At 44.4% G+C, this 253956-nt stretch overlaps 2 protein-coding genes across 11 annotated transcripts; one reads left to right on the forward strand and one right to left on the reverse strand.

Annotated features, from left to right (window-relative positions):
- Window positions 1–665: 665 nt before the first annotated feature.
- Window positions 666–99023, forward strand: TTC23 (tetratricopeptide repeat domain 23). 9 transcript variants are annotated; one of them, XM_082736465.1, is made up of 12 exons: window positions 668–1109; window positions 19536–19735; window positions 25144–25267; window positions 29038–29188; window positions 29624–29749; window positions 49258–49435; window positions 66333–66438; window positions 78994–79121; window positions 83814–83963; window positions 91780–91902; window positions 97487–97569; window positions 98440–99023. In XM_082736465.1, exons 2-12 carry the CDS (start codon window positions 19556–19558, stop codon window positions 98552–98554), a joined length of 1464 nt encoding a protein of 487 aa, XP_082592591.1. In that variant the 5' UTR covers window positions 668–1109; window positions 19536–19555; the 3' UTR covers window positions 98555–99023. The 9 variants fall into 9 exon arrangements, with proteins under 9 accessions (XP_082592594.1, XP_082592591.1, XP_082592590.1 ...); XM_082736464.1 differs by having other exon boundaries at window positions 668–887; XM_082736466.1 differs by lacking the exon at window positions 668–1109 and adding an exon at window positions 6830–7041.
- A 2136-nt stretch (window positions 99024–101159) lies between these two features.
- SYNM (synemin) lies at window positions 101160–128149 on the reverse strand. Of its 2 annotated transcripts, none has more exons than XM_082736453.1 (5): window positions 127205–128149; window positions 120462–120586; window positions 110144–110211; window positions 105043–107423; window positions 101160–104099 (listed from the first exon to the last, which is right to left on the reverse strand). In XM_082736453.1, the coding sequence occupies exons 1-5, from the start codon at window positions 128012–128014 to the stop codon at window positions 103761–103763; spliced, it is 3723 nt and encodes a 1240-aa protein (XP_082592579.1). In that variant the 5' UTR covers window positions 128015–128149; the 3' UTR covers window positions 101160–103760. The 2 variants fall into 2 exon arrangements, with proteins under 2 accessions (XP_082592579.1, XP_082592578.1); XM_082736452.1 differs by having other exon boundaries at window positions 104974–107423.
- Window positions 128150–253956: the final 125807 nt, after the last annotated feature.

Below are 253956 nucleotides of genomic sequence, written 5' to 3' on the forward strand. Positions count from 1 at the left end.
TAATTTCCTATTTATTAACCTGGTTTTCAGAAGTTACTGAAGTATATGGCATGGGGAATGTCATGTAATTCTAAGAATTTTGATACACATTGCTAAATACCTAAGAATTTGTAGTGCTTAAGAACTTTTGCTAGGCTTATAATGAGGAAACCTACAGTTAGCGTAAAAACAAAAATAGGGTGTTAAGAATAGACCCAAATAACGAGTCTGGCCCCTAATATTGCAAAGTGATCCCAAAATGATTAACAATAGGACGACAAATGTTTAAAGCATCAATGTTAGTCACGTAGTCTTCATTTCTTTAAAAAATGAAATATTATAACGCGTTAATTTAACATCTGATGTTGATCACAAAAAAAATGAATCCTCTTGCAATAACTTCTACGCCCCTGAAACTGACACAAAAATAGCCAAAGGATTCTCTGCGTCAGAATGGCCATTTGAATGTGTCTCTTTTCCCATTTTGCCTCACTCAAAGTGCTTTAAGCTAACGATTTTGCGATCTTGACAATTTTTAACATCAACAGACAGCGATGCCACTTTAAGAAAATTCCAAGAAAACAAAAACAAAAACGTTTTAAAATTCCCACCTCTGGCTCCCCAGGATTGGGTTGCAAACTTCGACAAAATCCTGTTCTCCACTCCCCATTGGTGCGTGCTCTATCATTCATTCTTCGCCTGGAGTTTTGTGAGGTACCAAGTTGCTTTACGGGAAAAGGCAACTATAATTTAGTCGGGAACTGCCCTGCTTTAGACTTTTTCATGGTTATTAATTTGTACAAAGAATCACAAGCTGGTACAGCGGGAACCAAACTGGCAAATCAGGCTGCGGAGACAACTGTGTAATTCGCTGGAAAAAGAAACGGAGAACCTCTCCTGCGTACGGGGTAAACTGACAAAGGATTTTACGACACAGAGATTTGAGAGTTAAAGAAACTTTTCCGGTTTTTCGGTAGTTTTAAAGGAATAAGCGTCAAAAGAGAATTTAACATACAGGCACAATCTAAGTGTGACAGGAAGAGGAGTTTTCAGAAAGTGTTTTTAGGGTGAGGTTGGAAGAATGTTGTTTCCAAATAATCAGTGGATTTTTGGATGCTAAAGGGAACAAGGTAATAAGAGTAATTATAGATTATAATATACCCTAAAAAGCTGTGGTGTGTTGTTGCTTTAATACGGATTTAAAGAGACACTTAGTAATATTATTGTAATTTTTCAGTGAAATGGGTATTTTTGTATATTATACCTAGCATAATAGACAATTCATCTATCAGAAAATAGAAAAGAAATTAGAATCAGTTTTGGATCCAAATTTTGTGTATCTTTGTAGATTAGGAAATTCAGAGACAAATCTGCCAATGACTGAGGAAAACGTAATATTGTTATAGGAAGCAGAACCAGTAGGTAATTAACGTTAAGGATGAATTCTCAAAAAAGAAATCCAATATTTATATTTTCAAAATGAGATTTTCATTAAAACTAAAATATGAAAGTTCAGGAAAATCTTAATAAACAAGAATAACTTATATTTGAAATAGCAACTTAATACCTTTTTTAGGATTCAGTCCAATATGTAATTCCAAAACACAGCATCTTAAAGAATCTTTAGGTAGTAATTCAACTAACAAATATACTTAGCGGTACATCTATATCTTTACAGGGCATAACTTATAGTAGATACGCAGTAAGTATTTCTTGAATGGCTTCTGTTATATAGGGATATGAAATAATAAAATTAAGTCCCTCCAGAAGCTCATGCTCTAGCTGGGAAAATGAGGCTCAAAACATTTAAGTCAAAAGCTCTGGATGCATAGATGCTATTGTAGACCACAGGCACTTCAAGGGTGCAGATCAGAGTGAGCTAAAATAATCAGGGGAGAGCTTCACAGTGAGCTTACAAACCAATTTAGTCCGAGCAATAGTCAAAATTTCAGTAGATCAAAAAGAAGGGAAGTGGCATCCCAGGGAGTAGATGAGCTCTTAGCAAATATGTGTAAGCCTAAAGAATAATTACCTCAGGCTGCAGCACAGGGTTCATTTGGAGACTTTGTTTTTTTATTTGTTTAAAAAAAAAAAAAAAAGCAAAAAGGACATAAGTTGCATGAAGAGTCAAAATTGCCAGAATTCAAGGGGTTTGGACATGGGTTTTCAGCAGGAGTGAGACCTAATGAAAATAGTAATGGAAAAATATTAAACTGATCATGTAAATTAAGATGGTTCCAAAATAGAGACCAGAAATGAAAGGATTAAATATTGTAAATAATGGAGTACAGATTGGTAGCAGCCTCCTAAGAGATTTTATCCACGTAACTTCCCTTTCCCATGGTGGACTAACAAATCTTGAGGCATGGCCTTGTATTCTTCTAAAGCATTGAACTTATTTTATTGTTTAGTGATACAAATACAAATTTTACTAGGTGTGGTGTTCGTGGTGGTGCAGGTAATGCAGTAAACATGATTGTTAATCACCTTGGCTCAGTTCTTGCTCCTTTTGCCTCAGGATTTAAGTGTGTTTCTTGGTTCTATTCAATTGAATTGAAGGAATTTCAACACCCCCCCAAAAAAAGACAAAAACAAAAACAAAACAACCTTATTATCATAGGAGGATGGGAGGTGTTCTTACTCGACTGTAGGCTTTCACTTGACCTGTTTCTCTGAGATGAAATTAAATTACATACACGAAGTGGGTTGCCAGCACGTACCAGATTACTTTCCTCAGTGTTGGGCAAACAAAAGTGAATCAAGGATTAGCTACCCCCCCCCTGCCCCCGCTCCAAAAAAGCAGAGTTCTTCAGAGACACCAAGCAGGGTGCTTGTCTCCTGCCTCAAACCTTGCTTCAAAAGATCCTAAGTTGTTGATCAGTGGTTCTTACTTAGGTGGAGCCAGAAGGAGGAAGCTTTGGTTTTGGCAGAGAACTCTGAGACAGGGTCTCCTGCTGCAGAGGACTGATGTGGTGGGCTGCAGTACTCATCAGATCTATTCAAACATCTCTTTACTCCCCTGTATACCCTAACCATCTTTGCAGTGCAGGGGACATTGGCATTTATTTTTCTTTAGATTAAAATTTAAAAAAAAAAAAAAATGCCCTAAGTAACTGAGTTTCAGGTATCTTGTGTATGAGGTGTTTGGAGAGAAAAATCACACCAGGAAGAGTGTTTAATTGTTCCTCCAGTAAACATTTATGAGGCCTAATAGGTGCTAGGCACTAATGCATTGAGCTATCTATTCACAGAACCATATTATTATTTTAGGATTGGTTTTCAAGAGTTGGGAGCCTCTGCCACATTATCTTTGGGAATTGGGGCCGACCTAACTTAGAAAAAACTTGTAGGAGCACTTGGGTGGCCCAGTCAGTTAAGCGCTTGCCTTTGGCTCAGGTCATGATCTCATGGGCTATGGAGTAGAGCCCTGTGTGGCGCTCACTGCTTAGGGTGAAGTCTTCTCCTCCCTCTGTCCCTCCCCTGCTTCTGCTCACTCGCTCGCTCGCTTGCTCTCTCTCTCCCTGTCTCCTGCTCACTCTCTCTCTCTCTCTCAAACGAATAAATAAAATCTTTTAGAAAAATAATAAAATAAATAAAAAATAAATAAAAAGTCTTGTAGTCATAGATATTTAAAAGCCAGAATTACACATAAAACTGCATTGTGGTTTTACCAAAAAACCTAAAAAAACTAAACTAAAAAAATTTAGTTTTACACAAAAAAACTAAACAAATAGTTTTTTAAGCTATTTTTAATAGCTTTAGTGAGGTATTCTTTACAGACCATAAAATTCACTCATTTTAAGGATACTACTCAATGATTTTTTTTAAGAAAATTTGCAAAGTTGTGCAAGCATTACCATCTTCAAATTTTAGAAAATTTCCTGCACCCTAAAAAGATTCTTTGTGCCCATTTGCAGGCGCTCCCTACTCCTACCCAAACCCAGGCAATCACTATTGAACTTTGTGTCTATAGGTTTACCTTTTCTGGACATTTAATGTAAATGGGATCATACAATATGTGGTCTTTGCCTCTGGCTTTCACATCGCTTAAAGTTGTTAGAGTTTAAAACTTGTATCAATACTTCATTCCTTTTCACCGCCAAATAATATTCTGTCTTATGTACAATATACCACATTTTGTTTATCCATCCACCAGCTGATGGACATTTGGATTGCTTTTTGTTTCTAGCTATTGTCAATACTGCTTCTACTAGGATGTGTGCGAGGTTTTGTGTGATCAGGTGTTTTTGGTCTCTTGGGTATATATCTAGGCATGGAACTGCTGATTTATGTGGTAATTCTAGGTATGTTTGACTTTGTGAGGAATTACTCATTCTACAGTGAATGTACAATTTTACTTTCCATGAGCGGTGTTTGAGGGGTCCAGTTTTGTTACATCCTTGCTTCTTATTTTCTGTCTCTTGGATTATGGTTGTTCTGGTGGGTGTGAAGTAGTTCTCGTTAGAGTTTTGATTTTCATTTTCCTAATGACTAGTGATTTTAAACATTTCATGAGCTTATTGGTCATTCACATTATCTTCTCGGGTAAATTGTCTTTTCAAATCTTTTGCCTATTGTTTACCTGGGTTTTTTGTCTTATTATTGAATTGTATTTGTTACATATTTTGAATTAAAGTCCCTTGATCAAATATGTGCTATATCCACAAATATTTGCAAATGTGTGCTCCTATTTTGAGTTGTCTTTTGACTTTTGTGATGGTGTCTTTTTTTTTTTTTAAGATTTTAATATTTATTTGACAGATAGAGATCACAAGTAGGCAGAGAAGCAGGCAAAGAGAGAGAGGAGGAAACAGGCTCCCTGCTGAGCAGAGAGTCCAATGCGGGGCTCGATCCCAGGACCCTGGGATCATGACCTGAGCCGAAGGCAGAGGCTTTAACCCACTGAGCCACCCAGGCGCCCCTGTGATGGTGTCTTTTGAAACAACGAAAGTTTTTAATTTTGATAAAGTCCAATTTATCTTTTTCTCTCATCAGTTGTGCCTTTGGTATTGTACATAAGAAATCTTCGTCTAACCCAAGCTCATACATAGCCCTTTGCTTCCTAAGACCTTTAGAGTTTTAGCTCTTACTTTTAAGTCTTTGATCCAATTGGAGTTCATTTTTGCATATGGTGTGAAGTAGGGTCCCAACTTTGTTATTTTGCTTGCACCTTTCCAGTGGTTCATACATAATTTGTCAGAAGGACTATTCTTTTCCCATTGCATTACCTGGTACTCTTGTCACCCAGGAAAAAAAAAAAAAAAGACCATAAATGTAAAGGCTTTTTTCTGGACTCTCAAACCTCTTCCATTAAGCTGTATGTCTGTCCTTATGCCAAACTACACTGTTTTGATTACTGTAACTTTGTAGTAAGTTTTGAAAATGGGAAGTGTGAGTCCTCCAGCTTTGTTCTTTTTCAAGATTGTTTTAACTATTCTAGGTCCTTTAGATTTCCATATAAATTTAAGGTGAAATTCTGAAAAAAAAAAAAAAGGCAGCTGGGATTTTGATAGGGGTTATATAAAATCTATAGATCAACTTAGGGGGTATTGCAATCTTAATAATATGAAGGCTTCTAATCCATGAACATAATGTGTCTCATTTATTCAGGTCTCCTTTGATTTCTTTCAACAATGTTATATAGTTTTCAGTGTAAAAGTTTTGTACTTCTTTTGTGAAATATATTCCTAAGTATTTTATTCTTTCTGATGCAACTGTGAATGGAAATATTTTCATTTCATTTTCAGATTGATAGATATTCAGTTTTTGTTTATTTTGTATCCTGCAACCTTAATGAAATTGTTTAACAGTTTTAGTAGGATTTTGCTGTTGTTTTCATTTTGTTTTGGGATATGTGTGTGTGTGTGTATGTGTGTATGTATGGTGTCTTCCTTAAAATTTTCTACATATAGGATCATGCCACCCAGTAATAATATTTTATTTCTTCCTTTCTAATCTGCATGCCTTTATTTTTTTACCTTGCTTTAGTGCAGTGATCAGAATATCCATTACAGTCTTAAATACAAGTAGAGACGGCAAACATCCTTGCCTTGTTTCCAGTCTTAAAAGAGAAGCACTCAAATATTCACCATTAAGTGTGATGTTAGCATGAAGTTTTTAAGAAGTTTTTATTAGCCCTTTATCAGATTAAGGAAGTTTTTTCATAAGTAGGTTTTGGATTTTGCCAAATGTTTATTCTGCATTTATTAAAATGATTATGCAATTTTGCCCTCTCTTCTAGTAATACAGTGTATTGCATTAATGATTTCAGATGTTAAACTGACTTTACATTCATGGGATAAATCCTCCTTGGTCATAATGTATAATCCCTTTGTTATGTTGCTAGATTTGGTTTTCTAATATTTTGTAGCGGACTTTTTGTGTTTATAATCTTAAGGATATTGGTTTATTGTTTTATTACGTCTTTGTCCAGCTTTGCTGTCAAGATCATACTGGCCTCCCAGAATGAGTTGAAAGGGATTCCCTCCTCTATTTTGGGATAGAATTTGTAAAAGATTCATATTTCTTCTTTAAAGGTTTAGTAGGATTTACCACTGAAGCCATCTTGGCCTGGGCTTAGCTTTATGTAAATATTTTATATTAAACTATTTACTTGTTGTAGTTCTATTCAGATATTTTTATTTCCTTTTAATTCGGTTTTGGTATTTTGTATCCTTCTAGGATGTTTTTCCATCTCATGGCTTTTTGATACCTCAGCTTACATATGGGCAAAGTTGCTTTTTAACAAGTACACTCTCATACAGTCATAATGGTTGTTATTTCCCAGGAGCCACTGACCTGGGGGTCCTGCCCCTCCCTCAAGCTTCCCTACATCCCCCAACAAGTCAGCACCTAATGGTTAACATCTGTAACAGCAGGGGAACTTCTGATCCTAGATCCAGCATAGTTGCCATCTAGATAGACTGGTTGGTCCTCCTCCTATACCAGTTATTAAATTTTTGAACATCACCTCTTGGAAATGGAAGACTGAGACCCCACTTCAGACTTGTTCCTCCTATTTTGATCTGAGACTGACATGTGCTTCAGCACTCCACTGGACAGGTCTGGCAGAATTCATCAATTGATTGGATATGTCTGACTGACAGTTGTGGGCACTGATCCAGAGGCCTGGGAAGCTTTCCCCCAGGCTGGCAGGGAGAGGGTACTGTGTGGGGCCTGGGCTGATTTCTAATGAAAATTTAACCCCCAGCTATGGCTATTACAAAGAAAAGAAAAGTAGCTGATGATAAACATGTAGCTCCAAGTAAGTGAAAGGAAGACTATGTCTATGCTAACATGTTATTATAAGATCCAATACACATTGAAAGTGACACATATTTAAAAGCAAGGTCATGGATTCAAACATTTCCAGAAGCCAGGCAGGGGAATGTGATTCATTTAATCAGCTCAGAGATGCACCTTTTGGTGTTTAAACATCTCTGAAATTGGAATGCATGTTACAGTTTATGGCGAATCTTTGTGTAATAACTGTGTTGTTCTATTCTTATTGGTTATAAAAGACTGGTATATCTGATAATCCTATAAAAGTGATGGTAATTTAGGTTAGATTAAATTTAGGAAATGAGTGCCAAGGGGCATGGGCTGGGAAAACCACATCCCTTTATGTCACCCTCTCACTTTGAAAGGAGAGGCGTGGATCCTTAAAATAAGAAAAAGGCAACACAGGAGCAAGGACAGGTGGCAACTTTGTTGCCTCCCTGTTCCGGAGCTATAGGGAGTGATAGCAGCTGACACCTTGCTACCAAGGCTCCTGCCATTCCCCTCTCGCTGATGTTGCCTGAGATGACATAGGCCCAGTGTGGAAGGTGTTCTGAGTTTTCCTAGGAAGCCAGAAATCCCAAACGCTAGATCTTAACACGTATGTGAAAACTTCTAATTTTAAAATAATGGCTTAATTTTTTTTTTCACTTTCACTCTCTGGCTGAAAATTAAAGACAAAAAAAGTATGTGCAAAGTAGAACCAGCCTGTGAGTACTTGAATTATAACTGTTGCTTTAAGGATTTAATATTAGAGGCAATGTGAGAAAAACCACTTTTTAGATTTAAGCCAAAAAAGAAAGAAAAATCAGCTCAATTTCAAAGTTTAGCACTAGGTTCAAGGCCCAGAATAGCAAATATTACAGAACGTATTACTTACGTAGCTTCTAAAATTTCCTCTCTGCCTCCCCTCAGTAGAAGATAAAGTGTGGTTAAATCTGTCAAAGGTGTTACTTTTCCTGGTTATAAAAGCATATGATTAGTTTTTAAAATGCAGGCTTAGGTTTCCAAAGCAAGAGTATTTGCTTCCCAGTGCTAAAGATGGGTCAGTGAAAGTCGGGACGATGTGGTGGGAAACCACCAAATTATTAGAAGACCCGGGTCCTGATTCTGCCTGTGTGTCATTGGACAAGTCACTTGGTTTTTGTCAGCTTCATTGTCCTCAGTTATCAAAAAAGGGATAATCATAACTTCCTCCGTATCTCCCATGGCTGTGGTAAGGGCCACAGAAGATAAAATATGGGAAAGCATAAAGTGTTACATAATCATCAGTTGTGATGGTATTTTTGGTATTGCCCAAATCACATGAGTAGCTGGACCAACACACAGACTTGAATCTCAGATTCCCCCTCCCAATCTCCTGCTCTTTTTGTAGACCACACCACTTACTGAAATGATCAAATCATCAACCAGTGGGATGAATAGATGAAAAGGCTTAAGTCAAGAGCTTGTTAGAAAAAAAGCCAGCCATTATCTTGGCATCCAAGATAGCATAGAGTCTCTGTACAGCGGGGTTTCAGCAAAGCTTAGACGTTGAACCTATGGCTTGGTCTTTCATGTTTTTGAAGGGCTACCCAGGAATGAGTTTTGATGGGACTGATGGACTGAGTTTTGCTTTCTCACACACTGGCCTTCAGCTAGTTTCTTTCCTCTCTCATGTTTTCAGTCTCTGTTATTTCATGAAGGAGAGAAAAGCTCCCACTTTCTTCCATCTTGGTGAAACTGTAAAGCTCTCTTTTGGATTATGAAGGAGTGGCCACACTTTACCTTGATAACTATGTCCAGTCTAACCTCTTCAACACTCACCTCTAGCCATCTCAAATCCCATTTGTATGTAGACATGGAATAAGTCACTAATCTTTTTAAAAAGGAAAGGGAAAAATGTGATCTTTAAAAAGATGTCACTCAGAACTAGTGGTATATTCTTAACTTCTTTTTTGTTTTTTAAATTTTTTAAGTAGGTTCTACACCCAACATGGGGCTTGAACTCATGACCCTGAGATCAAGTGTCACATACTCTACTGACTGAGCCAACCAGGTGACCCAGCATATTTCTAACTTCTAAGTTGGAGATTCTTATATAAATTTTCTCCCACAGCCTCAAATTCAATCTGGCTGAAAGCAAATTGATTATCTTATCAAAATGACCATTTTCCTTTACTGACTACTTCTGTCCATGACATCACAGTGTTTTAGGGATCAGTAAACTTTTTCTGTAAAGGGCGAGACAGTATGTCTCTCTTTAGGCTTTGAGAACGATAAGGTTTCTGTGACAGATACTCATCTCACCTGTTGTAGTACAAAAGTGGCTGTAGATAATATATAAATCATTGTGTTGTGTTCCAATAAAGCTTTATTTATAAAAACAAACAGTGGACAGCACTTGGCCCATGCCACAGTGTGCCAAAGCCTATCTAGAGTTCCTGGATGAAAATGTCAGAGTCAGTCTTGACTTCCTCCCTTCTTTAATTTTTACATCGAAGCAGTTCTCAAGCTGTCATAATTATTTCTTTCAGTAATTCTTCTTATCCTTCCCTTCAGTTCCCTTCTCACTTCCACTGTGCCCCTGAATTCATTCTGTGCAATATTCAGTGATTCATTTGACTGGTGGTAAGAGTTGGCTACAGAACCATACCCACTTACTGAAGAGGGTACCAGAATTTCAAGGGAGAAGTTTTAAGAAGGATATAGAATATTCTAATTTTACTTTTAGAGAAAATGCCTACTTTGTCAGAATATAAACTATAGAAAGTAAAACCTGATGAAATCTTTTTAGATGGTAGGTCATGGTTAAAAATGGTTGTCAGACATTGCTCAAATTTAGAATTTCCCAAGATTATGCAGTGTTTACAATTGATGATGCGTAATGTGATATTAGGTGGAACACAGACCAACTTTTAAAATATTAATACTTATGTTTTTATTTTACACTTGATCTTAGCCAAAAGGCCGAGAAGCAATCTTGTGTTTTTATTTTAATGTGTATCGGAGAAAATACGACATCAAACCCATAATATCACTGATTATTTATTAGGGTAAAGCCGAAGTAATATTTAGGTTTTTAAAAAGTTAGTCTTAAGGAAAAAGTTAATATTGTAGGCACAATACAGATAGGCTAACAGTTATCAAGATGGTAGGAGACCATCTAAAGTTTGAAAATCAGTGGCCACCTTGCTTCCTGTGGTTCCCATTACATTCGGCTATCAATTAACAGATCAGTCTCAGCATTTTCATTTCTCTTTCTTGAAAAAACCTTCAGGGGCTCATCACTATCTGCCAAATAAAGTCAATCAAACTCTTAGCCTAAAATCGATGTCTTCTAAACCTGGCTCCAGCCTTCCAGGTCTCCTCTATCTCCTTGCTTCCCAAACTGGGCTCAAAAAGCACCAGTTGCGGGGCGCCTGGGTGGCTCAGCGGGTTAAAGCCTCTGCCTTCTGCTCAGGTCATGATCTCAGGGTCCTGGGATCGAGCCCCACGTCGGGCTTTCTGCTCAGCAGGGAGCCTGCTTCCCTCTCTCTCTCTCTGCCTGCCTCTCTGCCTATTTGTGATCTCTCTCTCTCTCTGTCAAATAAATAAATAAAACCTTTAAAAAAAAAAAAAAAGTAGGGCGCCTGGGTGGCTCAGTGGGTTAAAGCCTGTGCCTTCGACTCAGGTCATGATCTCAGGCTCCTGGGATGGAGCCCCATATTGGGCTTTCTGCTCAGCAGGGAGTCTACTTCTCTCTCTCTCTCTGCCTGCCTCTCTGCCTACTTGTGATCTCTCTCTCTGTCAAATAAATAAATAAAATCTTAAAAAAAAAAAAAGTACCAGTTGCATAACATTTAATGAGTATTTCAGAAAAGAGGATTTTGTGGTCCAAAAAGTTAGGGGCAATGTTGCGTACTATAATCCCTCTGAGGTATATTCACAAGGAATTATATGACATTAAAGCCTTTGAGAAGACTTGAGGTAATAAAACTTGTCCATGTTTATGGTAGAACCCTCCTTTTGTGGAACCAGTGTTTGTGTTTACCAACTTAGTTGATCATCTTTGTCAATAACCCTCTCTTGTAGATGGTGCATTAATGTCTTGTGGGTCTTGTGTACTAGAGGGGTTGGTTTGGAACATGCTGTTCTGTATCCATGTCCCCAACCCCAGATACAACCAACCACCCACAGCTAGCTAGAGCCCCATTTCACCTTGCTCTTCTGCCTTTGGTAATTATTCACTCTACTTGGGGTGCTTTCTCCTCCCTGTCCTTGTTCTCAAAAGCTTTTCAACCAAGCAACCTGATTTCCCATAACAGTAATGGTTCTTATTTCTGAAGTCTTACCACTTTCCACTTTTCCAGCCTTTCTTACTACCCAGTATCAGTAATATGGTAGTTGTGTACCAGATCTTTTTTTTCCTGCTAGATTTTACATTTCTTAGAGTTACTGTTTTCCACGTAGTGCACTGCTCATAGTAGGAATTCAATAAATATTTAATGAATGAATGACAGTAGGGTGAAATTTGAGATACCTTATCTGTAGTAAATAATAGAACTGGAGTTTGAAGGATCTACATGGGGAGAGAGAAAAATGGGGAAGGATCTCTGAAAGCCTGATTAGATAGATAGATCGATATAGATCCATATCGATCTATACAGATATAGATCTATCTGTAGATCTATAGATCTATCTGTAGATCTATATCTGTATAGATCGATAAAGATCTATATCGATCTATATATACCTATGTCTCTATCTATAGACACACACACACACACGTATTTGGAAACAGCTTTATTAAATTATATACAAGAGTGTACAATTTGATAAATCTTCGCTTATGTATAAAGCCATGAAACTACTACCACAATCAAGATAATAATATCACTATTGCCTCAAAATGTTTCTTCATTTTCAAATGATTCTTCGAGATCTCTACATCCTCCTCCTCCCTGTATCTTCTCCTCAATCCCACTCACCACCAGCCCAGTCCAAGACAACCACTGATCTGTTTTTGGTCATTATGCGTTGGTTTGCATTTTCTGGAATTTCCTATGAAGGGAGCCACATAGTATGCAGTCTCTTCCTTCTGGCTTCTTGTAACTGAACCAATCCATGTTATAACATATCTGTTTCTTTTTATTGCTGAGTATTATTGCAATATATAACTATGCCACAGTTTGCTTATCCATTTACAAATGGATGGACATTTGAGTTGTTTCTGGTGTTTGGCTATAAAAAATAAAACTCCTATGAATATTTGTGCATAAGTTCTTCCATGAACATATGGTTTCATTTCTCATGTTAACATCTAGGAGTTAAATGAATTATGGGCGAGGGGAATGTTTAGCTTATTAAGAAACTGCCACGTTGGGGCGCCTGACTGGCTCAGTCACTAGGACATGAGACTCTTGATCTTGGGGTTGTAAGTTGAGAACCCACATTGGGTGTAGAGATCACTTAAAAAAAAAATAAAAGCTTTACAAAAAAGAGACTGCCAGGTGTTTTTTTCCAAAGTGATTGTAGCATTTTGCATTCCCACCGATAGTGTGTGCGAGTTAACGTTCCACCTGCTTAAGTATCATCAGTCTTTCCAATCTTAGCCATTCTGATTGGTGCAAGTAATATCTCATTGTGTCTTTCCCTTGTATTTCCCTAATGACTAATGATGTTGAGCATCTTTTCATGTGCCTATTTGTCATTGATATATTTTCTTTGATGATGTGTTAAAATATTTTGCCTGTGTTTGTAGTGAGCTGTTTGTTTTCTCATATTTAAGTTTTGAGAGTCCTTTACGGATTCAAGGTACAAGTCCTTTATTAGCTACATAGTTTGCAAATACTTTCTTGGAGCCTGTGGCTTGTCTTTTCATTCTCTTAACAGTTTCTTTTGAAAAACAAAGCTTTCAATTTTGATGAAGTCCTATTTGTCATTTTGTTCTTTTTTTTAATGATTCTTTTGTATCATATTTAGGAAATCTTGACTTAATCCAGGGTCACAGAGATTTTCATATAGAGATCTATGTTCCATTTTGAGTTCATTCTTGTGTATGGTGTGAGGTAAGGATCAAAGATTTTTGTTTGTTTTGTTTTTATACATAAATATCCAGTTGTTCTTCTTTTTTTTTTTTTGTAATTTCAGAGGTAGAGTTTAGTGATTCATCAGCTGCATATAACCCAGCGCTCATTCCATCAGGTGCCCTCCTTCATGCCCATCACCCAGTTATCCCCACCTCTTCCCCTCCTGCTACCCTCAGTTTGTTTCCTATCATGAAGAGTCTCTTATTGTTTGTCTCCCTCTCTGGTTTCGTCTTCTTTTATTTTTCCTTCCCTTCTCCTATGATCCTCTGTTTTGTTTCTTATATTCCACATATGAGTGAGATCATATGATAATTGTCTTTCTCACATTGACTTATTTCACTTAGCATAATACCCCCTGGTTCTATCCACATTGTTGCAAATGGCAAGATTTCAAGTTTTTAATGGCTGGGTAATATTCCATTGTATATAGATACAACATTTATCCATTCATCTGTCCATGGACATCTGGGTTCTTTCCAATATTTAGTTGTTCTAACACCATCTGTTGAACAGACTGTTCTTCCCTGAATTGCCTTAGCAATTTTGTCAGTGATCGGTTGCTTATATATGCTGAGGTCATTTCTCAACTCTCCATTCTGTTCCATTGATCTGTTTGTCTATCTTGACAGCAATACCAAACTGTCTTTCTTGGTAGCCTCATCTTATGATGGATCTTGATGAAAAGTCGTGTTCATCCTCTAACTGTATTCTTCCTTTACAAAGTCATTTTGGGTGCCTCAAGTCCTTTGCATTTTCATGTGAACTTTAGAAAAAGTTTGCCAATTTCTATAAAGCAAAACCCCCTGTGGGATGCCTGGGTGGCTCAGTTGGTTGAGCTGCTGCCTTTGGCTTGGTTCATGATCCCAGGGTCCTGGGATTGAGTTCCACTTCAGGCTCCTTGCTCAGTGGGGAGCCTGCTTCTCTCTCTGCCTCTGCCTGCCACTTTGCCAGCTTGTGCTCTCTCTATCTCTCTGTCTCTGACTAAATAAATAAATAAATAAATAAAATCTTTAAAAAAAAACAAAAAAACAAAAAACAAGAACAAACCATTCAGGGACTTAGATCTGAATGGCTTTAAGTCTATCTATCAATAATTTGGGGAGAATTGACATCTTAACAATATTGGGTTTTCCAACCCATGTTACATGGTATATGTTTAAGTCTCCTTTAATATCTCTCAGCTATATTTTGTAGTTTTAATTGTGCAAGTCCCATTCACTTTTTTGGAAGATTTATTTCTATTTCATTTTTTAAATTAACATATAACGTATTATTTGTTGCAGGGGGTCAGGTGTGTGATTCATCAGTCTTACACAATTCACAGCACTCATCATATTTTCGATGCTATTGTTCAAAGCATCTTATTTTATTTGATTATCCACTGCTAAAATATGTAAATGCAATTTTGATATAGTGTTTTTGTATCCTACAGCCTTGTTAAACGTATTTATTCTAAGAGATATTTTTCCTGCATATTCCATCAGATTTTCTACATAGATCAATCAGAGAGATATACTGTCTTGGGTAAAGGCAGTTTTACCTCTTCTTTCCAGTTTGGTTCCCTTTTATTTGTTTTTCTTGATTGATTGCACTAGCAGGCACCTTTAGTACCATGTTAAATCAAAATATTGAGAGTGAGCCTCCTTGTTTTGTTTCTGATCTTAGGGAGAGAGCATTCTGTCTTCACTAAAAACTGTAGGTTTTTCTTAGATAGATGCCCTTTATCGGGTTGAGACAGTACAATTTTATTCCTACTTAGCTAAGTGTTTTTTTATTAGAAATGGATAATAGATATTTGTCAAGTTCTTTTGGGTTGTTCATCAAAATGATCATGCAGTTTTTCTTTTGTAGGTTACTGATATCATGAATTATATTGACTGCTTTGTGAGTGTTAAACCAATTTTGCATTCCTGAGATATACTCTACTTGGTCATGATGAATTTTCTTTTTCACATATTACTAGGTTTAATTTGCTAAATTTTTCTTTTAATTTTTGCATCTACATTCCTGGGGAATATTGATCTGCAATTTTCTTTTCTTATTTCTTCTTGTTTTGGAATTAGGGTCTCATAGAATGAGTTAGGAAATATTCTCTTTTTCAATTTTCTGGATTGTATGAAATTGGTATTATGTCTTCCTTAAATATCTGGTAGAATTCACTAGTGAAACCCTTTAGGCCTGGAGTTGTTTTTCTTTTCTTTTTTTTTTTTTTTTTTTTGGAGGGAAAGTTTTAAAAATACAAATTCAGTTTCTTTAATAAATATAGTGCTATTCAGGTATCTGTTTCTTCTTGAGTGAGCTTTAGTATTTTGTGTCTTTAAAAGAATTTGTCTATTCATCTAAGTTGTCAAATGTATTGGCATAAAATTTTCATAACATTCCTGTATTAAACATACAATATTTATAGGCTCTATAGTGGTGCCATCGCTCTCATTCCTGATATTGGTGATTTGTGTCTTCGCTCCTTCTTTTCTGATTAGTCCAGGTAGACATTTAATCAATGTGATTGGTCTCAAAGAACCAAATTTTGGTTTCATTGCTTTTTCTGTCTTGTTTTTTCTATGTTTATTTCATGGATTTGTGAGGCAAGCTTTATTATTTACTTTATGCTTTCCTTCTGTTTACCTTGAACTTACTTTGCTCTTTTTTTCTAGTTGCCGAAGGTAAAAGCTAAGGTCATGATTTGAGAACTTTCTACTTTTCTTATATATGCCTTTAATGTAAAAAATCCTCCATAAGGATTGCTTTAGTGGCATTCCCAAATTCTTATGTGTTGTGTTTATATTCATTCAGTTAAAACTACTTTCAAATTTCTTTTTTGATTTCTTCTTTAAACCATTGTTGGATTTTTTTTTTTTTTAAAGAAGCATGTTGTTTAGTTTCCAAATACTTGAGCATTTTCCAGGTATCTTTCTGTTATTGACTTAAAATTTAATCCCATTGTAGTCATACAATATATTTTGTGTGTCTTAAATCCTCATAAATTTGCTGAAACTTTTTTTATGACCCAGAAGATAACCTGTCTTAGTTAATGTCTATGTGCACTTGAAAAGAGTGTTATTCTACTCTCCTTGAGTAGAGTGTTCTAGTAAATGTCAAATCAAGTTGGTTGATGATGTAGTTCATGTCTTATGTCTCCTTAACTGACTTTCTGCATATTTGGTGTGCCAATTATTAAAAGCAAGATATTTAAATCTCAGACTGTAATTGAGGATTTGTCTATTTCTCCTTGCAATTCCATCAGTTTGGGGTGTCCTATTTCAAAACTGTTATTAAGTTTATAAATGCTTAGAATGATTATGTCCTCATGACTGATTGACCTTTTATAACTATAAAATGACCTTTTTTCTGATAATATTCTTGGCTGTACAATTTACTTTGATATTAATAGAGACAATCCAACTTTGTTTTTGACTAATTTTAGTATATAATTTTCCATCATTTAACCTTTAATCTAATTGTCTTTCTCTATTTGAAATGAATTTCTTATAGACAACATACAGTTGGGTTTTACATTTTTATCCAGTCTGTCGATATCTATCTCCTATTGTGGGGTGTTTAGACCATTTACATTTAATGTGATTGCTGATATAGTTAGAGTTAAGCCTGTCATCTTGCTATTTATTTTCTATTTGTCCCATATGTTCTTTTTTCTCTTTCCCTACTTTTTTCTAGTTTCTACTGGATTGTTTTTATGAGTCCTTTTATCTCCTTTGCTGGCTTATTACCTAAAATTCTTTATTCTGTTATTTTAATGGTTACTTGGGGCTTATACTATACAACTTTGACTAGGTCTACCTTCAATTAATATTATACCACTCCACATAGAGTGTAAGAGTTTGACAATTCCATTCATTCCTTCCTAGCCTTTATGCTACTGTTATACATTTCACTTATACATATGTTACAAGTCCCACAGTACATTATTTTTTGTTAAAAAAAAGTTGATTAGGGGTTATGGACATTGGGGAGGGTATGTGCTTTGATGAGTGCTGTGAAGTGTGTAAACCTGGTGATTCACAGACCTGTACCCCTGGGGATAAAAATATATGTTTATAAAAAATAAAAAAAATTAAAAAAAATAAAGAGGGAAAAAATTTATCTTAAAAAAGAAGTTGATTATCTTTTAAAGAGATTTAAGTAATATGAAAATAGTCTTACATATTTGCCCATGTAAGTATCATTCCCATTGTCTTCATTCCTTTGTGTAGATCTAGATTTCCATTTGCTACCATGTTCCTTCCTTCTGAAAGACTTCCTTTAATAGTTCTTGGAGAACATTGGAGTGCAAATCTGCTGATGATTAATTCTTTCAGGTTTTGGTTTTGAAAGATCTCTATTCACTGGTGCAGATTGTAGCTTGACAACTTTTTTTCTTTCCATACTGTAAGTATGTTGTTTTACTCCCTTCTCATGTGCTTTTTGTCCCCCAAGAAATCTGCTGTCATCCATATATTTATTTTTTCATACTAATATGTTTTCCTTCTATGTTTAAGATTTTTCTCTTTACCTTGGTTTTAAGGAATTTGGTTATGCTGTGTTTTGGTGTAGTTTTCTCTGTTTCTTGTGTGTAATGCTCATTGAGCTTCTTGGATCTCCAGATTTTTGCTTTTCCTAAAAAGTCTGGAAAATTTGGGGCTGTTATTTCTTCAAATATTTTTTCTGTCCCTGCTACAGTCTGCTTTCCCATAGAGACTGAAATTATATATATTAGGCAATTTGAAGTTGTTTCATAGCTTACAGTTTTTTAGATCGTTTCTATTGCTAAATCTACAAGTTCAGTCATCTTTTCTTCTGTAATATCTAATCTGTCATTAATCCCATCTAGTCTATTTTTCATCTCATGTAATTTTCATATCTAGAAGTTGAATTTCAGCCTTTTAAAATATTTTCTGTGTCTCCACTTAACTGTTTAAACATATGGAATACAATTATAATAACTACTTTAATACTCTTTTCTACTAATTTAACATCTATGTCAATTCTGGGTTTTGAGTGATTCATTATTGTTCTCATTATGGCCCAGGTTTGCCTGTCCCTTTGCATGCCTAGTAATCTTTGATTAGATGTCAAATTTTGTGAATTTTACCTTGTTGCATGCTAGCTATTTGTGTGTCCTATACATCCTTGAGTTTTGTCTTCTGAGGCAGTTAAGTTACTTAGAAATAGGCTGATCCTTCTAAGTCTTATTGTTATGCTTTGTTAGGTGAGTCTAAGCAGTGCTCAGTCTAGGGATAGTAATTTCACACTACGGAAACAAAACCTCTCTGAGTGCTTTACCCAATGCATTATGAATTATGAGTTTTCCAGTCTGTTTGCTGGGAACAGGCATTGCTGGCCCTGTATGAATGCCAGACACTGTTCCTTTCAATATTACTAGAAGGATTTTTTTCCCAGACTCAAATATTTTTCTTATACACATGCCGATCAGTATTTTCTCTCCATGTTGTAAGGATCCCTCTGCTAATCACAGGATCCTCTCTCAGTGCATCTCTAGCCTTTCCAGTAATCTATCCTATGAACTCTAGCTACCTATTCTCCCCAGGTCCTCAGCTCTAGTTTCTCAACTCAGAGAGTCTCGTGGTTACTTCTGTGTTTCTGCTCCTTGTATGTCCTAGAAACTTTCTCAAAGCAATAAGCTGGGGTAATCATGGGTCTCACTTTGTTTCTTTTTTCCGTAATCACATCTGATATCCTATCTCTTGAAAACCATTGTTCCATAATGTCTTTGTCTGTGTGTGTGTGTGGGTTGGTTGGTTGGCTATTTCAGGCAAGAGAATGAATCTTGTCCCTATTGCCCCATCTTGACTAGAAGTGAAAGTTATTAAATAATAATAACTTATTATTAATTAGCTATTCCTTATTAAAGTCATTGTTTCACTGCTTCAAAGTCAGTTGGATTTCAGGGGATATAATCTGGGTTCTTTGAGAGTTGTTTGGGCTTGCTTGATTTCTCCTGTATATACATATATAAAATACATGTATAAATATGTATATTTTAATGAACAAGGAATGTTTGGTTTAGTTAAAATTGGAAATCAGCCTGATAGTTTTGCTAAGAAGTTAGTACTACTTATCAGGATTTTTTTGGATGGAGTACTACTAATTTCAAAGAACTCATGGGTAGAGTGTTGGAATTTTCCTAGATTTAGCATCAGTTTCGAAAAATGCATATTTGTCTAAGTAAGTATGGAAATTACCACTTAACATCCTTATTTTCTTATTTAGAGGACAATGTATATAAAAATATGCAAGAATCAAAGGAAACCCTCATATCTAATCACCTAGACGAAATTGTTGCTGCTGTCAGCATAACGCCTGGAAAGAAGATCCAAAACAAGCTGCCTCAGACAGCGCTATTCCAACCTCCTCGAGAGAAACTCCACCATTGTGAAGAGAAAGCGAAGTCCTATTCTAGCTGTCACGAAGTAAGGACCCTTCCTTTTCTATGCATGCACTCAGGTAACTGATGAGAGTTTAGATTACATTTTTAGCTTCAGGAGTTTGGTACAAGAGAGTATATGGAGTAACGAGCGGGTGTAGCCCTCCAGGCTCCAGGCACAGGGCTTGGCACAGTCAGCATTATACTTGCTGAATGAATGACAAATGAGCAAACAGGTTTACCCTGACCTTCAGCGAGTGTATACTAGACCAACTGGTTGTAGGTTTGACCTCCTGGAGTCATTTTCCACCGGCGCGTACATAGTTCCTGAGCTCCCCCTAGTGCCGGGTTTAGGCACTGCAACAGAACACAAAGGTGGAACTTGTACAGAGCTTAACAATTCTTACTTTCTTGATCTTCTTGTTTTCCACATACGTCGTTCCCATTCTGTCCTCAGAGTTTTGCTCATTCACTCGCTCATTCAGTATGCATTTCTCTACGACCACTTACGTGGCGGGTCCTGTGTGGGGTTGAGCGTGTGGCTCTTGATTTTGGCTCCGGGTCCCAGGATGGAGCCCCGCCCTTCTGGCTCCTTGCTCAGCCAGGAGTCGGCTGGAGAGTCTCTCTCTCTCCTGCTGCCCCTCCCCACTCAAATAAATAAATAAGTCTTTAAAAATAACAACCCCAGCAAGGAATTTTAAGAGCCTGAACTACAACAGAGGCAGCTGTGATGCTGAGATACAACAGGAATTTGGATTTGTGAATCACGGAGGCAAGAACCAATCATTGGGGTAGGGGGTATATCCAGTTCATGACTTAGCTCTGAGTCTGCTTGGTGGTGGGAGGCTTGTCAGCGTGTTTGCCTAATTGTGATGACTACAGGATGAAGAGCAGGATTATGGAGAGGAGACATGAATTTGGTTTTGAACATGGACTTAATCATTTTCCAACCCATATTTGTTCAGTATCCACTATGTGCGAAGTACACAGTAGGCTGGCAGCCTTTCTCTGCCAGATCTGCAAGAGATCTGCAAGAGAATTAAGCCTTAATTCTTAAGACTTAATTAAGAAGCCTTAATTAGGGTCGCCTGGGTGGCTCAGTGGGTTAAAGCCTCTGCCTTCGGCTCAGGTCATGATCCCAGAGTCCTGGGATCGAGCCTGGCATCAGGCTCTCTGCTCAGCGGGGAGCCTACTTCCCCCACCTCACCCTCTCTCTGCCTGCTTCTCTGCCTACTTGTGATCTCCGTCTGTCAAATAAATAAATAAAATCTTAAAAAAAAAAAAAGCCTTATTTAAGCAGTTGCAGTCAGCATTGTAAATACACGAGCAAGACAGAAGTCGTGACATTAAGAAAGGAGGAGGGGCCTGTCTGTGAAGAGGGAAGGTATGAGCTGAGACCTTAGGAAGGGAGCCAGCATGGAGGAGTTAAGGGAAAAGAGTTCCAGGGAGAGGGAACAGCACATGTGAAGTCTCTGAGGTGGGCACGAGTGTGACGTGTTTGCAGTGAAAGAGGGGACTGCGGTCTGATGTGAAACAGGTGTAGAGAGAGAGTTTTCACTTAGGACCTTGCAGGTCTCTGGCTGAGTGTCCTGGGAGGTCTTAAAAGTGTTTGCAGGAAAGTATTATCATGATGTAATTGGCTTTTTAAAATACCCATTTTTATTCTACTTTTTAAAAATATTTTCAGATTTACAGGAAAGTCCCCAAGATTCACCAGTTAACATTTGCTTTATTTCTCTGTGTGCATATCATTATTTTCCTGACTGTCTGAGAGTAAATTACAGATATTACTGTCTTTTACTCCCAGAATACGTTAGAGGATACTCTCCAGGTAACCACCGTCCGACAATTAAAGTTAGGAAACTAATATTGGTACCATATTTTCATGTAATCTACAAACCTTATCCATATTTCTCGAAGTATCTCAGTCATGTCTTTGGCAGGAAAAAGAAATCAGACAGATCCATGCTCTGCCCCATAAATTCATGTGGGATACAGTTGTCAAGTCTTTTTAGCCTTCATTGATCTACTAAAATGGTTCTTTAGCCTGTCTTTGTCTTTAATGATCTTGATATTTTTGGGAAAAGTACTGCATTCATCTGCTCTGGCTAGACTGGGTGACTCAACAGACAAGTATTTATCACAGTTTGGGAGACTAGAAGTTCAAGATCAGGGTGCCGGCAGGATTGGTATCTGGTGGGAGCTCTGCCCTTGGGTTGTAGATGGGTGCCTTCTTGCCTCCTGGTCATGTGGCCTCTCTGCGGGGGGGAGGGGAGGATAGAGGGGAAGAGAAAGGTGTCTGTTTTTATAAGGACACTAATCCTGTTGGATCATGGCGCCACATTTATGACCTCATTTATCCTTAATTACTTCCTTAGAGGCCCTATCTCCAAATGCCACCTTGGGGGCATATGTTGAACCTGAATTTGGCCGGGGTGGGGGGGGGGGGACACAAATATTCAGTCCCTAACAAGTGACTCCAATTCTTTTATACAATATCTCTCAAATCGCTTTGGTCATGTGTTTCCTCCTGAATAGATGCAGGTTATTCATTTGTGGCCAGAGTCCCATAGACACGACCTAGGGGCCTTAGTGCATCATAGCGGGAGGCATAGTGTTCTCTTGTCTCCTTACTCTGATACTAACTTTGATCACTTGGCTAGATGCTGTCTGGCAGTTGGCTTCTCTATGGAATTACTATTCTCCCCTTTGTAATGAATCCGTGTCTTGTGGGAAGATTCATCAAGACCCTGTTATCTATCCCATTCCTCATTAAAACTTCACTCCCTAGTTTTAGCTTCCATTAATGAGTCTTGCCTGAATCAGTTATTACTGTGATGTTTGTCAGATGGCGATTCCCTGACTTAAGCATTCTTTCTGCATTTATGTGTTGGCGTTATTATAAGGAAGAGGTTTTCCTCCTTTGCACTTTGTTATTCCCTCATTTATGTCATGTATGGGCTCAGGAAATTGTGTTTCAAATATATTGCAATTTATTCTCATCTCCAAAACTTAAATTGTCCCATATTTGCCAATATTGGCCCCTTCGTGCTGGCTCCCTCCATGTCCTTGGTACATCCCCATTAATCTTTCCTAATTTTTTAAAAATTTTATTTATTTATTTATTTGACAGACAAAGATCACAAGTAGGCAGAGAGGCAGGCAGAGAGAGAGGGGAAGCAGGCTCCCTGCTGAGCTGAGAGCCCAATGTGGGGCTCAATCCTAGGACTCTGGGATCATGATCTGAGCTGAAGGTAGAGTAACCCACTGTGCTACTCAGATGCCCCATTCTTTCCTATTTTTTTCACATTCATCTGGCACTTTCCTTGCTGCAACTGTGGATTCAGGGACTCCTGTTTCCTCTTAGCAAAGAATAGTGCTTAGACACCAACATCTGGGTATTAAATACTCATTTTTAAATATATATGTGGCCAGACCTAATGATCATCAGAGCTGCATATTTTAATGTTAAGAAATTTAAGAAAGTGGGGCACTTGGGTGACTCAGTGGGCTAAAACCTCTGCCTTCGGCTCAGGTCATGATCCCAGGGTCCTGGGATTGAGCCCCGCATCGGGCTCTCTGCTCAGCAGGGAACCTGCCTCCCTTCCTCTCTTTCTGCCTGTCTCTCTGCCTACTTGTGATCTCTGTCTGTCAAATAAATAAATAAAATCTTAAAAAAAAAAAAGAAGTTAAAATAAAGGGCATCAGATTAGATTGTTTCCAAGGCTCATCCCAGTTGTGAAACTGCCTGCCTACTTGTACTTCTCTCCTCTCTACCTCCTCCCCATGCCTGTTGGATGAAGCCACTGGCACTGGCAGAATAAAGATCAGAAAGCCAAAGGGACATTTGCACTTTGCGTTCTAGCAAGTAAGAAGGTGGGGGGAGGACAGGCTGCTCTTTTGTACCCTGTCCCAGTTGCAGGTAACGAGGACCAAGGCTATGATGGGGGCAGGGGGCGGGGGTTAACTTTCAATCTATGTAGCCCCCTTCTTAGCAATCTGCAGTTGGGATAGACTCATTATCAGATCAGGTCCTCTCTCTTTCGGGTAGACTATCTGTCTAGACTCCCCACAGTTTGCATCATTTCTTTCTTTCTCATACACTACTCATTTGCCGTCTCTCCATGGAAGCCATTCCCTTAACTCTCGGCATTAGCTGGGCTCTACCGGCCAAGAGAGAACCCATTGCCAAGACGGCTCACTCCTCTGGTTGGCTAATTGGCATCAGCCGTTGGTGCCTTTCTACCTGCGCCTCTCCGTGGGACCACTTAGGCTTCCTCGTGGCGTAGTGGTTAGGTTATTATGCCATAACCAAATACCTCAGACTGGGTGCCTTCACCAACAGAAGTTTATTTCCTCAGAGTTCCAGAGGCTGCAAGTCCAAAATCTAAGTATTGGCAAGGTTGATGTCATTTGGAGGCTTAGCTAGCAGAGGGTGTCCTCTCGCTGTCCCCACTTCTTTCTTTCTGTGTGCCCCACCCTGGTGTCTCTTCCTTTTCTTATAAGGACATCAGCCATATTGGATCAGGGCTCTACCTTAACACCCTCATTTCACCTGACATCTTTAAAGACCTTCTCTTCATATACCATCACATTCTTATATACTTGGGGCTCCAACGTTTGGGGGTGGGGGGCACATAATTCAGCCCATAACAAGTTCCAAATAGAAACAGAAAACGGAAGCCTCTAGTTCCTTAAGACCTGAGCCCCCAAACGTGGCACTGCATCATTTTCTCCATATTCCATCAGCCCATCATAAAGCCCAGATTCAAAGGGAAGGAGACATAGACCTCCGCCGCTGGATGGAAAGAGTCAGAGAACTCTGGAGTGATCTTTTAAAACTACGAGCCTTGCTGGGAGTGTATTGCTGCTCGGAGCTGACCCGGACCTGGAGAGGCCAGCTCCCTGTTCTCTTTGTCCTGATAGCGAATGTAAACGGACTTCTCACTCCTTTAATGAAATCTGTTTGTCAGTCCTGCCAGCCTCATTGCCATGCTGTTGTCCTAGGCTGCTAAGAAAGGTATTTGATTTGAGAACCGGTGAGCGTTATTTGAAAACCCACTACCGACTTGCCCACTGGTGCCTGAGCTATAGCTGCTGTTCACAGCTGGGGAGCTAGAAACCCTAGGGAATGGTGATAAGTCTGCTTTTTCCATGTCTTCTTGATTTATCATATTTTTCAAAATGTACTACAAGCTTAAATGTTTTAGAAATTGAAATATACCATAAATTTTACTTCTTTCTTTTATTTATTGTCTCTTTTACCCCACCGGATGAACAGCCCCCCCACCCCAAAGACATCTTTGCCTGTTTTGTTCTCTGATGGACCCCAAGTGCTTACAACCATGTCCAGCACTCAGGAGGCACTCGGGAAATACACACGGGATCGAAGTGCAGGTTGATTCTGTGTTTTCGGTTGTCTGACCAGTAAAGCCCATTTTCTCTCCGTCGCAGTATAAACAGGCGGTCCGCGAGCTAGTTCGCTGCGTCGCACTGACGAGAATTTGCTATGGCGACTCCCATTGGAAACTGGCAGAGGCACACGTCAATCTGGCTCAGGGCTACCTCCAGCTGAAAGGTGAGTTCCTCGCAGACCCGGGAGGATCACTCCTTGGGCTTCCGCTCTTCCATGCAAATGTGACTCACAATTGCCTGGAAGGAATCATTAGGCTTTCTTGAATTGTCTGCTGTCCACACATTGAAGAGCCCTCTCCTTTCAGAAAGGGTCAGTAAGATTTTTTTTTTTTTAAGATTTTATTTATTTGACAGACAGAGATCACAAGGAGGCAGAGAGGCAGTCAGAGAGAGAGAGGAAGGGAAGCAGTCTCCCTGCCAAGCAGAGAGCCCAATTCGGGGCTCCATCCCAGGACCCTGAGATCATGACCTGAGCCAAAGGCAGAGGACTAACCCACTGAGCCACCCAGGAGCCCCAGATTTTTTCTATGATCTATAAAAAGAGAAGGAAGATTTGAGCCCTTTGGATGACTTTGGAGGATCCTTTTTTAAACATTTAAATTTAATTAATTAACATATGATGTATTGCTGGTTTCAGAGGCACAGGCCTGTGATTCATCAGTCTTCTCTAACACCTGGCACTCATGACCTCACCTGCCCTCCTTAATGTCCATCGCCCAGTTACCCCCCATCCTTCCACCCTCTTCCTCCCCAGCAACCCTCAGTTTGTTTTCTACGATTTAAGAGTCTCTTATGGTTTGTCTCCCTCTCTGGCTTCATCTGGTTTTATTTTTTTTAGAGGACCCTTTTTTATGATCTTAAAAGTAGGGTTCGTGGGAGAGAATTTGTTAGCTTGGAAGGCCCTGTAGAAGGGGCCCAGTGGAGCAGGGATCTAAAATAGGATCTGTCCACATTTGTTTTGTTTTGTTTTTTTTAATATTTTATTTATTTATCAGAGAGAGGGGTGGGGGAGAGAGCGAGCATAGGCAGACAGAATGGCAGGCAGAGGCAGAGGGAGAAGCAGGCTCCCTGCCGAGCAAGGAGCCCGATGTGGGACTCGATCCCAGGACGCTGGGATCATGACCTGAGCCGAAGGCAGCTGCTTAACTAACTGAGCCACCCAGTTGTCCCCACATTTGTTTTGATGAAGAATCTCTTCCCCTATACATGGCTCTTCTCCTCCCGCACAAAAAATACACAAACCAAGAGACTAAATCAAGCTGGCAGTGAATAAAAGGTAATGTATCAGCTCATACAGCTTGAAAAGCCAAGGCCAAAACTTGCTGTAGACTTAGCCGGATCCGGGAGTTCACACAGTGTCATCAATTCTGTCTTTCTCTTATCCCACCGCTCGGCTCTGTTTCTCTCTGGGTGGACTTCAGGCTTAGCTAGGCTCTGCCCGCATGACAGCGGCAAAGCTTGCGAAGCTTTAAATTTCCCTCATCAGCGTTCCCAGGACAGAAAGAACATCTTTCCACCCAAATCTCAGGGTTTGGGGGTTCTAATTGGGCTGACTTGGATGGTAGGTCAAGCATGAGGAATAGTCTGATGGGCTAGATCTAGATCTGCCTTTCAGCTCCACTGGATCGTGGGGGACAGGCTGGCCTCGGTCAAAATCGCATGAACTGAGTGTGCAGGGACCCAGGTGTCCCCAAAAGAAAACAGGAAGAGGGATGGAGGCAGGGAGGGCAAAAACAGCAGGATAGCGTGTCCTCTCCATTCTGACTGGGCGTCCTAGGACGAGGTGTGAAGAGTACGTCTCCATACTCCTTTCTTCAACTGAAAAGCAGTGATGATGATGATGGTGGCACTTTAACTTGCCACGATTGACCAGTGAATACAAAAAATAACAAGAAATGGAAAACGCCGCAATGCTCAGTACAGAATTACCACCCAATACATTTGGCTAAATCTGATTATCGACTGGTCCCACCTATTAGATCAAAGACTGTTGGAGCCAGAGGGGACCCTGGAGATCATCTAGTTCAAACCCTAACCCCTGGGAGGCCTGGGTGGCTCAGTGGGTTAAGCTGCTGCCTTCGGCTCAGGTCATGATCCCAAGGTCCTGGGATCAAGTCCCATATCAGGCTCCTTGCTCAATAGGGAGCTTGCTTCTCTCTCTGCCTCTGCTGGCTTGTGCTTTCTCTCTCTCTCTCTCTCTCTCTCTCTCTCTGACAAATAAATAAATAAAAATATTTAAAAAGAAAAAAACAAAACAAACCCTAACCCCTTCCTATAATTTTAGACTCAGAGGGAACAGGGGAGCTGAAACAGCTTGCCACAATTTACATTGTTAGTAAGTAGATGATCCAAGACTCAGACCTCAGATTTTGCACGCCAGTGCTGGTGGCCTGGCATCTGGGATTTCAAATGATGCTTTTCTTCCACAGCCCGCTACCTTTTTGCAATGATAGTCTTTCTTTCTCAATTCAGAGTGAAAGCAGCCTCTACTCTTCATGAAGGTCTTATTAAAAGCCAGGCGCCATGCTAACCATCTCCCACACATGTTCTCATTCATTGTTCATCATAGTCCTATACGGGGCATAGTATTATCATCGCTATTTACAGTTGTGGAAGCTGAGGCTTCAGAATAAGTGGTAGTTCAGGGAACTCATTCTGGGTACTTAGATATCAGAAGCCAGTGTTCCTAAACCTCAACCCACACAGCCTCGGTAGACTGAGTTCCTTGAGGGAATATACCAAAGTTGGTAATATGGTGCACCATTATTTTTGTCATAGCGCATGCGTAATTGGCACTAGTAAATTTCGCGTAGGTTGATTACATGTGTGCTTTAAAAAAATTAGACGAGATTCTCTGAAGTAATGAGTGCTGGGTGTTGTATGCAACTGATGAATCACTAAATTCTACCTCTGCAACTAATAATACAGTATATGTTAATTAAATTGAATTTAAACTAAACATTAAAACAAACAAACGGAAAAAAATTAGACAAAATTCTCTACGCGTTCCCCCATGGAGAGCATACCCCGGATTTTCTCCATCAGAAAATATACTCTTCTGTTTTATAGACACAGGAACAGAATTAATTTCATATTTTTGACAGCTTTTTTTTAGAGATTTGAGATATAATTTCATACAATGGAAAAATATAAGACCAAAGGTTTATGGCTGTGGGCGGAAGAGAGGATGCTGGTGTGGGGGAGGAAGAGAGGGGTGTGGAGAGGCGAAAAGCCCTGAAACCTAACCCGTGACCCCCCCTGTCACTCTCACCACAAATTAATAGGCCCATGGAAGAACTCTGGTGTGCACTGGGGAATTAGTGCTTGGAAGTAATTACTTTTCTCTTTGTTCCATTTTGTTTCATGTTAGTCCATAACATTGTGCAAATAAGAGATTGTAGCACATTAGCCCATTCGGTCATTGGAATCCTATTTGTAAGTTTTTGTAGATTGTCACTGTATTTGTATTATGTTAAAATACATCTCTGATGTTATGATTAGAGATGGACAAGCAGAAGATTCAGAAGTTTTAGTATTTCATTAAAGACCACTGTCACAAAGCCAGGATTAAAAAATTCATGAATATCTAGTTTCCTGCCCAGAATGCTATAGTCCTTGCATTCCATTTGTTTTTCTTATAATTATTTAGAACCTATTGTATCTCTGATATTGGTGAGGTTTCAAAGTTGTTCAGTTCCCGCTTACTGTTTACTTCTAGAAAGGCCGTATGGGGAGAAAGTTGTCTTATGTACTCGGTGGAAACCACTCCTTTGGTTTTTACAGTCGGGACAGTATTTCATGCTGTCCTGATCCATTTCTGTGTGCCTCTTGCCAATGCTTGAGGAGACCTCGTTTGATTTCCCAGCCAGAGATAACTCTAGTCCTGTCCCACTGACGTGAAAGAGAAACTGAGACCTCTTTCTTTGTCTGCAGGACTGTCGCTGCAAGCAAGGCAACATGCAGAAAAAGCCAAAGAAATCCTTACCAACTCCATCCAGCCTCCCTATGACAACGACACAGATGTTTTCAAGTGTTCGATTGAGCTGTTCCATACCATGGGGAGGGCCTTACTCTCCCTTCAAAAGTATCCTTTTGTTTCTAATCTTTCCACCTAGAAATGCCTGCTGTAGTGATTATATTTAATTTTTTAATTTTCTTTCTTCTTCTTCTTCTTCTTTTTTTTTTTTTTTTAGGATTTTATTTCTTTCTTTGAGATAGAGAGAAAGAGCAAGAGAGAGAGAGAGAGAGCACGAGCAGGGCACAGAGGGGGAAGCAGACTCCCCGCTGAGTAGAGAGCCTGAAGCAGGGCTCCATCCCAGGACCCTGAGATCACGACCTGAGCCAAAGGCAGATGCTTAACCCATTGAGCTCCCCCCAGGTGCCCCTTTATTCTCAAGGCCAAATCAAAAAGTGACTGGTGGTTCAGGAAGGGTGATGGGAAGTTTAAGAGCCAAGGATGTCCAGGTACTGGGGGCCCAGAATCTAGAACCATGTGTGAAGTTTCCTGAACACAGCCCAGATTTAAGGAAGCTTCGGAGAATTTGTCGAAGGCAGAGCGACTTGCAAAGGAGCTGCTGCAGTGTGGAAGGATTATAAAGGAGGAATGGATAGAAATCCAAGCACGGATCAAATTATCATCTGCACAGTAAGTTTCCAGTTTCGGTTGTTTTAAATACACGGTGACCAGGGTTATCTGCCAGAAGAATCTTCTTCAGGCAGAAGGAGCTTCTCCATGATGCTGTGTCCGTGGCTTCCCTGTGGCCATTGTCCAGAAGCAAAAGAGGACCATGGTCATGTCACAGCAGCCACAACCAAGGCATGTACATCAGTGACACTTTATTTTTTACAAGATTTTATTTATTTATTGCTGTGAGAGAGAGCACAGAAAGAAAGGGAGAAGCGGGCTCCCCCCAGGACCCTGAGATCACGACCTGAGCTGAAGGCAGACGCTTAACCAACTGAGCCACCCAAGCACCCCCTCCTCAGTGTTTAAATCACCATGTATCTCATACCACAGAGATGAAGATATTTATAATATGCATAACTAGGAGAGAACTTGGATCTAGAATCTGTAAAGAACTGCTGTATATCAATAAAGCAGAGACAAGCGACTGCATAAAAAAGTGAGCAAGAGACTTCACAATAAAAGGATGCCCACACAGGTAATAAGCATACTAAATGTTCTACCTCATTGGTCATCAGGGAAGTGAAAATAAAAGTCATGAGCTACTACTACAGCTCCACTAGAATGGCTAAATTTTTTTAAATCTTTTTTTTTATTATGTTCGGTTAGCCAACATATAATAATAACTCATTGGTTTTTGGTGTAGTGTTCAATGACTCATTAGTTGCATATAACACCCAGTGCTCATTGCCCCACGTGCCCTCCTGAATACCCATTATCCGGTCACCTCATTCCCCCCACCCCCCCTCCCCTCTGTAACCCTCTGTCTGGTTCCCAGAGTTGAGGGTCTCTCATGGTTTGTCTCCATCTCTGATTTCTTCCCATCTAGTTTTCCCTCCTTTGCCCTGTGGTCCTCCACGCTATTCCTTATGTTCCACAAAGGAGTGAAACCATATGATAATTGTCTTTCTCTGCTTGACTTATTTCACTGAACTTAATCTTTTCCAGTTCCATCCATGTTGATGCAAATGGTGGGTACTCATCCTTTCTGATGGCTGTGTAATATTCCATTGTATACATGGACCACATCTTTATCCATTCATCTCCTTCCACAGTTTGGCTGTTGTGGACATTGCTGCATAAACACTGGGGTGCATGTGCCCCTTATTTTCACTGTCTGTATCTTTAGGGTAAACACCTAGAAGTGCAATTGCTGGATCGTAAGGTTGGCTGAAGTTTTTTGAAAGACTGATAATATCAAGTGTTGGTAAGGATGTCAGGGTCTCAAATACTTTCTCATATGTTGTCATTTAGAATATATTTGGTATGACTGCTTTGGAAAACTGGTTTTATCTTCAAAATCTGAATGTTCATCTACTCTATGACATAGCAGTTTCCCATAAATAGAACAGAAATGCACACATATGTTCACCGAAAGATAGCCAAGAATGTCCAAAGCTCCGTTATTTGTAAGAACCGAGAATCAGAAACAACCCAACTGTTCATCAAAAGCAGAATAGATAAAATTGTGATCTGTTCATGCTAAGGAAATGATCAAACTGCTCCTCTGCTTCCCATCATGGATAACTCTCACACAAAATGTGTCGTGCAAGAAGCCAGACCGAAGAATTCATACTGTGTGATTCCATTTATGTAAGGAGAGGAGGAAGAGAGCAATCACTGGGAGGGCCGGCCATCCAGAATTTCTTCCCTGTTGCATCTGTTGAAACCTAACTAACAATACGACAACTTAATGTCCAGAAAAAGAGGGTTAAACTATCCTCAGCCAGAATCCCCCCGCCTCCTCTAAGAAAGACGTCTTTCCAAATAGCACTACCAAATATTGCCAGCAGATGGCGCGCCTCGTACACATCTGTGCTGAGTACCCAACAAGCATGTAAAGGTTTCCAGCTGTCCTACAAAGTTACTTTGTGTTTAGCTGAGTTGCCTTAAACTTCACCACTTCTTTGAGTGCTGGTTCTTCACAGGGACATACTCCTTGGCACTTGCATGTTTCAACTGCATGGTTTTCATCTGATCACTCTGCTTTGTTTCCTCATTAAATTATGAGTATTTTGCCTACACTGAGCTGCTTTAGAAATTTACGAGGCTTTGTTTTTGTACATTACTGCTTATGTTCACAAGCACAAGAGCCTTTCTTTTACCAGATCTCGGTGGTAGAAGACCAGGATAATGTCTCTGGCAGCTCTCATGGAATCTGTGTTCCTCTTAAAAGGGTATCTTTCATGCATCCTCTCCCTCCTTCTGCCTCGCCTTTTATGGTACCCATCAGGCCAGGCTGGTTCTTTTCTCCTTGGGCTGACAGATAAATGCTGCCGGGTGACTCATGCTCTGTGCCTTCTATCCCTAACTGTGGGCTGAAGCCTTGTCCCTTTTGCCTGCCCTCCTCTGTTCTAGCGCTACTTTTTTTTTTTTAAGATTTTATTCATTTATTTGACAGAGAGCACAAGTAGGCAGAGAAGCAGGCAGAGAGAGAGGGAGAAGTGGGCTCCCTGCTGAGCAAAGAGCCCGATGTGGGACTCGATCCCAGGACCTTGGGATCATGACCTGAGCCGAAGGCAGAGGCTTAACCCACTGAGCCACCCAGGTGCCCCACTAGCGCTACTTTTTATTCACAACTTAACTAACTTCGAAGAGTGAGTCCAGAACATGTTTCTATGTACCCCCTCGTTTTTCTAAATGTGATCGAGAAACTCGGTAGTGAAAATGGGCAAACCTTTCCCCTGTGTTAAGAATTATTTTCTACCCAGGTAACCACCTGGGGAGCCACCCAGGCACCCCAATATTTTATGTTTTTAAAAAATCTCTACACCCACTGTGGGGCTCAAACTCATGACCCCAAGATCAAGAGTCACATACCCTACAGACTGAGCCAGCCAGGAGCCCCGATAGACCCTTTTTTAAAAAATAGTAATTATAGTTATTATCCAATGCAATGTTTCTCTTTGTGCAGTTTCATCTCGGAAATGATTTGGTTTTAAACATGTGCTTATATCATCACAATCTAAGATCCTGTACTTCAAGACTGCCCCTGGTGTGCAATATTCTTTCCTGTTCTTGTCCTTTGCCTTGGGAAAGGCTAAGCATTCTGTGTCTTCTATGCTTTTGTGAACCACCTAAGCTAAAATCAAGATAGTCTTATATTTTTATTTTTAAGCTTGACTTTGTTTCTTTGTTGTGCTTCTTTGTAATCCAGTATAGCCTTGAGATTTGGAAAGTGATTCTAACATAAGCTTTTCCAGGAGGGAAGGAGATGAGGAAGGTTTCTCCCTTCCTGGTATTTCCTGGGAAGGGGTAGAAGGTAATGGAATAAACCGTGGCATGTGAGATTTCGTGTATATCTACCTGACACCACCTCATTGGTATGCTGAAATTCGACTTAGTTCCATAGGCTTCCCCATAATCTGTCCCCAGTGGCTTTTACTGAGAATTTTTGATACTCCAGTAATCACCTTTACTCTCTTGCTTTTAGATCCTAAGTGTTCAAACCAGTAATCTCTAAATCTTGCTTTCAGGGCTAAGCTCTATTTTTTTAGGTTCATACCATCACCTCGAGGTCCTTGGTGTCTAAGCTTGTACCTCTGTAGAGGTGTTTCTTTAAAGAATCCCCTTCTCTGCCTCTCTTTTTTTGTGTATAAAGTCTCTGACGAATGCTCCCGTGTTCAAAGCCCTGCTTCTCCCTTTCCTCATCCGGGAAATGCCCTGTACTTCTCCAGAGATGTTTCTCGGGTCAGCTTCTCCCCTAGGACACTATTTTGCCTAGCATGCCTTATGCTTGTTTCACAAAGAAGGAAATGATTTCTTTTTCTGGCGCTCTTTTTCGTCCTCTATTCCTTTGATTAAAGAAATGCTCTTCCCTTACACAAAATCTGAGTTTTGAAAAATCAGTGCTTTTTTTTTAATGCAGAGAAGCACAAAACTTCACATGGCACAAAACTTCATATACTTTCTCTGCTCTCTATTTCTCGAATCCCTTAAAGTTTAAAATTTCAGAGCGTTATATTTTTGTCTTTCCCTTTCTAACACCTTATAAAACACATTTCCTTACCTCCTTCTAATACACATTTCCTTACACAACTACAAATAATAACGTGATTTTAGGCAACCACACCAACCACTGATTCTTGACCACCTTCTGTGTTAGGCTCTTGCAAAGTGTTTTTTAGACTGGTCTCATTTAGTCCCATGTGCTGGGCACTCTTCCTGGTGCCATTTTCAAATGGAGCAACCAATGGGTTGGGAGGTCGTTTCCCGGGGTCACACAGCTGGGAATGGCAGAGCAGAGCCAGGTCCCTCTACCAAACTTGGGTGTCCGAGCTCCTCTCCATGGCCCAGATCACATTCACTGTGCAGAAAAGAGACCCAACAATACAGTCTACAGAGCAAAGCCTTTAGATGTGTGTGCCAGAGAGTAGGCAGAAATCCAGATGTAAGCCTTTTCTCCCTCTAGCTCTAGAAAATCCCACTTGTCCTCTTTCCGGATTGATTTCACGAGATTTCGATGATCAGCAACCTCCCCACAAATCCTTTGCTTATCGTCGTTGCTTCCTATTCTTGCCAAGTTCCAGAGCTTTTATTTATTTATTTTTAAGGATCTGATTTGTTTGAGAGGGAGAGAGAGTATGAGTGGGGGAGGGAGGAGAAGCAAAGGTTGCCAGGAGAGGGAGCAGCAGCCTCCCTGCTGACCAGGACTGGTGATCCCAGGGCCGAGGACCCGAGCTGAAGGCAGACGCTTCACCAGCTGAGCCACGCAGGCGCCCCCAAATTCCAGAGCGCCTTAAAAGGAGACCCTCTGTTGTCTTAGCGATACCAAAGAGATTGCCTTCATTTGTGGCCTGTTGAAACAAGTCTCCACCCCTGTGAGATCTTCTGCAGCCTATCTGAAATGAGACAGTGTCTCATCACGCGCTCTGGGGAATTACTGCGGATGTATTTTCATTCAATAAAATATGTTGTGGTTGAAGTTGTGGACCTGCCAAATTCACATACTGCCACATTCTGTTGTTCAAAACTCTCTATCTTTTCATCTGTCTGGTGTTTCCTAAAGCCACCTAAACATATTATGGGCACGCTAGACAATAAATCCCCAAAGCGTTCCCGGCAGGCAGAGAAAAGCGGAAAATGTTGCCATCCCAAACATTACACAGACTGAATGTGACTGGCGAGATTACCTGAAATGGACTGAGGCTTTAAGTGAGTTGGGCGGGGCGGGGGGGGGGGTATAGGCAAGGCTCTCACGTAAACATTCCCTGATAGGGTACCCCCTCCATTCCTTTTTTATTAAATATATTGTGAAGCTAAAGTCATCTTATTTCCTGTTTTGTCTTTTCTTTTACGTGAGCAGCATACTCTCGATGAGCTCCAGAAGGCTCCTTGGAGATGACATTAGCTTGATAAGCCTCGGCTCCCGGCGGTCACGTGGGTGCCAGGACCCTGGACAGAGAGCCCGCAGCAGCCTCATGGGGCGGGGCCTGGACTGTGCTGCTTTCTTGGCACACACGGAGCTAGAGAGGGTCGCATTTGTTCCTCCTTGCAACAGCGTAAAATTACAGATACTGTCAGGCAAATACATACACACTCACAAGCTTACCAAATAGGACATTTCGGCTACAGGGAGGCCTGTACCGTGTCCTTCCCAATCCTGTGTTCTTCCCCCAACATTACAGGCAATCATTATGCTTAATTTAGTGTTTTTCATTCCTCTGAATGTGTGTGTGTGTGTGTGTGTGTGTGTATAGATAGATATAGATATAGATATATAGATATATAGCCATGGGAATACATAGTATTATTTCTCATTTTTCAAACTTTCTATGTATATTTCCTTCTGTAGCTTGCTCCCCCGCATTACATTTGTATTTTTGAGATGTACTCCTATCAGCTGTTACACAGATCTCTAGTGTCTTCATTTTATTTATTTGTTTGTTTGTTTGTTTGTTTTTAAAGTAGGGCTTCCCACCCAGCATGGAGCCCACTGAGGGGCTTGAATCACAATCCCGAGATCATGACCTGAGCTGAAATCAAGAGTCAGACGCTTAACCAACTGAGCCACCCAGGCACCCTTCTAGTCTTTTGATTTTAAACCCACACATTGTGTTTTATCCATCGGACTTACCCCCGACTTAATCATCAGTGCTCACAGGGCAAACGTGTAAATTCAGTGGGATGAAATTCCAATTTCACTCTTGCACATGTCTCTTTGGGCACACATTCAAGATTATCTCTGAGGTCTGTGCCCAGGGGGGAATTACTCAGTTGACAAATATCCACATTCTCAGCTTGACCGAGTTTGCCCAAACACCAATCCATGCTCTCACCAGAAGGATATGGAAATTCCCCATTACTCCACATTCTTGCCAACACTTGATACTGTCAGACCTCTTATCTGTGCCAATCATATGGTTTCTTTTACTGCCTTTCCCTGATAGTGAGGTCGAATGTCATTTTGTATGTTTGCTGGACATTTGGAAATCATATTCTATGAATTGTCTATCGGTATCTTTCGTTATTCTTTAATGGGGCTGTTGTCGCCCTCGGCCTGCAAGAATGACAATTAGCCTGGTGTGGTGTTAATGCTTCATTCCGTCAACTTCCTTAGCTTATATGCGGCAGGGTGACCAATAAGGGGCCAAGCAATGGGGAGAGCCAATGAGAGTCTTGTTACTATGCTGATTAAATTTGAAACAGCCAATGACTATGTCCTCCTTTAGGCGGGCTTCACCAGAACGTTCCTTGTTTACTTGCAGCGTATTTTGCTGGCAGTGAGCCAAGCGCCATCTTGTAATGGTGGGGTCTTTCCCGGCTGGAGGCGGTCCCCGACAGGCTGTTTGCATTTTTCTTATTAATTTGTAGACATTCTTCATGTTTCTGGCAAGTTATTTGCTCCTTACATATATTGTATGTACTCCCAGGGTGTAATTTGGTCTTTTTACTTTCTTTATGTTGACTTCTGATGTACAGGAGTTTTTATTTTTAAGGTGACTCAATTTATCCAACTTTTCTGTTCTGATTTATATTTTATGTATCTTGTTTAAAAAAGTCCTTCTCTACCCACAGTCCTGGAATTACCTTTTCTTATATTTTTCTCTCAAACATATCAAAGTTTTGGTTTTTAAACTCAGGCCTCTCTATCCCACTTAGAACTTTCATGTGCATAGTGTGAAGGATCTATTTTTTTTTTCCCCTGTGGATGACCGAAGTAAGGGGGTAAAAAGGACTTTCAGCTACAAGAGAAAGAAGGACTCAGGGTTTGAAGAGTTCAGTGCTTTGAAACTTGGGGCCAATAATAAGCTGACAAAAAACATCTTTTAATTTTGGAGTGTTCAGAAATGGCAACAGGTCACCTTCAAGTACGGACGCCTCGTGTGTGATTGTGTCCCTTCGGGGCTGGCTCCCTGCTAAAGTTCAGCTGGCTGGATGTCATGGGATTCATGCGATGTGCTTTCATTTGGACGTTCAGGTTTCAGGGGCAAAACTATGGCCAGTGAAAGTCACGTGTTTGTTCCTGATGAATTTGCCGGCTTCTGGGTCTCTGTCCCAGTGATATTCAAATTGTGTTTCCAGACAGGGAGACAATAGAAAGTGGGACTTGAGCACAGTGTGATTTTAAAAATGTATATATATGTGGTGCTCCCATATCGAAGTAACTGCTCGGGGTGAGTATACCCAGTGTTCTTCTATTAGGGAAGCTGAAGGAAGAGAAACCTGCCGGCCTGGGTTGGCCAGCAGGGGTTCCATATTCACTTGCAACAGCTGCTGTAAGAAAGTACCACCCACTAGGTGACATGAACAACGGAAAGGTTCTTCTCTCATAGCGCTGGGGGCTGGAAATCTGAGCTCAAAGTGTCAACAGGGACTGGAACAGATGCTCCCTCCCAGCTTCTGGGGATTCCTGGCAATCTTTGGTGTTCCTTGACTTATAGATGCATCACCCCAATCTTGCCCCATCTTCACATGGCCTTCTCCCTCTGTGTGTGTCTTTGTGTCCTTTTTGTAAAGACACCAGTCATATTGGATTAGGCGTCCCCCTACTCTAGTATGACATCTTCTTAATATAACTAATTATATCTACAACAACCTTATTCCCAGATAAAATCACATTCTCAAGTACTGGAGGTGAGGACTTGAACATATGAATTTGGGTAGGAGGAGACAATTCAAGCCCTAATGAATTCCTACAAGATTTCCTTTATTCCACTTTTTATAAAATTTCAGCAACTTCCCCAAGCTTTAACTAGATCAGTAGTTTGTAATATTCTTGCTACCAAATCAATGTGAAAATGTGCTTTAAAAAAAAAAAAAAAGATCTTTATCCTAAACTTTATTCTGGAATCTGTGAAAATTCAGGTATGAACTATAGCCTCAGTGCGTCTAAGCTAATGGATCTGTATTTGTAGGTTGTTTCTTCCTCCCTCCCTCCTCAGCTTCTCCTCCTTCCTTCTGTCAGGCAGCTGGTCCTACCTGGGGTCCCTACCTTCATAGGTCCTAACACTAAAGGGATTGGCATCGAGTTACCAGGAAGTTATAATATAACATTGGGGGGGGGGGGTTCCTGAGCAGGAAAGGTTCATCGCTCCATGGGAGTGCAGTTGGTGTTCATGGAGGCACCCAGCCCAGTCTGGGGTGTCAGGGATGGAGCAGGGATCAAGAAGAGAAAGCCCAAGTGCCCAAGCCTCATCATTTAAGGAAGCACTCACTCTAGGGTGCCCACCCTACACTTGCCTGCCCTTGAGAATGAGTGCCACCTTAAATGATGTGTCCTACCTGTCTCTCTGGTCCCACTCTCATCCTGGCCCTTCTCAGGGAAGCCTTCCTAAAGGAGGAGACTGCTAAGCTAAAATTAAAAGAGGATCAGTAGTTAGGAAGATGAATGGAAGTTTGCCAGGCAGAGATGGAAGAAAGAAAGAACATTCCAGCTAGCAGGCCCAGCAAACACCCAGGGGAAAGATCCACACAAAGGGGGAGTTGAAAGGAGGCTGGCATCAGGGAAGTCAGAGGGGAAGGTTTAGGTGACATGCAGGAGTCATCTGAACTCATCGAGTCCAGGGAGACTCAGGTCCCAGCAAAACCACTGTCACCTCTGCCACCATTGTGCATGGTTGGATGAGGGAGAGAGCCTTTGTGAGAATTGGAAAAGGTGACCTCTTTTCCAGGCAAAGATAGCTTTGGGTCTAAGTGCACAGTTCATTCTGCAGAGTGTGGTCTGGCCTGAAACTCCCATGTGTGCCCTCAGGCAGGTGTCCAACGGAACTTAGGCACAGAGGAAGGAGCAGGAGTCTGTGGGTGCAGACCCAGACCCTGCAGGCAGGAGTTCGAGCTCCTTAGTGCTGAACCAGGCCTCCTAAACCGTGCCCCAGATGGTCTGGTGGGCAGCCCTCAGTTTGGCTGGGAGATTGGCTTTTCTGTTCTAGCCCATCTTTAACACATTCTGAATTCCACTCATCTGGGTAACTTTGGAAGCTATATAGAACTTACTTTTCTTCTATAACTCACCAGTCCTCAAAATAATTTCCTTAACCACAGCCTGTTGGCTTGAAACAATCAGCCAAATTCTGGGTTCATCACCAGTTTCTGGATTCTTCCATATCTGCATTCTGCAGAGGTCATAATAAGAAATATATTAACATATTTAAGCTCACAGGGTATTTACCGGAATACAACATTAAGAATGATTTTCTATGGCTTTTCTCTCCATGAATTTCTTGCTTTTCATTAGGATTATACTTTTCATAGACCTAGGCCTTTTCCCAGGGACTCGAGCCTTAGAGCTCATCAGAAAACATGCTTACAGCTCTGAAAAATAAGAGTGAGGCCAGTTGTAGCTCAGTGTCCAAGCCCAATTTATGGCCTCCCCTTGGGAATGCCCATTGCCAAGTGTCAGGTGCTTCAGGACCCACAGCATTCCCTGCTTTCCTAATCTCCTCCCTAAAACAGATGGGTAGGATTGCCTAATCATGCAGGACCAATTTAAAGCCAAAGCACACATCTTTTTCTGACCTGCTTTATGCTGGTTAGCTATGACTGGCTCAAGGATGATATTAAGAGAAAAATATTTTGATTTTTGTTTAACATTATTACAATTATTTTTTAGACAAAAATTACTAGCTTTACAGATACCACTAAATCACATCTATATTTAGTTTCTCTTCCAAATGTTCACAAATTTTTTAAAGGACAGATTTATTGAGTTGTAATTAACATACCATACAGTTCACCCAATTGAAATACACAATTCAGTGGCCTTTGGTATATCCCCAAGAGTTGTTCAAATGTGACCACAATCATTTTGACCTTTTCATCCCATTAACAATCTCTGTTATCGTGTTCTCCCAGCCCCTGACAACTACTAATCTATTTTCTGTCTCTGTGGATTTGCCTGGTTTGGGACATTTCATATACGTGGAATCATATAATGTGTCACCTTTTGTGACTTGGCTTTTTTTTTTTTCCTTTTTTTCTCTCCCCCCACCCATTTTCCTTTTCTTTTCTTTTTTTTTTTTTTAACAGTGTTAGTTTCAGGTGTACTGTTGTACACCTGAACGATGCAACACTTCCATACACCACCCGGTGCTCATCACGCCCTACTTCATCCCCATCACCTATTTTATCCGTCCCCACCCATCCCCCCGCCCTGCAACGGTCAGTTTGTTCTCTAGAGTCAAGAGTCTGCTTCTTTTTTTGTCTTAATTTTTAAAAAACAATTTTAAAGATTTTTTTTAAGATTTGTATTTATTTATTAGAGAGAGCAAGCACAAGCAGAAGGAGGACAGAAGGAGAGGGAGAAGCAGACTTTCTATAGCAAGGAGCCCAAGACCCCAGGACCTTGATTCCAGGACCCCAAGACCATGACCTGAGCCAAAGGCAGATGCATGATTGACTAAGCAACCCAGGCACCCAAAGATTTTTTTTAAAGTAATCTCTACACCAACCACTAAGCTCAGACTTACAACCCCAAGATCAGGAGTCACATACTCTACCCACTGAGCCAGCTAGGCACCTTAAGAGTCTGTTTCCTGATTTGTCTCTCTGGGTTTTTTTTTTCCCTTTGCCCATTTGTTTCATAAATTCCCCTTTTGAGTGCAGTCATATGGTATTTGTCTTTCTCTGACTGACTTACTTTGCTTAGCATTTTCATTATGCTCTCTAGCTCCATCCACATGATTACAAATGGCAAGATTTCATCCTTTTTATGGCTGAATAATATTCCATTGTAATTATATACCACATTCGCCAGTTAGTGGACATTTGGGCTGTTTTTACAATTTGGTTATTGTAATGCTGCTATAAACATAGGGCCGCAAGTATCCCTTTGAATTAGTGTTTTTGTATTCTTGGGCTAAGTATCTACTAGTGGGATTGCTGGATGGTAGGGTAGATCTACTTTTAACTTTTTGAGGAAACTCCATACTGTTTTTCACAGTGGCTGTACCAGTTTGCATTCCCACCAACAGTGCATGAGCGTTCCTTTTTTCCACATCCTCACCAATAACTATTATTTCTTGTGCTGTTGATTTTAGCCATTCTGACAGGTGTGAGATGACATCTCATTGTAGTTTTGATTTGTATTTCCCTAATGGTGAGTGATGGTAAACATCTTTTTATGTGTCTGTTGACCATATGTATATCTTCTTTGGAGAAATGTCTGTTCATGTCTTCTTCCCATTTTGTAATTGGATTATTCATTTTTTGACTATTGAGTTGTGTAAATTCTTTATATGTCTTGGATACTAACCCTTTATTGGATATCTCATTTGCAAATATCTTCTCCCATTCCCTAGGTTGCCTTTTAGTCTTGTTGATTGTTTTCTTCACCATGCAGAAGCTTTTTATTTTGATGCAGTCCCAAGAGTTTATTTTTGCTTTTGTTTCCCTTGTCGCGGGAGGCATATCTGCAAAGAAGTTGCTTCAGCCAATATCAAAGAAGTTACTGCCTGTGTTCTCTTCTAAGACTTTTTCGATTTTCTCACATTTACATCTTTAATCCATTTTTAATTTATTTTAGTGTGTGGTATAAGTAAGTGGTCCAGTTTTATTCTCTCTCTCTTTTTTAAAGATGTATGTATTTATTTATTTATTTTAGAGAGAACACGTGCAGAAGCAGGGGAGGGGCAGAGGGAGAGAGAGTCTTAAGCAGACTTTGCACTAAATGCGGAGCACAATGAGGGGCTTTATCCCATGACCCTGAGATCATGACCTGAGCTGAAACCAAGACTCAGATGCTTGACTAACCGAGCCACCCAGGTGCCCCCAGTTTCATTCTTCTGCATGTTGCTGTCCAGCTTTCACAATACCATTTGTTGAAAAGACTGTCTTTCTTCCATTAGATATTCTTTCCTGCTTTGTTCAAGATTAATTGACCCTAGAATTGTGGGTTTATTTCTGGGCTTTCTATTCGGTTCCATTTGTACGAATACCACACTGTTTTGATTATTACACCTTTATAATATAACCTGAAGTCCAAAATTTGTGATGCCTCCAGCTTTGCTTTTCTTGTTCAAGAATGCTTTGGCTTTTGGGGATCTTTGTGGTTTCATACAAATTTTAGGATTGCTCTTTTTCTGTGAAAAATACTGTTGTATTTTGTTAGGGAACATTAAATCTGTAGACCACTTTAGGTGGTACGGACATTTCAACAATATTTGTTCTTCCAATCTGTGAGCATGGAATGCCTTTCCAGTTCTTTGTGTTGTCTTCAGTTTCTCTCATCACTTTTCTGTAGTTTTTAAGTACAAGTCTTTTACCTCTTTGGTTAACTTTATCCTTTGATACCTCATTATTTGTGGTGCAGTTATGAATGGGACTGTTTTTCTTAATTTCTTGTTGTGCTGCTTCATTATTGATATACAGAAATGTAGTGGATTTCTGTACATTGATTTTGTATCCTGCAACTTTCCTGAATTCATCAGTTCTAGCAGTTTTTTGATGGAGTCTTTGTGTTTTCTATATATGGTTTCATGTCATCTGCACATAGTGAAAGTTTTACTTCTTCCTTGCTGATCTGAATGCCTTTCATTTCTTTTTGTTGTCTCATTGCTATGGCCAGGATTTCCAGTCCTGTGTTGAATGAAAGTGGTTAGAGTGGACATCCTTGTCTTTTTCCTGATGTTGGGGAACAGCTCTCAGTTTTTCTCCATTAATGATGTTTCTAGCTGTGGGTTTTTCATATATGGCCTTTATTGAGCTGAGCTATGTTTCTTTTAAACCTACTTTATTGATGATTTTTATCATGAGTGGATATTGTACTTTGTCAAATGTTTTTTCTGAATCTAATGAAATTATCATGTGGTTCTTATCCTTTCTCTTATTGATGTGGTGTATCACAGTGATTGATTTTTGAATATTGAACCACACCTGCAGCCCAGTAATAAATCCTACCTGATTGTGGTGAATGATTTTTTAATGTGTTGTTGGATTTGGTTTGCTAGTATTTTGTTAAGGACTTTTGTGTTTATATTCATCAGGGATATTGACCTGTAGTTCTTTCTTGGTGGAGTCTTTGTCTGGGTTTGGTATCAGGGCGGTATTGGCCTCATAGGATGATTCAGAAGTTTCCCTTCCTTCTCTATTTTTTGGAATAGTTTGAGAAAAATAGGTATTAACTCTTCTTTAAGTGTTTGGTAGACTTCACCTGTGAAGTCATCTGGTCCTGGACTTTGGTTTGTCTTTGGGAATTTTTGATTACTGATTCAGTTTCATTACTGGCTATGGATCTGTTCAAATTTTCTATTTCTTCCTGTTTCAGCTTTTGTAGCTTATATGTCTCTAAAAATTTATCCAGTTTCTTCTAGGTTGTCCAATTTGTTGGCATATAATTTTTCATAATATTCTCTTATAATTGTCTGTATTTCTGTGCTGTTGGTTGTTATTTCTTCTCTCCCAATTGTAATTTTATTTATTTGAATCCTTTCTCTTTTTTCTTGATAAGTCTGGCTAGAGATTTATCAATTTTATTGATTTTATTTTCAAAGAACCAGTTCCTAGTTTCACTGATCTGTTCTGTTGGGTGTTTTGTTTTAGTTTCTGTATCATTTATTTCTGCTCTAGTCTTTAGTATTTTCTTCCTTTTGCTGCTTTTATTTGTTGTTCTTTTTGTAGCTCCTTCAGGTATAAGGTTAGGTTGTTTGAGACTGGCCTTTATCCCTTGGCATACTTTTTTCAAGGTTCATCTATGGTTTAACATGTTTATCAGTACTTGTTTTTTTGTGTTTTGGGTTTTTTTTTTAAGATTTTAAAGGAGGAAGCAGGCTCCCTGTGGAGCCAAAAGCCCAATGTGGGGCTTGATCCCAGGACCCTAGAATCCTGACCTGAGCCGAAGGCAGAGGCTTTAACCCACTGAGCCACCCAGGCGCCCCTATCAGTACTTGTTTTGATGATTGAGTAATATTCCATTGTATGGATATACCACATTTTATTTACTCATTGCTTAGAATGGACATTCCTTGGAGGGACATTTGGGTTGTTTGGACTTTTTTACTCTTATGGGTAGTACTATTATGTTAAAGTTTTTATGTAGATACATGTTTTCATTTTTAGGGGGATATATAAAGGAGTGGAATTGCTGGATCATACTGTAATTCTATGTTTAAAACTTTGAGGAACTGCCACTATTTTCCAAAGTAGCTGCACCATTTTACATTCCCACCAGCAGTACATAAGGGTTCCAGTTTTCCCACATGCTTGCCAACACTTGTTACTATTTTTCTTTATCGTTATTAACAGCCACTGTCCTAGTGGGTATGAAGTAATATCTCACTGTAGTTTTAATATGCATCTCCTTGATGGTTAATGATGAACATCTTCTCTTGTGTTTACGACCATTTGTATATCTTCTTTGGAGAAATGGCTATTTAGAAACTTTGCCCATTTTTAAACTGGGTTGTCCTTTTATTTTATTGCAAGAGTTGTTCATATATTCTTTTTATTTTATTGCAAGAGTTGTTTATATATTTTATATATTATATAGTATATATGCAAGTTATTTTTATATATACATATATTTATATGTATATAAATTCTTAAATTTATAAAACTTTCCCACTAACTATTTTTTAAACTTTCTAACTCATACTATTTTTGAAGGTGAGTGGTCAATTAAATCTGATATGACACCACTCAACCACTAAAAGTGATGTGATAGCATTCATTGCCACATTTTGATATATGATTAAGTGAGAGAAGCAGGTTCTAAAACATGATGATCCATTTAAAAAATATTCATAGAAAATTATCTTGAAGTGTATATATCAAGGTGTACAGCACTCATCTTTGGCTGTTGTGATTATATATATACATTTTTTATTTTTATAAATAAAATTAAATAAATATAAAATATTTCATATAAATAAAATATAATATAATGTACTTTTATATAATTTATAATTATATAATTTATATATTATATATTATGTAATTTATATATTTATAATATACTTATATATTATATAATTTATAATTATATAAAATATATAATTTGCAATCCTATATAACTATTATTTATAATTATATAAATTATATATAATCATATAATTTATAATATAAATATAAACTATTTATTTAATTATGTATATTTTTTTATTTTTCTGTATCTTTTATTTTAATGACTATGTATTATTCCTATAATAGATTATTCTCAGATTCTTTAAAAACTCAGCAGGAGAAGAAAATGCCTTCCTCAGTGGCGCATGCGTTTGACTGATTATGCTTATTATTTGGGCTTTCCAAAATCATAAGTGGGTGAGTGTGAGACCACAGTAGAGCCCATTTCAACAGAAGAACAACCTGAAGCTGTAGCACTTAGGTCCAGACAGACCAGTGGTTGGGAGGAAGGGATCGAAGGTATAGGCCCTTAAGACCAATCTGTATGACTTGCCTCAGTTTTCAAAGCATTTCAGACACCTTCCTTGGCTCTACAACAACTGTATTGAACACCAAGTTGCAGAGACATTATGTTCCTGCCCAAAGTTGTGCGATCTTGTCTGCAAGGATGCTCCACCTACAGTTTGGGGGGCATCTGGGTGGCTCGGTCAGTTGAGCATCTGACTCTTGATTTCAGCTCACGTCATGATCTCAGCCATGAGATTAAGTCATGAGATCAAGTCCCACATTGAGCTCCACACTGGGCATGGAGCCTGGTAGAGAATTCTCTCTCTTATCTCCTTCTGCCACGTGCACCCCCTTCTCTTTCTCTCTCTCCTAGAAACAAAAAATCCTATGGCTTGGGTTTTTCTATTCTTGCTGCAGTACTTGTAACTGATGGTCCTGCCTCTCATCCTGGGTTCTTTTTTTTGTAAAATTGTCTCCAAGGGTCCAGTATCTGAAGGAGGACTTTCTGATACCTGAAAAAGAAATGGGTTAGCCTGGAGTAATATGCCGTAGTAATGTGGCTAAGGGTAGGTAAATGGCTACACGTTGTCCCTGTTCTCCACGGCTCCAAACTCTCAAATACTTTTCTTTCATGCTCTGTCTCAGGAAAGGAACAGTTGTTATATGAATTAACTTATGTCTTGTTATTATTTACTTTTTTTTTCATTTATAAACTTGATTACTAAGCTTTCAATATTGCTTTTTCTTAGAGCTGTTGCTTATGGGGTGCCTGGGTGGCACAGCCAGCTAAGTGTCTGACTTCCACTCAGGTCATGAGCTTGGGGTCCTGGGAATGGGTCCAGGATTAGGCTCCCTGCTTGGTGAGGATTGGTGGTCTGCCTCTCCCCCTACCCTTCTCCCTGCTCATACTCTCTCTCTTTCTCAAATAAATAAAATCTTTAAAAACAAACAAGCAAACGAAACTGTTGCTCAAATGAAGTCATCCTGGCATTTGTATTTGCTTTATTACCCTTCTATGATTTTAACAGCAGCTTTGCAAACAAAAGACTTATTATTCCTTGGCACATGCTTCATCATTTATGAACACGAGAAAGGAAGAAGATTATTTTTTTTTTCCTGTGCTCAAATATTTGTGGCATTATTGGAGTTCTCTAGGCTAAAGTAGATGGAAAAAAACTCTGAAGTCATTTTAAAAGCTTTCTCTAGATTCTAGACCAGAGATTAGCAAACTTCTTCTGTAAAGGTCCAGACAGTAAATATTTCAGGCTTTGCAGGTGTCTGTTGCAAGTACTCAACTCTGCCATTGAGGTACAAAAACACCCAGAGACAATGTGGAAACAAGTGGATGGGGCTGTGTGCCAATAAAACTTTATTTACAAAAATAGACAGTGAGCAGATTTGGTGCACAGGCTATGGTGACTCCTGTTTTCAATTGTTCTGAAACATTTGTCTACCAGGAATCTAATTTTTTTGGCTGAGTGATTTGTTATCAGCCATATGTTTCAAAGCCTCTTTCTATAACCCAAGACGGTAGTGGATTTTTCTCTTCAAAAGCAAAATATGATACTTACAAAGCTACATCCAAAGCTCAGTAAATCCGGTATTACTCAGTCACTTATTTATCTCTTCCTTTCTAAGGTGAAGAGTTGCTGTAAGCTACAACCTGGGCCCTGTTTGGTCCAGGAACATATCCCTGACCTCATCCAGTCAGAGAAGGTGTCCCAGGTCATAAGTTATCCAGTCCGGGTTTTATTTCACTGTGGCCATCTGAACCACAGATCCAAAGAGCATTTTTATTTCTATCAGTTCCTTTGAAATTTATTAGAGAACAAAATGGTTGTGAACAAATTCCAGTGACTGAGTTGAAAACAAGACCTTCTTCTTCTTCTTTTTTTTTTTTTTGCATGTGTGTAGTTTCCTAGTCACTTAATCACATTATGTGTCCCTTTATCCATGGGCAGTTAGGAATTATAAGATCTTTTTGTAGTAAAGATTCTAAGGTAAAGGGTAACATAGAAGGGATTGGTAGCTTTCATAATGAATTTGATACATAAAGTTCTTCCATGCAAGAAAAAGTTTCTATTTCTTTTTTTTTTTTTTTTAAGATTTTTATTTATTTATTTGCAGGCAGATCACAAGTAGGCAGAGAGGCAGGCAGAGAGAGGAGGAAACAGGCTCCCCGCCGAGCAGAGAGCCCATGCAGTACCTGATCCCGGGACCCTGAGACCATGACCTGAGCTGAAGGCAGAGGCTTTAACCCACTGAGCCATCCAGGCACTCCAAAGTATTTCTTAACAAATACTTTAGAGAAGAGTGTTTTTTAAATGTCTGCTAGTATGTTTGCTGAACAAAATACATGGTTATTTTTTTTACGTGACGGGGTTTTATCCCAGAAAGGGTCAAGAACCTTTTCCACTGCCCCCTTAACTTACAGTTTTTAAATTAACATTTTTCTGATGTCAGAGTAATAGAATTTTATAGAAGAAAATATGGGAAATTTAGAAAGCATAAGTAAGTAAAGTCAAAATCACTACCAACCCTTTAAAGGTAACTCCTGCTGGGGCACCTGGGTGGCTCAGTGGGTTAAGTCTCTGCCTTCGGCTCAAGTCATGATCTCAGGGTCCTGAGTTTGAGTCCCACATCGGGCTCTCTGCTCAGCAGGGGAGCGTACTTCCCTCTCTCTCTCTCTGCCTGCCTCTCTGTCTACTTGTGATCTCTCTCTGTCAAATTTAAAAAAAAAAAAGGTAACTACTGCTCACATTTTATTGTCCATTTAGATGGCTCTTAATGCGTATATCGTGCATATAGATTAAGCTATAACATTTTCAACTGCATGAGATACTATACAAAGCATTTTTGTATTCTGCCTTTTATATTTCTATGTCGGTAAATCTGGATCTACATCAACTTTAAGGGCTATTTTGGCATTCCACAGGAGTGAGATACTTACTGTTATCTGCTTGGAGGATCTCCTATTTGTGTATTTTAAGTGCTTTGTACTTTTCCACTATTACAAAGAGTGCTTAGATAAATATCCCCGTACATGTCCTGCCAGAGTAACTCTTTCTAAGAGAAACTATGAAAATGCCATTAGCAGAAATATGTCTGTACTTATGTATGTAGAATTTTGATACAGAAAAGTTTACGCTCAAATTATATCCTTTCTAACAGTTAATGAGAGTGCTTTGTGCCCTCACCAATACTGGGAAATTTCTGTAATTTCTCAACAGATCAGTTATCAGCATCTCGGTGTCCTTCGTGCTAGCTCTTATTGTTAACTATTTTATATTCTTTAACCCAACACTTACATAGCACTTACTGTATGTCAGAGACTGTTCTAGGTGTTTTTATGAGTATTAGCTAATTTCATCTTCCCTGTAACCCAATAAAGTAAGGACTGTTACTATTCTTAACTCAGAGATGGGAAAGCTGTGAAGCAACTGGAAATTCACACATCTGGTAGCTAGTGGAGCCAGGATCCAAAGCTTCCTCGTTATTCTAGACTCCACCTGCTTGACCATGTGCCTGCTGCCTCTTTGGAGGAAACAAGAACTTTGCTGGCTGGAGAGTGAACCTGGACAACAGGGGTCAGAGAGCCAAATTGTAACCCTTATATTTATACGTTTTCCCACCTATATGTCTTCTAATTATTTAAGAAGTAATCTCTTTGATTTTTTTTTTTTTAGGATGTATCAAAGTCAGAAGAAATCAAAAGAAGCTCTGCCTCACTACCAAGAGGCTTTAGAATATATTGAGAGCAGTCGAGGTGAAAAAAGTCTTGAGTGTGTACCAATATTGAGGGAATTAGCCGGTGTCGAGCAAGCCCTGGGACTTCACGACGCATCCGTCAACCATTTTCTACAGGTAAGCTGCAATCTACGGGCCACCAAAGTTCTTCTGGACCCACTGGTTTCCATGGACACGAGTGGAAGAGCAGCTCAGAATGCCTGGTTTTGTTGTTTGCTCTGGATAAGAACATCTTCGTCTAGGTGACCGAAGGGATAAGTGTGGGAGAGGGGTCCTCTGTTGCCCGGTGCATGGTCCTCAGATAGCCTGATGCCTTGAAGACAGCTTTTCTCCTATTAGTGCCATGATTCAAATCTTGTTTTCTGAAGTTCTTTGTCTTCTCATGTTTATTTAGAGCTTATGTTTTCAAACTGATTCGGGTTCTTTTCTAACCATCTAAAATCTTCTACCATCTAAAGTCTTCTACCATTCTAAAATCTTCACTTGAAGCCACTTGGAGTTGTCATTTATTAGCTCCTGATCTCCTTTATCATTGTAGGACTCCTCTGTGAATGTGTCAGTCCAGGTTCTCCTGAGAAACAGAACCAACAGGACATATACAGAGAGAGAGATTGATTTTAAGGAATTGACTGACGCAGTTGTGGGGGGCGGCGCACGAGTCCAAAATACATAGGGTAGGCAGGCCAGCTGAAAAGTCAGGCCCGATCTCGATGTTATAGTCTTGAGACGGAATCCCTTCTTCTCCAGAAAACCTCAGCTTTTTGCTCTTTAGGCCTTCAGCTGATTGGATAAGGCCCACTCACATCGCTGAGGGCAATGTCCTTTACTCCAAGTCTGAGTGTAAATGTTAATCACATCTACAAGATGCATTCACAGCAACATCCAGACTAGTGTTTGACCTAAAAACCGGGCACCATGGCCTCACCAAGTTGACACATAAAATTAACCATCACAGTGAGTTCCATATTTTTGGATGGCATCATCTGCTATAAACGCATTTTAAATTGTTTTGTCTGAACATTTTTCCCTGTTAAAGTTGTAAAATATAGACCAAACTATTCTTGTTATTTAGGATCAGATGCAATGACATGGGATTAAGAGTTCTGGATTGCTCTTTCTTTTTAAATTTGTCGGACCATGGATACACCCACCCAGAGTTTTTAGAATATCCTATTCTGTCACTGTTATCTAGATTATCTCTCTCTCTCTTTTTTTTAATATTTTATTTATTCATCTGACAGACAGAGATCACAAGTAGGCAGAGAGGCTGGCAGAGAGGAAAGCAGGCTCCTTGCTGAGCAGAGAGGCCCACGGGCGGCTCAATCCCAGGACCCTGAGATTGTGACCTGAGCCGAAGGCAGAGGCTTTAACCCCATGAGCCACCCAGGCGCCCCTGGATTATCTCTCTTAATTACTATCTCCCTATGACATAGTATTATGTCCAGTTTATAGATAAGGAAGTCAAGAATTAGAAAGGTTGAGCAATAGGCCCAGGAGTACCATCGATGCCAATAAATAGCATAGCCCAGAGTCAAACCCAGTGGTTTTCAGGAAGATTTTTCTAGCTGGTATGTAACAGAATGGGCCAGGGAAAATGTGCCAACAGTGGAAGTAGGGAGAACAGTTCGGAGACTACCAAAGTAGCAAAGGCTGAAGATGATTTTTCCTTGGACAAGGATGATGATAGTAAGGATGAAGAGAAGCAGACGGGTTTGACAAAGATGGACGAGGCAGAATTGATGAGGTATGGAGATAGATCGGAAGTGAGAAGAGGGCATGGGGATGAGTCAATGATGACTCCTGGGTTTCTGGTCTGAACAACTGCATGGATGTGTGTGCCAGGTACAGTGGGGGTTGGGGAGCAGGCGTTGACAGGTGCTGGAGAGATGGCGAGCTCAGGTTTCGAAGGCGGGTCTGAGATGCTTATACAGGTGGAAATGTCAGTTACATAATCGGGACTAGAGCTCAGAACAGGGGTCAGGAAGTCATGTACGTATACGCAGTCAGTTGCCCTGGGAGAGGATGAGATCACCCAGCGGTGTGTGTTGGGGTGGGGAGGTTATTGAGTGAGAAGAGAAAAGGATACAACAGAGCCTTAAGAAACTTCAGAGTTCATTGGTCAAGTCAAGAAGGATGATGTGGCAAAGAGAGCAGAGAAGAATTTGGCAGAAAAACATGAGCAAAAGTAAAAGTGAAAGTGGTATCTTCTGTGTCCTTTGATACCTTTTGCTGTTCCGAAGGACATGGGGCAGTTTGGAGAATAAATGGATGAGTATTCCTAAATCCTAAAGGGCTTAGCACAGGGCCTGACACATAGCACTACACAGGATTTTAAAAATTCCCCTCTTTCCTTTCTTTTTCCTTTCTCTTTCCTTGATGACTTGGTCAAGGGAAACACTGGGGCAGTCAAGAGGCAGAAACCAGATTGTGTGGTGAGTGAGATGTGAGGAAGCAAACGTAATAAACATAGGTACCTAATTTTTAAAAAATTTTTAATGTAAATTCAATTTAGTTAACATATAGTATATTATTAGTTTCTGGGGTAGAATTTAGTGACTCATCAGTTGCATATAACACCCAGTGCTCACTATATCACATGCCCTCCTTAGTGCCCATCCCCCCATCCCCATCCCCCAGCCATCTCTCCCCTCCATCAACCCTCAGTGTGTTTCCTAGAGTTCAGAGTCTTATGGTTTGTCTCCCTGTCTGTTTTCATCTTATTTTATTTTTCCTTCCCTTCCCCTATGTTCATCTGTTTTGTTTCTTAATTCCACATACGAGTGAAATCATATTGACTTATTTCACTTAGCCTAATCCCCTCTAGTTCCATCCATATCATTGCAGATGGCAAGATTTCATTCTTTTTGATAGCTGAGTAATATTCCATTGTATAAATACACTACATCTTCTTTATCCATTCATCTGTCCATGGACATCTGGTCTCTGTCCATGGTTTGGCTATTGTGAACATTGCTGTTATAAATATTGAGGCACAGGTACCCCTTTGAGTCACTATTTTTGTATTCTTTGGGTAAATACCCAGTGATGCAATTGCTGGGTCATAGGATAGCTCTATTTTTAACTTTTTGAGGAATCTCCATAGTGTTTTCCAGAGTGGCTGCACCAGCCTGCATTCCTACCAACAGTGTAGGAGGATTCCCCTCTCTCTACATCCTCAGCAACATCTGTTGTTTCCTGAGTTGTTAATTACAGAGACCTATTTCACAAAGTACTAAGAGGTGAGGAGGGGGCGCCTGGGTAGCTCAGTGGGTTAAGCCGCTGCCTTCGGCTCAGGTCATGATCTCAGGGTCCTGGGATCGAGTCCTGCATCGGGCTCTCTGCTCAGCAGGGAGCCTGCTTCCCCCCCTCCCTCTGTCTGCCTCTCTGCCTTCTTGTGATCTCTGTCAAATAAATAAATAAAATCTTTAAAAAGAAAAAAAAAGTAATACCAAATGTGGTACTGAGAATCGAGAATCATATATCTATGAGACACTAGTGTTCCCCGGGCCATAGTTTAGGAAATACTAGTGTAGAGAAAGAAATTGGAATTTCTAAGAGCAGGAATCATCGAAAGGATTCTACCTTCCAGTGTATTAGGCCTTCTCACCTCTAGGAGCCCTCGGTACTATGTGAATGGAAAATGGGTTAAGTAGTCCCTCTTCTTTGTAGGGCCCAGATTCACCATTTTTTAAAAAAGATTTATTTATTTATTTGAGAGGGAAAGTAGGGGAGGGGAGCGTAAAGGGAGAGGGAGAGAATATCAACAGATTCTCCACTGGTCATGGAGCCCAATGCCAGGCTCAGTCTTGAGACCCAGAGATCAGGACCTGAGCTGAAACCAAGAGCTGGACACCTAACCAACTGAGCCACCCAGGCACCCCCACCCCCCGCCCAGAGTCACCATTTTAAAGTATTTTGCCATAGTTGTTCTCCCTATCTGTCTGTATAGACACACATGCATGTATATATAGGCACAAAGTGGTAACTATTTACACTTTTTAATCATCTGGAAGTATTTGATTATATTGTGTCCTTCTATCCCTGAGTACTTAACAAAGATAATCTCTGAGGTAGTCACAATACAGTAATCAAATTTACGAATGTTCTCATTGGTAGAAGCCATATTCTCCTTTGTCAGTTGTCCCAGTACTGTCTTTATGTCATTTTTTTTTTTTTCCATCCAATACAAGATCCACTCCGGGTTCATGTGTTACCTTTAGTCATTATGCCTCTGGTCTTTAATCTAGAACAGCTTCTCAGCTTGTCTTTGTCTCCTTTGACATTGACATTTGTGAAGAGTACAGATCAGCCATTTTCTAGACTATATCTCAGTTTGGGTTTATCTGATGTTTTCTTATGACTAAGTTTGGACAATGCATGCCCAGCCAGAATACTACAAAAGGATATTGTATTTCTTAGGGTAGTACATCTGGAGGCACGTGACATCTACCTGTCCTTCATTAGTGACGCTACGTTTATCACCCAATCAAAGTGATTCTTCCCTTTGGGAACTGTTGTTCCCTTTGAATACCAATAAGCATTCAGTAGAGAGACAATTTTAAGACTATGTATATATCCCACTCGTTTGCACAGTTTCTCAACGTTTAGCACGCGTTGATGACTCTTTCCCAAACCACTCTCTACAGTGATGGTGGCAGATGAATGATTTTCCATTCTGCCATCCCATCCACATTTATCAGTGATTGTTCTTCTCTTAGGAAAGTCCCTCCCTCCTCCCACCAGGTTATTTATTTGCTGTGTGTATGTGTTCTTTTTCCACGTAGGAGTATATTCTGGAAATCACTTTATAGCAATTCATTCATCTGTACAAAGGTATGATAATCCACTTTAGGCACATACTGTGTTTTTCTCAAATTGTTTTCCGTTTGGACATTTCGATAGGTCCCAGTATTCTGTAATTACAGACAATGTTCTAATGAATAATCTTACTCACATATATTTTTATATTATTGGAGTTGTATCTTCAGAGTAAATTCCTAGACATGGGAATGCTCCACCAAAGGGAGCTGGTTGTGTTGGTAGTTTTGCTGGATATTGCCTTTCTTGGGGCTTCTACCATTTATACCCCCACCAGCAAAGTCAGACTGTGCTGTCTCCCCAACAGCCTCTTCCCAAAGACTGTATCGTCAAACTTTTCATTTAGTTCTATCAGAGAGGCAAAAAGTGAAGTTTCTGTATAGTTTTAATCTGCACAATAAAATTGTCTATCTTTTCATAGGTTCAGTGGATTTCCTTAATATATTTTTTGTGAATTTTCTTTTCCTATCATTTGTCTACTTTTTAATAGAATTTTTATCTAGTTTCCCTTAACTGTTAAAAGTCATTACAGGGACACTGGGTGGCTCAGTCAGTTAAGCATCTGCCTTTGACTCAGGTCATGATCCCAGGGTCCTGGGATCGAGTACCACATCAGGCTCCTTGCTCAGCAGGGAGCCTGCTTCTCCCTCTGCCCACCACTCCCCCTGCTTGTGCTCTCTCTCTGACAAAAAAATAAAATCTTTTAAAAAAATAAAATATTTTAAAAATTAAGAAAAAAATAAAAGTCATTACGTCCGACACATATTGCCCCTTTATCTATGACATGTGTCATAAATATTTTCACTCGATTTGTCATTTGCATTTTATTTTGTTTATGGCGTTTTTATTGAGATAATTTATATACCCTAAATCTCACCCTTCTACAGTGTACAGTGTAGTAGTTTGGTCATATTCACAAAGCGGTACAAGCATGACCACTATCCAATCGCAGAACAACTCTCATCACCTCAAAAGCAACTTGCACCCACTGTGAGTTACTCCCCGATTTCTTCTACTGCTCATCTGGCAACCACTAGTCTACCTTCTGCCTCCATGGATTTGGCTATTATAGACATTTCATAGAAATAGAATCCTATCATATGTGGCCTTTTGTGTCTGACTTTTTTATCTAGCATATTGCTTTCAAGGTTCATCCATGCTTAGCGAGTATCACTACTTCATTCTTTAAAAAAATAATAAAAATAAAAAGATTTACTTGAGAGAGAGAGAGAGCACACGTGAGCTGAGGGAGGAGCAGAGGGAGGAGCAGAGGGAAGAGAGCATCTCCTGCCGAGCACGGAGCCAGATACAAGGCTCGATCCCACAACCCTGAGATCATGGCCTGAGCTGAAATCAAGAGTCAAATGCTTAACCACCTAAGCCTGCTGGGGGCCTCTACTTCATCCCTGTTTTATGGCTGACGAATGTTCTGTAATACTGACGGGCCACCTTGATTCATCTCTTCATCAGTTGATGGATGCTTGGGCTGTTTCCACTCCATGGAGATTACAAATCTTGCTGCTCTGAGCATTCACACGCAAGTTTTTACATGGATATAGGTTTTCAGTTCTCTTGGGTATAAAGAGAACCTGACTCTTTGAGGAGCTGCCAAGCCATTCTCCAAAGCAGCCTCAGCATCCGAGTCCCACCAGCAATGGCTGAGAATTCTTCCTTCACATCCTCGCTAACACGCGTTAGAATCTGTCCTTCTGATTTCAGCCATCCTCGTGGGTGCGGAGTGGTATCCCGCTGGGATTTTGATTTAAATCTCTCCAATGACTCATGGTGTTCTGCCTCCATGGATATGTGTGTGCTCATTTGTCCATCTTTGGAGAAACGTTTATTCAAATCCTTTGCTCATTTTTAAATAGGGTTACTTGTCTTTTTCATTGTTGGCTTAAAAGAGTCCTTCCTATGGGATATTAGACACTAGACCCTTATCAGATACACGATGTATAAATATTTTCTCCCGTCCTCTGGGTTGTCCTCTCACTTTCTTGATTGCATCCTCAGAAGCATAAAAGTTTTTACTTTCACTGAAGTCCAGGGTATGCTTTTTCTTTTGTGGCTTGTGCTTTCAGCCTCACATCTAAGAAACCATTGCCTAATCCAAATTGATGAAGACTTGTATCTGTTTTCTTCTATGAGTTTTATAGTTTAATTTTTACATTGAAGTCTTTGATCCATTTTGAGTTCATTTTTTTAAAAGACTTTATTTATTTATTTGACAGAGAGAAGGATCACAGGTAGGCAGAGAGGCAGGCAGAGAGAGAGGGGGAAGCAGGGTCCCCACTGAGCAGAGAGCTTGATGCGGGGCTTGATCCCAAGACCCTGAGATCATGACCTGAGCCGAAAACAGAGGCTTAACCCACTGAGCCACCCAGGTGCCCCGTTCTTTTTTTTTTTTTTTTAGGATGTGAAGTAGGGCTCCATCGTCACTCTTTTGCATGTGAATATCCTGGTTGTCCCAAGACAAGATAGTCCCAGGACTATCTTTTCTCCACAGAATTACCTTGGGACCTGTGTCAAAATCAATTGACCATAAACATAAGGTTTTACTTTTGGACTTTTTTATTTTTTTAAGATTTTATTTATTTATTTATTTGACAGACAGAGATCACAAGTAGGCAGAGAGAGAGAGGAGGAAGCAGGCTCCCCACTGAGCAGAGAGACCGATGCAGGGCTCAATCCCAGGACCTGGGATCATGACCTGAGCCGAAGGCAGAGGCTTTAACCCAGTGAGCCACCCAGGCACCCCATACTTTTGGACTTTTGATTCTATTCCGTTGATCCATATTTCTGTCCTTATGCCAGCACCACAGTCTCATGTAATGTCTTGTAGTAGTACATTTATGGATATTATGAATACTGCTACTGTGAACATTCGTGCACAAGTTTTATGGTAAGTTTTGAAATCTATAAGAGTGACATCTCCAACTTCTTTACTCCTTTTTAAGATTGTTTCGACTCTTCTGGCTTCCTTATGCTTTTATGTGATTTTAGGTTAAGCTTATCAGTTTCTGGAAAAACAAAACAAAACACTGAGTCCATATTAACTTCCTCACAATATTAAGGCTTTCCATACATGAACATAAGATATCTTTATTTATTCAGTTCTTCCCTGGTTTCTTTCAACCATTTCTTTTTTTTTAATAAACTCAACCATGTTTTATAGTATAAGTTTTGTACTTCTTTTGGGAGATTTATTCCCAGGTGTCTTGTTCTTTTGATGCTCTTAGAAACAAAAACGCTTTTTTTTCTTTATTTCCTTTCCCTGCTGCCCATTGCTAGTGTGCAGAAATACAAATGGTAGGTTTATCTTACATGCTGCTATCCTGCTGAACTCATTTATTAGCTCTAATATGTTTTCCTGTAGATTCATAATGCTTTTTTGCCATGCAAAAGCTTTCTTAATTGCTTTCACATTTTCAACATTTCCCTTCACTGCATTTGGATTTTGAATTTTTTAGAAGGATTTCTCTGTATTAGAGCTGTAGAGTAATTCACTCATTTTTATAATACTTGTAAAATTTAATCGGTGACTTTTATTGTTGTTTATTCTTGAGTTTAATAAAGATTGGAGAGTGTTTAAATAAATACTTCCCAATCATTATTAGAGAGAGAGCTTTGTGACGTTGAAATAACACTGGGTGTGAAGTCAGAAAATCTGAGTGGGAGTCCAAAGTCTTCTGTTTGCCAGCTCTTTGATTATACAAGTCATTTAACCTCTCCAAAAAACAAAACAAAACAAAAAATCCAGTCCTACAAAAGGCCCTATCCATTTCACAGAACTGCTCAAAGGTTCAAAATGGAAACTGCTTTGTGAACCATTAGGCATGTTGCCAGTATAAGCTTCTTTTATTTATTAACGGTAATTATTAAACATTTATCAAGGCTCCTCTTTTCTCTAAGAGCTTTACCTAGACACAGAAAGGTACAGTGTGGCTGCAGCTCTCCACGGGAGCCCTCGGCTAAAAGCCATTTAGTAAGTACCCGCAAAGAAAAGGGGTTTTGTTATTTTACCCTCTAGTTTTTCCGCTCTTCATTCCTTTGGAGTGACAGAAATGCCCAGAGAGAAAAGACCTTTTATTTTCTGGAGAATGTCGACAAGTTCCAAAGTATTTCGGGAACAAACCCATTCAAGTGGAGAAAAATACCAAGCCCCACGGAGCCACCACACGGGGAAGGCGGTGGTCCCCGGGGCCAGTGACATGACTGCGCTGGGCCCCATCAGTCCCCGTGTTGCAGGGGTCTGCAGACAACCTACAGGCACAATTGTTTCTCAGACTACTCATGGCAGATTTGGGCAATAGATCTGTGTTTTTCTCTCCGCAAGAAAACCCCCAGGATCTCATTTCTGTGAGGATGTCGTGGGTGTGTGTGTCAGTAGGGGGATGAGTTGACGCCCCACGAGCTTCGGCTGCTTTTCGACGTCTCTGATAGTTGACTTGCCTGTCTTTCTTTTCCGTCTCTCAGTAGTTCCCAGATTTGCAGGCAGTTGGATTTACAAAGTATCGCAAACTAATACGTCAGTCAAACTACCAAACACTTGGAGGTCAGAAAATGTGGCTTCAGATTCCTCTGGGCAGCCTTGGCCAGACCCAGGGGACGGGTGACAGGTGTTCACACCCGACTCCTGCCAGCTTCGGACGATAGCACACATGGCAGCACCTCTGATTGGTTCTGGTTCATTGCTGTGTATTTGCTGTAATGCACTATTTATAATTTCCCAAATCTCTGAAAATACTACCCTTTCTTGTTTAAAATTAGAAAAGATGCAGAATGCAGTTGTGATTCTGCGCATCATAAAACTTTCCCAAGAATGACATAAATCCAGATGCTATATTGTTTCTTTTTAAGTAACTATTTTTTTAATAAAAATGATAATGCTCTTTATATTTAAAAGATCAAGCCATGCAGAGGAATACAAAGAAATGAGTTACAAGTCATCTGGGGCCTCCCTTCCAAGAAGAGTCAGTGGTAATACTTGTATCTTTCCTCTGCATATGTGCATATGGGTATATAGACTGAGAGGGAGAAAACGAGAAAGAAAAAAAGAGAAAGAAAGAGGGATGAATTTGATGGCATAAAAACAAAAAACTTCTCTGTGACAAAATATCACAAAGTCAAAGAATAAATATCAAAGAGAGAAGACAGAGAAAGAGTTCTTATAAAAGCTAGGTGAGGGGTGCCTGGGTGGCTCGGTTAAGTGACTGACATCTCCTGAAATGGAGCCTGTGTTGGGCTCCATGTTCAATGGGGAATCTGTTTGAGATTCTCTCTCCCTCTCGCTCTTATGCTCTCTCTCTCTCTAAAATAAACAAATAAAACTTAAAAAAAAATCTAGATGAAAAAGACAACTCCATAGAAATAGAGACAAAAGGCAGAAATGGTCAGTTTACAGAAGCGGAACTACAAATAGCCCATAACCATAGAAAAATAATGGTCGACGTCATTTGTTTTTAAAGAAATACACTGTGGGGCGCCTGGGTTGGTCAGTGGGTTAAAGCCTCTGCCTTCGGCTCAGGTCAGTATCCCAGAGTCCTGGGATCGAGCCCTGTATCGGGCTCTCTGCTTGGCCGGGAGCCTGCTTCGCTTCCTCTCTCTCTGCCTCTCTCTCTGCCTATCTCTCTGCCTACTTATGATCTCTGTCTGTCAAATAAATAAATAAAATTTTAAAAAAATACACTGTAACTGAGCAAAACAAGAGTCTGATGATGCCGAGATGGCAAGGGTACAAGAAAGCAGGCATCCTATGTACCACTGAAAGGAATGGGCATTGGCACCACTTTGCGGGGGAAACAGTTGATATTCCCTCTACGATGTTATAATACATTGACCCCTTGACTAGCTGGTTCACATCTATAAACTTACCCAACAGATAGATGTGTACACGTGTGCAAAGAAGTATACGCAGTGAAACTGTGTCGCTGGCAACAGCGAGCCTTTGGAAATTAGACACACGATAGATAGATGGATGGATGGATGGATGGATGGATGGATGGATGATACGTGTGTTCCGCCTTGAGAGATGCCCAGAGGACATGATTATTTTTAATAAGCCAGATGTAGACCAGAATGTTTATTGAGTCAACAACTGATCAGATCCTGCCAGGTGCCCCTTGTCCAGGGGCAGCCTAAGGAGTGACATAGGCCTTAGCTGAACAGTCACACATGTTCCCATGAATGTGGAAAGGCAACTGTGACCTGCACCTGGAGAAAGGTACCGGGTGCTGTGAGAGCTCCCAACAGAGAGGCCTGAAGAGAGGGGACAGGAGTCACTGTGGCAGAGCCCGGAGGGCTGGTGGCCGACGAAGCTGGGGGAGGGGGCGGCAGGGCCGAGTCAGGCCCTCGGCGCGCATGCGCGTCTGTGCAGGTGTGCGTTTGCATAAGCGTGTCAGTATTTCAAAGGGGACACACGGGGAAACTTGGAAGTGATCGCTGTAAGAAGTCAGACTGCGAATAGGGAGAAGAGCGTGAGGCTTATAGAGAGAAGGGAGAGGGTATTTTAACTTACCACTTAGGCTCTTTCAAAATTATATAGGGGTATTACTCCTATAATCTATAAAAAAATCTAGCTATGTTTTAAGAAAACACACACTAGTAACCAAGAGCAGATGAAAATCTAAGTTCTCCACGTATCTATTTTGGTGCTAACCCTTACGGAGAGGAGGACCTTTTCTCCCCAGCCCTTTGGAAGAGCTAAAATTGACAACTGGAGGGTGGCCACAGAGGACTCTCTATTAAAAGAAACCGGCTTCCTCTGGGGCCCTCGGACTCCGTTTTTGAATGCCCTCCCCTCTGCACCCAGTGATTTCCCTTTCGTCTACTCCCCACCCCCACCCCCGGGAGTCCCAGCCACATCTTTCTCTTAGCCAAGGCTCTCCGCTGCCCCAGGCCCCTGCGGGGTGGGCGGCCGTGAGAGGCTTCCCTGCCTGCCAGAGACTGGAGAGGAAAGGAAGCGTCAGCCTGGAGTTGTAACGTGACCCTGTCCGGTACAAGGCCACCAGCCCAAAGCTAAAGGGTGGGACGGCGGGCTCCAAAAGGCCAGGAGGAAAAGCCATGTAACTACACGGGCAGTTCTAGAAGGAACACAGCAAGCTCACACCTCACAGTGACAAGGGGACTGGAATCAAAGCAGACACACAGACATGGTAGAAAGCACCTTTAAAAAAAAAAAAAGATTTTATTTATTTACTTATTTGACAGAGAGAAAGAGATCACAACAAGTAGGCAGAGAGGCCAGGGGGGCAGTGAGCAGGCTCCCTGCTGAGCAGAGAGCCCTATGTGGGGCTCGATTGCAGGACCCTGAGATCATGACCTGAGCTGAAGGCAGAAGCTTAACCCACTGAGCCACCCAGGTGCCCCAGAAAGACCTTCTTCATCATCTGCTCTATCCATCACCCACTGCCTAACTCTCCACTCTGGTGCCGTCCTTCTGTGGTTAGTTCTCAGCTGCTTCGGGACCCACACATTGGCAGCCCGGTCTCCCCCTCGCCAGCCCATTTCAACTTCTGGGCCTAATCTATTTCCCAGCACCTATTTCTCTGACTCTCAAGTAATACTTGATTATGTTGATTAGAAAATCATCGTTCTGTAACTTTTCCTCTCTTAACAACCAGATATTAGATGAGAAAGGGGTGCAACTGGGAATCACAGGCCTTAGTTTGAATCCTTGTCTTGCCATGGACCCCTTGATGTGACCTTTTCAGTTAGCTGCTTGATCTCTCGGATAATTCATTTTCCCCATCAGTAAATCGAGCTGTTGACATCCCCTTTACGGCTCATTCCGTGACTCAGCGAGCAGGTGTATATGATTCACGGAGCACCATGGCTGACAAAGGTCGGTGCTGAACCAGTGTGAGTTTCCCCCCTTCCCACCGTCCTCCCCAGTGCGAGCCTTCAGCTGTACAGAGAGATCCCGTCAGCTACTGAGTTGGAGCCTGGTCTTGTCTTCCCCGTGAGTGTTCCTGTCCCCAGGGTAAAGAGACCCAGTTTAGGTCCGCAAATGTTCCTTGAGCGACTTGTGTACTCTCCACTTGGCTATGGGAGGGGAGATTTCTCTCTGAGTCAGTGATCTCCTACTTATTACCAAGTGGGAAAAGAATCTGTCCCTCCCTCCTGCCAAGAGCTGGGGTTCTGCCGTCAGAACCCTGCATGTTTTAAGTTGAGTGTTCACGTAATGGGGTCTGCTTGCCTAAGTAGAAGCATCCTTTTTACTAGTCATCAAGTTTTCTCTTCAAGAACGATTCCACATTTCACAAATCCAAGGGGACAGCCTCAGTTCGATAAGAGCCTGCCAGCCCCAACTCTGGCTGGGTCTATTGACAGCTGGCTTGGCCCTGTGGACTCCGTGGTTTCCCCCAGAAACGCACAGAAGGACCAGAAAGCAACAGCTGCTCTGTCCCTTGGCAGGGCTGGAGGTGGTTGGCCTTGTGAATGAGGTTTTTCAAGTAAGGACCTTGCTCGAGACGGGATATTAAAGGTTTGGTTTTGGCTTTTGTTATTAACCCAGTACAACACGCTAACAGCTTGAGATTTAGAAACATTAAACACTCCCTTCTCAGCTTCAAGGCGACAGTTGATAAGCATATAACCATAAGATACTGAAGACAACAAAGAACGGGAGGAGAAATTTGAGCCCTGGGAGATTAATAAATAATGAGGAGCGAATAGAGTCAAGCCACAGATCCCCAACGGGGCCCATTAGTTGGGCTCCTGCATAAAGCCAGACAGGCAGGCATGGCTCCTGTAATTCTGTTAACACTAACAACTAGTCCTTAAATGCTCTCAGATGTATACAACAGGGGTATTTATATTCTCGCAGCAAACAGAGCGTTGTTCCAGAATCGTGAGCAGTGGTTTAGTTTGGCAAATTGGGTAATCTAATCACTAGCTTTGTCAACTGCCTTTCTGCTTGCTCCCTAAGGAGGCCTCCCGTTCCCTGCAGAGCTGTGGTTCTCAATCTGCGTCTCCCGGAGCCCTCCTGTTCCACAGAGGGTCTTTTGGGGGCAGCCGTGTGGGCGCAGCTAAGTGAACCTCCAGGCCCTCTCCACCTGCTTCGGGGAGAGTAGCTTTTAACTGCTCTGGTCTTTAGAGAACTTGGAAGATTGTGCTTGAAATGAAAGGGTTTGGGGGTTTTGTTTTGTTTTTTTGCTTTAAAACAGAAACTTAAACCTCAGCGGTGCCATGATGTTCTGATACCTTTTGTAAGTTACTTTTCTACCCACTGGTATGTTTCGGAAATGTAACCATGTTAATACCCCCGGTAGAATTCAATGCTCATATGAATAAACCGCAATAGATTCATTCCTCTTCTCGTGGTTGATTATATGATTCCTCTTTTTTCACCATTTGAAATAAGGCCTCAGTGAAGCTGAGAAAAAAAAAATTTTTTTTAATAACAGCAGTGAGGGGTGGTGGGCTCCTAGCTGCCCAGGAAGGGAAGAGACAGCAGGAGGGGGCCGATGGGTAGTGCGAAGGGGGCAGTGGAAAGGACTAGGAATTGCGTGGACGTGACCGAGGCAGGACCAGGTGTGATGAAAGACACAGTGTGGCTTGTAGAAAGCAGTTAAAAATGAAGGTAAGTTGAATGGGGTTGCATTAAATTAAACTGAATTCAATTTTACCGAATCCATGAGATACTTATCTTGCACATTTTAAACATCGTGGTTCCTTTTTCCTCCTGCATTCCCCCCCGCCACCAACTCCCTCAATGTCCAACCAGCGTATGGTTTTTAGAAGTTTCAAGAGCTCCAGATATAAATTAGATCAGGGATGGAGTTTCTGAAAAAACAATAAATGCTTCTATTAGTATCTCACACAGAAAAAAGTTGAGGTTATGACAATTTTGTGAAATTCAGATTAAGCTCTCAGGATCCACTTGCTTGATACTGTGCACAATTTTGCCCTTGGAAGATTTTGCTTCCTGTCTCCAGAAGCAAAAGGCGACCTACAGAGCTCTCAGAACGTGTGATTATTAAATTGAAAATAATTTTGATTATTATTTTTTTACATTGCCTTAAATTATAATAGTGAGTGGAAACTACATATGAAATCTTTTTTTATTTTGAATTTGGGTTTTCATCAATCTAAAGTATTGTGTGTATTAAAAGTCTTTGTAACAATATGAGTTAAATCTTTTCTTGCATCACCAGGTGGTCTCCCCAGTGGTGGACTGTGGACACAGTTAGCCAGGGGAAGATCCCAAGTAAACAAGATTCAGTTTGCCTTTGGGGTGGGGCAAGCTTTTTTCTCTCTCTGTTTCCCTCTCTGCAAACCCTGACCATGTGATGGTTTGACTCTATCCCCGTGGCTCCAATTGTCTTTACTTTTTGGAGTGTGCATTATTTGGAAAGCATTTCAGGTCAGAGCTCCAGGCCAAATTGAGGATAATGACTAATCGGTAGGTTGTGGGAATTACTTGATTCAATTTAGATACTTATTTATATCCTATAATAAGAAAAGTATTTTTAAAACATTGGATATTGTTAGTATTTACAAAAATGAAATTCTGGTTGTTCTAACACAACGATTAAAGTTATTATCAGCAATCTTGATTTGGAGTAGCCCTTATCATAAAAAGTCTAGAGCTAGTAACTCAGCTGATTTTCAGTATGACTAATGAGGCAGCAGTCTAGTTTCTACTCAGAAATGGGTTCAGCTGATCATCAGAGAACCAAGCCTCTATGGTCTGGACTAGAAAGTTCTTTTCTTTTCTTTTTTTTTTTTTTTTTAAGATTTTATTATTTATTTGAGAGAGAATGAGCCATGGGGAGGGATTGGGAGAGAGAAGCAGACTCCCCGCTGAGCAGGGAGCCCACTGTGGGGCTCCATCCCAGTACCTGGAGATTGTGACCTAAGCCCAGGGCAGACATTTAACAGACTGAGCCACGCAGGCGCCCCTGGACTAGAAAGTTCTAATAGTATGGTTTTGTCTCCTAGGCCAGCTCCCATGGATTAGTCATAGCTCCTGAGGTCTGTGGGAAGTGTGCTGGCATCAATTAGTGATGTCTGCGACCAGGGTCCAGGGCTTAGGCGGGGGACAGGGAGGGGAGCAAATGTAAGGTCAGAGTATCAAGATCAGAGTCTTATCTCCATCCTTTATTAGCTGTGAGCTATTATGGGCAAGTCATCCATTCCACATCCTCAACTTTCCCAACTACAAAACATGGATAACAACAATTAAGAGAATTAAAATGGATACTACGAATGAGAAAGAAACCTTAGCTGCTGTTATCGTGTCTTGCCTATCCCATTCTGGAATTTCGCCTTTTAAATTTGCCGTATTTTAGTATTTCTGTCACCCTCTTGGCAGTTAATTGCGAACTACCTGGGATTTTGCATTAGTGCATTGTATGACATCATGCTCACTTCCCAGGCCTTTCCCTACTGCCCACACTTTCTAGCCGGGGCCCCTCCTGCCACAGGCAGTCAGTAATTATGTGTTTGTTGAATGAACATAAACCTGTTACTAATAGCGTTTTTAAAACTTTAAATGTTGACAGTCAGATGAATCTAGCTTTCTTTTTCATTTTTTTAAATTTTCTTTTGATTTGGAGAGATGCATTTTGCATTTTATTTGAGAGGATTGTTTTTATTTTATATTCAAGGGGTCATAGGTTTTATTTTTTTTTTCTCTTAAAAAATTTTAAATTGGGCTTTATTTTCAAGGATCTGAGCTATTTTCTGTGCTCTGGCAGCCCCATGGGCCAGTGTGAAGAGGATACAGGCCCGTAGGCTTGGTGGGTCAGGCACTGGGGAGGCTGCGACCGCCTTCGGGGTCCCCCTTTCTGTGCTGAGCGCGGGCAGGGGCCTGGGCTCCCCCACTTCCTCTGCACATCACAGGCACTCTGTAACCCATCTCCTTCCTTCTGGAAACTTTCCTCCTCACCTCCCCATGCCCCCTCAGTTGACACCACACTACCACACTCCTAGGAGCCAAGACTTAAATGATTTACTTAGCGATGCGCCCTGGTCACAGCTTCAAGCCGTCTGGACCCAGCCTCTCCATCTCCACTTCCGCATGACTTTAAGATCCAGGTCTCCTAAGAATCGACTGTGCTTCACCATAAGTCATATTGTCTACCTGGCTTGAAAGTTCCTTGGCTTTCTGCTGATCACTCACTGCAAGACCAGTTCCCTATGGCTGCCACAAGCAAGTAGATAAACGTGTTTCTTCTTTCCCTGGTAACAGGCGCATCTCATCGTGCTGAGCAAAAACCCCTCTCAAGAGGAGGCAGCAGTCTCTGCGCATTTTGTCGCCCACGCTGCTGTAGCTTCTGGGAGTACCCAGCACCAAGGTGAGCGCAAACCTTCTGTGGGCGGGGCTTGCTGCCCGCTCTACGCCCCACCCCCCAACCACCCCGGTGCCTGCGCATGCGCTGCTGGGTCTGTAACCCGCTGAATTTAGGATGGACGCACAGGTGGGCATGGTATGTGACATAGGACCCTTGGAGACCTTTGGCGGCTTTATGTGGCCCTGCATAGCTGTTCCACTCCCTCAGCTGCAGCAGTGTTCTTTGGTTTCTGTCCTATTCGGTCTTTTTCTAATCTTTTATTTTCAAATCCAGTGAATTCTCCTCCAACCAGAGCTATTAAGAGCCCCAGAGAATCCATGCTGGGCTTACAGGGAAATCTGCTCTGCTTTCAAAGGTGATCTATTTTTAAAGATTGTTGTGGAGCTACTGTGGCAACAGATCTGGCTTGTCGGAACCCCAGCCCACAGACTTTCACAGGACTGGGCTTTCCATCAGGATGAACTTACATGGTTTCAGGAGTCCAAGAGGAAGTTGCTATTTATGACTCACATGGTTTTTCTTAGCCCCATGTAAAAGGTAGAGCAGCGAGCTTGGGGAGTTCTTTAATCCACAGTTCTGGACTCTGAACATACAGTATGCCTCTGTTGCTGGAGAACATATATTCCAGTGACTTTTGGTGGGGGGGAGGCAGTCAGAATACTTAGAAATAAATAAAGAAGACCTATATGGGTATATTGCAAAATATCAGATAAAAATAGTCATGTACTATAGTAAAATAAGATCCAGTGGGCCAGCAAGCCTAAAATTGAGATCCAGAATAATTGGGGTACAGGGTACAGGAGTTGGGCTAGGATGTCGAGGCTGGCGGGTAGGCAAAGACGAGGGGGACACCTCTATGAGCAGCTTGGTCTGCACAGACCCCTGGGTGAGGCAGGGGTTCCAGTCCAGGGAGGAGCTGGTGAAGGGGATTTCAGAGTTTTTCCATCCATCCATCCAACCTTAAGACTCTTCGTTCTGGTCTCCTTTTTGGAGCGGAGCAGCCTATCTAGGGATAGAGAGAGAAGGCTGGAAAACTTTCAGATCCTCTCTCCCCAGAACACTCCATATATAACAATCCACTACAAAACCTTCAAAGAGCCAGCAGTTTTTTAACCAGCTCATTGGTGCTTAAGTCTTTTAGTAGGGGAAAAGACCCTTCCACTCCCAACTAGTAAGACAGTTAAGATGCCAGTGCATGTTGGATGGAAATCCCTAGACTAGCAGGAGTCACAAATCTAAGTGTCTATAGGAATCAAGTAAACCATATGAGTGACACAGAGAGTCACAACAATACAGTAGCAGCAGCAAGCGTAATCGTAAATGGTAGCTTCTGGTGATTGTAACGTGCGAGAGACCATGCAGAGGGCTGAGGACGGTAGCAACTGGAGAAGCCGTACCCTACCGAAAGTGAGCAGTGGCCTCTCTAGCCCATTACCACCAAGGGGAAGGCAGGCTTCTATGGCAGATCTGCCTTTTCAAGAGAAGGCAGAAATCTAGGTTTTTACGTGTAATTGATGCTAACTAACTCAAGTAAGTTTCAGACTCTGCATGGGGCAAAACAAATGTGAGGACCAGACCTGTAACTTCTGCCCCGGAGATCAGGTGTGTAATGAGTGCTTGTCAGACCCTTCCTGGTTTCCTCAAGGCCTCATGGGTTTCAGACAACTGGGTGGTTCTGGGGATGGAGGAGTCTTGGGAATGCCCAAGAGAAGGCCAAAGAGCTAGGGGCACCTGAGTGGCTCAGTCCGTTAAACGTCTGCCTTTGGCTCTGGTCATGATCCTGGGGTCCTAGGATTGAGCCCCACCTCATCATATCATCAGGCTTCCTGCTCAGAGGGGAGTTCTCTCAATCTCTCTCTCTTTAAAAAAAAAAAAAAAGAGAGAGAAAGAGACAGAGAGACTACCAAACAGCGAGGAAACCAAGGCCCAAAGACCCTCTTTGCCTAGAGGGATTCCTGTTTGCCAGCATCTCAGCTGATTGAAAAATGTATGGATTGGGTGAGGACTGACAGAACTTGTGTCTTGAAATGTTTTTCCCTCTAGCTGCAAAGTTAGGCCATTCTGCTTCTCATGACTCACCGAATCAGACAATGCAAGTGTATATATTTGTGTGTGTGTGTATACACACCTATATTTTTATGTATTTATTTGTTTTATTTTTACATACATTTTTTAGTCTAAATATAAGTGTGGGTATTGTAAATTGAGAATGACAGTGATACCATAAAACGATCTGTGAGAATTTAATGACCTCGTGCTGTAATAATAGTAGTAAGAGCTAATGCTTATCATGGTGCATACAGGCATGGTTCTAACCAGTGACATTTATTAACCCAGTTAAACCTCACAACACCTCGGTGAGGTTGGTATAAGACCTTCCAGTTTCTGGTGGAGAAACTGAGGCACAGAGGGATTAGGCAATTTCCCCAAGGGTGCATAGCCAGGGAGCAGCAGATTTGAACCCAGGCTCTTGACCTCCTTGTTACATTAAAAGGGCGGTACATGCCCCTTTCCTTCCTTGCTCTGCCCCCCGCCTTAGGCCTTTGGAGGAGTCTGTGGCATTTGGGACAGAGAGAGGACTAAAAGAGCAGAAGCAGCCCAGAGAGGTGGGTTGGGAGAGCCAGGGGGCATGTGCTAGTCCAGGAGCACGCACGGGCTCTGGGCTCCCCCTCTGTCTTTGGCGTCCTGAACCCCGCAAGCTGACTTGCCAGGCAGCATTTGAACTATAGGAGGAGAATAAAGATGTTTCGAAAACTTCCCCCGGGGGGGGGGGGCGGTGGGCAGGGTGCTGCGCCTGGCTTTACGGACTAGGGAACGGGGTCCCTTCGGCTTGAGGCTTAGTGGGTTGGTTGCTAGAAACATAGCAGGACTCATGGTGAGAATAAGGTCGGTAGTCAAGCTGGCCTTGTCTCTGAAGTTGCTGGAACTCATACACGTGCTCACTTAATCCTTTTCACAAGCCCCACTTTTACAAGTGAGTGAACGCTGCCAGCTCCCCATCCCTTCCCATTCCCTCCATCTGTATTCTGTCTACTCATCGCTCTACCCAAAAAGGACACAGTCCGTCTCCATCTGTAGGGTGCTTCCTGATGACCCCTTCACTGGAAGTGGCTGGCACCGGGATGCCGTGAGGAGGAACGTTTGCTGGAGCCTTAAAGGCGATTCAGCGCTGAGGTCAGGCAGTGAACCTGGGGGATCAGAGCAGCTGCTTGTCAGGCAGCAACATGAATCCTGGGAACAGGTGTGGAGAGGAGCACCAGCCCCCATCCCTAAGGCGTCAGGCTGTCTAAATGGGCACATCAGAAGTAAACACAAGGGGTGCCTGGGTGGCTCAGTGGGTTAAAGCCTCTGCCTTCAGCTCAGGTCATGATCCCAGGGTCCTGGGATCGAGCCCCGCATTGGGCTCTCTGCTCAGCAGGGAGCCTGCTTCCTCCTCTCTCTCTGCCTGCCTCTCTGCCTACTTGTGATCTCTTCAAATAAATAAATGAAATCTTTAAAAAAAAAAAAAAAAAGAAGAAGAAGAAGAATAGTGAATACAAGCGAGGAGAAACCCCAGACCCTGCCTACTGTGTCCACTAGTTTGAAAACTGCATCGGTCTCAATCCTCGTTCCCTCTGTGGTGAACGTGGAAAAGGCTGTGGCAAGTTGACTGACCTTGTGCAAGTCACCAGTGCTGTGGGATCCGGAGTTTGATCCGGCTCTTACCCACAATGCCTAAGTGTGGTGCAGGCCGAGGGGACCCGTGTCACAGGCGTGGAGTCAGCGTGCCTTTGGAAGCAGGGATGGGCTGGGCCCTGGCCAGCCAGGAGCTGCCATGGGAGTGGGCAGGTGCATTCCCACCGCCTTTCAGGAAGCCCGGGTTTTCTAGTCGTCTCTCTCTTCATTCTTGCTCAATGCCCCCTAGCAAGAATGAAGGAAACAGACCCAGGCCTCTGCTGCCTCCAGCATGGGGAAAGGAAGGGAGAAATTTGGAACTTATCTTTGTCTGAAAACTAAGGGGAGTTAAGAGGAGACCAGCCCCACCCCACCCCCGAGCGCATGTGTGTGCGCACACACACACTCTCTCTCTCTCTTTCTGCTTGTCTTTTACCCAGGACGGCAGGAATGTGATGGACTTTAGTCCCTTTGCATCTAGAAATCCCAGCCAGATCCCCTGGGAACAAATCTGCATGTTCTGCCCAATGCCATGGAAATCCACAGGCACAAGGACCTCAGCCCTGCTTCCCTGTGCTTAAACCTATCTGTGCAGAATACATACTTTTTATTAAAAAGCATCATTAATGAGAAAAAAATTCTCATTTGGGGATCCTCTGTAACCTGCTCGCTAAATGCCCATTGAAGGCTTTGCCCTTGGACAGCCAGAACGCTCCTGGCCCAGAAGGCAGCGTGTTTCAGCCTCCACGCTCAAGCGAATCCCTTTGCCCTGTGCCTTTCCTGCATTCCTTATGCAGACAAAACTGCCCTAGAAGTCACGAAGGATTGGGATTGCATAAGGACTTCCAATTCAGGCTCCTGGAATGTCACTGACCTGAGCCTGGCCGGCTTCCCGGAGCAGCCATAGACAAACTTGGTATTAACAGCTTCTCCCAACCCCGCTGAGTGTTCAGGACATTGGCCTTGTGTTTATAACTCTTCTTCTAAAGGATATTAAAATGAAATGGGAGGAAGCCAAGTACATTTCAGCGTAAACCTTTGAGAGGCAGAGCCTGCCCAGCACAGGCGGCCTTGTTTGGAAGTGGCTCCATCTACAGCGTGGGCTCTGTAGGGTCCAGACCTGGCAGGAGGGAAGGGGCCCGGTCAGAGCCTTGGGGGCCGCGGGGGTGGGATCCCTGGCCATGGGGACCAGACTCATGAGCGCGGGGTGCATTCCCAAGATGTAATTCCCAAGATAAATTCCCTGGCCCCCTCTTATCCTCGGCTCTCCCTACATTTTGCGCAGTAGACATGAATTATATGAGTATCGGAAGCTCGGCGTTGCCTCTTGATGGAAGTCTCGTGTTTTATAGACCTCCGTGACCCTGCCTTCTCTCAACTCTCCCTCCTGCGGCCTGCCTTCTCAGCCTGCCGCTCTGCTGGGTCCCACCCTAGGCGCGGCCCACTCCCCACCCCCGGGGTTATAGATGCTCCTCTCCATGGCCCTGTGTGTCCCGTGGAGACAGGAAGCCAGACAGGCTCTGGAACACGCATACGCCCAGCTCCAGTGGACTCCTCCGACAGGTCACCTGGCTCCCTGGAACAGTCATAGTCAGGGGGCCTTCACCGGCCCGTGGCCCCCCTCACCTGCCCCGGCTGGCCCCCTCGTCCCACCTCCAACCTGGGGAGGCCTCCGGGTGGGGTTTGTGGTACAGCCCTGCTGGTGGAAATGAGTGTGAGCCGCGGCTGGCCACGCCCACCAACCTCTCTCCCTTCGTCTCCCTTCTTTCCCTCTCCATCCTCCTCCCCCCTCAGCCTTCCCAAAGCCTCCTTGAGCCCCATGGGCTCTGAGAGGCCCTTTCTCAGCTCTTAGGCAGGGCCCATTTCTTGCTCCAAAATGCCCAGCCAGCTCGAGCCTGGCCTGCCTCTGAGCTCCTCAAGCAGATGTCGGCATCCATGCCTGTTCTGGGCTTTCAAGGCCAGGTGAGGAAGGAAAAGCTGCAGGGAGAAAGCTGGGTGAGGCCAGAGAAGAACCCTTACCCTCTCTGCCACCATCTTTGTTTCCTCTCAGAAAAGTCTGGAAGGTATCTTACTTCACATCCCATCTAGAGGACTGAGGGCCAGGGCGTGTCCAGAGTCACCCTGCACGTTAGAAGCAAAGTAAGGCTTAGACAGAGGCCAGGTACTGCCTACTTCACCACGCTCCGGAACTGGAGATGAGTGACACTGTCCCCGGAGGGCCAAGGAGCCCAGATGACAGACAGTGGGGGCTGCAGAGTCAACCGCTCTTGGGAATAGTCCATGAGAAGGGGTTGCCTTGCTTACAAACTGCCTTTCATCTTTGCTTCTGAGAACAAAGTCTGTGACTTCAGTCCTCTACTAGAAAAGACGAGGTACGTGCCCTCTGTGATATCCAGCTCTTCACTCTTCTACTGGCTAATAATTTGTCTTCAGAACTTCTCAGAAAAGTCTATGGTATTTATACCCTGACTTGGCTTCCAAAAGGATTTTTTTAAATTATTTTATTTATTTATTTGAGAGAGAGACAGTGAGAGAGCATGAGCGAGGAGAAGGTCAGAGGAAGAAGCAGACTCCCCTTGGAGCTGGGAGCCCGATGCGGGACTCGATCCCGGGACTCCGAGACCATGACCTGAGCCGAAGGCAGCTGTCCAACCAACTGAGCCACCCAGGCGTCCCTTCCAAAAGGATTTTTAGGGCAGCTTCTGGAAAACATATATACTTCACCAGGTAGCAGGGACTGGAGGCTGCTGGATACCTGACCACCATGGGGTGGCCACCGCTGGGTGAGACTGTGAATGGTGGGGAGGTAGACATGGGGTCCGCTTCCTAGTGGCAAGAATATTGGAGGCAGGCAGATCCCCAAAGGGACTGAGCCCCTGACTGGGCCTGTGGGTAGCCTGGCACTATGTGGGTGCTTCAGGAACGCTCTCCCACGCAAGCCTCACCCAACCTGCCGCCATCTGGTCACCTCATGCTACTGAGGCAAACCTGCCCCCCACGGATGACTTTGGACTTCCTGGGATCACATGGCTAGTGAGTGGCAGGTGTGCCGCTCCTAGAAGCCATGTCCGGGGCCTGGGAAAGTGTTCTTCCCAAAGAGGGTCTCCCCTGTGGACCACACACCCCTACCAGGGCTGGTAGGTGGTCTCAGGGCAGCTGCCTGGGCAGAGCCCATGGCAGCCCTCAACAGGGTCTAAATGGGTCCCATCTGTTCGTTTGCTAGGTGACGGAGCTCCCCTGGGTTAACGCCAGGCTAGCTTCCCTGCGGTCCTTAAAGCTTTTGCTGGGAGTACATGGTATAGATTCTTTCCCAAGACTGTTGACAAAAGAGAATTGTCACATCGTACATGCAGTCCTCCCTCTTAATGAAAGCTGCCCTCACTGTTCAGCTCTTGCCTTAGGACAAGCTTAAGAAAATGAGCCCAGAATCACTGGAATTTGTTTTAATTAAAAGCCTCCTAACCTCCAGCGTGTCAGACTCTAACCACGCATTCCTCTTGCTCTTTAAAAGAAAAGTCTGGAGGGCCTCCAAGAAACATTAAGCCCCTCCGCCCACGGGGCCACACTTTCTCCCTCGCGCTCACTCACAGACGGGCCTAAACATTGTGTTGCAGTGGAAACGGGAGAGGACTCCTGACCTGGGGACACCTGTGCCGCCGGGGCTCAGATTTACAAGCTAAGTCATGCTTCTGTGCTTTAGAAAATGACCTCATCTTCCGCCAAGGCCACCGGCATCAGGTTGCAGATGATTCTAGAAGAGGTTTTCCAAGTTGGGGGTGGTCATTGTGAGCGCACTGAAATGGCCGGCTCTGTGTGAACACATACCTGGCTTCAGGGCACGAGGTCTGGGCTGGGCGCGGCATCTCCCCACCCTGCTTGACCTTCCGTCTCCGTGGAAATCACTTGCCCACCATGGACCGCCAGGCAAATGCCCACTCCCAGAAGAACAGACTGCTCATCGGGGAGTCACTCCTTAGCTGTAGTGACAGGACAACTGTGCTCTCCCCATGAAGACTGATCATGTGGTTCGCAGGTCAGACACCTAACTGGGAGTTAAACAGGTGAGGGAAACACATTGCAGTAAAGGAGTTTTCCTGTATCCTAGGTAAAAATCAAAGTCGTTTCAAATTTAGAGACAGGGAAGGCACCCACCCACAGGGTATGCCCAACACCTTCTTCTGTTCCCAAACTGAAGGCTCTTCTGATCTACAAGGGCCCGGACAGGATGCCTGATGTGTGGCCAACTTATATGGGCCAGCAGCTGTCAGAGAACCCCTCCCCCACCCACACCCCATCTGACCAGTGACCTTGCAGGCAGCACCTTCAGAGGGCAGACTCCAGGGCAAGGCCTGTCTCCGATGTCCCACCACCACCACACCAGGCTTGTGTTCACATCAGTAACCCTGCTGCCTTAATAAATAAATCACTTCTTCTCTCCCCTTCCTTCTCTCCCTCATTCTCACTCCCTCTTCCAGAAGTCCACATGTGCTAACAAGCATACTCAGGCCTGAGTCCGAGGTTGAGCCATTTATGTACTAGTTTGAATTAGGCCAATCAGCTCCCTCTCTCCCAGCATCTCTGTGAGATCAGCTACACTAAGGGAAAGGAGCAGGTGGCACTCAGGTCTAGGGAACCAGCTTAAATGGGGTACCCTCTAGAGGGGCAGCTGGTCAGCATGTGACTCCTGGGGGAAGGGATACGAAGAGGTAGCAGGACTTGGGGCTAGAAAGGTAAGAAGCTCAATTGCGTCCTCCTGTGTCTGAGAGACCAGCTCCTTACTCAGAAAGAGGAGGGAACTATTTCCATCCCTTTTGCCTCCTCCTCTGATTAGGACACCACTTCTGCCAAAGCCCAAGGTCTGAAACTCAGTCCCTGCTTGCCCAGCCCCAACCGCTTCCTATATGCTTGACATCTGCCAGTCTTTATGGTAAGGACTCATCTCAGGGGAACAAGGCTGAGACTCAGAAAGATCTTTGGTCTTCAAGAAGGGCTCAGTTGCATTCTTTGGTTAATTCCCAATTAGACAGACTATTAAAAGAGCAAAAGCACTCCACTCCTAAATATCCCTGTTAATTTTTAGACCTGGAATGTTCATCTCTGTAATGCTTTTAAAATCAACAAAATAAATGCGACTTCATCCCCACATTTGCTGTCATGAGATTATCAGAGTAGCCAAAATTAATACTTAGCTTGCACATTAAATCCGTAATGCTTTCTCCCATGAGTGCACTACAAGTGAAGAGATTTTCTACTTGGTAGAATTGTCTGCTACCAAGAGAAAATTCTGAGTAAATACCCAAGATGTCCAGCTGCTGGTCTAGTAGGGGACAGACCCTCCCTCCCCCCATTGAGAGAAAGGAACAGGGGACTCCAGTTCAATCAACTTCTATCTTGCAACAAACTCTGGGGGCCGGCTGGCATGGACACCTCTCCAGAAAACTCCACCTCCCAACAGAATTCCTGCTTCTGTCTGGCAACTACGTAGGTGCCAACCGAAGTAAGTCTTGCAGAGAACTGAAACTTAAGTTGTTCTCAGACCTAACTTTTCTCTTGGTTGACTAGATTCGGTAGACGCATTACGCAGGTGTCTCCTTTCTAAAAGAGATCACATGGCTAGTACTTGAGTCATTTCTTGAGACCAGTATGCTCAGTGTGAATTTCAGGTGTTCTCAAAACTCTCAAGGTGGGCACGAGGTGCTGATGAGCCCAGGCTTCTGTGCCTTTTGACCACTCTTCCTTTTCATAGTGCTCCTGTCCTGTTAATGTCTCAATGTCCACCTCTGCTTCTGGTGTCCCTGCTGGTCAGCCTTGTGGGGGCAACAGAGGTCATCCATAACCATGATCCTCCAAGCTGTCCCTGAATTCAAATGATGACCATTTGCAAAGCACGGACTAGGGGTTAGGCATGTCCTCAGTTGTTGATATGCATGAATCCACTTACTCTGACAACCCTACAAAGAAGATGCTAGTGTTATATCCCCCTTTCCAGATGGGGACATTGAGGTCAGTGACTTGTAGAAAATGGCAATAATCATCTTGGACAACTAGATGACATCAGAGCCAGCACCTGAACCCAAGCCCCCGCCGAGTACAACCTCAGGAACAGCCACCTTCTTTGGACAGGCTGGTCCAATTCCTGTTCTTCCGTGACATCTGGAATGCTGTATTCATGCGGGCCTCTTTGGAAGCCTCTGGCACTCATGTCACAGTAGGAGCAAAATGAATTCAAGGGGGGGGATCCTTTGGAAAAGTTATTAAAATAGAGAAGACATTAGCTGGTCTAATCAAGAAAATAGCAAGGACACACAAATGCAAAATTGGAGGTGATAAAGGGGAAATAAGCTGATGCAGAGGAAATGCAAAGAAGCAGAAGATTGTGTTTTATCTTTTTGCTCATATGTATTTGCACTAAATGATACACATGAGATTTCCGAGAGGCGATGTCCAGTCGGCCACTGTACACGTGGGTCATCGTCTTCTCCGGCAAATGTTGCATGTTTGTCATGTGTCGCCATGAGGTCGTCTCCAGCAGGGGCTTCTGCGGGAGTCCCATGTTCCCAAGAGAGGAAGATACTGCCTTTTCCTCTGCCAGAACAGGTGTTGGTGGTCCTGCTTGCTACTTGTATTAGTTAATAAAATTCTCCCGGCACACAGTCACGTCCATTCATTGACGTGTTACCATTCGTTTATGGAAGCTTTGGTGCCTCGACAGCAGAGGTGAATAGCTGAGACAGAGCCCATGTGCCCCCCAAAGCCTAAAATATTTACCATCTGGTCCTTCACAGAAGACGTTGGCTGATGCCTGTGCTGGAGCCCTATGATTTCTCCAGTTTCAGACTCATTCCCAGTTAATTTCTTGGCTCAGAATTTCCAAACCAAGTAGTTGATATTGATTCAGAACTCACTCATGGGGGCGCTTGGGTGGCACAGTGGGTTAAAGCCTCTGCCTTCGGCTCAGGTCATGATCCCACAGTCCTGGGATGGAGCCCCACATCAGGCTCTCTGCTCAGCTTCCCTTCCTCTCTCTCTCTGCCTCTCTGCCTGCTTGTGATCTCTGTCTGTCAAATAAATAAATAAAATCTAAAAAAAAAGAACTCACTCATGTACCTGCCCCATATATGCTATCCCCATTTCAGATGCTCTGTTTCTAGCCACCGATGGCCTCTGGTGGGTGGGACAACTGTGAGGCCTCACCTCGGACCATACAATTGCTTTTATCTTATTGTAGGGATTCCTGACTGTGTTAGCTTTCTTCTGCTGCATAACCAATGACAATTGCTTAAACCCATTGGAACCGAAGGAACTAAGAAACTCAGTTCCTTATGTCAGAAGTCTTAAAGCCCCATTTTCTTGCTGGTTATTGGCCAGGGACCTCCCTCAGCACCTACAGGCCACTCTTGGGTCCTCATACCATGGTTCCTTCCATCTCACCAATGGAGAACCTCATTGTCCAATCCCTCTTATGCTTTGAATCTCTCTGGCTGCCTTTTCTGCTACCAGCTGGAGAAAACTCGGCTTTGAAAGGGATCAGGTGAGTCGCTAAAGCCCAAGGGATAATCTCACTTCCTTAAAGTCAACCATGTCATTTCATATAACCTCATCACAGGAGTAATAGCTCATCCCATCGGGCAAGTCCCACCCACCATCACAGGCAAGGGATTCTACGAAGGCGAGAGGCATACGGCGCCATCCTAGAATTCTGCCCAGCACACTGGCTTTTTGTCGGGAGCTTTATTCCTCCTCCTCCTCCTCCTCCTCCTCCTCCTCCTCCCCCTCCTCCTCCTCCTCCTCCTCCTCCTCCTCCTCCTCCTCCTCCTCCTCCTCCTCCTCCTCCTCCTTCTTCTTCTTCTTCTTTTTTTTTTTTTTTAAGATTTTTATTTATTTATTTGACAGATGGAGATCACAAGTAAGCAGAGAGGCAGGCAGAGAGAGAGGAGGAAGCAGGCTCCCCGCTGAGCAGAGAGCCTGATGCGGGGCTCTATCCCAGGACCCTGGGATCATGACCTGAGCCGAAGGCAGAGGCTTTAACCCACTGAGCCACCCAGGCACCCCTTTATTCCATCTTCTTACTACACTGAGTCCTCAGGCTTCATCTCTAGTCCTCATCCTCATAGAATAGACCCTCATGAACCATTCAGGTTCAACCCCCACTCACTGCTCCGGCTTCTAGTTCCTTCTTCATTTTCTTTCTTTTTTTTTTTTTTTTTAAGATTTTTATTTATTTATTTGACAGACAGAGATCACAAGTAGGCAGAGAGGCAGGCAGAGAGAGGAGGAAGCAGGCTTCCCGCTGAGCAGAGAGCCCAATGCGGGGCTCGATCCCAGGACTCTGGGATCATGACCTGAGCTGAAGGCAGAAACTGTAACCCACTGAGCCACCCAGGTGCCCCCCTTCTTCATTTTCTATACCTGAGGTTTTCCTTTTCTTGCTTTCAAGGTTGGCATACATTTAAAAACATGTTCATCATATTATGACCGGTATGTTTATGTGTTTGGAATGGTTGGGTGTCTTCTTTCAGTGGCGTGTCAGCCATATTTTCCCAAATTTTAATGTTGTAGAACTATTAGTTCTAAGATAACAAAGTCCATGGAAGCCCTACCAGAGTTACAGGAAGAATTAATGGTTAATCAGCCTGAAAATGATACCAGAGTGTCCAGGTCTGGGGAATGTTTTCTCCGTTGGCATTAGCTTTGCTCACCATGTTGCTGGGAGAGCTAAAATGTATGAAAACCAAGGAACCTCAATTGCCGTATCCTTCTGAGACCTCAATCTTTCCTGAAAAAATGGGCAGATTAGCTCCGTCCTCTTGTCAGATCATTCAGCACCACTAAAAGCATGTTTATCCTGCCCCCATTTCAACTCAGCAAGCAATCTTCAAATGTCATTATGATGCTTTTCTTCAGATATGGCCGAGCAGTATTTTCAGGAGAGCATGGCAAACCTTAAGGATGCTGAAGGGACGGGAAAGGCCAAATTTCTTTCAATTCAAGATGATTATTGCCATTTTCTACAAGCCACTGGACAAAAAGAGGTAAGTGAGTTTGGCCCACAGTCAAGTACTCTGTACTCCATGCACATGAGTTGACATCCAAAAGGCCGCTCCTTCGTGCTGCAAACATCTGCTAAGCTCACTATGTCCGAGGCATGTGCCAGACTCCATGGGGACAGGGGTAGATAATCCCAGGAGGCCTCTCTTGGGCCCCTCCCAGATACTTAGCCTTGGGAAATGAAAACTATTCCTGAGAATATAGATCCCATGGCCCCCAGCCTCCACAGAGGATCCTAAAAGACTAGAAACCTTGGAAACCCAGTGGGCAGACCCTGCTTCTCACAGCCTGTGGTCCTGGCTGGGAGAGAGGGTGACCATTAATGGGGCTGATCCCTGTCTCCTTATTTTGGGTTATGGATGGAATTTACATCCCTAATGAGAGCTACACAGCACAGAAGTTACAGCCCACAGTCCATGGAACCATACAAGCATGCTTTTTTATGGCTTGTAAAAATGGAACAAGACCCAGAGTTTATATTCACTGGTAATTAAACCCTTGGGAACATATTCTATGCAGAGACAAACAGCTACCAGAAAGCCGCTTGCTGTGGCTTGAGATATATATGTATGTATGTACGTGTGTGTGTATGTATATATATATTTTTTTTTCATATAGATATGTATATATATATATAATTTTTTTTCAAATGAATCTATCAAAGCAAATCCTTGAGATGAAAAGCTTGTATTTCCTCTGCTGGTCTGTAGAGTTAACCCCCTACCCTTCTCTCAATGGGCAGGAGCTTAAGGAACATGGGTTTTTAATCTAGAAGCACCCATGTTCATCAGGCCAAAGTAGGACCACAGTAGCCATAACGAATGGGAGTTTGCATATTTTTCTAGATCACCTTACTGAGTAGAAAGGGACCTTCCAGGGACCTCAGCTTCTAGAATATCTGGAGAAGTTCTATGGAGAGCACATGGGTCAGGATTCTAGAGGGGAGGTGGGGAAGTCTGCTCACGTCATGCCTTACCCCTTCCAGCTCATCGGTCATTTTTATCTCCAGAATGTACTGGTTGTCATGTCCACCTCCGCCAGTCATCATCACCTCCTGCCTGGACCGTGTGAACAGACTCTGGTCCCCCAGCTGCCTTTTCCACTCTTGCCTTTTACTCATCTATTCTGAATAAGGAAGCGATGGTGACCTTTTCAAAACACAGATCGGATCAGCAAACCCCCGTTGGCAAAATACTCCAGTGGCTGCTCAGTGCCCTTAAAATAAATCAGAATCCTGTACATATCACCACACCTTCAATGCGATCTGGATTCCGCTGACATTTCCGGTCTTAGTTACACTCCATCCCTTAGTCTGCTCAGTTTCGGGCCACATTGGCCTTTTAATCCTCACTCCCAGGAGCGGCCAGCTCTTGTTTCCAGCTCGTGGAAAGCTCTTCTTCTCTGGTCTGGCGAGTGCAGATCCATTCTGAGCGCTCATCCGCTGGCCTAAGTCCTTCCCCTAGGCTTCACTAGATTCTTCCCATTATTGTTCATCATGGAATCCTTTTGACACAATACTAGGATAAGGGGTGCTTCGTTGGTACAGTCCCTTGAACATCCCACCCTTGGTTTCAGGCCAGGTCATGATCTTGGAGTCGTGAGATCGAGCCCCCTGTCGGACTCTGTGCTAGTTGCGGAGATTCTCTCTCCCTCTCCCCCTCCCACTCATGCTCTCTCTCTCTCAAAAACAAATGATTATAAAACAATATGAAAGGCATGGTATAGGAATAATATAACAATATAATAAGAATAGTAAGTTATGTGTGGACGTGTACTACCTATCCCCTGACTGGACTGGATTTCATAAGAGTAGGGACCCTTTTGCTGGTGATGGGGAGCCATGAGCAGCTGGGTGGGTGAAGGCTTGGCTCTGGGTCACCTGACTGCTCTGGCTGCCACAAGGCATCTGCCCTCCCCCTTCCTGCCCCCCGTTCTTGTCTGGCTTCCTGCCCTGGTGTCTGTCACTGACGCCACACTTCACTGCCCTTGCCCTAGTCACCCAGATCAGTGGTATTGAACTAAAGATGTACCTCGCTCCCCTCGGCTTCCTTGGGAGATTTTAGCAAACTGGCTCTTTTGCTCAGTCCCCTGCCAGCCCTTCTGGTGCCGTGGTAGGAATAGAAAAAGCTGCCTCTTCCTCCGGTGGCTGCAGCTCATGCCAGAGCACATTGCTTGGAGAGGCTAGATTTCAACTGTCCTCTCTCTCCTGCCCTTGTGCAGGACACAACCTGCCCCACCAGACATGGCGGCCTTGCACGGTGCTCAATGTGGTCGCAGCCCTCTCCCTGTGAGTACTCACAGGGGGTGGCCAACAATGTTGGGCCCCGAGGACAGTCCCAGGCATAAGCATGGGACTGTGCTCAGACCACCCAAGGTGTGGACACTGCCCCCACATGGGCTAGAGCCCTGTGCTAGCAGGAAAGTGATCTTTGGGAAGGAAAATGCCTTTAAAGGTAAAATGTAAGTGAAGGTCACTCTGTCGCAGATTAAGACATGTGTGGGCTTATCTTCTAGCTTCATGCTCGATCACCTTCTACTCTTTCCTACTTTCCTGCTCAAGAACCTTCTCCGGCTTCTTATTCCCCATAGGAAAATCCAGACTCCAAACCCTGGCATGAAGGCCCTCCACCAACCACCAGCCTGGTCCGTGACTCCCCGCCTCGTCTCCCCCCTGCTCTACTCTTCCCCCTGCAGTCAGATGAGCCCGCTGGCTGGCCTTGCCCTTCTCCCACCTCACCCTTGGGCTCCCAGTTTCCCATGTAACCTCTCCTCAGCCCACACAGGTCCTAGTTTTCCTTCATTCCTCTCCATTATGCTGTTCTGCCTCTCACAGAGTGACACTGTCTCTGTTCCCACCCATGTGACCTCTCTTCCATTGACCTCTCCAACCGGCCATTCAAGTTCATGCACGTCTACCTCTAGATTCCCCCGTCAGGCTAGAGATGGCATCGAAAACCTCGTTTAGCAAGAAGAGTCTGGCTCTTCTTTCCATCACTGGCTCCTCAAAACCTGACAACCAATTTCCATGGAAAGCTGCCAAGCCCAACACCCACACCTTGCCAAATCCTCGTTCACAGATGCTGGGGGTGGGGCGGGGACGGGACGTACAAAGGACATAATGGGCTTCAGCATCAGGCAAGTTCCCCACACACCAAGGTAGGTCACACACTTCACAATTTACAGTTTCTCTCCTCTGAGGGTGATTTCATCTTTCCGTGAAGAAATTGTTTCTGCCTTATCGGTGCCTTGGCCATTTCACACCCCACACCCCACTCCTAGCACTTAACTCGTATTATTGCCTGTAAACTGAGTAAAGCTTTGCCAGCTCTTTCTATCTGTGGAAGGCTTATCAGGATGCCTTCAGGGCTGTATGGGGAAGCTCTTTAACTGGTTCCAGCCTTATTTGGCTCTGAAATTCAGTGTTTGTATCTCGTAGCCATAATCATGCTTTTGTGGACGTACAAGACCATGGAAGAACTTCAGGAGACATGTGGGCAATGGACAGGCAGGGCTCCCTCTGTATGTCTTGGGGTCTGACTGAAGAGATTAATATCAGAAGATCCTGGTTTCTGACCAACGCAGGTGTTCTATTCGATGTTGGCGTAAATAAATCTGATAAAGCACACAAAATGTCAAATATATTCAAAAAAAATTTTTTTTTTGCCATGTTAGAATGTTTGCTTTTGGTTTCCTCAAGTATTTCTTATGAGAAATAGAAATGTCTGGAATATGTTCTGGGTGTTTTTTAAGTACATGAATTGCCAGGAAACTCTAATTTTCACTTACGTAAGAATGTCACTGTGTGCAGAGGAAAAAGAGCCTGCAACTGAAAAGGATTAAAATTATGGGCCAGATTCAGGTCCCAGGTCAAACACTGGGGAGCGGTCTGATCCAGAACAAGTTTCTCGACTGCTCTGTGCCTTAGTTTCCTAAGGATTAATACTTATCTGAAAGACAGAATTAAATGAGCTCACGCATGTAAACCGCTCAGCGCAGTTACCTGTTAGCTTCTGTTCTTACTACTCAGCTAAAATGAAATCCCGTAATACCTGGGGTGGCTTTGTTCTCCATGTGTCCATTGTGCGTTCTCTCTCCATGGTTAACATCTCCCTGCCTCATATATGCCATTTCCTGTGTCCTGTTTAGGGAAAGTAGGCTCAGCTCAAGGACACAACCCAAACCCAAATCCCTGAAGAGTGAAAATACACATCAGTTACAACATTTTCTTTTATTTACTCATATGAGAGGGAGAGCATGGGCAGGGGAGAGGCAGAGGCAGAAGGACTTCCCACTGAGCCGAGAGCCCAGTGTGGGGCTCAGTTCCCAGACCCGGAGATTGTGACAGAAGCTGAAGGCAGCCACCCAACCGACTGAGCCACACAGGCACCCCCATTTTCTTTTTTAAAAAGATTTATTTATTTATTTGAGAGAGAGAGAGAGAGAGAGAGAGCCTGTGAGTGGTGGGGGAAAGGGCAGAGGGAGAGAACATCCCAGCAGACTCATGCTGACTGTGGAGCCCAATGCCGGGCTCGATTCCCTGAGCCGAATCCAAGAGTCAGACTCTTAACGGACCGAGCCACCCGGCTGTCCCCAGTTACATCCTTTTCTTAAGGAGCGTTGATCTTTATGAGCCTTTGAACTTTCTAACCAAACATTAACCTTTGTTCCTGTCACAGAAAGCAACCTCGATCCTGAGAGAGTCCCTAGAAGCCAAAGTGGCAGTGTGTGGCGATCTCAGTTCCGAGGTGGCCGAGACCTACAGGCTGTTGGGTGGGGCCGACCTGGCCCAGGGGAACCACGCTGGGGCCCACAGGAAACTGAAGAAGGTAAAGCTGGACTCAATACTAACCTGGCGAAACCCTCCCCACGGCGAACTTTCTCTCCCTCTACCATTCTGTTTTTAAGTGAAACTTTATCAGGGGCTCATTTAAGTAAGATGACCACTTCTGCGGCCAAGCTAAGCCAACACTTCTTGGATAAATAGTAGAGTCATCCTCTTATACACGTACGTTGTTAAATGAATTATCAGCGATTTTTTAATTATAGCATGCAGTTATTTTCAAATTTTTGCCTAGGGCCATTCATCAGTCTTTTATTTTATTGTACTCTTTTTGTAGAGTCAGTTTATGGAAGAATTCTTGAATTCTTGTGTGTGTTCTTCTAGTTGCTTTTTAAATCGGGGATTTGTTTGTGTGGAAGGTGTGAGGTAAGGATCTAATACTATCTTTTTTCAAATGGATACCCAGTTGCCCAGCACCCTTTGTCAAAGAACCCACCTGTTCTCCAGTGATTTGAAAGAACACGTTCATCATGTACTACACTTATGTGTATGCTAGAGTGGATTTCTGGATTTCTGGTCTCTTCCATTTCTGGTCTCTTCCATTTGTCTTTTTGTTTATTCGAATTCCAGTGCCTCATTGTCTTAATTATAGAGATTTCACAGCGTGATTTAATAGCTGGTAGAACACCACTCCCCTCAGAGTTTTTTATCTCCCTAGAGTATCAGGTTTTCTAAACATTTTTGCATATTTATTTTTCCACATGAATTTTAGTATCAACCTGTCTAGCTCCATAAGAAGTTTGGTGGTATTTTTTGGAGGATCATGCTATTTATAAACTTCTGGAAGACTGAGAACAAGGGATGTCTTTATATTTGTTCATGTCTACTTATGGATCATTCAGGCACATTTTAAAGTGTTCCCTGTATAAATTCTGCACATTTCTTATTAGGCTGATTTCTAAACATTTCCTCTTCCTTAATCATAATGCTGTTATAAATGGAGTTCTATCTAGTATTATATGTATGTGTGTGTATATGTGTATGCAAACTGTTGGTTTCTCTCTGTTAATTTTATTTTGCTATCTTGCTTAATTCTTTTCTTGTTTGAGTTAATTTGAGCATCAGTTCTTTCAAGTTTTTCAGGTGTACTATTACATCATCTGCAAATACTTTTACTTTATGTTTTCCAATTCTTTTGCCTCTAATTGATTTCTCTTGTCTAATTGCATTGGCTCATACCTCCAGTACAATAAGTAATAGGCATTCTTGTTCTGATCTTAGTGGAAATATTTCTAATGATTCTTCATTTGGTAGACGCTGTCTTTGGACTAAGGTTTATATATGTTATCATGATAAGGAAATATCTGTCAATTTCTATTTTCACGAATATTTTTTATTAGAAATAAGTGCTAGATTTTTATCAAAGACTTTTTCAGCATCAATGGAAATAATCATATGATTCTTTTTATATCACTTAATATGGTATATTTTATTATAATATTGAACCAACCTTGTATTCCTGGAATAAATCCCCATAGTCATATTGAACTATTTTTTCAGTGTAATGTTGATTTGTTTACTAACATTTATTTTAGGATTTTTTGCACCAGTATTGGTAAGTGATATTTGTTTAAGTAACAATGTTATATTTGCTTCATAAAAATAATTTGGAAATTTACCTTTATTTTCTATGCCTGAAGGAATTTATGCACACACTAAAACTATCTGGTCTTTGAAGGTTTGTACCCCTTGTGAAACTTTTTAGGCCTGGTGCTATTTTTGAATGGCAGGGAATTTCTTGATAATCTTCTCTATTTCTGTATAAAAAATTGCTCTGTTGAAGCTTTCTATCTCCGATGAGGTCATTTTAGTGAACTGCATTTATCTATTTCACTATCATTTTCAGAATGATTTGCATGGAGATTTGTAATTTCATGAGTTTTTTAAATCTCTGCTTTTTTCATAGTTCTCTTCCCATTATAATTTCTTCATTTTTTATTTGGATTTCCTCACTTTTTCCATTGACTGAGTTAGTTAGTGGTTTGTCTATTTTGTCAGTTTTTCAAACTCGATAGGTCAATTGCCTTCCTATTCTGTTTCACTAATTTCTGATTTTATCTTTATTTATTCTTTTCTCATGACTTATTTTGTTTTACTTTGTTGGAGTTTTTCCTTTTTGAATTGGGAATTGAACTCATTTGTTTTCATTTTTACCAAGAAAATGTTTTAGGCTCTGGCTTTTCCTTTTATTGCTTTAAATGTGTCTCATAAATTTTGTCATGTTGTGTTTTCATTACATGTATTAGTGTTAAAATGGGGAAATCCTGTTACCTCTAAGTAACATAACTGACCAAACCAAATGAATTAACTTTAGTTCTGAGTGGGCTGCCCTATGCATTGAGCCTTCTTCTCTTCTTAGGACTTTTCTGAATCTGTGGCAGAAGGCATCAGATTTGGTAACATGCATGGTGCCTAGTTTTTAACAAGATGATACATATATCAATTATCACACTGTCAATGGTAGTTATCAGTCACCTTCTGTGCGCCAGTAGTTGTGCTCAGCAGACCTGGGGAAGAACAATGATCAAGACAATTATGCTTCTTGTCTCCATGAGATCCAGTCTGAGGAGGAAGATATGTTAAACTAATCATTTGAGATAATCTAAACATTATACATGTGCCAAAGATATTATTGAGGGAAGACGGAGGAGGGAAGCTAAGATGGCGGTTGCCCTGGGCTTCTCCATCTTCCACTTCTGAGCTCATACTTATTGACTGATTGTTATATCCCCTGAACTGTGCTGAACGATTTACACATATTGACTTATTTAAGCCCTATCGATACCTCTACTTCAATTTTTTACAAAGACTTGAGTGTCTCAGCCTTGACTGCAAGGTCAGGAGTTGGCAGAGTGGGGCTTTGGCACCAAGAGGTACAGGCGAGGTGATCTATTCTGCACTTCTCCTGGTTCGCCTCGGGCCTCTCAGCAAGATTTTGATTGAATGAGGACTTCCTATCCTTAAAAAAACATCTGGGAACCAGTGACCCGGTGGGGAGAATGTCAAGATCAGAAAAAGGAGTCTTTGGATTACCACTGACAGAAAACAGTCAAACCAGCTCAGATATAAAGGGGTATCTCTTGTCTTATGGTTTCCAGGGAAAGGCCAATAGGCAGATAATTAGCAAAGTAGGACATAGCTAAGCCTCAGGAGAATGTTCCAAGGCTATCTCTGTCCCAGACTCCTACCTGTGTGTCATGGCCGTCTGCCTTCAAGATGGAGATCATGGCTGCCAGCCCTCCAGAGTTTTACTTCCTACCCCTGCACCATTTCCCAGTCATAGCTTGAAAGATCCTAAGGAAAGGGCTATAGACCTGACATGAAGTGCTCACCCCGGATCAATCAGCTGAGGCCAGGGCCTTGGTAGGATGTAAGAACATGGCGCCCTCATGGTGGCTGGCTGGCCCAGGGTGGAGATGGTGCAGGAAACAGTCCCATAGTCAGAAAACCTGAGACAGGGTCCCAGAGAGAGCCCCTCCCTATTGTTGAAACACGTGCAATGGGTCCACTAGGCATCCAGTAGCTTCCTCCCTGAGAATGTTCCAGGCCGATGAGGGAGTTACAGATTGTAAACCCCCAACTGTGGTATCATGTGCTAAGTTCTCCAGGTCCACACCGAGATCTGTGGGAGGAAAGGGGCTTAGGGAAGGTGTCCACAGATAAGTGGTCCTAAAAAAGAGTGTAGCCCAACAGACACAGGAATTCCCAGGTTGGAAATGGGGTGAAGAAGAAGTTTGGGGGTGAGAGAGTAAAGCCTCTTTAAAAAGCAAAAACTAGTTAGGGCCGACCATCTGGCAGGAAATCGTCTTGGAAAGACATGGGGGCAAGTCTCGGCAGCCATGTTTGTAGGTTAAGGGGCTGAGACGTGATCCTTTAAGCAGGGGTCCCAAACAATGGCCAGTGCACTGTCTGTGTTTATTTCATTACAATTAAGGATACAAGCCAAGTTAAAAATGGTGTTTACAGATAGTCATAAAACCTGTCATCATTTTATAAGTGATCGTCAATCAGTTGGAGTATAGGGAACATTAACTGAGCCCTCACTAAGGAAGTCTTAACCTGTACCAAAAAAGAAACCTATTCTCCTGAGTAAAACTAGATTCCAAAAACACCTACTTGTAATTTCACTGATAAAACAAACTCGAGGAAGTTTGCTCTCCCTCTTGTTCTGTACGTGCCTACACAGTAAGCCTCCATTTTTGTCTCTCTATGTAGAGACAAAAACCCGCAATATTTACCGTGTGGCCCTTTGCAGAAGAAGTTTTCTGAACATTGCCTTAAGCAGCTAGGAGCCATGAAGGGAGTTGTAAGCAGGCCACCACAGGTCTATATTTGTACTTTGGATTTAAAAAAAAGAGAGATAAATTATAGTGAGGACCATGTGGAGAATGGACTGGAATGGGCCAAGAATCAAAGGCAAGAGGCTTGAGGAAGACAAGAAACCTCTGTGAAATGGTAGTAATAGCAACGCCCAGACTTCCTTTCTCCCACATTGTGCCGGGGATGGACGGAAGGGAGGGCAGGGAGGAGGTTGCTTTCAGGAGCAAAGGATCCAGCGGGGCCCAGGGGGCCACAGAGCCCCGGAGGAGGAGAGGGCAGAGCTCTCCTGGCCGAGGCACTGCCTGCCCTTGGGAGCCTCTGCTGTGATTCCTCTTCTGAGGGTTCAGCCTGGTCACTCAACTCTGGGCCGGGGAGGGACCCCAGGAGTGGGGGGAGCTGGCAAACTTGAGTAGGAGCCACACGAACCTTCATGAGGACCCCGCTGTCCCCCGTGGGGCGGAGCAGGTACCACGACCAACCTCAGACTCAGGGCCAGGCTGGCTGCTGCCCAGAGTGGTTCATACATCATTCCTCATCCTCACAGCCCTGTATGTCAGACCTTAGGAGCCCTGTCTTCAAGGGAAGGGGCTGAGCTGCCTGGAAACACGTGAGTTTTACATGGGCAGGTTCATCTTAAGTAAGGTTCACCAAGCATGGGGGCTTAAAGCCCTGCATGAGGGTGACTTTCTGAATCCGACTCTGGGGCAGGGGTCCCAGGCCCCAGGGATCTGCATTTTAGCTTCTGGGAGAAGGTTGAGATCACTGCTCTGGGCCCCATGCCCACCCACAGGGCTTAAGATCAGGTCAGCCTCGAGACACTGTCAGGTTTCATCGCTCCCGACGGCTTCCCTGGACGTCAGTGACATTTTCTCCCTTCAGTCTGGCCTCATTAACCATCAGTCCCGAACACCATGACTTTGACATTTTAAAGCTATCGGGCCATCTGCCAGAACGCAGGAAGAAAGGGTTGAAACTTGTGTCTGTTGGTCACGTGGGCTGTGGTCCACGCAGTCCTCACTGCCCCTCCCCTGCTTATGCCCATCCGAGGACAGGACTGGCCACGCTGTGAACGTTGGGGCACGGACACAAGACGTGAAACACGCCCTGCACATCTGCCCGCTGCTGAGCCCGGCTTTCCCAGTTGCCGTACTTGGCACTGGGCTCTGTGGAGCCGGCGGCAGGTTTCTAAACCTCCCGGCCGAGAGCTTCTCTCCTTTTTATCACAACAACAGCTGTGTCCCCCACATTGTCAACTCTGGAACAGGAATCCAGTGAACACTGGCTTTTCCAGATGTGCCCTCCTGGGCCGAATGGCCCTGGGCACGGTCCTGTGGGCCTGGACAAAACAGGAAGGCAAGAGAAACAAAGCAGACCGTGGGATTAAATTACCGAGAGGAAAACCATATTATTGATCTGTTTTTCAAAGGCATCTGCCTGCAGGGTGCAAAGGGAGAAATCTGTTGGCTCCAGATGGAAATTTCCACAGCAAAAGTTCTAAGCGCTTTTGCAACATAGAGCCCTGGTTTGATTCTGGGATGGGTGTCACTGCCATCATTTTCACCCCGGTGAAAAGCTGCAAAAAAAGCATTCCTGGGGCGCCTGGGTGGCTCAGTGGGTTAAAGCGTCTGCCTTCGGCTCGGGTCGTGATCCCAGGGTCCTGGGATCGAGCCCCGCATCCGGCTCTCTGCTCAGCGGGGAGCCTGCTTCCTCCTCTCTCTCTCTGCCTGCCTCTCTGCCTACTTGTGATCTCTGTCAAATAAATAAAATCTTTAGGAAAAAAAAAAAAAAAAAGCATTCCTAAAGATTGTCTCCCAGGTCAGTAGTCTCTCAGGACTCACCCTGGACCCAGGGACAGGGTGGAGTTGGGGTAGCCAGTCCCCCAGTGAGTACTGTCCTCATCAGGGGTCAGTCCACTGCCTGACCACCTCACAGCTCCCAACAGTAAACATTTCCATAAAAGAATAACACGATGTTACGTGACCCCTGTCCCACTATGATGAATCAATTGAAGAAAGGTGGAGGAAAATGGTTTTTACTCGTAGTTGTAGATGAGAAAGCCATCCCTGGAAGGGTCTTGTGTGGTCATGGATTAAGACCCTAGATCAGCCGTTCCTCCAGCCGGCCAAGCACCCAGAACTTTCTGGTTGACAGCTGTCTTTTATACATAATTCACGCACTGTCATTCCATCCGCAGACCACCGAGTTTTACTTTCCCATTAGCCTGTGTGGTGTTTTCCTGGTTGCCCCGGATACCAGGAAATCCAGAGCACCTTTGGAGTCCCCACACAGCCCCGTGTTAGCCACACTGTTTTCAGGTGTGGTCTTGTTTATTTGTCCTTGATCCTGACTTTCCTAACGGTCACTGACTAAACCCATCGCCGGGCTGCGGCAGGTCCCCTCCAGTCCTTTTTGGGAAGAGAGGAAGTTCATGCCGTGAATTTCACATCAAAAAAATCCTGTTCCAAAAAAAAATCCTGTTCTTGGGTTGAGAAGCATGCTGGAAGACGTTCCAAGCGCTCCTTTGTCCAAGCTGTTTGTAAGTCAGTTGATGCGGTATAACCGTGGGAGCCGATGGTGGAAGAGATCAAGGTTTGACCTTATGTGGGGGAAAGGTGGAGCCTCCCTTGCAGGCTGTAGGCTAGGTGGGAATGAGAGAAGTCCAGCAGCTGCCAGGAAGGGGCCCCATGAGGACAGTCCACGCACAGCACTCCTCCACTGTCGCTGTCCCTTAGAAAACACGGACAGCCCCACTTAAGGCTACGTTTGCTGTGGAAAGCACCTTAGTTAGGAGAACTATTGCTTGTGGGATGCTTAGTGTCTTCAAAGTCCCTAAACTGGCCTCAGAGTCTGGAGGGCGCAGAACTGGGGGTTCTAGCGAACTGTCAGAGCCCCACTAGAGGAGGGACAACTAGAGGATGCCGAGTTTATGGGTGTATGGCCAGCGATAGAGGGAAAGGCAAACTCTCCCATGGAAATTCAGCGTGACCTTAAACAAGTGGAAAGAGTGATGGTCAGGAGTAGCTGATGTGAGGGGCTCCTGGGTGGCTCAGTTGGTGAAGCGTCTACCTCTGGCTCAGGTCATGATCCTGGGGTGCTGGGATCGAGTCCCGCATTGGGCTTCTTGCTCAGTGGGGAGCCTGCTTCTCCCTCTGCCTGTTGCTCTCTCTCTATGACAAATAAGTAAATAAAATATTTTAAAAATATATTTAAAAAAGAAATGGCTGGTGTGACCGCACCGGTTCAGGAAGGACCCAGGTGACACGGCTGAGCTCCACATCAATAGGGAAAACAGCCCCAAAAAGTCAGCCCAAGGGGGTTAGCTTGAAGAGGGTTCAACCTCTTGCTCTCTCTGGCGCTGAAACGGGCAAGTCCGGCTTCTGTACAAAAAGCTGGCTGCCTTGCCTGACACGTGGGTGCGCAGCAGGACCCCCCATGCTAGCAAGTCCCGCTGACGCGTTTGTCCTCAAATATTTGTGTTGCAGCTGTCCTGGAGAAAGATGATGGTAGCTTGCTCCAAGACAGTGGCCAGGGGATGGAGCAAAGTCGTGGGGGAGTCGAGGGATGTCGATAAGGATGTAGAAGCCACGGCACATGGCAGCTCGGAGGTGAGGAGTGAGGGAGACGAGGATGCCGTGAACACTTCCTAGGGGGGCACTCAGTGGACACTCAGGGAGAGCTTTGCGGATGGGGTCCACTCTCGGAAGCTGTGTGAGTGGCAGTCCATGGGCCCCCCCTTTCTTCCTCATCTCCCTCGTCCCTGCTCCTGGGGCCCCTGGTCCCACTTTAGCTGTCCTTGTGTCATGGGAGGCTTCCTTCCCACCTGTGCACCAGGTGGGGCTCAGAATTAGTGGGTCTCCAGGTCAGGGAGCTGCAGGGGGGTGTGCTTGCATGATGTGTGCGTGTGTGTGTGTGTGTGTGTGTGTATACCTGAGAGAGAGAGAAGGAGAGAAGAACAGAGAAGGGGAATCAGTATCCTTCCTCAAACACTTCCCAGCCCTCCTTCCTGGGAACCCCCACCCCCCGACAGCCCTTCACAGGGCTGACTCCCCCCCATCTTGCAGGTCTCAACTCACATGTCACCTCATGAAGGCCTTCAGCCTGCCCCTCTCTGCTGTGTCACTGAGGGGGACACAGGGTGGCAGATGGCGGGAGCTCTGCAAACACCTGCCACAGGAACGAGCGGCCACGGAGGATGATGCGAGCCCAGTGAGGGCAAGGCTGGTTCCTGGGTAGGGCTCGGGTGTGCCCCTGTTTCTGCAGGAAAAATGCCAGCTGGGGAATTGTGTTCCGGTTTGTCCTTTCGGTTCTCCCAAGGTCATCATTTGAGTAAATCACTTCTGCCTCCCTGGTAAAGATTCGTCCGTGAAAGCCTATTTGTGTTTTTCTAAACCTTGAAGACCTTTCGCCCTTCCACATGTTTTGGGTTCTGATATCTTTTTTTTCTTAATACCAGCCTTGAGAACTGACATGAACACAGAGGCACAGGTCGTGAGTTTCTGGGTAATTCTCCGCCACAGGCAGGGAGTATCTCCTTTGACGGATAACGTGTTAAGAGGAGTAGTGACTTCATATCGTGAGAGTCGTTCTTTACAAACGTACCTTTCCCTGGCTTTGTTCTTCATTTCATATAAAGACAAAACACATGTGTTAGCATGACAGGCTTGGCATGGACCCTTACCAGGCGGGACAAAGCCTTGCAGCTGGCTCTTCAGCTGATGGCCTTGCTGCCTGGCCTCTCTTAGTGAGGAGGACATGTCCCATCAGCGATTCCATTGTCTGACGTTCCCTGATAAGAAGGGTGAGGCAGCTTCTAGGACTTAAGGCGGGAGGTTGATGGAGGAAGGGAGGGCTAAGCACCCCCGCAATCCAGTTCTGCTGGGAAATAAAGGAATGGCCTTGCAGACGGTCAGGACAAATGAGTTGCTCCAGAGATGCTCATAAATAGGTAAACAGAGATTCTGGCCCAAACCAGATAGGTTTCTTTGTGAGTTAGGGTAGTTCGCTGTTGGGGTTTTCTGAAGCCCAAGTAGACTGAGTCAGCTAACCTCCATGCCAGACCTGCCCCTGCCAAGCCACCCCCCCGCAACCACACTGGGAAGGGCACGAGCTCCGGGGCCCAGAGGTAGACCAGAGCTAGGAAGACACCAACCAATGGCTCCTATCCCAGCTGCTTTGTCTCAGGGGCCCCTTAGGAACCTAGCTCTCCAAACTCAGTCACTTCGAAAAGACTCTTTTTCAATTTCACATCAAATGCTTAAGGTTGTTTCTAAACGACCTCGGCAACCAGGAATGACTAAGCGAAGTAGCCCTTAGCCAACATCACTCTTGCAACTACTGAACTTGCCTGGTTTCGGAGGGCGAAGGTTTATCATGCTGCACCCACCAGGAAGCTCCCTTGCTGGAGGTTTCGGTAGCTGATGGATCCCTGGAGCCCTGTCGTCCAGCCGTGTCTTTGGGCTCCATATAGTCTGAGTTCAGAGGGGTATTTACAATGAGTGGCTCCCAGTAGGTTTAGTGAACAACCTATTGACCCAGTCTCTGTCGATGTCTATCTTTTTAACAAAAGAATCGAAACACCTATTTCACACAAAAATGCTTAAACAAATTTAGCTAAGGGGAGCACAACATTGAGAAATTGAATTTACGTTTCTTAGATAAATATGTGGTTATATAAACATTATCTAGCAAGGGTCGGAGAGGGGTTATTTCACTCTTCTAAAAAGGTAGCTCTTGGAGACTATTCCAGCTCATGGGTGAATGATTCTTTCCTGACGTGGCACCTGGTTTGGTGTCGGTGGGAGCTGTCCTTGTAAAGGAGATTAGGCAGGGGCTGAGGACCCATTTCCCTCTCTTAGTTGGCAACACTTTACATCTCTTCTCGCTTCAGCTAGAATTTGGAGCAGATCTTCTTAATGAGGATAAGTAGCCTTTATAAAAATCTATTAATGCCAGGAAGAGAAGAGTCTTGACTACCGGGGGTCTAGGGAGTAGGGATGGGGATGGGGGGGCTCACCTCTCTTGGGCTTGAGTATTGATTATGACCCTCTCTCCTACCTCTAGTCTCTCTACAAACATTTTCCCCGGGAAAAAGGATCAGAACCCGAGGTCTAGAATGGAGGTCGCAGGTTAAACCATGAGAATTTGTCTAAGCTCTGTCAATTGCCATGTCATTGTTCCCAGGAATCTGTGACTATTTAGCTAGTAGGATGTCTTTCCCTAGGGATGAGGGGCCAGGGAGAAACTTCGGGAACCAAAGGGGTAGGATGGAAATTCCTCCTGACTTTTGGATTTTGGAGGCCATCTGTTAAGGCAGGGTAAATGGAGACCTCAGACTGTCTCAAATAATTATTATAATGTCAGTAAAATTCTAATGTCACGGTGAACGAGTTAGCACCAAGGCATGTTGACATCTGCTCATCTCAAAATGAGTTGCATCGGGGGCACTCATAAATAAGTAAACAGAGGAGTCGGGTGGGTTTAAAATTAGACCTGATCTTTTACACTGAGTTAAGGTATTTCTGGCCACATAGGAGAAAATGAAGTCCATTCTGGCAAAAATGTTAGCCCTGGATGGAGGCCTCTTACTGCCAAGCCAGAGGGAGGGGAAAGCTTGCTTGCTTCCTGCTTACAATCCCTTCCTGAGCACAGTCTCTGCCGGGGCCCAGCTTGGAGACGCCCCCAGGCTTCCAACAGCGGGGAGCCACGGAGGAGAGGAGGGCTGGAAGTGTTCCCATCAAGTGTCGTGGGTGTCGATGAAACCCATCCCCCAAAGCAGTACAGAACTTTCTCAAGTTCCTGCATTTCCCAAGTTCACAGTTTATCTGTGGATTAAAGCAGTGTTGGCTGAACCCCGTGGAGTGAGCAGCACGTTGCCTAGGCCGGACCTGGCCATGGCCCCAGTGCAGATTCAGAATGGCTGGGGCTTGCTGGATGGAGGGGGTGGATTTTGGAGAATTTGGATCATCTGCTAAATGGAATAACAGAACCAGGATGCTAATTCCTGGTGTTACATAATTCAGCCAACAGAATGACGATCTGTTATTTTAAAAGAGAACCCTGTCATAGCTTCGTCTAATAATATTTCTTTCCTCCAGAAGACAGCTCGGTTCTCAGATTCCAGAACCACTTTCTCAGTTCCTCAGATTGAACCAAACATTCAGACGGTTTTGATATTTTCCACATCTTACAAAGACAAAGCATTTTGGCTGCTTGCATTTGAATTTTCTCAAAGACCTAAAAACGGTTGGCAGATCAGAACGAATAAACAGTCTTCAGTACAAAGTCCTCAAACCCTCACACTTTTTTTTGACTCAAGCTGTTACCATGTAGAAAAACCAATTTAATATTTTTTAAATATCAAATATTTCAGATATGCAGAAAAGCATGAAGAATGTAACAAACACCTTTGAGCTCTTTAATTCAACAAAAGCAATAAGACATGACCCTACAGTTGAACTCCCCACTCTTCCCTTTCCCCACCCCACTTCCAGATGACCACCGTCCTGAATTTGATATCATTCCCATGTTTTCTTAATTATTTTACTATGGCCTTGCTTTACGTGTTTCTTAAGCTTCATATAAATGATATATGTAATATATATTCTAATAATATACAATATATAATGCATTCATCTGTAATTTGCGTTTTTTGGTCTATGATCATGAGATTCATCTGCATGTGGACACATACAAACACATCAAAAATCTATATGATACTTTATGAATACAGTACATCTATGTCACAATTTACCTATCCATTACTAAATATTGCCAAATTGTTCTAAAAAGTGGTCATACCAATTTCAACACCCACAATCAATTTTAAAAAAAAGGTTTTTTTGCTTAATACCTTTGACAGAGCTTGGTATTATCATGATCAGGCTAGGACTTTTGCAATGTAATAGATGAAGGGACAACCTCATTGAAGTTTTAGTTTGCGCTTCTGAATACTAGTGAGCTTAGGTGTGTTTATTAGCCACTTAGTTTTCAACTTGTTTGAATGATATGTTTATGTCTTGATTATTTTCTATTGATAGGTTGCTTTTCCTATACCTTATAGGAATTCTTTGTGTGTTCTTAATACTAATCCCTTCTCAGTATTGTGGGAGTATTTTCCCTCATTGTCTTTTGTCCTTTCCCTCTTTGTGCTTTGCCTACGGTGAATTTTGGTGCATAGATGTTTTGAATTTTAATACAGTTAAATTTTATCAGTCTTCTACTTTTGGTTTGTCTGGGTTTTGTTTAAGAAATACTTCCATGCCTCAAGATGATAAAGATAAATCTTCGATGCTTTCATCCGGAAGTTCCACTTATTTTCCAGTTCAGTTCTTGCCCCTAGATCCTTCAGGGCCACTTCTGTCATCTCTCAAGTGTTGGATCCTCTTCTGTGTCCTAAAGATCTATTTTTCTATCTCTGGATGAAAACCATTTTTGGGTTTTGGCCATTTGGGAGCACAACTTTCATCTTTATCCTTTCCTTGAGTTTTCCCTTGCCTGGTCCAGGCAACCAAATGGCAACCCAGTATGGAGAGGGGAGAAGTCAAGCCAGAGCTAGCCCTGGGTAAAGACATAGGCTGAACAGTTAACTGCAAAGAAATTATTGTATAGTAATGAATATAAAAATCGCATGTAAGATAAAGCATTTTTTAACAACAACAATAAGCAAAAGCATTAAAAAACTTTTCTAGGCTATTATAAGCCTCATTTTATTTATTTTTTTTTAAAGATTTTTTCTTTATTTATTCGACAGACAGAGATCACAAGTAGGCAGAGAGGCAGGTGAGCGGGGTGGGGGGAGGCAGGCTCCCCACTGTGCAAAGAACCCAATGTGGGACTCGATCCCAGGACCCTGAGATCATCACCTGAGCTGAAAGCAGGGGCTTAACCCACTGAGCCACCCAGGCGCCCCAAGGCTCATTTTAAAATGCAAACTAGAGGCCATCCCCAGTCGATAACAATGCTGTTACCTTAGTTTCTAAAATGATTATAAACATAGTTTACATACAGCTTGTCCCAGGGAGTTCTGTGAAATAGTGTTAAAACTTTACATGTGTTTCCTAGATCCCTCAGAGGATCCAAATTGAAGGTGAGGCATGGGTCTTTATTCCATTCAAGAGAGACTTGTTTTTCCTGCAAAACGCTCGCAGTGGCACTTGTATGACCTCATGATTACTACTTGGTGTCCTGCAGTGTCTTCAGATTCAGACCCTCTTGTACGGAGCGCAGGACAAGAGGACTCTGGCCACCCAGCAGACGGTGGACGTCCTGTCCAAGTGAGTTTGTTTCCACTTACACTGTTTTCTTTGCCATTCTGATCTCAAAGGAAGCTGGTTCTATAAGGGTCTGTAGAGCTTTCCGTGGAAAGTTTTACTAACTGACTTCCTGTAACTCACCAACTGGGCAGGACCCGTGGTTCCTTTGAAAACCCAGCTGTAAAATAGCTCCCTTGCCCAGATACTAAGAAGAAATTAGCTCTTGAATCATGTCAGAAACACATACTAGGATTCTCCCTCCTGGAGATTAGCGCCTGCCCATCCTCTCCCCTGCTGGAAGAGAAAGGCACAGTGTGCTGTAGGTTGGCCTGCTAGCGGCCTGCTTTGGCTTCCCTTCATTCTCAGGGTTGAGGGAGGGGGTGCCGCGCTGAAAGCCCTCTGACTTCTCCATGAAGGCTGATCCCAAGTCTTTCTCAGCCTGTGAGCAGGGAACAGGCCGCACCCTCACAGAGCCTGGGTTGCTCAGAGCCTGTGGGCAGATTGCCAAGGAAAGATCCTGAGAGCATGGAAGACGAGGGGGCAGCCAGCAGGGGGCACTGTCTCTAGGCTGACCCCCTGAGCCAGGGACCCCTTTTAGCCCTGAGCCAGCAAGTCCTCCAGTCCCAAACTCTCTGCCTGTGTTCCGCTCACTGAGCCAGCCAAGGGCTGATTCTCTCAGCACAGTGACAGTGGTCGTGAGGAATTAGAAAGCAGGAGAAAAAAAATCCCGTGCCAGGATTCTCTTCTATCATCCCTCCCCAGGCCCCTTGAGGACTTGTAGCTCAGCAACTACGAGGCTCCCCTTCACCGCAGCAAGGGCTGGGCCTGGTGGGGGAACTGTGAGGAGGTCTGAGGGACACCACACTCACCTCACCTTCTGCTCCTTTGCAGGACCCCAGAGGTGGCGGTGAAGTCCAGGCAGGCCCCAAAAGCCAAACCAGCGTTCTACACGGGCGTGGCCCAGCACACTGTGCTGGGGAAGGCCAGGCCCAACATGGCGGACTGAGACCACCGCCCCCCCCAACTCCCCTCCCCGCAGAGAGAGCTTTGGTCACGCTCGGGCGCTGACACTGAGGTGACCTATCAACCTCTCCAGCAGGAAGATGGAATTGGACAGACTGTCAGGGCTGTTTGCTCCCGCAGGCCCCAGATATTGGGGATTTCCTGCGGGCCGCATTTTGACTGTGGACACCCTTGGGAGTGATCTGGTGCTTCTATAAAGAATTTTTCTTTTTTTACCGCCCAACTGGTTTTTCTTGCCAACAAAATTTTTTACCCATCAGCGCTACTGGGGCTGCAAAGCCTCTCTTCACAAGTTGACAACCTCTGGTGTGTGAATACAGGGTACGGCACCTGTGCATAGAGAGCCCCTGGCCTAGACCTGGAGTCAGATTTGGAGCAATAACATTCTGGAAAAAGCCCCCCTTCTTACAGGAAGATAATAGGGATTGAAAATAAAATGCTAATGAGAGGAATCTTGGAAGTGCTGGGGTTGATGTTTTGAAAATGAAGCCTGCCTCAGAGTTGTTTGGAGCCTAGAGAGGGGCAGGAGGAAGCTTCTCTTTACTTGTGCAGTCATTCACCAAACGGGGCTGAACATCCGTTGAGAGCTGGGGACACAACAGTAACCAAGACACAATGTCCCTGTCCCCTCAGATCTTGCCCCCCCAACATGCACGCAGCACTAAACATAATGGTGAGATTGGTAACAGAGGGAAAGAGCCCAGTAAATCGAGGCAGGGAGTGAATGGTGGTAAATGGGCTAGAGGTCAGGAGAGGCAGGGTAAGGGAGTGAGGGCAGCTGAGCAGGAGTGAGGCTGGCCTGAAGAGGCTGCGGGGGAGGGCCACTGACTCCCTGGTCTCTACTCCGGGCAGAAGAAACATGGCTGCCCTCTGGAGATTTTTTTTTTTTTTCCAAGTCGGTGCAGCCCTTAGCCCCCTGCTCCCCTGGCTTTCTCTGGGTTCAACATGTGAGGTGGGGAGGATGGAGTGGGACAAGCGCTCGTGTCCCACAGTGGTCCTCAGTCTCCTGTGGGGGCTGCGGGAAGCCATCACCACTCGAGAATGGAAGAGCAGAGTGGGAAATTTTGAGCACTTCCCTTCACACCGTCAGCAATGAGAGCCAGTGCTGGATACAGGGCAGAGTACGCAGTGGGTGGGAATGGGCTGTGGGCGGCGCTGTTCCTGCTCCTTCCCACCCTCATCCCATGGACCGTGGCCCAGCTGGGCCAGTGGCTAAGATGGCAGCGGGATGTGGCCCAGACCCCCATCCTCTCCAGCACCCAGTGGGAAACCCAGAGCCACTCTGGTTCCAATTGTGCAGGATGCTGCCTCAAGAATTGATGGGGGAAATAAACCCAAAAGGTCATGACAGGGCAGAGAGAGAGGCAGGGTCCCCAGTCCCCTTTGGAAATTGTGACAGCTGCCCACCCCAGCCACCCCTACTGGTACCCACTCACCCAGACAGACCTGCAGTGGGATGAAGTCACGAGGCGTGGTCACCCCTCACCAAGTGTCCCATCTGATTGAAGACATGGTTTCAACGTGGATGGTAGACTAGGCATTTTGAATATATACCACAGTGGAGTTGGCCAAGGACTGAACGTGTACGTCCAAAATTCCTGATGATGCCCTAACCCTCAGTGTGAAAATGGGGGGCTTCTGGGAGGTGATGAATATGTGAGAGTAGAGCCCCATGGATGGGATTAGTGCCCTGATCAAAAGGGACACGAGACACGATCACTGTCTCCACCACATTAAGACCCCACAAGATGACCATCAGGCAAAGCGGACAGACAACCCCAACCAGGCACCGAATCCACCAGCACCTTGATCTTCAACTTCCGGGCCCCAGAACTGGGAGAAATAAATGTCCATTGTGTGAGCCTCCCAGTCTATGCTGTGGCCGCAGCCTGGGCACACAGGAGTCCACGCTGGGCTTCTGGGGGAAAAACAGTGAATTCTTACGGGACTTCTTCCTTTCTGCCTTTCTTGGAGGATAAAGTCTTGGGGTCATAGAAACTAAAATGCGTTTTAAATAATAGCATCCCTACCCCAGGAAAGAATGAATTTAGGAATGGCCCGCCCAAACATCTCTTGTCTATTAAATGTGTTAACTTCAGCAGGAGAGGAAGACTAGAGATATTTGTGGTCTTCGTGGTAAAAAGTTATACACAGGTAAGTGTATCTAAAAACTCTTCTGTTTCTCAAACAGTTGAAAGTTTTTCAAGCATCTAAGAAACAGCCATGATTTACTAATCTCTCCAGTCTACACTGGGTTCACTGGGTGAACCAACCATGCTGGTGTGCCTCGGGCTGTCCTGGTTTTAGCACTGAATGTCCTATGTCCTGGGAGACACCTCCATCCCAGGCAACAGTGGTATGGTGGTCACCCTACGGCACTAGCCTTCCAGGCTGGGACGACCACATTCTTACCACAGACTGTCCGTCTGTATTTGGATACAAGCCATCTGGGTTTTGCTCTGTCTGCCATGCTTTCTAGTTCTGTGTGAACAATGCCAAGTTCTAATTCAGGTAAGGGACTGGACCTTCTCAGAGTCTCCCCAGTGAATCTGTGCCACTACTTAAAAAAAAAAAAAAAACCATGCATGTAAACACATATATTTTAATTCAAGTTTACATAGAAACCACAAAAATAGCTACTAGAAAACATTCATTCTCTCCAGGAACAAGGTGGGGTTTGTTTTTTCCCTCCAATTTTTATTTTTATACATTCTTGTGACATCTCCCTCTGTAGGGAACAGGAGCTTAGAAAGATCAGCTTTTTCGATGATTCCATCCTCAATATACATCCGAAACCATACAATATCACAACCGCCCGCGGGAGGGTGAAAAGCAATCTCTTAATACTGTTCTGTGTCCACAACGGTAAATACTGGTTCTGTCCCTCCCCCAGAGCTGATTTCTGTTGCCTCCAGAGCGATTGGTTTTAAAGGACCCGGAGCTGTGGGGCTGATCTGCACAGCGTGGAGGCCTGCCCTGCTCTCGGGAGTCTGCATCCGCGAGCCCTCCCGGCAGATGCGCGTTCTAACATGGAGATGTTAGAAGGCCTCGGATATTTTCCAAATAGAGGTGGGTCGTGATAGGAATCATTTGTCCTCGTTAGTACGCATTTACCAGATCACAAGGCGGGGGAGGGCCATCAAACTAAGCCCACTCTGACTCACAAAAGAGACTCTCCCCATCTTCAGTCTGTATGGACATCAAACCCATAGGCTGTCCCTTTGACCAACAAATCAAGGTGATTTCTATACCTTTCTACTTCTACAGACACCATCACCTACTACTGCTAACAAAATCAGCCCGTCTCTGTACTAGAAATAAGGAGCCTCTGTTTGCAAAGCTGTCGCCTCTGGACCAGTTTGTGACAGGTACTAGCTCATCTGGCCGACAGTAACGGTTCAAATGGGCTAGTCAACTTTGTCTACCCCCGTATTCGGTGTTTGTCAGATCATCCTGAAAGCTTTGCTGCCTCCCACCTCCACTTATTAAGAAAATACGCTCTCCCTGGACTATCAGCTGTTGCCATTTCTGGGGGCTGAGGAGATGGAGGTCTTGGGGGCCACAGAGCCACACTGTGTGACACCCCCCCCCACCAACTCCTCGTGCCATAACCACCACCCCCATCACCATAACCCACTTGAGGCTGCTGTCACTTCGAATCGTTATTCCTCAGCTCACTACCCACAGTTCTAGCTTCTGTGTTAGAGGAAATACAGCTTCAACTTGATATGCCAGGAACAAGCTTGGATTAAAATAATGCTGTGCTGTGAGAGATACTATCTTTGCGTGAGGCCAGACCTTTGCAGATGGAAGCCTTAAAAGTAATGCCCTTATGTAAAATAAAAGCACCCTCCCTCTAGTATCTTAAACTCTGCGATATAGACTTGAAGGTTGGCATCCTATGGCCCGGGGTGGGTAGGGCCTTTGCCTTCCTCCAGGGGCCCCTCCTGGATGCTTCAGTGCCGGACAGCCAGATGGAGGCCCAGCTCCTTCCCCCCAAACATCATCAACTCTTCAACGTTAGTATTCTCTCCCCTGCGCAAACGACCCCAATGGTAACGATTTCTGTTAAAAGCTCAAAAACGTCCTCGAGGTCAGCGCTTGTTCTCCATCCCCAAGGCTCTGAGTTCACAAAGACCTCGGACCTTTCCACGGTGGGCTCAAAGGGCTTGTTTGGGGGGCACCATCCACTCTGTGCTCCCGGGGTCACTGCATGACCACATGGGAAGCCAAATTCTTGTCCGAGAATCAATGGTCTCTTTATGGTGTTTGGGATCTGCCTCCCACCAGGGAAATTCAATGTGTAGGTGCTTAGGGCTAAGGTGCAGAGAAGCTCCAGAACTTGGGTTGTAGCAAAAAAGGCTATTTAGACCATGTACTACTTAACCACCTAGTGCTGCAAGAAAGTACCCGAAGCTAGTTCCAAGGATCATTTACCCTGCACATGCAGGCCCAATGCAGGGTTCTGGGACCTGTGCAAACATAGCAGGTATATTAGGGACTTGAAATACCACATTAGGCTGAGGCCATCCTCTCCATAAATAAAACACTATATATTTTTTTATAAAGCTCTGCACATAGAAAGCAATTCATTCATGTCTTAAAGTGAATTTAACTTTTTCCTAAAGATAAAAATCATTTAGAGCCTTTTTTTTTTTTCCCTTAATGGAAGCAAGCTGCTTTCTTCCTAGGATTTCTTTTCGAGAAGACTTAGAAAAATGCATACATTTTTCCTTTCCGATGCTAGTCTTATTACTTCATATGAGCACATGCAAATAAGATTGACTCGTAAATACATTACTTGGATTTTGTCACCGTATAGGCATCTGACCTATGGATAGTTAATTATGATTTTATACAGACGTGAGGCATTTCTGTGACCAGGAGCAGAACTGGTAGAAACTGCCTCTAGGAGTGGAGAGAAAACTCCAGGAAAAGGAACTTTGAAGACTAAAATGATAAAAAATATTTCTGTCAAAGTTCCAACTCAAAAATAAAATTCCAACGCCTTTAAAGGCGTGAATTAATTTGAAACCTTTACAGATGACAATGTAAATTGACATCGCCCGGAGCACTCTGGCGAAAGAAAAAGGGGGCGTCTTCATAAAGAGTGAGCCTCCCTCCTTCTAATTAGTAAAGGCCTCTGTGTGTTGCCATGTTACCAAACACCACTGAAAAGGAAATATTGATCAAAACCAGTGTCCCTCACTGTCCTCCTCCTGATTGTCTAGATAGAGGAGGGCCACTTTCTTTTCATCCGAAATCACCGACCTCTGGTCTACCATCCTCTGTAGCTGCACCGTTTTGTCAAACTCAGCCTGCTCCTTGCCCTTTTCCCCGGGGACTTGGTGTCCGTCCCCAGCAGAGCCCTGAAAGCTCCCGCCAGCCACCCAGGCCTTCCCGCTGCCCCCATCTCTCCAGGCACCAGGGTCAGGGGTGCCATGTGCGGATGCTTCTGTCCCCACGGGGAAGATGACTGTGGTCTCTCGTGTCCAGCGGGGGGTCACTTCTATGTTACTCACGTCCACCTGAAAGGGAAACGGGGTGTCTTTGGGCCCCAGCGCCACCCGCCTTAGCACTCTGTGGCTGTCTGCTAATTTGCCTTGCTCGGGAGAGCCCACTGAGCCAGCAGGTGCAAGGGTTTCAGACACGGGTCCTTGGAAGACCACTGTTTGTGGAGGTTCTGGATGCTGCGGGACCCAGCCCAGTGTACCTGCTAACGCCTGAGGCCTCTTCTGCCCCTAATGCGTCTCCCACACTGGCCTCCTGAGGCAACTGGGAACCAGGCCTTGGGAGGCATCCTCTCTGGTCACCAGGATCTCACCATGCAGAGTACCTATGGGCAGCCTGGCTCCCGTCTACCGAGCCTTGTCTGTGGGCACTGCTGTGCCATTTGCTAAGTGCTCTGGGCAGGGGGACGATCTGCTCAGCGGCTGGGTGTCCCCGAGACCTGATTTTGACCTGCCCAATGCATCTGCCTTTCCCTGACCAAGCTTCTGTGACACCCAACCCCCTTTTGTCTGAGGGCTGTGACCTAGATTTGCTCACGGAACCCCCTTCTAGGGCCAACCCGAAGGGGCCATATGGAAGTCTGGGGATCCACAGAGTCTCAGTTTGAAGATAATCACTGCCCTTCCCCACCCTTAGAAATGGGGCCTGAAAAATAACTTCCCTTTCAGCGTGAGACTGTTTGGAGCCAAACACACTGTGCCTCTCTGTGTCTATGGAAAGCTCCATGGGGCCAGGCTCTCCTGTGCACACCCCCTCGCCCAACTCCTGAGAGGCAGGGACAGATCCTGGGAGGAAGACTTGACTTTGATCAGGACCCAGGGTGAGGTGCCTCCAAGACCAGGTGGTGCCGGCCGAGCTGGCTGCCTGACTTAGGTCACCTTCTCCACTTACCTCCACCACCTGTGCCGTGGGTCCCTCGTGGGAGACGTGCTCAGTTCTCCAGACGCCTGCGGGGCCTACCTGAACGCGCCTCACAGACCGGCTCACATCCTCGAGCACGTGCGACTGGGCGAAGGCCCTCGGGCTGGTGACTTCCACGGTGGCCGACACGGGCCCCTGGGACGTGACCAGCTCTGTGCTGGGGGAGGCCCGGCCGGCCTCGTCCTCCTCACCGTGGGGGCGGTACAGCTCCTGCGTGGCCCAGCGCCTGAAGCGGAGGCCGGCCCCCGGGGCCTCCGCCGCGCTCTCCCTGTCTGGGCTCCCGGGGCCCGGGCTATGCTGCCTGGCCAGACTGTCTTGTACCACCGACTCCACAACCTTCTCTATCTCCCCGGCTTCATCTTTGCTCAGCTCCTCCAGATCCAACTGATTGGCGTCCACGGTTTTTGAGAGGTTCACTTCGGCAACCAAGGTCACGGCCCTCCCGCCAGAGGTATGCACTTTCTTGACGTCGACGGACATGTTCCCGGGCCCACCCTGACCCTCTCTGGTGAGGGCCGACAGCTCTTCCTTCACGCGCTCTGGAAGGTTCTCCTCCAGCTGCCCGATCACTTCCACCAGCTGGTGTCGGGGCTCCTTGAAGGCCCCCTTGATGGACATATGGATCTCGTGTGGTATCTTAATCTCCTTCTCGATGACTGTGGGTTCAGCATGGAATTCACCACTTCTAGTTTGTTCTTTCCAGTGACTAGGACCCGCGTCCTCCTCCGGTGGAGCTTCCCAGACGTCTGGTGGTTTCACAACTGTCTCTCCCGACCCATCTTCCCTCTTGGTTCTTCTCCGAGACCCGGGCACAATCTCATCTTGCCAAGAATACCGGATGGTGGACTCTTCTTCAATGTGGATCTGCCCATACACGGAGCCCTCGTCCCTGTCCTGCCCCCCAGGGTGCTCATCAGGCGTAGACACAAAGTAACTCTGCTCTCCCCCTTCCGAGTCGCCCACCTCCGTGACTTCTTCGACGTGGGTTACACTCTCATGGGGCCACCTGGTCTTCTTACGCTGCTTTCCTGAGAACGTGACGTCTGCTCCTCTGTAACCTTCTTCCTCCTCAACAAGCCCCTTGGAGCCCGGAGACACATCGTCCACCTCCTCCACTTCGAACGGGGTGGAAAACTCCTCTGCCTTCTCGCCACTGACGTAGCTCATGGGTTCCTCGACGATCTCCACGTTGACGACCCTCGCCCTGCCCTCTCTTCCTTTCAGACCCAGGTTGATGATGTCTCCTATCATCTTCCCGGCCGCCTTTCCCTTCAGGTCCACCTCCTGAATGTCCTTGCTCAGAAGGTAGTCCAGGCCGGCTTCGTCTGACACATCGACCTCCTCCGTCAGTCTCGACTCCACGACGATCTCGGTCTTTGTTTTCCCGTCACCGGGAAGCTCTTTCCTGTCCACGTAAGTGACCTTTGTGTCTGGAAAAGCATCAGCAGACGCCTCCGCCTCTGGAGACTGGGTGAATTGCTTCAGGATGCTGGACACGATGTGTTCTGCCACGGTTTCGGTCGTGGACTCACCCTTCGGCGAGCTGGCGGTGTCGCCAGGGCCCAGCCTGAACCGGGCCTCCCGGGTTTCCACGCCTCTCCCGGTACCGTCACGAGTGTCCTCCCGTGGGGGCATCTGGAAAGCTTTTGGGGCCACCTGTGGCGAGCTCTCGTGGGAGACTCCTAGACTGATGGGTACCTCTCTCTCTCTCACGCTTTTCTCCTGTGCCGACTCCCTCCCTCTCCCCTTTTCCCTCAGTTGCTGGCTTTCTCTCATTCTTGCTTCTTTATCTAACTTTGTCAGCTCTTCCCATCTTAGGTTTCTCTCCTCTGAAGCCCTCTCTTTGGAATCAAACATCTTCTCTTCCCACTTTTTCTGGACGGTTCCTGGCCTGTTTCTGTCTTGTTCCTTCGTGGCGTCACCTTCTGTCTTTGTCACAGCGATGGTCCTCTCACTCGACCAAGTGCTTTGGAAAGAACCTGTGGACACGTCACCCCGGGGTTCTCGGTAGGACTTGGAGGCCACAGCAGACTCTCGGGCCGCACGGGTGGAGGTGTCCTGTGGAACCGCGGTGCTCGGCCTCTCAGGGAATGTTTTCACCGGAGCTTCAGTATTTCTTAAAAGACTGTGTGTTGAAGAGAAAGTTCTGAAGTTGGTTGGACTCTTGGAGATTTTCTCATGTGAGCTGGAAGTTTTTTCGTAGGTTGTTTCCTGCCGGGTGGTGGTCCGGGAAGAATATTCTGAACCCAGGAGGCCTCTTCTGGCTGCACTCCCAATGGTGGGCTGTGCCAGCAGGTGAGGGCGCCGCGTCGGGCTGTGGCTGAAGTGGGCTGCGGGTGCTTTCTGCCTTGCAAACCGATTCCTCTCATTTTCCCTGTGTAACACCGAGCTGGCGTATCGATAGGACGTGCTCCTGAGCTCTGCAGAAAAGGACAGGGATCGTTACGTTCTTTCATCTCAAACCCCGTAGCGCCATCATAAAAGTGTACGGTCACGGCAAAACGGGCGTTCTAAATGAGAGACTGTCGGTCCCCAAATCATTTCTTCTGGTGGTTTTAAAAATCCTGTTACAATAAAACACAGCACGACACGTGCTTCAAACCAACACCTTTCTCCGGTTACCGGTCTGAAAACGTCATGAATCTTCACACACGTATCAAAGGCGTGATCGCAGAGCACGGTACATGCAGCAGAGAGGCCCGGGGTGCCTGTTTCCAGGACTGAAATGTCACAATGTCATGGTAATTTGGAAACATTCATTTTGACTTTGTTGACCTAAGTTTCTGAGACACGTTTGAGCGGATTAGAGCTTTAGTGCAGGATTACTAAGGACCAGCCAGCATTGTCCCTCCACCATCCCATGGGTTCTTATTTGCCATTGGTTTCCACGTTGGGCCAACAAGTCCTGCAGAATTTAACTCTTTCGAAGGCTCCCTGACTTCTACTTTTACCCTTCTATTTTTACAAACTTTTCATCTTGATAGGGAGAAAGAGCCTGAAGCCGACCAGGCACCAGCACTATGGTCTGTTTTAATGTCAGAATCCTAGGTGCGGGAGGCCAACCGCGGGGCTCCCTGCCTGGCTTGGGGTCACCCACAGAGGGTGCTACCCTGGGCGTGTCCAAACTCCACCACTAGGGGACCCGTTCCTCAGAGTGGCAGCTGGTAGTTCGGAGGTGCCCGGAGAGCGCCCCCTGGTGCCTGCCACACCCCATCTGGCTGAGCCAGGAGAGCGACTCCCCCAGCTTGGTGTCCCTGTCATGGCAGCCAAGGGCAGGGGCCCCTGGAGGACAGATCCCAGGACACAGGAGAGAAGCCAGGCCAGGACATTTTCTATGAAGATTCCTCTTTTCAAATCAACATACTAATCCTGAACAGAGATGCTCCAGAAGATGAACCCCTAGAAAAGCACAGGAAGCATCTGGTTTTTAATTAAGGTCCACGGAGAAATATGGAAGATGACAGACTGGTTTCAGGATTTATCACCTTGTGGGCAAGTGGCCAGGATTATTCTAGACCATGTTACAGGAGAAACATAAGCGTCTCCATAAGCACTGAGAAATTCCTATGTAGGAACACATCTGTACGTGTACTCAGTGAATAGTTAATGGGTATGTATATCATACAGGACAGAGAATGATCTGGAAGCTCAAAGCTTCATGAAAGATTTCATCGCCCATCCTCTTTCTTCTAACCCTCCTTGCTTTTGGCATAATCTGTAACGGCCAGACTAAGTTTAGTTTACAAATACTGTCTCTGTATCCTTTAAAAAGCTTGACAAAACAATCAAGGAATGAAACAGAGGCTCCCTGGAGCCCTCCTGCTGAGCTCTTCCTAGACCGGTGACCACAGCTCAGCAGAGATCCATCAAGCCCTAGCCCTAAACTGTTGGTTCCCCCCCCCCCCAGTCTGGCCCTACCCCTTTTCTCCTCTCTCCTAGCTAAGTGAAGACTTATGTACCCTCAAGTACAAAATGTAGCTAAGTAAACCTTGAAACGGGTAAACGGTATCTTTGGCTTTTGTCAACCTTACTCGCAAAATCAGAAGGCAAACTTGTTGGATGCTGTCTACGACCAAATCCGAACCAGTCACAGATACCTGGAACCAAAACCGTGGTTCTCAACCCAGTGACCTTTGAAAGCTGTGAAGCGCCTAAGAGGGCTGCAATTTTTGAAAAATAAAGATGGAGAGTGTTTTTTGTTTGTTTGTTTGTTTGTTTGTTTAAATCTGCCATCTATCCAGATTGGCAGTTAACCAAATGTTCTCTGGATTCAAGTACCAAAGACGTGCATTCCCAAAGTGCCACGATTTTGAATATGGTAACAGTCAGGGAGACTGAAACCCTGCTGAGTTAGTCGGAGACTGAGCGTACTGTACGTAATTCAATCTGTCCTTCCTCGGCCAGAAAGCCCTTTAAGTTCCATAGGGTATTAAAAGCTTTTTTTTTTTTCTTTTTCCTAAAGTCATTCTACAGGTTCTTAGGGTCCTTCTAACGGATGCTACCCTGTTCTGTGGGTTCTGCAACTACCAGGAATATGAGCTTTATTCTGCAGCCTCCGGCCTCCATCAAGACGGACCTCAGGGCTCCCAAGGACACTTGCGGCATACACCAACCTGACCTGCCTAGGCTGACCCCGGGCAATACAAATGGTGTAACCGGTCCCACCTCTGCCTCTCGTGGGGGAGCAAGTTCCAGAATGTTGACTCCATGCTTCACGGAGTCACACCTCCCTATACTTTGTGTTAAAGCTGTAAGTCTTCCGTGTGTAAAGGGCACAGGGCGGTCCCTCCAAAGGGTGGGATACACAAGCGCCCGCCCAGCGTCTCCCCCCCTGCCCCCCCTCGTCTCCACCAGCCCCTTCGCCTCCCTCCCCTACTGGCCAGAGGAATCAATGAGTTTCCTAAGCGTTTTCCCACACATTCCCGTTTACATTCTTACTTAAACCACGAGACCCGTTAAATAAAATCTATTTGGTACTTGACAGAGGGATGAATAATGTTCACCTGAAAAAAAAAAAATCCTGTCTAACCCCAGTTCTTCCAGGCAAATCATGCTTTCCAATTTAACCATTTAACAGAATGAAACTGTTCAGACGGAAAACATCCCAAAATTAAATAATTGGCTTTTCTTCTATTTTTACCTTGTGGTATGTTTTCAATGCGCTCAGTCAAGATTATCTCTGGATTGCTCTCACCTTCCAGTAAGGCTCTGTAAAAATAATTAAAAAAAAAAAAAACAACAAAACTCATCAGGAAACAGAAGAGTGAGATGTGCTGCTATAAGTCACGGTACGTAGTACTTGGCCAGTGACCACAGTGCCACAGTGCCTTGTGTTTTAGGACTCGTGTCTGAAGATACAGCACCGGAGGGGCACAAAGCCCGCTGGCAGGCCTGGCTGGACAGAGCGATGAAAAGAACAAGTGGTGAGGGCTACGGAAGTTTTGGAGAGGCAAGCCCTTCTGGAAAACCCTTCTAAGCCCAGGATGAGGGGAAGGAGGAGGTAGACCGGTGAGGACCGAGGAGGGTCTGTCTGGCGGTCAGCGGTCTGTCTGGCTCATCTGGGAAGCAGGGAGGGGCCCACACATGGCAGGTCACCCCAGGCCAATTACAACCCCCCACTGGGGTCCTCCTGGAATCCCAGGTTGGGGGGCTGACTAGGAGCAGAGCAAGGATGCCATCTGTTTGTAAATAAGGCAGCAGAGGGCATGTGTGGTTTTCATGCTGGGTTCTCTGGGGACATCTTGGAGCTCTGGGGAAGGAGAGAAATGGAAAGCAGTCAGGCAGACAAGGAAAAGGCAGAGCGGTAGACCCCCACCAGCACCACTCCAAGGAGGCTTGGGGCACCCACAGAAGCATCCCCTTATCTCCTTTAACAAAACAGCAAAGAGCACTTGACTGGGTGACCCCTTCGGCCTCATCTAGAAGTCTGAAACTGCAGACTCTCCCATGCACAACTGGGAGCCCCGGGGACAGAGTGCAGGGGCTGGCGGGCTGGGACAGCTCAGCCCCGTTCAGCAGCGGAGGCCCATCACACGGAGAGACCCCTAGGACGCCGGCTGCTGCGGGCACAACAGTTGTTCGGTCGCTAGAGCAACGTGGGAAGTCGTCACTACCTTCGGTTCCAAGGAGTACACCACATATGGCAAAGGGCAACCAGAAGCAGGGCCCACTCGGAAATAGCGGTAACCATGGAGAGCTGGGCACCGAGACAGGGCAGGGCCGCCAGATCCAAGCGGGGACTCGGCGGTTTGGGCAAACCGGTGCCAAGTTCCATTCCCGCTGATTTAGACGCGGGGATTCCCGCGAGGGCGAGAACCCCACAGGCAGGTGGAAAGCAGCCAGGGAGGGCCCGCCCTGCGGGGAAAAGCCAAGAGTGGGACTCCACTCGAGGGGTCCATGGGTGGGCCCACCACGGAAGGGGGGGCTGAGGTGCACACAGGTGGACGTTCTGGAAGACTAGGGGCAGGGGCTTTATACAGCCCCAGCCCTTCCAGTTGGCGCCAAAGCCAGGAAACCCGACACCAACCCATTAATCCCACACCCTCCTGACCCAGCATTTTAGGTTCCAGGAACATAAATAGCCTCCATTGCCGAGAAAATTCTGCCGTCTGTGCATAATAAGGGGAAGGTGAGGGGAGCAGTCGGACTCTAAGGGTCTGCGCCGGAGGCTGAGGGCCGGAGAGGCGACTGGCCACAGCGCTGGGGGCGGGGCTTGGTAGGAAGGCCAAGTTCCACTTGAGGTCTTCCCTCCGCCTGCTGGGCGGGAAGCTTGGGGATCACAGGGCTTCTGCGTCCTCCAGCTGCCCCGGCCAGGACACAAACACCTGTGACGAGACCAGGTCAGCAGAGAACTCAGTGACAGGGCAGGGCAGGGGGCTGGGGGCCCTAGCTTCCCTCATCCCTCAAAGAGGAATGCTTTTGCTCCTCTTTCAGGGGAAATCCAAACCACCATTCAGTTTCAACAGAGTCCAGGACCCTGACCAGGACACGCTGGTTACCTGGGAGTGGCCGCCAGTCTCTCCCACCCCAGCATATGTGAGGTCATGTGCTCGTCACCAGGCCTGGCTAAGACTGGACACCTAGCATGGCTCGGACCCTCCCCTCGGCCACCCCAGAAGCACTTCTAGCAGCCCCCACGCAGAGCCAACGATAAGCATCCGGCTCTGGGGTTAGAGGACTGCCAGGCAGGGACAGCATCTTGGCTAAAGGCACCCAGCTCCTTCCCCAGGATGGAGAGTCTACTGGGACCCTGGCAGCCTGGGCACCCCTGCCAGGCCCAGGACAATGGCATTGTGTACAAACTTTCAAAAGAACAAATCCTGTGGCTGGACCCCCTGGACTATATTAACACAAGCACATTCAACATCTTTTGGTGACTTGCATCCAAACACCCCTCCGGGGCTCTTCCAGAGCCTATGAAACTTCTCCTGGACAGGAGCCCAGTCCTACTGTGCAGGGCTGGCTCCTAGAGGGCAAGGGTGTGGGTCTCCTTCCCCACCCCAGCACCTGGCACACGGCCTTCTGGGCACCGTCGAGGCACCCGTCGTTTAATTCACACCTTAATTAGCAGACGCCTCTCATGCCCCACATGACATCCTGCCCTCCACCAGGACTAAGAGGACAGAGGCACAGACGAAATCACTCAGGAGATGCCAGAAATTTCCTCAAAAGCTCCAAAGGGCACATTTTTAAGGAACAGACTCATGCAACTTTAAGAAAAGGGTAGAGCATTCCCTGGTTATTTTGAGAGCACTGGAGGAAAACGGCCTCCAAGCCGTGGTGACTGTGTGAAATGCCAACCCCCTGAATCACGAGCTATTAGGGAACGTTTCATACAGCCCGACAGCTTGGCGGCCTCTGAAGCAGGATAAGCAAACACGTGTGGGAAAACCAAGTCCCCGGCCTCATTAAGGTGTCCAAGACCGCTCCATAGTGCGTAAGTGAGCTATAATGTGGCCTCTGGCCAGGCTCCAGGCCCTAATAGACCCCACTGGTCATCTGAGCGGAGCCCAGGGTAGGCTGGGGCTCTCTGTCCAGGATAGATTATCCTAATGGAATTTCAGGGCGTGTCTGCTGTTATTCTGCCCTGGGGGCACAAGGCACGCCCTGTCCCCGAGAAATGTGGACAAAAGAGGGACAGTTGAAGGATGTTTCCAGAAGGCAGGTCAGTGCAGCCAAATGGGATGGATCACAAAGTGCTTCCTGGACAACCACAGGTGGGGAGTGGTGGGAGGAAAAGGGAATGGGAGCAGGGAGAAGCCTCAGAACGGCCTCCCCGGCCTCCCAGCTCTCGCGAGGGTGGGGAACCCCCTGCCACCTTGACTGGAGCAGGGCTGGGTGCAGAAGGGGGAAGCAGGGAGAGAGGACAAGCATCGCCATCCGAATTGGAAAGGTCCTGCCCCACACCACAGGCAGATAATGGGAGATAATACCGAGGCTATGCTGCTTCTAGTCCTTCCTCTGTGCTCAGCTCTAAACCACATATCCAAACGCATCCGTCAGTTCTAGAGACTGAAAAAAAAAATAAATAAAATGATAGACAGACCAAGATTACTAATAAAACAGAGAAAAGCAGGACTGGGAGTGGTTGATGGAGAAACTTCCCGAGTGAGGAAGTTTGCCTGGTTCCAAATCCCGCGCCTGCCGCTTCCTAGTACTGAGACCTTGGGCAAGTCACTCAAACCCTCTGTGCCTCAGTTTCCCCACTGCTGAAATAGGCAGCATTCACAGGTGTGTGGTGGTGGCTCTTCTAGAAAGTTCTCGCAACAAAGGCGGTCACGGAATAGGGGCTCAATCAATGGTCACAGTCATCGTGATCATCATCTTCTACGGACCTGAGAAGAAAGCGGACTTTCGGTTGAGGAGAAGAGATGATGGAAAACCTAAAATCCTGGTGGACAGAGAGCAACTCGTTTCTGCAGTGATGTGGGGAGAGCTAACAGCCACGTGTACGGGTTACTCCTCTCAGCCGCCTCTCCTCGAAACTACGAGATTTTATTAACTTCAAGCATTTTGCCTAATAACCAGCTAAGTCTCCGTGTTAACACACACATGGTTCTAAGTTTTCAAGAGAGCGGGACTTAATTTAACAAAACAAAATGGAGTTCTCCAAGCGCTGGAGAAATTCCAAAGAACCATTTTCCTTCGAACAGGTGCATGAGAGGGGGTAGGTGAGCCCCTTCTCATTAGTCATTATTTCATTATTCATTCATTATTATTACACAAAAACACAGGGGCCGGAAATATCATTACAACAGGGAAATTGCCAGCAGTAAGCAGCATCTCTACTGCTTTATGAGTGATCCAGATCGAGATAAAGTATGTATTTCCTCCAGTTGAAACACTGTTTCTTCTCCCGGCCAGTGTAAGAGAAAACAGGAAGCGCCTACGTCCCTGCTGTACAGACACACAAAGACCGTGTTTTGACATCGTTGTGTCCGACCTAACCTTTTATTTATTTTTATAGATTTTTGCTTATTTATTTATTTTCCAGAGAGAGACACACACACACACAGTGAGAGAGGAAACACAAGCAGAGGGAGAGGGAGAAGCAGGCTTCCTGCAGAGGGAGCCTGACATGGGGCTGGATTCCAGGACTCTGGAATCAGGACCCTAGCCAAAGGCAGATGCTTAACAACTGAGCCACCCAGGCGCCCCCTGACCTAACCTTTTAGAAGGACTGTGCCCGAAAGCGCCCAGGCAGCAAATCTTTGCATTCCATTTTCATGTCTGGCCAGCCAAGACTCCCTTCAGTATTTTTCTTTTGAAAAATGGTCTGGCTCTGCTTTCCATTCTTTCAGGTGACATTTAGAAAACCTCTTATGTATGTGAGCCCCAAAACCTTAAAAAAAAAAAAGGCTCTCTTTTAAATTTTGAGGGAGAAGACCTATCTGTCCCCCATTCTGAAAGCCAGGACGGGCCTCTTACGTTCTCGGTTTTCAGAGCCCGCAGTTTTGTGGGTTTGGGACTCGGTTTATTCCTGGGGGAGCAGCTGCTTCATGGAGAGGGCTGGCCTCTGGTGGTCTGGTCTGCCAGAGCATGTGAGAAGTGGCCGCCTTCTCCCAGGGTCCCAGCCGGGAGCTGCCCAGTCTGTTCCCAGCCCTTCTCCCAGCCAGTCTCCAGGCCCTTGGTCAGCCTTCGCGGAGGCTCCCTTGGCCTGACCACCCTGTCAGCTCCTTCCAGTGACTGTAGGGACCCCTGAGGCTTCCCTGCGCCCAGTCCTCCTGCGTGCCAGCGGCCAGCAGCCTCCCCCCTGCCCCCCGCCCTCCTACCTCCACAGAAAGTCCACCTCAGCGGCCTCCTGTCCCAGGCCTCTGCCTCCCTCACCCGCCTTGCACTCTCCTTCCTCCCCATGTTTTCCGATCGGACTCCCCCACCTGGAGCTCCTTCCCGAGTCCCTCCCTGCTCGTCCACTTCTCAATGCTTATTTTCCCAACCCTTCGAGGCCAACTCAAATCTCACCTCTTTTGAAAATCTCTTCCTGCCAACCTCGGCTGGAAGCTCTCAGTCTCGCCTCTGAATTGTCTTTATCTGACCCAGTAAACGGTCTGTAGGACCTGAGTGGACCGGTCCCTCCCCACGTGCGCCCCTGACTCCCCAACAGCCCCTTGTCCTGCACGTCTGTTCAAATCCCCACCATCCTTCAGGACCCCGATCAAGCTTACCTCCCTCCTGAAGCCTTCCCAGATTCTCACAACTCCCTTCTCCCCCCCAGAAATCTGGTACTCGTGTGTCTTACAAGGCATTGTTTCTAATGGTGTGCGGTGGGGAGGGACTTAGGTCCATGTGGTCTTGTCCACAGCACCTGACCCTCAATGCCAACCCCCACTCTGTTCTGTAGGTTTGTGGGCTCCTCTGAGCTGGCGTGGCGCCCTGCCCGCCAGCGTCCCTGGAGCAGCTAGAGAGCACAGGCCCTGCTTACAGAGCACGGCCTCACAGCCGTGGCTCTTGCCCATTCTTCAAACACAGCCCTTCAGGCCAGGCCCCCAAAAGCAGGCCTGCCCCAGAAGCCCAAATGCCTGGCAGTGGCCACAGATGTCACACTAGCTCAGTCCCCCTTGGGTTCTCACCCAGACGGCCCCTCTGCCTGGTAGTGCTCCCCGACGTGATCTTCTGGAAGCCCGCACTGCAGGCCTCGCCCACCATCCCCCGCCACGGCTCCCTGCACACCACTCCGCCTGCCCATCATTCACCTGCCTCTAGGCCACTGTGAAACCGGCTCAGTGCCTTCGGGATGCTCCTGCGCTGCTCTGGTGACAGTGGGGGACACCTTAAGTCACCGGGGATCTTGTCAGGAGCTTGGCTTTGACCAGAGGGTCTGGAATGGGCCTGAGAGTCTGCATTTCCCACCAGCTTGGGAAGCCAGACGATGCCAATGCTGTCAGTCCATGGCCCCTGGAGCGGCAAGGGCCTGCAGCCGTGGTTCTCTACCCTGGCCGTGCTGGACAAAGCCTGGGCCCTTCCCATGCCAAGCGGATCGGAACATTCAGGAATGGGCCCAGGGGACGATGCTTTAGCAGGTTCACCAGCTGACCCCCAGGTACAGATGAGGCTGGGAACCACACTCCCCTCAGTGCTCGGCGGCTGGTGTAATAAACACTCATGCCCCAGGAGGCCTCGTGACCATGTATGCGGTGCACAAGCCCCTCTAGCCTCACGTAACTTCACTGGGGACACGCGGACGGGCGAGCCCTGGCCCCTGGGGGGGGGGGTGGCCATCTTCTCCTGTACTCCCCCTGGTGCCTCGGCCATCAGCCAGCCCCAGATTACCACCCGTTGGCCCCTGTAGTGCGGGAGGAGAGGGCTCGTTCTCACACTCACCGGCCGAACAAGGCACCAGTGTCTTCCCGGGTCAGTGACTGGCCTACTAGGTTTCACCTGACCCGAATGAGGATGTCCTCCAGCCTTAGACACTGGGGTTCACTTTGTTCGAATTTTGTTATTTTACTGAATTGCGTCTTTACTTGCAAACCCTATGTCTACATTTAGTTATAAATGACACTATTCTGTTATCAGTGTTTCTTATTCACTGGGAAGGCCAACCGGAAAGGGCCCATATCTGGGTTTGGGAATGCGTGTGACACTTGAGAACTGGCCCCAGCAGAGCTGACAAGTCCCAGCTGTACAGGTCTGGGCTTCCAGCTCGCAGGCTCCTCAGCCGCTTGGCTTATACGTGAGATGCTAAGTCAACACACCGACATCAACTCCGCAGCCACGGGGGATGGGCCACTGCAGGGAAAACCTGGGGCAAATCCACCCGATCTCGGTCAGGAGCGGGAAGCTGTGCCAGCCACACCGTTAGCCATCCACCATCAGCCACCCTTGACCCCTCTGGACAGGGCTGGTGAGGAGTCACACTGCGCGGGGCCCTGGGCCGTGGTCCCCAAGAGGCTGATGGTCCCTGCTGCCCTCCCTGGGGGAGGTGTGGAAGAAAGGTCAACTCCCTCAAAGACAAGGGTTATAAAGATCAAGCAGGCACCTGTCAAGGGTTCAGAAGAACAAAAGGGCACTGACACAAATACGCATGTTCATCCCTGTTCTCAGAATTGGGGCAGCAGAACAAAATACAGGAAGAGTCACATAAGAGATGCCAAGGGCTTCTCTGCAGGACACAAGGCAGTGACAAAAATGCTAGGCGCTCGGCTCGTACAAAGAAATGGGTTATGTTCCACTGCCCGTATATCTTTTCGGTCTGTGGGCATCTCCGAGATGCCCTGAGCACTGGGAGGCAGGGAGGCAGGCAGCCGTTCTGAACCCTGGGCTTGGGATCTGCGGCTAGGCAGGGCCGGGCTCCTCATTTCCCCTGTGCAAACTTGGACGTCAGAAAGACAGACAGTGAAATCAATCACCCTCTTCCCTGAAAGTACTGTGGCCTTCTAAATTCCGAGGAGGAAGCCAAGTCAATCCCTAACTGGGTTAGAGCAATGCCAGAAACAGACAGAGGCCATAAACTCTGTCTCCGCCGACAACCAGGCTGCCGACGTGAGCACAAAGGCTCCCCGTCAATGCCCTTGAAAAAAGCTCCCTGTCGATGCCCTTGAAAAAAGCTAGGGTGTGAACAACTACCAAAAAGTCGGGTGCTAGATGCTCGGGCAAGACGCCGACAGGCCCTCTGACTTCTCTGACAGAGAACGAGGGGCAGGACAGAGCAAGGAAAGAAAGGGCTCGAATCCCAGAAGGACAAAGCATAAGATGAAAGTCTCCAAATCCAACCTACGGAACTATTATGACAAGGAAGATCCAACTGCCTCTGTACAGAAAAGAGTCAGGCGACGTTGATGTCACCTAACACAGGCACAGCTGTGGGTCTGGTGGGATAACCCCACATCTGCTCTAGGACAGTGCCAGTTTGGGGCACCTCCCACCCCAGAGTCACTCCATGTAGCTCACAGGACAGTGGGCCCTTCTAAGTTCCAGAGTACTTTTTCCCCCGACCAAGGACAGGGACAGGCACATTGCCCAGTGGAGCCAGATTGCAGGGCCCAGGAGATGGATGAGCAAAGAGTCCCCTCCACTGACCAGGGGGGCAAGACCAGAAGGACAGAGCCAGGAGCTGGCTGGAACCCATCCTGCCACAGTGTGGGCAGATCTGAGAAGCTAAGAAGGGAGAGCCCAGGGAAAGCAGCAGGGACAGTCACTGTTGACCACACCCAGACCTACTGTGCCTGCAACTAGGGACTTTTTCCATCAAGCGGGGAATAAATGCCTTTGTTGGCTTGAGGCAGTCTGAGAAGGGCTTCAGTCAGTCCTGATTAATACTCCCCCCCCCCCAAATGAAGCCTGTTTTGAAGTTTTCCTTATTAGTAATTCGGATCACCTGACCCAGCTTGATTTAATTTTGTGATTTTCCATCCCATGAGATTTCCAAGGAGACTGTGAGAGATGGCCCTTGAGAAGGACGGGCTGTCTGGGCCTCCTCTGCCCTCTCTCTGTGTCCTGAGCCCCCTCCCCTCCGCAGGACGCAGCCACATCACGGCGCTCAGAGCAGGGACCCGGCAGAGCCCCCAGTGGCTTGCCTACCTCTCTGCCTACCTCTGCTGTATCCTAGGCAGGCCTTGCCCCTTGCATTGGGCTGAGGCCAAGGACTGCCCTGACGGTCAGAAGGGCCCTGGTGACAGGCTGACTAAGGCAAGTCTTCCAGACAATGCACGGTGGGGCTAGCCCAGGGCTGCAAGGCGGACTACCTGCACACCCCAGCCAGACATGCTCTCTTAACCCAAGCCACTTGGCTGTTAGGAGAGCAAAGTCATGATCAGGCAGCCCACAGGGAGTGCTGAAATGTGCCTGGGCTCTGTCCAGGCTCTGCCTCCCACCAAGGGAGTGGACCTTAATCCCTTCTTAGCCTCTCCAGGTTTTAATGCCCCCCATCTGTTAGCAGTGATCTGTTAGACGTCAGAGGATGGCATTTACCACTGCATCTTCTCACTCGCGGAGAGGCAGGCTTTCCAGAGCTCAGTCCCAGCCACGGCTGATTCATGCTCTGATGTCCCCTGGGAATGAAGGGGGCATTGTGTCCACTTCATATGACTTGGTGGGTAAGGCACAGATCTCTCACCAGTCTGGGTCCCTGGTCTCCATGCCCCCCCTGCCCTCACCTGCAAGAGGGGCGAGTGGTTTCCACCCACCAGAGACAGTACCACGGGCAGTGAGCAGCCGCAAAGCACTTGCACTGTGTCCCACAGGCAGTAAAGGCTCGAGAATGTTAGTGGCTGGTACTGTCCTTCCAAGTGGGAAACCTGGGTATCTCAAAAGTCCTTCTGCTGTAAGTGCCTGAGATCTGCCCCCTTCACCAGTCCTCACTGAGCATGGAATCTGCAGGAAACACAGGACATCACCCCAACCAAAGACCTCTTACCCCCCGGGGGCAGGAAGGGGAGAGCCAAGGAGAAGCATCGCTTTCCAGACTGTGTTCTCCGCCCAGCCCCCATCTGTCCCCTTTGAGGGCTTTGAGACTGTTTCTTCCAGAATGCTCACCCCCAATTCAAGTCATCATTTTAAGAAAGCCGGCTGCCTAGAGGACCACGCTCATCTTCCAGGAGAAGAGCAGTGCCTTGAGGCCAAACCCATGGGGAGTTGAGTCAGAGCCCTGGGATTTGAAGCCACAGTGTGATGGGCACTTGGAAGTAGACTTTTTGGGTCTGAGTCCTCCACTTTCTAGCTCCCTCACTTCTCCCCCTATAAATGCTGTACCTAATTCCTAGGATCCAAGGAGTTGACAGGTGTGAGCCTCTTGCCTCGTGCCCAGGACACACACACCCCAGGCAAGGGCACGAGTTCTATGAGCCCCATCACGGGGAGGGAGGAGGCATCTGCTTGGCGGTCTAAGTGTGGCACCCATCCTCCTCCCATTTTGGCCCAGTACTCCTCGCCTGGCCATGCCAGGGGTCTGCTGTCTGATCATCACGTGGCCCTAGGGACTCCAGAGGCTATGGGGGATTTCACCCAAGCAGCATCCTTACCGGTACGTGGCCACCTCCAGGCTGAGGCCGGTCTTCACCTGCACGAGCTCCTGGTAGTCCCGCAGCCGGTCAGCCATGGCCAAGGTGAGGGCCGCCTTCTCATCCTCCAGGCAGGCTATCACTCTCTAAAGAGAACAAAGGGCTTTTAGATGGGAGGGCTTGAGTTCTGCTGAGTCAAACTGAAGGTACCAACAGATCAGGATGCAAAAAGGAAAAAAAAAAGTCTCTAGGCTTATGAAAGACGCAGTAATTCTAAGGGTGATCTTAAATACAGTTTGTCTTCCCCATGGAAGTTTTTTTTTTAAAGAAATGAAATCTTGCCATTTGCGACGACGTGAATGGAATTAGAGGGTATCATGCTTAGCGAAATAAGTCAATCGGAGAAAGACAATTATCATATGATCTCCCTGATATGAGGAAGTGGAGATTCAATGTGGGGGGTTTGGGAGGCAGGAAAAGAATAAATGAAACAAGATGGGATCAGGAGGGAGACAAACCATAAGAGACTCTTAATGTCACAAAACAAACTGAGGGGGGGGTCAGCGGGGAGGGCGATAGGGAGAGGGTGGTGGGGTTATGGACATTGGGAAGGGTATGTGCTATGGTGAGTACCGTGAAATGTGTAAGCCCGACGATTCACAAACCTGTACCCCTGGGGCTAATAATACATTATATGTTTATTAAAAAATTTAAAAAATTTTTAAAAAGTAGTTTTTTAAAATTATTATTATTACATAGGGGTGATTTTGACAGGGGACTGACTGCTCTGTTCCCACTCTCTAGTGAGAACGAATGCTTAGAAGTTCCTGAAAGCATCTTTGTCTTTCCAACATTATCCGGCTGCTTAGGAAAGTCAACACCGCCAATCGGTCTAAGGGGATCCTCTTCAAAGAGAGCCCAGACCACAACACGGGGCTTTCACAGTATCTGAAACGGAAGCCCCACCAATTTGAAACACAATTTCCCCCCAGACACATAATTTCCCCCAACACTAAGCAGGTTCTCCCACCGAGCTCTTTGTTTCACCCAGAAAAGCTGCCCTGGTGAGACAGAAGATCCTCAGGGCGTAAATATCAACGTGGACCCGGATGTGACTCTTTCTTGACTGTGCTCAGAAGACATCACTAATGAGCTCTCCCTCCCACGTGCTCCTATCATGCTCACAGCCCTTAGGGCACGTCCACTCACACCTGGCTAATTACATCTACCCCTCTGTCCCTCCCACCAGCTGGGAGACACTGCAGGGCATGGCCGGCTGTCTTGTGCATCCCCCACCTCTAGAAAAGCGCTCATCCCCTACAAGTCACCCTGTACACAATCAGTGAACTGCACTTGAAATGATCACAATAATGCGTGTTGCCTCCCTAAAAACATGCTATTTTAAATCGACACTGTCTTTGAGCTTGTAAACACAGCGGCTTCGTCTGTACCATTTTACGGTTTCGTGTCGACACTTCGGAGTTGCTCTGGGGAATAATTAACTGAGCAAATATTGAAACACTGAAATGAGTCCATATTCTTTAACTTCTGGTTGGTAATGGAAAACAGCCTTATTTCTGAAGACAGTTAACTAAACTGGCTACATTTTTAGACATTGATCTTTGGGGAATTCAAAAAAGACAGTCGGGAGAGGGGGTCTGCTTCTACTCCCCCTTGTAATCCCTCCAGCAAAGGCGCCAGGTGATATGCTGAAGGTCCGCAGTAAAAATGTAAGATCAGCAAAAACCGACAAATTAAGATCTCACGCTGGATCCACTACTTTAAACGATGCATGATTGGCATGTAAATAATCCTACCTCCCTGAGAATTCTGTACCCGCTAATGATTGTTGCTAGGTTCTCTTTGTGTACATAAAGCACACTAATAACCAAAACTGAAAGCATTTAGGTTTGAAAGCTGAGGAGTCGATTTAAGAACCTCTAGCTAGTATCCCAGGGTAGATCTACATTAATATTCTCCAAAACTGGCATTGTAAGTAGATAGTGAGGCTTGCCTAAAGCAGACCATTCCAGTCTTGACTAAAGTGACAGGGCTGCCAAAATTTAGCCCTGATATTTAAACATTCTTCTGGCAAGTCTTGGTGTTAAAACCCTACACCCCCCCCCCATTTTAGAGGGAGTATAATCCCAGGTCTAAGATTAGAGTGTAAGACATGCTGTAAACATCCCAATATTACACCTTTTCACTGCAGGAGATGAAACCTGAATATCAAAACTTGGAAATCAGTACTGATCTTTTTCTTTAAAGAGAACTTCAATTATTGTTAAACTGTTAAGTTATCACAAACACTAGGTTCTCTATCCATGAACATCCTGAGGAGGTCAGAATCCCCCCGCCATGCGAAACCACAGGTAGGCACAAAGATTCTCTCTCTTCCCAGAGGGCACAGAATAGATCTGCACCCCCACAAAATAAGTATAGTTCCAACCACATTTCCGTGTGATTCAACTCTCCCAAAACTGTCAAAGGAAAATGACTTGGCTTTTGGAAGCGGGAACGTAAATAAGACCTTTTGGCGCCAGTCTCCATAGAGACTGTAACTGATCCTGCTGGTTGAAGCAAGCTTCGGCGTGGCATTGACTTTGCCAGAAGTTTTCGAACCAGAGGCGCTGGAGCAGGACACCCAGCACTGCTGATTCTAACCAAGCAAGAGCAGTCCCCCACCTAACGGTATAAAAGCTGGGGAGAGAGGTCACCTTTTTGAGTTGCTATTTCAGGAACTTCCGGATGGCATCACGGGTGATGATGCAATGGAGGTCCGTACCAGGGACAGCGTGCTGCTGGGCAGGTCCAAAGAAAACTCCTTCTCCTCCCCCAGAGGGAGCTGCTCTCAGCTGAGCTAGTCCCACGGACAAAACAGGAAGAGCCTGCGAATGTCACGGTCACTCAGAATCCTGACTGGTGGAGCTCGAGTGAATTTAGATACTGGGACGACCTCCCTGACACATCAAAACTAAATGCATTTGGAATAACGAGTGTTAATAGAAGGCTACATTTTTTTAAAATTTTGTTTTTAGCTCTAGTCCAGATAATATGCTCAACTCCAGACTCAGGAGGGTATCTCTCAGTAGGAGGCTGACATCTAAGAGGCATCTCAGAGTGAACTCTGATCTCCCACCCAAATGGGCCACATCTCCTGCTCCCAACCCCCTTCAGCAACGAGCACTCCTTCCCCCCCACCCCCAGTGGTTCAGGCAACAAGTTCTAGAGTCGACTTGGGATGTCCCCCCTCTCTTCCACTGCCTCCAACCCACCTGCAGGCCTTGCTGGGCTTTGACCTCAGAGAACAGCTTCCTCTCAGCTCCTCGTGGCTGCCCCTGGTCCAAACCTCCAGCACCTCCTGCCTTGATTAGTACAGAGGTCCCCTAAAGAGTCCTCCCTGCTCCCAACTCTTGTCCCACACAAGCCCCAGAGCAAGGACATTCAGATACAGCCGGCCACCATTCACCTCTCCTCAGTATCACCCATGCTGCTCAGAGCCAAAGCCCAAGTCCTCGCAGAGGCCACTCCCCTCCCCCCGCCCCCGCCACCTGGCCACACCCACCTCCAGGACACCCTGCACTGTTTCCACCTCAAGACCTTCAAAGACGAGGGACTTTCTTCTCTGTTTTGTTTTGTTCAGGCTATATCCCAGGCACTCAAGACCCAGGCTCGGCCCACGACATGCTCTGTCGTGGTCGGATGAACGAATGAACCCAGCGTGGGCACCCTGAGAGCCGTTTTTATTACCGCTGTTCCACAAATGGGGGAACAGAGACACAACCGGGGGCAGAGCCAGAATTCAGGCCCAGGTGGGGCAGCTAACCCCTCCCCCTTCCGGTCAAAAGAAATTTCTCATTTGGTCACGTTTTGGGGATTTGGAAGCCTTTTCTAGTCAGCCTCAAAAGGCTAAGAGCTCAGTCTCATAAGCAAAAAATCTCAGCGTTTATAGGGGTAAGGGGGGGCGGAGAGGTGGGGCAGAGGGGTGGAGCCTCAACCAAAAATGTCGAGGTGTTTTTTTTTTTCCTGAGTTTTTGTCCAAAGCTTCTTCCAATGAGCTGGGAGACAGGGTGAATTACTCAGGCTTTAGGGGATCACAACCGTATACAAAATGCTAGGGGCTTGGATGTCAGTTCAGCAAAATTCTCTCTGGCAGATCTGGGGTGCGGGGCCCAATACACAGGCCTTCGGGGAAGAACCGCTTTTCCCAGAAAGAGAGCTCCAGCCAGTGTCCGGTTCTCTTGGGCCACAGAAGAGGCCCCAAGGCAGGGAGATAGTGGGCACTGAGTGGGGGAGGGGAGGGTTCCCACTAAACCACAGCTAGGCAAAAAGTAAATGAATGAAACAGATCTGCCACGAAAACTATACTGACAGCCGGCTGGAAGGATCAGAAAGTGTTTTAAGGTTTCAGACTGATGGGCACCTCTGGGCCAGCCCTTAGGAAGAATAATTACCATTCTTCTATGAAGGCAGAATGCTGGCTTAACATTTCTCTTTGATGGATCAGAGAAGAGAGGAAATGTTGGATCTGGGGTTAGTGGCTCAGACACTGGCACCTGAAGAGAACATACGTGCCTCAGTTTCATCATCTGTGAAATGGGGCTCCTACTGGAATCTACCTCATAAGATCGGGCTGAGGACTAAGAGTGAATAGGTAGATATCAAGGGTCTGGTTCCTGGGGTATCTGGCATGCCAGAAGCACTTGATAAAAACTCTTAGTAATGAAACATTCACTACAGTAGATTAGTTAAACCCGGTTTTATTGTTTTCAGTCTCCCCAGACCGATCTTCTATAGAATGTGAAAAAAATCGAGGGCTTGGTGTTAAATCACGGATACTCTTTAACAAAATCCCTAGTATTTTTACCCTTAAAAAAAAAATACTGATGGGGGATGCTTGGGTGGCTCAGTCATTAACATCTGCTCTTCAGCTCAGGTCATGATCCTGGGGCCCTGGGACTGAGCCCTGCATCGGGCTGCTTCTCCCTCTCCCACTCCCGCTGCTTGTATTCTCTCTCTCTCTCTCTCTCTCTCTCTAGGTCAGATAAGTAAATAAAATCTTTGGGGAAAAAATGCTAATGGTTTGATGTTGAATCTTAAAGATGCAATTTGAAATTCGCTGGCTTTAAAGCTAACTGGGGAAAGATCTGAGCTATGGATAAGGGCATATTCAGTGCGATGAAACATACAGATTGGAAGTGGAAAAAAAAAACCAACAACAAAGTCCCGTCGACATTCCTTGCTCCCTACTTTTAGGGCAAAGACTCAAATTCCAATGAGAGAGGAATCACCAGACAGACTGCTGAGTCTAGTTACACACACACACACACCCCACCCCGGGATCCCGGAGAAGGCACTTCGCAGGTGGGCCCCTCCCCGATTCAGACAGCGTATCCCAAGCAGAAATGAGCCAAGGAGCTCCCACTGCAAGGGAATGGTGAGGAGAATGCTTTTGAAAACTATGAGGCAGAGGCCCAGCAAAACCCACATTCCACAAGATTACATTCCAAACAATTTCGTATTGCACTGCTTTATAGGATTTCCCATCTAGATGCCAGCTTTTTGAATACTGAAAACCCAAGGCAGTGCTCAAGACCTAGGAGCAGTCGATAGATATTCGCTGATTCTTTGTGGACACCTGTCACATCCCCACAGTGCTCTGTGTTCCTTTTACTCCTGCATTTAAACACACACACACACACACACACACACACACACACACACAATCCCTCTACCACAAATCTTTAACCCTAAGCTACAAATTATCCCCTTAAAATATTTCTGAATTTTTGTGGGTGTTGTTTTAAACTGTTGTCCTGAGAACTACTGATGGTATGATTTGGGGATATTTTCAATTCTGGCCTCCGGGAGGCAGGACCAGGTCCCATCTTAGTACCCAACTGGGACAATAACCCGCACAGGTGCCACCCCCCCCCTCAGTGTCCGTTGGGGCTTTGCTTCTCTGAAATAGTGACTGTTTATATCACATCCTGCCACAGGGAGCAGCCCCTTTCCACAACTTTTCCACTACCCAGAGATCTGATGTCTGCTGGGGAGACTTCGAGAAAAACATACCCGAAGGACCTCTTGCCTGCATGAAGGCGGCAGCCCTTCCCAAGAACGCACAAGGCAGGGCCCAGAGAGCCAAACCGGCCGCCTCCTACTGGGAAATCACTCTGGCAAAATAACCGTTTTACGCGATGATTTAAGTTTTCCCCAGGGGTGCCCTACCGCCAAGGGGCTGTCATTTTGAACAGCTGCCGGTCGGGACTTGACATTGCCGAGACACCTCCCAACACAGAGACCTAGCCCAGAAGGAACAGAGCTGTCGCTTCTGAAGTCGTTTCTGGAAGTCAGGGGGCTTCTTGCTGGACTTTTATGTGAATTAGGTCTGCGAAGCCCGGGAAGTTGAAAGGGAGCCTAGGGCTGGCTGAGTCCTGGGTCTTTTGTCAGTTTGCACCCGCTCAAGGCAAGATCGAAAGAAACTGACAACCTAACAAGATGACAGGGACGGAATTCTCCACCGGGACCCGCCACCCGGCACTAGCTGATCCACAAACCGTGCTCCTCTTCCGACGCAGAGCGAGGGAGCCCCCTTCAGCGCTAAGTTGCCAGGGCCGGTCGAACCCCCTCTGGCCCGGCCCCCCACCCGCCGGCGGCGCCACGCCCCGGGCGCATGCGACCGGTCCAGGCAGCCCCGCCGCCCCCCCGCCACCCTGACCACAGGTAGGGGCCCGGGGTGGGGCCGTCCCCGGCGCACGGACCTGCCGTTCCTCCGCCTGCAGCTCGTACTCCTCCTGCACCCGCCGCAGCTCTTCCTCCAGCAGCGCGCGAAGCTGCCCCAACTCCAGCGCCTCGCGCCGCAGCGCCTCCGCCTCCTGCGCGCACAGCCGCGTCTCCTCCTCGGCCTCGCGCCGGCTCTCCTGGCCGCGCCGCAGCGCCTCCTCCAGCTCGCGCACCTCATCCTCGTACATCTGCACGGTGTCCCGCCACGACTCGGCCACCAGCAGCGCGTAGCTGTCGTGCACCTCCCGCAGGCGCTGCGGGGGCGCGGCGGGGCCGGTGGCGCGGACCCGGTAGCTCATGGTCAGGCGGGCGGCGCGCGCGCGCAGCTCCCGCACGTCCTGCTCGTGGGCCGCTTCCAGGCCACGGCGCTCGGCCTGCAGCCGGCCCAGCAGCGCCTCGAGGGCGGCGCGCGCGCCCAGCGCCTCCTGCAGCTCGCGCCGCTGGGCGCCCAGCTCCGCGTCCAGGCGGCCGCGGGCGGCGCGCTCCTCCTCGCCCAGCCGCTGCAGCTCCCACAGCTCGCGCCGCAGCGCATCGCGCTCGCCCTCGGCCAGCGCCGTGGCCCAGCTCAGCTCGTCCAGCTGCTGCCGCAAGCCGCGCGCCTCCTCGGCGAAGCGGGCCTGCCCCTCGGCCCACAGGCCCTCCTGCCCGCGCCGGCCGCGCAGCTCCTCCTCCAGGAGCAAGTTTTCGCGCTCCAGCTCCCGCACCCGGCACACGTAGTCGTAGAGCCGGGCGTTGAGCTCCTGCAGCTCGGCCTTCTCGGGGCCCGTGTGCAGCCGCCAGGACAGCATCTTGCTGGGCGTACGGGGCTCTGGCGGCCGGCCGGTTCCCTCCTGCCCTGGTCTTGTCCCCTCTTCTGAGCCGCTCCGGCCCCGCCGCTATCCGGGAGGCCCGCAGACTGGGGCAGGAGCCCGCGAGCTGCGGCACTTAGCGGACGGGGCGGGCGGGAGTGGGCTCGGGCCACCGCCTCCAACCAATCAGAGCGCGGCCCGGCGCGGCCACTGCGGCCGGACGGCGCCCCCTGCCGGAATGACAGCGGCCGCGCGGGCTCCCGGCAGTGCGATAACAGCTGGGGCGGGCGGCGGGATCGCTGGGCAGGGATCGGAGAAGGGATGCCGGGGACAGGTCCCAGTTGCTGCAGGACAAACGCACCTGGAGCACCCGAGCGTCCTGGCGCTGATGGACAGAAACAGAAGCCTCCACTAAGTGAGATAGAGCTGGTCGCTTATGGGAGACTTCTCATCCGCGGTCCTGAATATCCGAGGCCTTCCTATTTTTAAAAATTATGTATATACAAATTCTGGAACACTGAAAAGAAACTAAAAAAAAAACCATATTACCTAACACATCACCTAAAGAAATTATTTTTATACATATAATATACTCTTATAAATCTAGTATTCACACATATACACACACATACATAGATGCACATTAAATAGTCTATGTTAATACATAAACACATATTCATTTGCCAGTTGCAGTGTACAGCCAAGACTTTTCTTTTGATATGGGTTGACTCGAGTTCCATGCCTGCCTTATACAAACTACCCGTAAAGGACATAGTCTACACTTTCCAATATCAGTTTCTTTCTTTCTAAATGAGAACTAAAAGAGAATGTGAAGTGCTCCGATAGCAGAATTTTCCAAGACACCTCATACCTCCCCAAACTTTAACAGTTATCACTGCTACGCCTCATGTGAGAGCTGTCTTTTTTCCAACATCGTGCCTCAACTTAACTGCCACGGAAACCACAGCTCTCTTGCCTGCTTTAGCTTTTCAATAGTTTTCATGACAGTCATTCAAGTTACAAATAGCAATTAACCAGTACTGGTGGCACTGAGGGACATGAGAACACACATGCCTGGCCCTTGGTGGGGGGACCCCTGGACTGGGTGGGGACAGAAGTGCTTAGGGGAGGCCCCTCTGATGGCATCTATTTTGCAGGTGGCGTGGAAAGGTGGGCTAGTCAGCAAGTTGGTTCAGGGAAGTTCCCGGGAGATAACTTCAGGGCTCTCCTTGGGACAGGCATGAGTCTTCAACACCAAATGAAGCAGAAGTGGCCCTTCATTTTTCTAGAGAACCCCTATCACAGACCCCATTCTGCATGTGGTAGAAGTGTGTATCTTTCAATTTAGAATCCTTCCCCCTTTCTGCCAGGGCTAAGTTAGGGGAAGAGGGGATGAGGCCGAGGTATACGGCTGGGACTCGGGACCCCTGTCATTGTTTGTCCTTCTCTCTCTCCCTCAGGCCTACATCACACCCGGCCCTTTCTTGTCAGACCACACAGCTGCTATGATGTCATCACCCAGACCTGTCTGGGGGCCCCACCAGTAATGAGCGTCTTTCCTGGACCACAACCGGGACACCAGGAGACTGAGGAAGTTGAAGTTCGCACAGTTCCCTGGACCCAGGAGGCAGCCATATATTTTCAATTCTTCCACTTGCCAGGCTAGCAGCCTTTCTGCTGGCCGGCCTTTCCTGGCCTGGCAGAGTTGGAGGGCCTTCTTGGGGACTGGTGGATCTTCCAGCAGGATGCTTTCTTCTGACTCATTAGGTTTTCCTTGCCCCGATTCTCATGGGCAAAATCTCTTAGATATTGAAAGTCAAAACTTTCCCCCAATTTCTGCTCTAAATCCTGTCCTTGAGAAATGATTACTATAGGACACAGTAGCCCCTTTTGGGAAAGAGATATAAGGCAGCAATAAAAAAACAAGAGAAAAGCAAGGGAACCACTGGTTAATCCCTCAAAATAATGTCCTGCTGCATTACACTTAATTCTCATAAAACTGTAGCTCAGAGAAGGTGTGCAACTTGACTGAGGACATAAAGTCCCCAAAGTGGAGAACAGAAATATTAAAAAGTTGTGACCACAGGAGCAAACTTAAGCAGGTAGGATCCCGGCCAGGAAACAGAAGTGCACGCAAAGAGAAAGGAAGGATTAATGGGATGTAATGAGAAGACTATTTACAAAGGGGTAGGTGGGATGCAGATACATCAGGAATTAGCAAGAACTAGAAGTCAAAAAGCCATTAGCACTCCAGGGGTAGAAGGAGGGAAGGATGTTGGCTGAACCTGGAGGAGCCTGGAGTTCTGGAAAGGGGGCCCCTAGAAAAGCAGGAGCTGCACAACGGAGCAGCTCCCGTCTCCCGCAGGTGCCTCTCATTGTGGAACCAGAAGTCACTGAGGCGTCAGTGGTGTGCTGGGGCCAGCTCCAACCGGCTTGTGAGAGCCAAATGTTAAATTTTCAGGAATTTTATGAGCCAGCTGTTAAACGCAGCCGCTGTTGAAAATAAAATTAACGATTTACCGCGCGCCTTGAAGGAGAGCGGCAACTTCCCCAATCTCCCGGCAGGGGGCGCTGCGTGAGGCCGGAGAGCCTAGAAAGGGCTCCAGCTCCAGCGCCCCTTCAGGCAAAGGTCCCCTCCTCCAGTCTGTGTTAAGGGGCGCTGTGGACCCGAGGCAGAGGGGACACCGAAGCAGAATTTCATGGAAAGCCCTAGAAACGGGGGGGGGGGGGGGGCTTGCGTAGGGCTTGGGAAGTGGGAGTAGGAGGGCTTTTCTCTACTTGGAGGACTGGAATAGCGCCCCGGGCCCGTGGGCCTCCCAAGCAAGGTGGGATAACTGGGGAAGGAGGGTTAATGGATTTCCTAAAACTCCCAATCCATTGCCCGAGGGGAGGCAGAAGGTCAAGCCAGAAATGTCTTCCTGGCGAGCTTTAAAGGCTTAAAGAGAACTCCTGACCAGACCACAACCAGGAAGGAAATCCTAAGGAATGGCAGAGCTGGAGGCTGAGGGAAGTTGGGGTTCCCAGGAGACAAGAAAATTTCCCCCAAGGTGGGGATGGGGAGGAGCGATGGAGAGGAGTTGGCGAAAGAACAGTACTTCCTTGAGAACTTCTAGAGAGGGGAGCTTTGTACCCCTTTCTGGGCAGAGCCCCCTGGGAGACAGCAAAACTCCAGCTACATTGTGAGCTCCAAGAGTAGGGACCTTGTGCCCAACTCCCCAGGTGCACCTCTGGGGGGATGATAGGCCTGAGAGGAAGGGCTGCTGTCATGTATAGGAAAGCCTTTTGGAGACACCCACCCCCAGCATGAGTGAGGCCAAGAGCCAAAGCACCACTCAGAAATGTCAGAGGACCTGAAGGAGCCGTTCAGACAGAGAAGGGATGACTCCAGCAGGGCCACAACTGGCTTGAAGATGCCTTTTGTACAAATTCGAAAGAGGTGGGTGAAAGAGTCAGAGGCAATGGCCAGACCAATGAAGAGTCCTTTGGTGCAAAGAAAACATATCCCCTCTTAGGGTAGAAGCAGTCCCACACTTACATCCACAACTTAGGAAGCACAGAATGGACCGGATTTCAGTTCCACCCACCCATCATCCAAGTATGTTTTTGCAAGTGCACAACCCACTCAGCTGTCCATGGCAGCCCACTGTGCCGGCTTCAGCCTATGTGGATGAAGACCAAGGGCTCTATGGGGTGGAGAGGAAAACTGCTGGATACCAGCACAGACAGGTGACACAAGGAACAGGGAGGACCCAACCTCAGTGCCTTGGCACTGGGTAAGTCCTCAGCAATTCTAGTGCAGCCCCAAGGAAGGAGGATAGAACCTTGAACTGACAGAGGTTGAATTTTCATCACCCTTGTGAGAATCAGGGTCCTAAATAGAAATCAAGTTGAAATATAGGGGAAAAAGAAATACAGATCTGCTGTTGTTATTTCCTGCACACCCAAGTTTGGTCTGGGAGGCACGCTTGCCACCCTGCAGGTTTGGTTAGGTAGCAAATGAAGCACATGGGGCGGGGCAAGTGCAGTGGAGCTGGGCTGGGTACAAGGGTGTAGAGTAGACTGAGTTTCTTCATGTCCTGGCTCTTACTACCAGCATGAACTTGGGCACCACCACCGACTTCCTTACCCATGTCACAGCAAAGACAGAATAACACATGGAGAGCCTCTGGGTTGGACGAATTAGTCCTTGCATTAGCCCTTACCATGTGCCAGGCACAGTCCTGGCATTTCAGCAGTACAGCAACCTAAGGAAGTAGGTACTAGCAACTCTGTTTTAATGATGTGGAAACCAAGCCACAGAGCCTTCAGCTTTGCCCAAAGCCATGCAGGTAAAAACTAGCAGGATTTGAGCCCTCCCTGCCCCTACCCATTTCCACTAGACTGCCTGTTATAGATACTGGGGGACGCTTGTCGCACACCACCCAGAAAATATTGGTCATCCTTCTGGGCCAAGTCCTGCAAGCCAGGAATGACACAGAATGACACAGAAGTTCATAGTCAAGGGTGTGTCGCAGGAAAGCCAGGAAGAGTTGCCCCGGACCCAGGAGTCCAATGCAGGGGACGGACAGCACCGCAGAGCCCACAGGGGCAGGAGAGCAGTCACAGACCGGTCTTTGAACCTTCCAGACTCCATTTCTTTGTTTGTAAGGTGAGGATAACTCTTCCCGCACCCGATTGTTACAGCAACTAAAGGACTAGGAGTCTTTTGCCCTACTCCATTCAAAAAAGAATTTGCATGCAGCCACTCTTGCCTGGAGCACAGAGTGTTTCCCCACTGGGTCACGGCTCTCTGGCTATTTCAAGAGGGCAGATCATTTGTTTATCCCTGTTTCATAGGAGCACAGCAGGTGTTTATTGGGGATACATATAGGCTGCCTTTTTAAAAGGGGCAAAAATAGCATTTGTCAGATGAAAAAAATGTGCAGTAACTTAACCTGCATCACCTCCCTCTCTTAATTTGGAAAGTCATGTCATATACATTACAAATGAACTTGGGAAGGGCCCCAGATGGCAAAAAGATCTCCCCTGGTTAATCTTCCCGGAGAGAAACAAGACTCACATTTCATCCTAAGAACTAAAAAAAGAAGGATCTGCCCTCAAAGAGGAACAGCACGTTTGCTATCACTGCCCTCGCAAACACACTTTCCGTGGAGTTCGCTAGGGATGGCTGTGATTGGATCATTCAAAAGCTAGTTTACTAAAGTCCCCTTCCTGTGTCAGACCCTGGGGACGCAGAGCAGAGGGAGACACAGCCCTGTTGCTCATGGACTGAGGGTGTAGGGGGAATGCAGAGGCTTGGAGAAGGATATTGTCTTTCCTCAGTGCCCCTGTAAGTGTGAACTTCCTCCCCTTAGTGGTTGCTCAGCAAGACTTCTCTCTGTCTCCCTCTCAATGCTCTAATCCAATCTTGTGACTAAATACCAGCCACGTGCCAGTGACCTTCAAATGTATAACTTCATCTTGGACTGTTCTTCTGCTGTGTCTAGAGTCAGGGCTCTGTTCATGATATGATCTGCAGAGGTTCCTACTTGAACAGGAGAGCCATAAGGGTGCTTGGGGTCCCTGAGTATCCGTGGTAATTGGGAGCTGGCTGTGGGTACTCAACCACTTTGGAAAGAGGTGGTATTCCCCTTTCTCCAGGACGAATGGCTCTCATCCCTTGAGAGAAGACCCGGAGGCCCTGGAGTTTGCCAGGTCTTGCCTTTGCCGGATGGGTTCTGGTCTGAGAGCTGACTCAGGACTGGATATGGGGCCATGACTTACCATAAGAAAATTGACTGATGACTTGGCGAAAGGGCAGTTAGGATTCTGTATTTATTAGTGATGTTTCTGTCAGCAGCCCCATTTATCTTTCCCCTAGGAACATGATGTTCTATGAATCATCTCTGTAGATCCCTTAGGTCATCTCCCCTACCCCCGATTGCCACCCCAGCATTGCAGCTTGTTACCGTAATGGCACCCCTCTTGTGTCTGATGCTTCCCCAGTGTCCCTGTAAGTGTGAGCTTCCTCTCCTTGATGGTTGTTCAGCAAGACTACAAGGCTGCCACCTGCCCTCCGCTTAGGCCTGTGTCCAGAGTGTGTCAGTGGTGCCGGGATGAGCACCCGGCAGCATCGCTTAGGAACATTCTAGAAATGTACATTCTCCAGCCCCAAACCCGGACCTACGGACCCTCTCTGTATTTTGACACGCCCTCCGGTTGACTTTAATGCATGCTGAAGTTTGACCACCGTGGCTTCATTAGCGTCCCCACCAGAGAAGCCAGTTTTATATCCTCTCCTACCATTTATCTGTCCTCCTGCAGGACATGGCCACCAAGGAGCTTCTCAGCTCCTTACACCCCGCCACGTGTGCCTTTCTACTTTGGTAGATGGACTTTGCATGCAGCCTCCACGGAACGTGGCTAGCCTGGTAGGTTTCTGGTCTTGGGCCCACTTCTGCTATCTTCTGTTTCCCTGAGTTTGCCCCCATCCTCCCGCCATCTCTACTTCATTTAAAGTGGGCCAGCCCACCAGAACGCTGGCACAGTCACCCAGGGCCCCTGTGGCAGGACGGTACCCCCACCCCAATAAATTTCCCTGGACCCAGCTTTCTAGCAGGTCCAGACCCAGCACCCTGCTCATCCCTGCTGGCAGCCGGGGCCTGTAGCAGCTCTGGGGTAGAGCTCCTTCCCTTCTTATGCAGGCTCAGCACCTTCCCTATCATGTATGCTGATGTTTCTCCCTGCATGTCAGTCTGGGGGCCAGGAGGGAGGTGGTGGTCAACCCCAAGAGCAAGCATCGTCCTGGAAGGCACCTGCTCCATGTGTGACCTCTGCATCATCTTCTTATAGGAGACAGGAGGGGGCTTTATACTCCAGCAGTGGGAGTGAGTCACTTCATGGGTGCAGGGGAACACACAGGCCAGAGGTGCTTACTTGTGGTACCCAGGTACTTCCATCCCAAATCTCTGAGTCCCACTCCTCCCCCATCAGGACCCTGACTTCAATATAGGAAACATGCCAAGCTTCCCAGAAGTATTGTCTCCTCTATGCATACTTACTGTGCCTCATCTTTCCTTCCGTCTGCAGAACAAGCAACTAGGTGCTGGGACTCTCACACTTGGCTTCAAATCCCTGAGCAATAGATTTGAGGTGGACATTTCCTCTCTTGCTGACTCAGTGGCACTTAGCAAATCACTGGATCCCACAGTCCCTCTAGTTAACTAGTTTAACTAGTTTCCTCCAACCCTCTCAAAAGCCTCCAATATTGCACCAGCTAGTGCCTCCCCTTCTGCCTGAAACCCATCCCAATTCATCGAGTTCTTAGCCATCTCACCATGACGGGAACTATCAATATTCCTACCCACTAGCAGGGAACAATCCTAAAATGAAATTAAGAAAAAAATTCCATTTGCAATGGTACCAAAAACAAAACAAAATACACACACACACACACACACACACACACACACCCCAAACTTAAAAAAAAAAAAAATACACATAGAGATAAAGTTAACAAAAGAAGTACAAAACTTGAACTCTGAAAATTACAAAACATTACTGAAAGAAGTTAAAAATGACCCAAGAAAGTGGAAAGACATCCCATGTTCATGGAGGGATTGGAAGGTTTAATATTGTTAAAATGGCAAAACACGCACACACACACCCTGTGTACACATATATCTGTATTTTTCTGTCATCTAGCTAGCTAGCTATCTGTCCACAAACATGAGTCCATACTGATGCCCAATTCCAAACCACAGTATCCATTACAGCCTTCCTTCCCTCTTTCCTTATTTGTAACTCCCTTCTCTGACAGTGGGAAGCCTAGCTGTTATTATCTATAGTATATTAACTTATTTGTTCAATCCTAGCGTACATGTGATTTCTCTGTATTCTCTTTAAAACCTAAGTCAGAACACTCTCCTGCTCAAAACCCTCCCATACCTCCTCATTTCACTCAGACTAAATCCCAAATCCTTGGCTTGACCTCCTATGACCTACAAAAACATAGATCCCTGGTACATGATGATCTGGCCTCCCTTGTGCTTCTACTCTAGATACCTTGGCTTCCTTGCCGCACCCCAGGAGCAGAGGTGCTAGAAGGGTTTTAACTGAAAAGAGAGAAATAAGAGAACTTCTCCGGGATAGCAGAACTATTCCATACCTTGACACTGGTGGTGGTAACACCACTGCATACATTTGTGAAAATTCCTTGAACTACACAGTTCATTGGGGGGTTTTTGCTTGTTTGTTTGTTTGTTTAAGATTTTATTTATTTATTTGACAGAGAGAGGAAGACACACAGTGAGAGCAGAAACATGAGCAAGGGGAGTAGGAGAGGGAAAGCAGGCTTCCTGCTGAGCAGGGAGCCCAATGCGAAGCTCAATCCCAGGACCCTGGGATCATGACCTGAGCCAAGGGCAGATGCTTAACAACTGAGCCTCCCAGACACCCCTTGAACTACACAGTTCAAATGAATAAGTTTTACTGTATATCAAGCACACCTCAATAAAGTTGATTTTTTTTTAAAGATTTTTATTTATTTGACAGAGAGAGAGATCACAAGTAGGCAGAGAGGCAGGCAGAGAGAGAGAGAGGAGGAAGCAGGCTCCTTGCTGAGCAGAGAGCCCGATGTGGGGCTTGATCCCAGGACCCTGAGATCATGACCTAAGCTGAAGGCAGAGGCTTTAACCCACTGAGCCACCCAGGCGTCCCAATAAAGTTGATTTTAAAAAAAAAAAAAAAGGCTGATATATGGAACAATGTCACCCACTAGAAACATCAATTATCTGTTTCTAAAATATTTTTAAATAAACACATAACTGGTAAGGCTTTCCATGTTTGCATTCACATCTGCCTAACATCATGTCTCTTTTCACTGTGGTATGTTTCTGTAATGGACTCTGCTGGTTTTTAGCAGAGGATCCAACGTGATCTTTTGGAGCCGGCTGTCTCTCCCTCCTCTCATGGTGAGCAAAATTGTTCTCCATCAGTGGACTTCAAACTGCTTTGTTGGTGATCACAACGGAAAGGAAATATGGTTTACACTGGACACACATGCAGGTAACTGAAACACAAGTTCTACAAAACCTTACTTACCCTTCCAATACTTTCATCTTTATTAGATGCTGGTTTGGATCTACAAATTTAATATGACGACTCACTGATGGGGTGTTAACACTAATTTCGAAACTCATCTAAATGATGCCAGCTGTAGTTTTAATCTGTAACATTGACAGATTTAATCTGTAACATCTAAATGCGATGGCTAATGGATCAGGTATGAAACATTCTGGAATGGACCTCCACTAGTCATCTCCCTGCTCTCTCAGGGAAATGCAGCCCTGATCCCTGGCCCACGCTTTCTAACCTCTTACCAGCTGCTCAGGGGTAAATCTCAAAGAGCAACTCACAGGCAGGTAAACGAGTGGGTGAAGATGGTTCTCCAAAACGAACGGACGTTGACTCACCAATTGTACTTAACATGTTCTCCCCAGGCTTTATGGACTGTCTGATAACATAGATATGGTCAAGTAACTCCTTTGATTTCTTGATCAGAATATGAGCTCCACTGTAAAAACAGTGGTGGCAGCTAAGACAAGTCACACTCTCAGGGAAGCCACCAGAGTCCTCCTTCTGGATAGCCCCAAATTTTAGTCATCAGTAGCCAAGAAAGTGATTCAGAGCTTGGGCCTGTGACTAATACTGCTGTGCCTGAACCTCATGCAGTTAGGTTTGGAGACATCAGGGTCAAAGCACGGACTCTCAGCCCAGCCCAATCTCATCTGTCCCTGTTGGCCTAATTCCATGTTTACTTTTAGGCCCAACTCAAATGTCACTATATCCACCAAGCCTTCCCTGATGCTGCCTGTGACTGCAGGTCTTCCCTTGAACTCTAGGGTCTTCATTGGTAACTTGGAGGAAATGTTCTCCAATCTCCCAGATAATCCCATTCAGCATATTCTGCTCCTCCCCATTCCTATGACCTCGTGGGCAGGGATCGTGAGTATAATTTTCACCCCAGAATCTCCATACTGCCTTGTCCAGTCCTTGCTTTTGGTAATCACCAAATAATTAAAAAATCGTTGCTAAACTGAAATGTCCTGAAATATGGAAAGTCCAGGTTCAAGTCCTGGTTTGGGTATTAACGAATGGTATGGTCTCGGTCAACTTATTTGGTGTCTCTGGACCCCAGCTTCCTTGGCTGTTACTGAGGGAGCTGGACTACGTTATCTCTAAGGTTTTGCTGTATCCAGTCCCCACAAAGGCTCCCAACGATCCTTCTTTCTGTTATTCACTCCCTGACTCTGCCAGGGAGAGCTGGCATGACCCTTGAGTTTAAGTCACTTTTTCCTTTGGATCACCTACTCTGGGCAAGGTCAAAAGCCATGGCATGAGCAGCCTTCGGAGAGGCCTGCAGTGGGGAATGGAAGTGTCGGGCCAACAGCCTTCAAGGAAAAAAGGGCTGCCAACAGCTTGGGAGTGAGCTCGGAAATGGATTCGCCAGCTGAGTCAATCCTGAAGATGACTGCAGCCTGGCCCACAGCTCCACGGCAATCACTTGAAAGAACCCAAGCCAGATTCATTCTGCAAACAAGCCTGGACTCCTAAACCTCAGGAACCGTGAGATAATAAATAATAAATATTTGTTGGTTTGAGATCATCTGTTAGGCAGCAATAGATATAACTAATAGGAACAGTTGCAGTCTCTAAAATCCTATAAGCCTACAAAGTCCCTGTGTTGAAAATATGCGACTGCATTCGTGGAAAGCCTGATTTATAACAATTGTCAATCTTCCCCCTCCCGCTCCAGCTAGAATCCGTACAGAGAGAATACAAAATATGTCAAAATATATTTTCAAGTAACAATGTTTATTTTGTCTGTGCTTGTGAGAGTTCCCAAAGCTATGTTGATTTTACTTCACTGAACCCTTTATTTCACAGATGAGGGTGGAAATACAGATAAATTAGGTGACGGGAATAATGCAGATGTTCTTCATTTTTGCGACACTTGCATTCCTCCAGTGGTGAATAAAATCATGGTACAAGGTCACCTTTTGGTCTCCAAGTTCATCTTGAGAAACTTGTCTGGACCAGCGATAGCAGGTGAACACGTCTACCCAGGAGGCCACCGGCCCAGTGAAATCCCAGGGGGATGTAGGACAGGGCAGCAGTGAGAAGCATGCTAGGTCATCTCCAGAAAAACAGCTGGAGGCTAGAGAGGGACAGCCCTGCAATGGGGTTACCGTGTCGGCCTGGATCAAGAAAAGCCTTGAGGTGGGGCACCTGGGTGGCGCAGTGGGTTAAAGCTTCTGCTTTCGGCTCAGGTTATGATCCTGGGATCCTGGGATTGAGTCCCACGTCGGGCTCTCTGCTTAGTGGGGAATCTGCTTCCCTTCCTCTCTCTCTCTCTGCCTGCCTCTCTGCCTGCTTGTGATCTCTGTCAAATAAATAGTCTTTTTTTTTTTAAATTTCTTTTCAGCGTAACAGAATTCATTGTTTTTTGCACCACACCCAGTGCTCCATGCAATAGGTGCCCTCCCTAATACCTACCACCTGGCTCCCCCAACTTCCCCCGCCCCCCGCCCCTTCAAAATCCTCAGATTGTTCTTAAAAAAAAAAAAGGAAAGAAAAGCCTTGAAGGGTGCCTGACTGGCTAGGTCTGTAGAGCATGTGATTGTTGATCTTGGGGTTGTAAGTTTGAGGCCCACATTGGGTGTAGAGATTACTTAAAAAAATAAATGAAATAAATATCTTTAAAAAAAAAAAGAAGGGAAAGTTTGCTGAAGTTACAAGAAGTGATCATTCAGACTAGGAAAAACAAATACCATATGATTTCACTTATATGTGGAATCTAAAAGACAAATAAACAAAAAGATAGACGCAGACTCATAAATACAGAAAACAAACTGGTGGTTGCCAGAGAGGAGGGGCGGGTGAGCAAAATTGGTAAAGGGGATTAGGAGGTACAAACTTCCAGTTATAAAATAAATAAGTCATAGGGATGAAAAGTACCACATGGGAAATGCAGTCAGTAATAGTGTGATAACGTTGTGATGGTGACAGATGGTAATTACGCGAGCGTTGTATAATGTATAGAATTGTCAAATCACTGTGTTGTACACCGGGAACTAATCTATTGTATGTCAACTATACTTCAATTTGTAAAAATCAACAAGAAAAAAAAACAAGTGACAAGAAGTGATTTTCTGTCTAAAAGGAGACCCCAGTCCCATCCTGCAGGGGGTGTGGAGGGGCAGGAAATTAAGAGCATGGTTCATAAAGATGTGCGTCTCCGCTGGGTGTGGGCATGAGCCCTCGTACATACCCACCCTCCCATAAAAAACAAATAGCTGACGGCCTCAGGAATCTGAGTGGAAAACAAGGGAGGTCATGAGTCGGAGGTGGGGGGTGGCATGTAAAAAGGGGCTAAGAGTCTAAGGAGAATGTCCGAAACTAGCAAAGCACATGGAGAGGTCTAATTGACTTGCTCACATAGCCTGGCTTGGGGCATCCTGAAGGACATCAACAGTAAAGACTTCTGGAAAGGACGGAAGTGAATGTGATAAGGAAATTAGGAAAAGAGGCATGGACCTATAGGAGATGAGTCCGGGGGATTGCAAGTGTATTCCTTAGAGAGCATCGTCTTCGTTGAACAGGGTGTTAGGGCAATATTCTTTCAGGTAAGTAATGCTGACAAGGAGAGAAACCCCATCAGGTTCTGGTGTTGCTACGGCATATAGGAGGAGGCGGGGCAAAAAATAAAAGGTGTGAGGACAGGGCTGAGGGTGGAGCTGACTCCACGCCCAGACTGTTGGTCGAGGTTGCAGGGGTCACTCAAGCCCAGAGAGTGCCCTAGCTTGGCTGCAAAGCTCCTATGGTTTCAGATCAATCTGCCTCCTTCGCCAAGACCACTGAGGCAGAGCCCTCGCTCTTCCCAAGAGATGCCTTACAAAGTCTTAGATCACACACGGCTGAACACACCTTTGCTCCTCTGTAGGCATGCCTCCTTTGTTGATGGACTCAAAATATGCTTGGGGAACATAAAGCAGAAAATCCAGTCAAAATGGAAGTACTAGGGGATGGAATTTTGGAACTCATGGAAACATAGGCATTTTCTAGAATATTAAGGAGCAGTTTCTCTCCCCCCTTTATATTTGTACAGCATTTGAGGATTATTTTTCCTGAAGCTGAGACTCAGGATAGATGTGTAATAGTTTGAGGGTATCTTAACTGTTGTTTTACTGGTGTGGGAAGCCCGTATCTTCCTACTCTCGCAACATAACTGTCACGAAGAAAGGAAGCCAATGTCACGAAAAGTCTGCAGCAACAAAACCAAGTCACAGAGTTCTTAGCAACCTGTTCCGTATGATAGGATGGGCCAACTGACTCGGGGTAGCAAGTTCCAGGAGATGTCTTGGGTCCGAGGTATGTTTTTTCACTGGCACCCTCTTGGGTTTCCCTCAGTGAAGAGCAGCAAATGCAAACCTCACTTGCTGAGTGAGTAGAAGGCCACGGCACAAAGACAACCCAAGATAACACATAAACCCAGAAATAAGTTACGTTGAACTTTCTAAAGCCAGACACCATGTTAGGATGCCTGAGAAGACATGATCATAGGGTCAGGTGGAGATTAGATCATTATCTGGGGTTTAACTGCAGATGAGGCATGACAGACTCAGGGCTGATCCTGGGGGTGAGAGTGGAGAACATTTGAAGTAACAGCCAAACCCCTTCCCTAGTGCTCAGGGAAGGGATGACTCAGCAGAAAGAAAGGATAATTAAAGATTTGGGCCTTGGCCTTGGCTTTTTCCTGGGTCTGGGTGTTACAGAAGGAGCTGGGGTATAGACAGCAGATCCAGGAGAACTCTACCTGAGAATTAATGTGCCTTTTGCTCTCTGCCCTTGGCCCCCAGACTAGAGAAGAGTCCCCATATTTGGTGTCTGGACGAGTTGCTGAGGAGACCAGGAATAGAGGGGTGATTTCCAAGGAAGGGTTTCTGTACTCTGATCTTGGCAGAAGAGCTCCGGGGAAGGTGGACGGGGACTGGTTGGGGAAAGCGACAAGATTCCGGAGGAAATTTCTAACTGTCACAGTGAATCTAGACAGAAAAGCCTTGGCCAAGAGGGGCAAGAGAGGTAGTATTGCTAAGCTATGGGTCTGTTCATCCTAAGTATTTGGCCATTGGACACAAGGCAGTCCACGATGGCTTCCAGCGCCTGAGGCAGGCACTTCCAGCCTGATAGGATGTAATGGGTGCCATCTTCTTGGGGCCATGTTGGGACTTGGATGGGAGGCAGTGAGCCCACAGCTGGTCAGGGATCACTGAAAACAGAAGTGGGGAAGACAAGCAGGCACAGAGGGATGTAGAGTGGCTTCAAGGAGCTGAAAACCATTTGGGGATCAAAAATAGCATAGGGTAATAAAAACTATATACATCCCCCTAGACACTAGTGAGGCTTGGTTGTATTCTGAAATACAAGTTTAGTAGGTATTATTAAATATCGATGAAATATCAGTTTCCAAGCAATTTTCTCCTCTTCTGAAAGGCGCTGAATTTAGAAAGAGCCTTACATGACAAAGTGATACAAATCAGTGCATGTCTCAGATTTCCGGTTTACTGCTTAAAAAAAAAAAACAACTAATAAATGAAAAATACATAGTGTATAACTAACACTGTGGTTATCAGAAAGCCAAATGGAGATGTGGACAGAGAAAAACCCATGTGTTAAGTCATTGGCTTTTCTCATATGTTCCATTAGTGTGGTTGTTCAGGGCCTGTTGAAATGGTACTGACACGTAGCTTTTCATTCTGAGTTATCTAGCAATTTATACTGGTGCCAATATCCTTATTCAAGTCCTATGAAGGAATTAGGGTCAATTAATGAATGAATAATTTTATTTAAAAGCAATTAATTAACATAGTGTATTATTAGTTTCAGGATTGAGTTTAGTGATTCATTGGCTGGAAAGAACACCCAGAGTTCATTACATTAAGTGCCCTCCTTAATGCCCATCACCTAGTTACCCCAGCCACTCCTCCAACTTCCCTCCAGCAACCCTGCTTGTTCTCTATAGTTAAGAGTCTCTTAACTCTGTCTTCCTCTCTGATTCTGTCTTATTTTATGTTTCCTTCCCTTTCCCTATGTTCATCTGGTTTGTTTCTTAAATTCCACATAAGAGTGAAATCATATGATACTTGCCTTTCTCTGACTGACTTATTTCACTTAGCATAATACCCTCTAGTTCCATCCACATCATTGCAAATGGCAAGGTTTCATTCTTTTTTGATGGCCGAGTAATGTTCCATTGCATGAATACTTTTCTTATGATCATTTCACCTAATTCTCCATCACAGTTAATAATTTACTTACAGTACAGGAAGTCCACAAGTGAATGGATTCTACTGTCATTCATACTATCAACTCTTAGTACTTACAGTCAAGGATGGAAAAGCCACCATCAACAGCTTCGAGGTTGGGGTGAAGTTCCAAGGAAGTTCTATATGTATCTGGTGAGTCAAGGAAACATAGGATAACCAGGAACTAAAACCAAAAGGCATGGAAGCCTAGCAGGAAAAGGCAAGCCCATAAACACCCAAGACAAACATCTCTAGGGCTGGCCTCTGTCTGGAGTGGCTCTAGCTGGCCTGTTTTCAAGGGGTTTTAGTAGATTATGGGTAGCAAAAAAAAAAAAAAAAAAAAAAAAAAAAAAAAAAAAAGGCATATTGCTTGGTAGGGTCCCAAATGAGTTTTGTGTTTTTGAAGTAGGTTTTATTATTTATTTTTATTTTGTCTTTTTCAGAGAGAGTAGGAGAGGAGGCAGAGGGACAGAGAGAATCTTAAGCAGGCTCCATGTCCAGCATGGAGCTAGCAAGGGGCTCGATCTCACCATCCTGAGGTTATGACCTGAGCCAAAGGCAGATGCTTAACTGACTGAGCCACCCAGGTGCCCCCAAATAAAATCTGAAAGAAAGAAAGAAAGAAAGAAAGAAAGAAAGAAAGAAAGAAAGAAAGAAAGAGAGAGAGAGAAAGAGAAGAGAAGAAAAGAAAAGAAAGAAAGGGGAAAAAAAGGAAAGAAAAAGAAAGAAATAGAAGATAGCCAGCACTCAGAAGCCTCCCTCCTCTCCTCTCCCAGGCGCCATCCTCCCCCCTTTTAAAATCATAGACTGGTGTAGCCAGTGTAATGGAATCACAGACTATACATCCTCACATATCTGACTTCTTTCATTCCACATAGCAGTGTTAATTTGTAACAACGAAGACCTGGAAACAACCCAAACGCTCAGCGGCAGAAATAACAAGTAAGTAAATTGCAATCTATTCACGCAAGGTAATACAACACAGCAACCCAAATGAATGACCTGTTGCTGCACGTAGCCCCCATCGGTTAGTTTCACAAACATAATGTTGAGCCAAAGAAGTCATAGTCAAACAAATATGCAATTCAAAAACAAACAAAACTGAACTGTGGAGTTAGGAGTCAGAGCTGTGGTTCCGTTTGGCCGGTTGGTCGCGGAGGAGGGGGTGCGGGTGTGGGGGCGAGTGTATAAAAAGAGTAAAGTCCCGGGAGTTTCTCAGTATTTTCGGTTTTAGTCATTATAACAGGTGTATGAGTAAGGGTTTAGGTTTTGGAGGGGCTGTAGTTTGAGAGTTAGAGTTTTATATCGTGATTGCTAGTGAGGTTGAATACTTTTTTATATATGTATCGGCCACTCTTTTCTGACATGTCTGTTAATATCTTTTGTCCATTTTCTCTGTAGGAGTGTGTTTTTTGCTCATTGGTTCCTTTTGTTTTATTTTTTACATATTCTGGATATAAGTCCTCTCTGTTGTATCTATGTTTACACCCCTCTGGTTATATGTGTTGCAAATATCTTCTCCTCCTCTGGGTCTTGCTTTTCTCCTCCTTAATGGAGATTCTTTAAAACTGAGACATAATTGGGTGCGTGGGTGGTTCAGTTGGTTGAGCAGCTGCCTTTGGCTGGGGTCATGATCCCGGAGTGCCAAGATCAAGTCCTACATCAGCTCCCTTCTCAGCAGAGTGTCTGCTTCTCCTTCTGCCCCTCTCCCTACTTCTGCTCTCTCTCACTCTCTCTCAAATAAATATATATAATCTTTAAAAAAATGAAAAAATAAAATTGAGATATAATGCACATACCGATAAAATACACCTATTTCAAGTGTACATTTCAGTGCAAGGTTGTGCCTTCATCACCAGTATCTAATTCCAGAACATTTTCATCAACCCAAAAGGAACCCCAGTGTCATTCAGTATCACTTTTTTCCCTCTCGGCAACCACTAATCTATTTTTTGCCTTTGCAGATTTGCGTGTTCTGATCACTTCATTTAAAGAGAATCATACACTATGTTTCTTTCATGTCTGGCTTCTATGATCAACAAAATGTTTTCAAGTTTCATCCATGTTATACCATATGCCAACACCTTACATCTTTCTATGGTTACACTACTCCGTTGTAGAAATAAAACAGATTTTGTTCATCGGTTCATCAGTTGATGTTTCAGTTGTTCCCACTATTTGGTTATTATGAATAATGCTGCTTTGGACACTTGCATACAAGTTTTTCTGGGAACATATGTTTCCAATTCTCTTGGATTTAAAACTAGAAGTGGAATTTCTGGCTTATATGGCAACTTGATGTTTAACTTTTGGAGGAATGGTTAAGCTTCTCAAAAGCAGTCTCACCATTTTATATTCCCACTAGTAAGATATGAGAATTCCCATTCCCAACACTTGCTTATTGTCTGTCTTTTTGCTATGCCCTCCTAGAGGATGTGAAGTGATATTTCATTCTGGTTTTGATTTGCATTTTCCTAATGACAAATGATGTTCGGCATCTTTTCATGTACCATCTGGCCTTTTATATATCTTCTTTGGAGAAATGTTTATTCAAATGCTCTGCCCATTTTTTCATTTTTTAAAAAACCACTCAGTAATAAGAGTTATTTATATTTTGGACATAAATCCCTTATCGCATATATGATTTGCCAATATTTCTCCCATTCTGTGGGTTCTCTTCTCGCTTCCTTGATAGTGTCCTCTGAAGCACAAGATTTTTAATATTGATGAAGTCTAATTTATTTTTTTCTTCGGTTGCTTGTAGTTTTGGTGTTATAGCTAAGAAACCATTGCCTAATTGGAGGTTATACAGGTTTGCACCTATGTTTTTTTCAAAGGGTTTTATAGTTTTAACTTTTAGCTTTGGTCTACAATCCATTTGGAGTGAATTTTGGGTATGGTGTGAGATGGGGATCTGATTTCATTTCTTTGAATGTGAATATTCAGCTGTCCCAGTGCTATTTGTTGAAAAGACCATTTTTTCTCTTAATGAATTGCCTTGGCATCCTTGTCAGAATCACCTGATCGTAAATGTAAGGGTTTATTTTTTTACTCTTAATTCTATTCCATTGATTGATATATGGGCTATCCTTATGCAGGTAATGCAATGTCTTGATTGTTAACGCTTCATAGTATAAAAAGTATACATCATTTTTTTCAAGACTGTTAAGGCTATTCTGGGTCCCTTGCATTTCTGTATCAATTTTAGGATCAGCTTGCCAATTTCTGCAGAAAAAATGGCTGGGATTTTGACAGGGATTGTGTTGAATCTGTTGGACTGTTTGAGGACTATTGTCATCTTAACAATACTGAATGTTCCAATCCCTGGACATGGCCTCTCTTTCCATTTATTTAAGCCTTCTTTAATTTTTTTTTCCAACAGCATTTTGTGGCTTTTAGTAGGTAAATCTTGCAACTCTTTTATTAAATTTATTCCTAAGTATGTTATTTCCTGTGATAGAATAGAATTGGATTGTTCATAGAATTGTTCAATAGAATTGTTTTCTTCATTTTATCAGATTAGTCATTGCTAGTACATAGAATTGCTAATACATAGAGATTCAATTGATGCTTATATATTAATCCTATACCCTGAAACCTTGTTGAGCTCATTTATTATCTCCAGTAGATTTCTTTCATATGGATTACTTAAATTTTTCTATATACAAGACCATGTCTTCTGTAGAAAGAGATAGTTTTACTTTTTCCTTTCCAATCTGGATGCCTTTTATTTTACTTTCTTGCCTAATTGTCCTGACTAGAACCTTTAGGACAATGTTAAATACAAGGAGTGGGAATAGACATCCCTACCTTGCTCTTCTTGATCTTAGGAGAATGTTAGGTAATTCACCATTTCAACATTTGGCCTTTCTACCTTAAATATAATAGTGGTTGTGGGGTTTTCATAGATGTCCTATATGCGATAGAAGTTTCCTTCTATTCCTAGTTTGTTGAATGTTTTTATCATGAAGCAGTGTTGAATTTTTGCCAAATGCTTTTTCTGTATCTATTGCGATGATCATATTTTAAAATTTTTGTTCTATTTTATTCTTTTTGTTTTAAGATTTTATTTATTTATTTGACAGAGATCACAAGTAGGCAGAGAGGCAGCAGAGAGAGGAGGAAGCAGGCTCCCTGCTGAGCAGAGAGCCCGATGTGGGGCTCAATCCCAGTACCCTGGGATCACGACCTGAGCTGAAGGCAGAGGCTTTAACCCACTGAGCCCCTCTATTTTATTCTAATACGATGTATTACATTGATCTTCTTATGTTGAATTAACTAATGGTATCCTTTGGTGAACAGAAGTTCTTAATATAGGTCAATTTATCAGTCTTTTCCTTCAGGTTTCATGTTTTTGTGCCTTGTATAAGAAATCTTGGCCCACCCCAAGATCATGAAGGTGTTCTCCTATATTACCTTTTATATGCTTTGGTGTTTTTACCTTTCACATTTAGATCTACAATCCATCTGGAATCGATCTTTGTGTAGACTGTTTATAGAGATCAACATAAATTTTGCCCATATTGATTTCCACTTGACTCAGCACTATTTACTGAAAAGATCATCCTTTCCCATTGCTCTGATGACAAAAGGGTCACCTTTGTCATAAACTGAGCATGTGCGTGTACTTCTAGACTCTCTATTCTGGTCCACTGAGTATTTGTCTAATCTTGTTCTGGTGACACATTGTCTTCATGACCGAGCTTCATGACAAGTCTTGACATCCTGTAGCATACGTCTTCTTATTCTGTTTTTTATATTCAACATTAGCTTGCCTATGTTTGGCATGTTGTATTGCTGTATAAATTTTACAATCAGCCTGTGGATGGACACACACAAGTTCTGAAACTTTTACTGAGGTTGCATTGAGTCTATCGATCAGTTTTGGAGAGAACTGACATTTTTGCAATATTGAGGATCCTGGCACATTCATCAGTATGGAATTTTATAAGCGTTGTCTTTTCTATAATTTTTTAAATGAGAATAAATAAAAATAATAAAAATAACAACAATCATAACAGCTAACCTTTAAAAATAGTTACTATATGCTTTATGGGCACTATCTTATTGTATCATAAAAATTTGCCAAAAATTATGAGATCTCCCTGAACAAAACCATAATAGTTTGTCAAAGGCATGAAAACAATATTTGGAAAGATGGCAAGGCATAGCATGTTCTTGGATGGGAAGAATTGATAATCATAAGAGTGTCAATGATTTCCAAATAAAAATTTACCTTATGGAAAAAAAATTTTTTTCCAAATAAAAATTTACCTTAAATTACTTCCTTTTAAAAAAGATTTTATTTATTTATTTGACAGACAGAGATCACAAATAGGCAGAGAGGCGGGTGGGGGGGCGGGAAGCAGGCTCCCTGCTGAGCAGAGAGCCTGCTGTGGGGTTGGATCCCAGGACGCTGCGATCCTGACCTGAGCGGAAGGCAGAGGCTTAACCCCCTGAGCCACCCAGGCACCCCACCTTAAATTACTTCTAATCAGAATATTTTCTTAGAGTTGTACAAAAAAGCATTTTAGCACTTATATTGAAGAAATTCTAAATGTTTTAAAGATTTTATTTTTTTATTTGAAAGGCAGAGATCACAAGTAAGCAGAGAGGCAGAGAGTTAGAGGGGGAAGCAGGTTCCCCACTGAGCAGAGAGAATGATGTGGGGCTCCATCCCAGGACCCTGAGATCATGACGTGAGCTGAAGACAGAGGCTTACCCCACTGAGCCATCCAGGTGCCCCTCAGAATTGAAAACTTTTTTAAAAAGATTTTTTCTTCAATTTCAAAAAAGAATATCAATGTAGAATTGTTCTACCTGGTATAAAATGTTCTACATTATTAATGTAATAATTTTTTAAAATTGTACAGTTTGGTTTATAAATAAGCTTACAGATCAGAAGACCAGAAAGTCAAAAAGATCTGAGGATATATTTAATTTAACACATGATAAAAACAAGATTTTTTATTCAGTGGGGAGAAGATAGATTATTTAATTAGTGTTATTGACATAATTGGTTCTTGATCCAAAATTATAATGAATAGATTAAAACATGAAATGAAAAACATAAGCCAAACAACAACAGAAAACTTTTAGGAGAAAATTTGCATAGCCTCAAGATTGGGAAGGCAAGAGAGACCTTTACAATACAGGCAATCCATAGTCCATAAGGAGGAAGACTAACAAGTTCTACTACAAAAAATAAAAATGCAAAAATAAAATGGGAAAATCATTGCAACTTTTTTTGACTGATGAGTTCATATCACTAATACACAAGGAGCTCTTGCAGCCAATTTAAGGGAAAACAAAAACAAAAACAAAAACTCAACTCAATAGAAACATGAGCAAAGGGTATGACCTGGCAAGGAAATGAAAATAACCAGTAAACTTTTGAAAAGATCTGTTCAGTCTCTTCTAGACAGGGAACTACAACATACATCAACATGAGAGTATTTTTTTTTTCTTTTTACCAATCATGTTGGCAAGAATTAAAAGGCTTGTAGAGGAAACAGACCGGCTTATACAATGCTAGGGGGAGGGTGAACTCCTTCCTTTCAGTAAAGGGAACTGGTCTGTAGCATCAGTTAAAATGTCAAAACTTTATACCATTTAACCCAGCATTTCCATTTGGTGGATGATATACTTCAAAGGACACATGTTCGCAGATGGTTTTCTGCAGCTACTGAAGAACGCGTTAGATCTATTGTACGTACTATATGAGATGCCCATAACAGCTTTAGGTTTAAAAAGCAAGCTGCAAGGTAATGTTATAAACTCTTAATAATAGACACTTAAATTAACATTTACTACACAGTAGGATCAGTTTTAAGTGATTCACAGGTATCTGTCTACTCGTGGAAACAGCAAGACTGACCAATGAGGTTGGGCTCCCATCAGTCCTGGTTTGTTGATGGGGAAGGTGTAGCAACAGAAGGTCACAGAGCACGTTCGTGGTGGAGCTGGGATTGGAACCCAAAGCACCCCAAGTCCTCGAGTCTATGTTTGTAACCTCTCTGGTGTTCTGCATGTTGATCCCTTTTTTTTTTTTTTTTTTTTTTGAGAGTAAACGAGATTATTTGGAATAAATGCAAGGAACTTATTCTGATAGTGGCAGATTCCGTCCTATTGAAGACAAGCATCTTGTACAGCAAACCCTGACTTGTCTTTTTACCCCCGAGATACTTGTTTTCAATAGGACTGATCCCATTTTTGTAAATGATTGAATTTTAAAAAAGGAAGTGGGGGGAAGAGGAGGAGGAAGAGGAGAAGGAGAAAGAGAAGAGGGAGAGGAAGAAGGAGGAGGAGGAGGAGGAGGAGGAGGAGGAACCACAACAACAAAGGGAAGGAGGGGGAGGAGGAGGAAAGAGGGGGAGGGACGGAAGGGGGGAGGGGTGGGGGAGGAAGACGGGGATGGGAGGGGGAAGAAAAAGAAGAAGGGGGAGGAGGGAGGGAAAGGAGAAAGGGAGGCGAGGGGAGAAGGAAAGGAAGAAGGAGGAGGAGGGGGAGAAGGAGGAAGAGGAGAAACCACTACATAGGAAACGTTTTTATGAAATATGTAGTAGGAATTAAGTGTGGGAAGTTTTTCTGCATTTTAACGCATTCCTTTGGTTGCGGGGATCCCTGGTTCTCTCACTGGGATCATCTGGGGAGTTTTTCAAATGCCGATGCCTGGGCCCCACCCCCAGAGATTATGATCTAATCGGTCTGGTGTGTAGCCTAGGCATCAGATTTTTACAAGCTCCCCTATCGATGTTTATTGTGCAGCAAACGCTGGCACGGACAACTTGGGTCTGAAATCCAGCTCTGGAACGGTTTGGCACGTGATCCGTGGAGGTATTTTTGCAATTGTCCTGGTAACCACTAGATGGAGCATTGTCCACATGACAGCGAGTCGCCAACCCGTCCTGGCAGACCCGGTTGGGTAGGGAAGTAGGAAGCCTCGAGGAAGGGAGATGGATAGCCCGTCTCCGTGCCCAGGTGTCCCGCCAGGTTCTAGCCTTCCGCCCGCTCATGGAGTTAGCGCACATTCTTTTCAAAGTTCTCGGAAGAGATTCCTCTAAGTCTGACTTTCCCTCAAGTCAGAGAGGCACCGCTCTTTCGTTTCTTCCTGTCTCTGCGTCTTTTCTTGGATATGAATGACAGAAAGTCATTCTTTGTGATGAGGCCACACCCTCTGTTGTCTGTCTGCAAGAGTAAGAAGGTATGAAGCTCTTTGAAAACCTCTAAATTAAAAGTCCACAATTGACTATGGTAAATCGCCAGGAGGGCAATATTTAAACCCTACTTGGAGACTGAGATTTGTGGTGGGAGTAAATAGGGCAGTCAGGAGAAAACCATTCAATTAAGAAGATCCCTATCCCCCTAACACACAAGAAGGCAAATTTGCCAGAAAACAAACATCTCTGGGCTTACCTTTTCTCCCTATGGTCTCAAAATAAATACAGACCTCCACACTTTTTGGTCAGGCACGCTTGATCCGTTCAAGAGTATTGTGCTGATTTCTGGTTAAGTGCTTAACTTATAAGGATTACGGGCAAAGTCAAGAAACATATTTAAGAAAAATTTTTGCAAAAACAGTAGCCTCAAAACTAAAGTGTAATGACTGTATCAGTGTTTGGACTTTTTCCCATCAGAATTTCTAGTGTTCTTAGTCAATGTACAATTTGCATGTTTCCTAGAACAAAGAACTCCAGCTCACCAAGGAAGGAGATGATGGCTGTAAAGGAATTCATGGGATTCATGTAAAGGAATTGAGGTTTCTGTCATAGCTATTCAACCACAAGGTAGTCCAAGAATTATGGGGCTCCATGGACCATCCTGCCAAAAATCTGTACCCAAGTCTATACTAGTCAAGGTTCTCCAGGGAAACAAAACAGATAGGAGATAGATAGATAGATAGAAAGATATACATATTTATGCAAATATATTCTATATGTATATAGAAATAAATGTAAATATGTATATATGAAGGAACAAATCTGTATACATATACAAATAAATAAATATAAATAAGCATATATGTGTCTGATATTTTTGATTGAATTGGTGATTTCCTAATAAATTTCTCCACAGTTACGGAGGCTGTGAAGTCCCAAGAAGTCCCAGTCTAGGCTGGAGACCCAGGGGAGCCATCGGTGTAAGTTCAAGTCCAAAATCAGAAGACCATGAAACAGAGAGAGTGAGTTCTCCTTTACTCAGGCTTTTTGTTCTATTCAGGTCTTCAAAGGATTGGATGAAAATCCAATAGCTTTGTATGAGGGTGTACCACAGAATTCCAGTTCCTCGGGATGTTAATATAGTCCATTTGGTATAAAAGGGTTCCAATGTTATAAGTTTGGAAAATCTTGGGTAAAATGGTTACACAGATTTCTTTCTTCAGTCCTTCTTAAAGCCTTTGATATGTCAATGTGCTTTGTGATTATCCAAGAGAGGTGATACTTTGCAAAGCTTTCCAAACTTATTTAACACAATATCTTGTTTGGCATTTAGCACCTCTCCGAAAACTGGAACACTCCTTTATAAAATGCTTCAGAGCAGAGCCTGTGTTTTATCTGATTTTGTACCCCAGGCTCTACCTCAATGCCTGCCAAACAGAAGAGACCCAATAAATGCTTGAGGGTCTATTAAATGAGATGATGAATGGTGAGTGAAAGAATCCTAGAGATATGGCCAAGCCGTAAGCATTCGACCCAAGACTAGCCTGAGACTATGGCAAGGACTTTCTAGCCCAGTCCCAGAGAGCCAGAAAACGTGAAACAGATTTTGAGGACCCTGGACAAGAGCCTACGCTCTCACCATTGTGGAAGATGCCCCAGGAAGAACAAAGGTAAATTCACTCTTTCTTAGTGAAGTGGATGCCCCCTGGGCATATCCCCTGTTCCTCCCAACGGATGGGCACCTGCATTTCTACCTGAACTTTTCTTTTGTTTCAAGAGTCAGCTTTGCTGTCCACTCACCAGACCCCCAGGAGCAACTCACACAAATGACCAACTGGATTGGGCACAGAAATACCCTGGGCTTCCCCGCCCCTCACGATGGGATAAGCCCTAGTGTTGTGTGATGCACCCCTCCCAGGGGGCTCTGAGGGAGCATGCTTAAAAGGCCCACAGAGGCAACTTGATAAGGCACTGGCTCCTCCCACCCCTGACTCAGTTGCCCAGGTCCCTGCTAGGATCCCCCGGGATCACCTCTCTCATGTACTACTGGCTCCTGATCCTTGGCTCGTGTCCTGCTCTTCAGGGACCACGAAAACGACAGTGCTCACCTTCCTATGATCTCTTTCTTATCCTGGCTCCACCTCAATGGCAGGACATCAGGACCCCTGGAAATTCCCTTTAAATTATTTTTTGGAGTTTTCCAAGGGACCCTCCTGTTGGCTCCTCTGTTTTTCAGCTCCGGTCATCCTGCGTGCCCCGCCGTTCATTCAGTTGGTATTAAGGAGAGACTCTGTGATGTTGCTGGTACCACAGCAGACACCAGGGATGCAAAGGGGACCACAACAGCCCTGGTAAAGCTTCCGGTCTTACAGGAAAGATAAGCACAAATTACATTATGACATAAATCAACATGCAACGTTAATCTTTCGTGAGTGCTGGGAAGTCAAACCTTGGTGTGCTATGAAGAATAACAGGAGGGCCTAATACAAGGAAAGGTAAAAAGAGGCTTCCCAGAGGAATTGAGCTTATTCCTGGAGTACGAGGGATGAATATGAACTAGTAGACATGGGGGTAGGGAAGAGAGATCAAGGCAGAGGGAACAGCATATGCAAAGGCCCTGTGGAGAGAGGAATGTGCTTCTTTCCATGCCGATATTGCTGACAGGTAGACCTCCCAGGTTCCTGAAGCCATCAGTCCCATCTAGGGAGTGGGAGCAAGATTGTAGATTGGGGGGAAGGCACTCTTTTTAACTCTACGGGACTTTGTCCTCTAAGGCCCCACACACTTCCATTTGTTCTCTGAGGCTCATGGATGTCCCTCCTGGAGATTAACTCCACGTCCTGGTGTGTGGACTGCTTGGCAGTCCCTCTCTCTGTGGGAGGATTGCACTCCAGCTGGGCTGGCTTTGGCCAACAAAATGTGAGCAGGAGTGATAAAGGCCATTTTCTAGAGGAGGCCTCCAAGAGCTGGTACATAGTTGCCATGTCCTTTCCCCTCCTCCAGAGCAACTAGCTGTGTTCAAGGTGGGCCAGCTCTGTCTGTCTAGGATGACTGTGACACATCAGCTGACCATCAATAATCACGTAGCAGAAGCCAGACAGAAACCTTGGGTGTTGCAGGCTCCTCAGATCTGGGGGTTGCTACTATAGCATGTGCTAGCCAATCCTGACGGATCAACCCATGGGAAGGGCTTTGGGAAAGACCCATGCAGGCAGAATAGCACAGGGGTTCACGGCACCATCTCTGGGAACCACCAGCGTGCATGTGAATCTAGCTCAGCTGCTTCTTCTGAGAAAATTGGGCAAGCTGCTCAAGCTCTTTATGCCTGTTTCTTCCTCTCTAAAATAGCAATCATTGTATTTAGTGCATTTTCTTGGGAGAATTTCAGAAGTTAAATCATGTGCAGAGTTTGGAAAATTGCCAGGCATAGAGAAGGTGCTCAATAAATATTCAATTTATTATTAATATTTCTTCAAAAACAACATTTTTTGCCACAGGCAGCCCAGTTCCCTCATTCAGAAAAAATATCATCCAAAGGACACCTCACTGACATCTGGCCTCCAAGAGAGAGGCAAGCTTCTGTGTCAGGAGAGGCACACTCAAATGTCCCCAAGGAATCAGTAAGTGACATTAACTTCTTTCCCTTCCTTCCTCCCTTCCTTTCTTCCTTCCTCTTCCTCCCTTTCTTTCTCTTTCCTTCTTTCTCTTCCTCTTTTTCTCTCCCTTTCTTTCTCCCTCTTTCTTTCCTTCTTTTTTTTCCTTTCTCTCTTCCTCCCTCCCTCCCTCCTTCCCTCTTCCTGTCTGTCTGTCTGTCTATCTATCTATCTATCTATCATCTTTTTCCTTCTTTCCCACATTGGAAAGAGGCTCAGCTACAAAGAAAAATCTGAGTCCTCTATAAACAAATCAAGGTTGCCGATGAAGGGATAAATGACAGCTGATGTTCAGCTCCTAGGATGAAGGGATAAATGACAGCTGATGTTCAGCTCCTAGGCTCAGAGGCTGTGGGTGATGTTGATGCTAATGTGGTGAGAGGCGCCCTGGAGAGTCCCATTAGGGCAGCCAGGAGCCATCCCCAAAGTCAGGTGCAGTGATTTTTCCAAGGCAGGAGCAGAGTCCGATTTTACAATGGGAACTTGTTTCTTTGAAAAACATGGTTTTGGCCACACAAATCGTATTAGAAAGTTGGATTTGGTCTGCAGTTGGCAGCTTCTGTTTTCAAGACTCCCGTCTTCCTACAGGGGCAGATGTTCAAACATTTGCGTCGCTAAACGTTTGGGTTCTTCTCGGAAGGGCTTTTCCAGAATCCAGATAACACCAGCCCAAAGATGCCCTTAAGCCTCCACCTCCTGCGAACATAAAACCCTTCTTGGTTTTGAAATGACGATGTTTTCAGCATCTACCGTCCTCTCGGAGTTGCTCAGCCCATTGGACCGTGGTCAGGAGGAACTCAAACCGGGGTGAGACGAGTCTCCCCAGCAGTTTTTGGGAAAAGCAAGCTTGCCCCAGGCTCCTGGTCTCAATATGGAAGCGGTCTGGATAGGGGCTGGGCAAACCCTGCCCTGTGTCGCCAGCAGCTCCCCATCCCTCTTAGGGCCACCTTTTGAAAGGAGGAGGCTTGGGGGACAGCTCTGAAGGCGTGGCCCTGGCCACCTGCCGTTCATTTGTCCCTTTGGAATCCGTCCTGCCTCTCCCATCAGTGGTCAGCCAATGGGGTGCAGTCTCCGGGGAGGCTTGGACCCACACCCTACCTTCTCTCCCACACCGCGGGGAAGGTCAGACAGTTGAAGAAGTGATCCTGCCCCCACTCTTGTCTATTAACCTTGACCTGGGGAAACAGTGATTTTGTCTCAGCCAGAGGAAAGCAGCGGGATCCTTCAAAACAGTTACCAGTGACTTCTAACTTGACTTCTGATTTTTTTTTTTATTTGATGATTCAGTCTCTTATCTGTAGCGTAGGTGTAATAATAGCATCTTCCGAGAGTCATGTGTCACGTAATTCATTAGCATTTCCAAACCCGGGTGAGCTTCTCAGTGGGGGAGATGGTATACCCCGGCTGCACAGCCCCATATGCTCTCATACATGAATATCTCCATTTTCAGGTAGTAATCGAATGGGGAAAATAATTTCGAGAAATGTGGTTTAAAATACTTCACATTAACACTTCACACGACTCTGACTGTCAGAGCTGCTCACTCCAATTTACCTTTCCACGTGGGTTTCTCCAAACAGAGCTGGCAGATTTTTCTTTCTCCCCAATCCGACCCCAATTCCAATTCCAAACTTTCCCTAATTTCTTGCATGCGGACTAAACACATAGCCACACACCAACATGGGAACAAATCGGGTTTTGATCCTGTGGAAGAGGGAGGACAGGGAGAGCCCTCTCTGGGTAATGAAATGCAGCAAGCCTAATGTTCTGGAAGAACAAAAAACCTTTCTAGAGACTTTTTTTTTTTTTTTTTTTTTTCAGAACCACCGTCATTAATATTAGAAGACATTTGCTGCCACTTTAAAAGATGAAGCTTTGTAACATGCCTGTAACTAGTGCAGAACAAATTAATTTATTTCAGGTGGGTTCCTAGTAGCAGCGAAAGTTCTGGCTTACACCTCGATCCTTCTCGCAGGTACAGGAGGACTGATTCTTTCTTCTGTGGGAACTTTGAACATGAAGAACCCTTGAGGAGGGGCTTGCCCCCCCCCCCAAGTGAGTATCTGGTTATTTCTATATTCTTTTGTTACTCTCCAAATACTCTTGGCCCCGCATTTAGAAGGGTGGTGTGATGAGGGTGATGGACATTAGAGGTGAGGTCTCCCCACACATGCTTGCTAGCCCCTGGTGACCAGGACACACAGATGGGCCTCAGCCAGCAGGGGTCAAGAGGTCAGCTGACTCTGGGCAAATTTCCTTCATTAGATCATGGTGCACCTGCAACTGGCGCTCTCTAAGCATCTGTTTATGAAGACACAGCAACACCAAAGCCAATATTCAGCACACGGGCCAACCCAGTTCTGTTCAGTAAGAGGTCTCTTCTGATTAGACGGTACCTATACCTTCTGGGTTACTTGATATTTTGAGTGTTACCCACCCCCCCACTGTCATGGGAGATGCTAATGGGTCCCATTTATCTCTGTGTATGAGCTCATTTAATCTTCACATGGTCTTGTTACATCGAAGCTGTCATTATGCCCATTTGCACAGATTAGGAAACTGAGGCTCCAAGGAGGATTTGAGAAAATCCAGTCAACCAGCTGGAGGAGGCAGGATTCTCCTCTGGAGGGTACAGGTCTAGGCTGGCTCTTTTGTCTTTGTCTTCCCATGTCTGGTCCAGAGCAGGTACTCAGTAAATATCTATTGGATGAATGCACAGAAGAGTCAATAGTTAAATGGATGTCCATGGGCCCACACCATCCCATTTCATGGCTATGCCTTCCTGGGAAACAGGACCCTTCTGATTTCTTGTCTTTTGCCTCCTCCTTTAGCCTCCGATGGTTAAGCCCCCTATTCAGAGCAAAGCAGGCTGGCAAGAAAGCTAAGTTTGCACAGCAGCTAGGCCTTCATTAAGATAGATATGCCTCCCTCTCCTGACATGGCTTCCATTTAAGTTCTCTTCCCCCCTGCGCTGCAGTGCCCTCCAGCAGCCCTACTAGGGGTGAGTGTGGCATCAGCTCTGTCTTCCCTGGCTGTGTGTCCTTGGCCAAGTCACTTAACTCCTGAGTTGCCATTTCTTCATCTGTAAAATGGAACAAATAATAAAGCTTACCATGCACATTGGATGAGACCTGGTTTCTGTGGGGTTTAGCACAGTGATCCTGTTATCATAACAGTGCAGTTGAAGAAAATGTCTTCCAGAATGTAGACATGTACTTTGAGTATTCAGAAAATTTATCTTTTTTTTTTTTTTTAAGTAAGGACTTGAAGAAGGACTCTTGGATTAGTCCTTAGTGGTATTCATCAACTATTACCCACTCTTTTTCCCCTCAGAGAAATGATAGGATTGGAGTCAGTCATGTGACTTACCACGTGACACAGTTAGCTGTGTGACTTGCTTTGGCCCTCAAAATACGAGAGAAAGCAACGTGTGTCACTTCCAGGCAGCAGCTGTGAGTCAGAGCACCGTTTGCCAAGTTCTCTTGCCCTCTGCTCGGCAGCTGGCTATGTTCTGGTTCATGGTTCCTCTGTCAACCTATGACCTGGAGTGAGGATGACTCAGGGCAGAGTCTCCAGTCCCCCTACAATGGGCACTTGGCATGATCCAGCAATAAATTCTTGCTATTTGAAGCCATTGAGACTTGGGGGTTGTTTGTTACTGCCGCAGGATCTGTCCCAAACTGACTGATGCAGACGAGAGTCAGAGAAGAGACAGGCTCTCAGCAGAAGTGCACAGACCATGGCTAATGGTTGATGACTGACCTTCCCCTCTAAGATGCCAGGAGACAGAAGAAGAGGTGGAGGGCCAGGTGAAACACAGCTTCTATAAGGGGGACTTCTCTTTTTCCTTTTTTTTTTTTTTTTAAAGATTTTATCTATTTATTTGACACCGAGAGAGAGGTCACAAGTAGGCAGAGAAGCAGGCAGGGAGAGAGGGGGAAGCAGGCTCCCTGCTTCTCGGGAGAACCCGGCGTGGGGCTCAATCCCAAGACCCTGAGACCATGACCTGAGCCGAAGGCAGAGGCTTAACCCACTGAGCCACCCAGGTGTCCTAAGGGGACTTTTCAATAGTTCTTCCCACTTTGGTGAAAAAGGAGAACAGGAGCATTTGAAGTATGACTTCATTTTATCTTCCCTCCCTACCAGCCAGTGTCATAGGCTCCCTGTCTTTGGGGTGTGCCCTCAGACTCACAACAGCACCCACCTCCTCCCACCCCCTGCATAATACAAGTACTTGGCTAATCCCTTACAATATCAGATGATGATTAAAACTAGCATTGACATTTCTTGCACTATTTGTCCAAGAACCAACCCATTTCCCTTTCTACCAGTGCTTTCCACCTCTCATGTGGTAGTAAATGTATACATTTTTTAATGTTTTTGGTCTGTATTTTTATAGACTCATGTAAAGAAAGATACCAAAGTCCTAAGTGTACAATTTAGTAAATTATCATCAGGCCAAGATCCCTGTAATTACCACTTGATTGGTAAATCCTTGCAAGATGCTAAATTGGAACTTCCAACTGAGGTACCAAGGCCCAGAGAGGCTGCATTCCAAAGCAATGAGCCTAAAACCAGTTGTAGGACTCTTGAAACCAGGATCAACCTGAGGGTATACAAAAACTGAGTTGTTGGATATGAGAGACCACTTATAAAGAGCATCTCTTTGGGCAGGACTGAGCCAAGAGTACTGACACCCCTACTCATGAGAGAGAGGGGCTTCAAAGGGACCACATGGAGTGCCTGGCATGTGTCCCATGCTATAAAGGGGATCCAAGTGGGCAGGTGTCTGACAGCTGCTCAGAAAATCTTGAAGATAAGAGATCAAATTCCAGTGGAATTGTTTATTAGTGATCTCTCCTTACAAAAACCACCTAGACCAAGGACTAAGGTTAGCACAGTGCCTGGCACACTTAAGGAGCTCTCTGTCCACCCCAGTAGCCATGTTTGTGATTGTTCTTGCCCCTGGACTTGAGACCTGGTGAAAGGGGTAAACCTCTCTTGATGAAGGCTTGCCTGTCTCTTGACTCCTTATTGGCTAATTCAGGGCTGGGTCTTTGTTAATGGAGGACCATGGGCGACCATACAAGGACCAGCAGAGGCGCTGTTGGAGATCTGAAGGAAGCCGATTTGAACATCTCCCCTACCACCCATCTCTGTCTTAGAACATCTCTACCTTCTTAAATCCCATCATTTACTTTCCTTTGGGTGTTAACCATAGAAGCTTCTGTTAACCATAGAAGGGATGGCCACTAATCTATGCATTGGGTCCTGCCATGGAGGTAGCGCCCTGCATTGCTCTGGGATGTCATATGCACTGTTTTCTTTTGGTCTGCCTCGCATCCCACCCTCTTCCTGTCCAGGCGGTTTCCCCACCATCGGAACCTCAACACACAGGCGTGTTCTAGAGTAAGACTGACCCACCTACCAAAAACAATTCTTAAATTCTCGGGCATCTTTTGAAGTGGGTGTTAAATGGTTGGCAGATAAAAATCGGTTTGGGGGGGAATGTTTACACCATAGAAATCAGCAAACTGCTACAGATCACAGATTTTCCCACTGGAGAGCAGGTTGCTAACACTTACCAGCACACCACTAGGCACGTCACTTGGGGTGAGCCAGCCAATCCTATCTGAGGCTTTGACTCTTGGGCAGAGAATCCAAGACAAAGGGCCAGGACAGAATCTGTTTCCTGCAGGGGCAGCTGACGATAGCAGGGGTTGTCCGCTGGGAATAGTGGCAGTGCCCAGGGGAGGTCTGTCTGTCATAATCTTGGCTCCGTCTTGCTTCTGCCTCACTTCTTTTGTTCCCGCCCAACCTCCATGCCTTCTTCTCCAGTCTTCCCAGCAATTCCAAGAGCTACCCTTCCCTGATAAGCTAACCAGAGCCACTCCTCCTGAGGGGTTGCCCAATAGAGGTGATGAATAGCCTGGTAGACGAGAAGTCCCCAAGGAAGGAGAAGATGCTCACTTTGATTTTCTCAGAGGGAAGGGCCACTTGGGGCAGAGCAGTCCTAGCTCATTCACTTAACAAATGGGAGGGCCTACTGTGTACAAAGCAGCTGATATCAACTATGCCATTAATTCCTGTATGCTTTGTTCCAGCATCGTAATAGAGATAACTATTTGAACTGTGCAGTGGGTAAAGTGCTGTGTGAGGTTCTAAGGAACATACTGAAATAAATAAATAAATAAATAATCTGTGGCTCCCTTCCAGAATTTAGGGTTTAGCTGGTGACATAGGATGTGCTCCTGTAGCTAAACATCTGGACACAAGCTCTCTTTCATCAGGAGCATGGGACCCGGAACTTCCAACTTTAGGGATCAGGGAAGGCTTTCTAAAGAAGGTGGGATTTGAGGACAGCTTTGACAGTGGTTTCACATGTGTCAGAGAAATGCCATTTTTTTGAAGTTTAAAAAAATACCTTTTTTAAAAATTAGAAAATACTATCCATTCATTTCCAGAAAGCATTTGGCAATGCAGAAAAAGTACCTGTGAATTTTGCCACCTGAAATCCTACCATCTACAGGTGACCACAGTTAGGATGGTGGAGGGCCCTTCTGCCCAGCTGCAGGATCCTGTTATGCATGCTCTCGTGTAACCAGCTGTTTTCACTCAACAATATGTCATGGACATTTTTCCATGCCAATTATTCCCAATCTACATCACCATTTAAGTGGCTGGAGAGTATTCCATTATACGGATGCACTCTAAATGAATAAAATCCCCATTGATAAACATTTAGTGTTGCGGTCAAGGGCACGGACTCTGGAGCCCCACCGTCCAAGCATAAATCCTGGCGCTTTGACTCCCTGGCTGGGTGAGCGTCAGTGGAAAAACCCTACCGCTGAGGGCAGGTTCTTCCTCTATAAAATGAGGTTATTAATAATAGCCACGGCATAGGGATGTTGTGAGTAGATGTCTGCAAAGCATTTATAACAGTTTCCAGCACACATTAAATGCTCAATTCAGGCCAAGTGTTGTTGGAGTCACAAGCAGGGCTGTGACCATCATCTGAGTACAGACTCCCCATTACCGATTTCGGATAAAACTTAGAAGTATAATGAAACAGCCAAACGGTAAACATATCTAAAATCTTGATAACTATGGTCCACCATGGGTGGGCAGGAGGACCTGCGGTTGGTAGGAGGCCCTGAGAGAGGACAGCCCCTGCTTCCTGGCCCACAGGACACCGGAGACCCTCACAAGGCGTCTGCACCCCACCCCACCCCCCACCTCCTGCGCCAGCGAGATCGCTGGACTTGCCCAAACTTCTGGGTGGCATCTTGGAACACAAAGCCGGATGAAAATTAATAGCAAGTCGGGTCAGACTCTCTCACTTTGATTTCTAGAAGGAAAACTAGAGTTGGGGCCATATTTGAAAATATAGGTCAAATCTCAGTTTCTGTGGTTACCAAACACTGTCAGCCACCAGTGACTCCCTCCCCCGGGGCTGATGCCAGGGTTCCGAGGCCTGGCAGTCGGGCCCGGCTCCCCTCGGGCTGGGACCCCCGCCCCGCTCTGTAGCCCAGTGGGCCACGGAGGGACTGCAGGGCGCGCTGCAAAGGGGGAGCAGGCGCCCGCGGCCACCCTGCGCTCCACTTCTGGCGGCGTGGGGGGGCTTGGCGGTGCTGCCATGGGGCTCGGGGAGCGGGGGAGGGACCCCGGACAGCGGCCCTGTCCGTTCGCCTGCCCGGCTCCCCGCATCCGCGGCCGCAGGGAGCGCCCCGCCTGGGCACCGGCCGTGCCCGCCGGGGGAGGGAGGAGGCCGGCCGCCGCGGGAACAATGTGGTCGGTTGTTTTGCCGACTGTCAGCCTCGTTCCCGGATCCTCATTTCCACGCCCCTTGGCCTAACCGCCACAGGCCCGGCACGCAGAGGGAAGAGCCCCCTTATTTGGTCTTGGAAAGAAAGGGGAAAGGTTATCCTCAGATGCCTGCGGCGTTGGGTCATCCGCCCGCAGTTGCTGGCCCGCACCCGGCTGCGGCGCCGTCTCCCGCCGGTAGGTGGCGGCGTCGGGCAGCGCCTGGTGGAGGCGCCCGAAGTGGTAAACAAGCCCGGCAGGCTCCGGCACCTCCGTCTCGGGGTCTTCTTTTGTGTGCGCGCCGGGAGGGGCGCGGGGGTGGGGTGGTGCCCGGAGGCCGGGCTGCGGCGGCGGCGGGGGCGGCGGCGGAGGGGGACGAGCGCGAGGAGAGGACAACGACGCCTTTTTTTTTAAGGCGACAGTCAAGCCTTGGAAATGGGAAAATCGGCTTCTGCGGCGGAGGGTGTGACTTTGCCGCGCGGGCTTCATGTGACCCGTTTGCTCGCGCGCGGGCGGACGCGGGCGTCGGTTTCGGGGTCCCCTCGGCAGCCGGCAGGCACGTCCCCCGAGGAACAGCGACCAGGGACTAGGTGAAGTTCAGTGCCAGCCCGGAGGCTCCTTTCTTTCCTCGCCCCACCCCCTCCTCCGCTCCCCGCCCTCCGCCCGCTTCCCAGGTGAGCCGGTGAGGTGGGACGAGCCACCTGCCTTCTTCGGCCGGAGCTGGGGCGGGGGCGGGGGGGGTCCTGAGCACCAAACACGTGCAGGCCGGCCCTTGATCCCCCTTAGTGCTGATCCTCGCAGCAGATCAGCAAGACAGAAATCACTCTCGCCATTTTACACGTAGCTCCCCGAGGTTAAGGTCACGCGGACAGAGCTGGGATTCGAATCGCGGTCCTCCACACCTCAAAGCCAAGGCCTAGCCCCTAACGAGGAGCGTAGTGACCTCGCCCGTGGTTCCTCCGAGTAAAGCTCCTGGGATAGGTACCGTTCTCCAAAGACCTTTAAAGAGAACCCCATTCGAATGTCTTCAGCAGAACCGAGCAAAAGCTACCACCCGTGGGGTGAGTGTGGTGGTTGGATTTGCGCCCCAGATGTGGGGAGGACACCCGAGATCAGGAGAACCAGGGAGGCATTACCTTCTGCTTTTAACTGCCTTAGGGGCTCTTGCATGTCTCCAGAGGGGCTGGAGGATGGGGCAGGATGCTGCAGAGTACTTGTTGGTCCACTGAGGGCTCCAAAGAGGGGCGCCTGGGGCCAGGGTGGGGTGGGGAGTGGGGGTGGCTGTTGCTAACTAATATTTTCTATTTTAAGCAAGTCATAGGGGCCCTTTGGTTTGGCTGAGCATCCCACCTGCAACTCTGCCCCTTCCCATTGTTCATGCCATCTGCTTCCTGGGGAGAAGGGGGCAGTAATTTTCACCCTGAAGAACCAGTTTCAGGTTTCCTCATCTGGAGATAAATTAATTTCCCAAGGCACGCAATGATAGGCAACTTTTTAAAGAGTTACTGGAGTGACAGTTTTATGCTTAGATGAACTGGCGCCAGGTTTTCTCCCCCCCCCCCCTTTTTTTAAAGAAAGTTTGTGTGAATCAAGTTAAATCCAAGAGATGTGTTTTTTCTTTATCTCCCTTTTCATGAAATTGTTAAAAAGAGAGAGAGAGAGAAAAGAGAAAGTTGCTTCTTCCAATTTTGGGGGGCTTCCAGGTTTCTAAGAATTTACTTAGTAGCTTGCTACACGGTATATTTCTGTAGAAAAATTACAGCAAGGCTCTCTTGTAGAGTATTCCTTTCCAGTCATTGTTTTATTAAGAGAATGAGCACTGTCTGGGTTTGCCTTGACATCCAGAGTTCAAGTCCTCATTACAGGAGCAAGAGAGGGTCCTTAGAAGAATCAGAAATGTGACAGCCATGACTGCTGCCTTGTCCCTGCCCAGATAGGCTGGCAAACCAGCCACTGGGTCCTCTAACCCTCACTCTGCATTTCCTCCTGCAGTGCTTCCCACAGTAAAACTCACCAAGTCGTGATTTGGTTCCATGCAGTTGCTTGGATTCTGTTCTCTGACTGCATCGAGGTCCCCTGGAATCCACACCACAGTCTTTCTGGGAGGGGAAGGGTCTTTCTGGGAGGGAAAGTTAAAACTGAGTCCTTAATGTCTCATCATCTCAGGGACTGCCCTGTTTCCAGGGGGAGTGGTGTACAGCCGCCCCAGCCCCACCCCCTCGCCCCCCACCCCTCTCATCTTCCTGCAGCACAGCCTGGGCAAGAGTTACCCAGCCTTGGCCACACTCCTTAATGTCCACGCTCCAGCTGTTGGGAGGATTGGATGATTTAAAACAGTGGCCCATGGGTAGCACATTAGGGCACACCTCCCAGGGTGCTTTGGGGGTGGGATTAAATGAAATAATGGTTGTAAAACCCTTAGGCCAGAGCCTGGCACCCAGAAAGGGATCAATGAGTGTCTGGTGAGTATCATCATTAGCTACTTCTTTTTGAGTGCCAGCTAGAGGGGCCAGAGTACTTCAGGCTCTTTAGGTACACACTTGAATCCTTATGAAAAAACTAGGATGTAGATAAAGTTCTTGCACGTACAGGGAACTCCGAATCAGGTAAAGCAAATGACCTGAAGTCCTATAGCTAGTATGGGGGAGGGCCAGAATCTGTCTCATTCAGTATCCTTTTGATTATGGGCAGCCTGGAAGGGAAGAAGAGATCATAAACAGTCCTATATGCTGAACTGAAGGGTTGTTATAGGAACAGACTTCTGGCTCCTTGATATGAATAATTGCTACTATCCCTATGTCTTTGGGATGGCTGTGGAAGACAGTCATGCAGGGCTGATTAGACCTGTAGATATAAGAACCATTCACCCTTAGGTCTCCTGATAGTCATCTGCCCAAATTCCCAAAGCCTCTTGGAACCCTTTTCAGGGCAGGGCAGAAATGGCTCTAAGTACTGGTTAGGACCCTTTCTGTTTTTGCAAAAGACAGAAATCCAATCCAAACTGAGTTAAGCAAAAAGAGATATAGTTGGCTCATGAAACTGATAATACAAAGAGAAAGGCTTCAGGCCTGGCTTGATCCAGGGCTCATGATATTATCTGGATTTGACCTTCTTTATATCTCAGCTTGAACTTCCTACACATTGGCTTTATTCTCAGATTGGCACTCTCACTGACCCATTTTGGCCCTCATTGATCAGACCTAGAAAAACTTGGATCCCTAAAAGAAAAACCATGGTTTCTTTTATTAAAAGAGGCTAGGGATGCCAGGTAGGCAAGAATAACAGATGTTCTCTCTTACCTGACTGTGTAGCACCATCCATCAGAAAGATGGTGGAGAAAAAAACCTGAATGGTGAACGTTTTTGCAGCAAAGGATCTTCACTAGTCAAGCAGGCAGGGGAGAGGTAACTAGAAATGTTGCCAGTTCACATGGGACCTAGGATTCCCCTGTTTCAAGGCAGACTAGCTGATTTGTAAATGATAGGGTTAAAACCTTGATGTCATTAGGATTGTGTCTGAAGATCTTTAGAAATCTTCAGTGTCCTTCTATAGCAAAATGCTTTCACAATAACCAATGTATGATAATTAAACATAATTAATATATAACAAAATGCCATGACAATACAATACATACAAATATACATAATAGTAGATATATGTATACATGTACTATTATATTGATATATAAATTAACGTACAAAAGGAGTAAAGTCCTACTAAACTTCCTGAACTCATGATCTCTATGGACCATTAAGGAGAGTTACCTCCCACACAACTATAAATAAAATGTTACAAATCCACACTGGGTTGATGCCAGGCTGTTGACTCGGTCTGGTCACAAGCTGTGTGATGCTTGGTTCCTCGCACCAATCTGAGGCGACTCAAATCCAGTTGGCAAACTGGCAAATTATTAGATGTCATGGACCTTCAGTCGCTTCTCGAACAGCCAAGGCTTGAGAACATTCCCTGGACAGATTCCAAAGAGCTGCTTTCCCGTTGTTACATTTGCGAGGGAACCAGGTCCTGTATTCAGGAGGTGCTGCCGGGCACCCAAGAGTGGGGATGGGAAGTGGGCAAGCTCCGCCTCTCCTCTCGGGGGGTGTGGCTGTCGGCACCCATACGCCCCCACGGGGGCCTCATGCCCATGCTCCATCCTGCCTTGTCTCCATCAGTAGGGTGGAAATAGGATCCCACTTAGAGGAGGGCACTCAACATGAAATTGTCCTTGATGTCAATCAAGGGTGTCCATCTCTCCAAAAACACTCCAATGTCCAGCCCCATCCCGTGAGTAGGGAGCAGGTAAAACCAACCTGAACAGGTCTTCGTAGCTCCAGAATGTGCCCTCCCTTCTGTTGGTCTCTGTTGGCTCTCTGGGCCCGAGCAGTCACTTTGCTCCTCCAGCGTCCCTCCTGTGCAGGTCTGTCATAGACTTTAGGACACTGACGTTGGTGGCCAACTACTGAGCATCACTATAGACTGAGTTCTTTCATGCCTGATTTCTCTTCATCCTCTAGGAGCTGGAGAGGCCAACATTGTAGCTTTGTTTTCACCAGCAGGAACTGGAGCTAACAGAGGGCCCCCTGTCAACTGCCCCAAGTCATGCAGACGGGAAGAGGTTAAGACCAGATTTTGTCCCGCGCCCAGGTAACTCATGTTTTCAGTTATCCTGTAGTTCCTGAGTATTTATCAGGTGCCAGGCCAAGTGCTGGGGACTGAGCCTTCTGTGCGGAGCAAGACAGACAGGATGTGGCCCTCAGAACCTTTGGTCCTTTGGAAAGGTGTACATTGAACTGAGCAATCATAAAGCTTATTAGTTCAAATGACACAGGGGGTCATGGAGGAGAGGTACCTAGGGCTGTAATGTGTATGATAGGGGAGCGATCTGTTTTTGCCTGGGTTCCCCCACAAACTGCCCCTGTGACCAGGTTTGGAGGCGAGTAATTCTTCTGAAGTGTGGATGCAGAAAGGGAGTGACAAGGGGAAGAATGACAATAAAGGACAGACTGGTGGAACTCTGACCACTGTGGACAGATGGAGCTCAGTCTCGCTGAGGAGACTCTTGAGAGACCCTGTAGATGACAAATGTCCCACCACTGAGTAGTGGTGGAAGCTGGGTCTTCATCACCAACTTCTATCCCTTTTTGGGTGAAAGGTGAGTGTCCCCCAACCCCCCACCTGCCCAGGCACTTCCGACCTTGCAGAATGTTGGGCTGCAGCCAGAGAGGACACACAGACAGAGAAGCTGCTGCTTGAGGGAGGGACCCCTCCACCAAAGCCCCAGGACTTGGTGGGCACTGACCATGTCTGCTCCACTACCTGATATTGGAGTTAAGGATAAAGAAGGTGGGCCAGAGGGAATAGAATGTTCAAAGGTGCAGAGGCTGGAGGGAGCACAGAATTAGGAGGCGTTCAGATAGCTGACCTAGTTGTGACCTAGCCACATGGGCCAGACAGAACTTCTATTGCGCAGAGAGAGCTCTGTGAAGCTGGAAAGGCCCTCAGGAGGTGGATGACATGTTGGGCTCATGTTTTAGGAAGGTCCTTCTGGCTGCAGTGTGGAGAATGATTCAGAGGGGGCCAGAGTGGCAAGACAAGATTGGGTAGGAGGTTCTCGTGGGGGTCTGGGTGAGAGGTGGGATGCTAGCTGAGCCCAGGGAGGTAGTGGCTGTGTTGGGGGGGACAGAATTCAAGTCCATGGACTCCCGCTGTCCGCCTCCCCCTCCCTGTATCTTCCCACACTTCTGCCAAGGCCATGGCAGACCCTCGCTGGCCCCACTCCTGTTGACCTGATGAGACAGTATGACGATGAGACAGTTATGATGAGCACCTGGGAGAAATGAGGGTGTTTGCTTTTAAAAGGTCTATCAATTAGGGCTCATGAGAGTGAGTGACAAAAGGGAGCTCTAACAAGCTCAGATAGGAAGGATATTTACTGGAAGGTTCTCTGAGCTCAGAAACCCATCCTAGGCTGAAAGCCCAGGCTTGAGAAATGGGCAGGAACCCAGATGGCCCAGATGGCCCAACAGGCAGGAATCGTCCACTCTTTCATTCCCGAACATTTACGGTATGCCTGCTGTTTGCCAAGAATCATTCCAGGTCTGTGGATGGAACAGTGAGCAAGGCCCTGTGCCTCCTTTCATGGGCCTGACATCTCGACGGGAAGATAAGCAGTAGCCATAACAAGTCGTGGGAGAGCTCACGAAGAAGAGAGAAGGGAGGCCCAAGATCTGGAGAGTGAGAGGGTTCTATTTTAGTTGGGGGGATAGGCCTATCCTTCCAAAGTAGCCACCAGAGGAGAAGTCTAAATGAAGAGAGGGAGGGGCCATGCGAATATCGGGGAAGAGCGCCCCCAGTGGCGGGCAGAGGCAGGTGTGGCCACTATTGGTAGGCTGTGGGGAGGACTGGGGCTTTTGAGTGAGATGGTGAGCTCCTGGAAGGATGCAAATGGATTGAGGTGATCTGCTTTCTATGTTGAAAGGATCACTCTCACTTCTGCGTGGAGGATAGATTGTAGAGGCCTCAGGAGGAAGCCCAGATGCGAGGCTGTTGGGGAGGTCCCAGCAATGATGGGTTGGGACAGTAGGTCCCAGCAATGATGGGACAGTAGGAAGAAAGATGGGCCAGACCAAAGACATTCTTTGCTGGTGGAGCTGACAGTATGAATGAATGAGTGTAAAGGGAAAAACTCAAGAACGACTCCTAGGTTTTTTCCATACATGATGCTATTTACTGAGATGGGAACAGGGACTTGGAGATATGTCTGTAGGGGTTGGTGTCATGCAAAGACACACAAGCCCATCAGAAGGATCCCTGGGGAAAGACACGTGCTCCTACTGTCCCATATCTTTGTGTCCCTTGCTCAAGATCCAAAGTGCTGGGACATCACACGCATGCTCCCTAGCTGTGCCAAGCCTGCACAGAGAGACCCCGCCTCTGGGTGGTCATCCCCTCCTAAAAAGAGGCCACTCAGGGAATGCACTGGAAGAGGCTTGGCGCTGTTAGGAATGAAGTGGGATGTTGGACAACCGAAAATGAGAATCCACTCTAAGAAGACCAGTTTGAGGGTAAAGACATGGTCTGCAGGCCCATTGGAGGGCACTCCAACCAAGTAAGAGCCAGCCTGTCCTGGGCTCTAGGGTCAGGGACAAGAACTGATTAGCAGAAGTTACAGGAGGCAGGTTTTGGTTTGGTACAAAAGAGAAACTTCCAGGGCTTTCTAAGATCCCCTGGGCTACTGGAATATAGCCATTCCTTGGCCCTTGGCTCATTTAAGCATCAGCTAGCCAAGCGCCTGGAGGGATATGGAGGAAGAAAGCTAAGGAGGAGGTCAGTAAGTGACTGACCAGTGAGGGGCTCGGAGTGTTTCGACTGAGCACCCCCATCAGAAAAATACTGTGAGCGTGCAGCCTCTCTGTACCCGTGCATTTGTTTATTCAGATGTGCATCATGTTCTACTGTAATCGTAATGACTGTGCCTATAATAAAAAATCACAAAATGGACTTTTCAAAGGGTGAGCAATAGATAAACGTGTTTGAAGAAACTACCCATATTTGAAAGTGATACACATTTAAAATTTTCTGTTATTTGTTGTATTGGTTTACCATTTTGTAATATTGTAATGTCAAAGCCTGGTTTTGAATTTACTTGAAGACTTGGTTTTAATAACTGTTGAGGGTGTCAGATAATTCTAAAAGATGTCTGGTTCCAACAGCAGACAGGCATCATTGGTCATAGTGAATCATGACTCTTATTTTCCATTCCCACTTATCAACCGATCAAAAAAATTTTATGAAATGTGGTTAGTACTTCTATATCTGCTTTGATGTTAATCAGTTATTCTTAAAACTGAATTGGAAAGTGTCCCAGTTTTATAGTTTGAATTGTGATAATCTACACACAGCATAAAATTCACCATCTTAGCCACTTTTAAGGGCCCAATTCAGTAATTTTAAGTACATTTACCTTGTTCTGCAACCAACCTCCAGAACCTTTCTCATTTTGCAGAACTGAAGCTCTACAACCATTTAACAATGCAGTTTTATATTTTTAATAATTGGGCACAAAACCCAACTAAACATTTCACTTGGAAAAGAAATATTTTGTTTCAAATCTTAAAATATGTACCTAGAGGAGTTTATTGTGACCGCAATGTATCTGTTTTTATAACCAAATTAAAACTGTGTCATGTTGGAAATATTTAAAAACATCCGTTTCAAAAGGATCTCTCTGTAGCATGTTTCTTTCAAAGTATATTGTAATTCATTGTTCCAAGCAGCACCTTGACTGGAAGGTGAGGATGTAATCTGTTTCTTTCTCCAATTTTACCTCCTCTATACTGTATTATTGAAAGCCACTTGTCATCTAAGAAAAGGTCAAAAAAAAAAACTTGGAGTATTTTTCTTTTTGTCAAAAAAGACATCTGTTTCTTAAGGTCACCACCTGGAATTAGAAGGGTGTATAAATTGGACTAGGCTTTGAACTTCTGGTTTTCATGAAATTAACTGCACTGATGACACCTTGTATCATTTTGTATACTTTTGCCTTTGAGTTTTTCTCAGGCATTGCTTTGCCTGGGAGTGATGCAGTGAATGGTCTTCATTTACAGCGCTCGCTCTGAAACCTGACCCTGCAACTTCTATTAAAAATTGCAGTCAGTGCAGCCATCCATCCCTGCTGTGGTTCCGTCTACCCTTTTCCCACAAAATGTCATCTTTAATAAATGTATATACTATTGAGAATCTGTCTGCTGTATCTTTCCTTTAATAGCTTCTAAACAACAAAATTCTTTGTTTTCATCACTGAAATTAAATTTAGCAAATATCATAAATTGATATGTGTAAAATACCACCATACTTTCATTGAACTGTATCGCAAATGTCCCATACTGCATATTTTACAAATACTCATAATTTCAAATCTTCAGTACTACGTTCTGTCTTTCAGCAGTATTTGCTGACAAATGAATGCATTTTAGTTTGTCTTTACTTTTTCTCTGTATTATTTCTGCTCTTTTTTATGTGACAGAAGGATAAAAATTCAGAAACAATATGTGAGTTTTAGTCTTTTGCACCAAAAATCTTAGAAGAGGCATCTAAACTTTATCATTACAACTAATGAAATATTTAAGTTTAGACGGTCTCATTAAAGATTGCTGAGAACATTGTAAAAGCTTATCTTCCCATTCTAGATATTTGTTTGTTTTCATTCACTAAAACACATGAGTCTTCGGTATACAGCACAATGAATTTTTATTTACATATTTCCTCGTGTAACTGTGACCCAGATCAAGATATAGCACATATCCTGAGCCTCAGAAAGCTCCACTGTGTTCCCCTTGTTGGGGAAACTTGAACTGGTGGAAAGTGGTAAACCCTAATCTGATCTTTACCACCACGGATTAGTTTAGCCTGTTCTTGAAACCTTATATAAATTGAATCATACATCTTCTGTATCTACCTTCTTTTGCCTGGTGTCTTTGAGATGAATCTAAGTTGCAGATATCCATACTTCATTCTTTGTCTCTGCTGTGTAGTATTATTCTGATGTACAAATATATGAATAAACCGCAGTTTATTTATCCATTCTCCTACTGGCGGACCTTTGGATCGTTTCCAGTTTGGAGAAATTATAAATAAAGTTGCTGTAAGCATTCTTATGCAAGTTTCATAGAGTAGCTGTATGTTTAATTTTTTTTAGAAATCACCAAACCGCTTTCCTGTTTACAATTTCACCAAAAATAGATGAGAGTTCAGTTGTTTTAATCCCTGCTAACACTTGACCTTGGTCTTCTAAATTTTAACCACTCTTACTGCTGTCTATTGATACCACATTGCGGTTTTAACTTGCATTTCCTTGATGAATAATAATGGCATGCATATTTATTGATCATTTGGAGATCTTTTATGAAGTGCTTATGCACATATTGTGCCCCTTTCTTAAAACTTAGAAACTTGGTTATCTTTTTCTTATTGATTTGGAAGAGTACTTTATGTATTATGGATCTGATTTCTTTTTAGGGTATAGTACAAATATTTTCTCCCACTCTGCCTCTTTTCTTTCTTCATGGTGTCTTTTGATGGGAAATTTTAAATTTTGATGAAATCCAATTTACCAATTAATTTATTTCATGCATAGCCTATTGTGTCCTATTTAAGAAATCTGTCCATTTCTAGGTCAGGAGGATATTTTTCTATGTTTTATAGTTTTACACTTTCTGGGTTTAGCATTTATATTTAGGTCTAGGATCTCTCTGGCTTTAATTTTTCGAGGTAGGGCACAGAGTTTTCCCCCTTCACCTAATGTAAATATCCAGTTGTTCCAGCACCATTTCCTGAAAAGTGGGTGTAAGTTTCAGGTGTCAAACAAATCATAATGGCTTCATATTAGCATTAGCAAGGGTCTCCGGGTGTAGTGCACACTTAAGGTGAAGTTCATTATTTAAAAGGTTGTTCTTCGGGCACCTGGGTGGTTCAGTGGGTTAAGCCTCTGCCTTCGGCTCAGGTCATGATCTCAGGGTCCTGGGATCAATCGAGCCCTGCACTGGGCTCTCTGCTTAGCAGGGAACCTGCTTGCCCCTCTCTCTCTGCCTGCCTCCTGCCTACTCGTGATCTCTCTTTCTGTCAAATAAGTAAAATCTTTAAAAAAGTAAATAAAAGGTTATTCTTGGAAACTATAACACAATGTATTTTCTGATCTCATTATCACATCACTGTATTTATCTTGCAATGTGGCTAAGAACTCATACTAAGGGAGGGAGAAATCGGTTCTACAAATTTCTTTAATTTACTTGTGTTTACATAATATTATAGTATATACTGTCACCTTTTAATATATTCCAGAAGCATTTTAAGCTGCTTATCCCTCTTGTTAAAAATTTCCCACTTTGATGGAATGTTTGTCTCTTTCTCCGTAAAATTTGTGCATTTTTACTTCTATATTTGGGAACATAAGATTAAGTGTATAAAAAATTGTATCTTTAAAAAAATTTAAAAAATTGTATCTTTCTGGTGAATTCTGTTTTTTGAATTTTTGAATTACTATAAAGTGATCATCTTATCTTCAAGAAGACAGTAGGATAGAATATGTTTTCTGCCATTAATAAAGCCACATCAGCTTCCTCTGGTTATTTTAATTTCAATTTTTTGGTGGTCCTCTGTTTTAGATGTTTTTCTTGAAAGCAGCATACAGTTGAAATTAAAAGAAAAAAAGTCTGACTATATCTTTGTTGGTTCACAGAAACTTTTAACCATTTATATTTTATGATATATTTGTGCTAAATTTGGCATCTTATTTTGTGCTTTTCAATAGCCCTACTTTACGTTAGTTCCCTAGGGCTGCCTGTATTTTCTGGGTTCTTCTTTTTTTTTTTTAATCATCAAAAGGATTTGCTTATATTTGTATTTACTACAAGGAATGGGCTCGTGCAATTATGGAGACTGACAAGACCAAGATATGCAGTCAGCAGGTTGACAAGCCAGGAGCGTTGATGGTGTAAGTTCTAGTCTGATTCCAAATGTCAAGGCCATGGAGAACTGATGTCCCAGCTCAAAGACAGGCAGAGAGAAAGAATTCTTTCTTGCCCAGTGTTTTCTTCCATTCTCCTCTTCAACAGATTGGGTGAGGCCCACCCCTACTGGGGCGTCTGCTCCAACGATGCACCAGTTCAAATATTCATCTCACACAGAAACACCCTGATGCAAACACTCAGAGGAAGGTCTGATCAACTATCTGGGCGCTGCCTGCCCCTGTCACATTGATACATAAAATTAACCATCACGCTGCCATAACAACGTACCACAAACTGGGTGGCTTAAAACAACAGAAACCTATTCTCTCACAGCCCCAGAAGCCAGAAGCCGGTAGGGCCATGGTCCCTCTGAGACTGGGTGGAAACTTCCTTGCCTCTTCCTAACTTCTGGTGGCACCTTGGAATCTTTGGACTTGCAGCTGCATGGCTCTGATCTCTGCCTTTGCCATCATGTGAGCTGCTCCCTCTGGGTCTGGGTTTCTTCTGCTTTAATAAGGACACAGCCATGTTGGCCTAGAGCCCATCTTACTTCAGCATCTTAACCTAACGACGTCTACAAGGACCTTATCTCATTCGTGGGTACTGGCTTTTAGGACTTCAACGTATCAGTGACCCATAACACACCTGTCCCTCACTTCCTTTCCTGGTTCCTTTGGGGTTATTTTTATGACTCCATTTTTTTTTCTTCTACTACGTTGATTTGTTCTATAATCTACATCTATTCTTATCATCATTATTCTAGAAACTACAACACGAATATTAAAGTCAAAAGTCCAGCAGGACCTTTACCCTCTTCCCAGATGATATAAAGACCTGAAACTCCACTTGCCCCTCTCTGAAACTTACACATTATTATGTACTCACTCTATTTTAAAACACTATTTATTGCAAAATAAAACCCAGAAAGCCGAAAGTCACATGAATCAAATGCATGGCCTCATGAAATATTTTAACATTACCACCATGCGGGTCAGGAATAAACTTTTGCTGGACACCCCCAGAAGCACCTTTATATCCTTCTCCCTCCACACCCCTTCAGTAACCACTACTTTGGTTTCTATACTTGTCATCTCCTTGAATTTCTTGGAAAACTAGTTTTATCAACCAAATGTGCATTCCCCAGACACTATAGTGTTGCCCTGCCCATGAAAACTCTTTTTTGATATTTCTTTTTGATCTTTTCATCTATAAGTTCTCTTTCCAGTCTTTTTTTCCCCCCCTTACAGTTTATGCCTCGAAGAAACTGGAGAGTATGATGAGTGGTTTCATTTCCCACAGCCTAGACTTTTAAAATCACATCCTCGTGGTAGCAACCCTCTCAATTTCCAGAAAATTGGGCAGCTGGATCCAGAAGCCAGATTGGATTTAGATTCAATCCTTTTGGCAAGACCATAGGAGGTCCATAATATCCAGTTGTCATTTTTTTTTTAATGTTAATGGTCATTGATCCTTAATGCCTAAATCTGTGAATTCACTGGGGGCTGCAAAGTGGTGATATCCTATCCCTGTTGTTGTTATTCAATAGTTGTTATAAAAAGACGCTTCTCTGTCTACCATCTGGTCACCCAGCAGTACAGGTTTTATAGAAAGAATAAATGTTGGAGTTTTTTCCTTTATTCAGTAGTTTTCAAGATAAGTTTTCAAGATAAGTTTCTGTGCTTCCTGATCATCCTCTGAAGGTGACCAATTATTTTTTTCAGTGTTATTATAAACTCGTGCATTTAAACATTTTTACTACAGCTCAGATCATCCCTGCGGGAGTCCACATTCAGGTTGGTTCCTGGGTCCTCGTACATATCCTGCACCAGACCTGGATTCAGTCATTTTTTCAAGAAGTCCTGGTTCCTTGTAGGGGAAATAAATATTTCAGGGCCACCTGTCTCAACACTTAGAAGAATACTCATCATTCTGTGTTGGCAGGTTCATCCTTGTTTTCTTTTCAGTGGAGCTGAATGAATGCAGGTGCACACGCGCGTGCGCATACACACACACATAATTGAGTTTTTGTAATTGTGGTGTGTATCATTCATTTCGTGACTTTCATGTCTTGTAACTCACTTATACAGACATATATTTAAGAATCAGGTATCTCACAGGTCAATACTGGCTCTTCTAATCGAAATTATACACTACCCAGATTTCATTTAAGTTCTTCTGTGCTACACCTGTAATTCCTTACTTCTACACCATGTATGCTGGTTCTCAAGAACACAAGGGATCGTATAATCAGAACTGCCCATAATTAGTAATTTGTCTTATCCCACATCACAGACACAAAAGACTTGGAGTAAGAATACTGACAAAACCCCAAAATTCCAATGTACTACCAATACGATTATTTAAAACATTAAAATAACTCTTTTGCATATGCTCTCCACATCTTCTCTCCATCTTCTAGTAGGTGTACTATAAATTGTCAAAGCATATGGCCGTTCCAGGCTTCTGCTCACCCACTTTAAGCCATCATTCAGTTTTAGTTGTACAGGTTACTATAAACTTAATCCTCGCCATCTGCCCTCATATCAAGGAGGGTCATTCAGTTGTCTGATGCTTCCTCTCTAGTATGTTTCTCACAAAGATCTCCTGGGAACAATATTCCCTGAGATCTTGCATATTAACAGTTTGTTTTAATATTTGAAGTTCCAATCCTGGAGCACAATTTCTTCAGCCCATAACTACTCCCCCCCCCCCCCGGCATACTTACTCTGTCAAAAAGCTGTAGGATTCTTTTCTTGCAAGTTCCATTCTTCTTCTTTTGGATGCTCAAATAATTTATCTTTTTTTCTTGGAAGTCCAGTAATTATAGTAGGATATCTCTAGATGTTAGTAACTTTCAGTTAGTAACTTTCAACTTAAAAGTTAACGAAGGACAACTTAATGATGTCCTTCCTCTTTTGATGTATAATTTCAAATCCTTTTCCCCCCTCTGATTTTAGGCAAGTTTTCTTGGATTATACTCCCTAGTATTCATTTTCTTCCTTGCTTGGTTTGCTTCTAAAGGTCTTCTATGACCCATATATTTGTCTTCATTGTTATCTTTAACTTTTGTAACTTTCTCCCAAATACTTTTTAATCCCTTCTTCCTTTCTTCATTTGAAAACTTTTTCTTTTTTTCAACTACTTTTTATTGCCAACTACTCTGCACTACTAGTCCCATATTCTTTCCACTTTACTCTTCACTTCTGAAATGTTTTTCTTTTATTTCGAATTATTTCTTAATTATGTATGTCACCTTATTTCTAAAGTTTTTATACTTCTGGACGTATTTCCATATCTTTTATTATTGTTTTCTGAAAATCTTTAGCTTGTTTTGAAATAGGAAATTATGCTTTTATCTTGTGGGCATGCCTTTTTGTGTGTTTGGAATGTTTTTATTCCTTTTTATTTTTAAACCCCAGCTTTGTAGAGATTTTTACTTCAGTGGCTTTTCTATTGCTACACTTTGGATGAAATTCACTTTCCTGAGTTTAAAATGAATCAGGGTGCCTTAGAATGTCTGTGTCACCTCCCCCAAATTTTGTGGGTTGAAATCCTAACCTCCAATGTGGTGGGGTCTTTGGTAGATTAGGTCTTGAGGGTTCTGCCCCCACAAATGAGATCAGTGGTCTTAGAAGAGACACCCCAGAGATCTCCCTCACCGCTTCTGCTGTTTGAGGACATAGGAGGAAGCCAGAAGTCTACTGACATCCTGCTCTGCAGAGCAGTGAGAAGTAAATTCCTGTTGGTTATAAGCCACCCGGTTGATGGAATTTTATTATAGCTAAGACTCAGGGTTTGGGAAAAATTTTCAACATCAAAAAGCCCCCTCTTCTGTTGTTTTTATGTGATGTCAAACATCAGATGGTTTGCATTCTAAGATTTCCTGGCCCAGGTCCCTTCTCTTATTTCCAGTCTGGACCTACTCTTTTCCTCATCTATGTGGTCCTTACCTGGCTCAACTTAAATTCCCCTCTGAGTACTTTCCCCTAGGTCTAGAGTGATGTCCTAGAAGAAAGCCCTAGATACAGTTTTAAGAGTTTAGGACTCTTGTACTCACCCAATAATGGCTCCTCCTACTTCAACTGCTGCCCTCAGTTGGCTTTCTGGGCAGAACCCTAGGTTGGCAGCCATTTTGTTTCTCCAGTTGGAGGTGTCATTCACCTTTTTTTTTTTTTTAAAAGATTTTATTTATTTATTTGAGGGAGAATGTGTGAGAGAGAGCATGAGAAAGGAGGAGGTCAGAGGGAGAAGCAGACTCCCCAAGGAGCTGGGAGCCTGATGTGGGACTCGATCCTGGAAGTCCAGGATCATGACCTGAGCCGAAGGCAGTTGCTCAACCAACTGGGCCACACAGGTGCCCCTGTCATTCACCTTTTTTAAAAAATGTTTTCCAAAATTTATTTATTTGTAAGAGAGAGGTGGAGAGAGTGGGGGGAAGGCCTGAGAGAGAGGGAGAGAATCTTGAGACTCCATGCGAGCATAGAGCCCGACATGGGGCTCCATCTCACAACCCTGAGATCATGACCTGAGCCGAAACCAAGAGTCGGACACTGAAAGGACTGAGCCACCCAGGTGCTCCCAGTGTCACTCAACTATCATGACTTCTCCTGTCACAGTTGATAAGCCAGCTCTGAGTCTGTGACCCCAGGCTATCTTTTTACCATGGCTTCTTGTATAACTTTTTATTTGTTTTTCCTGTGTTGCGGTTTCACTAGGATGTATTCAGGCTTGCGTTTCTTTTATGCTTGAAATTCATCATTGACCTCATTATGGAATGATTCATTATTGAAATTTCAGCCATTCTGTGGTCAAATACCTGTCTCTAGTCTCTCCTTCAGGGACTCAGCTTAAAGGGATAATAGACCTTTTTAGTTTATCTTCCATATTTTGTAACCTCTATTCTGTATTTTCCATCTTTTTGTCCCTTGGGCTATATTCTGGAAAATGTCCTCAAACATATCTTCCACTGAATTAAATTCTTTCTTTGGCTGTGTATACTCTGTTTTTATATGTATCCATTGAGTTTTTCATTACAAATCTTGTACTTTTCATTTGTAAAAACTTTATCTGGTTCTTTTTCACATTTTCTCTGTCACTTTTTATAGTTTCCTGTTCCATATATGTATATATGTATATGTGTGTATGTGTGTATACCTATATGTGTGTGTATATTTGTATGTATATATAAATATATAGAAAATACATGTCTATAATCTTTAAATACAGGAGGGATACTTGCTTTATGATCTGTGTTTGACAATGCCAGTGTAAGAAGTCTTTGGATGTTTCCATTATATGTTGTTTCTGATTGTTCTCCTTCACAGTGACTATTTTCCTACGTGCTAGATTATTTTTAGTTGCATGCTGCTTTTTGACAGTCATTAAAAATTATTTGTAGATGGGGCGCCTGGGTGGCTCAGTGGGTTAAGCCTCTACCTTTGGCTCTGGTCATGATCTCAGGGTCCTGGGATCGAGCCCCGCATCGGGCTCTCTGCTCAGCAGGGAGCCTGCTTCTCCCTCTCTCTCGGCCTGCCTCTCTGCCTACTTGTGATCTCTGTCTGTCAAATAAATAAATAAAATCTTTAAAAAAATTATCTGTAGGAATAATTTGAAATCTGGACAAAAGGGGCATTCCTTAGAAGAGAATTTGCATTTGTTTCCACTGAGTACCTCAAAGCACTGTCATGTGAGGTTCTTTCAAATGAAATTCACAGCTATCAGGATTCCAGTCCTCCTACATGATGTTACTTTGGGCTGCAAATCCACGCAAGGGGGGTTCTCTCCGGATCATGCATAACTTGAGAGAACAACACTTTGGGGTCCCAGTTTACTTGAGGAAGGGTCTACAATGGCTTGATTTCTGGTCTTCATGGCCCAAAGGACTAAAATTTAATACTTCTTATGTACCTAGATGAGCAAACACCCTAGGAACAAAGATTTTCAGGCTTCTGACTTATCCATCAATTTTCAATTACCTTATAATTCCTAATTTTGCTGCCAATTCCTTGATATTTTAAGGAGGTGGTTTTAAAATCTATTTTTATCTAGCATTTTTAGGTGTGAAAATGACAGTAAGGAGCATTAGTCCAAATAGCTTATCACTAACACATCCAGAAGACCCCCTTGTCCTTTTTGACAGAATTAGTTTACCAACAACTAGGTACTGTCATGTGTCACACCACTTAATCTGGTAGTTGGAGGGCAGTCTATTAGGATGGGGCTTCCCTCTCATCAGTACCCTACACACTCAGAATGTTTGGCCAAGAGAGAACAGCAGTGCTGTCCACTTATTAGATACTCATAAAAGTTAATTTATCCCTTACTTTAAAGAAAAGATTTATTTATTTATCTGTGGGCAGAAGGGGCAAAGGGAGAGGGAGAGAGAGAATCCCAAGTAGGCACCATGTTCCGTGCGCAGAGCCCAACGATCCCATGACCTCAAGAACACGACCCAAGCAGAAATCAAGAGTCACCCAGGTGCCCCTATTCCTTATTTTTAACATAAAAATAAAAGCAAAGCATCAAAATTTTTTTCTATATCCCAAAAGATTGTATGATGCATCCCTTTTTGAATTTGGTTTCTGCCTACCCAGGGGTCCTATGATTCTTTCAAAACCCACTCCCGTAAACAGATCTATGGTCAGAATCTTCAGTCCTGCCAACTCCAGTCTTCCCTTTGCTACAGGAGATCTCGGCTGGCGCACGTCCGCTTGCTTTCCTCCATTTCTGCACTTCTGCAGCTGGACTTTACTGGGGACAACCGTGTCACTTCCCTGTGCATAGAAAGCCCTTTTTTTGTTGTTGTTGTGACACGAAGCAAAACCTTTACTCCTGATCTTCATGGGATTTGAATGTGTTCTTTGGGGGGCTTTGGCATGGAGATATCTGAAAATCTTTCTCATGACCCCACTGGACATTTTTTGTAATGAGGCAGATGAAGGCTAACCCCATATGCCACCATTTTTAGTCCCTTTTCCCTTCTCACAGTGTGAACAAATTTCCCATCTTAAATTTTCTAAAATGCCAACCTATGGTCTTGGGTCCCATGAGTGGGCTTTTGCAGTGAACCTGTGGGTAGTTTTCTTCTTCTGTGCTACAAGGGGGTAAGCAGGTCGTCCCTGAGGTAGGAAATGTGTGTTCTACTGACCACCAGTCTGTCCCCAGCCAGCTGCTAACCTCCATCCTCTTTGGATGCAATTTCTACATCTGTAAAGTGAAGGGATTGATTTGGCTTAATACTCTTTTAGATTCTAGCCCTAAAACAATGATATGATGTGCTCCATATTCTAGGATTCTCTCCTATATTTGATTTCCTGCAATGATTTCTATAATGACTTAAATTTGTTAGACCTGGAAAAGCAGAGCAATTCTGCTAGAGTGGTTTAATTGGTATTAAGTGTTACCTGGTTGGCAACGAAATTGTCACTGAGGCTGAACAACGAGTCTCTGTCAGGACAAAGGCAATATAGACATTACATCTCAAGTTCAATAAAAGGGGAGAGAATGTGGCATAGTGTCTTGGATTATATCCCACAAATATTGCTCCCATTTATTTAAAAAAAATCTGAAATCACTGGGCAGAAAAGCAAGTATATACACCTTACCAAGGTATGGCTTAAAGCCATCATTTTCCCTCAACCCCCAGCCCTCCCCCAAAAGACATTCTTTGCTTAGATTTCCTTCTCTTATCCTATCAAGGAAACAGCCAAAAAAGCCTCCTTGCTAGCTCTTCAGTGCTCAAGTCCAGATAATAGGTTCGTAGTAAGTTGTCCTCTCTCACGGGAAAAGTAGGTGCGCCATCTTGCATGGCTTTTTCTTTCCTTCTCTTCACATTTTCTCTGATCCAGTTTTCACAAACTAAGCTTCCATGTAGAACCTGGATGAAATTCTGTTCTTTTAAGACAAGCGTACACATTTGGAATGGTTTACTCAGCTCGACTTCAGAATCTTTGGGGGAAGGAGTATCCCCTGGGAAGAGGCTTGGTCGGGATGCTATTGGATCTCAGCCCCCTGACTGGAGCAGTAGGGTCCCATCTTAGAAAGAGAGAGAGCAGGCCCTCCCCTCTGCTCCCCCCGACCCCAGCTCCCAAACTCTCAAACTCCTGGCTTACAGCAGAGCGCGCCCCTCCAACACACCAGGCAGCAGGGTCTCCTCTTGGGCTCACCCACTCTAGTCATTTATTTCTCTACACCACATTTTTTTTTTTTTGGTCCCTTTTTCTCTTTTTCATACCTCAGTGGATAGACTGGTGGGTTTCCAGGATTCCTGAGAAAGGTGTCAGCCACCATCTGTTCGACTGCTTTTCAACTCAGGAACATGAGAACTTAGCCTCTCATTGAGACTGCGGTGGGGCTCACGCACAGAGAGAGATGTTCACATCCTCTCTAGGAGCTGATTTCAACAGCAGTGAAATACCACGGCGGGTCCTAATTGTTTTGTGCCGGGGCTCCTTTTGGGGAAAGCGAAACTGCATAGAAATCCTGGAAAATAATGAAAACCAGACCTTCATTTCCTCCGTGGTGCATTCTCAAAGTTCATCGCTTCCTCCAAGTCTGTCCTACCCTCTCCCATCACTTTCTCTCTTGCTCCAGGACCCCTTAGCCGAGAAGAATGAAATGAGGTGGTCTTCTCGTCTGTTCCCGTGGATTCAGCACCTCAGCACCAATGGTCGGGGGTGCTTCAGGGAGCAGGGACAGAGCCCCTAGAGCTGGGTGGTGTGGACCTGGTGTACAAAAAGGCCAGATGCTGGGGTGCCTGGATGGCTCAGTGGGTGAAAGCCTCTGCCTTTGGCTCAGGTCATGATCTCAGGGTCCTGGGATCGAGCCCCGCATCGGGATCTCTGCTTGGCAGGGAGCCTGCTTCCTCCTCTCTCTCTCTGCCTGCCTCTCTGCCTACTTGTGATCTCTGTCTGTCAAATAAAAAATTAAAAAAAAAAAAAAAAAGGCCAGATGCGGTCTGCAGTCTGCTCTGTGCCCTAGTTACTGGGACTGCGCATCCTCCGACAGGGGCCATATCCTCCCCGAAATGTGCTACCGGTGGTAAAGTGATGGGGAATGTGATGCTTAATTTTATGTTTCAACTTGATCAGGTCATGGGGTGCCCAGACATTTGGTCAAGCACTATTCTGGGTCTTCCAGGGTGTTTCTGGATAAGATGAACATTTGAATGGGTAAGGCCATAAAGCAGAGAGCCTCCCTAAAGGGGGTGAGTCCCACCCAGTCCGTTGAAGGCCTGAAGAGAACAAAAAGTCAGACACTCCAGGAGCGAGAGGGACTTCCTCCTGCCCCACCGTGGGGAGCTGGGACAGTGGTGCTTTCCTTGCTTCAGACTCCAACTAACACATAGCTCTCACTGAGTCTTGAACCTGGCTGGCCTTTGGATTGGAGGTTACATCGTGGGCTCTCTTGAGCCTGCAACCTGCCAACTGTACCTCTCCATGATCACATGGCCCCCTTCCTTATTTTACATATGTTTTAAAAATATGAAAACACTGAAATATATTCGTACACTTATTTATATGAGTATAGGTAGATATGTATAAGAATCAAGTTACACACACACATATGTCCTATTGGTTCTGAAGAACACGGAGTAATATAGGGGGCAAAAATTATTGCATATTTTAATGGTTTGCTACCCCTCCCACAAAGGGCCACAGTACATTAACATATTTGCGATACACTTGTGGTATTAAAAATTCATGGAGGTGCGAGCACTCAGGAAAATTTGCTTTAAAAGTCTCCTCAGGGGTGGCAATGATTTTTTTTTTTAATGACTCAGAATCAGGGCACCCGGGTGGCTCAGTGGGTTAAGCCTATGCCTTTGGCTCAGGTCATGGTCTCAGGGTCCTGGGATCGAGCCCTGCATCAGGCTCTCTGCTCAGCAGGGAGCCTGCTTCCCCCTCTCTCTCTGCCTGCCTCTCTGCCTACTTGTGATCTCTCTGTGTTTCAATTAAATAAATAAATAATCTTAAAAAAAAAATAAAAACAAAGACTCAGAATCACTACCTTGTATCCGAATTTTTCATGTGCCCCAGATGACTTCCAACCACCAAGATGTGCATCTCTAGCCCTGAAGGCTTTTCTACCTTTTGCCAGGATCTGCGAACCACTGGGGCTGACCACAGCTGGTGTGTCCACGTCCCTACTCCGTCATCCCAGGGCACATGTGTTTTTCAGTTTTCCTACAGGAACGAGCTCTAGTTGCTACTGCTTAAGAACATACCCCTTAGAACCTTCTTGACTGCTGGTGGAAATGCAAACTGCTGCAGCCACTCTGGAAAACAGTACGGAGGTTCCTCAAAACGTGAACAAAAGGGCGCCTGGGTGGCTCAGTGGGTTAAGCTGCTGCCTTCAGCTCAGGTCATGATCTCAGGGTCCTGGGATCGAGTCCCGCATTGAGCTCTCTGCTCAGCAGGGACCCTCCTTCTCTCTCTCTCTCTCTCTCTCTCTGCCTGCCTCTCCATCTACTTGTGATCTCTGTCAGATAAATAAATAAAATCTTTAAAAAAAAAACATGAACAAAAGAACTACCTTACAGTTCAACAATCACGCTACTAGGTATTTACTCAAAGAAGACAAAGGTATTAATTTTAAGGGATACATGCCCCCCAGTGTTTATAGCAGCATTATCTACGATAACCAAATTACGAAAAGAGCCCAAGTGTCCATCGATTAGTGACTGGATAAAGAAGATGTGATATCGATATATAGATCTATATATATAGATATGCATATAGATAAATATCTATAGGTAGACAGATATAAATACTAGATATTTAGATATCTAATAGATATTATAGATATCTATATCTTTTTATATATAAACAATGAAATATTACTCAGCCAAAAAAAAAAAAAAAGAAATCTTGCCATTTGCAATAACATGGATGGAGCTGGAAAGTATTAAGCAAAGTGAAATAAGTCCGTCAGAGAAAGAAAAATACCATATGATTTCCCTCATATGTGGAATTTAAGAAACAAAACAAATGAGAAAATGGGGGGGAAAAAAGAAAAAAGAGGGGGAGAGAGAGAGGCAAACCAAGACACAGACTCAACTCCAGAGAGCGAATGGATGGTTAGCAGAGGGGAGGTGGGTGAGGGGCTGGGGATTCAGGAGGGCATGTGTGATGAGCAGTGGGCGTGGTCTGGAAGTGTTCCGTCACGGTACTGCACACCTGAAGCCAATGTTATGCTGTATGTTAACTCCCTGAAAGTTAATTAAATACAAACCTGGGGAGGTTGGGGAGGGGTAGAGGGAGGAGGGGAAGGAGGAGGACTTCCCAGTCTCAGGGGCTTCTTCTGTGGGATCCCAAACTAAGACTACGTGTGTGTGTGTGTGTGTGTATTTTAAATGATTTATAATTTTATTAACTACATAAGGAAAAGAGGACATGTGCATGAGAGAGTGTGTCATTCCAACATCATAATGAACCCGATTCTGTGTACCTGTTTTAAAATATTTTTTTAGAGCCTGGACTTGGAACTGGCTGCCTGGCTCCCCTACATTCTAGCTGTGTGACCAGGGGCAAATTACCTAGCCTCTCTGTGCCTGTTTCCTATATATTATATATTCCATCTATAAAACGGGGATGACCCTAGAGCCTCCTCAGGGGGTTGTGAGCACTCAAGGAAGGGGATGGTCTGTGGAAGGTCTCCAGGCAGGGCCTGACCAGGGTTAGCCACTACCCCTGTTGTGTTGTGGCTGAGCACGTGGTTCTGTGATCACCAGACTGCGGGCGCGGGCACCCTTTTCGGTGAGACAGCAGGAAAGGAAAGTGGCAGTAAAAGTTTTACTAGGACTGTTTGAACTAGAAGTCACCTTTTTGTCTGAGACAGCCCAGACATTGGGTTATCCGGGCTAGCGCGTTCTTACCGTATTATTTGTCACATTATGAAGTGTCTACCCAGAGCGATCCCACACCCCCACCTTTGGGATTCAAAGATTCCCATCACCTATAAAATCTGTGGCCCTCACCTGCTTTACGACCACTGGGCTACTGAATCCAAACACAGAATTGTTAAACAAGTGGGTACTGGCCCTCCTCTAATGAATCCTATTGGGCAATCATTGCCTCCAGCCTGAGAAAAATGTTCCATGTTCCTTTTCTCTCCATTTACAGCAACAGTACAAGCCTAGGGGATGCTTCACCCAAAGCCTTCCAAGTGAGAGAAGCCAAGTGCTTTAAACACCGCCCCCCACCCGTTCGCAAGGGGGGGTGGGAATTCTTCCCTTCCATGTTTGAGTCTCCAAGGCGATGTTTCCTTCTACTGAAGTTCTGATTCTAAGGCCATTTATTTGTGAGTCAGAGATCCCATGAGTTGATAAAATGTTTAATACCTCCATAAAAACCTACATGGTAATTTCTCTTTGTACCCAAGCAGTTCCATTTAAATTTATACTCTGAAAAGACTTCTCATCAAAGAATGGAATCACAACCCACAGAGCCCTCTCTTCCCCTCTTCACGTTGGAACCCACCTCCTTATTGAAGGCCCCAATTTCCCCTGCATATACTGTTTCTTCCTCCCCCTTATCTGGGAATACATTAATTTTTCTTTCTTTCCCCACGCCATCTGGTCATCACCACACCCACGGCCTGTGGATCTTGTCTGAAATGATTGTTTCCCACATCAGCCCGCCAGGGACAGCTCGAAAGCAGTGATAGGCAGTACTCGAACACAGACGTAACCTTTTCCCAATAAAGCTTTATTTACAAAAGCAGTCAATGGGCCAGATTTGGCTCACGGGCCAGAGGCTGTAGATCCCCACTACCAAACATCAAAACCAAAATTAGTCATCCACCCGATCTACCCAAGACAGTGTTAAAAACTGCCTGGCTTTTTGCAAATAATTTCTTAACATAATGTCATGCGCACAAGAATTTCCGTATTTCTCTCTAAGGCTGCTTTGAGACACAGCCAGCGTCGGCTTGTCACCTTCTGTATATTCACCATACTTTGTCGATAGAAAGCAATAATTAGGGCCCACGTGTTCACGCATTCATTTCATAAAAACCACAGACTGGCCACCAAGGTTACACCCGTTGGTGCATTCCTCAATGCTGCTTATTTCACTTTTCTTCTCATTACCTACAGTATAATTTTGTTTACCACATTAGGCCCCGTAACAAGGTTTTTCTCTACTACAGACACACAATCAAAAGCAAAGGAGAATATTAACGGTGCTAACTCTGGCCCAAGACATCTGTCTGGAAACTTGAAACAGAAAGACAATTTCTCTGGTTATTTCTTCCACTCGTCTGGGTTCAACTGGGCACAAATGACTTGTCATTGTGATGGCACAAATAAGACTCCATTAACATCACCGTTCAGATCTTGGTAAACAAGTTTATTTACACTTGAGCACTGCTGAAGAATGAAGCCATAGAAGAAAGTTCATAGTAGGTGGGCTTGCCTTTCTCATTAAGGCGGGCTTTGACAAAATCCCCAGCACCTCAGCTAGACGAGCTGCGGGCTTTGACAAAATCCCCAGCACCTCAGCTAGACGAGCTGCTATTCACTACCCCGGGGTTCCTGCGAGTGGGGTTGGGTGCCTGTTGACAAGGGATAGGTGGCAGCCCTTGTAATTGAGGCTGGTCACATTTTTTTAATTTAATGATACGTGTTGTGGCTGTTCCTTGTGTGGTTTCCTAACCCCCGGGGTCCTTTGCACTCCCAGTGCCTAGAACGAGGATGGGGGAACCTACCCACCAAACTGGATTTCTGACTTATAAGCAGCAATCAAGTAGTTCCTGAAGAGGGCAAATCCCGAGAACGTGGGACTCCAGGCGCTCATCGGAACCGTGAGCACGAACATGTTTCATCGTCATACTGAGAACACAACGTGGGGCTCCAGCCCTGTTTCCTTCTCTGAAAGCGGAATGCCCATAAAGGGGAAACACCATCTGAATGTGGGACTGGGGGTTGTGAGCCCTCACACAAGGAAAAGCAGAAGGCAGGCCCTGCTCCTGATGCTGTAGATGCTTGTTACCTACAGGATGGTGGATGTGAATGTGACTACAGATCGCCCGCCATGATGACCTTGCCCATGCCCAGAGGAAGCCGCAGCAGGGAAGGAGCCTAGACACCTATCCTAGAGCCTCCTGGTCCAATGCTGGGCCCTTCTGCTGGGAAGGCCAAGCCGGGTCCTACTCACACGCTCCCTGGCCAGTGGATGGAATCCTACCACTCGGCTGGACCAAGAGGATGCTGTCTGTGACAGCTCGGAGCTGGATGCCAGAGTGGTCTTTCCTGGAAGTCAGCGGGGTGAGGGTGGGCTCCAGGCAGGGGTAGGGGACCAGGGCAAGGAGACCTACCATCACGGAGCATCGACTATGCTGTGGGCGTAGAGATGAGCACCACAGGTCATCTGATGTCACTAAGATCACCTGAGACTCTGACAATGGTATTATCTGAACCCCAAGCAGGATGGTTTCCTCCCTCCTTTTCCTGGGATGTTGGCTTGGGACAGAAGAGCCAGAAACTTGTACTACATACTCACACTGAAGCCTACAATGCAAACAGTTGATGACGGTTGATGACAAACATTTAAGAACAGACCATTCTCTATACTTGAAATAACATTTCTTTCTGGTAACAAAATGGACCAGGATTACAGACACAGCTATAGGGCTCCATCTGCTTCAGAGATGGGATGTATGGCTCAGAGGCTGAGTGGGTGGCCAAAGGTTCACCACTCCAGAGATTGGTCAGAGCCTGCCCTTTCCCAGCAATAACAGCCAACCAGTGAGTCCACAGGAAGGGACTAAGCATCCAAAGGACTAGATTTAACAGCAAATAGCTGTGGGTGGTTGGTAGAGAGACAAGGATTCAAGCCCCAAAGAGCTTTCATTCCCAAAGGTGAGACAATATGACCAATAAGTAATCCCTTCCTATAACAATAACTTAATGGATACTCCCATGTGCCCAGCTCTGCTCTATGCGCCTCACATATTTTAACTCCCTTAATTCTTACAACACTGCTTTGGGGCTGGTACTATTACTATACCCATGGTAAAGATGAGCAAACAGTTCAAAGAAATTCAATTAATCAGCCAAGCCACATGACTCATTAAGTAGCAGGACTGGGACCCTGGGGGACCCATGTTTCCAGAGGGGGGGAAGGAGAATAAAGACCGACCAGCATCAAGACAGTCGGAACTCTGGGTCAAGAAGACTTCCATCATTCCCCAAAATAACTACATTTACAGAGGGTTTACATTTGAGATGTCTAGTCCTCTTAAGATAGGAACATGCCCCGTTTCGCAGATGAGGAAACCAAGTGTCAGGGAAATGAAACAACTTGGAAAAACTCCCATATCTAGTAGCTTCACAAAGTTGAGATTCAAACTTGGGTCAGTCCGAAACCTCTTCATGAACCCCCTAGTGGCTGGCCTGGAGAACAAAATGACACTGAGAGCCCTTCCAGGGTTCCATGATGTCTGGTTTCTGGGAGGTTTCTAGAGTCATAAGCATTTATTCCCACTTATGCGTGAGGAAAGACTTCTCAAGGGGTAAGGTCTAAATGTGGCGGCCGTCCAGAAGACGGGAGATGGTTAACAGTTGTCTCCATGGCATGAAGTGTTAACTGCAGGGTTGTAACACCACTGGAATGCTCAGTCCAAGCTACTACCACCAAAGTCCTTTCTATACTCTTGGAAGCTGGGATTTTTAAGGCCTGGATGTAATCAATACCTTGGCTCATGCCAAGTGTCCTAGTCATGCTACAATTGCCAAGACCACCTTTGAGCCATCTGGAATGTTGAAGACTTGGTAAAACAGATCAGTTTTTATGTTTTTGTTTGTTTGTTTGTTTTTAATCTAAATGTGCCAAGTGAGTTCTAAAAAGTTGCAGAGATTAAGTTCTTACGAAATCTACTGGGAAGATCACAAGCTGAAAGGTTGCTATCATAGATACTGAATGTAAATCATCACCCATTTGCTAATTGAGTCACCTGTCAGGTTAGTGTGGATTTTTTCATGTCTAGGTGCCCAGCCCTTCTAGGAAGAGGGCTGGTTACCTGAAGTAACCTTGGCTGGAGGTGCCAAAGGTCATCCTTGGGGTAAGTGGTATTTTGGAGGCTCTGAATTTCAAAGTTGACAAAAATAAAATTGTTGGAAACCTCAAGGGTCACAGTCAGACACACACTGGAACAAAGCAGGGGGCACAAAGCAAACACAGAGAACATCTAGAGGGACCAAGGTAATGATCACACTCCCTTACAAGGTTAGATTAACCTACGTTATCAGACCATCTCAATTAGCACACCAGGATTACAGAAATTATAGAAATCACATCAAGTGCAAGAATGTGGTTTGTATCTTTCTCCTATAGACCTTCCCATGTGGGTTGATATGGCCAATTTGTTCCACAATGGTCTTAAGGAACTATCTTAGAGTTACTACTGGCTGCAGTGACAAGCAAGACCTAGATGTGAATGTCTTAACACAATGAAAACTATTTCCCTGGTGATTTAACAATCCAACAAAAGTGTTCCTGGTCACCAGGCATCCTTCCTCCATGTGGGTCTAGACTCTTGTTGGCTCAAACAAACAAACAAACAAACAAACAAATCTATTCAAGGAATGTATTCAGAGGATCGTCGATATGGGTTCCTTCCATCTTGTGGTTCTACCGTTTCTCTACAGATGGCCAGATGATGGGGAAAGAGCACAGAGTGGGGAGCATGGACTCTAATGGGCCATATCCAGAATTCCATTCAAATTCCATTGGCTGGAAATTACTCTTTTTAAAAAAATTATTTTTGAGGGGTAAGGGGGAAAGGGAGAGAGAGAATCTCAAGTGGACTTCCCTTTGAGCATGGAGAGCAACATGGGGCTCAATCCCATGACACTGAGATCATGACCTGAGCCAAAATCAAGAATTGGATGCTTAACCAACTGAGGCACCCAGGTGCCCCTGGCTGGAAGCTATTCTAAGCTACAAGGGAGGTTGAGGAATCTAGTCTAGCTGTGTGCTTAAGAAGAACAAGTCACTCTGGTAAGCAGTCCTTGCTACAGGCACCCAGGATCCTTGTGGTTCCTTCCACCTGGGTACATTGCCTTTAGGGTCTGGCCCTTGATCAAAAAGTGACCAGCTCTGCTGCAATCTAGATTCCTATCTGAAGAGCCAGGGAGCTAAACCCTTAGTAGAAGTCATCACTCCCTAAGTAACTAATCTCTTGGGGCAGTTTGGATTTTTTTTTTTTAAATCTATCAGCCAAAGAAAGGAACAAAGTAAAACAGAGAAATAAGGGCATGAGTCAGATATGCACCTTAATTTCCTCATCTGTTAAACAGAGACGAGAACACTGACTTCATAAGATGGTGAGAAACAAAGGACTTGATTCCTGAAAAATGCTTAAAGGCTCAAACTCAGGGCTTAATAATTGAGAGCTATGGGAAGGGGAGAGGGAGAGGAGGGGAAATAAAAGAAAGAGAAGAAAGGAGGGATTCCTGAAGCAAAAGTTTCACCAAAGCATAAAATTGCCCTGGGATCTCTGCTGGTTTCCCATTGGTCAGAAATTAGTCACATGGGGACAAAGCTACAAGGGAGGCTGGAAAATGTAGTTTTTATTCCAGAGGCTCAGATGCCTGGGTAAAAATCAGGGACTTTACTGTTATGGAGCAACAGGAGAATGGACATTGGGAAACAAGGCTGACCAAGAGCCTGGATAAAGATTCATTTTGCACAGCCACTAAGTTTCCAGGGAGCAAAGAGAACCCCAGGGTTTCCACAACAGTAGGGACCCGAGACAAAGTCTGTAGCCAGGACTGTGGAGTGAGGCATGGCTGGGTCCCCAGTGGGGAGCAGCCCTGAGGGCTACTCCTCCCTGACTGGGGCTACTCCTCCCTGGCTGGGGCTACTCCTCCTGGGCCAGGGCTACTCCTCCCTGGCTGGAGTTCTCTCCATGCAAATGAGCAACATCTGTCCTGGAGTATGCCTGAACCTTCAAGCCACCTCCGGGACTGAGGATAGGCTCTGCCTTCATCTATAACTCAATCACTCTTTTGTTTCCTTGATCCTCCAGCCCCCAAAGGACCTCCATGTTCCTTATTCCTGCCTGAGACCCTACCCAAGGCCCCATTCATGCTTGTTTCCCCCCTCTACACCTAGTGCTACAGGTTGAACTGTGTCCCCTCACACGGTGAAGTCTTAACCCCAGTACCTATGAATGTGACCTTAATGGGAAATAGGGTCTTTGCAGATGTAATTAGTTAAGAGGAGGTCCTACTGGAGCAGGGTCCCACCTTGGACCGTACCAGGTGGGACCCTACTCCAATATGACTTGTGTCCTTAGAAAAAAGGGAAATTGAGACATAGGGAGAGTGCCATGTGAACGTGAAGGCAGAGATGAGGGGCATGTGTCTACAAGCCAAGGAACACCAAAGATGGCAGGAAAACCGCCAGAAGTTGGAGGAGGGGCCGAGCCTGGAACAGATGCCCTTCAAGGCCCTTAGGAAGAACCAAACCACCCAACACCTCGATCTTGGACTTCTAGCCTCCAGAACCATGTAACAATAACTGTCTGTTGGTCAAGCCCCGACCCCCAGGCCCTGAGCTACGGCACTGTGTCATGGTGGCCTGAGCAAGCGAACATACCCGCTCTGTGCCTCCAGCTTACTGTCAAGTCTCAAAGTCAAGCTTTGCTCCAAGCCTCCAGACCCAGCCTCCTCAGCTGAGCCCTGCCCTCAGCTCCACCCCCACCTCTGCTTTCCTGGTTCCAGGCTCACCCCTGCTCCCCTGCCCCCATCTGCCCATCTGCTTCCCCCTGCGGCCCCAGCTCTCTCCCTCTGAAACCCTGGTCACTGCTGCCAACACCCCTGGCGTGGATCACACATTCGCTTGAAGAATCCTCTACCCATCAGATTGTTTACAGCCAGTGAGTGAGCATTTTAGGGGAAGCTAGAAACTCTCGCCTCCCTTTGGCTTTATTTGTGCCATAAAATGAAACTGAGTTGAGTACTTTCTGGATCATCTGATTAATGTTGACAGTCCCACTGCATAATTGGACCATTTCTCTTTGCAGGGAGGGGTGGTATATTTGCCAGAAACAGCACCCCTCCTCTTGAGGCTGTGTGCTTATGGCTTTCTGCATCACAACCATCTGGTTAACTCAGAACTTCTGGTGTGTCTGGACCATCAGTGGAAGAAGTCTTGACCCTTATTTCCAAAATATTTTCTGCTAACTGAAATAAGAGAATCCCATGAGACAGAAACTTAGAAAACTAAACAGGATGACAAGCCATATAACTAGTCTGACCCATATCCAGAAAGGAAGTCCATTGCTGGAAGGCTCCCGGGCCACCCAAGCATGGGGCACAGAGCCACTGGCCTCCTGGGACAGCCCCATTTTCAAACATTCACTTCCCTGAGAACCCCAAGAGTTCTCATACCCATGTGTGTTAGTTGGGGTTCAGAAGACATGGTCACCATAGACCCAGGGCTCATGAAGGAAGCTCCCTGCTTCCGGGGGAGGGCAGTGGAAGGTGGGGTATTTAGGGGTGCTGACAGAGATCCGAGGAAGGCAGAGGACAGTGATGCCACCTGGGGGGAAACGCAGTCAAAAGTCTCCTCCCTCAGACTGGCTGGTAAATGCTATCTCACTAAAATGAACAGCAAAGACAACCTTGACATAGAAGAGAAGTCCCAAATGGATAACCCAAGAGAGGGCCTGCGGAGGACCATCGTTGGTCCCTAACTGCCCCACTCCCTGTGCTATAGGAGTGAGCAGCCCAGGTACAGAGGTTTCTCTCTCAGCCTTAGCCTCCAGGGAGAACGGAGGATAAGGCAGCAGAGAAGTCCTGTCTGGGAGCTGTCAGCTGGCAGGGGAATTATGGGCAAGCCCCAAGCTTTCCTCCGGGCCTCCTTCAGAGAGCGATGAGAGGCATTCTCTGAGCTAGTGCCTGCACCTCCCTGGTGTGGCCCTGTCTGGGCTCCCCATGCCCCACCCTGCAAGTTCCACAGGTCCAGGGTTCACGGCCACATGGGAGTCATCCTTGGTGACTGGGATCCATGTTCAGGCATCGCTCCCATGAGAGGACAAGAGAGACTATGCCCCCCTCCTTGGCACTGGTCACAGTGCGACACCGGGACCCCAGCCTCGTTTCAGAGGAAGGGGATGGCAAGGAGCAAAGGGCAAGGGGATCCAGTCTGTGTTGCGTCAAAGTTTTGATTTGTTTTTTTGTTTTTAATTTTCAGATGAATAATTCAGTGGCTATGCCAAGGTTGAAATATTTTTCTGTTTTCAGTAAGATGTGAGAAAAGGAAATGAATTTTAATGAAATGTTTTGGTTTACTTTATCAGAGGCTTCCAGTATAGTGGGATTCCCACGCCCTAAACAGATGTCAGCTGTTTCATCCTCTTGCCTGCAAAAGGCAAAAGAGAGCCATGTGGCTGGCCTCTTTACCTGTTTACCTTGTCCTGCTCACCCTAGAGCATCCCCCCATTTCCTGGAGGGGAAGAGGTGCCCTGAGCACCAGGCTGGTGGGACTTTGAAGCCATGTGAATTTCAGAACACTGAAACTACAAGCGGTGATTATGATGTCTTCCCTGCCACAGAACATCCGGTCTCCCTAGGTGAGAGCAAAACACCTGTCCCACGTTCCTGGGGCCCATGGATCCCTGCCCCATCAGGCAGAAAGGCTTTGGCAGCTGGCCCAAATTCTCGGAGCCGACCACTCCCAGGAAGGACTCAAGCATCACACAATTCCGAAAACAGGATTTGAGGGGAGGTGGAGGGATGTGGCAATCTCTCTAAAGAGAAGGCATTGCCGTCAGGTGGAGGTGATGTCACAGACATCGGAGAATCTGCCAGAACATGAGCTAATTGATAGCTGCAGGCGCAGGACATGTTTTTAGCAGAAGTTTCTGAACTAAGTCAGCAAGTAACAGACCACAGGGACTCTCATAAACAGGATTACTGACGGGATTCTTTCTAATTCAAGCAAATGCCTGCCTAAAATGCATTGACGTCTACAGATCAATCAAAGGAGGGACTGGTTGAGCCCTGAGCGCTCTGCTAGTTTGGGGGATGGAGAGGGGAAGGTAACCAGCTCCTGCCTGCAAAGGCTTATGAGAATTGCTTGTTGGGGCAGTGACTATGCATGACAAATCAAAGAAAACCCAAACAAAGTCTGCGATCAAGGGCTCCTTACCTGGATTTCCAGCTGCTACCATCCCTGGGGAGTCATCTTGTCCAGAGCCTAAGCAGGTATCTAAAAAGGGAAAAAGAAGAGTAACATCAAAAACAAAACAAAACAAAAAACACAGCTATCTGAGATTCCCGTTGTCACACGGGCCTTATAATAATTCTGGTTTCACATATTCCCCGTTTAAGTTCTTCTAATCATCCTGAAATCATATATCATCATTGCTCTATTAAGAAAGGGGGGAAACATCTTTTCCCCAGTCTTACTGGTGATGTGGAGGAGACACTGGCCTTCCCAACTTCCCAGGAGCCTCTTTGCTCTGTTTCCTGATTCAGGTGGAAGGTGGGTTTAGCAGGCGGAAAAATCCGTGAAGTAGAACCTTCTAGTCTAAGCCAATTAGGAAGCTCCCCTTTCTCATTTTCTTTCCCCGAGTCTGACTCCCCAACATTGGAAAGGCCCAAAGGTGGCCAGCGATGGAGGGGATGCCGGGAACATGGCAGGAACAGTGGCTATGTCCACAGGCTGGGCAGATATATTGGAACAGAATATGGAGGGTGGGGGACGGTGCTCATATAGATCTGGCTCAAGGAATGGATTTGGTCTGGAAAAAAGGATCAACAGAGCAAACAAAGAGCCTCAGTGTGTAGACAGCTGCAGTTGGGGGGGGGGGATGAATCAATAAAAAACCAGTAGAAATTTAATATAAGCCTGAAAAAGATAACTACTCCTTTATCCTGCCGTTAGACAAGCTGATTCTAACATTTAGATGGGAAAAGCAAATAAGTTAGCTTGTGCAGAAAAACTGTGAAAACGGTTTGTGTGATGAGAACAGAAACTCTCCAGATCAAACATACTGCAAAGCCTCAATAATTAAAATAGTGTGGGAATGGCCGGATAGCCAGACATACTAATGGAAGCATAGAAAATCCAGAAACAGACCCAGAGACATACAGGAATTTGATTTCTGATAACAGTGGCGTCTCATGGCTGTGGAGGTAATGTTAAGATTTTAATAAATGGTATTAAGATAAATGGATAAGCCTCCAAAAAAAGTGTAGCAGGGTCCCTACTTCCTATTGCATAGGATAAGCTCCAAGTGGATCAAAATTTAAATGTGAAAAATGAAATCATAATAGTCTAAGAAGAAAATTTAAAAAATTTTTTTCCTTTGAAACCTTGGTGTAGAAAAGGTCTGCCTATGATTTAAAGAACCAGAGCTGTTACAAAATTATTATATAAGTATAAAAAGCACCTGGGGAGGAAAAAATAGCACAGCAAAGAGATAAACAACAAATGGGGGGAAATATCTGCAACTCATACCTCCCTCAGGTACAGGGGTCCTAGAGATTGAGAATATGAAAAAACCAAAAATATAATAGAAAATAAGCAAAAGATTTAAAGAGAGATCATCATGAACATGCACACACACAGACAAAAAATGACCCTTAAAGCATTTATGAAAGATGTTTAATGAAAAGGATGCTAATGAAAACTATACAGATGTAGGAAGTTTCACCCATCAGTGTGGGAAAATCCTGCGAGTTTGAGAACCTACCCTGCTGGCGAGGCTGTGGGTAAAATGCAAGATGGGTCAACTCATAAGGGGGGGATCTGGTACCCAAAAGCCTATCAAAATGATTAATGCTCTGCCACTGCCCAGCAATCCTAGCTCTGGGAACCTCCCCACAGTTGCACATCTTGTAAGTATGGGAGAACAAGGTTCATCACTATAACAGCATTTGCAAGAAAAAAAAAAAGGACAAATATTTCAGGGGTCCATCAATAGCAAAGGGGTTAAACCATGGATTATCATAGAGCTATTTAAAAAAACAAACAAACAAGCAAAAACAAAACAAAAAACAAAACAAAACAAAACAAAAAAAAACAGGGGCACCTGGCAAGCTGTCAGTGAAGCGTGTGACTCTCTTGACCTTGGGGTTGTAGGTTCGAGTCCCACGTTGGGTGCAGAGATGGCTTAAAAATAGACTCTTTAAAAAAAAGGAAGGGCTTTTTATATTCAATTCTCCATAGTATGGTAAGTGGAGAAAACAACTTCTGGAACAATATGCTACCTTGCTTAAAAGAAAGGGGAAAAACAAGATTGCATATATTTGCATAAGCAAGACTGGCAGTCTACACGGGAAACTAATAAAGGTGATCGTAGGGGACACGGGATGGAATAGTTAGAAACAGGAGGACTGAGACCTTTGGTCTGGGTCTGACCCCCTAAATGAGGTCTATTCCAACCCTTCCAGGAGAACCAAGTGGATTTATTACATTTCTTTTCTTTTTTTTTAGATTGATTTTATTTATTTATTTATTTATTTATTTATTTATGTCAGAGAGAGCACAAGCAGGCAGAGTGGCAGCAGAGGGAGAGAAGCAGGCTCCTTGTTGAGCAAGAAACCTGATGTAGGACCCCATCCCAGGACCCCGGGATCATGACCCAAGCCAAAGGCAGCTGCTTAACCGACTGAGCCACCCAGGCATCCCTAGTACATTTCAGTTGAGGAAATGTTTTTTTTAAGTCAACAGAAAGAAATTCAAGTGACAAAGAATTTGTTCTCAATCTCCACCAACCCCAAATCCTTAGTCTGAATTCCATCCGCCATGCTGTCAAACCTCAACAAGAAATTCTAACAAGTCTGGGGTTAGTGTTTCCCAAGAAAATAAATTACAGGGACGCCTGGGTGGCTCAGTTGGTTAAGCAGCTGCCTTTGGCTCGGGTCATGATCCCGGCGTCCTGGGATCGAGTCCCACATCGGGCTCCTTGCTCCGCAGGGAGCCTGCTTCTCCCTCTGCCTCTGCCTGCCATTCTGTGTGCCTGTGCTCGCTCTCTCTCCCTCTCTCTCTGATAAATAAAAAAAAAAAAAAAAAAAAAAAAAGGTTCCTTTAAAAAAAAAAAAAAAGAAAAAGAAAATAAATTACAGCTGATTTCCAAGTTTAGTTCAGCTGTTTGCTTCGTATGAAAGTCCAAACAGATTTCTGCAAAACAAACAGGAAGATTGCACCATAACTGTGGGAGCATACCTATATGTCTCTCACGTGTCTAACTTCATGCTATAAATATTTAAAGGAAGACAATCCTTTATGATGCTTTAAAAGGTAAGAGAAGATGAATTTGCTCATTCCTTCACTCGGCGTCTTCTGAACGTGCATCATGCGGAAATGACTGTGTCAGACCTATGGTCCCCTCCCTAATTGTTGCGTTCCAGAAATGCTCCGCTCCTCTCTCCTCGCTGCTGGACAAACCGACGTCTACTCATCCACCAGGGCTCCGCTCAAGAGCTGGTCACACAAAGCAAGTCCGTGGTTGCCAGGAGCTGGGAGAGTGGGGAACCCAAAGGGACTACTCATGACCATGGGGTTTCTTTTAGGGTTGATGAAAATGTTCCCAAATTAAGATGATAGTTCTGAAACTCCGTGCAAATACTAAAACCACCAAATTGTACACTTTCAAGGGTGAGTTTTGTGGTTTGTGGATTATACACAATATATGTATATTTTAAAGATCCCTTCTTCAGTGAAATCTTTTTGGATCAGATACCCACTACTTCTGAGGACTTGTGATACCTGTTGTGACAGGGATCATAATTATAAGGAGTAATTATATCACTGGTTATTAAACACAGTGGTGTGCTGAGGGCAAGGTGGTGGGAAGGGTACATTGTAGAGAATTTAAAGGCAATAATAAAACCAACTAAAAGCTGATCTTCTCTTTACAATGCCATGTCCTGGCAGTTCTAAATGATGTCTGTGATAAAATACATTCCCCCTCCACAAAAGGCTTTTGGGTCTACATTCTAAAAGAATCGTGGAGATTACTGTTGAGTTTAAGAGATAATGGGCGCAAGCTTCAAACGAACACATTCTTATTCATTTAATAAACACTGTATTCTACATGGAAGTTAATTCAGAGAATTCCCAATTACAGCCCGTCCCCCGCAGATGAACTCAGCTACAAGGGTTTCTTTTGAGATAAATTTGTCATTGTAACGTAACAGTGAGATGTGGCTCAGCTGGTGTTTCCAGCCCTTTGCTACTACAAACACCTGTCTTTCAACAGTAGATTCAAAGTAAACACTGATAGCACATGGATTATAAAGACGGACACGGAACTGGAGGTCCTTACTTCTGCCAGTCTGTGTAACTACTCAAGTGTTTGTTTTAAAATTTAAAACCGCGAAAACAAGAAGGGAAATTTTCATTGGTGAGTGCAATAGTTCGTACATGAACTATTTTACTGAATTCAGTATTGAAACGTGTACTTTTCCAATGGTTGTTTGCTTCAAACTCAAGAACAAATCCATAAAATAAATTATGATGACAGTGGTCCCATAAGGTACTTGCCCAGATCGGACCTTTTACAGTTTGGTTTTATTAAAATTCACTTATTAGTTACTGAATAATTATTTACACAAAATAATATTATAGGAGACGGTGACCTAAGGATCAAAGTTTAATCTTTATAAATAGATATAAAACGAGTAATAGCACAATAATATGTTTTCTTTTTCTTCTTTTTGCAAGATTGTGCAAACAAATCTTCAGCATGAGGAGACTTTTTTTTTATTTATTTAAGTAATCTCTACACCCAATGTGGGGCTCAGACTCATGACCCTGAGATTAAGAGTTGCGCACTCTTCCGACTGAGCCAGCCAGGTGCCTTAAAGAAATTTTCAATATGAGGAAAGTATCCGCATTTCCTTTCTGGCCATTTTTGTTATTTGTTTCATTATATGATTATTGCTGAAAATAGTCTTGTAGGGGAGGGGATTATTTTCTAATATGCCTTTCTCTATTTGGTTATTAAACAGTAATATTTATGAAGGATATATTGATGAGCTACATATGTCCTTGAATATATTCCTAAATATTTTGGATGTAGAATAGGGTATGTATTTTTGAATAATATTCTTCATATTCATTTAAAATATTCAGAAAAAAATACTCTTCAATCCAAGGTATTAGTAAATTGCTAAATTGGGTGGATTAACTCTTTGGTGTCTTAGCCAAAAGTGAGATTTAGAAAATGTGAAATAATTTTTCTGTGGTCAGAGCATCTCCAGGAGGAGCTGGAATCTGAACCAGAATCTTATAACAGGAAAGCCTACTCTTGTAACCATGATCCCGTATTGCTTCCACACACCCATACTACTGAAACTCAAGTCGCCCACGAAATGCCATCCAACTGTAACTTCACCAGTAAGGAATAGCCAAGTCTACACAGCTGTGGGTCAAACTCACACTTCAACTCAATCACCAAGGTCTAGGGATCACAGACAATTCTTCAAATGCCATGGACCAGCTTCCAGGGCAATTCATTGGGTTCCTCTCCTTGGCTAGCTCCTGGACCATACTAGATCATTCCTGCCTCAGGGCCTTTGCACCCACTGTTCTTTTGTCTAGCTTTCCCTCCTGCTCTTGAAATAACTAATTCTCATGTTATCTCCTCAAAAAAGCTCTCCCTGACTCTTATATCTGAAGTTCCCCCTCCCAATCACTAATCAGTCACTAACCACTGTCCCATTTATTTTATAGCATATAGCATTGCTTTTACTCTCCATCCCTCTAGTTATTTATCTATCTACATCTATCTTAGTTTTTAAATCAAATCAGTGGCTGGCATAATAGGTTGCTAATAAGTATTTATTAAGTTATCGAAAGAACGGCCAAGGGAAAGGATCAGCAATGCTGTGCTAAGAAGGATTCTGAGGTCACATCCAGGCTCAGTGGGACAGAGGACTGTGAGAAATTAGCCACAGCTGCTGTGCACAGGATGTGGGGAGGGGCAGAACACCTAAATATGTGGGTCCTGGACTGCATGTTATCCAAAACAGAGGGACAAGCTAGGGCTCCCCACATCAGTACCCATCAACCAGCACACTGGCATAGGCTGCCTAACTGCTGGGATCCCTCAGCTCTCTATCCCTGATTTCCCTCCTTGAGGAGGGAAAGCGGGGTGCAGCACAAGTAGGGTATTGCTCACAGTTGACAAGCCTGAACTCGGAGTCTAGCGGGTAAAGGTTTGGATCACAATTCTCACCTTCAAGCAGGGACTAGGGACTTGACTGGTGAGCAAAGCTTCCTCCACAGGGTTCAAAACTCATGAACCAAGCCTCTACCAGCTTCCCACTGCCCCAAGTCTGAAAGAAAGGCGTTCTTAGAACCCAGGCAAGAGAATGAAGCCAGACCCAGCTGTAGAGGATTCTCTCCTTCCCCTCCCAAGTCATTAACAAAGACTGACACTGTGTAGTCTTTATCAAAAAATCTTGTTCCCTAAGTGGTGATACAGAATAATTATCTCAGCATGTAATCAGCACAGCGATCTTCTTCAAAGCAATTTGTAAAATTTGTGGCAAGGATATGCATTTTTAAAATAGATTAAATTTTCAAGAGCTCGCCTCTTAAACCTGGTCAGAATGTATTTACAACTCACCTGGTGAGATGATGTGGCTCTCCAAGCTGGGATTCTCTTTCATTAGGCCTTGCTTAATTGAATCAGGCAAAGTCAGTTTGGGATTGTCCCAAAAGAAAACCTTTTATCTCAAGGCAAATGTGTCTTAACAAGGCCCTACAGGTAAACAAAGCCAGGTTTCCCCAAACCGAACTCTCTGCTCCTCCTTTCAAAAGCCTGCCTACCACCCTGCTCGGTTTGTTTTTCTTTTAAGTGAGGAAATTGCTTTTGGAGTTAACTGTTGCCAGTGAAAGCAACAAGTTGGCCTTTCCCCGACTTTGTAACTGTTAAGAAACACCTTGTCTCCTTTCTTTTCTCGCCATCCCCCCCCCCCCTCTTCCTTCCTAGCAATTAAGTTGTGCCTTTGCTGGAGTGAGCATGCTTGCAAAGCAAGGACTTGCTCAAGGTATGGTCAGGAGTCTGATTGAGCCCCCAGTTGATTTCTACGGGATGACTCTAGAATTTAGGCTTTGGGCAAATCTTGACACCGGATTTTCCAAAGGTCAAAGACCATGACTCTGCATTCCGCCAAACCTGGTGTAGTAGGAGCCCACCTAGTGTTGAGCCAAAACTGGTGTAGTAGGAGCCCACCTAGTGTTGACCGTGGGATGCATCAGTCCGCAGCCAAGACACCTGTGTTCTCCAACATTCATGGGCATCACTGGGATTCTGAAAGCCTGGGTGGGAGAGAGGCAGGGCTGGCCCCCCTCCAAACGGGAGAAACTGTGAAGGGTAATTCCCGTGATAAGGAGCACACTTCACCTCTAAACGCAATGATAAGGAGCACACTTCACCTCTAAAAGCAATCCCCCAAATCCGAAGCGTGGTTCAAAGGGCCTGTGGCCTACCAGTCACCGTGGAACACTCTCCCCTCCCCCTTCTTGGCCTTCCTGCTCCCAGCCCCAAGAATCTAAGATTTGCCTAGACAAAGGGACTTGTCTTTCCTGGCACTTTTCGGGTAGGTTTCCTTGACTCAGCATGAACTCGGGTTCCAGCAAGAATCGGAGGCGGCTGGAGCGGTCTTTCCTCCCCTCCATCACCCGCCACCACGCTGCCCTGTCCTCAGAGCGAGCCGCTGCGCATATATCAGATGTCACTCGGGGATGACTAATCGTGGATGCAGATTAGAAGCCTTGAGCCTGCCGGTAAATGAGCCCGTGCAAACTTAGAACGCGTCATCTGATGGGTCACGTGGGCGGGGCGCGGCTGGCCCTCTCCCCTCTCCCCTCGCCGGGCTGTCCGTGACTCAGTGCGGCACCCGGTCCCCGGTGCAGGGCAGCGGTTACGTAAGCGCCAGCGGGTTCGCACCGTGCCGCGGAGAGGCCGCGCGGAGGCCGCGACCCAGACACGTCCTCTTTTAGCTCGGGGGCGCCCGATGGGGGCGGGCTCCGCCTCCCCGCCCTGCCCTCCTCCGATTCCCAGGAAGGTCCGCGAGGCCGCCGACGTTTCCAGAACACAAAAGCGGGTCCCGGGGAAGATTCTCACGCAGGGCCCCGGGCCCCCCCAGTGGTAAACCCAGAAGAGACCTCCTCCATCCTGGATCCCTCCCCCATCCCCAGGCCGGCAGGGGCGGGGCGGAGGCCGGGGAGACTTCTTCTATTATATAAACTTGTAATTGGCTCTGGCTCCTGCGGCTCGGGGCACTGCGCGCTGTTTCCAACCAGATGGAGTGCGAGGCCCGGCAGCTTCCAGTCCCCCTCCTCCCGCGTCCCTCACTGCTCAAGCCCCACCCTTCTGCCTCCCCAAGTCTACCAGAATTTCCCTTCCTTTCCCGTCCTCCCCTAAGGGATGGCATCCAGAAAGGCACTAATATTTGAAAACTGGTATGTAATTTTTAAACCAACGTATGCCCAGCCTGCAAATCAACACGCAGGAGCATCTCACCAACTCAAGTGGAAAATGAGCGATCCTAGACCAGCCACCAGGCCTCCGACTTTTCTGCATTGGAAGACCCTGGGTGGGGAGGGGTTGTCAAAACTCAGCATCTGGGGGCGCCTGGGTGGCTCAGCGGGTTAAGGCCTCTGCCTTCAGCCCGGGTCGTGATCCCAGGGTCCTGGGATCGAGCCCCGCATCGGGCTCTCTGCTCAGTGCAGAGCCTGCTTCTCTCTCTCTCTCTCTCTGCCTGCCTCCCTGCCTACTTGTGTTCTCTGTCAAATAAATAAATAAATAAAATATTTAAAAAAGGAAAAACAAAAAACACCTCTGCATCTGAGCCCCACTCCCAGAGTCCTGCTCATTAGGTCTGGAGCACGGTGTAGAAATTTGCATTTCTACAAATTACAAAGAGATGCCCCTGCTTGTTGAACCACTCTTACAGCCAAGGCGGGGCTACAATTTATGGTGTTTTTTTTCCCCTCCTCCATTGAAAAAGGTTCACCAACCAGATTAATAGTGTGAACAAGATGTTAGGAAGACCAGCCTCCTCTCAAGGACTCTGGCATCTCAGAAGCGTGTATTTACAAACAACAGTTATGTTCGTTGTAAATCATAACATCTGAAACAACTTTTCAGGAGCCCCACAAATTAGCAATGGGAAGTTGCTTCATTCCAAGAATTTGGAAATCAAGTGTTTTACAGCGGGAGGTGACCTCAGAGACTGGCCAAGTCAAAACCTCACCTAACAGGTGAGAACCCAAGGTCAGCAAAGTTGGTGGGCTGGTGTAGAGCGCTGGGAAGGCCTGCATTCTGGTAACTATCCTGGTATATTCAATCCCCCAACTCCACCACTGGTTAGCTGTGCAATTGCACGGTTCTCTTTCCTAATCTGGAACAAAAAGGCCAATTTCACAATGGCTGCAGCATTGTGAAAATTCTATATAATGTTTAAAACTTGCATAATTTGGATCGGGCTTGCACCTGTGTTCTATTATGCTATTTTTTTGTGATCAAGGCCACTGTGCTAATTAGCTAATTAGCAGGTGAGCTAGGACTCAAAACTCAAGACCCCTGACTTCTAATCCAAACTAACTTTTTCACTGTGTAGGGAATGTTTCTTTCTTTTTAAAGGTTTTATTTATTTGACAGAGGGACAGAGTGAGAGAGCACAGCAGGGGGATGGAGGGAGAGGCAGAGGGAGAAGAAGACTCCCCACTGAGCAAAGTTGTGGGGGGGGGCTCAACCCCAGGACCCTGAAGTCATGACATGAGCCCAAGGCAGATGCTTAACCGACTGAGCCAACCAGATGCTCCTATAGGGAATGTTTCTTTAAAAAAAAAAAAAAAATGTGCATATGGTACTTAACCTCAATCTTTTCTCTGATGCTGAAGCATTTTTTCCTAATTAGTGCAAGTGGTTCAAGTGTGTTGGACTTTCTGGTTGTACATGAGCCTGGGCTGTAACAGTCACAGCCCAAGAATCGGGAGGATTCCAGACACCCCTCTAGAGCTTTTTTGAAATACATACCCTGATGTGGCTTCCTCCATCTCTCCCTGCTTTTTAAAACTGATGTCTTCAATTGTTGGGGACCGGCAGCAAGTGTTAGCTAAGTGACTCTTACCATTGTCCCACCTTAGGGAAATATTCCTAGGACTAAAGAATCTTTGAAACTTAAGGCTGGAGCTTAATATTGCCCACTCTGAATTCCTGAACATGTGAGATTAGTGCCTCAATCCCTTTCTCTGTATTATTAGGAGACAGGCTTTCCAGTCACACCTTTGCACCTGCTTTTACCAAGCACTGGGAGAGACCCCCTGCCGCTCACAGTCACAGATGGGAAAGGGTTGGGGGAGGGAGGAAAAGCAGTCAATCCGGGTGACTAATTGGATACACAGAGCCCAATGTGGCCCAGAGTGCCATCATGGGTACAGAAGTATGTGGCGTTCACATTCCCTCAAGAAATGAGATGTTAAATTGCTAATAGCCTCCCTGGGGTTTGGTTCCCTGCTGCAAAGCCTTCTAGATTTTGTAGGAGTTTAGGCGCATTAAAATATCACAGCATATGCGTACATGTGAGGCATCCACTCATGTCCTTGACATTGAGGCTGACATTCTGTAAGGAAGAAAAACCTCTTTCCCACATAATCCGACTGCAAGTTGGTATCAACAGGCACTTCTAACTGAGATCACTGTTACCCGTGAGCACTGCTGGGACAGCTGAGACTTCCAAAGCTTTTATAGTGACACACAGAGCAAGTTCTGAGCTGGCAATTTTAATTCTTAGAATTGGTGCTTTTTCCACATTGTTTCCTTTCCCCACTCTCCAGACTGACTCTAATTTGGCCTTCAGTACGATGTCATCATTGCTCTTATTTTTAATTCTTCTCACTCCCCCACCCCAACTTGGGTTTCCTTGGCCTTTAAGATGGTGAGTTCCCACTTCGGTTCCCATAGTTGGTTGGGTTATGAAATCAACAAGTTGTTCTAAAAATCCCGCCGGGCACACTGATTTGTGTGCCTAGTGTGTGTCTTCGGGTAGGTGGTGTCTGTAACTAGATAGGGATCTATTTTAAATCCATAAGCTTGTCTGAATATCCATTCTGAGTTTTCTCAAGTTATTGTCCTAAAGCGATCACTTCTTTTCTCTTTTCATCCTGATATTTTCCTCTTCGGTCTATAAATTTTGCAGCCTGTCCTTAGGCTCTTTGAAATAAAGATTTTGATTTATCTAACCTTTTACAAATTCAAGAGCACAATTCATATTTCTTAATATTTCCAAGTGAAGTTTGGATTGTTTTTGTGACAATTATTAATACGTGTAGTCTTTTCAGACCTGTCATTTACGAATGCATCCAAGAGGGTGGAGTTGATATGAAACTACAGTAATCACCCAGTTGGCTCCCTTGCAAAGTTGTAGCATTGTTGTTTCTCTTGGGTTACTTAGGTGTTAATTTTTTTTTTTTTTTTTTAATGCAACAAGCTTACTGAGAACCCGTGTGTCAGGCCCTGTGCTCCTTCAGGGAATCTGGCAATGGTGGCAAAATGTAAACAGATTTGATCCATAACAGTGCCACGGTGGGAAGCAATGCCAGGGGCTCTGGAAGCCTGAGGAAAGGCATCTGACCTGCATTTGGGAGGCTGGGATGGCTTCCCAGAGGAGGTGGCACCTTGTCTGAGTGTTACTAGAAAAAGAAGAGGTTGATGGACAGAAAAATGGGTCAGTCAGTCAAGATGGTGCTTGAAAGCATCTGCTGTATATGTTAAGACCTTGTTTGTCTACAAATAACAAAGATTTAAAGAAAATCACAGTTAGAATGGACAGAAGCTTATCTCTCACCCATAAACAAAAGCCAGAGGTGGTATGGAGTTCTCAACCCAAAGTCCTTCTATCTTATTGCTGCTTATTATTATGGTCTCTTGGTCCAGAATGGCTGCAGAAGCTCCAGCCATGACATCTTCATTTCAGGCAACAGCAAAAAAGTGGAAGGAAAGGAAGGAAGACCTTCTCCTTGAGGAGAATAAAAGTTTATCACAGTGTTCCACATAGCTGCAAGAGATGCTAGAGAATAAGGCCTTTAATTCTATGGCAGGATGCCCAAGTGAAGTTAGAGTTGTTAGAAAGGAAGAAGGGGAGGTATTGGGAAGCAACCAGCTGCCTCTGCCAGAGTGGTAATTGTGGGTGGAGAGAAGGCTTTGTGAGCAAAGGAGGGAAAGAAAGCTTATCTTGTTTCAGGGAATAGATAAAGATAAGTAGGTCAATTTGGCTTAGAGTTTGGTTTGCCAAGAGATAAGGCTGGAGAAATAAACAGATACTAGGTCATGGGAGGTCTTCTAAGCTGTGCCCTACTGAGAGGCTGGAGCATTATCCTGAGGACCGTGGGGAGCTATTGAAGGAATTCATCCTTCAGGTAGAGGGTTAGATGCACTGGGAGGTGAGGTCAGCGGCATCATGAAGAGATGATAGCCTTTCAGGAGAAACTATGACAGCCTGAACTAGGCAGTGGCATCACGGACAGGGAGACACAAGCAGATTTAAAAGATACGAGGGAGGTAGAACAGGTCCATTGTAGGTGGTAAGAGAAGTGGCCCAAGCTGGCGGACACCCAGCCACCTGGCGGACGCAACATGGAGAATGCTGGAGAAGTGGGATGGAGAAGGGGAGCTTGGTTTGGGCACTCCGTCCCAAATATTACATCTATACATTCCATTTGGGTTGGTACATTTTCGAGCAGCTTTATGGAGGGTTAATTTATATACCTTAAAACTCACCCATTTTAAGTGTACAGCTTGATAAGTTTTAGTAAATTTATATAATTGTGCAACTATTATTCAGTTTTGGAAGACTTCCACTGTACCAGAAAGTTCCCCCAGCACCCATTTATAGTCCATTCCCTCCCACCCCTAGCACTAGGGAATGACTGATTTGCTTTCGGTCAGATCCACTTTTTCAAGTGTAAGTTCAATAAAACAACAAGTGTAGCAATTTCAAGGGGCTGCATTGGGGGCGGGAGTCATGATTCCCCAGGTGGGTATACAAAAATTATCCAGGGTTTTTTGTTTTTTTTTTTTTCAACTGCTCACCAGTCTCACACCCCCTCAAGGACTGTGCTCCCTTTGCATGTCCAACCCTCCCCCGTTCTGAGCCACTATGTTCCAAATACTGGAGGAGATGGTACTCGAATGCACACTTTCTATTATGTAACATATCACTTTTTAAGACCACCCCCTGGTTTTTCCCACTGAGAGTGTCTCAATGGTATTGATGTACTAACCCCAATTGCCACTCCTTGGATGGAATTTTTCAAGTGCAGATGAGCAATTTACAAACCCAAGGGGGGCCCCAGCCTCCCTTAATACAATAACCATATTTTGGGGGCAGGGCTGTGAGTAATTCCAAACGTAAAAGCAGACCGATGATTCTTTTTAGAGGCAATAAAACCCCATCGGATGGTTTCAGGACACTTTGTTTTGAATGTCTTGGTTTTCCTCAGGACGACTGTTCGATCAGGAAAATCTTTTCCTCGTACTTGATTTGAAGCTTATTATAGATATCTAAAGTCTCTGAGACTCCATTTCCATTATATCTATCTTGAGTAATGTCAAGATTTCTTAATTAGTTGCGAATACCATCAAAGCTAGGAATCCTAAGACTGCTGTTTTAAAAATGAGAATTATGTAGGCACTTTTTGCTCCCTTAATTGTCTCAAAGCATTAAGGATTCAAAGTGGGTTTTGGATTGGACTGTGGCTCTAACACATTTCCATCTCTCAAAAAGGCTTTTCCACTGTTCAAACCTCCCCCAATCTTTCTGTCACTTGCATAGATAGAAACCACAAGCTTTAAAAACCCATCGTATCAAATATTCTTCAAATTCAACTTTTCTTCCAGCAAAGTGCGCTGATAGAGCAGATCATTGAAATCGAGACGCAACCTCTCTGGGAAAAATGGTCGAAAGGCGCTACCATGCATTCCTTCCTCCCACAAACATTGTTTGAGCACCTACTGTGTGCCATGCCCTGCCAGGCTGGACACAAGGGATTCGGCAATGGACAAGACAAGAGAGGGCTCTGCTTTCGAGGGCTGACATTCTGGTGGGGCAAGAAAAAGACCAGAGACAGGATAACTTCAAAGTAGTAAGTGAAGTAAATTAAACGGGATGACTTGCTGGAGAGGACTTGGAGAGGGTCTTCTTAGAAGGGTCATCAGGGAGGACTTTTGGAGGAGGTGAAATTTACGCTGAGCCCCAGATGAAGAGACAGGGGAAGCTTCGATCAGGAGGAGGATGGTCCCAGAGAAAGCACCCTAGAGTGGACATGGATTGGCAATGCTCAAAGCACAGCCAGGTGGCTAGAGGTGTGCAGAAGCCTGATCCAGGCAAAGAGTGGTGTGGGTCATGGTGATGACCAGGCAGGAGGCAGATGAACACACTGGTAGCCCGTGGCAAGGCATCTGGACTCTTGAGAGAACCATGGAAAGTTACGGGAGGGCTCTGAAGCCATCGAGTAGCATGACACTCTTTGCTCTGCAGGAAAATCCCATCGGCTGCTGAGTCAAGTCCAGACTGGGGCTGGGCAAGGGCCGAGGTAGGGAGAGAGGTTGCGAAGGTGTTGCCTGATACAAGTGAGAGATGACCATGACTCTGGACTGGATGGACGTGAGGGCAGGTGGCTGCAATGGGGGGAATTGGGGACATGTTTTGGAGTTCAAGCTCTGGGATGCAATGAAGGTGGGGGTGGGCAAAGAGGGGGCGGAGCAAACATGATGCCAGCGTTCTTGACTTGGACAGCTGGATGGAGAGGGGACTGGGGTAGGGAGATAGAGCAGGTGTGGAGAGTGTGGGGAATTGAGAGTTCTGTTTTGGACATGTGAAGTCTGAGACACCTATTCACACCCACTCCTTCACTCCTTTACTCACTCACTCACTCAATGCTTCCTCGAATGTTTCTTCTGTTCCGAAGACCAAGCATTTTCCCTTGCATGATAAAGATAAGCCAGAGTCCCTGCTTTTTAGATGTAGCAGAGTGTAGCAGAGAAGGTGGACCTATAAGAACAGGTCGTGATGTGGATGATGGGTGACAGAATAGAAGTTATTGGTGGATTGGTCATGCCTGATTGAGGGTCTGACCAGCTGTCTGTGGGGGTGGGGTGGGGAGGGTGGTTAGTGATGCTTAGGAGAGCTGGGGTCTTGGGAAATTACAGAAGCTGCTGAGTTTACCAGTGAGGGGATTTTCCTTGGGCACTGGAGATGGTAGCTGTGGGAGTCAGTAATCCAGCCCCAGGAGGGAGGACTAGGAAAGTATGGGATCCTCAAGAGGGGCCATAGAACCACAGTGACTGGCATCTCTTCTGAACCTGGGCCAAATGAGACAGTAACATGTATTGGATAGCACAGATTTTTTTAAAAAACATCATACAAACAAAGATGCGATCCTATATTTTGACCCCAAATAAGAATTCTGTAAAGGAATATGTAGTCTTTTCGGTAGTATTTCTGGAAGTATCTCTCCATTTATAGGGGGGGCATAGGGAAGTTAAGGAGCTTCCCAGGGTCACTCAAGAGGTAATGCCCAGCAGGGATTTCATCCCAGGATACCTGGCTCCAGAGCCCTGTCTGGCTCCTGCTCCCAAATGTGCCATCACGGACAGATAAGCAAGCGAAGACGAGGACATTACTCACGGTGTGTTCAGCATGGTCATGACTCCATTTGTATTTACAGTGGGAAAAGACCCTTAATGACAAACATTCATTCTATGGATAGACTTTTTCTAGGAGGATTGGATTTTTAAGAAGTGGAATTGCATAAACGTAACCATGAAAATGTTGAAGAAAGAGTGCCAGCCTCCGCCGTCCACTCTGCTCACTGCCCATTCTACCTTTGTGGATTTTTAGGATGCTGGGTCATATTTCCTCTGTTGGCAGCCCAAGCCCACTTTGCCATCGCCCCTGGGCACACGTGTGTAGACAAGACAGTTTCACTTTTGGAAACTCATCTTTTGAAAATTTAGTTCCCGAGCCTTCTTCCTTATACTTCACACCAGTCTTTGTTGCCCTCAGCTTGGAGCATGAGGTCCAGACAGAGGTCATCCGATCCTTTCACGATTGCCCTGGGAGGAATGGTCTCTATGGTCTTGGCCCTGAGGGATTACATTACAGGTCAGAGGTGTTTTAGGGGTGAAAACCCTATAGATAACCAGAAAATCCTGGATGACTAAGGATGACAAAAGAGTACTGATAGCTCAAACAGGGCAACTTCAGGCAGCAATAAAGAGGGAAGGAGCAATTGAAGTTCAAACGTTTCTACATCACTTGCCTGATACCATCTCAGAGTAATAAATGCCTTAATTACCAACGTGGCAAATAGGTTTTACAAGTGCCAAATCCATTCAGTGGCTGCTTCCTGCCAGGAACAAAAAACTTCGAGAAAATTATAAGCTCTGCAGGGGGAAGAAAAAGCGGGGCGCGGGGGGATTAGTAATCGATTAGTGATGTCTGTCACGGGCAAGGTATATATAACAAAGGTTCGGATGCCCAGGTAGTTCTCATCCCTCCTTGACTCCAATCCTGCCTTTGGCTTTTTCTTCAAAGGAGATGAGTAATTCAGATTTTCCCAGCTGATACTTATCTCATTCTTTCCAGTACACGTGGAGCACTTGGTTCATACTTCTGGAACTACGCATGCCACAGCCTGCCTCGTGCCTGGATCAGTCACATGTGTCTAGCTCTCCTCTGGCTCCCCATTCCTGAGGGCAGTGGTCATGTCCTTGCTTCCATTCCCAGTGCATGGTCATAGCTTTCTGCACACAACGCACAGAGGACGATTGCAGAATTGAGGTACATGGGACTGAATTTTGGTGGGGACCTGAGAGAGACAGGAGCAGCCTCAGGAGTCACAGCAAAGGAGGGGAGAAACTGCAAAGTGGGGGATGTGTGTGTGTGAGTCAAGACACCAGTGCATAAGAAGTACCAGCTCCGTTTATGGTCATCTGTGTGTGTTTTCTACAGTTGTGATAACAAGTCACTACAAACCTAGTGGCTTAAAACAACAGACTCATTATCTTACAATTTTATAGATTAGAAATGCAAGCTAGGTCTCACTGGGCAACGATTGAGGGGTTGGTGGAGCTGTGTTTCCTCTGGAGACCGTGGGACTGGAGTCCTCCGTTTGCCTTCTCCAGCTTCTAGAGTCTTCTAGAGGCTACTCACATGCCTTGGCTTGTGGCCATCTTCGTTCCATGGAGCCATAACACCTTCAGATCTCCTGATGGTTCTTTTCTTCTGACTGCATCTCCCATTTTGAAGGGCACTTAGGAGTACACTGAGCTCACCACCGGCAGATTCCAGGACCATCTCCCTATCTCAAGGTCAGCTGATGGACAATCTTATTTCCATCTGCCTCCTTCCTTCTCTTTCACCAGGGAAGGTAGCCTATCCCCCAGTTCTGAGGATTGGGATCAGGACATCTTTGGAGCGGCCCCCGGGCTGCCTACCGCATCTTTAAATAAATGTACAGACAAATTTGAAGCCCCCACTGGTGCAACTGCAGGGACATTTCAGCCAGCTCAGAATTGGAGCTCCCTCCTGTCACCTTACAGGGACCAGTGAGACCCACAGGGCCCCACGGGCATGGTGGGAGGGCAACTCTCCTCTTGCCCCTTGAGCTAACATCGTGCTGGCGTTGCTCAAGAGGCATCTTCCCTAGGGGGTACCTTTCAGTTCGGTAGCCTTGGCCAGTCTAGGAACTCAACCAAGGAGACCCAGCTGTCCTGAGGCTCCCAAGAACCTTTCCTTGACTTCACAGACACTCTCTTCTCTCCCCTTCTGCTTTGGGACCTCCAGCAAAATCTGTCCAGCGAGCCAAATGTGTCTCAAGACGGGCTCCCTTTCCCCAGACACACATGCCTTGCGCTTTTAATGGAGCAAAAATCCCTGAGGTGAGACTTCCAGAGGCCCTGATTACTCGCTTGGAAATGGGGTGGAGGGAGAAAAACACAGCGAAGGAAGCATACATTAATACCTCAGAAATGTTTCGGGCCACACCTTCTGCCCAGGTTTGCGGGGGGGGGGGGGGCATCTCTGCACCATAAACACCTCATTACAAGCCTGCCTGGGGCACTCTTCCCATTTGGATGGTGCTGCCCCGCTCCTCTCGCAGCCCTGGGCAGGAGACAGCCTCCCCCACCCCAGCCCCAGTGGCTGGCTGCAGTGATCATAAATGCCCAGGCCAGGCTGGGCACGTCAGAGCCTCCTCAGGGAGCTGGAGGGTGTTTACCCGGCTGGTAAGGAGGGTAAGGAGGCCGGCCCCCGCGTGAGAAGAGGCCTGTTTGGAGTAGAACGCCCGGAAGGATTTACGGAGGGCCGGTGGCTGAAATAGAGCAGTCATTAAGGAGAGGCGGGCAGCCGTTGGAAGCGGGAATATTTAGTAAGGGCATGGGCACAAACATCGGACAGGGAGGGCCTTCCTAGAATGTGCTGGTTTCTATTTGCTTTGTGGGGGAGGAGAGTCTGCTGCCTTATTTGGAAAAGGGGGAATAAAAAGATGTGAATTTAGTGCTTGGGAGAAGCAGACGAAAGGCCTGGAAGCAGAAGTCCTTAACTCGGCCCCAGAGGCACAGGTGGGCCTGGCTCTGACCCCGTGCCCTACTGTGGAGCTGAGGCAGGGGGTGGGGAGAAGAAGAAGTGGGGGGAACCTGGAGGGTGGACAGCCCCCAGAGACCCAACTGCACGAATCATGCCTTCTCCAGAGCCAGGGAACGAGACTTCTGACGTCTCTGTCTAGTTTTTATTCTTTCCCTTTTAGGATTTATTTTAAAATTCTGAACACTCTTGAAAGGTCTTTACCTTAGAGTCCAAGGCTTAGATGGATAGATTCTGATATGTGCTCCTTGAGCGTATTTAAGAACTCGTGCTGAAGTTTTTGTTAATTATATGCATTGACTTGACTTGACCCGAGGCATGGGTAGCTGCCTCAGAGATGATTTCTCTCATAACCTCCTGAGATTGGGAGCTCTAAGTGTTGGGGTCACATTGTTTGTGTCTACCCGGCATCCCTTGCTCGGGGGAAGAGCCCTCCTCCCCTCATGCTTGTGGTCCCGCTGGCCTGTCAGTCGTCAGACTCTCATTTCCCTTCAGAGAAATGGGCATGACTCAGGGCAGACCCGCAGATTGGTCAGAAGTAGACATATGGCCCAGTCTTGGCCAAGCCTAGGACCACTTAGTCCAGATACAGTGATTTGGGTGAAAACGTGACTCAAACAAGGGCAAAGAGAATTCCTCCGGAGACTGGCTACACATTAATTTGAAAAGAGGTTGGGTTTCTACCAGAACTGTTAAGCTGGGCCATGTGGGCCATGAGGACCAGATCATCTTACCCGGCCATAGTAGGGAGCCCGTGTGGAGGAGGAGACAAGGGAGCTATGGCACCAGAAGGAAGAATGGAGACAGGGAGGCAGAAGGATCCAAAATCACCATTTGTGCCCTGGGATGAAGCTGAGCTTGGAGTCAGTAACAGTCCTGAACGTTTTAGTTGAGGGAAATTCTCTGTCGGTGTTTAACCTCTTTTAAGGTGGATCTCCATCACTTACAACTCCAAGTTCCTAACACATTGAGCAAGTACAGTTTATAAAACAAAGATATTTTGGATCTCCAAAAAAGTATTTCAAATATTGTTTTCCTCATTTGGTTTCCTCAGTCACAATGGCTCTATCCTCCCTTTGGCATGTGCTTTCCTAGCCCAGGTGCTACTCACCCTTTCTCGGGTGTCCTAGACCATGGACCAGTGCTGTCCCGCCCACACCCTCAGGTCCTTGCCCCAGCTCTTTTGGCCAGCATATGCAGCCGAGGACCAGCTTGGCAGAGCCCGCCTGATGCCGACAGAGGAGGGCGCAGTATGAGAAGAGAAGTCTGTGCCTATGTGCTGTGCCCCAGTGCTCCCAAACCCAGCCCAGAAGGGTGCCAAAGAAGGGAAGTTAGGCACCAGGAGGTAGTATGGTGCAGTGGTTAAAGAAGAGCATAGATTGCGGAGGCCAGAAAAAGGGTGGCCCAGCCCCAGATTTACCAGCCGTGCAGGGCTGGCCCTGTTCCCTGTTTCCTGGTCATCAACAACCTTCTCTGTTCAGTGGGATTGATAAGACTATCTACCCGACAGGGCTGGGCTACAGGCTTGGTGAGCTGTTACTGTTACTCACTGAACCCCAGGGCCTGGAAGCACGAAGCCTAGCCCAGAATCGTGCTGAAAGATGACAGTCCCGTTCAGCCCTTTCCCATCTGTGTAACTCTGGCAAATCACTGAGTGTCTCTCCGGGAGGTTTTGCTGCCTGAGATAGGAGGATGGTCACACCTTCCTTGCAGGAATGTGTGAGCCCAGGATGGAACCGCGCTGGAAGATGGACGTGCAGGGTAAGAACTCAGGACCCATCAGCTGTCAGCTCTCAGTATGGCTTCTTCCCGACAGATTATCACTGTCTTTGCCAGATTACCACCGTCTTTGCCAAGGGCAAGCTTCTCCCCAGCACCAGGAGTGGCAAAGGGAGCTCCACCTGAGATGGGGCATCAGAAGTTCTGCCCCTGGCACAGTCCCCAACCCTGGCAGGCAGTGGCACGCATACATGCATGGGGGTGCCTGTACCCGGGGCCTCCGCCTTTTCAGGGACAAGTGATTGCTCGGATGGCTCGTTTCAACATTTCCTACCTGCTAATTACCTATTTTAACTCACACAAAGTATCCTGACGCCTTGCTCAGAGGGTTTCCCTCGTGGACAGTATCACACAACACTCTCTCCTTTACTAGGTTAGGGAATACATTTCCTTGAAACTTTCCTGTTCTCAAAAAAGGTATCTATGTTGAAGGGTTCAATGAACTTACAGTGTAGAAATAAATCAATATAATTAATTTTTATGTAATGGGCTTATAAACAATCACATTTTACCTTTGATAACTGTCTTTTGATTTGATATTTATTTGCTACTGTAGACGTTGCATGATTTTTTTTTTTAGATTTTATTTATTTATTTGTCAGAGAGATTAACAGAGAGAGCACAAGCAGGGGGAGAAGCAGGCAGAGGGAGAAGCAGGCTCCCTGCTGTGCAAGGAGTCTGATGCGGGGCTCGATCCCAGGACCCTGGGATCATGACCTGAGCTGAAGGCAGAGACTTTAACCATGGAGCCACCCAGGCACCCCCATTGCATGGTTTTCAATGTGCTAACCAACATCTAACCAACATTTTGGTAAGATGTTTTGGCACGGGGTGTTTTATTCTGTCCCTCAGAGAAATGTTGTCCCTCTGGAAACGAATGATTACGTTCATACTTTTTAAAGAAAACCGATTGGCTTTTTAGTAGCCATAAAGCTTAAAAAAAAAAGAAATATTTGGACATGCCTGTTAACCATTTCTTTTCAAGGATGAAAACTATGATAAATTGGTAAAACTAATGGGATTTCTAAACAATGTTAGTTGAGAGGGTAGGAAATGACAGTCTAAACATAGACTTGCGAAAGGAGGAAGAGAGGAATCAGTGGAGAAGGAAGGGGGTTTACACATAGGGCGTTGGTGCTGGCCATGGCTCCCCTTGGCACAGAGGGGCCCTTTGCAGACATGCCCTCAGACTTGACGGGCAGGCAGACCCAGGAGTGAATGAAAGTTCCATTCAAATGGCTCCTTTCATCCTGGAATCAAAAAGAACTGCTCAGAGCCCAGGTCAATGAGCCGTGGTGTAACCGCAGACAGGCAGCCACCTCTGAGACGAAACACAAACCCAGGTTCTTGCCAGAATATTCCACGAAGGGGATGGGCAGCCACCGCACACATTTCCAAGGAGCCATGTGCTGATTTCTAATGTTTCTATACCTAGGCCAGATGTTTTGACCTCTTTGTGTTCGACTTTATTTCAGTCTGTCTTATGTTTGTGACTGTTTCGTATCTCTGTGTTCTCCCTGAGCCTGGCTGGGAGGTAGGGTAGGGCACTGTGTTCCGCTTGGGTTGTACAACCAAACAGACTACGGTCTGAAACTCCGCTGAGTGCGTTAGATACCAAGAAGAAGTTAACACATCCTATCTATCTACGTGTTTGAAAATTTTGGTTTTAACGTCCTTCCTGGGTCTCAATTTCCTTACCCATAAAGTCATACTAACACCTGCCTTAGACTTTTGTTGTGAGGTTTAAATGAAATAACCCAGACAAGGCGCCCAGCACACAGGTTGGCACCTTCTAAGTTGTTAACATGTCAGCCATTATTATTTGTATTTTTATCATCATAGCTGGAGTACATGTGTAGCCTTCGAAGGTATTAAAGGCCCTATTTTCAAGAACAGTAGTGGCTCAGTGACAAGCTTCTTGCATAATGTGAAAAAATGAGCCTCATTAAAAAATAATTCCCAGACTCCTTGGGAAGATGGTGGAGCAGGAAGTTCCTAAGCTCACCTCATCTTGCGGATACAGCAGGATCACACCTACATCAGTTTAAATAACCCAGAAAATGACCCCAAAACTGGAGGGGCAGGGATCTTTGGGAGACTTCTCCAAGAACAAAGGAACTGGCAGATGTCATGTCCCTCCTCCACCGTCCAGCCTAGAGACACAGACAACTGCAGGAACCAGCGTGGCACCAGCATTCTCTACCTAACTTGCTAACAGCACAGCCCACCTCATGATCCCCTGCAGATACACTGGAGGAACCCCTCCAGCCAGGCCTCTGGGGCAGGTCCCCTCCCTTAGGAGACTTGCACAGTTACTGCTAACACCAGGCACTCTGCCCTCATGTTCTCCTACGGACCTACAGCCTCCAATATGCCCATGGTTGGAGCCCATCCAAAGCAGTGCAACAAGTCTGGAAGTGTGCAAGCAGCACCCAAGAGGGAGCCAGGACCACTACAAACTAGCTCCTGATCTGGGGAGAGGGGAAGATAACCACACATACCATCAGACTTTGACCCCAGCTGGAGAAAGACATCTGGTTGACTACCAACAAAAGCTTCTCAGGAGACAAAATAAGGAAAATGCCCTGCAGTTCAGTGCTACTGCATCTCTGGAAAATGTGTTGTCTGACTCAGCTCAAGCCCCAGACAGACCCACACTGACCCATTAATAAACACACAGACCAAACTCTGCCCACAACAGACAAAGAGAGCCACTAGATGACGGGACTGAAAGCAAGCACAGCTCAGCCACAATCACAGGGCAAATGCAACACACATAGGAGGCACCCCTGCAGTGCTAGGTTCCAGTGAACTGGGGACACTGCACTCCAGAGCCCTATAGGAACTTCTCTCCATATAACCACCACTTTTAAAGCTGATGTAGCTGACTTTCCTAACACATAGAAAAAGACAGAGAGTGGAGAAATTGAGGAGACAGAGGAATATATCCCAAATGAAAGAATAGAGCAAAATCATCAAATGAACAGAAATCAGTAATATGCCTGATAGAGAATGCAAAGTAATGATCATAAAGACACTCATTGGACTTGAGAAAAGGGTGGAGGACCTCAGTGAGACTCTTAAAAAAGAAGAAACTTAAAAAGAGAGAGAGCGAGAGATGAAAAACTCAGTAACTGAAATAAAAAATACACGGGGGGGGGGGGGGCGTTGGTGAATAGTAGACTAGAGGAAGCAGAAGAATGGATCAGCACCTAGAGAACAGAGTAATGGAAAGCAATTAAGCTGAGCAGGAGAGAGAAAAAAATAATAATAAAAAATTAAAGATTTAGGGAACTCGGTAACTCCACCAAGCATAATAACATTTGCATCATAGGGTTCCAAGAAGAAGAGAGTGGGCAGGGAGGAGGCAGAAAATTTGTTTGAAGAAATAATAGCTGAAAACTTCCCAAATTGGGAAAGGAGACCTAAACCCAGATCCAGGAGTAAAATCAAGCCAAGGAGGTCCACACCACGACATGTAATAACTAAAATGGCAAAAAGTAGTGATAAAGAGAGAATTTTAAAAGCAGCAATAGGTGTGCCTGGCTGGCTCAGTGGAGCATGCAACTCTTGATCTCAGGGTTGTGAGTTTGAGCTGCATGTTGGGTGTAAAGATTACTTAAAAACAACAAAAAAATCTATTAAAAAATAATAAAAACAAAATAGAAAAGAAAACAGTTTCATACAAAGGAAACCCAAGAAGGCTATCAGCTGATTTTTCAGTAGAAACTTTGCAGGGCAGAAGAGAGTAGCATGAAATATTCGAAGTACCGAAAGGGAAAAACAAAACAAACAAACCCCCAAAAACAAACAAAAAAAAGCAAAAAATTTTAGCCAAGAATACTCTATCCAGCAAGGTTATCATTCAGAATAGACAAAAAGTGAAACAGTCTCCCAGAAAAACAAAAGTGAAGGGAATTCATGACCACTAAACCAGGCTTCCAAGATATGTTAAAGGGGACTCTGAGTGAAAGGGAAAGACCATAAATAAAGAGTAAGAAAAATAGGAAGCCCAAAAGCAATAAAAATAAGTGTATCTATAAAAGCAATCAATGGATTCACAAAAGGATGTGAATTATGATACCGTAAGCCAGAAACATAGGCAAAAGAGGAGTAAAAAAAATGGGTCCAGACTTAAGCAACCATCAACTTAATATAGACTGCTGCATGCAGAAGGTGTTATATACCAAACCTGCTGGTAGCCATAAATAAAAAACCAGTGATAGATAGTCAAAAAATTAAGAGAAAGGAATCCAAGCATATCATGAAAGAAAGCCAACAAACCAGGAGAGAAGAGAATGAGAGAAGAAAGGAAAAGAAAAGAACTACAAAAGCGCCATAAAACAAGTAACAAACTGGCAATAAGTACATACCTATCAGTAATCACTTTGAAGGTGGGATGCCTGGGTGGTACAGTCGATCAAACATCAGACTCTTGGTTTTGGCTCAGGTCATACTCTCAGGGTTGTGAGATTGAGCACAGAGCCTGCTTAAGTTTCTCTTTCCCTCTCCCTCTGCCCCTCCCTACCTCACTCTCTCGCAAATAAATAAACAAATAAATAAATCTTTAAAAATAAATAAAATAAAATAATCACCTTGCCTGTAAATGGACGAAATGCTCCAATCAAAAAACATAGGGTGACAGAATGCTATAACTCATCTATATGCTGCCTACAAAAGACTCATTTCAGACCTAAAGACACATGCAGTTTGAAAGTGAAGGAATGGAAAAACTATCATGCAAATGGAAGTGAAAAGAAAGCTGGGGTAGCGATACTTATATAGGACAAAATAGACTTTAAAACAAAGACTAACAAGAAACAAAGAAGGACATATACAATTATAAAGGGAACAATCCAAACAGAAGATAAAGCAACTGTAAATATTTTTGCACCAAACATGGGAGTACTCAGATAAATAAAACAGCTAATAACAAACAGAAAGGATGTAATCCACAGTAATACAATAATATTAGGGGACTTTGACACCCCACTTACATCAATAGATACATCATCCAAACAAAAAACTCAACAAGGAAAGAGTGGCTTTGAATGACACATTGGACCAGATGGATCTAACAGATATATTCAGAACATTACATCCTAAAAAAGCAGAATACACATTCTTGTCAAGTGCACATGGAACATCCTTCAGAATAGATCACATATTAAGCCACAAAATGAATCTCAACAAATTCAGAAAGATCAAAGTCATGCCATACATCTTTTCCAACTGCCACACTATGAAACTATACATCAACCACAAGAAAATATCTGAAAAGAACACAAATACATAGAGGTTAAATAACATGCTACTAAATAACGAATGGGTCAACCAAGAAATCAAAGAGGAGATTTTAAAAAAAATCCATGGAAACCAATGAAAATGAAAACACAATGGTCCAAAATCTTTTAGGTGCAGCTCTTCTAAGAGGGAAGTTTATAGCAATAACAAGTCTACCACAAGAAACAAGAAGAATCTCAAATAAGCGACCTAACCCTATACTTAATGGAGCTAGAAAATGAACAATAACACCAAAACCCCAAACCAGCAGAAGGAAGGAAATAGTAAAGATGAGAGCAGAAATAAATAAAATAGGAAACAAAACAAAAAGCCCCAGTAGAACAGGTCAATGAACCCAGGAACTGGTTCTTTGAAAAGGTCAATAAAATTGGGGTGCCTGCGTGGCTCAATGGGTTAAGCCTCAGCTCAGGTCATGATCTCAGGGTTCTGGGATAGAGCCCCACATCCGACTCTCTGAACAGCGGGTAGCCTGCTTCCCCCTCTCTCTTTCTGCCTCTCTGTCTACTTGTGATCGCTCTCCCTGTCAAATAAATAAATAAAATCTTTTTTTTAAAAAAAGATCAACAAAATTGATAAACTAGACTCATCAAACAAAAAAGAAAGAGGACTCAAATAAACAAAATCAGAAATGAAAAAGGAGAAGTCACTGACATTACAGAAATACAAACGATTATAAGAGAATATTATAAAAATTATATGCCAACAAATTGGACAACCTAGAAATAATGGATAAATCTTAGAAACATATAACCTCCAAAAATTGGATCAGGAAGAAACAGAAAATTTGAACAGACTGATTACCAGCAATGAAACTGAATCAGTAATCAAAAAACTCCCAACTGACAAAAGTCCAGGACCAGATAATTTCACAGGAGAATTCTACCATAAAGAATTAATACCTATTCTTTTCAAACTATTCCAAAAAATGAAAGAGGAAGGAAAACTTCCAAATTCATTTTGAGGCCAACACTACCCCGATACTAAAACCAGATAAAGACATACCAAAAAGAGAACTGTAGGCTAATACCTCTGATGAACATAAATGTAAGAATCCTCAACAAAGTATTATCAGACTGAATCCAACAATATGTTAAAAAAAATCATTCACTGTGATCAAATGGGATTTATTCTTGGATTGCAAGAGTGGTTCAAATATTTAAAAATCAATCAATGTGGTGTATCACATCAATAAGAGAGGATTAAAACCATATGATCTTTACAATGGATGCAGAATAAGCATTTGACAAAGTACAACATCCATGCATGATTTAAAAAACCCTCAGGAAAGTAGGTCTGGAGGGAACATACTTCAACATAACTCAGCCATATATGAGAAACTCACAGCTAGCTGCATATTCAATGGTGAAAAAACAAGAGCTCTTCCCCTAAGCTCAAGAACAAGACAAGGATGTCCACTATCACCACTTTTATTCAACATAGTACTGGAAGTCCCAGCCACAGCAATCAGACAACAAAAAGAAATAAAAGACACTCGAATTGCTAAAGAAGTAAAACTTTCACTTTTTGCAGATGACATGATACTATATATAGAAACCCCTAAAGACACCTTGAAAAAATAACCTGCTAGAACTGATAAGTGAATTCAGTAAGTTCACAGTCTACAAAATCAATATACAGAAATCTGTTGCATTTCTATATACTAATAATGAGGTAGCAGAAAGAGAAATTAAGAAAACAATACCATTTTACAATGTACCCAAAAGAATAAAATACCAAGGAATAAACTTAACCAAGGAGATAAAAGACTTGTACTCTGAAAATTAGAAAGCCCTGATGAAAGAAACTGAAGATGATATTAACAAATAGAAAGATACTCCATGGTCATGGATTGGAAGAACCTATATAGTAAAAATGTCCATACACCCGAAGCAATCTACAGATTAAATGCGATTCTTATCCAAATACCAACAGCATTTTTCACAGAACTGGAACAAACAATCCTAAAATTTGAATGGAACCACAAATGACCCCAAATAGTCAAAACAATCTTGAAAAAAAGAAGAACAAAACTGGAGATATCATAATCCCAGATTTCACAATATTCTACAAAGCTGTATTAATCAAAACAGTATGGTACTGGCACAGAAACAAAGAGTTCAATAGAACAGAATAGAGAGCCCAGAAATTAGCACAAAATTTTATGGTCAATTATTCCCCAACAGAGAAGGGAAGAGTATGCAATGGGAAAAAGAGAGTCTCCTCAACAAATGGTGTTGGGAAACTTGGACAGCTCCATGCAAAAAAATCAGTCTGGACCACTCTCTTACACCATTCACAAAAGTAAATTCAAAATGGATTAAGGACATAAATGTGAGACTGGAAACCATAAATATCCTAGAATAGAACACAGGCAGTAATTTCTCTGACATTGGCTGTAGCAATATTTTATTAGTTATGTCTCCTGAGGCAAGGGAAACAAAAGCAAAAATAAACTTTTGGGACTATCAAAATGAAAATCTTCTGCACAGAAAGGGAAACACCCAAAAAAACTAAGACAAACTATGGAATGGGAGATGATATTTGCAAATGACATATCTGATGAAGGGTTAGTATCTAAACTATATAAAGAATTTCTACAACTCAACACCCCACATACAAATCATCCAATTAAAAAATGGGCAGAAGACATGAACAGACATTTCTCTAAGGAAGACACACAGATGGCCAACAGATGCATGGAAAGAAGCTCAACAGCCCTCATCATCAGGGAAATGCAAATCAAAACCACAATGAAATACCACCTCATACCTGTCAGAATGGTTAAAATAAAAAACACAAGAAAGAGTAAGTGTTTGAGGATGTGGAGAAAAAGGAACCCTCTTGCCCTGTTGGTGGGAACGTAAACTGGTGCAGTCACTGTGAAAACCAATGTGGACATTCCTCAAAAAATTAAAAATAGAATTACCATATGATCCAGTAATTCCACTAGTGGATATTTACTCAAAGAATACAAAAACACTAATTCAAAAGGTTATATGCATTTCAGTGCTTATGGCAACATTAATTGCAGTAGCCAAGTTATGGAAGCAACCCCAGTATCCATCGATAAATGAATGCATAAAGAAGACATGATATACATATATATGTATAATACACACACACACACACACACACACACACAGAGTGAAATATTGCTCAGTGATAAAAAAAAAATAACAATGACATGGATGGAGCTAGAGAGTATAATATTAGGTGAAATCAGTCAGAGATGAGTATCATGATTTTACTCATATGTAGAATTTAACAAAATTCTAGAGAATAATAATATTAATTAATGACATTAATATTTTTGATTAATTAATTTACATTTACTTAAATTCCAATTTAATTAATTATCAGTTAATATTAATTGATTGGTTGATTGATAATAAAAGAATAACAAAACAAATGAACAAATCAAAAATAAAGACAAGCCAAAGAACAGACTCTTAACTATAGAGAATAAACTGGTGGTTACCAGAATGGTGGGAGCGTGGGGGTAGAAGTAGGTGATAGCAATTAAGAATGCACTTACCATGATAAGCACTGAGTAATGTATAGAATTACTGAATCACTACATAGTGTACCTGAAACTAACATAATAAAACTATATGATAATTATACCAGAATTTAAAAATAGTAAGTCCTACATCATTCCAATTCCACACCAAGAGGAGACAGGGATTTCTTTAAGTTGAACACAATAGGGGTAAAAAAATTGAAAAGTAGAAATAAACATCTGCCTGGTGCTCCTGCCTAGCAAAATGAAAAAGTGGGGGAGGGGAGCTTATGTGTGAGCAATTTTATTTAAAATAAATATAATCATTCTGATCCCATGCTCTCCCCTGTTTCATATGGGTGCTGGTCAGTTTCAGAAACCCCTAGGGAAGGAAGTTCCTTTTGATTCCTTGGTCATTCACTGGAATTCCATTACAGGGGGGTAAGTGTTGGTGCCCTGCTCGGTTTTCTCTCAATAACTCTTCCAGATTTTCCAGTGGCTGGTCCCATAATTTTCTTCAAAAATAGATAAACCTAGAGTCACTTTAAGTTACAATCGGAAGCATCCAGGCCAGGATGTTAGTCACTATTTTAATGCTCATTCAAAGCTGAGACTTCTCCCCTTCAGGCAGCTAAGGGAGTGACCACACTTCAGGGGTTATCTAGAACAGTCCTGGTTCATGCCTACGTCCTGGCATCCTGTCTTTTTTAGTATCTGTCCTGGATTTCTCATTTTTAACAAAGTGTTAAAAATAGTTGCATTTTAAAAAGCTGGTATTGCTTTGATAGATCTCCATTTGGGACTTTTCCATTCTTCCGGGGTCCTACTAGAAGCATGCATAACTCATGCACGGTGAACAGAATTCTCACTTCAACACCCTGTGAAAACTGAAAGTTGAGTGAAACTCTTTCCCAGCCCTTCCCAGACTCAGCATTAACTAACACCATTTTTTTTTTTTTTTTTTTTTTTTTTTTAGGGACAGCATGCAAGGTGGTGGCTGATGGAATAATGTGCACACACATAAGCCTCTGGGGACAGGAGGCTCCTTTCATTCTCAAACTGTGATGGGAAAACAGTCAATGCTGTTGGGTCAACCAGCCACTTGCTATACCAGCAAGCTATACCATGGTGGATGCTAAGTCACAAAGTTTCCAGTCTTCCCTGGGCAGAGTCAGCATAATGTGGAAAATAATAGGCTGGGTGTGAGAGAAGAAATATGTGCCGGAAATAGAGACTGTGATCCTGCATTCAGAGAATAATCTGGAAGTTTGTGCTATGGTGGCATTGTTCGTTATTATACTGTATACATCTATAACTACTATTAACTGATAATGCTTTTTATGTGTGATAAACCTTTTCAACAACAGTGACCTCAAAAACAATGTAAGTGAATGTTTAATGGAGTGTAAGTATTGAATTTTCATTCCTTCAGAAATTAGATGATGAATATGTAACTTGCACAAAATAGTTGTTGATATTTGTCATCCATGGGGGAGCTGCAACAATATTATTGACCACAGGAAAACCCAAAGACACCAATCTGCTGAAAAAGCACTAATATCCATTACATTCAATGCATGCAACTGCAGGCACAATTTTATGTATCATTCTATAAAGCATGAATTTTCATTTAGATCAATCATTTTTCTTATAAATTAATTTTGCATATTTTCAATTCTCCATTTTCTTGTGCATGTGTAAAAAGTGAAACCACAGCTGTTAATGTGTGTTTAGTAGCAGCAGAAGTCTTGCAAACAGTCAAGTGATCCCCAATTTATACCAATGACATCAGATCCTTCAAACAGAATGCCAGTTAACTCTAATAAAATCTAATTTTTTTGTCTCTAACTTATGGAATTAAAGTTCGGTCTTTGACGGCATATCCTATCAACAGTGAAAGATCTGACATTACATGGATACTTCTATAAATCTTAATAAGAAGTTTGACATTGAAGATAAAACTATTTGTCTTTACAGTGATAATAGAGTTACAAATTTTGTAGAGCATAGAACTGAGGTGAAAACATGAGTTTGAACTTGATGGAGATGAAATGTATTGAAAATGATTGTGGTGCCCAGATAATTTATAACTCATCTAAACAGGCTGAGACATTTTATTTTCAAAACAGAAGTGTTGGATATCTATCTATCTAGCTAGCTAGCTCTCTCTCTCTTACAAATTGAACTACAAAATTTTTGCAACCGAGTTGATGCCGAGTACAAAGGCAATTCAGTATGAGCATGTGTTTAGGGTTTGTTTGTTTCGTTCTTGCAATAGTCATGGGTAAAATTTTAGACATGTTAGAGCCTTTGAAGTAATATTTTATAATCAACCAAACCTATAATGAAATTAAACTTTCCCAAAGATGAATCATCCAAATGTTGGTTGCATTTCGGTTGCATTTTGTTCCAAACCAACGATGCCAACAAATCAGTTGGAAATATTCAAACAAGTATTCCAGGAATGGAGCAAAAAAAAAAAAAAAAAAAAAAAAAAAAAATCAGCTTTTGAAAGCGTTTTAGTCAGCTATGATGATCAAAAACAATGCTTGAAGCAGGAAAATATTACTTTTTTTCTCCACAAAATAAGGGAGTCAAAATGAGATGTAACATCACACCCACTAAGATGGCTATAATTGTAACAAATAAATAAATGGAAAATAGCAAGTGTCAGGGAAGATGTGGAGAAATCGGAAGCTTTGTACATTGTTGGTGACTAAAACAGTAGAGTCACTGTGGAAAAGAGTTTATTAGTTCCTCAAACAATTAAATACAGAATTATCAGTTGACTCAGAAATTCCACTTCCTAAGTAAATACGCAAAAGAACTGAAAACAAGTATTCAAACAAACAGTTGTACAGAAATATTCATATCAGCACTATTCAGAATAGCCAAAAGGTAGAAACAACCCAAGTGCCCATCAACAAATGAATGGACACACAAAACATTGTATATCCATACAGTGGAATAGTATTCAGCCATAAGGAAAGAGAGAAGTGCCTACATGCTAGAAGGATGAACACTGAAGACATTATGCTCAGTGAAAGAAACCAGAAACAAAGCTCACATATAGTATGATTCCATTCCAATACTTCGTATTCCAGAACCGGTAAATCTGTAGAGGCCAGAAGTAGATCAATGGCTGCCAGGGGCTCGGGGAAGGGGGCAATGCCTGCTTAAAGAGAGTAAGTGTGACTTTTTGAGGTAATTAAAAATGTTTTAGGACTAGATAGAGGTGATGGATGCACAACACTGTAAAAGGAGTAAATGTCATTGAATTGTGTATTTTTAAAAAAAATTTAAAGATTTTATTTATTTATTTGACAGACAGAGATCACAAGTAGGCAGAGAGGCAGGCAGAGAGAGGAAGGAAAGCCGGCTCCCCGCTGAGCAGAGAGCCCTCTGTGGGGCTCGATCCTAGGACCCTGAGATCATGACCTGAGCTGAAGGCAGCAGCTTTAACCCACTCACTGTGACACCCAGGTGCCCTTGAATTGTGTATTTTTAAACGGTGAATTTTTCCCCAAATTTTTAAAATCTTTTTTTTTTTCTTTAAGATTTTATTTATCTGACAGAGAGAGAGAGCTCACAAGTAGACAGAAAGGCCGGCAGAGAGAGAAAGGGAAGCATGCTCCCTGCAGAGCAGAGAGCCAGATGCGGGGCTTGATCCCAGGACCCTGAAATCATGACCCGAGCCATCCAGGTGCCCCCTTCCCCCAGTTTTTAAAAAGCAAAGAGGAACCAAACGCATTCAACATATAGATGTGCATGATTTGGGGAGGGCTCCTATTTTCTAGCAGAAGTTTGGTATTGTGTTCGGTAACCAAATGGAGTAAAATCGAAAAGACCTAAAATTTGCAGCACTTAAAGTTGATGAAGCATTAAAAACAAATGTAAGTAAAAATAATTTATTTGATTATTTTTGTCTTGTGCAAATATTTGTCAAAGAAAGTTTCTCTGGATGAATGCAAAATGACAATAGCTGTGAAAATATTTTGGCTAAAGTATTCACACATTTTGAATCCTGAAAAAATAGAATGCTTCACAGAATTTGCTCTGAGGTTACCAGTTACCTGTGGAGAGAGTGTTTTATCATTAAAATTATTATGGTCTATTAGAGAAAGCCCAATTAAAGATGACACCAATTTCAAACTTATTATTTACAATAAATGGATACTACAGTGCATGTTTGAGGATGGCTCCAGTCAGTTTTATGAAAAAAACTATATTAAAAAATACATGCTATTAGAACAAGGCTGATAAAACTGATAAAATATGTGAATATGCACCAAGATGAATTATTCTGACTATTTTTTTAAAAGATTTTATTTATTCATCTGACAGACAGAGAGCACAAGTAGACAGAGAGGCAGGCAGAGAGAGAGGAGGAAGCAGGCTCTCCGTGGCACAGAGAGCCAGATGCGGGGCTTGATCCCAGGACCCTGGGATCATGACCTGAGCTGAAGGCAGAGGCTTTAACCCACTGAGCCACCCAGGTGCCCCTATCCTGCCTATTTTTAATGTTCAGATAGACAACATAAAAGAGTCTTGTGTTTTTTTTAAATGTATAAATATAGATATCTAATTTTAAAGTAATGATTGTATTTGAAATAGTTTTTAATAGAACTATTTTTTATTAATAATACCAATTAAGTATTGCAGTTTCGATAGTCAACCAGAAGGTCATGCTAAGGAAGACTTGGAAGACAAAAGAAGGGGACCCGTTTCACCTCTGCCTGTCTTCTCATCGTCCCTCTCATATTGGCTAAACAAGATGGAGGGAAGAGAAATGAAGGGGTAAAGAGTCTTTCCTTTATTGGGTGGTTTGAGCTCTCTGGGTCTAGAAGATACTTGAAGCTAACTTTCTAATGGGCATTTTCATGGGCTTTTGAAGATTCCCTACACTGGGAACCTCCACTGAAGATCCCAATAAATAGGCAATGCATATTCTTTGGTAACCACTTCCCACTTGGCTGTCCACCACCTCCATTTTCTCCCTCTCTCTCTGTCTGTAGGCATGGTGCTATTCTCATAGGTTGTCCTGTTTGATTTAGAGCAACATTTAAAATGGCTCCATAAACAACAAAATGTCCACCAATGGGAACTAGTCAAATAAACTATGATACACAATGATTTCCAAATACTAGGCAGTAGTAAAGAGGAATGAGGGATATCTCTGTATAAACATATAAGGTTCCCTTTAGGATATATTGTTAAGCGAAGGGAGAACAGTGGTTAAGGAATATTACCTTACAATGTTACCTTTTGTGTAATAAAAAGGTAAGGGGATAAAAATGTATGTGTAATTGCATAATTTTCAAGAAGAAACAATAGAAAGCTAAAGTAAAAATTAAAATGGTTTCCTGTAGAAAAAAAGGGAATAAAGATGGTCAAAGTGTAAATATGAATGTACCCTGACAGAATTATGACTTCAGAGTCCTGTTTTTATTTTACATGATTTAAAAACAAATTTAAATCAAGATGGTGAAAATCAGCCCCACAAAATTGAAAACAAGTGGAAATGACTTGTATAACTTTGTGTTGGTGGCATAACCATCCAAAGACAAAAATTGGGGCACCCGGTTGGCTCAGTTGGTTAAGCACCTGCCTTCAGCTCAGGTCATGATCCCAGTCCTGGGATCATGTCCTACATCAGGCTCTCTGCTCAATGGGGAGCCTACTTCTCCCTCTTCCTCTACCTGCCACACCCCCTGCCTGTGCAATCTCTCTCTTTCTGTCAAATCAATAAAAGAAAATCTTAAAAAAAAAATTACTTCAAGAGACTGTGAAACACATCATATTGACTGTGTAGCTGGTTGCACACCAGTGTGAATGTACTAAATGCCACTGATATCTGTACATTTAAAAATACAATGTTAAAATGGTAAGTTATGCATTATGTATACTTTACCTGCATTAAAAAAAGGACATGTTTCTTTCTAGAATTGTAGAAAATACAAGAAACTAAAACAGGAAAAAATAAGCCATCAACATTCCTACTATTTAGAAGGAAAAAAAAATGTGTTTGCAATTGGAAAAGTCCTGGAAGCAATGATAAGCCCATAGCAAGAGCACCCCTAGTGCCCAGACTGTGTTCTCTAAAACCATTCCTCACTAAAAGGAACATGTGCTCCTAAAAGAAATGGCTGATTTTAGGTTTACTGCAATACTCAAAGATTGATGCAGTCATGTGAAAAGGACACAAGAGAAACCTGAATAAATTCCTGCTGGCCAAATTTAGGACACTTTTTACATCAAAATAATAATGACTGTGGTTAAATATAACATGTTGAATGACTACATAATCATTAGAAAAGAAGTCAATGAACATGGAAAAAAAAAGTTGAAGCTCTTCTCTCAATAAAAATGTCAGCTTATATAGAGGTGCAAAATTAGAAAATCACCATTGTACAAACCCCAATATAGCAACTGATTCAGGCAAGGGTCTTCAATGGCTGGTAAAACCATAGGGGAAATGTTGCAGGGGATGGAATATTTGCATGATATTAAAACATTACTCTATGGGATACTTGTTAACCCCAAAGGAAAAAGATATCTTCATAATGAGAGTTCTAGAGGTGAGCATCTTAATGAATAATCAAGCTTGATATCAATAACAATGGAATAACCTGACATGACATGCCTACTCTCCGGTATGATGCAATTTGAAAAAAGCAAATGCTTAAGAGTTTTTTACCAAAAAATTTAAAAAAAATTAAAAATCCCTAACCTAAATATGATCAAACCTGTAGACTTAACTCCCAGATGACAGAAAATATGGTAAATAGAGAAACAATTTCAAGTCCAGTGACAGCATGAGGAAGCAATCAGACAAATCAAGAATCTGAGATCTTCTATTAGGAGAAGAAGGAGGAGGAGTAGGAGAGGGAGAGGAAGAAAAGGAGAAGGAGAAGAAGAAAAGAAGAAGAAGGAAGAGAATGAGGAGGAGAGAAGAGGAGGGGGAGAGGGAGGAGGAAGAGGAAAAGGGGAAATCTGAATGCTTGAAAAAAATCAGTGTCACCCAGCACCATATTTTGGTCTCTAAATACCACTGCCCGCTAAAAGGAAACAAATCATTGGAGAATTGGTCTGTTCCAGGTCTAGGGCAGGAAAGTCATCAGAAGAACCTGGAATTTGTTCTAGAAAGTAGAGAATCCATCAAAGTCTATTAGGATCATGTTAAAAGAGTTCAGGAATCATCTTGAAGAATCTCCCACTGGCCCATGTTGGGAAAATTTGAACAATCGTAAGAATAAAGCTGCAATGAATGGGAAAACACCAAATAAGTGGTAATATTTTTAAAAATCACGGATCACCACTGGATTTTGCTGGAACCCAGCTTATGACTCTGAAACATGATTAAGGCAAGGAATAATGCATTTTATACTACCTTTCTTTTATAAAATTTATTTCAAAGCTACTACATAGTTTGTGATGGTGCCTTATTTGCAGATATATTCTAGCTAATATGCAGAAAGACTGATGGAACTATCGCCATTTTGAATCCCCTAGTGAAATTGTGGATCTAGGTAATGGATCAATGGCTTCTAAATCTACAAAGAGAAATGCTGATGAGGAAATTTGTAATGATCGATTGAGATGGCAGTACCTGGCCCCACTGATCAATCTTAGTATCAAAAAGGGGTAACAAGACATAAGAGATAGGACAGGAAATACACAGGAAGTATAATTGCCACAGATAAGTAGCCATTAAAAACAACAGAGAGAAGAGGAACTTCTAGATTAAAAGAGACTCAGCACCTGTGTGGCTATTACTTGGGTCTTGATTCAGACTGGGTCACTGGGGAAAAAAAACTCAGGACATTTGAATATTGACTCATGGTAAGGATGGAGGGAGGGAGAAAGGGAGGGAGAATGGGGGAGGTTTGTCACACTTTCTTCAAACACATTCTTCTGCAGAGATGGAATATACCCAGCTGATCTCCTTGAGCTACTCAAGACATAGTTTGAAACCTCGAAGGGTCTTTGGGAAGAGCATGTCTAAATGGTCTTCAAGAATACCAGGACCTATCTTAAGCACATGAGGTCCTGCCTACTTCCGTGCCGCCTGAACCAGGCAACAAGAGTCATTCCATTGCCAAACCCTACCCATTACACCTCAGTCCCCAAATCGTTTCCTCAGAAAATCCAAAACATGGGCCTTGAAGCTTTAGTTTCAAGAGCTGTCAATTGCAGGAACCCCTTCCAAGGCCCTACTTTGTGGTCACATGGTCACATTATTTCTGTAAAGTTTACAAAACAAGAGTTAAACCACCACTGGTTAAGACCCCCGCCTCTCTCCACTCGGACTCTGCCTCCCTCCCACTTTTCCTGATGTTAGCATTGGAATGGGAAGGGCAAAGCAGAGGAGGGTAGCCCTTTGGTCTGGGTTTAGTGGGACCTATGTGTATATCCAGTTTTCAGTTATTTCCATGCATAGAGGAGCCACCGGTAAGGACAGCAAAGGCTTCCAGAAATACTTTGACTTCCCATTCTGCTGACTGACCCTCCAGACAGAAGCTGGAAGGAACAAAGCCAGAGGTGATACATGATATAAAGGTCTCCTATAGCACCTGATGTCTGTAGGTAGTCCAAGAGAAGCAAGGTCTGAAATGCACAGAAATTCTGAAGTGCACAGGAAGCTAGTCTGTGGAAAATTCTCCCAAATCTTACAGATCATACATAAAACTTAATGGAGCTTCTCCCAGATCAACCACAATCCTCACGCTGCACATGACTTCAATGAAAATGAGTTGTAAAGCTGAAGGAAACATTGCACAACTAGTGATAATAAAAAGTAAATTTTCATCAACTACGGTTGGAGTAATGACTGCATTATCTTTCTATAGTCTACATAGGAAACATATCACAATCTGTTACCATACGAAGGGGCGATTAAAGAGTATGCAGACGAAAGATGTCACCTAGGTATGTCAGAAAATTAATTAATGAAAATATTATGGGTTCAGGGGAAGAGGAGGTTTTGTATTATAGTATTCGCACCTTAAAAATTTTGTAATTTGTCATCATTTATTTTTCTTTCTAAGTAAATATTCTCCTTTAAACCTAATTTCATATTTATAATTGTGTGCTTTTTTTCGTGAAGAAACCCTTCCTTATACAGCTTCAGAATCGGAATCTCTCCCATGATGTCTTTCTTGAACCCCAAAGTTAGATGGGGTTATCCTAATAATGTTGTCAAAGCACCGCAGAACTTTTCTTGACAGCTCTGACTATGGTCTGTAGTTATACATTCATCATGGTAAAAATTTGACTGACACCTACCTCCCTCCAGACCTTAAGTTCCGTGAGGATAGGGACCACTTCTGGTATCGCTCCCAGTTATAGCCCCTATTTTCCTGTGCTGTGCACAGTGCCTGGCACATAATAAATCCCGAGTATAAATCTGTAGAATGAATTCATAAATTAATATGTAAACATGCCTGCTCTCCTTATCAACATTAATTAATCTGCTGCTTTATTACTTGGAGTCTCTGATTATTTATGCCAGTTTCTCAAGTTCAACAGGTGACCTACATTGTGAAGCTGGTGAGGTCCTGTCTTGACATGTTTTCTAGATATTAGTTGTTTCTACATATCTCTTTTTCAAAAGATGGTTTATCAAAAAACTTCATGTCATATCCATAATGTGTTACACTGCAAAGAAGTTTTTTCTACTTCATTGTTTTAAAAGAAATAATACTTCTTTGGGACTTTATTAAAAAATATATTTTCTCTTTCATGTACTAAGCTCTTGGTTTTCATAAATTTTACTGTAAGTGTTCCTGAAATACTATATATTCATGTGTGAAAATTAGCTACATCAAAGGAATGTTTTTAAATAACCTGAATCTTTTAGGACCCAGAGTAGTTCCAGCAATGTGTAAACAATGGGACTGCTCACTAAGATGGGGAGAGAGGAGCAGCTGGGTGGTTCAGTCGGTTCAATGTCTGCCTCTGGCTCAGGTCCTTCAGGGTCCTGGGATCGAGCCCTGTGTCAGGCTCCCTGCTCAGCAGTGAGTCTGTTTCTCCCTCTCTCTCTACCCATTTATGTGCTCTCTCTGTCAAATAATTTAAAAAATCTTTTAAAAATTTTTCAAAAAGGTCAAATGGGGAAAGAAATACTTCAAAGGGTCATTATTAGGATCGGTGCAGAAAGGGAAGGGATGCTTGTGTCCACGGGCGCTTTCAAAACTACGACATTTGTTGTAAATATTAGGCATTCATCATTCCCTTTGTCATCACCATCATCATTATGACCATGACTATCACAGCATTTTACTGAGGCTTGGACGTTATTAAATATATAACTTACATCAACTCAAGGTAGGGAGAGGAAAAACCTTGGGAAAACAAACCTCTATATATTTATTACTTTTATGATAACATTTTAATAAAAATCATATTTTTGTTTAAATGTAATTTTTTTTTCTTCTCTAGAACAAAGATGTGGTAATTTTGGCCTTGAGCAGCTCAATTTTTCAAAATTTAAAATCAAGAGTTCTTAGGAATAATTTTCCAGAAGCAATAATCCTCTCTTTTTTTTTTTTTTTTTCAATTCATTGAATCCACTGTTGGTTTATTCTTTAGTAATTTTACATGAAAAGGAGGTTTGGTTTCTTCCAATACCATTCCATCTTTCAGTGTCTATTGCCAACTTATGAGCTAGAATATGGAATTATTTTCTGTATAAAAAAAGCCTCTTTTGGAGGTGCCTTGGTGGCTGAGTTGGTTAAATGTCTGATTTCAGCTCAGGTCATGATTCCAGACCTCGGATGGAAGCTCACCTCAGGCTCTCTGCTCAGCAGGGAGCCTGCTTCTCCCTCTCTGTCTCTCTCCCTGATTGTGCTCTTTTTTGCTCACTCACTTTCTCAAATAAATAAATAAAATCTTTTTTTTTAAGTCTCTTTTTGTTGAAAATGCTAAAAATGGGAGCACCTGGGTGGCTCAGTCCATTGAGCATCTGCCTTCGGCTCATGTCATTATCCCAGGGTCCTGGGATCGAGTCCCAAATCAGGCTCCAGTCCCACATAGGTCTCCAGTCCCACATCGGGCTCCCTGCTCAGCGGGGAGCCTGCTTCTCTCTCTCCCTTTGCCTGCAGCTCCCCCTGCTTGTGTGCTTTCTCCCTCTGTCAAATAAATAAACAAAAATCTTTAAAAAAATTAAAAAAGGAAAATGCTAACAATGGAATTTAAATTTCAGGCTTGTCCCACTATAAATAATCATAGGGCACAATGTATGCATGAATGCATGAAAGCAAAGGTGTTCCTATTAACCTCCTCACACTATGTAAACCAGAAAAGGTTTTGAAAATGTTCCTTTTTCATATTAAAAATAAATACAAAACCACAATTTTTTTTAAATGATTATTTATTTATTTATTTGACAGACAGAGATCACAAGTAGGCAGAGAGGCAGGCACAGAGAGAGAGAGGGAAGCAGGTCCCCGCTGAGCAGAGAGCCCGATGTGGGGCTCGATCCCAGGACCCTGGGATCATGACCTGAGTTGAAGGCAGAAGCTTAACCTACTGAGCCACCCAGGCGCCCCTCAAAACACAAATGTGACCCAAAATATTTCTGTCCAGCTCAGTTTGCTTACCCATCATTATTCATAAAATCCAGCCAGGATTGAGGTCATTGACAGGCATCCAACCGCTTCCAAGTTTCCCACCTCCCTTACTGGGAACTATTACAGAAATACAAATATTTCACAGTTACTGTATTTTTGTCTGAAATAAGGACAATCAGAGGATGACCTGGTGCTTCTCTCTGTTTACCCTCGATCTCTGTAATATGGCCTGCAGGTTGATCACAATCAACTCAATATCCACAAAGGTAAATTATGTAATTGAAGAATATTTAGGAAAAAAACCCAGAAAGTTACAAATTATAAAATAAAAATGACCATAACCCCACCTCCCAGGATAGTCTATTGTGAACATGTGCACGTAGGGCTTTTCAGTCTGTTTTCTAAGCATATAAGATGATTTTCATTTTCGTGGTTGTCATCGATAGGATTTGTAACCTGCTCTTCTCATGGGCATTATGGGTGGTATTTCATATCATTAGATATACTCTAGGGGTGTCCGGGTGGCAGTCTGTTAAGCATCGACTCTTGGTTTTGGCTCAAGTTATGATCTCAGGGACATGAGATCAAGCCCTACATCAGGGTCTGGGCTCAGCATGGAGTCACCTTGAAATTCTCTCTCCCTCTGCCCCTCCCATTCATGCTCCCTCTCAAATAAATAAATAAACAAATTTAAAATATATATATATTTTAACCATAGTATTAATATCTACATGATAGACAATCCAATGACTGTGTCATAGCTTACTTAATTCAGTATTTGGTTAAATTCGTGTAAACAACTTTGAGCAAATCTTTCCAAATCCTCAGGATACATCCTGAAAGAGGGATTTCTAGAACAAAAGATGTGTTTTTAAAGCTTTTTAAAATTTAAAAATTTATTTATTTATTTGACAATGAGAGAGGGGGAGAGAGCACGCACAAGCAGGGGGAACAGCAGGCAAAGGGAGAGGGGGAAGCTGGCTCCTTGCCCAGTGAGCAGGGATCCCAATGCGGGGCTTGATCCCAGGACACCGGGATCATGACCTGGGCTGAAGGCAGATGCTAAACTGACTGAGCCACCCAGTGCCCCATGTTTTTAAAAGCTTTTAGTAAATAATTTACAAATACTTTCTAGAAGGTTTTCAATAATCTAAAATCCCAAAGTCTTCACCAGCATTTGATATTATTAAAGCAACACACTTGAAGAAAAAAAAATTACTGTTACTTTAACTTGTCTATTTGATTGCTAGTGTGTTTGGATTTTTAAAATATATCTTCACTGAAAATGTGTGTGTGTGTGTGTGTGTGTGTGTGTGTGTGTATGCATGTGTGTATGTGGTGTTTGGGAAAAAGAGGAGCACTTCATGATTACTGCAGCCAAAGTTGTCTTTTTCTTTTCTTTTCTTTTCTTTTTTTAAGATTTTATTTATTTATTTATTGTCAGAGAGAGAGTACAAGCAGGCAGAGTCACAGGCAGAGGCAGAGAGAGAAGCAAGCTCCCTGCTGGACAAGGAGCCTGATGCAGGATTTTATTCCAGGACCCCGAGATCATGACCTGAGCGGGGGGCAGTGGCTTAACCGACTGAGCCACCCAGGCATCCCCAAAGTTGTCCTTTTTTTTATTGATTTATATGAATCAGCTTTGTTTTTACAAATGGCAGCAAAAGACAAATTTCCAGGACAACAGAACTAGCTGGTTGGTGATAGATGGTTTGTTTTACTTTATGAATACCATATTGGTCTTTTTGATAAAATACTCACTGAGCACGCATGCATGCGCACGCACACACACACACACACACACACACACCCAAAATCTTTGCCATGCCAACTGTAGCTAAGACATTATAACTCCCCCCCAGACATTTCATTATGAAGTGGGATCCAAGAAGTGGAGGCCAGCCCGGACCTCGTCCCAGACAGAGCCCGTGATCGGTGCCCTGAGAGCCCTAAAGGACTTCATGTTACATGCAACATACATTAAATATTGAATCAACATTCCGACCACTCAGAGGTGATGGACTTCTTCTTACCAAGTGGTAAGAAAACCTGTATATGTAGCAACCAAAAACTAACTTTCCAGGATGACTTAATTAGCTGGTAGGTTCCTGACGATTGAGTTATGGATTAAGAGGCAAATAGGACCATACTCCTTTCCTGGATAACACACTCACTGGGCACCAAAAGGAGTACTCTTCCTATTATTATTATTATTATCATTATTATTATTATTATTATTTGCAAGACTGCCAGGTGAGGGATAACAAGAGAGAGGACAGGAAGGGGGAAAGTGGGACTAGGAGCCAGACCCAGCACCGTTCACCCCACTCAGTAACCCATGAACAGTCCCAGTCCCCTTTGCAGAGTGGGAAAATCCCATAAGCTTGGTCACTAAGCACACACAGCTCTCTCCTCCTGAAAAGGTATGAAGAATGCGAATTCCTTATCTGCAGGGCTTTCTGTGCTTCTGCTCCTGTCTGATGTTGACCCAACGTGGCAGAGCGGAAGCCACATGGAAAGCATACATGGAACCCACATCCCCTGCCAGAATGCTCCCTGCAGCCAGACAGCTGGCCAAGATGCTGTTGTTAGTGGAGGATATGCGTGTCACTGAGGATTCCAAGGAATTTGGCTTGTTCTGCGCTCTGCCTCTCCAGCAAAATGATTTCCACTTGTTCCCTGCATTACTGCCTCTCTCGATTATGTGGAGTGGTGGTATCCCTTCCCCGCACAATTGACAACACTAATAAAAATAGATAACGTATTTTTAAAACCTACGGCAGATTGTCATGGCAATAAATAATTGTATCATGTTGCTGTCATAGCAACGAAGTCTGTGTCACAGAGACAAATCAAGCCTATATGGAATTTTTCTAAATTTAGGCGTTTGAAAAGAGTTAAAATAGCCTATAGTCAGGGAGAGGTGCGTTAAAAAAAAATTCTTAACCTTCATTGGAAGGAATATTTTTAGCCATATTTTAAAAACAGAATTGCTTATTGTTACATTTCCTCATTCTCTTCAAATTATAAATAAAGTTCCCTTTTTGTTCATTGTATGTATATATATATATTATATATCTATTCTCAAGGGCTTTAATGAATGATACAAGATTAGATAGCATATTCTCTCTCTCTCTCTCATGCTTTCCCTCTCTCTTCTTCAAAAGTAATTTACAAGGCAGCACATCATAATTCTTGTACCTTTCCCTGGCAGCTAATGACACAATATTAATGGAATAACAAGTTACATTAGCTAAACCATGCCATAGCAGATTAATAGCTAGTTTCCATATACTTGGCTCCGTTTAAAAAAAAAAAAAAAAGAAAACATTTATTACTGTGTGATGCCTAGTGTGTCATTAAGGACTACGGACTACCAGAGCTAACTGTGATTATTCTGACACAGTAAACTTTCCCTCCTGACTTCAACTAAACGCTACTAGAGTGACAAATTAGTGACATTGTACAAAAAGAGGAAAGTGATTTTTTTTCCCAACTCTGGAATTATTGTGCCATTAAGAGAAATCTCGAAGTCCAAAATAATTACGAGGGAAAAAAATGCTGCAGTTTCCCACGTGACAAAACAAGACCTCTCCCATTTGATTTTTTTTTTCTTCTTCTTCTTTCATTTGGTTTTGATGAAATGAAAATGTGTCTCTTTTTTTTATTATTATTCTGTAAAGATTTCTTCTGTCCAAGTCCCCACTGGGAAGAAGCTGTTGTATCATAGAAACTGTTCCGTTTCAAGCTCAGCTACTTACACGCTGTGTATACAGGCGACACCGTTAGTCAGTATTAAACTTTAAAAAGCCATTATTATTTTGGAAAAACTAAAACGGAAGTCAGCCATTTTTAACGATAAAATAATTAAATGAGATAGTACATGTGGCGTATTTAACCATAGTCAGTGCTCAGAAATATGTGAGCTGCTATTTTTAATTCAAATCAAGGATTGAATTATATATTTAACTTTGATACGGGTCTAAAATGAGATCCTCAAACATCCATGATGTAGGAAAACTCCAACATCAGCATCATAGGCAGTGCATTATAAATCAATGCCTCTAAGGATACTAATTTTTTCTTTATTATGTCCCTGTCTATAATTTTCATGATATATATTTTTCTCAGATGATTTTTTTTTCAAAAGTGACTGCCAGAAAGTGGGGAGAGTCTCACGGAGAAGGGGAGAGAGGGTTGCCACATTCTGGAGTTCACCCCCACGGATTTGTGGGGCAAACCCCACAGTTTGCTTGTGTGGCTTTCGGGCGCAAGTGCGGCTTCCCAAAAGTCAGGCTGCAAACCTGATCCCTGGGCAGCCCCGTTTCTACCCAGAGAGCCAGATGGCTAATAATAAATGTCTGTGGACAAAACCTGTGAAGGAATTACATAGATTAGAACTTGCCCAAGAAACCAGAAATGAACCTATGTGAATGGATAAAGCATGCAGGTGCCTGGGAAAGAAGATCCTGCCTCCTTGACGATGCTTGGCCCAGAGCCCGTCAGAGGTTCACCATTCTCCCAGCCCCCACATGCATGCACAAGCATTAAGGCAACGTGTTTGCAGAGAGAAAACTGACTTTGGTGTGTGGCAGCTTCTTTTTTCCTTCTCGGAGGATTCCTTCTGGCCTTTACTCTCCGGGGTTTTGTTTTATTTATCTCATTTTGCGTTGTGTTTCAGAGTCTTTAAATGCTAGCCAAGGACAGACCAACTTTTCGATAATACGTGACAAGCAAATCATGCCTTGTAAAGTTAGACACTGATGGGAAGCTCTTACAAGTGAGAAAAATTCTTCACCAAACACATAAAGTTGTACGGGTTTGTCACGTTTCTCTCTGCAAAACCTAACTTCACAGATTTCCCACCCCATGTGTTTAGAGCATAAATTTCGATATACACTTCTTTTTTAAATTTAAGTTCAATTAGACCACATATAGTATATCATTAGTTGCAGATGGAGAGTTCAGGAATTCATCAGTCTTACATGATACCCAGCGCTCATCACGTCAGGTGTCCTCCTTAATGCCCATCACCCAGTTACCCCATCCCCCACTCACCTCCCCACTCATTTATTTCTTGTAGTTAAAAGTCTCTCATGATTTGTCTCCCTTTCTATTCCGTTTTCCCTCCCTTCCCCTATGATCTTTTAGCCTGTTTCTTATATTCCACATATGAGTGAAACCATATGATAATTATCTTTCTCTGATTGACTTATTTTGCTCAGCATAATCCCCTCCATGGTTCCATCCACATCGATATAAATGGTAAGATTTCATCCTTTCTGATGTTTGAGTAAGATTCCATTATAGGTATGTATGTGTGTGTGTGTGTGTGTGTGTGTATGTATATATACATATATATATATGTATATATATATATATATGTGTGTGTATGTATATATATATATATATTTTTTCCCCCCCTCGCATCTTTTTTATCCATTTATCTGTCAGGGAACATCTGGTCTCTTTCCATAGTTTGGCTACTGTGGACATTGCTGTTCTAAACATTGGGGTGCAGGTGCCCCTTCCGATCCCTACCTTTGTATCTTTGAGGTAGTGCAATTGTACCCAGTAGTACAATTGCTGGGTTGTAGGGTAGCTCTATTTTTAAGTTCTTGAGGAACTTCCATATTATTTTCCAGAATGGCCGCACCAGTTTGCATTCCCACCAACAGCGTAAAAGTGTTCCACTCTCTCCACTTCCTTGCCAATATTTGTTGTTTCTTGTGAATTTTAGCTTCTAAAGAAAGAAGGGAAAGGAAAGAGAAGTAAGTAGATGCTATATTTAAGTGATAATACCTGTTTTCCTTATCTACATCTTACGCCGTTCCCACAACTAATATTTTTCATCTGAAAAAAACGGACATTCTGTAGGGGAAATTGAATTCTTCTTCATGTGTATCTATTGTCCTGACTGTAATCAAAACGAAATCAGAGTGATGAGACGGGGCCAGATGAAGTCTGTGAGCCCTTTAGCTCACTGACGCTAAACACTGGCTTTCTAGAAGCATGTCTTGCCCACTGAGAAGAGCTGGTAGTACCACTCATGTCATTGCTTTCCGTGTGACATTTCGGGACATCTTCAAACTATTTTCCAATCAGTTATTTTCTCCTGAGACTACAACTCCACCCATTTTACAGAAAAGAAGACTGAACCACCTCACACTCAGTCTTCAGAACCTCTTCTCATCCTGTCTCTCTCAAGGAAATCCAAGTCCTTCAGAGTTGACATTAACTCACAAGTGGCATGTGATGTGTGTGTGTTAGAGGTGGCAGCAAATTTATCTTCCTAATTATGTTTTAGTTAGGCTAACATAGCAATCGGCTTGCATTTTCTGAGCATTCACCTGCTGGGAAGTAGAGAATGCTTTGTGGCAAGGGGCAGCTGCCTGGAAATTCAAACATGGCCACTTTTAAAAAAAATTTATATATATTTTATATTTTATATATATGTATATATTTATATTTATTTTATTTATTTTTAAGTTTTTTAATTTATTTTTTGACAGAGATCAAAAGTAGGCAGAGAGGGAGGCAGAGGGAGAGAGGCAGGCAGAGGGAAAGGGGGAAGCAGGCTCCCCGCCAAGCAGAGAGTCCGATGTGGGGCTCAATCCCAGAAGCCTGGGATCATGACCTGAGCCGAAAGCAGAGGCTTTAACCCACTGAGCCACCCAGGTGCCCCATAAACTTGGCCACTTTTTAAAACAAACAAATAAGCCGAGTGAAACATTTGGAGCATGGGACCAAGCAGTGTGGCAAGAGTTAATACCGTCACTGTATGATGAGCATAGACAAATTGTTAACAGCAGCATGAATCCCCAACAGATAAAATGGGCACTACTTTATGTATTTTCTTTGACAAAGAAAAGATACATTTCTAGTTGAAAATATAGAAATGTCTGTGCAAACATTGCATGTTTGCTCATCCCTCTAATAACCAAAGAAATTTAGTTTAAACCAAGTTGGAGTGGGGCACTTTCCAGAACAAACATTTCAAAATACAAAATCCGTATACTTAACTTTGGAAAGGATCCATTTCGAAAATCAACCTGTCAGTACGTATGAGGAGCCCTTAAATTGTTGCATCATTCCAGTTTTAGGGCAACAATGACATATATGGAAAACATAAGAAGACATCTGCAAAGTGTAAAAGGACTCTTAGCAACATAGGAAAATACTCCTGATAAAGTCAGTGAAAAAAGGAAAACAAAATTGCATGTACCCTGGAATTATAATGACTTCAAAATAAATTCGGGAAAATGATGGGAGAAAAAAAAAAACAACAACCCTGAAAACTGATTGAGGGTTTTTATTCTTTTTACTCTATTTTTACAAACAGTGACCGTAGGGATTTTTTTTTTCTTTTTCGATTTTTGTTATTTCCATCCCTTTCTCTTCTCCACACTTTCATGGAAAAAAAAAGAAAAAGCAATGGAGCCGTGGACCATGCATCTGGAAGACAGCGCATGGGGCAGCTACACCTGAAATACGATGGAAGGCAAATCGGTATCTCTCTTAGGGTTTAAAATTGTGTAAATTCCAACTAAATGAAACGACAAGGGCTTGCAATGGTTTTATACAGATTGACGCCTTTTTCTCTGTGTCCTTATCATCATGACTATAGAATCTCATTCATGGTGCCTGGGTAGCTAAGTGCACTAAACATCCGACTCTCAATTTCGGCTCAGGTCATGATCTCAGGGTCCTGGGATTAAGACCCGAGTCAGGCTCTGTGCTCAGTGGGTAGTCTGCAAGTCTACTTAAGATTCTCTCTCCCTCTGCCCTGCTCATCCTCTCTCTCAAATAAATAAATCTCAAAAAGAGAGAGGGAGAGAGAAAGAAATACCTTTATTCAATTACCATTTAAAGATTTCCATAGAAAGAGATTCTGAGAATGATCTATTTGAACAGAATTTCTCTCATGAAATGATACTGAAAATATTCTCTACCCACTCACCCTTTTGCCAATACCCAAGTGATCAATTCCTGCTTGAATTCAGTTGTAGGAAAAAAAAATTTTATAGAAGTGGATTAATGTGTAAACTCTCTTCTTGAAAAAAAACAAAACACAGCAAAACAAAACAGAAAAACACCATTCTGTAGTCCCACAGCACGGACATGAATTCCTTTTTCTGTTATCCTGGAGTTCTCCTGGAGCTCCTAGCCAGTCATTGCCTATTTGACTATAATCAGCATTGAACATCTCAACCTTCTGTTTCCTTCAGGTTATCTGTGTCCTGTGGTTTTAATGCTTTGATGTTTCATCTTGAAGCTTTCTCAGAAGCAGGTTGGTACAGAAATGGAAAACAAATTAACAAAGAAAAGGATTTCGTTATAAAAACAGACACGCTAATGTTTTTTTAATATAGATGCAAATCATCTTAAATGAGTAGAAAATGAGAAAATCAAAGTATCCCTCCACCCAGTTCTGTTCCCCCCCCCCCATGTAACCCAGTTTGGAGTATATTTTTTCATATCTCTAGAAAAACTTATTTGTTTCTGAAAAAATTAACATTGAAACACTTGTTTGTTTGTTTGTTTAACTCAGAGTTTAATGTAGTCCGGATATGTTAAACTTGAAGTTAATACTTTTTAAAAATTGACTGTGACACCCAGGCATGCGTGATTGCCAACTACTCCACACAGGTAGGGCAGACTAAGGGGTTAGGTGAGTTCCCCGAAGATAGAAGAATTATGTTCTGTGTGGCAGATGAAATATTTTACATATAGATTAAGAAATTACCCACATCCAGATACTTAATCAAACTCCTCTCGAAGGTTCTGAGCTGCTTTGATTTGCAAATTCAGCGGAAACCCTTGCGGCAACAGAAGGGGGTAGCATTCAGTTGTTTTTGTGTCTGGTTGTTGTGTGTTTATGTTTTGTATTGATTTTGTCTTTTCGTCTGGGAGGATGGATTTTCTGTCCTGATATTCAGACGTGTGATGAGAAACAGTGCTTTCCAAAGGCTGCTTTAGATAAGTTTTACCATTGACCTTCTTTTCTCAACAGGAAGTTCTAATTGGCTCCTGGAAGGCAGTGGACACAGCCTCTAAAAACTTAACTCCTGAACTTTCTGCTTCAAAAAACAAAAGTGATAGAATTCCTAGCGATTTTTAACTACAGAAGATATTAAGACAGCTGGAATGTATACCACACTTCACATTATGAAACATTTCAGTCAAGTTTGAAAACTTAAAGAAAATTTTTAAAATTAATCTCTGAAGAAGAATAAAAGAAGTTACCAAAGGGCTATATAAAATGTTCTGAATTTTTAAGAATTCTGTACAGAAATATTTTTTTTATTTCTTTTAAAGATTCTATTTATTTATTTGACAGAGAGAGATCACAAGTAGGCAGAGAGGCAGGCAGAGAGAAAGAGAGGAGGAAGCAGACTCCCTGCTGAGCAGAGAGCCTGATGTGGGGCTCGATCCCAGGACCCTGGGAGCATGACCTGAGCCGAAGGCAGCGGCTTAACCCACTGAGCCACCCAGGCGCCCCTCTGTACAGAAATATTAAGAGGAATTTAAAATCAGAATTATTTTTTATTCCCATAGCCTCTCTTTTAGATCTAGTAAAAAAAAAAAAAAATGGTTGCAATTGTCCAAAAATGGATAATTATGTCATTTCAGATTAGTGAAAATAGGAAAACTTGAGGTGGGATTATATTATATAAATGACTCTTGATTATTTAGAATTCTTTTTAATGAAAGGAAAAAATGTTGTCCCCATTAAAACAAATTATTTAGTTCATTTATTCCATTTGCATACAAGCTGAAAAAGCCTACACCACTTAGAAAAAGAGGTGTTCTGTTGATTTAAAAAGCTATGTTCTTTTAGGATAGTTATTAAGCATAATCATTTAAAACTCTGTTGGAAGGCTGGCTGGACACATTGCACAGGGCAACTAAAGAATTAGGGTTAGGATATCCTACTTCCTGACCGGAAAGAAGCCTCCAAAATCAAGAGTACATATAAAGGGGTGCCTGGGTGGCTCAGTGGGTTAAAGCCTTGCCTTTGGCTTGGGTTGTGATCCCAGAGTCCTGGGATCGAGCCCCGCATCGGGCTCTCTGCTCCGTAGGGAGCCTGGTTCCTCCTCTCTCTCTGCCTGCTTCTCTGCCTACTTGTGATCTCTGTCTGTCAAATAAATAAATAAAATCTTTTTAAAAACTTAGATATTTAAAAGAAAGAGTACATATAAAACATAAAATCTTTTCAAAGGCAAAAAAAAAAAGAAAATGTTCGTGTTAAGTACCCGTGTAAATACTGCACAATATTCATCTGGCACAAAGACAATCTCTTTTTCACATGATAGCTGATACTAGTTTTAGTTTGTGATCAGGAAGAGTACCACCCAGCCATGATTCAGAAAATCTTCCTCCAAACCATAAATCTGAAAACATACACACACACACACACACACACACAGACATAAATCTTAAAGGCAAAGTTGTTTTTGTTTTTTTTTTTTAAGATCTATTTATTTACTTTTAGAGAGGGGGAGAGACAGGGACAGAGGGAGAGCCAGGGGGTGAGGCGGGGGGTGCAGAGGGAGAAAGAGAGAGAATCCCAAGCAGATTCCTCGCTGAGCATGGAGCCCAAGGAGCTCATTCTTACCACCACGAGATCACAACCTGAGCTGAAACTAAGAGCTGGATGTTCAACTGAGTTCACCACGCAGGTGTCCCAGCAAAAATTTTCTTTTACATTCAATTGCTCAGCTTATGTATAAATGGACTTTCAAACCGGGACATATCTATAGCATGTACTCAGAAATAAAAAGGAAGGAACTATGGGTACATACAATAACTTGGTTGGAGCTCGAGGAAATTGCGCTTAGTGGGAAAGCCAATCTCAAAAGCTTATATTTTATCTTATTCCATTCCTGTCATATTCTTGAAATGGCAAACTTATGGAGATGGAGAAGAGATGGGTAGTTTCCAGGGGTTGAGCAGAAGGGAAGGGCAGGAGAGAAATGAATACAGCTATAGCGGGACAATTGAGAGATCCTTAGAGGGATGGAAATGTTCTGTATCTTGACTGAGGTAATGGATACTTGAACCTATGCACATGATAAAATTGTATAGAATTAAACACACACATAGAGGTGAGTCCAAGTAAAACGGGGGAAATCTGCACAAGATGTGTGCCTTCAATCAATGTCAATATCTTGGTTGCAAATTGCACTAGAAGTTTGCAAGATGTTACCATGGGAGGAACAGGGCAAAGGGTACCTGAAATTTCTCCGTACTATTTCTTACAAATGCATATAAGTCTACAATTATTTCAAAATAAAATTTTAATTTAAAAAGTTTTACCAGTTTAGGATTGTGCCTTCTCACCTGAACGAAAACAATGTGCTGCCTCCCTGTATAAAAATATCTGCAAGATGTGGGGTGCCTGGGTGGCCGAGTCGGTAAGCGTCTGCTTTCAGCTCTGGTCATGATCCTGGGGTCCTGGGATCGAGCCCTGCATCAGGCTCCCTGCTCAGTGGGAGGCTTGCTTTTCCTCTCCCGCTCTGCCTGCTTGTGCTCTCTCACTCTCTCTCACTGTCCTTCTCCCCCTCAGATAAGGAAGTAAAATCATTTTTAAAAAAATAAAATAAAATATCTACAGGACATATGTGCTGGGAGAACACATAATTCCCACATGTCCTGCACTTTTCATGCATCAAGAGGACACACTGGATGGGTTCGAATAAGCCTTTAACTTAGGGGACAAAACAAGTCCAACAAACCCAAACTCTGAAAACCTACCAAATGTTCAGAAGCCTCAGGTGATGCTACACTTCCCTTGGTCCCAATCGATGTTCAGAGAAACCTTTTCAGATGCTCCAGAATGGAGTTCTCACTCCATTCTGTATGTTACCATGTATAAAAAGATGAAACTTTGAAAAATATACATTATCTAAAATATTTGTCTCCCCTGTGGACTTTCTTCTTTCCACAGCAGGTGTTTTGTGTTTCGATAGGACCAGAAGAAAAACCCACCCCCCCACGCCGCCCCTGCCGTTGCATGCATGGCACTCTCCTCCTATCCTTGTGAGTGCCGGCAATTTGTGTCCCAGCTCTGTGTCCTTCCAGTATGGTCCATGAATGGCTGTGCACCTCTGTGCCCAACTTAAGAAGCTCTTGCCTCTTGCCTTTGTCCCAAGCTGTGGAATGGGTGCAAGAGAACAATCATTCGGAAGGGCTCTGGGCAGCCTTAGCTGTGAAGCCCTTAGTTCCTTCTTGCTACGCTTTACAACAATGTTGGGATTCTCCAAGCCAGCTGTTCTCACAAGGGAAGCTGTTAACAACTGCTCTAGAAAGAAAGAACTCTTGCTGTTTCTAAAGTCAAATACTTTGGCCATTAACACACGGAATAGTTTTTCTAATTCATCTCTTCTTATGCCAGAACCTGTCCTACTCTTGGCTCTGGGTTGGTTTTCCCTGTCATTTACTCATGTTTGTTCCTACTTTCCCCTGCTTGGATCTCACAGAAGGCATGCCGGCTTCCCTTTATCTTTTCCCCTTCAAATCTGTTTAGCCCACGCATCTCCATAGCCACTAATGCAACAGGTTTCTTCAGGGAAGATGCCACCTCCTCTACCTTGTCAGAGATGAAGCCTAGGAAACAGGACTGCCTTTTGTTGTCGGGGATGAGCTATTGAGTGAGAGAGTCTCCAACATCCTGTGGACGGGTTGATACAAGAAATAATAATGCCCTTATCTGTTGAGAGAAGGCACTGTATACACCTTGATAGGGAGACTTAGCAGAATGGCCCCCCGAGAAAGCCAGGGTGAATCAGGATCTTTAAGCTACTGAATAGTTCCAGGGGGAATTTGGCACACATTATATAAAATAACTGTGAAGCTTTCCCTTATTCGGCTTGCCTGCACTCAGAGTTTGGGGGAGGTAAGAAAGAACTATTTAAAAGAAACTCTTCCTGATGCTATTTAAAATGGGGTGGGGGGAGGTTCATGCTCTCCTGTGTTGGTGATTCCCACCCAGCACTGCCCAGAGATCGGAGCCAAAGATGTTTTCTATTCCCCAGGCTCTGGTACCTCCTGGCACGTTTGTAGGTTCCCAGGTTCCATGAGAAATGTGGCGGTTGGGGCACCTGGGTGACTCAGTGGGTTAAGCCTCTGCTTTCAGCTCAGGTCATCATCTCAGGGTCCTGGGATCAAAGCCCGAGTCAGGCTCTCTGCTCAGCAGGGATCCTGTTTCCCTCCCCTGCCACCTGCCTCTCTGCCTACTTTTGATCTCTCTCTCTCTCTCTCTCTCAAATAAATAAATAAAATCACCAAAAAAAATGTGGTAGTCAATGTGGGTCACCCAGTAGTAATAGGCACACCTCCCTGTGGGACAAGACCCACCACTGGTTCCCCTATTTCATTAAAAAAGCCTCTTACCCTTTCCCTCGCTTGCCTACCCCTCCTGTGTGTGGCAGATGCAGAGAGGCGCAGGTCCAATGAGCTAGATAGCAGAGGAGTTTTCCATAACTGGCTGCAGCCAGCGCGGACTCTCCAATCCAACACCAGATCCAGGCTCTGCCTTCCCCAGCCTTGGATTCCACCGCGGCCGTCTTATTGTCAGCTTCTCCTTAAAGTCACTTTGATTTGATTATCCCCCTCCTCCCCTACCCCAGGTCTCCCTGCCAACCCCCTTGGGCTTCACAAGAAAGGGGCCAGACCATTGAAAGTTATGTTTTATTTCCCCGTCCTGTTTTCAGTTCTTCATATTCACAAAATTGTGCAAGAAAGCAAAACAAAGAGAGAGAGAGAGAGAGAGAGGTTAATTCCAATAAGATTTTGGGCATTTGGGGCTAAGCATTTTGATGACACAGAAAACACAAACATTCAGTCATCTCGGGCTGTGGAGACCTAATTAAATCCATCCATCCATGTGGAACAAAACATTGGCTTCTGGTCATGTCAATCCAGTGGTCCTGGGAAAGTGTCCCCCTCTCTAGGTCTTAGTTCTTCCTTTTTGGAACAGAAGGAAATTGAAACACATGATGTTCAAGGTTGCTTTCAGAGCTAACATTCTTAGAAAATATAAATGAATTCTTCGGAAGGAGGAGAAGGTGACGTTTCTGAGAAATGCAATGTCATTTTAAAAGATTTAGCAAATTTGTATATTTAAAAAAAACTCAGATTCAGAGATTAAGGGTCCTTCTATCTGAATATTTATATCCAAGGACTAACCGTTACAAGGTTGCACAGAGAAGTAAAAGTCATCACAACACGGAAGACTGACTCATGAGTCAATCACAGATATTTTTTCTCAATTGAGCATCCTTCCAGGTGTAAGAAGAGCACTGACCCACGCCTATCACATCAATTTTGTTTCAGGTCAGTCCCTCTGCAGCGATGACAATGTGGCAAATACCTAACAATACAAGGCACACAAAAACAAATTGGCCACGGAGTGAAAAGTATGAATTGTGAGGGGGAAAAAAATCGCATTAACCTCTCATTTTGGAACAGTGTTGGCAAACCCCGACCACCGAAAATGATAGCTGAGTCATGTTTTGTTCTGAAAATCTGCCCTTGATTGTCAGTATTACCTAGCTGATTAATTTGGGTTACATTTTGGTTCGTGTCCTTGATATTAAGTTCCAATTGAACTTGTTCCTCCCATTATTTGCTATAAAATTTGGGTCCTTTTTAAGTGGATTTATTTTAAGAAGTGCATCCCTGGCATCAGCCATCAGGCAATCGGAATTCACTGAGCTTATCAAGGAAGACTTAGAGATAGTGGCTGGTAAGCTCAAGGAAATCTGCAAATCCAGTGAATCACCTAAAACTTCTGTAACCTCCACACGGAAAGGGTTGAGGCCAGCACTCTGGGTGGGAAGAGGGCTCCAGGGAATTTGTCTGAAATCCTGTTCAGATCACAATAGGCATTGTTTATTGAGGACTCACTGTAATTCACAGTCTATGAACACCACCTCTTCTAATTGTCACAATAATCTCATGAAATAGCTACAATTATAATTACCCCAATTTCACAGACCAAGAAGCCAGCACAGAGCTGTCCCGAATCTCACACAGCTACGAAGAGGCTTGCAGAAGTATAACAGAGGCACTCTGTCTCCAGAGCCCTTACCTGTACGAATCAACGGTCTGTAAACTACACGGAGACACCAGAGCTGGGCGGGGGGCCTGGGACCTTCTGAAAAGTTCCCAGGTGATGCAGACATGCGGCCAAGGAACAAGACCTGACTCAGAGGACCGCTTCTCTGATTCTCATGTACACATGCATGCCTGGGATCTTGTTAGAATGCCAGTTCTGGTCTGGCACTGAAGATTCTTTATAAAGGTTCTAATAGACTTCCAGGAGAAGCCGATGCTGGTGGTCATGGACCACACTTTGAGGGGCAGTTAAGGTGACTATTTGGGGATGGTTTTGAAGGGACTGATACTGCAGGGGATCCTTGAAAATTCGCTCATGGGCGGAGCGAATGAGCTGGCTGCCTCCCTCCCTCATGCATCAAGGAAAGAAAAGCAAATCTTTCATCATTTGAGCCATGGAGATACCAGCTCGACAGAGGTAGAAATGAAAATGAAAATCACCTCCAGACACCCTCCTTAGTCCTTCTCCATGCTGTTGGAGCGTCCATCACCAACCCAAGGGCTTGCCCAGCAGTACCCAGCACTGAAGAAACTCCGTCTTTTCTGGCACTTCAATGACAAATCTCCTTTCCAAAAAGGAGCCTGAGGTCATTTTGTTTTCTTCTGGAGCTCCAGGATAAGTACCACTGGAAAAGGCATAGATATCCTCCACTCTGGTGCCTGGAAGAAACCCAAAGCCCTTTGAGAAGTGTTCCAACCCTCTTCCTTCAGCTCCCACTGCCCTCAAATTAGTCCTGGGTCCCAGAGGCACACACATTGCTGTTATTAAATAACTATTATTGTTTAACAGTAACTGAATACATTGTGTACAGAAAAGATACAGTCATTACCAGATGGACCTAAAATCTAAATGATACAAACAGACACATTGAGAAAGCCTGTGTGCCAGTGGATTACATAAGGCTGGGGTAGAGGAGGCGTGGCGGGGAATGCAAGATGTTTATCACAACGGTATCTGGGTAAAGAAGGGAGCTGCGCAATTAAACTTCAAAGGGGATGTGAAGAGCTGTGTGTCTGTTTGAGGGCTAGTGAGACCCAGCTCAAATGCTGGAGAACTTGAAGTATTTGTCTCCTGCCACTTCCAGAGGGATGTGTGTGTGTGTGTGTGTGTGTGTGCACGTGCGCAAGTATGCATTAGGCATATTTGAAAGGGAACTTTTGATGGTGAGAGGGAAATATTTAAAGGTAATAAAAACAATACAGTATTTCTTTTCACTTCATTGAATTCTGTCCGGAGCTGGTTCACACACTTAGGGCATTTTTTGCCATGATGCTTGGGCTGTTAAACTTAGTAAAAGTGAACACTGAAGTTCAGTGTGACTAAATGCATCACAGAGGGACCCCAGGACGCAAGGCACTGCATACCCCTTTCTCTCCAAAACTTTCTCCAGGTCTTAAAAAAGTCCAGACCTGGGTAAGAAGGAGTCTTCCCTCTCCAGAAGGTTAAGCTGTAAGTGATCTGTTTGTTCCTTTGTTTGTCTGTCTGTCGTTTCTGCTGTTTCGTTCCTGCTACTTGGAAGGTTCCTGAAGCCTTTGTTGTTAGCAAGATATTAGGGATGGACCTGCAGTTTTATGCCTCTGGCACTGCTGTCACCTGGCTCATGGTCTCCTGTCCCATGTCTTTCCCCTAACCAAACCATCACCCATCTTCTGGACAAGAGACCCTCCCTTTTGGGAGCTGTCAGCCCAAGTCCTGAGCCACTATGCTTGGCTGAGGGGCCCCTTAGCCACATCCAGTTTGATCAGTTTCACTTTCTTAGCAGCTTTCATCCCCCAAAAAGTATCCTGGAGCCAAGAACCTGTGACACATGTGGTCCAAGAACCCACCGTTCTGAGCCCTCTGGGGTCAAATCATGAAGGACAGAGAGACCATAAGCGTCCAGAGAAATACTCCAGGATGCCTTCTGGGAATCTAATCACATCCCAAAGGAGAAGTTAGGGCCCTCTGGACTTTCTAAGAGCCCTATTAAAAACCAAACAAACATTTAAAGTAAATCCTAACATCTTCTATCCCCTGCTATATTCTACCTTCTCACAAAGATGACATTTTTCTCCAACAAGATTCCAGTTGGCATTTTAAGATATTTCTTTTTTGAAACTACTTAAATATCTGATGTGTGAAAAATACTGAATCGAATTTACCATTTGTAACTGGAACTAACATTAGGCAGGATTTGTCAACAAGGTTTTTGTAGAAATGTATGGAAACATACAGGTTTTTAGCATACATGTAATAGCACAGGTTGGATGAAGAGATTTATTAAAATATGCAACATCATGCCATAAAGCATGAATTTCTCAGGTAAAAGAGAAACCATACTTCAGGGTAAATTTTAGACTTTAAAAAAACTTTAGACAAGATTGGTTTTATGAAAAAGCATTGGCTTCTGTTGTATTGCCCAGAGTCCCCTGCATGTCCCCAACATGGTTGTGCATTCCATAATTAGTGTTTCCCACTAGAATATGAGTTCCACGGTATGAAGAGTGGAGAAGTGTGCCTGTTCTATTCACCATTATACTCTTTTTAAAAAAATTATTTATTTTCCAGAGAGAGGTCACAGCTAGGGTGGGGGGAACAGGCTCCC

The sequence above is a fragment of the Mustela nivalis genome, assembly GCF_964662115.1.
Source record: "Mustela nivalis genome assembly, chromosome: 6".
NCBI lineage: Eukaryota > Metazoa > Chordata > Mammalia > Carnivora > Mustelidae > Mustela > Mustela nivalis.

Bases quoted from the DNA above. Each gene is read 5' to 3' on its own strand.
- SYNM (XM_082736452.1), bottom strand. From the start codon at position 128,014: ATGCTGTCCTGGCGGCTGCACACGGGCCCCGAGAAGGCCGAGCTGCAG. The intron at 110,212-120,461 runs GTAAGGATGCTG...TTATTTTTACAG, and splicing joins CTGGAGGTGGCCACGTACCG to AGCCTTACTGGAAGGTGAGA. The intron at 107,424-110,143 runs GTAAAAATAGAA...CCTTTTCTGCAG, and splicing joins CATTGAAAACATACCACAAG to AGCTCAGGAGCACGTCCTAT.
- TTC23 (XM_082736462.1), top strand. From the start codon at position 7,192: ATGGCTATTACAAAGAAAAGAAAAGTAGCTGATGATAAACATGTAGCT. The intron at 29,189-29,623 runs GTATCCTTTTGT...AACACAGCCCAG, and splicing joins GCCTTACTCTCCCTTCAAAA to ATTTAAGGAAGCTTCGGAGA. The intron at 91,903-97,486 runs GTGAGGAGTGAG...GGTGTCCTGCAG, and splicing joins CGGCACATGGCAGCTCGGAG to TGTCTTCAGATTCAGACCCT.